Genomic DNA, 288,358 nt, shown 5'->3' on the forward strand with positions numbered 1-288,358 from the left:
AAAAAAGACACCAGCTGACCTCACGGCCAAGGCTTGAGAATTGCAATAAGTTTGAAATCTAATCTAGCTGAGCCACAGCAGAGCAAACCCAGCTAGATCATAACTGTTGTTAGGGCCATTAAAAAGACAGAACTTGCATTTCTATAGCACCTTTCACAACCTCAGGACGTCCCAAAGTGCTTTACAACCAATGAAGTACTTTTGAAATGTAGTCACTGTTGTAATGTAGGGAAACACGGCAGTCAATTTGCGCACAGCAAGCTCCCACAAAAATAATGTGATAAATGACCAGATCATCGGTTTTAGTGATGGTGGTTGAGGAATAAATATTGGCCCCAGGACACTGGGGAGAACTCCCCCCCCCCCACCCCTGCTCGTCTTCAATCTTTTTCGTCCACCTGAGAGGGCACAGTCTATCATAATGTAAACATCTCGCCTAAATCCCACCCGGGCATTACAGCGCTCGTATAAAAGGTACGGGAAGGTGTGAAGGCGGCAATTTCTGAGGGAATCCGGGGTAGTAACAATCCACAAACTCTAGTTATAGCACCGTGCCTGATACACAGTCTAACACAGGGCAGTGGCCATTCGAATTAGATGCAACACGTGTACAGTGCACTGAGAATGGAATTGCTTGAACCGTGCTTGTTCAATGATATGAGGCACTCTCAATAACACAGCAAAAAAAAAATTAACTTAACCCCCCTTTATTTTTTAATGCAAAAACCGTCGTAAACCACATGACCTCTATATCACCGACCAGAACAATTAAGGTTCATTTTGCCTGACAGATAAGTACTATCAGTCGCTGAAGGTAAGCATGCAGGTGCAGCAGGCGGTTAAGAAGGCAAATGGTATGTTGGCCTTCGTAGCGAGAGGATTCGAGTACAGGAACAAGGATGTCTTGCTGCAGTTGTACAGGGCCTTGGTGAGACCACACCTTGAGTATTGTGTGCAGTTTTGGTCGCCTTATCTGAGGAAGGATGTTCTTGCCATGGAGGGAGTTCAGCGAAGATTCACCAGGCTGATACCTGGGATGGCAGGAATGACGTATGAGGAGAGATTGGGTCGATTGGGCTTATATTCGCTAGAGTTTAGAAGAATGAGAGGGGATCTCATTGAAACTTATAAAATTCTAACAGGACTTGACAGACTAGATGCAGGAAGGATGTTCCCGATGGCCGGGGAGTCCAGAACCAGGGGTCACAGTCTATGAAGTACTTTTTGAAGTGGAGTCACTGTTGTAATGTAGGAAATGCAGCAGCCAATTTGCGTACAGCCAGCTCCCACAAACAGCAATGATATAACTGACTAGATAATCTGTTTTTTTTTAGTGATGTTGATTGAGGGATAAATATTGACCCCAGGACACCGGGGCGAACTCCCCTGCTCTTCTTCGAGATTTTGCCGTGGGATCTTTTACGTCTACCCGAGAGAGCAGACGGGGCCTCGGTTTAACGTCTCATCCGAAAGACGGCACCTCCGACAGTGCGGCACTCCCTCAGCACTGCACTGGGAGTGTCAGTCTGGATTATGTGCTCGAGTCTCTGGAGTGAGACTTGAACCCACAACCTTCTGACTCCGAGGCGAGAGAGCTACCCACTGAAAGAAAAAGAGCGAACTTGCATTTCCATAGCGCCTTTCACCACCTCAGGACGTCCCATAGTGCTTTACAGCCAATGCAGTGCACTTTTTAAGTGCAGTCACCGTTTTGTGATGTAGGAGTCATGGCTGAGCAGAGACTGACACACCTAGAGCTGGGAGCTAGCTGTAGGTTCCTTGCTTCTGTCTGAAGGAAATGTCTTTAGGGGGCAAGGCTAGGACTACATCTGTAGAGCAAGCAAGCGGACCCAATTGAAACATCTGGGACCGGCAGTGTTGGTGACGGGGGGGGGGGACTCTAGCAACTGCCTACAGCGGCATGTTAGAAACCAGGATCTCACCGTGTGGAGACACCAGAACCGAGAGGCTGTAACTATCAGGAGAGATTGAACATGCCGAGGGGGTCTTTTCTCTAGAAAAGAGAAGGCGGCGAGGAGACCAGATAGAGGTTTTTTAAATTATGAAAGGGTTTGATAGGGTAGACATAGAGAAGAATTTTCCACCTGTGGGGGAGACCATAAACATAAGATAGTCACCAATAAATCCAACCGGGAATTCAGGAGAAACTTCTTTACCCAGAGAGTGGTGAGATTGTGGACCTCGCTACCACAGGGAGTGGTTGAGGCGAATATTATAGAGGTATTTAAGGGGAAGCTAGATAAGCACTGAGAGGTTATACCTATCAGGGAAGACTGAACAGACTGGGGCTCTTTTCCAAGAAAAGAGAAGACTGATAGAGATCATTAAAATTATGATGGGTTTGCAAATGTTTCCACTTGTTGGGGGAGACCAAGACTAGAGGTCATAAATATAAGATAGTCACTAATAAATCCAATCGAGAATTCAGGAGAAACTTCTTTACCCAGAGTGTGGTGAGAATGTGGAACTCGCTACCACAGGGAGTGGTTGAGGTGAATAGTATAGATACATTTAAGGGGAAGCTGGATAAACACATGAGGGAGAAAGGAATAGAAGGATATGGTGATGGAGTGAGATGAAGAGGGGTGGGAGGAGGCTCGTGTGGAGCAGAAACACCGGCACGGACCAGTGAGGCCGAATGGCCTGTTTCTGTGCTGTACATTCTATGTCATTCTCTGTAAGAATCACAGGCACAGGCCCACGTCTCATCATTCTAGGATGCAGCATTCCTGAGAAAGACATTGGTTGGGGCAATGGCCGAGTGAATCATACTCTAGATTTGGACCATGGTTTCGAGGTTACTCTTCAGCCTGAGGTAATCTTAGCTGGAATAACAACAGAAAATGCTGGAAAAACTCAGCAGGCCAGGCAGCATCCGTGGAGAGAGAAATGGAGTCAACGTTTCAGGTCGAAACCCTTTGTCAAGACTGAAAAAGCACAGGAAATGAAATAGATTAAAAGGCCAGGCTGGGAGAGAACAAAAGAGAAGTGAAGAGACATTAAGAGGTATTCAAAACGAGACGAGATGGTGATAGGACTAGTGGAGACAAAAGACGGCTCTAGATTAGGTGTGAAATGCGCTGGCAGAATGGGAGACAGCTGCCATGTGGGAGAGAGAAAAAGGGGAGCGGGGGGGAAAGGGCCAAAACAAAGGTGTGGATAAAAAATAAGTAAAAATGTAATAGGGGCCGAGGTTATGATCTGAAATTGTTGAGCTCGATATTGAGTCCGGAAGGCTGCAAAGTGCCTAATCGGAAGATGAGGTGCTGTTCCTCGAGTTTACGTTGGGTTTCCGTGGATCAATGCAAGAGCCTGAGTACAGTGAGGTCCGAGTGGGAATGGGGCGGTGAATTAAAATGACAGGCGACCGGAAGCTCGGGGTCATCCTTACGGACTGAACGGAGGTGTTCCGCAAAACCGTCACCCAATCTGCGTTTGGTCTCCCCAATGTAGAGGAGACCACATCGTGAGCAGCGAATACATTATACTAGATTGCAAGAAGTACAAGTAAATCGCTGTTTCACCTGGAAGGGGTGTTTGGGGCCCTGGACAGTGGGAAGGGGGGGCGGTATAAGGGCAGGTGTTTCGGATTTCCAGCATCTGCAGTATTTTGCTAGCGTACTAATCTTAGCTGGAGTTGGGTCCCAGCTCGGCCATCATAATAATCCACTCCCCCAAGAGCTTGTTGCTCTCTGCTGATGTCACTGAACAATGGGACAATGTGAGTCACCCCTACCCTTACAAAAATATTGGTTGAAGGCAGTGATCCCACGGTGTGACAATCCCTGATCTGAATCTGGGGGCTGGGGTAGCAGGAAGTGTTAGATAGTTGCTCCCGTCCTAGCCATGTCACCTGCTGCTGAAACCCTCATTCACGATTTTGTTATCTCCGGACCCGACTATTCCAACGGTCTCCTGGCCAGCTTCTCATCTTCCACCCTCCATGAACTTGAGCTCCACCAAAACTCTGCTGTCCCCCTAAACTAACTCGCACCAAGTCCCGTTCACCCATTGCCCACTGTGCTCACTGACCTACTCTGGCACCTGGTCCATCATCAGCCTCAAATTTTAAAATTTTCATCGTGTTCATGGCACTCGCAAGCCCCCTCCCTCCCCACCCCCTCCCCCTCCCCCGCCGCAATCTCTGTCACCTCCTCCAGCCCCTACAACCCTCCCAGATCTCTGCGCTCCTCCAATTCTGGCCTCTTGCGCTTCTCCGATTTTAATCGCTCCACCATTGGCGGCCGTGCCTTCAGCTGCCAAGACCCTAAGCTCTGGAATTCCCTCCCCTAAACCTCTCTGCTCCTCCACTGCTCGCTCTCCTGCTTTAAGATGCTCCTTAAAAATCTACCTCTTTGGCCAAGCTTTTGGTCACCTGCCTTAATATCGCCCTATGTGGCTCAGCGCCAGTTTCAGCCTGTGAAGCGCCTTGGGACGTTTTGCCACGTTAAAGGTGCTATATAAATGCAAGTTGTTGTTATACAACTTCAAAATGGTTTCCATTCCAAATCCATAGAGGTAGGAACAAAATACGTGAAATATTAGGATACGAAAAACGGGGGGGAGCTGAGGAGTGTTTCTTGTCAAAGAACTGTTCTTGGAAGTCCAGTGTGAAAATGTTGCGATGTTATGGTATAATACACCCTTTTGAATAATATATTCTTTCTTAAAAAATAAACAAGCCCCTTTAAACACGTGAATTATTTTACAGCCTATCCTAAAACAAATTCGAAAGCATTCACAGCAGAAAGAGAGATGTTTTGATGAAGCGGTCACTTGTCCACGGTATCCAGACAGAAAAACTTCACGTCAAACATCTGTTTCAAGAGGCAACTCCGCCATTTCTCCATTCAGTTCCGTGTCCCCGGGACAGTTGTTAAGGTTTTTCGATGAATTCTCACCCGCAGCAAAGCAGAGGTAAGAGTTGGAGCCTCGATCACAACTCCCTCCATCCCTCCCTCCCCCCCACCCCAACCGTCCCTCCCCCCACCCCCCGCACTCCTCCTCCCTCGCCAGCTATTGAGGGAGGGGGAGTGAAGGTGGGACGCCCGAGCTTTTAATGATGTCACCTCCCGAAGAAAAAAAATGATCGCCTCTGCACGCCAAGGATGAGTCTCTTCCTCCTCCAAGCCGCGGCTCAGACGTTCCTGAATGGAGTAGGCCCGTTGCCCAGGAGATACGGGGACGAGAGTTGGGTTAGGATAAGTATTCCTCTTTGATAGTCAGTGGCATGGACTGGGAGACCAGGTTACTGCTGCTGCTGACCAGCCCTATGGCGGCGGCGGCACCGGGGATCGGCGGGGTGGGCGTGGTCGTGCTGGCTTGCTGCGACTGCTGTTGTATCTTTTTCTTGTTGATTTTTCTCTCTTTTGCCCGTCTGTTCTGGAACCAAATCTTCACCTAGAACAGAGCAAGAGAAAAGATGGTGCAACCATCATCCACAGGCTCTCCACCACTCCAAATTCAAATATACCGACAAGATTTCTTCCAACTTTTTAATTTTGTACTTAAGATGAATGATGCGAGTGCTTGGAGTAGAACGCCCTCCAATTTTTAGCTCCAAGCACAACCACAGCAGGGGTTAGATACAGAGTAAAGCTCCCTCTACACTGTCCCATCAAACACTCCCAGGGCAGGTACAGCACAGGTTAGATACAGAGTAAAGCTCCCTCTACACTGTCCCATCAAACACTCCCGGGGCAGGTACAGCACGGGTTAGATACAGAGTAAAGCTCCCTCTACACTGCCCCATCAAACACTCCCAGGGCAGGTACGGCACGGGATAGATACAGAGTAAAGCTCCCTCTACACTGTCCCATCAAACACTCCCAGGGCAGGTACAGCACGGGTTAGATACAGAGTAAAGCTCCCTCTGCACTGTCCCATCAAACACTCCCAGGGCAGGTACAGCACAGGTTAGATACAGAGTAAAGCTCCCTCTACACTGTCCCATCAAACACTCCCAGGGCAGGTACAGCACGGGTTAGATACAGAGTAAAGCTCCCTCTACACTGTCCCATCAAACACTCCCAGGGCAGGTACAGCACGGGTTAGATACAGAGTAAAGCTCCCTCTACACTGTCCCATCAAACACTCCCAGGGCAGGTACAGCACGGGTTAGATACAGAGTAAAGCTCCCTCTACACTGTCCCATCAAACACTCCCAGGGCAGGTACAGCATGGGTTAGATACAGAGTAAAGCTCCCTCTACACTGTCCCATCAAACACTCCCAGGGCAGGTACAGCACGGGTTAGATACAGAGTAAAGCTCCCTCTACACTGTCCCATCAAACACTCCCAGGGCAGGTACAGCACGGGTTAGATACAGAGTAAAGCTCCCTCTACACTGTCCCATCAAACAGTCAATGTCCACACACATAAACACACGTACACACATATGCGGACAACAACAACAACAACAACTTGTATTTATATAGCACCTTTAACGTAGTAAAACATCCCAAGGCACTGCACAGAAGTATTTTAAGACAACAAAATTGACACCGATCCGCATAAGGATAAATTAGGGCAGGTGACCAAAAGCTTGGTCAAAGAGGTAGCGAGGCAGAGAGGTTTAGGGAAGGAATTCCAGAGCTCAGGGCCCAGGCAACAGAAGGCACGGCCACCAAAGGCTGAGCGATTATAATCAAGGATGCTCAAGAGGGCAGAATTAGAGGAGTGCAGATATCTTGGGGGGTTGGGCTGAAGGAGATTACAGAGATAGGGAGGGGCAAGGCCATGAAGGGATTTGAAAACAAGGGTGAGAATTTTGAAATCGAGGCGCTGCTTAACCGGGAGCCAATGTAGGTCAGCGAGCACAGGGGGTGATGGGTGAACGGGACTGGGTGCGAGTTAGGACATGGGGCAGTGAGCACAGGGGGTGATGGGTGAACGGGACTGGGTGTGAGTTAGGACATGGGGCAGTGAGCACAGGGGGTGAAGGGTGAACGGGACTGGGTGCGAGTTAGGACACGGGGCAGTGAGCACAGGGGGTGATGGGTGAACGGGACTGGGTGCGAGTTAGGACACGGGGCAGTGAGCACAGGGGGTGATGGGTGAACGGGACTGGGTGCGAGTTAGGACACGGGGCAGTGAGCACAGGGGGTGATGGGTGAACGGGACTGGGTGTGAGTTAGGACACGGGGCAGCGAGCACAGGGGGTGATGGGTGAACGGGACTGGGTGCGAGTTAGGACACGGGGCAGTGAGCACAGGGGGTGATGGGTGAACGGAACTGGGTGCGAGTTAGGACACGGGGCAGCGAGCACAGGGGGTGATGGGTGAATGGGACTGGGTGTGAGTTAGGACACGGGGCAGCGAGCACAGGGGGTGATGGGTGAACGGGACTGGGTGCGAGTTAGGACACGGGGCAGCGAGCACAGGGGGTGATGGGTGAATGGGACTGGGTGTGAGTTAGGACACGGGGCAGTGAGCACAGGGGGTGATGGGTGAACGGGACTGGGTGCGAGTTAGGACACGGGGCAGTGAGCACAGGGGGTGATGGGTGAATGGGACTCGGTGCAAGTTAGGACACGGGGCAGTGAGCACAGGGGGTGATGGGTGAATGAGACTTGGTGTGAGTTAGGACACGGGGCAGCCAGGTTTTGAATGAGCTCAATTTACATGGGGTAGTATGTGGGAGGCGGCCAGGAGTGCGTTGGAATAGTCAAGTCTAGAGGTAACTATTACGTCCGTGTAATAATAAGAAAAGGACTGCAGAGAATGGTACAACAGGTGTTTACTCAACGTGGTTCAAACTGCAACTGAACTGTACAGATTACTACTCAATGTTATATACAGGTGTGGTCACTGCCGGTACTACAGTATACATGAGCTGTAGAAAGTAGTTCCCCCCTTAAAGGTACATACATTACAATTCCTACCCTTTTAGATTAACAGTACCATAACACTCATTTAACAATTAAATATCAAACTAATTACAATTAACACTTTTAACATGCAACATTAGCTGAAAATAGTCTATTTATAAATTCAGTCTTTAGGGAGGCTTCCTGATCCTTTCTGGATAGCGCCTTTCCCGAGTGTCTTGCTCTTGGTGCGGAGGCAATTCTGGCCCCCTGTCGTCAGTTGGTTCATCAGCTTCCGATGCTACTGTTTCTGGGGTAGATGCTACCTGTACGTCGGGTTCATCACCAGGTATGTATGGGCGAGGCATGGGGTTGACTTGTTCCTGTGACTCTAGGATCTGGTCACATGGCATCTCACGATGCTCTCCCCAACGTCCACTGTGTACATTAGTGGGCCCTGCCGTGTGCATATCGTTCCTGGCTGCCATTTTTCTGTTCGGTAGTCGCGGGCCAAGACTGGTTGCCCTACATTGAAGCTCCTTGTTGGCTTCTCATGGATGTGCTGGAATTGCTTACTCTCAACATCTCTTCGTACGTTTGGTCTGAGCAAATCCAGGCGAGATCTTAACCTTCGGTTAAAGAACATCATGGCTGGGGCCTGGTTGGTGACTGCATGTGTCGCATTCCGGTAGGTGAACAGGAAATTGTCCACCTTGTGCTGCAGCAGAATGTTGTCATTGTACATAGCCTTTATTGCCTTCTTAAAGGTTTGTACAAACCTCTCAGCCAATCCATTTGTGGCTGGATGATACGGGGCGGATGTGTAATGCCTTACCCCATTCTTTTTCAAGAACCTCCGGAACTCTTCGGACACAAACTGTGGTCCGTTGTCGGAGCAAATCTGTTCTGGCAAGCCATTCCTGGCAAAAATGGTCCGTAGGACTGCAATAGTTTTCTCCGTGGTGGTGGAGGACATTTTGATGACCTCAGGCCATTTCGAGTGTGCATCCACGGCTATTAAAAACATTGAGTCCATGAATGGACCAGCAAAATCAATATGCACCCATTGCCATGGAGATGAGGGCCACTCCCATGGGTGTAGCGGGGCCTGTGGTGGAGCGTTTTGGACTTTCTGGCATCCTGAGCAGCTGTTGGTCAGGTCCTCGATTTGTTTATCGATTCCCGGCCACCACACATAAGCCCTGGCTAGGCTTTTCATTTTTACCCCTCCCAGATGACCCTCATGAAGCTCATTGAGCACTCTCTCCGTTAACTTGGGTGGAATTACCACTCGGGATCCACACATCAAGGTGCCCCGGCACACTGACAGCTGTTCTCTCCTTGTCGAGAATGCTGGCAACAGTGAGTCGCCATATGCTGGCCATCCCTTCACCGTCAAATCATATACCCGAGACAGTGTCGGGTCATTTCGGGTTTCCTTTTCGATACAAGCGTTAGTTACCGGTCGGTATTCAACTATAGCCGAATGGAATATTTCGACAGGATCCACTGCTGGTGCTTCCTCCGCAGTAGGCAGTGGCAGGCGTGATAGCCCATCAGCGTTTCCATGCTGTTTCGTGCCCTTATATTCAATCTCATAGTGGTGCGCCCCTAGAGAAAGTGACCATCTTTGTAGTCGTTGCGCAGTCATCACCGGAACGCCCTTCTTCGGATTAAAAATGGAGACAAGAGGCTGGTGATCAGTCAGCAAGGTGAATTTCTGCCCGTGCAGATAGTGATTGAACTTTTTCACTCCCCACACTAGGCTGAGTGCCTCCCTGTCAATCTGGGCGTAGTTACGCTCGGCTGAGGTTAGTGATCGTGACGAAAAGGCTATTGGCCTCTCTGAGCCGTCCGAGAATTTGTGCGACAGCACCGCTCCAATGCCGTAGGGTGACGCATCACAAGCCAACCGAATTGGTAACGCTGGGTTGTAATGGGCCAATACCTCTTTCGATGTGATTAGTGTTTTGCTCTTCTGGAAAGCTCGCCTACATTCGTCATTCCACTTCCATGGCACCCCAGTTTGCAGTAGGGTGTTCAGTGGGTGTAGTATTGTAGACAAATTTGGCAAGAACTTATGGTAGTAGTTTACCAGCCCGAGGAACTACCTCAGTTGTGACACATTTTCCGGTGCTGGAGCCTTGACTACTGCCTCAATCTTCTCTGGGGACTTATGTAACCCCTCTTTATCGATAACGTGGCCACAATACGAGATCTGTTTTCTAAAAAACTCGCATTTGGGGCGGTTAGCTCGGAGCCCATATTCCTGCAATCTAGTGAGCACCTGCTCCAGGTTGGCAAGGTGATCACTGTCATTTTCGCCCGTGACCAGGATGTCGTCCAAATAACACTGGGTCCCTGGGATCCCTTGCAGGACTTGTTCCATTGCCCTCTGCCAAATAGCCGGAGCTGATGCTACCCCGAATACCAGCCGGTTGTATTGGTAGAGACCTTTATGGGTGTTGATTGTAAGGTATTTTTTTGATGCTTCTTCTACCTCCATTTGCAGATACGCCTGGGCCAGATCAATCTTAGTGAAACGTTTCCCTCCAGATAGCGAGGCGAAAATATCTTCAATCCGCAGAAGTGGATATTGTACGGTGTGAAGGACCGGGTTCACTGTTGCCTTAAAGCCCCCACAGATGCGAACCTTCCTTGGTTCCCCAGGCGTGCTGCTCAACGACTTTTTCATCACAGGGACGATGGGTGTAGCCCACTCGCTCCAGTCTACCTTGGACAGTACACCTGAACGTTCCAGACTCTCCAGCTCTGCTTCGACGGCTGGGCGGATCGCATAAGGTACCGGTCTGGCCTTAAAAAATTTTGGGCTTGCGTTTTCTTCAATTTTAATCGTCGCTGTCATGCCTTTTAGTGTTCCAAGTCCTTGCTGGAACACTTCTTTCACGTCAATTAGGATCTTTGACAGTCGCCCAGGTGTGACGTCGTCATCCTTTTTGTCAGCCACAGTCAGTGCCTGTATGGAATGCCAATCCAGTTGTATTTTCCGGATCCATTCACGTCCCAGTAATGGTGGTCCCCCATCTTGCAATACATACAGGTCTAGTTTTGGTGTTTCCTTACCGTTATATATAACGGTCACCCTTATTTTTCCTTTGGGGTAGACTTTTTGCCCCGTGTACGTCTTCAAAATAATTTTTGTGTCTCTCAAGGGTATGTGTGAGAATAGCCACTCATAGTCCTGTCGGTTTATGACTGTTAGAGCTGATCCTGTGTCCAATTCCATCTTTACCTGGACTCCTGCTATCTTGAGAGTGACCCAAATGGTTCGGTGATCCTCCGTTGTGATCACATTATGTAGTTTCAGACAACTCAGTTCCCTGCTTTCGGAGTCATTATCACTCTTTTGTTTGTCTGAACTATTCTCCGTTATCTTATGTACCTTCTTGTACTTCCCTTTGGTCGGTTTCTTATTGCTGGTTTTCTTTCCCGACCTGCAGACTCGTGCTAGGTGTCCTACTTTTCCACACTGTCTGCACACTTTGTCTTTGAACCAGCAATCATTCTGGTCGTGTGTTGTTCTGCCGCAGCGATAGCACTTCTCTGTTCCATATGACATTTCGTTTGTGCCATATTCTTGCGGTCTCTGTTGTATCTCTGCAGCGCCCCGTGCTGCTGCTTCATATGATACCGCAATGCTGAAAGTCTTTTTCAGCGTAAGGTCCTTTTCAGATAAAAGCCGTTTCTGGGTTCCTTCACTTTGAAGCCCACACACAAACTTGTCCCTTAAGGTATCTGCTAGTCCCATTCCAAACGGGCAGTGTTTCGATAGCTTGCACAGTTCCGTTAAATACTCAGCATTACTTTCATCTTTATGCTGGTTCCTTTTGTGAAACTTAAATCTTTCTGCTATCAGCTGCGGTGTGGGGTTTAAGTGGTCCTGTAGGATTGACACTATGTTTTCAAAATCCTTTTCTACTGGCTTCTCTGGGGTTACTAGGTTTCGTAGTAAGCCATATGTTTTTGCACCCATTGAATTCAACAATACCAGCACTTTGTCATTTGGCACTTCATTCGCCTTGCAGTATACTTCTATGCGTTCGACATATGTCGTCCAATCTTCGACTTCATTGCCGAACGCTGTGATACTGCCACTCTTCGGCATTTTTGGGTGTGGTTAGACTGGCTTAAAATGGCGTTTCCCGCGCTTTCCTTTCTTCCCCGCTGCGGCTTAAAATGGCGTCTCCCGCGCTGCTGCCAACGCCGCTCTCGGCGGTCCTCGTGGCAAATGGCGATGCCCTGTGAGTTTCGCGCGCTGCTCCTGCGCTGCTGCCAATGCCACTCTCTGCGGTCCTCGTGGCAATGACAGCGCCTCGCGTTTTCCTGTACGCCTCTCTCCCCCGTTGACGCTGCTCGGCCCTTGCACACCGGCTGCGCTCTGCTCTCTCTCGTCTCTCTCCCCCGTTGACGCCGCTCGGTCCTGAACACTGGCTGCGCCCGGTGCGCTCTGCCCTCTCTCTCTCCCCCGTCGACGCTGGTCGGCCTTTTTCTGTGCCGCTCGGTCGGGCTCTAGCCCGTCGCTGTCCGGGAAGGGTCTGCGCAGTACCTGTTGCCAGCCCGTTTCGCTGGACCACCGTGACTGGAAAGCCAAGCCTGGCTCTCGACAGCCTCCCCTGCGATGCTCAAATCTCTGCTGGATGACTGGGCGGTTGCCCGTGGTCGACGCCTGTGCTTCTGGACTCGACCTTCTTCCACTGTTCTCCAGGAGCGAATCCCTGGGAGGTGATGCAGAGTTGCAGGTAGGTTCGAACTTGCTCGTCGCCACTGTTACGTCCGTGTAATAATAAGAAAAGGACTGCAGAGAACGGTACAACAGGTGTTTACTCAACGTGGTTCAAACTGCAACTGAAACAACAGATTACTACTCAGCGTTATATACAGGTGTGGTCACTGCCGGTACTACAGCATACATGAGCTGTAGAAAGTAGTTCCCCCCTGAAAGGCACATACATTACAGTAACAAAGGGTTTCAGCAGCAGATGAGCTGAGGCAAGGGCGGAGACGGGCGATGTCACGGAGGTGGGACTAGGCGGCCTTAGTTATGCTGCGGATATGTGGTCGGAAGCTCATTTCAGGGTCAAATACGACAGCAAGGTTGTGAACAGTGTGGTTCAGCCTCAGACAGATGTTAGGGAGAGGGATGGAGTCAGTGGCTAGGGAACGGAGTCTGTGGCGGGGACCGAAAACAATGGCTTCGGTCTTTCCAATATTTAATTGGAGAACATTTTTGCTCATCCATAACTGTATGTCGGGCAAGCAGTCTGATAATTTAGAGACAGTGGAGGGGTCGAGAGAAGGGGTAGCGAGGTAGAGCACAAACACACGAGCTCGGATGGATAAATAGACACGCACGGACACACACACACACACACCCCAGGGACAGCGATAAGGAGCAGATCTCTTGGCTGATTTTTCCCCACGGGCCCTGTGCACCCGAGGCCATATCCTGCACTGGCTAAACAGAGACTGGGGTCCTACCTGGCCTCTATGTCTCAGCACATCACTAACCAGTGACCTGCTGGCAATAGGTTGCTTCAAGGCACAAGCCAGGAGTGTGACGAAATGCTCTCCACTTGCCTGGATGAGTGCAGCTCCAACAACACTCAAGAAGCTCGACACCATCCAAGACAAAGCAGCCTGCTTGATTGGCACCCCATCCACCACCTTAAACATTCACTCCCTCCACCACCGGCGCACCGTGGCTGCAGTGTGTACCATCTACAAGATGCACTGCAGCAACTCGCCAAGGCTTCTTTGGCAGCACCTCCCAAACCCGCGACCTCTACCACCTAGAAGGACAAGGGCAGCAGGCGCATGGGAACATCACCACCTCCAAGTTCCCCTCCAAGTCACACACCATCCTGACTTAGAAATATATCGGCCGTTCCTTCATCATCGCTGGGTCAAAATCCTGGAACTCTCTCCCTAACAGCACTGTGGGAGCACCTTCACCACACGGACTGCAGCGGTTCAAGAAGGCGGCTCACCACCACCTTCTCAAGGGCAACTAGGGATGGGCAATAAATGCTGGCATTGCCAGCGACACCCACATCCCAGGAACGGATTTAAAAAAAATCAAAGTCGGTCTACACGTACACATAAATGAGACACACTCACCTGCCGTTCAGACAATCCTAAAGAAATTGCCAGTTCCGATTTCCGGCGAATGGTGATGTACCTGCTGTAGTGGAATTCCTTCTCCAGCTCCAGCCTTTGGTGGTCGGTGTACACCACGCGATACTTGTCTTTCGTTCTGGTTTTGCCTGGAGATAGACAGCAAGGAAAAATTTGATTTATTAAACTAGGCAAGCATGGTCTTGAACACACTAGAGAATCTCTGCCTTACAACCAGTGGAACATGTCCAAGGTCAATGCTTTCCCATACATTAGCCACCAGCCACGTGATTAATTGGGAATCCAGATGTGGTCAGTGAATTCAGGATCATAAGAACAGGAGGCGGCCATTCGGTCACTTGAGCCTATTCCGCCATTCAGTGACACCATGGCTGATCTGTATCCTAATTCCATCCACCCACCTTGGTTCCGTAACCCTTAATACCCTCACACAACAAATTTCTGATTTGCAAATCAAAAATGAGTAATGGACTCCGTCGTTGGTCATGTGATCTCAATCATAGAATCATAGAATGGTTACAGCACAGAAGGAGGCCATTCGGCCAGTCGAGCCCGTGCCGGCTCTCTGCAAGAGCATTTCAGCTAGTCCCACTCCCCCGCCCTTTCCCCGTAGCCCTGCAAATTTTTTCCCTTCAGGTACTTTATCCAACTCCCTTTTGAAAGCCACGATTGAATCTGCCTCCACCACCCTTTCAGGCAGTGCATTCCAGATCCTAACCACTCGCTGCGTAAAAAAGTTTTACCTCATGTCGCCTTTGGTTCTTCTGCCAATCACCTGAAATCTGTGTCCTCTGGTTCTCGACCCTTCCGCCATTGGGAACAGTTTCTCTCTATCTACTCTGTCTAGATCCCCTCGTGATTTTGAACACCTCTATCAAATCTCCTCTTAACCTTCTCTGCTCCAAGGAGAACAACCCCAGCTTCTCCAGTCTATCCACGTAACTGAAGTCCCTCATCCCTGGAACCATTCTAGTAAATCTTTTCTGCACCCTCTCTAAGGCCTTCACATCCTTCCTAAAGTGCGGTGCCCAGAATTGGACACAATACTCCAGTTGAGGCCGAACCAGTGTTTTATAAAGGTTCATCATAACTTCCTTGCTTTTGTACTCTATGCCTCTATTTATGAAGCCCAGGATCCCGTAAGCTTTTTTAACCACTTTCTCAACCTGCCCTGCCACCTTCAACGATTTGTGTACATATACCCCCAGGTCTCTCTGTTCGTGCACCCCCTTTAGGATTGTACCCTTTAGTTTATATTCCCTCTCCTCGTTCTTCCTACCACAATGTATCACTTTGCACTTTTCTGCGTTAAATTTCATCTGCCACGTGTCCGCCCATTCCACCAGCCTGTCTGTGTCTTCTTGAAGTCTATCACTATCCTCCTCACTGTTCACTATACTTCCAAGTTTTGTGACATCTGCAAATTTTGAAATTATGCCCTGTACTCCCAAGTCATTAATATATATCAAGAAAAGCAGTGGTCCTAGAACCGACCCCTGGGGAACACCACTGTGTACCTTCCTCCAGTCCGATAAACAACCGTTCACCACTACTCTGTGTTTCCTGTCACTGCTCGGATTCACACGTGTTTGTACGTTGTTGGTAAAATGGTGAGATGGAAAGTGTGCGCAAGTTTTTTAATCGTGGCTCCCTCACTTTCCTGGTTACTGAATGGCGGTAGATGTTTAAGTAAATATACACATGACGTGAAGTGGATTTAAGCGCATTAGTGTGTGAGTGTGTGTGTGCGTGTGCGTGTGCGAGTGCGTGAGTGTGCGAGTGTATGAGTGTATGAGTGTGTGAGTGTGTGAGTGTGTGAGTGTGAGTGTGTGTGAGTGTGTGAGTGTGTGAGTGTGAGAGTGTGTGAGTGTGTGAGTGTGAGTGTGTGTGAGTGTGTGAGTGTGTGAGTGTGTGAGTGTGAGTGTGTGTGAGTGTGTGAGTGTGTGAGTGTGAGAGTGTGTGAGTGTGTGAATGTGTGGCTGTGTGTGAGTGTGTGAGTGTGAGTGTGTGAGTGTGTGTGAGTGTGTGAGTGTGTGAGTGTGTGTGAGTGTGTGTGAGTGTGTGTGAATGTGTGAGTGTGAGTGTGTGAGTGTGTGAGTAAGAGTGTGAGTGTGAGTGAGTGTGTGAGTGTGTGAGTGAGAGTGTGTGAGTATGTGTGAGTGTGAGTGTGAGTGTGAGTGTGAGTGTGTGAGTGTGTGTGTGTGAGGTGTTTTCTACTAAAATAACACATTGCTCTTCAGCAATTTCTGACACTGACCTAAAAACGAAAGACTTGCATTTCGATAGCGCCTTTCACGACCTCAGGACGTCCCAAAGCGCTTTACAGCCAATGAAGCACTTTTTGAAGTGCAATCGCTGTTGTAAAGTAGGAAACGCGGCATGTAATTTTCACACAGCAAGCTCCCACAAACAGCAATGTGATGATGACCAGATAAACTTGTTTTCGTGATGTTGGTTGAGGAATAAATACTGGCCCCAGGTCACCGGGGAGAACTCCCCCCTGCTCTTCTTCAAAATAGAGCCCGTGGGATCTTTTACACCCAGCTGAGAGGAGCAGACGGGGCCCTCATTTCATTTTTTTGAAATTATGCTGGGGATGTGGAGGGGTCGCTGGCACGGCCGGCATTTATTGCCCATCCCCAGTTGCCCTGAGAAGGTGGGGGTGGGCCGCCTTCTTGAACCGCTGGGAGCAGGTTTGATACAAACTGAGTGTCTCGCTCGGCCCCTTCAGAGGGCAGTTCAGAGTCACCCACGATGGTGTGGGACTGGAGTCACATATAGGCCCAGACCGGGTAAGGACGGCAGGTTTCCTTCCCTGAAGGGACATCAGTGAACCCGTTGGGTTTTTACACAATCCGACAGCCTTCAAAAGGGAATTGGATAAATACTTGGGGGAGAAAAATTTGCAGGGATATGGGGAAAGAGTGGGGGAGTGGGACTGACTGGATTGCTCTTCGAAAGAGCCGGCGCAGACTCGATGGGCCGAATGGCCTCCTTCTGTGCTGTACTATTCTATGATTCAATGATTCTATGAACAGCCAGCATGACTACATATGGGTATGATCTTGTGGCCATTACAGAAACATGGCTGCAGGGTGACAATGCCTGGGAATTAAACATACCAGGTTATTTAACAATCAGGAAGGACAGGCAGGAAGGAAGGGGAGGTGGGGTGGCTATGTTAATAAAGGAAGGAATCACTGTAATACAGAGAAATGATATTGGGTAAAAAGATCAGGATAATGAAACAGTTTGGGTGGAGGTAAGGAATAATAAGGGGAAAAAAACACTAGTGGGCGTAGTCTATAGGCCTCCGAACAGTGGCAACTCTGTTGGACAGAGTATCAATCAGGAAATAGTTGAGGCTTGTAATAAGGGAACATCTATAATTATGGGGGATTTTAACTATCATATTAATTGGACAAATCAAATTTGGCAGGGCTGCCTTGAGGATGAGTTCATTGAGTGTATTAGGGATGGGTTTCTTGAGCAGTATGTAACTGAACCGACCAGGGGGCAAGCAACCTTAGATCTGGTCCTGTGTAACGAGACAGGATTAATTAAAAATGTCCTAGTAAAGGATCCCCTTGGAATGAGTGACCATAACATGGTTGAATTCCATATTCAGTTAGAGGGTGAGAAGGTTGGATCTCAAACAAGCGTGCTAAGCTTGAATAAAGGAGACTATGAAGGTATGAGAGCAGAATTGAGTAGAGTGGATTGGGAAAATAGATTAAAAGGGTAAGACGATACATGATCAGTGGTGTACATTTAAGGAGTTATTTTACAACTTCTAAAAAATATATATTCCACTGAGAAGAAAAGGGTGTAAAAGAAAAGACAGCCATCCGTGGCTAAGTAAAGAAATTAAGGATAGTATTCGACTAAAAACAAGGGCATATAAGGTAGCCAAATCTAGTGGGAGGATAGAGGATTGGGAAAACTTTAAAAGACAGCAAAAAATAACAAAAAGATTGATTAAGAAAGGAAAGATAGATTATGAAAGTAAATTAGCAAAAAATATAAAAACAGATAGTAAGAGTTTTTATAGTTATATAAAAAGAAAAAGGGTGGCTAAAGTAAATGTTGGTTCCTTAGAGGATGAGACCGGGAAATTAATGGTGGGAAATATGGTGATGGCAAAAACACTGAATGAATATTTTACATCAGTCTTTACAGTAGAAGACACTAAGAATATCCCAACACTGGACAAACAGGGGGCTAAAGGGGGGGAGGAGCTAAACATGATCAAAATCACTAAGGAAGTGGTACTCGGTAAAATAATGGGATTCAAGGCGGATAAATCACCTGGACCTGATGGCTTACATCCTAGGGTCTTGAGGGAAGTGGCGGTAGGGATTGTGGATGCATTGGTAATAATTTTCCAAAACTCCCTGGACTCGGCAAAGGTCCCGGCAGACTGGAAAACTGCTAATGTAACACCCTTATTTAAAAAGGGCAGTAGACAGAAGGCTGGAAACTATAGACCGGTTAGCCTAACATCTGTGGTAGGTAAAATTTTGGAGTCCATTATTAAGGAGACAGTAACAGGACATTTGGATAATCATAATTTAATAGGACAAAGTCAGCATGGTTTTATGAAGGGGAAGTCATGTTTGACAAATTTGCTGGAGTTCTTTGAGGAAGTAACGTATAGGGTGGATAAAGGGGAACCAGTGGACGTAGTGTATTTAGACTTCCAAAAGGCATTTGACAAGGTGCCACACAAAAGATTATTGCTTAAGATAAAAAATCACGGGATTGGGGGTAATATTCTGGCATGGATAGAGGATTGGCTATCTAACAGAAGGCAGAGAGTTGGGATAAATGGTTCATTCTCAGACTGGCAATCAGTAACTAGTGGTGTTCCGTAGGGGTCAGTGCTGGGTCCCCAACTCTTTACAATCTATATTAACGATTTGGAGGAGGGGACCGAGTGTAACATATCAAAGTTTGCAGATGATACTAAGATGGGAGGGAAAGTAGTGAGTGAGGAGGACATAAAAAAACCTGCAAGGGGACATAGACAGGCTAAGTAAGTGGGCAGAGATTTGACAGATGGAATACAATACTGGAAAGTGTGAGGTTATGCACTTTGGCAGGAAAAATAGTAGAGCAAGTTCTTATCTTAATGGCAAGAAACTGGAAAGTACTGAAGTACAAAGGGATCTGGGGGTCCTGGTGCACGAAACTCAAAAGGTTAGTATGCAGGTGCAGCAAGTGATTAAGAAGGCCAATGGAATGTTGGCTTTCATTGCTAGGGGGATAGAATATAAAAATAGGGAGGTATTGCTTCAGTTGTACAAGGTATTGGTGAGACCGCACCTGGAATACTGCGTACAGTTTTGGTGTCTATACTTAAGAAAGGACATACTTGCTCTCGAGTCAGTACAAAGAAGGTTCACTCGGTTAATCCCGGGGATGAGGGGATGGACATATGAGGAGAGGTTGAGTAGATTGGGACTCTACTCATTGGAGTTCAGAAGAATGAGAGGCGATCTTATTGAAACATGTAAGATTGTGAAGGGGTTGTGTAGTGTCCGTGTGTAGATAAAGACACTGAAGACAGGAGTTGGTTCATAGGTATTTACTAAGCAAGTCTGGGGGGGGTTCTAAAGGATATACACAATACACAGGCTTATATAGCCCAAGTGGCAATTACCGGCATTACGCACACCTGGGGCTCTTAAAGGCACATACACCACAATTCCTCCCCTTCTAGCTAACTAGTACATCATATTTTAAGTAATTATTAATTACATGTTATATGCAAAATAACATACATTGCTGTATTAATTAATTATAAGTTAGTCTCTCAGGAGGCTTCCTGACTCGGTCCGGATAACGCCTCGGGGGTGTAGTAGTTTCTGGTGGTGTAGTAGGTTCTTCTGGCAAGGCTGATTCGGCTTGAAGGCCAGTGTCGGGTTCATCGGGCTCCAGTATCACCGGATCGGAGGTAGATATGGGTATCTCTACTTCATCGTTAGATGTATAGCGTGGTGGTGTAGGTTGTCCCTTTTCGGATGACTTGATGATTTGGTCAGCATGGCGCCTTATTATGCTTTCTCCGATGTCCACGGTATACATCAGTGGTCCTAGTCGTGTGCAGATAGTTCCAGGCTGCCATTTCTCGGTACGGTAGTCCCGGGCCAAAACCGGTTGGCCTATCTGGAAGGCCCTAGTTGGCCTTTCATTCATGCCCTGAAACTGCCGGTTCTCCACGTCCCTTCGGATGTTGGGCTTGACCAAATCCAGCCGGCATCTTAGGTTTCTATTGTAGAACATCATGGCGGGAGTTTGGTTTGTAACCATATGTGTTGCATTCCTATATGCAAATAAGAAGTTATCCACCTTGTGCTGAAGTTTTATGTCTTCATTACCCATGGCCTTTATGGCCTTCTTAAAGGTCTGGACAAACCTTTCAGCCAATCCATTGGTGGCGGGATGGTATGGGGCGGACGTGTAGTGCTTTACCCCATTGTTCTTTAACAACTTTCTGAATTCTTCGGACACAAATTGCGGTCCATTATCAGAACATATCTGTTCCGGCAGCCCATTCCTGGCAAATATGGTCCTTAATACTGTGATGGTTTTTTCCGTGGTGGCGGAGGACATCTTTATTACCTCCGGCCACTTGGAGTGTGCATCAACTGCGATTAAGAACATTGAGTCCATAAATGGACCAGCAAAGTCAATGTGCACCCTTTGCCAGGGAGATGAGGGCCACTCCCATGGATGTAGAGGGGCCTGTGGCGGAGCATTTTGGACCTTCTGGCATCCTAGGCAGCTCTTGGTCATGTCTTCGGTGTCTCCATCGATACCTGGCCAACATACAAACGCCCTAGCTAGGTTCTTCATTTTTACTCCACCCAGATGCCCCTCGTGAAGCTCCTTTAGCACTTTATCCTGGAGTTTGGGTGGAATCACCACTCTGGATCCACACATCAAGGTTCCTCGGCACACTGACAGCTGTTCTCTTCTTTGCGAGAATGCTGGCTACAGTGGTTCGCCATGTGCTGGCCATCCCTTCATTGTTAAATCGTAGACCCGTGAGAGAGTAGGGTCATTTCTGGTCTCCCTTTCAATGGCAGAATTTGTCACCGGTAGACATTCCACTATGGTAGAGTGGAATATCTCTACTGGGTCTACTGTAGGTGCCTCTTCTATTGTTGGCAACGGTAGGCGCGATAAACCGTCAGCATTCCCATGCTGTTTTGACCCTTTGTATTCAATGTTGTATTGGTGTGCCCCTAGAAAAAGGGACCACCTCTGTAGTCTTTGTGCCGTCATAATGGGGACACCTTTCTTAGGGTTGAATATGGAGATGAGGGGTTGATGGTCAGTCAGCAAGGTAAATTTTTGTCCGTGTAGGTAATGGTTGAATTTCTTCACTCCCCATACCAGGCTGAGTGCTTCCCTGTCTATCTGGGAATAGTTACGCTCAGCTGAGTTCAATGAGCGTGACGCAAAAGCTATCGGCCGTTCCGAGCCATCAGGGAATCTATGGGACAATACCGCTCCTATGCCGTAAGGGGATGCATCGCACGCCAGTCTGATTGGTAGTGATGGGTTGTAATGAGCCAAAACTTTCTCGGATGTGATTAAGTCTTTACATTTATGGAAGGCACGTTTACAGTCTTCGTTCCATTTCCAAATCACTCCTGTGTGTAGAAGATCATTAAGAGGGTGTAGAATAGTTGATAAGTTCGGTAAAAATTTATGACAGTAATTTATTAATCCCAGGAATGACCTCAATTGTGAAACATTTTCAGGTGCTGGGGCTTTTATAACTGCTTCAATTTTCTCAGGTGACTTATGCAACCCTTCCTTATTAATTATGTGGCCACAATATGATATCTGATTTTGGAAAAATTCGCACTTGGGGCGATTTGCTCATAGGCCCCATTCTTTCAGCCTAGTGAGCACCTGCTCCAAATTGGCAAGGTGCTCGTTGTCATTTCTCCTGTTATAAGGATGTCGTCTAGGTAACACTGAGTCCCCGGAATCCCTTGCAGGACTTGCTCCATAGCTCTTTGCCAGATAGCTGGAGCTGATGCTATTCCAAAAACCAGTCGATTGTACTGGTACAGGCCTTTGTGTGTGTTTATTGTGAGATACTTTTTAGAGGTCTCCTCAACCTCCATCTGTAGATATGCCTGTGCCAAGTCAATTTTTGTGAAACGTTTTCCTCCGGATAGTGAGGCGAAAATATCTTCTATCCTCGGAAGAGGACACTGTACCGTGTGAAGGACCGGGTTTACAGTCACCTTAAAGTCCCCACAGATGCGAATTTTTCTCTGTTCCTCAGAGTTATTTTTCAATGCTTTTTTCATGACTGGAACGATGGGTGTTGCCCATTCGCTCCAATCTATTTTGGATAATACGCCTGCCTTTTCCAAATTCTCCAGCTCTGCCTCGACTGCCGGACGTATGGCGTATGGCACCGGTCTTGCCTTAAAAAATGTTGGAATTGCTGCATCTTCCACTTTTATTGAGGTGGTGATGCCTTTCAAGGTTCCTAGTTTCTCTTGAAACACTTCTTTGGCGTTGGCCAAGATGTCTTTTAATCGTTCAGGTATGATGTCATCCTTGTTTTTTTCCTTACTGGTCACCGTCAGTGCCTGAATGGAGTGCCAGTCTAAACGTATCTTCCTTATCCATTCACGTCCCAACAACGGTGGACCACCATCTTGTTGAATGTATAAATACAACTTTTGTATTTCTTTGCCGTTGTATACCACAGGCACCTTTATTTTTCCTTTGGGGTATACTTTCTGCCCCGTATATGTTTTTAAGATAATGGATGTGTCTTTTAGAGGTATATGCGAAAATAGCCTCTCGTAATCTCGTCGATTTATTACGGTTAGAGCTGATCCTGTATCTAGCTCCATTTTAACTGGGGACCCTGCTATTATGAGGGTAACCCAAATGGTCTGGTAATCTTCATTGGCAATTACATTATGTAATTTGAGAGAGCTTAGTCTCTTGTTCCCGGAGTCGCTATCGCTCTTCTGGTCTTTGGAGCTACTGTCCGTCATCATTTGTACCTTTCTGTGCTTTTCCTTATTGATTCTTTTCCCGTTAGTGGATTTTTTATTTTCAGATCGGCATACACGTGGAATGTGTCCCATCTTTCCGCATCGCCTGCATGCTTTTTCTTTGAACCAGCAATCCCTCTGGTCATGGTTGGATCTGCCGCAGCGATAACATCTCTTGAAACCCCGTGTCATTTCATGGGTGCCGAAGTCCTGTGGCCTTTGCTGTATCTTTGCCGCTCCTATTGCACTGAAAGCCTTGTCCAGTGTTAAATCTTTTCCAGAAGATACCTTTTTTTGTGTTTCTACACTTAGGGGATCGCAGATGAATTTGTCTTGCAGAGAATCTACCAGTCCTGCCTCGAATTGGCAGTGTAGGGTATCAACAATCTCCTCAAAATTCTTGTCCATCGGTTCGGCTGGAGTGATTAAGTTGCGTAACAGCTTGTATGTTTCTGCGCCCATTAGATCCAGAAGCACTGAAGCTTTTTTTTCATCTTCTATTCCATTTGCGGTGCAAAACACCTCCACTCTTTCTACATATGTGGTCCAATTCTCTATCTTGTTATCAAAAACATCAATATTGCCAAAGTTAGGCTCTGTTTCGTTATCAAAAGCATCAATATTGCCAGACTTAGGCATTTCAAAAAAAAAATATGGCGCTTCCCGCGCTTTTTTTTCTCTCTCTGTAGCAACGATATGGCGCTTCCTGCGCTTTCCCGCTGCTGCTACCGATAACAACGCTGTTTTACTGTGGTTTCCGTTTATTCACTGTTGGAGACTCGTTCCCGACGGAGGTCTAAACGCTGACCTGCTTGCCGCGCCGGCCGTCTCCCGAGTGCACCCTCCCAGTCCGTTATTGCTTGCCTCTGATTTCGCTGCCTGTCTCAGCTGTAGAGCCCGACGCTGGAGCCCCAGCCTGACGCCCAGGAAGGATTAGCGCAGTACCTGCCACCAGCTTGGCCAGCTGGTGAAACCACAGTTTCTATAACTTCCTTGAGTCTTCTGGACGCTGGAGGAATCGATGTCCTTGAGGTGCTGCCGAATTGCAGGTAAGTCTGTTTCCACTTCGTCGCCACTGTAGTGTCCGTGTGTAGATAAAGACACTGAAGACAGGAGTTGGTTCATAGGTATTTACTAAGCAAGTCTGTGGGGGGTTCTAAAGGATATACACAATACACAGGCTTATATAGCCCAAGTGGCAATTACCGGCATTACGCACACCTGGGGCGCTTAAAGGCACATACACCACAATTGCTCTTAAAGGCACATACACCACAGGTTGGATCGGGTGGATGCGGGGAGGATGTTCCCGATGATGGGTGAAACTAGAACTAGGGGGCATAGTCTTAGAATAAGGGGCTGCTCTTTCAAAACTGAGATGAGGAGGAACTACTTCACTCAGAGGGTGGTAGGTCCATGGAATATGCTACCCCAAAAAGCTGTGGAAGCTACATCATTACATAAATTTAAAACAGAAGTAGACAGTTTCCTAGAAGTAAAGGGAATTAAGGGTTACGGGGAGCGGGCAGGAATTTGGACATGAGTCTAGGTTCGGATCGGTCATGGCCCTGTGGGTAGCGGAGCAGGCCCAGGGGCCGTGTAGCCTGATCCTGCTCCTATTTCGTGTGTCTAATTCTGTTAGATTCAGGAGATGGTTCTGTGATAGTGGATTGGCGGTTAGGATCAGATCAGCCATGATCTTATTGAATGGCGGAGCAGGCTCGAGGGGCCGATTGGCCTACTCCTGCTCCTATTTCTTATGTTCTTATGTTCTTATGACAGAGCATTCCCTCAGTACTGCACTGCAGTGTCAACCGAGATTATGGGTTGGATCTTGACTTTGTGCGATAGTGAGAAACGACTAATAGCGAATCTGTTTTTTTTACCCCTCCCGTTTTTTTAATGTTCCCTTTTTTCCTTCATCATTTGGACTTTCAGCAGGCTTTCGATAAGGTCCCGCATAAGAGATTAGCGTGTAAAGTTAAAGCACATGGGATTGGGGGTAAGGTACTGACTTGGATAGAGAACTGGTTGGCAGACAGGGAGCAAAGAGTTGGAATAAACGGGTCTTTTTCCCGAGTGGCAGACAGTGACTAGTGGGGTACCGCAGGGATCGGTCCTAGGACCCCAGCTATTCACAATATATATAAATGATCTAGACGAGGGAACTAGATGTAATATCTCCAAGTTTGCAGATGACACAAAGCTGTGTGGGCGTGTGTGCTGTGAGGAAGATGCCGAGAAACTCCAGTATGATTTGGACAGGTTGGGTGATTGGGCAGATGCATGGCAGATGCAGTATAATGTGGATAAATGCGAGGTTATCCACTTTGGTGGCAAAAACAGGAAGGCAGACTATTATCTGAATGGCAATAGATTGGGAGAAGGGGAAGTGCAACGAGACCTGGGTGTCCTTGTGCACCAGTCACTGAAGGTAAGCATGCAGGTGCAGCAGGCGGTTAAGAAGGCAAATGGTATGCTGGCCTTCGTAGCGAGAGGATTCGAGTACAGGAACAAGGATGTGTTACTGCAGTTGTACAGGGCCTTGGTGAGACCACACCTTGAGTATTCTGTGCAGTTTTGGTCGCCTTATCTGAGGAAGGATGTTCTTGCCATGGAGGGAGTGCAGCAAAGATTCACCAGGCTGATACCTGGGATGGCAGGAATGACGCATCAGGAGAGATTGGGTCGATTGGGCTTATACTCGCTGGAGTTTAGAAGAATGAGAGGGGATCTCATTGAAACTTATAAAATTCTAACAGGAATAGACAGACTAGATGCAGGAAGGATGTTCCTGATGGTCGGGGAGTCCAGAACCAGGGGTCACAGTCTAAGGATAAGGGGTAAGCCATTTAGGAGTGAGATGAGGAATTTCTTCACTCAGAGAGTGGTGAACCTGTGGAATTCTCTACCACAGAAGGCAGTTGAGGCCAATTCATTAAATATATTCAAGAAGGAGTTGGATATATTTCTTAAGGCTAAAGGGATCAAGGGATATGGGGAGAAGGCAGGGACCGGGTACTGAATTTGGATGATCAGCCATGATCGCATTGAATGGCGGAGCAGGCTCGAGGGGCCGAATGGCCTACTCCTGCTCCTATCTTCTATGTTTCTATGTTTCTATCCCCCTCAGGACGGGAATGACATGATATTTTCTGGGGTTTTTTGTTGTTGTAAGGCAAGTGGTGATGGGCAGAGGAGGCGAATAACATCAAAGCAGCTCAGCGGACCAGTGGAAAGGATGTCGGTTCAGTGAGAGCCAAGCCACAGGCAGCCAGCCTGAGCCACTGCTCGGTGAAGCCGAGCAGCGTCTAGAATAGAATGGAATCATAGAAATTTACAGCACACAAGGAGGCCATTCGGCCCATCTTTGACCAGGGTTAGCTCCGAAATAAGACAGCCCCCAGTATCGGATTGGGGCAAAGCGCTCGGTGCAACACCTAAAGCGACTCACCCGTTTGTTTTTATGTCTCTGTGCTTATCTGGGCACAGCGAGAAGGGGCAGGTTGCCATCCTACGGTGCAGAACGAGGCCATTCGGCCCATCGTGCCTGTGCCAGCTCTTTGAAAGAGCTCTCCAATTAGTCCCACTCCCCCCTGCTCTTTCCCCGCAGCCCTGTATTTTTTTCCTTTTCCAGTATTTATCCAATTTCCTTTTGAAAGGTACTATTGAATCTGCTTCCACCGCCACTTTCAGGCAGCGCGTTCCAGATCACAACAACTCGCTGCGTAAATAAGTTTTTCGCACCCTCAGCCTGGTGTTCCACTCACTCCCACCCCAGGGACCCTCAGCGAGGCGAATCCCCGACAGGCCTAAACCTGCCGCCAATGGCGAGCACTTCCCGCCTTAGAGAGGGAGCGCCGCACTGTCGGAAGTGCCGTCTTTCGGATGAGACGTTAAACCGAGGCCCCCGTCTGCTCTCTCAGGTGGACGTAAAAGATCCCACGGCCACTATTTCGAAGGAGTTAATCCTGGTGCGCGGGCCAATATTTATCACATTGCTGTTTGTGGGAGCTTGCTGTGCGCAAAATGACTGGCTGCGTTTCCCACATTACAACAGTGACTGCACTTCAAAAAAAGTACTTCACTGGCTGTGAAGCGCTTTGCGACGTCCGGTGGTTGTGAAAGGCGCTAGAGAAATGCAAGTTCTTTCTTTATGGGTCTTTTGGAGAATGTAGACTTTACTGCCTGTGACTCCACTCTGGAGTTTGTCCACATCACCACTCTTGATGTTTCTCACACTGGCCCTTTGCAAGCTGCCCATCCCTTTCTTCAGACTATAGAACACCCAACAGTTCATCAGCTACCAGTTAATTATTTGTAGCCAGGTCGCTGAGGCCAATTGAGTTGCCCCTTCCTGACTGCAATCAGCACAGCCAGAGATTGAACCTGGGCTTTTTCCCTGTCTGTCAGGCTCAGTGTCACAAGGGGGTAGTGAGTGACCTCACCACATCAGGAGAGCTCGAAACATTTGTACAATTAATCATTTGTAAACAGACCTGTAAAATTCTGACAGGACTGGACAGACTAGATGCAGGAAGGATGTTTCCGATGGCCGGGGAGTCCAGAGCTAGGGGTCACAGTCTAAGGATAAGGGGTAAGCCATTTAGGACAGAAATGAGGAGGAATTTCTTCACCCAGAGAGTGGTGAACCTGTGGAATTCTCTACCACAGAAGGCAGTAGAGGCCAATTCATTAAATATATTCAAGAAGGAGTTGGATATATTTCTTAAGGCTAAAGGGATCAAGGGATATGGGGAGAAAGCAGGGACAGGGTACTGAATTTGGATGATCAGCCATGATTGCATTGAATGGCGGAGCAGGCTCGAGGGACCGAATGGCCTACTCCTGCTCCTATCTTCTATGTTTCTATGTTTCTATGACCCGTAGAGGTTTACGGCACAGTTTGGGGTTGTGGCCCGTCGTGGCTGGGCCGGCTCGTTGCTGAAACGAATCCCACTGTCCCGTGCTCTCCCCACAGCCCTGCACCCTTCTCTGCTTTAAATTATAATTGGCTTCCTTTAAAAGCAGCAATGGTCTCTGCCTCAACTACTCCCTGTGGCAAAGCACTCCCAACAATCCTCCGTGTCACACTGTTTCTCCTAACCACTCTCCTCACGCTCTTTGTGACGGTCTCCAGAGAACAGAACTGCTCCACCAGCAAAGACATGCCGATCCAGCCGACTTGGCCAACCTACCACCAACCCCTCTCAAATCTAGAATTTGGTCCGTCGCCAAAGCCCTTCAGCGAACTCCCCTCAGCCTTGATGACCGACGGCGAAATGCTCGGAAGAACTGCGGCATACCAAATAGATTGCTTATAGAGGACCCTCACAGCACAACCTGCAGGATCAAACCTTCCTCGCAAACTGTGGACAATCATTGTAAGAGCCATAAAAGCTTAAGAAAATACTTTAAAATATTGGTTAAATAGCATAATACAGTTAATTTACCTGATTGACTTATTGTATTAAGAAACCCCCTATTTTCTTGCTCCAGTAGTATAGTCCGAGACACCCCCTTCATTCTTGCCACAATGGTACAGTCCCTAAGCCACACATGGTATGCAGCCATTTTACAGTTTAAACTCCACGTGGCTGAAGGAGGCAGAAGTTGTGAGGTTTGGAGTAATACAGTTTTTGACCGTGTTCGTTTATACATGTTTGCTTTGTAATTCTGTTCGTAAAGTGTTATAGTAAACAGTTTAAAAGACAAAGCTACGTTTGGGAACGTTTTATTTCGACATGCGTCTACTCGTTGTTAAAAGCCCCACAGCTCAGTGGCTGCCTGTTTGGAAACTAAGAAGCGCCACTACATTAGTCAAAAACTTGCTCCCTAAGAAGGAAAGGACGGAATCGTCGGCGAACGTATACATGAATGGTCACGGAGCCAGACGACAATATAAGAAAGCGAGGGTACAGTGACTGTTATTTAGCTTCTCAATAGAATGAACAAAGCAAGTAAGAGCTGCGTGTAAAATACCCGAGGCCTTACGGAGCCAGGAGCTTCCCCCAGCCAGAAGGATTGCTGGCCAAAAGAGGGAAATAAAGCTCCCCCCAAAGGCAATGGAAGAGAAGTTACATAGAAGCATAGGTGCAAGGAAGGCTAAATTAGCTCAGATAACTGGAAAAATGAAGATAATTGATCGTCTCATGGAAGATAATGCTAATATTAAGAAAGCTGAAGACATAATGGCCTAGAAATTCACTAGCCTTAGCGCCGCTTTTGAGGCGCTAGAGGGACTAGCGCCAGAGTTATGGCCAGTTGAAAAATTCCCTGGGGCCCTAAAGCGGCATTGCACCGGTAGCGCTGCGCCGGCACCGATGACGTCATCGGTGTGCGCAGCATCCCGGTTGCCATGCCGACGGGCCCCAGCGCCGAAATTCAGTTGCGGCCGCCTCGCCCGTGGCAGCCGCAACTAAGACTCTGGCAACAGAGTCCAACATGTGTTTGCGCCGGCGCATTAAAGGCCCCGCGGCGGCCGGCCGCTTTCCCGCCAGCCGCCTGCCCGCAGCTCCCTCCCCGGACTTCTCCACCCCCCCCCCCGGAACAGATGCAAGCCCGGCACTTGTCCGAGGTGCCGGGCTCATTTTTAAACAGATTTGCGCGGGCCGCGGCCGGGTGCAGGCAGCTCCTCCTTAACGGAAGGAGGAGGCCTGCACTTCCCCAGCCTGCCGCACCGCACCGGGTGCCGCAGCGCCAGAATTGCGGCGCTAAACGGCAGTTAGCGCCCTTTTCCAGGCGCTAAGACCCTTCAGTAGCGCCGGCAGCCGTTTGGGCGCGGCACTACTGAATTTTTGGCGCGCGCAGGGGGACTTAGCGCCAGCACTAACTTCCGGCGCTAAAGCCCTGGCTAAGCCAAAACCCAATTTCTAGGCCAATGTATTACGATTTCTCCAAGCTGCATGAAGAATTTCATGTACTCAATGAAGATGTATTAGCACTTCTGTCTGAAGAAGAGGGAAACGCTAATCAGCACAACTGGTTTGATCTTAAATCAACCAGCATTAAGGACTATATCAAGGCCACAGAACAGTGGATGTTAAAGATTCGTCAAGATGCTGATACAGCAGAGAAAGATAAAGTTGACGATGAAGTCGGACCAGATGATAGCATTTCAGAGACTTCCGCCAGACCGAGCAAAAATCGAAAAGAAGGTAGCTCTGTTTCTGGACGCAGGTCAGTCGCTTCTACCACAAGCTCGTCGCGATGCATGAGAGAGGATGTTGAACGGGCGGCGTTGATGGCGCGCGCAGCATCTTTAGCGGAGAAGCAAGCTCTTGAACGGGAAGAGGCCCAACTGCAGGCCCAACAGGCCCAACAGGCCCAACTGCAGGCCCAAGTGCAGGCCCAACAGGCCCAACTGCAGGCCCAACAGGCCCAGGTGCAGGCAAAGAAAGAACAGCTGGAGATAAAAACAGCTATCACGGTCTCAGACGCCAGGTTGAGTGCGTATGAAGATTATGAAGGCTCACGGGACGGCGGGAGCGAATACTGCCAGTCAATGTTGTCACATAGAGTTGGATCCAGGGCACCTTCAAGAGTTACAAGAGAGTCCGAAGGCAATCCCCTGGCATTACAGCGTGGAAGAGTGGCCTCTCCACTAACAGGAGCACGTGATGCTACCCCAGACGTCAGACGGTCTAGACTAGACCCTGCTGATGACCACCAGAGGCCTGAAGACACAGGGAGAAGCCTATACCGAGTGATGCAACGTCAGAACGAAATTACAGAGATGCTTGTAAAACAACAGAATCTGTTTCGACTCCCTCAAAGAGACATACCAGTGTTCCAAGGCGACCCACTCAAGTATAAGCCCTTCATCAGATCCTTTGAACAAGCCATTGACTCCAAAACAGAGAGCAGCAGTGATAAGTTGTACTACCTGGGACAGTACACCAGTGGTAAACCACAAGACCTGGTCAGAAGCTGTGAACACATGAGACCGGACCGGGGATACATAGAAGCCAGGAAGTTGCTGCAGGAGCACTATGGTAACGAGCTGAAGATAGCCACTGCATATATCGAAAAGGCTACCAAGTGGCCACAGATCAGATCGGAGGACGGAGAGGCATTGAACGCATATGTTCTTTTCCTCATAGGATGTCGCAACACCATGGAGGATGTTGAATTCATGGAAGAGATGGACAATCCTACGACTATGAGAATCATCATCTCTAAGCTTCCTTACAGGATGAGAGAACAATGGAGAAGAACAGCCTTTGAGATAATGGAGAGACGGAAAAGTAGAGCCAGGTTTGCAGACTTAGTGAATTTCATAGACAAACAGGCTAAAATTGCTAGGGACCCATTGTTTGGAAACATCCAGGACGCCAGCCCGACCACCGATGGAAGAGTGAAAGCCAAGCCCGTTGAATCAAAGACTCTCAGGAAAGGTGGTTCCAGGGGAAGCAGCTTTGCAACTATCGTCACTCAGGCCGAGGAAGAAAGGCCCCAGAACTCATCTCCCAAAAAGAGCAGCACAGTGACGCCTGCTAATGCCTTTCAGAAGCCATGTTTATTCTGCCAGAAGAATCATACATTGGATTTCTGCAGCGACATCAAAGCACAGCCACATAAGGACAGAATCGAATTCCTGAAGTACAACGGCCTGTGTTTTGGATGTCTCTCTCAGGGGCACCTGAGTAGAAACTGTAAGCAAAGAACAACATGCAGAGAGTGCACTCGGAAACATCCCAGTCTGCTGCATATCCATAAAGAAGAACAAGTCTCTAAGAAGAGTGAAGAAAACAATACCGACGAGAAGGTTGTTTCAAGTGCTCTGGTGTCGCTAGAACCAGAGACTTGTGGACTCACTGGGGCCGGTGACAGTGATTGTATTCTTGCCATCGTACCAGTAAAGATCAAGTCTAAGAGGAGCGAGAAGCTTGTGGAGACTTACGCCTTCATGGATCCAGGTAGTTCAGCACAGAATCACTCATGCGACAGCTGAACGTTAGCGGCAGAAGAACAGAAATCCTATTACGCACCATGGGTCATGAGAAGTCAATGCAAAGTTATATCCTGTCAGACTTAGAAGTGTGTGGACTTGAAGAGAAGGACTTCATAGACCTGCCTAATGTTTTCACACAGAGGGAGATTCCTGTTAGAATAGGGAACTTAGCCCTGCAGAAGGATGTGGATAGATGGCCTTACCTAGAAAAGGTGCGTCTCCCATACATTGAAGCAGAAATTGGCCTATTAATTGGAACCAATGCCTACAAAACTATGGAGCCATGGCAGGTGATAAACAGCAAGGATGACGGACCCTACGCCGTCAGGACAGCCCTTGGATGGGTAGTCAATGGACCGGTAAGGAGAGATGATGGCAACAAGTCGAACAAGGAGGAACGACAAAACGTCACAGTTAATCGCATCTCTATCGCAAGCATTGAAGAGCTGTTGATACAGCAGTTCAACGCAGACTTTTCAGAACGCAGCTGTGAGGAAAAGACAGAGATGTCACAAGAAGACCATCAGTTCATGGATTTGATGACAAGGTCTACACAGTTCATTGATGGCCACTATCACATTGGTTTGCCACTGAGAAGACAGACCGCGAAGATGCCGAACAATCGCTGCATAGCAGAGCAACGCGCCATCAGTCTAAAGAGAAAGCTGAACAAAAACCCCGACTTTCACGAAGACTACAAAGGCTTCATGGGAAACATCATAGCGAAAGGCTATGCTGTAAAAGTGCCCGAGGAACAGTTGAACAGAGACGATGGAAGGGTCTGGTACATTCCTCATCACGGTGTGTATCACCCAAAGAAGAAAAAGATCCGTGTAGTGTTTGACTGCGCCGCCTCATTCAGAGGAACTTCACTGAATGACCAGCTGCTTCAAGGTCCTGATCTTACTAATACCCTCATTGGCGTCTTGACTAGGTTTAGACAAGAGCTCGTTGCCATGATGGCAGACATAGAATCAATGTTCTACCAAGTCAGAATCCCTGATGAAGATGCTGATCTTCTGCGTTTCCTTTGGTGGCCAGGTGGCGACGTTAGTCAAGCGATGGTGGAATGTAGAATGGCCGTACACTTGTTCGGAGCCACATCATCTCCCAGCTGTGCAAGCTACGCTCTCAGAAAAACTGCAGAAGATGGCAAAGGCAAAGCCCCATCAGAGGCTGTGGACACAATCTTCAGAAACTTTTATGTCGATGACTGTCTGAAGTCCGTGTCAACAGAAGACGATGCCATCGCACTGTCAAGAGACCTTAGAACTCTGTGTTCGAATGGAGGATTCCATCTGACTAAGTGGATAAGCAACAGCAGAGCAGTTCTAGCTTCTATCCCAGAAAAGGAAAGAGCCACTGAAGTCAAAGATCTGGACCTGAGCCACGATGTCCTTCCTATCGAGAGAGCTCTTGGTGTACAATGGTGCATTGAGTCAGACACGTTCAACTTCAGGATAATGGTGAATGAAAGACCATCCACAAGACGAGGGATTCTCTCCATGGTCAGTTCCATCTACGACCCTCTTGGATTCCTGGCACCACTCATTCTGCCGGTGAAGCTGATGCTACGAGAGCTGTGTAGAGACAAGAGAGGATGGGATGAAGATATCCCAGAAGGTCAAGCTCAGAGATGGCACAGATGGTTGACAGATTTGCAACAACTTTCTAGCTTCAACGTCAGTAGATGCATCAAGCCCGTGAGTTTTGGAGTTACAAAGACGGCTCAACGGGCAGCACGGTGGCATAGTGGTTAGCACTGTTGCCTCACAGCGCCAGAGACCCGGGTTCGAATCCGGCCTCGGGTGACTGTCTGTGTGGAGTTTGCATATTCTCCCCGTGTTTGCGTGGGTTTCCTCCGGGTGCTCCGGTTTCCTCCCACAGTCCAAAGATGTGCAGGTTAGGTTGATTGGCTATGATAAATTGACCCTTAGTGTTAGGGGGATTAAATACGTGGGGTTACGGGGATAGGGTGGGATATGTGTTGGTGTAGGGGTTACGGGGATCGGGTGGGATATGTGTCGGTGCAGGCTCGATGGTCCGAAATGGCCTCTATCTTCACTGTGGGGTTTCTGTGATTCTGTGATTTCTGTGAACTACATCATTTCTCGGACGCCAGTGAGGACGGCTATGGCACGGCTACTTACCTCTTGCTGACAAATCAACAGGGCCAGAAACATTGTGCCTTCCTCATGGGGAAATCCAGGGTGGCTCCGCTGAAGCAGGTCACCATCCCGAGACTGGAGTTGACGGCAGCGGTTGTTGCAGTTAAAGTTGACCAGGCGATGCGGAAAGAGTTACAGCTCCCACTAGAAGAATCTGTCTTCTGGACGGATAGCACGACGGTGCTGAAGTATATAGAGAATGAGAAGATACGCTTCAAGACCTTCGTAGCAAACAGAATCTCATCCATTGGAGAAGCTACACAACCATCTCAATGGAGGTATGTAAACACCTCATTAAACCCAGCAGATCAAGCCTCACGGGGATTGAAGGCTGAAAACTTCATGAGGAGTGAAACTTGGATACAAGGCCCAAGTTATCTGCTGGAAACAGAGAGATCATGGCCAGAAAGACCAGATATGCCAAGTCAGATTGCTGAAGACGACGTCGAAGTCAAGAGATCAGTCACAGTAAATCTCATAACTACGAAAGAGAACTTTGACACAGTGAACAAGCTTGTTAACCATTTCTCAGGATGGCACCAGTTGAGGAAAGCAGTTGCATGGTTTCTAAGGTTGAAAGAGTTGCTGCTGCACCTGAGCGGTAAGAGAAAAGAGTACCGAGCCACTATCAGTCAGTCTGAAAGTAACCCTGATAAGCAGAGAATGCTTCTACAGCAGTATATGCATCAGCACAAGACCACATTGGGTAAGAATTCATTGACCGTGGAGGATTTGGCCAAGGCTGAGATGGAGATAGTTTGCTTCAGTCAAAGACAAAGATACCCAGAAGAAATCGAAGCTTTACAGCGAAATACTCCAATCAAGAAAGGTAGTCATATCTACAAGCTGGATCCTACACTGCAAGATGGAGTACTGAGGGTGGGAGGGAGGCTAAACAAATCTGCTATGCCAGAGGAGGTCAAGCGTCCTGCTATCCTTTCTAAGGACCTCCGGGTTGCTACTCTCATTCTTCAGCATATACACCAGAGTATTGGACACAGTGGGAGGAATCACGTGCTTGCGAAGCTAAGACAAAGATACTGGATTCCAGGAGCTAATTCTGTAATAAGAAAAATACTCTCTGAATGCATTGTTTGCAGACGGTTACACGCTAGAGCTGGGGAGCAGAAAATGGCAGACCTGCCTGAAGACCGTTTGTTACCAGACAAGCCCCCATTTGCAAACGTAGGGGTGGACTATTTCGGGCCTTTCGAGAGAAAGCGAGGACGGAGCCTTGTCAAGAGATATGGTGTGCTTTTCACTTGTTTGACCATCAGAGCAGTTCATATTGAGGTGGCACACACGCTTGACACTGATTCCTGTATTAACGCCTTGCGGCGCTTTGTCTGTAGAAGAGGTCAGGTGTCCATTATGCGTTCTGATAATGGCACTAATTTCGTCGGAGCGGAGAGAGAACTACGGGAAGCTATTGAAGGTTGGAATCGGCTTAAAATACAGGAAGCCATGATGCAAACAGGAATTAAGTGGATCTTCAATCCTCCGGCTGCATCCCACCATGGAGGTGTCTGGGAAAGACAGATACGCACCGTAAGAAAACTACTCAGTTCTGTACTGAAGCAGCAAGCGCTCGACGACGAGGGACTCCAAACCGTTCTGTGCGAGGTCGAAGCCATCATTAATGACCGACCGATAACTAAGACATCAGATGATCCCAATGACCTCGAAGCCCTGACTCCGAACCAGCTGTTGTTGTTGAAAACACAGCCAGCCATGCCCCCGGGAGTCTTCAAAAAGGAAGATCTGTATGCCCGTCGGAAGTGGAGGCAAGTTCAGTATATGTCAGACCTTTTCTGGACCAGATGGACAAGAGAATACTTACCTCTGCTACAGGAGCGTCAAAAATGGTCCAAAATAAAGAGGAACTTCATTGTCGGAGACATTGTCTTAATCGTGGATGATTCAGCCCCTAGAAATTCTTGGTTGATGGGAAAAATAATTAAGACCATGCCAGACTCCAGAGGCGTCGTTCGTCGCGTTTGTTTGCAAACCAAGACCAGTACCCTGGAAAGACCGATCACAAAGCTCTGCCTGCTACAAGAAGCAGCGTGAAAAGCTACTGAACGAAAAAAGTGGACACTTATATTGTAAATATGTTGAACTCATTAGTTTATGACTCTTAATGTTTGAGTAATTGATACGCTTCATGTGCCTAGTCAATTAGGGGCCGGAATGTAAGAGCCATAAAAGCTTAAGAAAATACTTTAAAATATTGGTTAAATAGCATAATACAGTTAATTTACCTGATTGACTTATTGTATTAAGAAACCCCCTATTTTCTTGCTCCAGTAGTATAGTCCGAGACACCCCCTTCATTCTTGCCACAATGGTACAGTCCCTAAGCCACACATGGTATGCAGCCATTTTACAGTTTAAACTCCACGTGGCTGAAGGAGGCAGAAGTTGTGAGGTTTGGAGCAATACAGTTTTTGACCGTATTCGTTTATACGTGTTTGCTTTGTAATTCTGTTCGTAAAGTGTTATAGTAAACAGTTTAAAAGACAAAGCTACGTTTGGGAACGTTTTATTTCGACACGCGTCTACTCGTTGTTAAAAGCCCCACAGCTCAGTGGCTGCCTGTTTGGAAACTAAGAAGCGCCACTACAATCATCATGGTAGATGCTGCCACCTTCTCCATCGATGGAAGATTAAAGCATCCCCATCATGCGACTGTGGAGCTCCTGATCAGACCCTGGAGTAAATCATTGAGCACTGCCCTCAGAGGAAACTCACAGGCAGCCTACAAGATATCCATGCTGTTACACCGGAAGATTCGGCCTGGATATCTAGAAATATAGAAACATAGAAGATAGGAGCAGGAGTAGGCCATTCGGCCCCTCGAGCCTGCTCCGCTATTCAATGCGACCATGGCTGATCATCCAAATTCAGTACCCTGCCCCTGCCTTCTCCCCATACCCCTTGATCCCTTTAGCCTTAAGAAATATATCCAACTCCTTCTTGAATATATTTAATGAATTGGCCTCTACTGCCTTCTGTGGTAGAGAATTCCACAGGTTCACCACTCTCTGGGTGAAGAAATTCCTCCTCATTTCTGTCCTAAATGGCTTACCCCTTATCCTTAGACTGTGACCCCTGGTTCGGTATTCCCCCGCCATCGGGAACATTCTTCCTGCATCTAGTCTGTCTAGTCCTGTCAGAATTTTAAGTTTCAATGAGATCCCCTCTCATTCTTCTAAACTCCAGCGAGTATAAGCCCAATCGACCCAATCTCTCCTCATACGTCATTCCTGCCATCCCAGGTATCAGCCTGGTGAATCTTCGCTGCACTCCCTCCATGGCAAGAACATCCTTCCTCAGATACGGTGACCAAAACTGCACACAATACTCAAGGTGTGGTCTCACCAAGGCCCTGTACAACTGCAGCAAGACATCCTTGTTCCTGTACTCAAACCCTCTCGCTACGAAGGCCAACATTCCATTTGCCTTCTTAACCGCCTGCTGCACCTGCATGCTTACCTTCAGCGACTGGTGCACAAGGACACCCAGGTCTCGTTGCACTTCCCCTTCTCCCAATCTATTGCTATTCAAATAATAATCTGCCTTCCTGTTTTTGACACCAAAGTGGATAACCTCACATTTATCCACATTATATTGCATCTGCCATGCATCTGCCCAATCACCCAACCTGTCCAAATCATACTGGAGTTTCTCTGCATCCTCCTCACAGCACACACGCCCACCCAGCTTTGTGACTTAGATATGGACATCTGATTTGTTTTTGCCACTACCAAAGGAAAGAAGAAGGAGAAGAAGAGAAGTCCCCAACCAGAGGAAATAATCTTTCCCTATCAAAACCCAGCAAGGTTTTAAAAACCTCTATTAAATCTCCAATTAACCTTCTCTGTGCAAATAGTCCCAATCTACCACACGGAGAACTCTGCACAGCTCTGGTCTACATATTACAGAAAGGATATAGAGGCACTGGAGAAACTGCAAAAAGGTGATACCAGAACTGAGAGGTTATCACTATCAGGAAAGATTGAACAGGCTGGGGCTCTTTTCTCCAGACAAGAGAAGGCGGAGGGGAGACCTGATAGAGGGGGTTAAACTAATGAAGGGGTTCAATAGGGTAGACGTAGAGAAGATGTTTCCACTTGTGGGGGAGACCAGAACTAGGGGTCATAAATATAAGATAGTCACCAATAAATCCAATAAGTCTCTCCTCAAAATTACAGTTTCCCATCCCTGGTATCATCCTGGTGAATCTACACTTTATGCTCTCTATGGCTTTCATGACCATTCTATAAAATGGCATCCAAAACAGTTCTATTACTGTGGCTGAACCAGGTACAAGTTTATCATTAATACAATAGCAAAATACTGCGGATGCTGGAAATCTGGAATAACAGAAAATGCTGGAAACACTCAGCGGATCAGGCAACATCTGTGGAGAGAGACAGAGTTAACGGTTCAGGTCTGTGACCCTTCGTCAGAACTGGAAAAAGGTAGAGATGTAATAGGCTTTAAGCAAGTGCAGACACAGGGAAAGGGGGAGGGGAAGAAAGAACAAAAGGAAGAGTCTGTGCTAGGGGTGGGGAGGCAGGAGAGATTACGAACATACATACAATCATGCGAATTAGGAGCAGGAGTCGGCCACTCGGCCCCTTGAGCCTGCTCCACCATTCAATAAGATCATGGCTGATCCAATTACTCCACATTCCCGCCTACCCCCAATAACTTTTCACCCCCTTGCTTACCAAGAATCTATCTACCTCTGCCTTAAAAATATTCAAAGACTCTGCTTCCACCTCTGAGGAAGAGAGTTCCAAAGGCTCACGACCCTCTGTGAAAAGAAATTTCTCCTCATCTCTGTCTAAAATGGGCGACCCCTTATTTTTAAACAGTGACCCCTAGTTCTAGATTCCCCCACAAGAGGAAACATCCTCTCCACATCCACCCTGTCCAGACCCCTCAGGATCTTATGTTTCAATCAAGTCACCTCTTACTCTTCTAAACTTCAGCGGATACAAGCCTAGCCTGTCCAACCTTTCCTCACAAGACAACCCGCCCATTCCAGCTATTAGTCTAGTAAACCTTCTCTGAACTGCTTCCAACGCATTTACATCCTTCCTTAAATAAGGAGACCAATACTGTACACAGTACTCCAGATGTGGTCTCACCAATGCCCTGTATAACTGAAGCATAACCTCCCTACTTTTGTATTCAATTCCCCTCGCAATAAACAATAACATTCTATTCGCTTATATTAGATTAAATGTTGCCTGAGTGTTTCCATCATTTTCTGTTATTACAAGTTTATCATTGCCTCTTTGTTCTGTGCACTATGCCCTATTTATAAATCCCAGGATGTTATTGTCTTTTCATGGATGTATTTGCCTGCAGTCTCACCTTCAAGGAATTATGTAATTGCAATCTTAAATCTGTCCATTTCTCTACAAACTTCCATATCTTTCCAATGAGTTTATCCTCCCAATCAACGCAATTCTTTACATTCTTCTGTATTAAATTGCATCTGCCACTTGTCTGCCCATTCTAAAACTCATTCTAATGGCCCAGAAATTCGGGTCTCCACTGGTGAGTACGCACGGGGTACTCACCCGTAAGCCCAATGGAAGTGCCGGTTTCCTGCATGCACTGCGCATGCGCGGGAAACCGGCACTTCCACTCCCCTGAAAGAAGGGGTTCAGAGTTCGAACGCATGCGCAGGAGAGGCAGCGCGTGTGCATCGAACTTACGTTTTTTTTGCAGGTTTTCCCGGGAGGGTAAGTCTCCAGAAGTTAGACATGTAAAAAGTAGGCGTAAGGCCTGTTTTTAACAAGGGAAGTGGTGAATTAATTAAAATTAAAACATTTTTTCCACAGGTTTATTATATTTAAATACTTTAAAGCAAGGTGAGTTTATTTTTTAGCCCCGTTAGAAATAAAATTATTTTTTTCAAAAATTTAAATTATTGTTTAAAATAGTTATTTCATGTAATTTATAGTTTATTTTAAAAATTTGACTTTTTAAAAAATGTATTTGAAGATTTAGTGATGTTTTGGGGCCCGTAGTATTTATAAGTTCCTGTCAAACTTATGAATGGGCATTCCCTGCTGCGATTGGCTCCCCATGGCCCACGTGATCCCAGGGGACGCATCGAACTAACTGCGCCCCTGGGATACGCAAGCACTGCACGCCGGCAGTTGGAGGAGGCCCAGCATCGGAATCCCACGCGGGCCCACAGCTAAACGGCCGGCGCGCTAGGTAAGTGCAGGTTGGGGGCTTACACCCGCGGGAAGCCCCCGACCCGAATTTCTGGGCCATTATGTTGCAAACTATTGGCAATTACATGCAATATGCGTCAGATTCATTTGTCCCTCTTTCAAAAAAAAAAATTCGGTTCATCAGGATGTTGGGATTTATATGCCAACCATTGAATCTCCTCCCACAGCCCATGTACACTCTCCCCTATCATGGGCTCTCCCCACCCATTTAATCTCCTCCCACAGCCCATGTACACTCTCCCCTATCATGGACTCTACCCACACATTTAATCTCCTCCCACAGCCCATGTACACTCTCCCCTATCATGGACTCTACCCACCCATTTAATCTCCTCCCACAGCCCATGTACACTCTCCCCTATCATGGACTCTCCCCACCCATTGAATCTCCTCCCACAGCCCATGTACACTCTCCCCTATCATGGAATCTACCCACCCATTTAATCTCCTCCCACAGCCAGATAATCTGTTTTTAGTGATGTTTGGTATTGGCCCAAGGAGAACTCCCCTGCTCTTCAAATAGTGGCCGTGGACTCTTTTACATCCACCTGAGAGAGCAGACGGGGCCTCGGTTTAACGTCTCATACGAACATTTGCCTACATTGAGCTCCATTTGCCACAGGTTTTGCCCATTCGCTTAATCTATTGACATCCCTTTGCAATTTTATGCTTCCACCTACACTGCTTGCAATGTCGCCTATTCGCAGGTTGTTGCTCTCAGCCGTGTCTCGGAGATGAATCTTTAATTCCGGGAGTCTCCAGGACAAGCCTGGAGGGTTGGCGACCCCAGTGTCGGAGGAAGTAACAGCGGATGAAGCCCAACTGAATACGCTGTGCGTTATGGATTTAATCCCATTACATAACTCGCAACTCAGCTGACAGTTCAGGGCCGTTCTGAGGGAGAGGCGGACTGTCGGAGGTGCCGTCTTACACTGAGGCTCTGTCTGCCCGTTCAGGAGAATGTGAAAGACCACATGATACTTTTTGAAGAACATAGGAATTCCTAGATGAACAAAGACCAGAGGTCCAGCTCGTTCGCCTTCTATCGTCCTGGCAGTCCCATGATACAACAATAATGGAGTTGTTGACCGATCACGGCGATCAGTCTCGATCAATGAGTCTACAGCAGACCCAGAAACGAGGCGAGGAAAACTCCCAGTGGTGGAGAACTTTAGGAACCAGAGGTCCTTAGAGTCAGCCAGTGGCTCAGTGGGCAGCACTCTCGCCTCTGAGCTCAGAAAGTTGTGGGTTCAGGCAGTTCTCCAGAGTCATGAGCACAGAAATCTAGGCTGACACTCCAGTGCAGTACTGAGGGAGTGCTGCACTGTTGGAGGGGCAGTACTGAGGGAGTGCTGCACTGTCGGAGGGGCAGTACTGAGGGAGCGCTGCACTGTCGGAGGGGCAGTGCTGAGGGAGCGCTGCACTGTTGGAGGGGCAGTACTGAGGGAGCGCTGCACTGTCGGAGGGGCAGTGCTGAGGGAGTGCTGCACCGTCGGAGGGTCAGTACTGAGGGAGCGCTGCACTGTTGGAGGGGCAGTACTGAGGGAGTGCTGCACTGTCGGAGGGGCAGTACTGAGGGAGCGCTGCACTGTCGGAGGGGCAGCACTGAGGGAGTGCTGCACTGTTGGAGGTGCCATCTTTCGGATGAGATGTTAAACCAAGGCCCCGTCTGCTCTCTCAGGTGGACATAAAAGATCCCATGGCACTATTTCGAAGAAGAGCAGGGGAGTTCTCCCTGGTGTCCTGGGGCCAATATTTATCCCTCAATCAACATCACTAAAACAGATTATTTGGTCATTATCACATTGCTGTTTGTGGGAGCTTGCTGTGCGCAAATTGGCTGCCGCGTCTCATACATTACAACAGTGACTACACCTCAAAAGTACTTCATTGGCTGTAAAGCACTTTGGGACAACCGGTGGTCGTGAAAGGCGCTATAGAAATGCAAGTCTTTCATTCAAAGTCACCGGTTCCCCCCGAGCACACTACACTCACCACATGTCATGTCTCAAATTAATCAATCCCAAAATATTATGTAACAGGAGGGACTACACTCGTCCCTCAACCCAAAAAAGAAATGATTAGCTGGTCAGCTGTCTGTTTGTGGGATCTTGCTGTGCGCATATTGGCTGCCGCTTTTGTCCTCACAGCAACAGGCCACAGCTAGAATGCTGCGTGCAGTTCTGGTCACCACATTACAGGAAGGATATGATTGCACTAGAGAGGGTGCGGAGGAGATTTATGAGGATGTTGTCTGGACTGGAGAATTTTAGCTATGAGGAAAGATTGGAGAGGCTGGGGTTGTTTTTTTTGGAGGAGGCTGAGGGGAGATTTAATTGAGGTGTATAAAATTATGAGGGGCCTCGATAGAGTGGATAGAAAGGACCTATTTCCCTTAGCAGAGAGGTCAGTAACCAGGGGGCACAGATTTAAAGTAATTGGTCGGAGGATTAGAGGGGAGTTGAGGAGAACTTTTTTCACCCAGAGGGTGGTGGGGGTCTGGAACTCACTGCCTGAAAGGGTGGGAGAGGCAGAAACCCTCACCACATTTAAAAAGTACTTGGATATGCACTTGAAGTGCCGTAACCTGCAGGGCTACGGACCGAGAGCTGGAAAGTGGGATTAGGCTGGAGAGCTCTTTGTCGGTCGGCCGGCACGGACACGATGGGCCGAATGGCCTCCTTCTGTGCTGTAAATTGCTATGATTCTATGGGGGAAAAAATTGGGTATCGCCCCTTTTGGGGCGCTAATATCGGCCGGGCGCAAAGTTTAACGCCCGGTGCTAATTATTGCCTCCGACTGCAAAATTCGCCTCTATCGCCCCCCTGGAAGTGATTTGAGTGCTAAATCAGGCGCTACACACCTCTCTTAATGCGCGAACGTCAGGGAGCGAGGCGCTACCTCAGAGCGCTACCGAAGCTCAGGCGATGCCAGTTACCATGGAAGCCAGACAGACTGGCGCCGTCCAGTTCTTAAAGGGGAGGGGCCATCTTGCTGGCCAGCCACTCCCTGCTCATTGCAGTCTTGAATCTCGGCCTGGAGAGACCTCGAAAGCAATTGTGTCGGAAGCACTGATGGATCGGCCCAGGGAAAGGGCTCAGCGCTTAGGAACCTCAAAAGTGGTGCTGAGGGCCAAAACTCCTTAGGACAGCGTTAAATCTCTCCAGACGTCTCTCTCCCTCTCAACCTGCGTGTACCAAAGATTTTGCCGACAAGAAAAGGCAGGAAGCGCCCGCCTTTAAATAGCGCTCCCCCCCCGCCCAGCCCCTTCCCGACTTTAAAACGTTCCCCTCTACTTGTCGTTCCTAGCGGCAGGCGCGACTAAATTTCCGGTCCGGGGCGCTACCGGGGCGTTGCACGCTCAACTGACGTAACAGTCTGCGGGTGCAGGAGATCGTGGTGGTAGTGTTTAGTGCCACCGCAAAACGACCGCTCATATGCGCGAGCGGCGCTAAAATCACCGCGCTCAGGAACTACGTTCCTAGCGCCCCATTTGCGCCCCCCCCAGAGGCGCTGACAGGAGGCGCTAACCAACCGAATTTTCCCTATGATTCTATGAACAGTCACTGCACTCATGAATTCATTGTGTGTGAAGCCCTTACTGAGCAATGTGGTAAGCTGCCATATAAGTCGGTCTCTTCCTTCCTAAGTTGCCGTATAATTTTTTTTGAGTGAGAGATGTGAGTTGATACCTGATAAATTAATGATTGCGTAGACAAGTCAATCAGAGCCCGGGAGTCAGTCTCACGATTTGAAATTGCCTTATTATCCCACTCTATCCTCGGCCTGTAGTTCAGGTTTGGACAGTGTGTTCCAATTGAACTTTATTACCCGGTCAATTCCAGTTGTACTCCAATTTATCCATCTTTACTGTCAACATAATTGAAGGCCAATTGCACAATGACCCCCACCGACAGAAAGTTTATGATGAAAAATTGCTGCCCCTGATAGCAATTCTTGAGAGCAACCCGACTTCAGTCCTTGATAAGGAGCTTATCTCGGTTAATGGGTAACGTGAGGTTTATGGCAAATCTCCTCAAGGAAATTCAACAACAAGTCCTTGGGTTTCCACAGTGCTGACAGCTCACCGCCAGTGAGTGACCCATCCACCTAGTAACCATCCAATCACAATGTTACAATGACCCGCCAACATTCACTGACACAATGTTTTAAAAGAAATTACTTGCATTTATGTCGCACCTTTCACCAGCTCAGGACACCCTAAAGTGCTTTACAGCCTAGAATTACAGAATTTACAGCACAGAAACAGGCCATTCGGCCCAACCAGTCCATGCCGGCATTTATGCTCCACTCGAGCCTCCTCCCGTCTTGCCTCATCTAAATCTATCAGCGTAACCCTCGATTCCCTTCTCCCTCATATGCTTGTCCAGCCTCCCCTTAAATGCATCTATACCATTCACCTCAACCACTCCCTGTGGGAGCGAGTTCCACACTCTCTCCAATCCCCAGGAAAAGTAGTTTCTTCGGAATTCCCTTTTAGATTTCTTGGTGACTATCTTATATTGATGGCCGCTAGTTTTGCTCTTCTTTAGAAGTATGGTCACTGTTGTAATGCAGAAAATGTGGCAGCCAATTTTCACACAGCAAGCTCCCACAAACAGCAACCTGATACTGGTCAGATAATTGGCCCAGAAATTCGGGTCCCCACGGGTGAGTACGCACAGGGTACTCACCCGTAAGCCCAATGGAAGTGCCGGTTTCCTGCATGCACTGCGCATGTGTGGGAAACCGGTACTTCCGTTCCCCTGAACGAAGGGATTCAGAGGTGGAACGCGTGCGCCGGAGAGGCAGCGCGTGTGCATCGAACTTACGTTTTTTTTGCAGGTTTTCCCGGGAGGGTAAGTCTCCAGAAGTTACACATATAAAAAGCAGTCACAGGGCCTGCTTTTAACAAGGTAAGTGGTGAAATAATTAAAATTAAAACATTTTTTCCACAGGTTTATTATTTTTACATACTTTAAAGAAAGGTAAGTTTATTTTTAGCCCCATTAGAAAATAAAATTATTTATTTCAAAAATTTAAATTATTGTTTACAATAGTTATTTCATGTAATTTATAGTTTATTTAAAAAATGTGATTTAAAAAAATTTTTATTTGAAGATTGTGATGTTTTGGGGCCCGTAGTATTTATAGGTTTGACAGCCCTTCCTGTCAAACTTATGAATGAAGCATTCCCTGCTCCCATTGGCTCTCCATGGCCCACGTGATCCCAGGGGACGCATCGAACTAACTGCGCCCCTGGGATACGCAAGCACTGCGCGCCGGCAGTTGGAGGAGGCCCAGGATCGGAATCCCACGCGGGCCCACAGCTCAACGGCCGGCGCGCTAGGTAAGTGCAGGTCGGGGGCTTGCACCAGCGGGAAGCCCCCGACCCGAATTTCTGGGCCAATATACATATTAAGTGCTGTTGATTGAGGGATAAATATTAGCCCAGAACACGGGAGTGAACTCCCCTGCTCTTCTTCGGAATAGGATCCATGGAACCTTTTATGTCCACCTGAGAGGGCAGACGGGGCCTCTGTTTAATCACTCATATGAAAGACCACACCACCGTCAGTACAGGGGAGTGTCAGCCTCGATTATCTGCTCAAGTCTCTGGAGTGGGATTTGAACCCATGACCTTCTGACTCAGAGGCGAGAGTGCTGCACACTGAATCCTGCCTGGTAACTGAGTCTTCTCTCATCTACAGCCTTCAACCTCTCTACGTCACAACTGTTAAGTCTGTGAGTTGTTCAAGTAATTAATACTCAGACTTAATCAGTAACAATAAAACAGGTCTTTACTGGTTGGAGGTAGGGACTATACTGAATACAAGATTACTGCACAGTGCTTATATACCGGTGTGTTCACCCCCGGTATTACGTCTACAGCAGCCTGAGAAAGTAGTACATCTCTTAAGGTGGAACAGGCTTAAGCTCTCTTAAGGTGGAACAGGTTACATACACAACACTCCTCCCTTCTTAGCTTTATAGTCATCCCCCCCATTTAACATAACGTAATAACATATATACATATATAACTTCATGTTTAACGTAACATATCACAGATTCAGTCTCTGCGGAAAACAGTTCACAGATTCAATCTCTGTGGTGTAGTCGGTTCACGTTACTCATTCAATACTCCTTTCATGGATTTAACAGCTTGAACTTCCGAACTGATTTGGCTCCGTTCGGAGGGATCACGTGTGTGATCTGGTAGGGGTGATAATGGTTCAGATGGTTATCATCTTCTGCTTCGTCTTTTCCTTTTCTGCTTCTTAGAGACTCTCTGGGCTCCCCTGTCAGCTGCCAGCTGTAGCGCCACCATCTCCCTATGTTCCTTAGACTTTAAGTGATTCATCCTGATTTCTGCACTTTGGGAGTTTTCATCACAAGCTGGGCAGACCAGGTCACTATAATATTCAGTGTCACTCAATAGGTCATGGTAATATTCGGTGTCATCCTGATCTAGGCCAGCGAGAGTGTCTTCTATTTCCTCCATACCCAGCTGGGCGTTAGCCAGCTTTTGTTCCAAGTCCAGACATCTTTCCTGAAGAGACTTCTTCATGCGTACCTCTTCATCCAGCTTTTTCTGGGCTTTCAGCAAGTCGTCTACTAATGACCTCATTTGAGATTTTACTACTTCAACTTCTTTTGGAGATTGATTGATCGGACTATTCAATCCCTCTACCGGAGCAGCTGTTTCAGCGGTCTGTTGTTCTACGTTGACGTGAGTCAGCGTACTTTTGGCATCCAAGGGCTACTCTGTTGCACTCATCTCAGTCTGTGTTGCCACCTCAGCTCTTCCAATAATCTTTGAGAGCTCCGAACCCCTTTCGTTTGAATATTGAAGTTCGTGTTCAAGTTTTTCCCATTTCAGAGTCCTGTCCTTCAGCATATGCAGGAGTTGGCTGACCGTTAATGTTGTGTATGTAACCTGTTCCACCTTAAGAGAGCTTAAGCCTGTTCCACCTTAAGAGATGTACTACTTTCTCAGGCTGCTGTAGACGTAATACCGGGGGTGAACACACCGGTATATAAGCACTGTGCAGTAATCTTGTATTCAGTATAGTCCCTACCTCCAACCAGTAAAGACCTGTTTTTATTGTTACTCATTAGTCTGTGTTTTAATTAACTAAATAATTCACAGACTTAACACTGGCGACGAGTCAGGTTCTTACCCTGCGGCAGTTATTCCACGGCGGTTGAAGAGAGGTTTCAAACCACACCACCCCACTGGAAGCGACAGGCATTAGGACCCTGAAGCCTCCATCAGCTTGTGAACCGGAGTAGAAGACAGGGCTGGGGAAGACAGAGGTACAGGGCGATAGCGATCGGCAGATAAGGGCCGGGCCGCTTTGAAGTGAGGGGCGCAGCCGGGCCATCGATCGCAACCACCGATAAGGGCCGCACTCGGGCTGAAAGGACAGCGGCTGCAGAAATTGAAGGCGCGAGAGCCGCGGTGCACAGCGCGGGCCATCGATCGCGATCGGGAGATAAGGGCTTTGGAGTGCGAGGCGCAGCCGGGCCATCGATCGCAAGCACTGATAAGGGCCGGGCCGCTTTCAAGTGCGAGGCGCAGCCGGGCCATCGATCACATCCACTGATAAGGGCCGCACTCGGGCGATCGCGGCGAAGATAAGGGCCGCACTCGGGGGCTGAAGGGAGACGGCGTCGGGGGACGGGTGAAGACGGCCAAGCGCGGGAAAACCGCCATTTTGTGGGCGGAGGACGACGGCAAGAGCGGGAAGCCGCCATCTTTGATAACAAGTAAAGAAAAGAAAATCTGAGAAATTGCAAATCTACAATGCCTAAACACGGGAATATTAGCACCTTTGATAGTGACCTCGAAGATTGGGCCATATATGTTGAAAGAGTAAAAAATTATTGTAAGGCCAATAAAATTCGTGACCAAGATAAAGCTCTAACATTATTAAATTTAATGGGTGCGAAGACATACGGGCAATTGAAACACCTGTTATCACCAGATGAACCGGCGGATAAGACGTTCGATGAGATTGTTACTGTCCTGAAAGATCATCTAAACCCCACGCCGCTGATGCTAGCGGAACGATTTAAATTTTACGACAGAAGGCAGCTACAGCATGAAAGCAATGCTGAATATTTGCTGGAATTGCGTAAATTAGCGAAATATTGCCAGTTTGGAACAGGCCTGACAGATGCACTACGAGACAAATTTGTGTGTGGTTTATTTAAACAGGATACACAAAAGCGACTGCTCGAGGAGAATGAGCTGACGCTTGAGAAGGCGGTCACTATGGCAGCAGCACACGAAGCCGCAGCGAGAGGCACGGCAGTAATGCAGCTACGGTCACCGGAGCTCAGTGCACACAAATTGGGTGTGAGTTCTGGCAAATGTTATCGTTGTGGAAAGACAACGCATGATCAGAACCAGTGTTGGTTTAAAAACCAAGAATGTAGAACTTGTGGTAGGCTTGGACACATAGCTAGAGTATGCAGGTCAGGGAAGAAGACCAGCAACAAGAAGTCACCGCAAGGAAAATACGCAAAAGTACACAAGGTAGCCGAACAGGAGTCCGATTCAGACGCTAGCAGTAATGAACTGGCTGGCTTAAGCAGTATTGAACTGGCTAGCTTAAGGGTACTCAACGTTGGTAAGGGTGCAGACCTCCAGACAATTTGGGTCACTCTTCAGATAGAAGGAGTCCAAGTAAAACTGGAATTGGACACTGGATCGGCATTGACGGTCATAAATAAGAAAGATTATGGAAGGTTATTCCAACATATTCCCCTACAGGATACGGAGCTCATATTGAAAACATACACGGGGCAAAGAGTGTACCCCATTGGGAAAATTGAGGTCACAGTGGTCCACAAGGGCGAAGAAAGTCAAATAATGGACTTATATGTGCTATCTGAAGGAGGTCCTCCACTACTAGGACGGGAGTGGATTAGGAAAATGAATATCGACTGGCATTTCCTACAAACAATAACGAGTGAGAACTCGGTGAACATAATCAACCCAGACTCTGGAACTGATGATGGTAAGACCAACCCATGTGCAAAAGACAAAGTTTCAGCGCAGAATTCCACTGAGCAACAACAACATAGTTTAACAGAGAATTCTGAGTCTGTCAAGTCTACTGATATGCACATTTTTGAGGGACACTGGGCTCGAACTCAACTCCATTTAAAACTACAACAGCAATTAGAACAAATGATTCGCCGTTTTGAGCAAGAGATGAATGAAATAAAAAAGTTCTTTGTTACAGAGTGGGAGAATCTGGAAAGTCAACAGAAGCAACTGATGGAGAAAATGGAGCAGGAGCACACCAACCATCTGCGCAAGGAGGCCGAACGAATCAAAGCTGATTCAGGTTCTGAAGGTGCGTGCCATAATCTGGTGTCAGAAGAGTTAACGGTCAGCCAACTCCTTCATATGCTGAGGGACAAGACTCTGAAATGGGAAAAACTTGAACACGAGCTGCGATCTTCAAAGGAAAAGGGTTCGGAGCTCTCAAAAGTCATTGAGATGGCTGATGTGACGACACAGACTGAAACGACTGCAACAGAGCAGCCATTGGATGCCAAAAGTACGCTGACTCACGTCAATGTAGAACAACAGACCGCTGAAACAGCTGCTCCGGTAGAGGGATTGCATAGTCCGATCAATCAATCTCCAAAGGAAGTTGAAGTATTAAAATCACAAATGAGGTCACTAGTAAACGACTTGCTGAAAGCCCAGAAAAAGCTGGATACAGAGGTACACATGAAGAAGTCTCTTCAGGAAAGATGTCTGGATTTGGAACAAGAGCTGGCTAACGTCCAGCTGGGTATGGAGGAAATAGACGACCCTCTCACTGGTCTAGCTCAGGACGACACCGAATATTACGATGTCCTGTCCTGCCCAGCTTGTAACTTCGACTCCCAAAGTGCAGAAATCATGGAGGAGCACCAAAAGTCTACGGAACATCGGGAGAAGCTGGCTCTACGACAGAAACAGGAGGAAGAGAAGGAGGAACTGCGCATGCAGCTGGCAGCTGTGGCAGCTGACAATGGAGCCCAGAGAGTCTCCAAGAAGCAGAAAAGGAAAAGTAAAAACAGAAGATGACCCATCTGAACCATTATCACCTCTACCAGATCACACACGTGGTCCCTCCGAACGGAGCCAAATCAGTTCGGAAGTTCAAGCTGTTAAATCCATGAAAGGACTATTGAATGAGTAACGTGAACCGACTACACCACAGAGATTGAATCTGTGAACTGTTTTCCGCAGAGACTGAATCTGTGATATGTTACGTTAAACATGAAGTTATATATGTATATATGTTATTACGTTATGTTAAATGGGGGGGATGACTATAAAGCTAAGAAGGGAGGAGTGTTGTGTATGTAACCTGTTCCACCTTAAGAGAGCTTAAGCCTGTTCCACCTTAAGAGATGTACTACTTTCTCAGGCTGCTGTAGACGTAATACCGGGGGTGAACACACCGGTATATAAGCACTGTGCAGTAATCTTGTATTCAGTATAGTCCCTACCTCCAACCAGTAAAGACCTGTTTTTATTGTTACTCATTAGTCTGTGTCTTAATTAACTAAATAATTCACAGACTTAACAGTTAACTCCTCTGACATCAGACGTTTTGTGTGCTCCTGCTCCATTTGCTCCAGCAGCTGCTTCTGTTGTCTTTCCAGATGTTCCCACTCTATATCAAAGAACTCTTTCGTCGCATTCATCTCTTGCTCAAAACGGCGAATCATTTGTTCTAATTGCTGTTGCAGTTTGAAATGGAGTTGAGTTCGAGCCCGGTGTCCCTCAGAAATGTGCATGTCAGTAGACTGGACAGACTCAGAATTCTCTATCTCAGTGGAATTCTGTGCTGAAACTTTGTCTTTTGCACACGGGTTGGTCTTACCATCATCAGTTCCAGAGTCTGGGTTGATTATGTTCACCGAGTTCTCACTCGTTATTGTTTGTAGGAAATGCCAGTCGATATTCATTTTCCTAATCCACTCCCGTCCTAGTAGTGGAGGACCTCCTTCAGAAAGCACATATAAGTCCATTATTTGACTTTCTTCGCCCTTGTGGACCACTGTGACCTCAATTTTCCCGATGGGGTACACTCTTTGCCCCGTGTATGTTTTCAATATGAGCTCCGTATCCTGTAGGGGAATATGTTGGAATAACCTTCCATAATCTTTCTTATTTATGACCGTCAATGCCGATCCAGTGTCCAATTCCAGTTTTACTTGGACTCCTTCTATCTGAAGAGTGACCCAAATTGTCTGGAGGTCTGCACCCTTACCAACGTTGAGTACCCTTAAGCTAGCCAGTTCAATACTGCTTAAGCCAGCCAGTTCATTACTGCTAGCGTCTGAATCGGACTCCTGTTCGGCCACCTTGTGTACTTTTGCGTATTTTCCTTGCGGTGACTTCTTGTTGCTGGTCTTCTTCCCTGACCTGCATACTCTAGCTATGTGTCCAAGCCTACCACAAGTTCTACATTCTTGGTTTTTAAACCAACACTGGTTCTGATCATGCGTTGTCTTTCCACAACGATAACATTTGCCAGAACTCACACCCAATTTGTGTGCACTGAGCTCCGGTGACCGTAGCTGCATTACTGCCGTGCCTCTCGCTGCGGCTTCGTGTGCTGCTGCCATAGTGACCGCCTTCTCAAGCGTCAGCTCATTCTCCTCGAGCAGTCGCTTTTGTGTATCCTGTTTAAATAAACCACACACAAATTTGTCTCGTAGTGCATCTGTCAGGCCTGTTCCAAACTGGCAATATTTCGCTAATTTACGCAATTCCAGCAAATATTCAGCATTGCTTTCATGCTGTAGCTGCCTTCTGTCGTAAAATTTAAATCGTTCCGCTAGCATCAGCGGCGTGGGGTTTAGATGATCTTTCAGGAGAGTAACAATCTCATCGAACGTCTTCTCCGCCGGTTCATCTGGTGATAACAGATGTTTCAATTGCCCGTATGTCTTCGCACCCATTAAATTTAATAATGTTAGAGCTTTATCTTGGTCACGAATTTTATTGGCCTTACAATAATTTTTTACTCTTTCAACATATATGGCCCAATCTTCGATGTCACTACCAAAGTTGCTAATATTCCCGTGTTTAGGCATTGTAGTACTTTATCAGATTTGCAATTTCTCAGATTTTTTTTTTTTACTGCTATCCAAGATGGCGGCTTCCCGCTCTTGCCGTCATCCTCCGCCCACAAAATGGCGGTTTTCCCGCGCTTGGCGGTCTTCACCCGTCCCCCGACGCCGTCTCCCTTCAGCCCCGAGTGCGGCCCTTATCTCCGCCGCGATCGATGGCCCGCGCTTTTCACCGCGGCTCTCGCGCCTTCAGTGTCTGCCGACGCTGCGCCTTTCAGCCCGAGTGCGGCCCTTATCAGGGATTGCGATCGATGGCCCTTATCTCCCGATCGCGATCGCCCTTGTTCCTCCGACTTCCCCAGCCCTGTCTTTGCAGCCGACGCTGCTCGGCTTACCCACCACCGAGGTTGAAAAAGAAGCTGCAGGATGTCTTCTGCACTCCAGTTTTCAGTCGCTGATGGAGGCTTCAGGGTCCTAATGCCTGTGGGGTGGTGAGGTTTGAAACCTCTCTTCAACGTCCTGTCTGTGGACGAAGCCGCCGTGGAATAACTGCCGCAGGGTAAGAATCTGACTCGTCGCCAGTGTTAAGTCTGTGAGTTGTTCAAGTAATTAATACTCAGACTTAATCAGTAACAATAAAACAGGTCTTTACTGGTTGGAGGTAGGGACTACACTGAATACAAGATTACTGCACAGTGCTTATATACCGGTGTGTTCACCCCCGGTATTACGTCTACAGCAGCCTGAGAAAGTAGTACATCTCTTAAGGTGGAACAGGCTTAAGCTCTCTTAAGGTGGAACAGGTTACATACACAACAACAACCTTTCCATCTCTCTCTATTTTATTGGTAATACTGTGGGCATTTCTCCTCTGAACTTTCCTCTCTTCTTCTCCCTATTCAACTTCAAATATCCCATCCAATATACTCTTGCTCCCTGCTTCCTCACTGTTGAAATTAAGACCCATCGTGCCGACCCCTACTCAAACACATTATTCACCGGACCTCAACACTTCAGAATTCCATAATTCACCCACTTTTTCCCGTCCCCTAAAGGATTTTAAAACCAAACTTGGTTCAACTAAGACATGTTGATTGGCCTCACCTTTGCTCCTATGATAATGGCCCATGGCCCTTCTAGGCACATGGGAACAGGAGGAGGCCATTCAGCCCCTCGCGCCTGTTCCGCCAGTCAGTTAGATCATGGCTGATCTGTACCTCAACTCCATCCACCCGCCTTGGTTCTGTAAGCCTTAATACTCTTGCCTGACAAAATCTATCAATTTTCAGTTCCACCCCCACTTCAACAGCTTTTAGGGGAGATTGTTCCAGATTCCCACCACCCTTTGTGTGAAGAAGCACTTCCTGACATCACCCCTGAACGGCCTGGCTCTAATTTTAAGGCTAGAGCTAGTTTCTCGCTAACTACCCTATCGATTATTTTAATCATCTTAAACACCTCAATTAAACCTTAATTTTCTATACTCGAGGGAATACAAGCCTAGTCTATGCAACGGTGGTTGGCAGTGTTTGGCTCGTGTCCAGGTAGGAACAAAGGAACAGGAAGAGGCCATTCGGCCCCTCGAGCCTGCTCCGCCATTCAATGCGATCATGGCTGATCATCCAAACTCAATACCCTGTCCCTGCCTTCTCCCCATATCCCTTGATCCCTTTAGCCTTAAGAAATATATCCAACTCCTTCTTGAATATATTTAATGAATTGACCTCTACTGCCTTCTGTGGTAGAGAATTCCACAGGTTCACCACTCTCTGGGTGAAGAAATTCCTCCTCATTTCTGTCCTAAATGGCTTACCCCTTATCCTTAGACTGTGACCCCTGGTTCTGGACTCCCCCGCCATCGGGAACATCCTTCCTGCATCTAGTCTGTCCAGTCCTGTTAGAATTTTATAAGTTTCAATGAGATCATAGATACATAGATACATAGAAGATAGGAGCAGGAGTAGGCCATTCGGCCCTTCGTGCCTGCTCCGCCATTTAATGAGATCATGGCTGATCCTTTAATTCAGTATCCCGTCCCCGCCTTCTCTCCGTAACCCTTAACCCCTTTTGCCCGTAGAAATATATCTAATTCCCTCTTAAATATATTTAATGAGTTGGCGTACACTGCCCTCTGTGGCAATGAGTTCCACAGGTTCACCACTCTCTGAGTGAAGAAATTCCCCCTCATCTCTGTCCTAAATGGTTTAGCCCTTATCCTTAAATTATGTCCTCTAGTTCTGTTCTCACCCGCCAAGGGAAACATTCCTTCTGCATCCAGTCTGTCTAGACCTGTCAGAATTTTATACACTTCTATGAGGTCCCCTCTCAATCTTCTAAACTCCAGTGTGTACATCCCTAAACTACATAGTCTCTCCTCATAGGTCATTCCCGCCATTCCTGGTATCAGCCTGGTGAATCGCCGCTGCACCCCCTCCATGGCAAGAACATCCTTCCTCAGATGAGGCGACCAAAACTGTACACAGTACTCGAGGTGTGGTCTCACCAGTGCCCTGTACAGCTGCAGCAAGGTATCCCTGTTCCTGTATTCTAACCCTTTTGCTATGAAGGCCAGCATACCGTTTGCCTTCTTGACCGCCTGTTGCACCTGCATGCTCGCCTTCAGTGACTGGTGTACAAGAACACCCAGGTCTCTCTGTACTTCCCCCTCTCCCAATCTATTGCCATTTAAATAATAATTTGCCCTCCCGTTCCTGCACCCAAGGTGGATAACTTCGCACTTGTCCACATTATAGTGCATCTGCCATTTATCCGCCCAATCGCCCAGTCTGTCCAAATCGCTCTGGAGCTTCCTGGTCTCTTCCTCTGAGCCCACCCCACCTCCTAGTTTAGTGTCGTCTGCAAATTTGGAAATGCTGCATCCGACTCCCTGATCCAGGTCATTAATGTAAATTGTGAACAGCTGGGGGCCCAGGACAGATCCCTGTGGTACCCCACTTGTTACTGCCTGCCATTCAGAAAATGAGCCGTTTATTCCAACTCTCTGTTTTCTATCTGACAGCCAGTTCCCTATCCACGCCAAAACTTTCCCCTTTATCCCATGAGCCTCAATTTTCCATGCTAATCTTTTATGTGGGACCTTATCGAAGGCCTTTTGGAAGTCCAGGTACACCACATCTACTGGCTCTCCCCCATCTATTCTACCAGTTACTCCCTCAAAAAATTCCAATAGATTAGTCAAGCACGATTTACCCTTTGTAAATCCATGTTGACTCTGTCCTATCCTGTCCCCATTTGCTAAGTGCTCCGCTATTTCATCCTTAATGATGGACTCCAGCATTTTGCCCACAACTGATGTAAGGCTTACAGGTCTGTAATTACCTGCTTTTTCCCTACCCCCCTTTTTGAATAGTGGGGTAACGTTAGCTACCCTCCAATCCATCGGCACTGTTCCCGAGTCTAATGAATTCTGAAAAATCATCCTTAGTGCATCCGCTATCTCTAGGGCCACCTCCTTCAGTACCCTAGGATGCATGTTATCAGGCCCTGGGGATTTGTCCACCTTCAATCCCTTTAGCTTCCTTAACACCATATCCTTAGAGATATTGATTTGCGTCAGTTCCTCCTTTGCCAATGTCCCTATTTTTCCCGATATCCCAGGGAGGTTTTTTGTGTCTTCCTTCGTAAAGACTGACCCAAAGTATGCATTTAGTTGATCTGCCATTTCCTTATTTCCCATTATATATTCCCCCGTATCTGACTGCAATGGACCAACTTTGGTTTTCACCAGTCTTTTCCTTTTGATATATTTATAAAAGCTTTTGGAGTTAGTTTTTATATTTTCCGCCAGCTTATTTTCGTAAGCTATTTTGCCCCTCTTGATCATGCCCTTTGCCCTCCTTTGCTCTATCTTAAACTGTTCCCAATCTTCCGCTCTGGCGCTTTTTTTGGCTATTTTATACGCCCTATCTTTGGATTTTATGCTGTCTCTAAGATCCCCTCTCATTCTTCTAAACTCCAGCGAGTATAAGCCCAATCGACCCAATCTCTCCTCATACGTATTGATCTCAGATTTAAAATGATTAATTGAGCCCCGGCATCTGCTGCTTATTGTGGGAGAGGGTTCCAAACTTCTACCACGCTTTGCGTGAAGAACGGTCAGTCTTAACTTCTTTCCTGAATGGCCTGGCTGTACGGGCGCATGGGTCACTTAGCAATTGCTCAGTGGGTCCTGCCTGCCCGTCCGGCCTGATTTCATACACGGTCGACCCTCGGGCTTCCCATTGTCCCAACACAGGTATCACTCACAAGTTTCCTCTGGTCGCGATAGAGGTGGTTACACCAGGTTCACCCAGAAGACAGTTGAGGCCAATTCATTAAATATATTCAAGACGGAGTTGGATATATTTCTTAAGGCTAAAGGGATCAAGGGATATGGGGAGAAGGCAGGGACAGGGTACTGAATTTGGATGATCAGCCATGATCGCATTGAATGGCGGAGCAGGCTCGAGGGGCCGAATGGCCTACTCCTGCTCCTATCTTCCATGTTTCTATGTATCTATGATCGAACCTAATGCCAGCCTTCAGCTCTGAACCCGCTAGAGTTTGTCTGTCTGTGTCTGTTGGAGACTCCAGTGCGCACCTACCCGTGACGGGGGAAGGGGCTGTCCAGGGTTCTCCTCGCTGACCTCAGCCATTGTCCTCTTGGTGAGGGGGGTTGGGGGGGCGAGCTAGGAAAATTATTTTTTAACTTCTTTGGGAGTTCAGGCCTGGACTTCAATGGTGGGGGCCCTCATTCGCCCTTGTGCACTCTCTTGTTATATCAGCAGCCATTACAGTACCAGGACCTGACCTAGCCTCAGGAGCAGGAACTTGTGGTATCGGGCATTCCTCAAAACCAACCTCTCGCACCAAGCATTCGGTCGCCCCTCCTAATATCTCTTTCTTTAGCTCAGTGTCAATTTTATGTCTGACTACCCTCCATGTGAAACATCTTGGGGCATTATAGGAACAAAGAAAGAACTTGCATTTCTGTAGCGCCTTTCACAACCTCAGGATGTCCCAAAGCGCTTTACAGCCAATGAAGTACTTTTAAATGTCGTCACTGTGTTAATGTAGGAAATATAGGATTAAGAGGAGGCCATTCAGCTCCTCGAGCCTGTTCCGCCCTTCAATGAGAGCGTTACTGATCTGTATCTTAACTCCATCTACCTGCCTTGGTTCTGTACCTCTTAATACCCTGGCCCAACAAAAATTTAGCAATCTCAAGTCTTGAAAGTTTCAATTGACTCCCAGCCTCAACAGCCATCCTTTTGGGGGAGGGAGTTCCAGATTCCCACTGCCCTTTATCTTACGTTAAAGGTGCTATTTCATTTTTGTTGTCCCCCGTCACCCACCCCTGCTCAGGTGATCGTTTACCTTGGAAGAGATGTATGGCAGTTCCTCCTCTTCTCAACCAGAGAAGTACCTGCGTTTCTTCGGCCGACCCAAGAGCCTTTTCACATCATCTGAAGAGGCAGACAGAAGTCTAGCTTAGTCTCTAATCTGACAGACGGCAGCTCCAACAGCGGACTTCCTGGAAGTCCTGGACTAGCGATTGAACCCAGAGTCTCTGAGGAACATAGGAACTAGGAGGAGGCCATCCAGCCCCTCGAGCCATTCAATTAGATCCTGGCTGATCTGCACCTCACCTCCATTTACCCGCCTTGGTTCCGTAACCCTTAATACCCCTGTCTAACAAAAATCTATCAATCTCAGTTTTGGACATTTTCAATTGACCGCCCCTCCCTCCTCCCCCAGCCTCAACAGCTTTTTGGGGAGAGTTCCAGATTTCCACTAGCCTTTGTGTGGAGAAGTGCTTCCTGACATCACCCCTGAACGGCCTGGTTCTAATTTTAAGGTTCTGCCCCCTTGTTCTGGACTCCCCCCACCCCCCCCCAGAGGAAATAGTTTCTCTCCATCTACCTTATCAACTCCTTTAATCATCTTAAACACCTCAATTCAATCACACCTTAATCTTTTATAGTCAAGGGAATACAAAGACCAACATTCCATTAGCCTTTTTGATAATTTTTTGTACCTGTCCACTGGCTTTTAGTGATTTCTGTACTTGGGCCCCGAACTCTCTCTGCTCCGCCACAGTTCTCAGCTTCTCACCGTTTAGAGAATTCTCTGATCTCCCTTTCTTGGGTCCAAAGTGGATGACCTCACACTTTCCCTCATTGAACTCCACCTGCCACAGTTTTGCCCACTCACTTAATCTATCAATGTCCCATTGCAGCTTTCTGCTCCCATCTACACTATTTACCACCACCTGACTTAATGTTGTCAGTAAACTTAAATGTACAGCTCTCTATTCCTTCAATTAAGTCATTTATAATTATAGTGAAAAGTTGAGGCCCCAGTACTGATCCCTGGGGGGACACCATGAGTCACATCCTGCCAATTGGAGTACATGTCCATTATCCCCACACTTGAGGGTCAGCCATGGCTCAGTGGGTAGCACTCTCACCTTCTGAGTCACGAAGGTTATGGGTTCAAGTCCTGCTCCGGAGACTCAAGCATGTAATTAATTAATGTTCTCAGAATAAAGGATCCTCTGGGGAAGAGTGATCATAACATGATAGAATTCCACATTCAGTTTGAGGGTGAGAAACTTGGGTCTGAAAATAGTGTCTTAAACTTAAATAAAGATAATTACAAGGGTATGAAGACAGGATTGGCTAAAGTGGACTGGGAAAATAGATTAAAAGGTAAGATGGTAGATAAGCAGAGGCAGACTTTTAAGGAGATATTTCATAACTCTCAATAAAGATATATTCCAGTGAGAAGGAAAGACTTTATGAGAAGGACGAACCATCCATGGCTAACTAAGGAAGTTAAGGAGGGTATTAAATTGAAAGAAAAGGCATACAATGTTGCGAAGATTAGTGGTAGGCCAGAAGATTGGGAACTTTTTAAAAACTTGCAAAAGATGACAAAAGAAATAATAGAGGGAGAAAATAGATTATGAGAGTAAACTAGCAAGAAATATAAAAACAATCAGTAAGAGCTTCTACAAGTATATAAAAAGGAAGAGAGTAGCTAAAGTAAATGTTGGTCGGTTAGAGGATGAGACTGCGAAATTAATAATGGGAAACAGGGAAATGGCAGGGACTTTGAACAAATATTTTGTATCTTTCTTCATGGTAGAAGACACTAAAAGCATCCCAATAATAGTGGAAATTGATGGGGAAAAAGGGAGGGAGAAACTTAAAACAATCACTATCACTAGAGAAAAAGTACTAGGCAAACTAATGGGACTAAAAGCTGACAAGTTCCCTGGACCTGATGGCCTGCATCCTAGGGTCGTAAAAGAAGTGGCTGCAGAGATAGTGAATGCATTGGTTGCAATCTTTCAAAATTCCCTGGACTCTGGAAAGGTCCCAGCGGATTGGACAACTGCAAATGTAATGCCCCTATTTAAGAAAGGAGGGAAACAGAAAGCAGGAAACTATCGGCCAGTTAGCCTAACATCTGTCGTTGGGAAAATGCTGGAATCCATTATTAAGGAAGTAGTAGCAGGACATTTAGAAAATCATAATACAATCAAGCAGAGTCAACATGTTTTTATGAAAGAGAAATTGTGTTTGACAAATTTACTGGAGTTCTTTGAGGATGTAATGAGCAAGGTGGATAAAGGGGAACCAGTAGATGTAATGTATGTGGATTTCCAGAAGGCATTCGATAAGGTGCCACATAAAAGGTTACTCCACGAGATAAGAGCTCACGGGGTTGGGGGTAATATATTAGACTGGATAGAGGATTGGCTAACTAACAGAAATCAGAGAGTCGGGATAAATGGGTCATTTTCAGGTTGGCAAACTGTAACTAGCAGGGTGCCACAGGGATCAGTGCTGGGGCCTCAACTATTTATAATCTATATTAATGACTTGGATGAAGGGACCGAGTACTGTAGCCAAATTTGCTGATGACACAAAGATAGGTGGGAAAGCAAGTTGTGAGGAGGACACAGAGTCTGCAAAGGGATATAGATAGGTTCAGTGAGTGGGCAAAAATTTGGCAGCTGGAGTATAATGTGGGAAAATGTGAGGTTATCCACTTTGGTAAGAAGAATAGAAAAGCAAAATATTATTTAAATGGAGAGAGATTATAGAACGCTGCGGTACAGAGGGATCTGGGAGTCCGCGTACATGAAACACAGAAAGTTAGCATGCAGGTACAGCAAGTAATTAGGAAGGCAAAGGGAATGTTGGCCTTTATTTCAAGGGGGATAGAGTATAAAAGTAGGGATGTCTTGCTACAACTGTACAGTGTATTGGTGAGACCACACCTGGAGCACTGCGTACAGTTTTTATTATGTCCGTGTATGATTGAGACACGGACAGCAGGAGTTGAACAAAACAAGTCTTTACTGAAAGGAGTCAATCGGGAAACTGAAACTACAGAGGCTTACTAGCGCCTTTTATACAGGGGTGGTCACTGCCGGTACTGCAGTCTGAGACCAGTTATTCTCTTAAAGGTACATACACAACAGTTTTGATTTCCTTATTTAAGGAGGGATATACTTGCATTGGAGGCAGTTCAGAGAAGGTTCACGAGGTTGATTCCGGAGATGAAAGGGTTGTCTTATGAAGAAAGGTTGAGCAGGTTGGGCCTATACTCATTGAAGTTTAGAAGAATGAGAGGGGATCTTATTGAAACATATAAGATTCTGAGGGGGATTGACAGGGTGGATGCTGAGAGGATGTTTCCCCTCGTGGGGGAATCTAGAACTAGGGGGCATAGTTTCAGAATAAGGGGTCGGCCATTTAAGACTGAGATGAGGAGGAATTTCTCTCTCAGAGGATCGTGAATCTTTGGAATTCTCTACCCCGGAGAGCTGTGGAGGCGGAGTCATTGAATATATTCAAGGCGGAGATAGACAGATTTTTGAACGATAAGGGAGTCGAGGGTTATGGGAAAGCAGGCAGAAAAGTGAAGTTGAGGCCAAGATCAGACCAGCCATGATCTCATTGAATGGCGGAGCAGGCTCGAGGGGCCGAATAGCCTACTTCTTATGCTTCTGTGTACACCCAGGCTGAGAGCTCCGTGCAGTGCTGAGAGAGTGCGGCACTGTAGGATGGTGCTGCCCTTTGCATGTGATGTTGAACCAAGGCCCTGTATGGCACTGAGGAATCGGCAGAATCGGCAGAGGCCCAGCACAATTTCAACGCTAACCGCTTGATTTGCACAGTGCAGGTGGGATGGTCCAACCTCTAATGGCATTCTGTCTCACTGTGCGACCAGCTGCAATGGGGAGGTGAATTCACTGCGACAGCGTTGATCCTCACTGATGTTGTTCAACGTGGGTTAGGAGCCAATTAGTACTAAGTTACCTTCGTCGATGCATCACTGCCTCTGTACTGCTTCATACATTAAATGAAGAATTGAATTAGCGCAGCGTAGACGATGGCCCTGAATTTGTGGTCGGAGGTTTCCCGCGGGGAAATGCCACCGATCCGCGAATAAAATCCACGCCTACCCGGTGGCCCGGGCTCCACGGAGACTCGCGTTCCTGGGCCTCTCCCATTACCCGTGGGAAGAGGCCCACGTATCCCAGGGAAGCGGGCGGTTCGCAAGCGGCCCTGGGATCACATGGGCCGGCCCAACAGATGACAGAAGGGAAACCCCATTCATACTTATGGAGGTTCCGTATGTACGGAATCCCCATAAACATGAATGGGAAAATCCCCATAAAATACACCGAGGCATCAAATAAATAAATAAATAAATAAAATCACATTTAAAATTAATTAAAATGGTGTTTAATTAAATATTTAAAACAAAAAATACATTTACATATTTTAAAGGGGCTAAAAATAAACTTGCCGGCCTAGAAATTGGGTTGGGGCGCCAAAGTGGCGCAAAAGTCGGCTGAGCGCAGGATTTAGCGCAGCGATCGGAGTGATACCGATCGCCAGAAATTCAGTTTCATTGCCCCTCGAGGGACACGGGGCGAGGCTCGAGGCGCTCCACGTCCCTCTTAGGGCGCTGAAACTGATTATCGCAGCGCAACGTGCCGCAGCGCCACATGCTGCGGCACGGCACGCTGCGGTACTGCAGGCCTTCCTCCCCCTGTTAAGGGGGAGGTGCCTGCAACAGCGCGATCCCCGCTCGCGAGTGCCGGCAAATGAGCCCGGCACCAAGGAGAAGTGCCGGGCTCTCGGGAATTCCCTGCCACAGAGGGCTGCGAAGGCTAATTCAATAAATATTTTCAAGAGAGAATTGGATATATTTCTGAAGGCTAAGGGGATTAAGGGTTACGGAGAAAAGGCGGGGACGGGGTACTGAACTGGTAAGATCAGCTATGATCTCAGACGAAGATCAGCCATGATCTCATTGAATGGCGGAGCAGGCTCGAAGGGCCGAATGGCCTACTCCTGTTCCTATCTCTATGTTTCTATGAAACAGCCGGCAATGCTGCGGGGGCGGGGGTTAGGAGGCCGGGGACGGAGGTGCTGGCAGGCGGCCGCCGAAAAAGCGGCCGCCCCGCACCTCCACTTTAACTTGCACCGCTGCCGGCACAGTAAGGCCCCGTGAACTGGGCGCGGGTAGCGAGCGGCGCAACTGCGGCGTTCGCTACCAAATATCGCGAACAGGGCACGAATGGGGCGCTGTGCACACCGATGACGTCATCGGTGGCGGCGCAGCGCAAATGCCTAACGCCACCATTAGCGCCCCTACTGAATATCGCCGGAGACGCAGCCAGTGGCGCTACAGCCACTGACTGCCTCTTTGGGCGCTAACAGGTGGCGCTACTCACCCAATTTCTCCCCCGCCTTATTTCACAGGTTTTTAAATGTATAAATTATTGATAAAATTTTATTTTTCTGTTTTTTAAAACTCTTGCGCTGGTAAAAGCAAGGCCTTACGCCTACTGTTACCAGGCGCAAGAATTTCATGGGCATTCGCTGGGCAGAACTCTCTGCCCACAGAGGCCCTTTTCCTGGGGAAGTGGAGGATCCATCAAGTAAATTTTTGACAGATCGTACATGCTTAAACCTGGAACTTGCGAGGCCCTTACAGGAGTGTCCGCACCTCGGAAGCACCCGTAGGGGTCGCAAATTATGGCCCATTGTTAATGTCTGGTATTTGTTTAGATGATTCTTCCTCAACATACTTAAAACAAAGGAAGGATATATCGGCCTAGAAATTGAGTGCCCTTAGCGCCGATTTTGCGGCGCTAGAGGGCCTAGCGCTGCATTTGGCGCCGGCGCCGAAATTGCCTGGGGCCCTTACGCCGCGGTAGACCGGTAGCGCTGCGCCGGCACCGATGACGTCATCGGTGTGCGCAGCGTCCCGGTTGCCATGCCGACGGGCCCCAGCGCCGAAATTCAGTTGCGGCCGCCTCGCCCGTGACAGCCGCAACTAAGACTCTGGCAACAGAGTCTTACGAGTCTTTGCGCCGGCGCATTAAAGGCCCCGCGGCGGCCGGCCGCTTTCCCGCCGGCCGCCTGGCCGCAGCTCCCTCCCCGGACTTCCCCCCGCCCCCCCCCCCCCGGAACAGAAGCAAGCCCGGCACTTGTCCGAGGTGCCGGGCTCATTTTTTAAAAGATTTTCGCGGGCCGCGATCGGGTGCAGGCAGCTCCTCCTTAAGGGAAGGAGGAGGCCTGCACTTCCCGAGCCTGCCGCACCGCATCGGGTGCCGCAGCGCCGGAATTGCGGCGCGAAACGGCAGTTAGCGCCGATGTACCGCCGCAAAGACCCTTCAGTAGCGCCGGCAGCCGTTTGGGCGCGGCACTGCTGAATTTTTGGCGCGCGCAGGGGGACTTAGCGCCGGCACTAACTTCCGGCGCTAAAGCCCTGGCTAAGCCAAAACTCAATTTCTAGGCCATCATCTTTCACCACCTCAGCGCATCCCAAAGTGCTTCACAGCCAATGAAGACTTTTATGATGCGTAGTCACTGTTGCAACTTGTGCACAGCAAGCTCCCACAAACAGCAATGTGACAATGACTAAATAATCTGTTTTTTTGTTATGTTGGTTGAGGGATAATTATTGGCGCTGGGACACCGTGGAGAACTCACCCTGTTCTTCTTCGAAATTGTGGCCGTGGGATCATTTGCGTCCACCTGAGAGGGCAGACGGCACCTCAGACAGGGCAGCACGCCCTCAGCACTGCACTGGGAGTGTCAGCCAGGATTATGTGCTCAAGTGTCTGGAGTGGGGCTTGAACCCACGAGCTTCTGGCTCAGAGGAGAAAACGTGCTGCCCATTGAGTCACAGCTCACAGTCTAAAATTTAAGAATCTGATTGCACTGGAGAGGGTGCAGAGGAGATTTACCAGGATGTTGCCAGGATTGGGGAATTTTAGCTGTGAGGAAAGATTGGAGAGGCTGGAGTTTTCTTTGGAACAGAGGAGGCTGAGGGGAGATTTAATTGAGGTGTATAAAATTATTGGGGGCCTGGATAGAGTGGATAGGAAGGACCTATTTCCCTTAGCAGAGAGGTCAATAACCAGGGGGCAGAGATTTAAAGTAATTGGTCGGAGATTTAGAGGGGATTTGAGGAGAACTTTCTTCACCCAGAGGGTGGTGGGGGTCTGGAACTCACTGCCTGAAAGGGTGGTAGAGGCAGAAACCCTCATCACATTTAAAGAGTACTTGGATATGCACTTGAAGTGTTGTAACCTACAGGGCTACGGACCAAGAGCTGGAAATTGGGAATTGGCCGGATAGTTCGTTTTTGGCCGGCACAGACACGATGGGCCGAATGGCCTCCTTCTGTGCTGTAAATTTCTATGATTCCATGCAACTAACAGGTCTACTGACTGAGGATGATTTGACCACTGTCACCGACACTGGACCAAGAATTGTACGCCGGGTCTGCTGTCTCCATGAGTTTTAATCTTCGCTGGCATCTATTCCACAAACTCCTTGCTGGCCTCCCACATTCTACCCTACGCAAACTTGAGGTGATCCAAAACTCGGCTGCCCGTGTCCTAACTCGCACCAAGTCCCGTTCACACGTCACCCCTGTGCTCGCTGACCTACATTGGCTCCCGGTTAAGCAGCGCCTCGATTTCAAAATTCTCATTCTTGTTTTCAAATCCCTCCATGGCCTCGCCCCTCCCTATCTCTGTAATCTGCTTCAGTCCCACAACTCCGAGATATCTGCGCTCCTCCAATTCTGCCCTATTGAGCATCCCTGATTATAATCGCTCAACCATTGGTGGTCGTGTCTTCTGTTGCCTGGCCAGAAGCTCTGGAATTCCCTGCCTAAACCTCTCCGCCTCGCTACCTCTCTTTCCTCCTTTAAGACATAAGAACATAAGAAATAGGAGCAGGAGTAGGCCAATCGGCCCCTCGAGCCTGCTCCGCCATTCAATAAGATCATGGCTAATCTGATCCTAACCGCCAATCCACTATCACAGAACCATCTCCTGAATCTAACAGAATTAGACACACGAAATAGGAGCAGGATCAGGCTACACGGCCCCTGGGCCCGCTCCGCTACCCACAGGGCCATGACCGATCCGAACCTAGACTCATCTCCAAATTCCTGCCCGCTCCCCGTAACCTTTAATTCCCTTTACTTCTAGGAAACTGTCTATTTCTGTTTTAAATTTATGTAATGATGTAGCTGCGACAGCTTTTTGGGGCAGCATATTCCATGGACCTACCACCCTCTGAGTGAAGTTGTTCCTCCTCATCTCAGTTTTGAAAGAGCAGCCCCTTATTCTAAGACTATGCCCCCTAGTTCTAGTTTCACCCATCATCGGGAACATCCTCCCCGTATCCACCCGATCCAACCCCTTCACAATCTTATATGTTTCAATAAGATCGCCTCTCATTCTTCTGAACTCCAATGAGTAGAGTCCCAATCTACTCAACCTCTCCTCATATGTCCATCCCCTCATCCCCGGGATTAACCGAGTGAACCTTCTTTGTACTGAAGACACTCCTTAAAACCTACCTCTTTGACCAAACATTTGGTCACCTGCCCTAATATCTCCTTATGTGGCTCGGTGTCAAATATTTTGTCTTACATCACTCCTGTGAAACACCCTGGGATCTTTTACTACATTAAAGGCACTATATAAATACTAGTTGTTGTTGTTGTTGTCTCCTGTGACCGATTTACAGAGATGACTCATGGTGAAGGTTTACAAGCTAATTGAACACGTTCGTTTTCTATTACTAATTGCACTGTGTCCAAGATAACCTGATCATCCAGTTATATACATCAATGCCCTGGCTGACACCCAGTTTTTCAAGGGGCCGCAATGCAGACAGACATTGTGGGGGTTAAATGGGGAAGTACTAATTCCTGTGGTAAAATCCCTCACATATCACCTGTCTCCGTATTGTCCTCCCGACAAACATCCCATGTGTAAACAGCATATTCAATGTATAAACATTCCATTCCATGTATAAACACACCATTACATTTATAGACATTCCATTTCATGTATAAACATTCCAATCCATGTATAAACAGACAACTGCATGAATTAACACATCATGCCATGTATAGACAGACCATTCCATGTATAAACAGACAATTCATGTATAAACAGACCATTCCATGTATAAAAAGACTGTTCCATGAATAAACAGACCATTCCATGTATAAGAATTCCATTCCATGCATAAACACCTCCATTCCATGTATAAAAAAACTATTCCATGTATAAACAGACCATTCCATGTATAAGAATTCCATGCCATGCATAAACAGACTATTCCATGAATAAACAGACCATTCCATGTATAAACAGACCATTCCATGAATGAATACATCATACCATGTATAGACAGTCCATTCCAAGTATAAGTATTCCACTCCATTCCAATCCTTGTATAAACAGACCATTCCATGTATAAGCATTCCATTCTATGTATAAACATTCCAATACATGTATAAACAGACTGTTCCATGAATTAACACATCATTCCATGTATAAACAGACCATTCCAAGTATAAATAGCCCATTCCATGAATAAGCATTCCAATCCATGTATAAACAGACCATTCCATGTATAAACTGACAATTCCATATATATATACAGACCACTCCATGTATAAGCTTTCTATTTCATGAATAGACACACCACTCCATGTATAAACATTCCATTCCATGTTTAAACATTCCAATACATGTATACACAGACTGTTCCATGAATTAACACATTATTCCATGTATAAACAGATCATTCCATGTATAAGCTTTCTATTCCATGAATAGACACACCATTGCATGTATAAACATGCCATTCCATGAATTAACACATAATTCCATGTATAGACAGACCATTCCATGTATAAGCATTCCATTCCATGTATAAACAGACCATTCCATGTATAAACAGGCTATTCCATGAATAAACAGACCATTCCATGTATAAACAGGCTATTCCATGTATAAACAGACCATTCCATGTATAAACAGACCATTCCATGTATAAACAGGCTATTCCATGAATAAACAGACCATTCCATGTATAAACAGGCTATTCCATGAATAAACAGACCATTCCATGTATAAACAGGCTATTCCATGAATAAACAGACCATTCCATGTATAAACAGGCTATTCCATGAATAAACAGACCATTCCATGTATAAACAGACCATTCCATGTATAAACAGACCATTCCATGAATAAACAGACCACTCCATGAATAAGCATTCCAATCCATGTATATGCAGACCAATCCATGTATAAACATTCCAATACATGTATACACAGACTGTTCCATGAATTAACATATCATTCCATGCATAAACAACCATTCCATGTATAAACAGACCATTCCATGAATAAGCATTCCATTCCATGTATAAACAGACCATTCAATGTATAAACAGACCATTCAATGTATAAACAGACCATTCAATGTATAAACAGACCACTCCATGTATAAACAGACCACTCCATGTATAAACAGACCACTCCATGTATAAACAGACCACTCCATGTATAAATGGGCCATTCTATGCATAAACGGGCCATTCCATGTATAAACAGAGCACTCCATGTATAAGCATTCCATCCCATGTATAAATATTCCAATCCATGTATAAACAGACTATTCCATGGGTTAACACATCATTCCATGTATAAACAGACCATTCTGTTTATAAGCATGCCATTCCATATATAAACATTCCAATCCATGTATAAACAGACCACTCCATGTATAAACATTCCATTCCACATATAAGCATTCCATTCCATGTATAAACATTCCATTCCATGTATAAACAGACCACTCCATGTATAGACATTCCATTCCACGTATAAACATTCCATTCCATGTACAAACAGACCACTCCATGTGAGACCGCACCTGGAATACTGCATACAGTTTTGGTGTCCATACTTAAGAAAAGACATACTTGCTCTCGCATCAGTACAAAGAAGGTTCACTCGGTTAATCCCGGGGATGAGGGGGTGGTCATATGAGGAGAGGTTGAGTAGATTGGGACTCTACTCATTGGAGTTCAGAAGAATGAGAGGCGATCTTATTGAAACATATAAGATTGTGAAGGGGCTTGATCGGGTGGATGCGGTGAGGATGTTCCCAATGATGGGTGAAACTAGAACTAGGGGGCATAATCTTAGAATAAGGGGCTGCTCTTTCAAAACTGAGATGAGGAGAAACTTCTTCACTCAGAGGGTGGTAGGTTTGTGGAATTTGCTGCCCCAAAAAGCTGTGGAAGCTACATCATTAAATAAATTTAAAACAGAAATAGATAGTTTCCTAGAAGTAAAGGGAATTAAGGGTTATGGGGAGTGGGCAGGAAATTGGACATGAGTCTAGGTTCGGAATGTTCATGGCCCTGTGGGTAGTGGAGTGGGCCCAGGGGCCATGTAGCCTGGTTCTGCTCCTACTGTGTTCTAATTCTGTGTTAGATTTCAGGAGATGGTTTTATTCCTGTTCCTGGCTGGGGTGGAGATCGCCTTTACAGAAGGTAAGTACTCTAGAAAATATAGGGACAGAGTGATCTCCTGGAAGAATTTCGATCGCCTAGATGGGTCGGAGAGGAATTTCCCAGATTTTTTTCTCCCAAATTAGCCATTGGGTCTTTTATCTGGTTTCTCGCCTCTCCCGGGAGATCACATGGGTTCGGGTGGATGGAGAGTAAAAGAAGATTTGAGGTTAGGATCAGATCAGCCATGATCTTATTGAATGGTGGAGCAGGCTCGAGGGGCCGATTGGCCTACTCCTGCTCCTATTTCTTATGTTCTTATGTTCTTATAAACATTCCATTCCATGTATAAACATTCCATTCCATGTATAAACAGACCATTCCTAGAGAGCAAATAATAAAAATGACAACAGAGAAGGTCATAGACTTAGGTAGCAGTGGGGAAATTAAAAACCAGAGCGTGTCAGGAAGGGGCAGAAGGTATGGAGTAAAAGGTAAAGTAATAAAAAGGGCAAAAGCAGGAACTAAGTGTCACAAAACATATTTGAAAGTTCTCTATCTGAATGCACGTAGCATTCGTCACAAAATAGACGAGTTAATGGCACAAATAACTACATATGGGTATGATCTTGTGGCCATTACAGAAACATGGCTGCAGGGTGACAATGCCTGGGAATTAAACATACCAGGTTATTTAACGATCAAGAAGGACAGGCAGGAAGGAAGGGGAGGTAGGGTGGTTATGTTAATAAAGGAAGGAATCACTATAATACAGAGAAATGATATTGGGTCAAAAGATCAGGATAATGAAACAGTTTGGGTGGAGGTAAGGAATAATAAGGGGAAAAAAACACTAGTGGGCGTAGTCTATAGGCCTCCGCACAGTTGCAACTCTGTTGGACGGAGTATCAATCAGGAAATAGTTGAGGCTTGTAATAAGGGAACATCTATAATTATGGGGGATTTTAACTATCATATTAATTGGACAAATCAAATTGGGCAGGGCTGCCTTGAGGATGAGTTCATTGAGTGTATTAGGGATGGGTTTCTTGAGCAGTATGTAACTGAACCGACCAGGGGGCAAGCAACCTTAGATCTGGTCCTGTGTAACGAGACAGGATTAATTAAAAATGTCCTAGTAAAGGATCCCCTTGGAATGAGTGACCATAACATGGTTGAATTCCATATTCAATTAGAGGGTGAGAAGGTTGGATCTCAAACAAGCGTGCTGAGCTTGAATAAAGGAGACTATGAAGGTATGAGAGCGGAATTGAGTAGAGTGGATTGGGAAAATAGATTAAAGGGTAAGACGACACATGATCAATGGTGTACATTTAAGGAGTTATTTTACAACTTCCGAAAAAAATATATTCCACTGAGAAGAAAAGGGTGTAAAAGAAAAGACAGCCATCCGTGGCTAAGTAGAAATTAAGGATAGTATTCGACTAAAAACAAGGGCATATAAGGTAGCCAAATCTAATGGGAGGATAGAGGATTGGGAAAACTTTAAAAGACAGCAAAAAATAACAAAAAGATTGATTAAGAAAGGGAAGATAGATTATGAAAGTAAATTAGCAAAAAATATAAAAACAGATACAAAGAGTTTTTATAGTTATATAAAAAGAAAAAGGGTGGCTAAAGTAAATGTTGGTCCCTTAGAGGATGAGTCCGGGAAATTAATGGTGGGAAATATGGAGATGGCAAAAACACTGAATGAATATTTTGTATCAGTCTTTACAGTAGAGGACACTAAGAATATCCCAACACTGGAAAAACAGGGGGCTATAGGGGGGGAGGAGCTAAGCACGATCAAAATCACTAAGGACGTGGTACTCGGTAAAATAATGGGACTCAAGGTGGATAAATCACCTGGACCTGATGGCTTACATCCTAGGGTCTTGAGGGAAGTGGCGGTAGGGATTGTGGATGCATTGGTAATAATTTTCCAAAACTCCCTGGACTCAGCAAAGGTCCCGGCAGACAGGAAAACTGCTAATGTAACACCCTTATTTAAAAAGGGCAGTAGACAGAAGGCTGGAAACTATAGACCGGTTAGCCTAACATCTGTGGTAGGTAAAATTTTGGAGTCCATTATTAAGGAGACAGTAACGGGACATTTGGATAATCATAATTTAATAGAACAAAGTCAGCATGGTTTTATGAAGGGGAAGTCATGTTTGACAAATTTGCTGGAGTTCTTTGAGGAAGTAACATATAGGGTGGATAAAGGGGAACCAGTGGACGTAGCGTATTTAGACTTCCAAAAGGCATTTGACAAGGTGCCACACAAAAGATTATTGCTTAAGATAAAAAAATCACGGGATTGGGGGTAATATTCTGGCATGGATAGAGGATTGGCTATCTAACAGAAGGCAGAGAGTTGGGATAAATGGTTCATTCTCAGACTGGCAATCAGTAACTAGTGGTGTTCCGCAGGGGTCAGTGCTGGGTCCCCAACTCTTTACAATCTATATTAACGATTTGGAGGAGGGGGCCGAGTGTAACATATCAAAGTTTGCAGATGATACTAAGATGGGAGGGAAAGTAGTGAGTGTGGAGGACATAAAAAACCTGCAAGGGGACATAGACAGGCTAAGTAAGTGGGCAGAGATTTGGCAGATGGAATACAATACTGGAAAGTGTGAGGTTATGCACTTTGGCAGGAAAAATCGTAGAGCAAGTTATTATCTTAATGGCAAGAAACTGGAAAGTACTGAAGTACAAAGGGATCTGGGGGTCCTGGTGCACGAAACTCAAAAGGTTAGTATGCAGGTGCAGCAAGTGATTAAGAAGGCCAATGGAATGTTGGCTTTCATTGCTAGGGGGATAGAATATAAAAATAGGGAGGTATTGCTTCAGTTGTACAAGGTATTGGTGAGACCGCACCTGGAATACTGCATACAGTTTTGGTGTTCATACTTAAGAAAGGACATACTTGCTCTCGAGTCAGTACAAAGAAGGTTCACTCGGTTAATCCCGGGGATGAGGGGATGGACATATGAGGAGAGGTTGAGTAGATTGGGACTCTACTCATTGGAGTTCAGAAGAATGAGAGGCGATCTTATTGAAACATAAGATTGTGAAGGGGCTTGATCGGGTGGATGCGGTGAGGATGTTCCCAATGATGGGTGAAACTAGAACTAGGGGGCATAGTCTTAGAATAAGGGGCTGCTCTTTCAAAACTGAGATGAGGAGGAACTACTTCACTCAGAGGGTGGTAGGTCCATGGAATATGCTGCCCCAAAAAGCTGTAGAAGCTACATCATTACATAAATTTAAAACAGAAATAGACAGTTTCCTAGAAGTAAAGGGAATTAAGGGTTACAGGGAGCGGGCAGGAATTTGGACATGAGTCTAGGTTCGGATCGGACATGGCCCTGTGGGTAGCAGAGCGGGCCCAGGGGCCGTGTAGCCTGATCCTGCTCCTATTTCGTGTGTCTAATTCTGTTAGATTCAGGAGATGGTTCTGTGATAGTAGATTGGCGGTTAGGATCAGATCAGCCATGATCTTATTGAATGGCGGAGCAGGCTCGAGGGGCCGATTGGCCTACTCCTGCTCCTATTTCTTATGTTCTTATGTTCTTATTCCATGTATAAACAGACCATTCCATGTATAAACAGACCATTCCATGTATAACCATTCCATTCCATGTATAAACAGACCATTCCATGTACAACCAGATAATTCCATGTATAAACATTCCATTCCATGCTTAAACAGACAATTCCATGTTTAAGCATTCCATTCCATGTATATACATTCTATTCCATGTATAAACAAACCATTCCATGAATAGACACACCATTCCATGTATAAGCATTCCATATATAAACAGACCATTCCATGTATAAACAGACAATTCCATGTATAAACAGACCTTTCCATGAATTAATGCGTCATACCATGTATAGACAGTCCATTCCATGTATAAGTATTCCACTCCATGTATTAACATTCCAATCCATGTATAAACAGACCATTCCGTGTATAAGCAATCAATTCCATGTATAAACATTCTAATCCATGAATAAACAGACCATTCCATGTATAAACATGCCAATCCATATATAAACAGACCATTCCATGAATTAACACATCATTCTATGTATAGCCAGACCATTCCATGTCTAAACAGACAATTCCATATATAAACAGACCATTCCATGTATATGCATTCCAATCCATTAATAGAAACATAGAAGATAGGAGCAGGAGTAGGCCATTCGGCCCCTCGAGCCTGCTCCGCCATTCAATGAGGTCATGGCTGATCATCCAAATTCAGTACCCTCTCCCTGCCTTCTCTCCATATCCCTTGATCCCTTTAGCCTTAAGAAATATATCCAACTCCTTCTTGAATATATTTAATGAATTGGCCACCATTCCATGTATAAACATTCAATTCCATGCATAAACAGACCATTCCAAGTAAAAGTATTCCATTCCAAGTATAACCTGGCCATTCCAAGTATACGCATTCCATGTATAAACATTCCACTCCATGTACAAACATTCCATTCCATTTATAAACAAACCATTCCATGTATAAATATTCTACTCAATGTATAAATATTCCATTCAATGTATAAACATTTCATTCCACGTATAAACATTCCACTCAATGCATAAACATTCCATTCCATGTATAACCAGCCAATTACATGTATAAATATTCCACTCGTGATATAAACATTCCATTCCAAGCATAAATATTCCACTCAATGTATAAATATTCCAATGTAAAAACTTTCCATTCCAAGCATAGACATTCCATTCCATGTATAAACATTCATTTCAATGTATAAACATTCCATTCCATGTTTGAATATTCCATTCAATGTATAATCATTCCATTCCATGTATGAACATTCATTTCAATGTATAAACATTCCATTCCATGTTTGAATATTCCATTCAATGTATAATCATTCCATTCCATGTATAAACATTCATTTCAATGTATAAACATTCCATTCCATGTTTGAATATTCCATTCAATGTATAATCATTCCATTCCATGTATGAACATTCCGTTTCATGTATAAACATGCTATTCAATGTTTAAACATTCCATTCCACGTATAAACAGCCCATTCCACGCATAAATATTGCAGTCAATGTATAAACATTCTATTACATGTATAAATATTCCATTCGATGTATAAACATTCCATTCAATGCATATACATTCCATTCCATGTATAATCAGACCATTACATGTAGAAATATTCCATTCATGGTATAAACATTCCATTCCAAGCATAATTATTCCATTCAATGTAAAAACATTCCAATCAATGTATAAACATTCTATTCCACATATAAATATTCCATTCAATGTAAAAACATTCCATTCCAAGTTGGAATATTCCATTCATTGTAGAATCATTCCACTCCAAGTACAAACATTCCATTCCATGTATAAACAGCCCATTCCATGTATAACTATTCTACTCAATGTATAAATATGCCATTCAATGTATAAAATTTCCATTCCACACATAAACGGGCCATTCCATCAATAAATATGCCATTCAATGTATAAATATACTTGTCAATGTATAAACATTACATTCAATATATAAACTTTCCATTCCACGTATAAACAGGACATTCCACGTATGAATATTCCAATCAATGTATAATCATTTTATTCCATGTAGAAACATTCCATGCATTGTATAAATATTCCATTCCAAGTATTAACATTCCATTCCATGTACAAATATTCCATTCATTGAATAAACATTTCATTCCACGTATGAATACTCCATTCATTGTAGATATATTCCATTCCATATTCCATTCCATGTATAAAGATTCCATTCCACGTATAAACATTCCATTCATTGTATAAACATTCCATTCCCTGTATAAACATTCCATTCCACGTTTAACATGCCATTCAATGTATAAATGTGTCTTAATGCGAGGAGCATTCGTAATAAGGTGGATGAATTAACTGCGCAAATGGAGGTAAATGAATATGATTTGATTGGGATTATGGAAACATGGCTCTAGGGTGGCCAAGGCTGGGAACTCAACATCCAGGGGTATACAATATTCAGGAAAGATAGGCAAAAGGGAAAAGGAGGTGGGGTATCATTGCTGGTTAAAGAGGGGATTAACACAATAGTAAGGAAGGATATTAGCTCTGATGATGTGGAATCTGTATGGGTAGAACTGAGAAATACCAAGGGGCAGAAAACGTTAGTGGGAGTGGTATATAGACCTCCAAACAGTAATGCGGAGGTTGGGGATGGCATTAAAAGGGAAATTAGAGAAGCGTGCCATAAGGGCACAGCAGTCATCATGGGTGACTTTAATCTACATATAGATTAAATATATTCAAGAAGGAGTTGGATATATTTCTTAAGGCTAAAGGGATCAAGGGATATGGGGAGAAGGCAGGGACAGGGTACTGAATTTGGATGAACAGCCATGATCTCATTGAATGGTGGAGCAGGCTTGAGGGGCCTAATGGCCTAAATATATTTAATAAGTTGACCTCAACTGCCTTCTGTGGTAGAGAATTCCACAGGTTCACCACTCTCTGGGTGAAGAAATTCCTCCTCATCTCAGTCATAAATGGCTTACCCCTTATCCTTAGACTGTGACCCCTGGTTCTGGACTCCCCAGCCATCGGGAACATCCTTCCTGCAGCTAGTCCTGTTAAAATTTTATAAGTTTCAATGAGATCCCCTCTCATTCTTCTAAACTCTAGCGAATACAAGCCCAATCGACCCAATCTCTCTTCATACGCCATTCCTACCATCCCAGGTATCAGTCTGGTGAATCTTCGCTGCACTCCCTCCATGGCAAGAACATCCTTCCTCAGATAAGGCGACCAAAACTGTACACAATTCTCAAGGTGTGGTCTCACCAAGGCCCTGTACAACTGCAGCAAGACATCCTTGCTCCTGTACTCGAATCCTCTCACTATGAAGGCCAACATACCATTAGCCTTCTTAACCGTCTGCTACACCTGTATACTTACCTTCAGCGACTGGTGCACAAGGACACCCAGGTCTCATTGCACTTCCCCTTCTCCCAATCTATTGCCATTCAGATAATAATCTGCCTTCCTGTTTTTGCCACCAAAGTGGATAACCTCACATTTATCCACATTATACTGCATCTACCATGCATCTGCCCAATCACCCAACCTGTCCAAATCATACTGAAGTTTCTCGGCATCCTCCTCACAGCACACACGCCCACCCAGCTTTGTGTCATCTGCAAACTTGGAGATATTACATCTAGTTCCCTCATCTTGATCATTAACATATTGTGAATAACTGGGGTCCTAGCACCGATCCCTGCGGTACCCCACTAGTCACTGTCTGCCACTCGGAAAAAGACCCGTTTATTCCAACCCTTTGCTTCCTGTCTGCCAACCAGTTCTCTATACAAGTCAGTACCTTGCCCCCAATCCCATGTGCTTTAACTTTGCACGCTAATCTCCTATGCGGGACCTTATCGAAAGCCTTCTGAAAGTCCAAATACACCACATCCACTGGTTCTCCCTTATCTATTCTACCAGTTACATCCTCAAAAAATTCCAGTAGATTAGTCAAGCACGATTTACCTTTTGTAAATCCAGGTTGACTTTGTCCGGTCCTGTCAGTTTTCCAATGCTCGGCTATTACATCTTTTATAATGGACTCTAGCATTTTCCCCACTACCGATGTCAGGTTTACCTGTCTATAATTCCCTGTTTTCTCTCTACCACCTTTTTTTAAATAGTGGGGTAACATTAGCTACCCTCCAATCCATGGGTACTGTTCCAGAGTCTATAGAATTTTGGAAGATGACCAGCAATGCATCTACTATTTCTATGGCCACTTCCTTAAGTACCCTAGGATGTAGATTATCAGGCCCTGGGGATTTATCAGCCTTCAATCCTGTCAATTTCCCTAACACCATTTCCCTACAAATACTGATTTCATTCAGTTCCTCCCTCTCATTAGACCCTATGTTCCCCGACATCTCTGGGAGGTTATTTGTGTCCTCCTTTGTGAAGACAGAACGAAAATATGTATTTAATTGGTCTGCCATTTCTTTGTTCCCCATTATAAATTCCCCTGATTCTGACTGCAAGGGACCTACGCTTGACTTCAATCTTTTTCTCTTCACATATCTATAGAAGCTTTTACAGTCAGTTTTTATTTTCCCTGAAAGCTTACTCTCATACTCTATTTTCCCCCTCTTAATGAATCCCTTTGTCCTCCTTTGCTGAATCCTAAACTGCTCCCAATCCTCAGGTTTGCTGCTTTTTCTGTCCAATTTATATGTCCTCTCCTTGGATCTTATGCTATCCCTAATTTCCCTTGTTAGCCACGGTTGAGTTACCTTTTTTGTTTTATTTTCATGCCAAACAGGGATGAACAAATTCTGTAGTTCATCCATGCGATATTTAAATGTTTGCCATTGCCTATCCACCGTCAACCCTTTAAGTAACGTTCCCCAATCCATTCTAGCCAACTCGCGCCTCATACCATTGTAGTTTCCTTTAATTAAATTCAGGACCCTAGTCTCTGAGTCAAATACTTCACTCTCCATCTTAATGAAGAATTCTATCATATTATGATCGCTCCACCCCAAGGGGCCTCGCACAACAAGATTGCTAATTAATCCTTTCTCATTACATAATACCCAGTCTAAGATGGCCTGATCTCTAGTTGGTTCCTCGACATATTGGTCCAGGAAACCATCCCGTATACACTCTAGGAATTCCTCCTTCACGGTATTGTTACTAATTTGGTTAGCCCAATCTATATGTAGATTAAAGTCACCCATGATAATTGCTGTGCCCTTATTGCACACATTCCGTTCCATGTATAAACATTCCATTCCATGTATAAAAAGACCATTCCATGTATAAACAGCCCATTCCATCTATAAATATTCCATGCAATGTATAAATATTCTTGTCAATGGATAAACATTACATTCAATGCATAAATATCCCATTCCACATATAAACATTCCATTCCACGTATAAACATTCCTTTCAATGTATAAACATCCCATTCCACGTATGTTTCTATAAATATTCCATTCAATGTATAAACATTCTTGTCAATGTATAAACATTACATTCAATTTATAAATATTCCATTCCACATATAAACAGGCCATGTATAAAATTTCCATTCAATGTATAAACATTACATTCCATGTATAAACATTCCATGGCGTCGTTCCTGTTTATTTTTATTCTTTACTGTTCTGTTGGGTCGATTCTTTTTTGCCTCAAATAAAATCCAGCAGCCGGGAACACTAAGGGTGTCCGACAAAGCATTAACCCAGATGCTTTTGTTCAAAATATGTCTGAGCTGCAGATTTGGTCTGATTTACGCTCCTGTGAAGTGCTGTATACGTTGAAGGTGTTGTATAAGTGGGAGTTGTTGGTGTTGTGTTGTCGTGTTGTACGGTTACATTGGCCAAAAGTCACTTTCTCTGGGTGCCGAAGTAGGGCCGAGACCGAGGGCACTGTCCAAGAGGGAGTTTCAGGAGGGTTTTAGGGGCGGAGGGGTGGAGCTCACCAGACCAAACGCACAAGAATTACAGAGGGCCGGTGGGTGGGGCGGGGGGGGGGGCGCGGTCGGAGGGGAAGAGGAGGAAGAGGGGGAGGAGTGGAAGGGGGTTTGATGGCACCAATCTCGTCCCTTGAGTGAAGGGAGGTGGAGGGAGTCTTTGTAGTTCAGTCAGTCGAGCAGCGAGTGCGAGCTGGAGGAGGTTGGGCGCGGTGGGGACGAGGCCATGGAGGGTTTTGAAAATAGGGATCTGAAACTCTAATGGCCGGGGAGGGGGGCTGCTGAAGGTCAGGAAGGAGGAGAGTGGTGGGGTGGTGAGAATTCGGACTGCATCAGATATAGACCACGGGGTTTTCTCTCTATTCCTTCCTCGAAGCTCCAAATACCTCGTCCTACACAATCTCTCTCGCTGTGTGGAAATTGAGAATCACCACGCACTCTCCTAGCCAAGCTCAGTCTAGCCCCAGAGCCCCAAAGCTGCACAACTCTTCACCTCCCTCAGTCTCCCCCTCTGTTTCCAACAATCGACAGGCACCTGAAGCTCAAATACGGTGTCACCTAATCAGCGACTGACCTCACCGTCTCTGCAGCTTTTTAGAATCTTTCACTGCGAACCCTCTCAAGAGAAAACAAAACATTAAAAATCCCCATCTGCAAACTTCTTAATCATACCCCCATTATTCAAGTCAAGATCGTTGATATATACCACAAAAAGCAAGGGACCGAGTACTGAGCCCTGCGGAACCCCCCAGTACTGAGCCCTGCGGAACCCCACTGGAAACAGCCTTCCAGTCACAAAAACACCCATCGACCATTACCCTCATACAATAGCAAAATACTGCGGATGCTGGAAATCTGAAATAACAACAGAAAACACTGGAAAAACTCAGCAGGCCAGGCAACATCCGTGGAGAGAGAAACAGGGTTAACGTTTCAGGTCGAAGACCCTTCGTCAGGATTGGAAAAAAGCAGGAAATGGAACAGATATTAAAGCAAGTTTAGGGGCTGGGAAAATGGGGGAGGGGGTGAAAGAACAAAAGGGAAGGTCTGTGATAGGATAGAAGGCAGGAGAGGTTCAGAGACATTGAGAGATATTCAAGGCGAGAGGAGATGGTAATGGGACAGGTTCAGAAACAAAGGATGGCTCGAGATGAAGTGTGAATTGTGCTGGCAGAGTGAAAGACAGCTGCCCTGTGGGAGAGAAGAAAAGAAGGCACAAACAGAAAGTGTGGATACAAAATATATATATAATAGGGGCCAAGGTTATGATCTGAAATTGTTGAACTCGATGTTGAGTCCAGAGGGCTGTAAAGTGCCTAATCGGAAGATGAGGTGCTGTTCCTCGAGCTTACGCTGAGCTTCAGTGGAACAGTGTAAGAGGCCGAGGACGGTGAGGTCTGAGTGGGAATGGAGCGGAGAATTAAAGTGACAGGCAACCGGAAGCTCGGGGTCACCCTTACGGACTGAACGGAGGTGTTCCGCAAAGCGGTCGCCCAATCTGCGTTTGGTCTCCCCAATGTAGAGGAGACCACATCGTGAGCAGCGAATACAGTATACTAGATTGCAAGAAGTACAAGTAAATCGCTGTTTCACCTGGAAGGGGTGTTTGGGGCCCTGGACAGTGGGAAGGTATAAGGGCAGGTGTTGCATCTCCTGCGCTTGCACGGGAAGGTGCCGGGCGAAGGGGAAGGGCTGTTGGGGGTGATAGAGGAGTGGACTAGGGTGTCTCGGAGGGAGCGGTCCCTACAGAATGCTGAAAGGGGAGGTGAGGGGAAGATGTGTTTGGTGGTGGGATCACGCTGGAGGTGGCGGAAATGGCGGAGGATGATCCGTTGAATGTGGAGGCTGGTGGGGTGAAAGGTGAGGACAAGGGGAACCCTATCGTTGTTCTGGGAGGGAGGGGCAGGGGTGAGGGCAGAAGTGCGGGAGATAGAACGGACACGGTCGAGGGCAGTGTCAACCACGGTAGAGGGGAATCCTCGGTTGATGAAAAAGGAAGACATGTCGGAAGCACTGGTGTGGAAGGTGGCATCGTCAGAGCAGATGTGGCAGAGATGGAGAAACTGGGAGAATGGAATAGAGTCCTTACAGGAAGCGGGGTGGGAGGAAGTGTAGTCCAGGTAGCTGTGGGAGTCAGTGGGCTTGTACTGAATGTTAGTCAATAACATATCCCCAGAGATGGAGACGGAGAAGTCGAGGAAGGGAAGGGAAGAGTCAGAGATGGATGATGTGAAGGTGAGGGAAGGGTGGAAATTGGAGGCAAAGTGAATGAAATTGTCTAGTTCAGGGCGAGAGCAGGAAACGGCACCGATACAGTCATCAATGTACCGGAAAAAGAGGTGAGGGAGGGGACCTGAGTAGGACTGGAACAAAGATTGTTCCACATATCCCACAAAAAGGCAGACATAGCTAGGACCCATGCGGATACCCATGGCAACACCTTTGATTTGGAGGAAATGAGTGGAGTTAAAGGAGAAGTTGTTCAATGTGAGAACAAGTTCAGCCAGGCGGAGGAGGGTAGTGGTGGATGGGGACTGGTCGGGCCTCTGTTCAAGGAAGAAGCAGAGCGCCCTCAGGCCATCCTGGTGGGGGATAGAGTTGTAGGGGGATTGTACGTCCATAGTGAAAAGGAGACGGTTGGGGCCAAGAAACTGGAAACTGTTAAAGTGGCGGAGGGCGTCAGAAGAGTCACGGATGTAAATGGGAAGAGACTGGACAAGGGGAGAAAAAATAGAGTCGCGATAGGAAGAGATAAGTTCCGTGGGGCAAGAACAGGCTGAAACGATGAGTCTACCAGGGCAGTCCTGTATGTAGACCTTGGGAAGGAGGTAGAAGCGAGCTGTGCGGGGTTGGGGAACTATGAGGTTGGTGGCCGTGGGGGGGGGGGAAGATCTCCAGAAGAAATGAGGTCAGTGACAGTCTTGGAAACGGTGGCTTGATGTTCGGTAGTGGGGTCATGGTCCAGGTGGTGGTAGGAGGTGGTGTCGGAGAGTTGGCGTTCAGCTTCCGCTAGGTAGAGGTTGGTTCGGCAAACAACAACAGCACCACCCTTGTCAGCGGGTTTAATGACAATGTCGGGGTTGGATCTAAGAGAATGGAGTGCTGCAAGTTCAGAGGGAGGTAGGTTGGAGTGAGTGAGGGGAGCAGAGAAATGGAGACGGCCAACGTCACGGCGGCAGTTAGCAATAAAAAGATCTAGAGAGGGTAAGAGGCCAGAGGGAGGGGTCCAGGTAGAACGGGAATTTAGAAAGCGGGAGAAAGGATCAGCCGTGCGGGGGGGAAGACTCCTGGCCAGAGAAGTGATCACGGAGACGAAGGCGGCGGAAAAAGAGCTCAGCATCGTGCCGAGCTCGAAATTCATTGAGGTGGGGGCATAAGGGGATGAAGCTCAGGCCTTTGCTGAGGACTGATCGTTCGGGGTCAGAGAGTGGAAGGTCAGAGGGGATAGTGAAAACACGGCAGGGGGTGAGATTGGGAGAAGGGGGGTCAGTGGAAAGTGAAGGGGAAGAAGGTTCCGGAGGGGCGTTGGTGTTCAAGAGTTGATGAAGCTTGCGATCCTTGATATCGGAAAGGAAGAAAAAACGTTTTTTGTTGAAGCGTCGGATGAGTCGAAGGATGAAATGGAACTGTGGACCCGGACAGCTTTGAGATAGAGTGCGTCGGTGTTGCTGAAGAGAGAAGTCGAGATTGTTCATGTGGCGCCGCATGGCGTTGAGCGTGGATCTCAAGATGCGGCGAGAGCAGTAGTTCGAGGAACGATGAATATTGAGGAGATATTTGTAATCCTGGGTGGATCAGAAACACGAAGGGTGGAAGTTTAGTTGGAATCCACGTGGAGTAAGTCGGAACCGGAGACAGTTGCTGAGGAAAGAGATGTGGCTGTGAAACCGAGTCTTGGCAGATACCTGATCAAACACGAGAAGGGAAACGGAAAGCAATGAAGATGAACAAGGTTGAAGAGACAAAGGGAAATCCCGTCGGAGAGAAGAGCAGAACTTCTTCAAGGTGGGCATTCCTAGAAGAGGTGGCAGTGAACCAAACCCTCATACAATAGCAAAATACTGCGGATGCTGGAAATCTGAAATAACAACAGAAAACGCTGGAAAAACTCAGCAGGCCAGGCAACATCCGTGGAGAGAGAAACAGAGTTAACGTTTCAGGTCGAAGACCTTTCGTCAGAACTGGAAAAAAGCAGGAAATGGAACAGATTTTTAAGCAAGTTTAGGGGCTGGGAAATGGGGGAGGGGATGAAAGAACAAAAGGGGAGGTCTGTGATAGGATAGAAGGCAGGAGAGGTTCAGAGACATTGAGAGATATTCAAGGTGAGAGGAGAAGGTAATGGGACAGGGTAAGAAACAAAGGATGGCTCGAGATGAGGTGTGAATTGCGCTGGCAGAATGGAAGACAGCTGCCATGTGAGGGAGAAGAAAAGACACAAACAAAAAGTGTGGATAAAAAAATATATATGATAGGGGCCGAGGTTATGATCTGAAATTGTTGAACTCTATGTTGAGTCCGGAGGGCTGTAAAGTGCCTAATTGAAAGATGAGGTGCTGTTCCTCGAGCTTACATCGTGAGCAGCGAATACAGTATACTAGATTGCAAGAAGTACAAGTAAATCGCTGTTTCACCATTACCATTACCCTCTGCTTCCTGTCTCCGAGCCAGTTTTGAATCCAACTATACATGGAATGGAATGTTTATACATGGAATGGCCTGTTTATACATGGAGTAGATATTTTTTACTATAAATTGAATGTTTATAGATTGAATGGAAAGTTTATATGTGGAATGGAAAATTTATAGATGGAATGATCTGTTTGGACATTGAATAGAATATTTATAGATGGAAAGGGCTGTTTATTCATGGAATGGAATGTTTACACATTGAATGGAATGTTTATATGTGGAATGGCCTGTTTATACGTGGAATCGAATATTTACACATGGAATGGCTTAATTATACATTGAATGGAATGTTTATACATTGAATGGAATGTTTATACATTGAATGGAATGTTTATACCTTGAATGGAATATTTACAGATGGATTGATCTGTTTATCCATTGAATGGCATATTTATACATTGAATAGAAGATTTATACATGGAATGGAATGTTTATACGTGGAATGGAGTGTTTATATTGGAATGGAATGTTTATACATTGAATGGAATGTTTATACATTGAGTTGAATGTTTATACGTGGAATGGAATGTTTATACATTGAGTTGAATGTTTATATGTGGAATGGAATGTTTATACATTGAATGGCTTGTTTAGACATGGAATGGAATGCTTATACGTGGAACGGATGTTTGTACATTGAATGTAATGTTTATAAGTGGAATGGCCTGTTTATACATTTGAATAGAATATTTATACATGGAATGGATTGTTTATACGTGGAATGGAATGTTTATACATTGAATGGAATGTTTATACGTGGAATGGAATGTTTATACATTGAATGGAATGTTTAGACATGGAATGGAATGCTTATACGTGGAACGGATGTTTGTACATTGAATGTAATGCTTATAAGTGGAATGGCCTGTTTATACATTTGAATAGAATATTTATACATGGAATGGATTGTTTATACATTGAATGGAAAGTTTATACATTGAATGGCCTGTTTATATGCAGAATTGAATGGTTATACATTGAAATTAATAGTTATACATGGGATGACCTGTTTATGCATGGAATTGAATGTTTTTACATTGAATTGAATGTTTATACATTGAATGGATTATTTATAGATGGATTGATCTGTTTATACATTGAATGGCATTTTTATACATAAAATAGAAGATTTATACATGGAATGGAATGTTTATACGTGCAATGGTCTGTTTATACATTGAGTGGAATGTTTATACATTGAATGGAATATTTACAGATGAATTGATCTGTTTATACATTGATGGCATATTTATACATTGAATAGAAGATTTATACATGGAATGGAATGTTTATACGTGGAATGGAATGTTTATACGTGGAATGGAATGTTTTTACATCAAATAGAATGTTGGTGTGAATCGGTGTGTGGAGGCGGGAGACATCAGTAGGGTTCTTAATGAATACTTTGCATCTGTTTTCACAAAGGAGAGGGGCGAAGCAGACATTGCTATCGGGGGGGGAGGAGTGTGAAATATTAGATGAAATAAACATAGTGAGAGAGGAAGTATTAAGGGGCTTAACAGCTTTCAAAGTGGATAAATGCTCAGGCCCGGATGAAATATATCCCAGGCTGTTAAGCGAAGCCAGAGAGGAAATAGCAGAGGCCCTGGCCATCATTTTTCAGTCCTCTCTGGCTTCAGGTGTGGTGCCGGAGGACTGGAGGACTGCTAATGTGGTACCCGTGTTTAAAAAGGGAGAAAAGGATTGACCGAGTAATTACAGGCCAGTCAGCCTAACCTCGGTGGTGGGGAAATTATTGCAAAGAATTCTGAGGGACAGGATAAACCTTCATTTAGAAAGACACGGATTAATCAAGGATAGTCAGCACGGATTTGTTAAGGGAAGGTCATGTCTGACAAACTTGATTGAATTTTTTGAGGAGGTAACAAGGAGGGTAGATGAGGGTAGTGCATTTGATGTAGTGTATATGGACTTTAGCAAGGCTTTTGATAAGGTTCCACATGGCAGACTGATCACGAAGTTAAAAGCCCATGGGATCCAGGGCAAAGTGTCAAGTTGGATTCAAAACTGGCTCGGAGACAGGAAGCAGAGGTTGATGGGTGTTTTTGTGACTGGAAGGCTGTTTCCAGTGGGGTTCCGCAGGGCTCAGTACTAGGTCCCTTGCTTTTTGTGGTTTATATCAACGATCTTGACTTGAATGTGGGAGGTATGATTAAGAAGTTTGCAGATGATATTAAAATCGGCTGTGTGGTTGATACTGAAGAAGGAAGCTGTAGACTGCAGGAAGATATCAATAAATTGGTCAGGTGGGCAGAACAGTGGTAAATGGAATTAAATCCGGAGAATTGTGAGGTAATGCATTTGGGGAGGGCTAACAAGGAAAGGGAATACACATTAAATGGTAGGACACTGAGTAGTGTAGAGGAACAAAGGGACCTTGGAGTGCATGTCCACAGATCCCTAAAGGTAGCAGGCCAGGTAGATAAGGTGGTTAAGAAGGCATACGGAATGCGTGCCTTTATTAGCCATGGCATAGAATACAAGAGCAGGGGGGGTTATGCTTCAACTGTATAAAACACTAGTTAGGCCTCAGCTAGAGTACTGCGTGCAGTTCTGGTCACCACATTACAGGAAAGATGTGATTGCACTAGAGAGGGTACAGAGGAGATTTACAAGGATGTTGCTGGGAGTAGAGAATCTTAGCTATGAGGGAAGACTGGATAGGCTGGGTCTGTTTTCCTTGGAACAGAGGAGGCTGAGGGGAGACCTTATTGAGGTGTATAAAATTATGGGGGGCATAGATAAAGTGGATAGAAAGGACCTATTTCCCTTAGCAGAGGGGTCAAAAACCAGGGGGCACAGATTTAAAGTAATTGGGGGAAGGTTTAGAGGGGATTTGAGGGGAAATGTCTTCACCCAGAGGGTGGTGGGGGTCTGGAACTCACTGCCTGAAAGGGTGGTAGAGGCAGGAACCCTAACCACATTTGAAAAGTACTCGGATGTGCACTTGGGATGCTGTAACCTGCAGGGCTACGGACCGAGAGCTGGGAAGTGGGATTAGGCTGGATAGCCCTTTGTTGGCCAGCGCGGACACGATGGGCCGAAATGGCCTCCTTTCGTGCTGTAACTTTCTATGATTCTATTCTATAAACACTCCATTCTGTGTATAAACAGGCCATTCCATGTATAAACATTCTATTCCATGTATAAACTTTCCATTTCAAGTAAAAACTATCCATTCCACGTATAAACATTCCATTCCACGTATGAACATTCGAATTAGGAGCAGGAGTCGGCCACTCAGCCCCTCGAGCCTGCTCCGCCATTCAATAAGACCATGACTGATCCGATTACTCCACATTCCCGCCTACCCCTGATAACCTTTCACCCCCTTGCTTACCAAGAATCTATCTACCTCTGCCTTAAAAATATTCAAAGACTCTGCTTCCACCGCCCTCTGAGGAAGAGAGTTCCAAAGACTCACGCCCCTCTGAGAAAAATTTCTCCTCATTCCGGTCTTAAATGGGCAACCCCTTATTTTTAAACAGTGACCCCCTAGTCCTAGATTCTCCCACAAGAGGAAACCTCCTCTCCACATCCACCCTGTCCAGACCCCTCAGGATCTTATATGTTTCAATCAAGTCACCTCTTACTCTTCTAAACTCCAGCGGATACAAGCCTAGCCTGTCCAACCTTTCCTCATAAGACAACCCGCCCATTCCAGGTATTAGTCCAGTAAACCTTCTCTGAACTGCTTCCAACACATTTACATCCTTCCTTAAATAAGGAGACCAATACTGTACACAGTACTCCAGATGTGGTCTCACCAATGCCCTGTACAACTGAAGCATGACCTCCCGACTTTTGTATTCAATTCCCCTCGCAATAAACGATAAAATTCTATTAGCTTTCCTAATTACTTGCTGTACCTGCACAGTAACCTTTTGCGATTCATGCACTAGGACACCCAGATCCCTCTGCATCTCCGAGTTCTGCAATCTCTCACCATTTAGATAATATGCTTTTTTATTCTTCCAGCCAAAATGGACAATTTCACATTTTCCCACATTATACTCCATTTGCCGGATCATTTCCCACTCATTAACCTATCTATATCCCTTTGTAGCCTCCTTATGTCCTAGGATAGACAGAAAGGAAAGGGAGGTGGGGTGGCTTTGTTGGTAAAGGATGGGATCAGTGCAGTGGTGAGAAGTGATATTGGCTCAGAAGATCAAGATGTAGAATCGGTTTGGATGGAGATAAAAAATAATAAGGAGAAAAAGTCTCTGGTGGGCCTAGTCTACAGGCTCCCGAACAGTAGCAATGCTGTTGGACAGAGTATAAATCAACAAAAAATGGAGGCCTGTAAAAAAGGTACGGTAATAACCATGGGTAATTTTAATCTTCATATTGATTGGACAAATCAAATTGGCCATGGTAGCCTTGAAGAGGAGTTCATAGAGTATATCCAGGATGGTTTCCTAGAGCTGTATGTAATGGAACCAACTAGGGAGCAGGCTACCTTGGATCTGATACTGTGTAATGAGACAGAATTAATAAATGATCTCACAGTAAAGGATCCTCTAGGAAAGAGTGATCATAACATAGTTGAATTTCAAATTCAGTTGGCGGGTGTGAAAGTTGTATCTCAAACCAGTGTCCTGATCTTAAACAAAGGCAATTACAATTTCATGACGGCAGAACTGGCTAAAGTGGACGGGTGAAAAAATTAAAAGGTAAGAGTTGAAATGCAGTGGCAGACATTTAAGAAGATATTTTATAACTCACAGCAAAAATATATTCCAGTGAGAAAGAAAGATTTTAAGAGAAGGGAGCACCATCCGTGGCTAACTAAGGAAGTAAAAGGATTGTATCAAATTGAAAACGAAGGCTTACAATGTTGCCAAGATTGGTGGGAGGCCAGAGGATTGGGAAATTTTTAAAAAACCAGCAAAGGATGACTAAAAAAATAATAAAGAGAGAAGATGAATTATAAGAGTAAACTGGCAAGAAATATTAAAAAAGAAAGTAAGAGCTTCTACAGGTATATAAAAAGGAAGAGAGTAGCTAAAGTAAATGTTGGTCCCTTAGAAGATGAGAATGGGGAATTAATAATGGGGAATGGGGAAATGGCAGAGACACTGAAGAAATATTTTGTATCTGTCTTCATGGTAGAAGACACTAACAACATCCCAATAATGAATAATCAAGGGGCCACAGGGAAGGGGGAACTAAAGACAATCACTATCACTAAGGAAATAGCACTTGGTAAAATAATGGGACTAAAAGGTGACAAGTCCCCTGGACCAGATGGCCTGCATCCTAGGGTCTTACAAGAAGTGACTGCAGAGATACTGGATGCATTGTTTGCAATATACCAAAATTCTCTGGACTCTGGAGATGTCCCAACGGATTGGAAAACTGCAAATGTAACACCCCCATTTAAGAAAGGAGGGAGATAGAATGCAGGAAACTATAGACCAGTTAGCCTAACATTTGTCGTTGGGAAAATGCTGGAGTCCTTCATTAAGGAAGCAGTAGCAGGACATTTGGAAAATCATAATGCAGTCAAACAGAGTCAGCATAGTTTTATGAAAGGGAAATCATGTTTAACAAATTTGCTGGAGTTCTTTGAGGATGTAACGAGCAGGGTGGACAAAGGTGAACCAGTGGATGTGGTGTATTTGGATTTCCAGAAGGCATTCGATAAGGTGCCACATAAAAGGTTACTGCATAAGATAAGAGCTCACGGAGTTGGGGGTAATATATTAGCATGGATAGAGAATTGGCTAATTAACAGAAAGCAGAGAGTCGGGATAAATGGGTCATTTTCCAGTTGGCAAACGGTAACTAGTGGGGTGCCACAGGGATCGGTGCTGGGGCCTCAACTATTTACAATCTATATTAATGACTTGGATGAAGGGACCGAGTGTAATGTAGCCAAGTTTGCAGATGATACAAAAATGGGTGGGAAAGCAAGTTGTGCAGGGGACTCAAAGGATTTGCAAAAGGATATAGACAGGCTAAGTGAGTGGGCAAACATTGGCAGATGGAGTATAATGTGGGAAAGTGCGAGGTTATCCACTTTTGCAGGAAAAATAAAAAAGCAAATTATTTTTTAAATGGAGAGCGATTACAAAATGCTACAGTTCAGAGGGACCTGGGGGTCCTTGTGCATGAAACACAAAAAGTTAGCATGCAGGTACAGCAAGTAATCAAAAAGGCAAATGGAATGTTGGCCTTTATTTCAAGGGGGTTGGAGTATAAAAGCAGGGAAGTCCTGCTACAACTGTACAGGGTATTGGTGAGACCACACCTGGAGTACTGCGTACAGTTTTGGTCTCCTTATTTAAGGAGGGATATACTTGCATTGGAGGCAGTTCAGAGACGATTCACTCGGTTAATTCCAGAGATGAGGGGGTTGACTTATGAGGAAAGGTTGAGCAGGCTGGGCCTATACTCATTGGAATTTAGAAGAATGAGAGGTGATCTTATTGAAACATATAAGATACTGAGGGGGCTCGACAGGGTCGATGCAGAGAGGATGTTTCCCCTCGTGGGGAAACCTAGAACTCGGGGGCACAGTCTCAGAATAAAGGGTCGCCCTTTTAGAACTGAGATGAGGAGGAATTTCTTCTCTCAGAGGGTCGTAAATCTGTGGAATTCTCTGCCCCAGAGAGCGGTGGAGGCTGGGTCATTAAATACATTTAAGGTGGAGATAGACAGATTTTTGCAAGATAAGGGTTATGGGGAGTGGGCGGGGAAGTGGCTTTGAGCCCAAGATCAGCCATGATCTTATTGAATGGCAGAGCAGGCTCGAGGGGCCAAGTGGTCTATTCCTGCTCCTATTACTTACGTCTTAACAATTTACTTTCCTACCTATCTTTGTATCATCAGCAAATTTAGCAACCATACCTTTGGTCCCTTCATCCAAGTCATTTATATAAATGGTAAAAAGTTGAGGCCCCAGCACTGATCCCTGTGGCACACCACTCGTTACATCTTACCAACCAAAAAATGACCCATTTATGCCTACTCCCTGTTTCCTGTTAGCTAGTCAATCTTCTATCCATGCCAATATGTTGCCCCCTACACCATGAGCTTTTATTTTCCGCAATAACCTTTGATGTGGCACCTTATCAAATGCCTTCTGGAAATCTAAGTACAGTACATCCACCAGCTCCCCTTTATCCACAACACATTACTTCCTCAAAGAACTTCAATAAATTGGTTAAACATGATTTCCCTTTCACAAAACAATGTTAACTTTGCCTGATTACCTTGAACTTTTCTAAGTGCCCTGCTATAACGTCTAATAATAGCTTCAAACATCTTCCCTACGACAGATGTTAAGCTAACTGGCCTGTAGTTTCCTGCTTTCTGTCTCCCTCCCTTTTTGAATAAAGGAGTTACATTTGCTATTTTCCAATCTAATGGAACCTTCCCCGAATCTAGGGAATTTTGGAAAATTAAAACCAATGCATCCACTATCTCACTAGCCAATTCTTTCAAGACCCTAGGATGAAGTCCATCAGGACCCGGGGACTTGTCAGCCCGCAGCTCCAACAATTTGCTCAGTACCACTTCCCTGGAGATTGTAATTTTCTTCAGTTCCTCCCTCCCTTCCATTTCCTGATTTACAGCTATTTCTGGTATGTTACTTGAATCCTCTATAGTGAAAACCGATGCAAAATACCTGTTCAATTCAACTGCCATCTCCATATTTTCCATTATTAATTCCCCAGACTCGCTTTCTATAGGACCAATGCTCACCATGTTAATTCTTTTATAAATATCTATAGAAACTCTTACTATCTGTTTTTATATTTCTAGCTAGCTTGCTCTCATACTCTAATTTTTCTCTCCTTATTAATCTTTTAGTCATTCTTTGCTGTTTTTTATATTCTGTCCCATCTTCTGACCTGCAACCCATCTTTGCGCAATTATATGCTTTTTCTTTAAGTTTGATACTATCTTTAACTTTTTTAGTTAACCACGGATGGTGGGTCCTCCCCTTGGAATTTCTCTCTTGTTGGAATGTATATATTCTGTGTGTTCTGAAATATCCCCCTAAATGTCTGCCACTGCAACTCTATTGACCTGTCCCTTAACCTAATTTACCAGTTCACTTTAGCTAGCTCTGCTTTAATGCCTTTGTAATTGCCCTTATTTAAGTTTAAAATACTAGTCTTGAACCCATTCTCTCCCTCAAACTGAAAGTAAAATTCAACCATATTATGATCGCTGCTACCTAGGGGCGCCTTAACTATGAGGTCATTAATTAATCTGATCTCGTTGCACAATACCAGGTCTAGTATAGCCTGCTCTCTGGTTGGCTCCAGAACGTGCTGTTCTAAGAAACTATCCCAAAACATTCTATTAACTCCTCATCTAGGCTACCTTTGCCCACCTGATTTTCCCAGTCTATATGTAGATTAAAATCCCCCAAGATTATTGCCGTACCTTTCTGACAAGCTCCCATTATTTCTTCCCTTTATACTCCATCCTACCATGTGGTTACTGTTAGGGGGCCTGTACATCACTCCCACAAGTGACTTCCTCCCTTTATCATTTCTCATCTCTACCCAAACCGCTTCGACATCCTGGTTTCCTGAACTTAGGTCATCCCTCTCTATTGTGCTAATACCATCATTAATTAACAGAGCCACCCTTCCACCTTTTCCTACCTTCCTGTCCTTCCTAAATGTCCTGTACCCTTCAATATTCAGGTCCCAATCTATGTCATCCTGCAGCCATGTTTCTGTAATGGCCATCAGATCGTACTTATTTATTCCTATTTGCGCTCTCAGTTCATCTGTTTTGTTTCGAATGCGACGTGCATTCAGATGCTGAGCCTTGAGTTTTGTCCTTTTATTATTTTTGTAACCACTAGCCTTATCTGTTGATTTACTCTTCGATCTGTACTCTCTATCCCTTCCTGTCACGGTCTGTTTATCATTTCCCATATTAATACCTTTCTCTATTGCCTTGTCTCTACTCTTTGATTTACCACATCTTCCCAAATTTGATCCCTTGCCCCCACTATTTAGTTTAAAGCCCTCTCTGCCGCCCTAGTTATACGACTCGCCAGAACACTGGTCCCAGCACGGTTCGGGTGAAGACCGTCCCAACGATACAGGTCCCACTTTCCCCAGTACTGGTGCCAGTGCCCCAGGAATCAAAACCCATTTCTCCCACACCAGTCTTTGAACCACGCATTCATCTCTCTAATTTGATTTACCCTATGCCAATTTGCTCGTAGCTCAGGTAATAATGCAGACATTATTACCCTTGAGGTTCTGCTTTTTAATTTAGCCCCTAGCTGCTCATACTCTCTCAGCAGAACCTCTTTCCTAGTTCTACCTATGTCGTTGGTACCTACGTGGACCATGACCACTGGCTCCTCCCCCTCCCACTGCAAGTTCCTCTCCAGCCCAGAGCAGATATCCCGAACCCTGGCGCCAGGCAGGCAACACAGCTGTCTGGATTCTCGCTCTTGGCTGCAGAGAACTGTATCTATCCCCCTGACTATGCTGTCACCAATTACCACTACATTCCTATTAACTCCCCCTGCTTGAATGGCTTCCTGTACCTCGGTGCCATGGTCAGTTTGCTCATCCACTCTACAGCCACCGCTTTCATCCATACAGACTGCAAGAACCTCAAACCTGCTGGACAATTGCAAAGTCTGAGGCTCCTCCACCTCCTGGGTCCCCATACCTGCCTCACTCGCAGTCACATCCTCCTGTCCCTGACCACTGACCAAATCAGAAGACCCGATCCTAAGGGGTGTGACTGCCTCCTGGAATAAAGTGTCCAGGTAACTTTCCCCCTCCCTGATGCATCGCAGAGTCCGCAGCTCGGCCTCCAGCTCATCAACTCTGAGCCGAAGCTCCTCGAGCCGCAGACACTTACCGCAGACGTGTCTGTCCTGGATCACACTGGAGTCCAGGAGCTCCCACATCCTGCAGTCACAACACATCACCTGCCCTGCCATCTTTATTGTGTCTTCATTTATAATAAACCCTACTACACCCAATAAGATTTATAACTGCTGGTAAACTTTACTAATACTAATGAAACATTACAATTACCAATAAATTTCCTGGGCTTTAAAAGATAAGAGAAGTGAGCAAAATACTCACCAACCAATCACTTACCCTTTTCCCTGTGTTGTCACCTTTTATTATTCTCTGAATGAGGTTGGGGAGTTTCACAGAGCTGAACTCTCACTTGTTCTCTGTCTCCTCTCATGCAGCTTTTTAACTCCTGCTCTCCTGGAGGCTGACAAAGATAGAAAAAGAAGAAAGGAGCACGTCCCTTGCTTCCTCACCGAACTCCCTTACTCACCAAACTCGAATGTTTACACTCTGTTCCAAGCTGCACTCCATGGCAAACTGCACCCTAGCCTCCCTTACTTATACTACTGAGATTTATATGAGCGAGCTCTCTAGCAGTTACAGAACCAGATTAGACCAGTTAATTAATTAACTAATCTCACCTACTCTCCGGTACAGAGCTTGCTTGGCCCTGCCCAAGCCTGGATGAAACTTAAAACTTAAAACAGTAAATTTAAGTTAAATGCTAATTGCAAGCAAACAAGACTAGATTTTATAAAAAAAAGATGTCGCAGTTTGTCAAAATTCCATTCAGAGTGTAAACTATCCATTCTATGTATAAACATGTCATTCCATGTATGAAAAGGCCAATCCATGAATAAACATACCATTCAATGTATAAACATTCCATTCCACATATAAACAGCCCATTCCATGTATAAACATTCCATTCAATGTATAAATATTCAATCCAATGTATAAACATTCCATTCCATGTATAAACAGCTCATGCCATGTATAAACATTCCATTCAATGTGTAAACTATCCATTCCATGTATAAACAGATATTCCATCTATACATATATCATTTAACATATAAACATTCCATTCCACATTCCATTCCATGCAAAAATATTCCATTCCACATATAAACAGGCCATTCCAGGTATAAACAGACGGTTCTTCGTATAAACATTCCATTTAATGTATAAATATTCTATTCAATCTATAAACATTCCATTGTACATTTAAACATTCCATTCGATGTATAAACAAACCATTCCATGCATAAGCTTTCCATTCAATGTATACACATTCCATTCCATGTGTAAACATTCCATTCATTGTATAAAAAGACGATTCCATGTATAAATATTCGATTCAATGTATAAACATTCCATTCCACGTATAAATATTCAATTCATTGTATAAAAAGCTGATTCCATGTATAAATCTTCCATTCAACGTATAAACATTCCATTCCACGTATGAGCATTCCATTCCATGCAAAGATATTCCATTCCGTGTATAAATATTCCATTCATTGTATAAACATTCCATTCCACGTATAAACATTCCATTCCATGTATGAATATTCCATTCATTGTATAAAAAGACGATTCCATGTATAAATATTCGATTCAACGTATAAACATTCCATTCCACGTATAAATATTCAATTCATTGTATAAAAAGCTGATTCCATGTATAAATCTTCCATTCAACGTATAAACATTCCATTCCACGTATGAGCATTCCATTCCATGCAAAGATATTCCATTCCGTGTATAAATATTCCATTCATTGTATAAACATTCCATTCCACGTATAAACATTCCATTCCACGTTTGAATATTCCATTCATTGTATAAAAAGCTGATTCCATGTATAAATATTCCATTCCAGGTATAAACATTCCATTCAATGTATAAACTGGCCATTCCACATAGAAAAAGGACATTCTATGTATAAACATCCCATTCCACATATAAACATTCCATTCAATATATAAACATTCCATTCCACGTATAAACAAGCCATTCCAAGCATAAACATTCCATTCAATATATAAACATTCCATTCAATATATAAACATTCCATTCCATGTATAAACATTTTATTCCACGTACAAACAGCCCATTCCATCTATAAACTTCTATAAACATTCAATTCCATGAATAAACATTCAAGTCAATGTATAAACATTCCATTCCACATATGTATGTTCCATTCAATGGATAAAAAGCCTATTCCATGTGTAAACATTCCATTCCACGTATCAACAGGCCATTCCGTGTATAAACGTTTCATTCCACGTATAAACAGCCCATTACATGTATAAACAGGCCATTCAATGTATAAACATTCCATTCCATGTATAAACAGGCCGTTCCATGTATAAACATTCCATTCGATATATAAACATTCCATTCCACATATAAACAGGACATTCCATCTATAAATAATCCATTCAATGAACGTTAGCCTAGTGGTAATGTCACTGGGCTAGTAATCCAGAGGCCTGGACTAATGACCCGGAGACGTGAGTTCAAATCCCACCACGGCAGCTGGGGAATTTAAATTCAGTTAATTAAATAAATCTGGAATAATTACTAGCATCAGTAATGGCAAACTTAAAGCGATCGGATTGTCGTTAAAAACCCATCTAGCTCACTAATGTCCTTTAGGAAAGGAAATCTGCTGCCCTTACCCGGTCTGGCTTATACGTGACTCCAAACCCACAGCAACGTGGTTGACTCTTAATTGCCCTCTGAAATGGCCGAGTAAGCCACTTAGTTGTAATAAACCGCGACAAAACAATAACAATGAAACCAGACGGACCCCTCGGCTACGGACACGGCAACAGCACACCCAGCCCAGTCAACCCTGCAAAGTCCTCCTCACCAACATCTGGGGACTTGTGCCAAAATTGGGAGAGCTGTCCCACAGACTAGTCTAGCAACAGCCTGACTCACAGAATCATGCCTTTCAGCCAATGTCCCGAACTCCTCCATCACCATCCCTGGGTATGTCCTGTCCCACCGGCAGGACAGACCCACCAGGGGTGGTGGCACAGTCGGGAAGGAGTGGCCCTGGGAGTCCTCAACATTGACTCCGGACCCCATGAAGCCTTATGGCTTCAGGTCAAACATGGGCAAGGAAACCTCCTGCTGATTACCGCCCTCCCTCAGCTGATGAATCAGCACTCCTCCATGTTGAACACCACTTGGAAGAAGCACTGAGAGTAGCCAGGGCACAGAATGTACTCTGGGTGGGGGACTTCAATGTCCATCACCAAGAGTAACTCAGTAACACCACTATTGGCCGAGTCCTGAACGACATAGCTGCCAGTCTGGGCCTGCGACAGGTGGTGAGAGAACCAACACAAGGGAAAACCCTACTTGACCTCATCCTCACCAATCTACCTGTCACAGATGCATCTGTCCATGACAGTATTGGTATATAAACAGGCCATTCCAAGTATGAACATTCCAATTAATGTATAAACATTCCATTCCATGTTCAAACAGGACATTCAATGTATGAACATTCCATTCCACATATAAACAGACTATTACATGTATAAAAAAGAAATTCCATTCCAGGTATAAACATTCCATTCCACGTATAAACAGACCATTCCACGTATAAACATTTCATTCCATTTATAAATATTCCATTCCACGTATGAACATTCCATTCAATGTATAAATATTCCATTCCACGTATAAACAGCCCATTCCACATATAAACATTCCATTCCACGTATAAATATTCCATTCCACGTATAAACAGACCATTCCACGTATAAACATTCCATCCCATTTATAAATATTCCATTCCATGTATAAACAGACCATTCCACGTATAAACATTCCATTCCATTTATAAATATTCCATTCCATGTATAAATATTCCATTCCACGTATAAATATTCCATACCATTTATAAATATTCCATTCCACGTATAAACATTCCATCCCATTTATAAATATTCCATTCCATGTATAAACATTCCATTCCACGTATAAACATTCCATTCCATTTATAAATATTCCATTCCATGTATAAACATTCCATTCCACGTATAAACAGACCATTCCACGTATAAACATTCCATTCCATTTATAAATATTCCATTCCATGTATAAATATTCCATTCCATGTATAAACATTCCATTCCATTTATAAATATTCCATTCCACGTATGAACATTCCATTCCACATATAAACAGACCATTCCAGGTATAAACATTCCATTCCATTTATAAATATTCCATTCCACGTATAAACATTCCATCCCATTTATAAATATTCCATTCCATGTATAAACATTCCATTCCACGTATAAACATTCCATTCCATTTATAAATATTCCATTCCATGTATAAACATTCCATTCCACGTATAAACAGACCATTCCACGTATAAACATTCCATTCCATTTATAAATATTCCATTCCATGTATAAATATTCCATTCCATGTATAAACATTCCATTCCATTTATAAATATTCCATTCCACGTATGAACATTCCATTCCACATATAAACAGACCATTCCAGGTATAAACATTCCATTCCATTTATAAATATTCCATTCCACGTATAAATATTCCATTCCAGGTATAAACATTCCATTCCATTTATAAATATTCCATTCCACGTATAAACATTTCATTCAATGTATAAACATTTCATTCAATGTATAAACATTCCATTCCAGGTATAAACATTCCATTCCATTTATAAATATTCCATTCCATATATAAACATTCCATTCCACGTATAAACAGACCATTCCACGTATAAACATTCCATTCCATTTATAAATATTCCATTCCATGTATAAATATTCCATTCCATGTATAAACATTCCATTCCATTTATAAATATTCCATTCCACGTATGAACATTCCATTCCACATATAAACAGACCATTCCAGGTATAAACATTCCATTCCATTTATAAATATTCCATTCCACGTATAAATATTCCATTCCAGGTATAAACATTCCATTCCATTTATAAATATTCCATTCCACGTATAAACATTTCATTCAATGTATAAACATTTCATTCAATGTATAAACATTCCATTCCAGGTATAAACATTCCATTCCATTTATAAATATTCCATTCCATGTATAAACAGCCCATTCCACGTATAAACATTTCATTCAATGTATAAACATTCCATTCCAGGTATAAACATTCCATTCCATTTATAATCATCCCATTCCATTTATAAATATTCCATTCCATGTATAAACAGCCCATTCCATGTATAAACAGCCCATTCCATGTATAAACATGCCATTCCAGCTATAAATACTCCATTCCATGTATAAACATGCCATTCCATGTGTAAACAGCCCTGCTCATCTATGATTTGATTTATGATTCATTTAATTGTAATATATATTGATGCGCAAGGAGCGCACGTCAACCCAAGCACCCCACCCACCCGCCCCTTCAACCACCGTCTGCCCCACCTGTGACAGAGACTGTAGGTCCCGCATTGGACTCATCAGTCACCTGAGAACTCATTTTTAATGTGGAAGCAAGTCATCCTCAGTTCCGAGAGACAGCCTAAGAAGGAGAAGATATATTGACGTGATTCAAGATTAATTTAAGTGTAGTATATTGTGATAGAATTTAGTAAAGGTACAAAGAAGTTTTGCCAGGATATTACCAGAGATGAGGGACTTCAGTTATGAGGAGAGGTTGGAATATTTAGGAACAGAGAAGGTTAAGAGTTGACCCAATAGAGGTTTTCAGGACGATGAGAGGTTTTGACAGAGCAGAGAGAGAAATAGTTCCTCTGGCGAGTGGGTCAATAACCAGAGGTCACAGGTTCAAAATCATTGGCAAAAGATCGAGAGGAGAAATGTTTTCGCTCCGAGAGTTGTGGGGATCAGGAACGCTCCACCTGGAAAGGTGGCGGGAGCTGATTCCATCAATAATTTTAAAAGGGAGTCGGACGGGTTCTGGAGGATGAGGAACTGACCGGGTTATGGACACAAAGTGGGGGGTGGGGGACTGAGCATGACTACAGCAACAACAACAACAAGTTGTATTTATATAGCGCCTTTAACGTAGTAAAACACCCCAAGGCGCTTCACAGTCGTATTACAAGACAAAAAATTCGACACCGAGCCACATAAGGAGAAATTAGGGCAGATGACCAAAAGCTTGGTCAAAGAGGCAGGTTTTAAGGAGCGTCTTAAAGGAGGAGAGGTTTAGGGAGGGAATTCCAGAGCTTCGGACCCAGGCAACAGTTTTAGCGATGTTGATCTGTAGTTGTTGTATTTTATTGTGATATGATTTGCGTTATTATTAGGGTGTAAACATTCAACGGACTTATTTCCTCATACATTGTACTGCACATTTATGTTTGAATGGATCGGGGGCAGGACCAGCGGGACCCTGACATCGTGACTCTGACACCATTACCCTGAAACCAGAGTTATACCTTCACCTGCGAAAAAAGAAAGACTTGCATTTCTACAGCGCCTTTCGCGACTACCGGACGTCCCAAAGCACTTTACAGCCAATGAAGTACTTTCTGAAGTGCAGTCACTGTTGTAATGTTGCGCACAGCAAGCTCCCACAAACAGCAATGTGATAATGACCAGATAATGGCCCAGAAATTCGGGTCGGAGGCTTCCCGCGGGTGCAAGCCCCTGACCTGCACTTACCTAGCGCACTGGCCGTTGAGCTGTGGACCCCCGTGGAATTCCGATCCTGGCCTGCTCCAGCTGCCGGCGCGCAGTGCTTGCGTATCCCAGGGGCGCAGTTAGTTCGATGTGCCCCCTGGGATCACGTGGTTCATGGGGAGCCAATCGGAGCAGGGAATGCTTCATTCATAAGTTTCACCTGTCAAACCTTATAAATACTACGGGCCCCAAAACATCACTAAATCATCAAATAATTTTTTTAAAAACATCGCATTTTTTAAATAAACTATAAATTACATGAAATAACTATTTTAAACAATAATTTAAATTTTTGAAAAAAATAATTTTATTTTCTAACGGGGCTAAAAATAAACTTACCTTGCTTTAAAGTATTTAAAAATAATAAACCTGTGGAAAAGATGTTTTAATTTTAATTAATTCACCACTTACCTTGTAAAAAGCAGGCCTTACGTCTGCTTTTTAAATGTGTAACTCCTGGAGACTTACCCTCCCGGGAAAACCTGCACAAAAAACGTAAGTTCGATGCGCACGCGCTGCCTCTCCTGTGCACGCGTTCGAACTCTGAACCCCTGCTTTCAGGGGAACGGAAGTGCCGGTTTCCCGCGCATGCGCAGTGCATGCAGGAAACCGGCACTTCCATTGGGCCTACGGGTGAGTACCCCGTGCGTACTTACCCGTGGAGACCCGAATTTCTGGGCCATTAATCTGTTTTAGTGATATTGATTGAGGGATAAATATTGGCCCCAAGACACCGGGGAGAACTCCCCCCCTGCTCTTCTTCAAAATAGTGGCCGTGGGATCTTTTACATCCACCTGAGAGGGCAGACGGGGCCTCGGTTTAACGTTTGGCCCAAAAGACGGCCCCTCCGACAGTGCAGCGCTCCCTCAGTACAGCCTAGATTTTTGTGCTCAAGTCTCTGGAGATGGACTTGAACCTGCAACATTCGAACTCAAAGGCAACGGTGCTATCAACTGAGCCACGACTGACGTTAGCAGGAACTGTGTTGCTGCTGTCTCATTTTACTGACCAGAGGGGAGGAAAGCATATCAAACGCATCCTAGCAGACACCAACCCTCACTTTTAGGAGCACTACCTCCTTGCTCCCCTCTCGTCTCTATTTAACTAGACAGATAAGGGCATCTCTCAAACAACAGATAACACACTAATATTGAGCAAATGCTAATTCCCCTTTGCTTTTTGTCTTTGTAGGTTACTGTACACAAAGACAATGAAACCTCTCTTATCTCCCAACAAGCTCCAAGAATTAGCTACTCTGTCATTGGTGTAATCCGCACCCTAGGGCCTCCTCTCACACTTCTGGTCCGCACTTGGACTTTCAGAAGGCTTTCGATAAGGTCCCGCATAAGAGATTAGCGTGTAAAGTTAAGGCACATGGGATTGGGGGCAAGGTATTGACTTGGATAGAGAACTGGTTGGCAGACAGAAAGCAAAGAGTTGGAATAAACGGGTCTTTTTCCGAGTGGCGGGCAGTGACTAGTGGGGTACCACAGGGATCGATCCTGGGACCCCAGCTATTCACAATATATATTAATGATCTAGACGAGGGAATTGGATGTAATATCTCCAAGTTTGCAGACGACACAAAGCTGGGTGGGCGTGTGTGCTGTAAGGAGGATGCCGAGAAACTCCAGTATGATTTGGACAGGTTGGGTGATTGGGCAGAAGCATGGCAGATGCAATATAATGTGGATAAATGTGAGGTTATCCACTTTGGTGTCAAAAACAGGAAGGCAGATTATTATCTGAATGGCAATAGATTGGGAGAAGGGGAAGTGCAACGAGACCTGGGTGTCCTTGTGCACCAGTCGCTGAAGGTAAGCATGCAGGTGCAGCAGGCGGTTAAGAAGGCAAATGGTATTTTGGCCTTCGTAGTGAGAGGGTTTGAGTACAGGAACAAGGATGTCTTGATGCAGTTGTACAGGGCCTTGGTGCAACCACACCTGGAGTATTGTGTGCAGTTTTGGTCGCCTTATCTGAGGAAGGATGTTCTTGCCATGGAGGAAGTTCAGTGAAGATTCACCAGGCTGATACCTGGGATGGCAGGAATGATGTATGAGGAGAGATTGGGTCGATTGGGCTTGTACTCGCTGGAGTTTAGAAGAATGAGAGGGGATCTCATTGAAACTTATAAAATACTAACAGGACTAGATAGACTGGGTGCAGAAAGGATGTTCCCGATGGCGGGGGAGTCCAGAACCAGGGGTCACAGTCTAAGGATAAGGGACTGAGATGAGGAGGAATTTCTTCACCCAGAGAGTGGTGAACCTGTGGAATTCTCTACCACAGAAGGCAGTAGAGGCCAATTCATTAAATATATTCAAGAACGAGTTGGATATATTTCTTAAGGCTAAAGGGATCAAGGGGTATGGGGAGAAGGCAGGGACAGGGTACTGAACTTGGATGATCAGCCATGCTCGCATTGAATGGGCCTACTCCTGCTCCTATCTTCTATGTTTCTATGTTTCTATGTTTCATTCCCCAGCCAAGGGCTCTTGTGATGTCATGGCAGGACTATTCATGAACCTTCTAGTGCCCAGCTCACCTGGATATTTGAGATTGTTACAAAATAATCCAATTTCAACTGGTCTGGTCACTTGAGGCCAGGCGTGAGGCTTGGGCTCATTGCCAGCAGTTCAGCCTCAGTGTCAGAAGGTGCAGGGTTAGAACCCCCACTCCAGACCGTCCCGGCGTGTGGGGTCTGGGTTGACATCCAGCGGTATTCTCGCGTCTGGTGGGTGTGGGTGACCCCCTCATCGTATAAGAACATAAGAACATAAGAAATAGGAGCAGGAATAGGCCACTTGGCCCCTCGAGCCTGCTCCACCATTCAATAAGATCATGGCTGATCTTGGGCTCAAAGCCACTTCCCAGCCCGCTCCCCATAATCCTTCATTCCCTTATCTTGCAAAAATGTGTCTATCTCCACCTTAAATGTATTTAATGACCCAGCCTCCACGCCTCTCTGGGGCAGAGAATTCCACAGATTTACGACCCTGAGAGAAGAAATTCCTCCTCATCTCAGCCCTAAAAGGGCGACCCTTTATTCTAAAACTGTGCCCCCGGGTTCTAGATTTCCCCACGAGGGGAAACATCCTCTCTGCATCTACCTTGTCGAGCCCCCTCAGTATCTTATATATTTCAATAAGTTCACCTCTCATTCTTCTAAATTCCAATGAGTAGAGGCCCAGCCTGCTCAACCTTTCTTCATAAGTCAACCCCCTCGTCTCTGGGATTAACCCAGTGAACCTTCTCTGAACTGCCTCCAATGCAAGTATATCCTTCCTTAAATAAGGAGACCAAAACTGTACGCAGTACTCCAGGTGTGGTCTCACCAACGCCCTGTACAGTTGTAGCAGTATGGGTATGGGTCGTTGGTCATAAACCCCGCCCTCCATTTAGGACTGACCGCTCCCCGCCCCCCGCCACCCCCCCCCCCCCGCAATCGGCTGGGAGCAAGATGGTCAAGGCATGGAAGGAGCGTTCACACCGCGGCCTGTCGACTTTTAATCAGCCCACGGACCCTTCCACTGCTTCACACTGTTCTGAAAGGGAAGCGAGTGTGAAGATACAACAACCTAGTTTAGCTTTTTATTGAGAACTAATAGTGTACCTTGTAAAAGAAAGAACGTGCATTTCTATAGCGCCCTTCACGACCTCAGGACGCCCCAAAGCGCTTTACAGCCAATGAAATACTTTTTGGAGTGTAGTCACTGTTGTTCTGTAGGAAATGCAGCGGCCAATTTGTGCACAGCAAGCTCCCACAAACAGCAATGTGATAATGACCAGATAATCTGTTTTTTTAGTGATGTTGGTTGAGGGATAAAGATTGGCCTCAGGACACCGGCGAGAACTCCCCCCTGCTCTTCTTCGAACTAGTGGCCGTGGGATCTTTTACACCCACCTGAGAGGGGGCAGACGGGGCCTCGGTTTAACGCCTCATCGGAAAGACGGCGCCTCCGACAGCGCGGCGGAGCTCAGTAACTGCACTGGGAGTGTTGGCCTGGATTTCTGTGCTCGGGCCTCTGGAGTGGGACTTGAACCCGCACTGTTTGAAATGGGTGCTGTAAACATTAAAAGGATACCAGCCAGCCCGTGATTTTCTGCACAGAGTTTAAGAATTATCTGAGGAAGGATGTTCTTGCCATGGAGGGAGTTCAGCGAAGATTCACCAGACTGATATCTGGGATGGCAGGAATGACGTATGAGGAGAGATTGGGTCGATTGGGCTTATATTCGCTGGAGTTTAGAAGAATGAGAGGGGATCTCATTGAAACTTATAAAATTCTGACAGGACTGGACAGACTAGATGCAGGAAGGATGTTCCCGATGGTTGGGGAGTCCAGAACCAGGGGTCACAGTCTAAGGATAAGGGGTAAGAAGTCACACAACACCAGGTTATAGTCCAACAGTTTTATTTGAAATCACAAGCTTTCGGAGCGCTGCTCCTTTGTCACCTGACGAAGGAGCAGCGCTCCGAAAGCTTGTGATTTCAAATAAAGCTGTTGGACTATAACCTGGTGTTGTGTGACTTCTTACATTTGTCCACCCCAGTCCAACTCCGGCATCTCCACACTAAGGATAAGGGGTAAGCCATTTAGGACAGAGATGAGGAGGAATTTCTTCACCCAGAGAGTGGTGAACCTGTGGAATTCTCTACCACAGAAGGCAGTTGAGGCCAATTCATTAAATATATTCAAGAAGGAGTTAGATATATTTCTTAAGGCTAAAGGGATCAAGGGATATGGGGAGAAGGCAGGGACAGGGTACTGAGTTTGGATGATCAGCCATGATCGCATTGAATGCGGAGCAGGCTCAAGGGGCCGAATGGCCTACTCCTGCTCCTATCTTCTATGTTTCTATGTTTCTATGTAATTAGCTGTCTCCTTGCTGTAAATCCACCAAGTGAAGGGTCAAAGGCCAGAGACATCGCCAAGTTTAGAAAGATTTGAAGAGAGGACATGATAAATTAAGTAGGAGTGGCTGGATAACACCGAACCTGGGTTCTAAAAGGCATTTTTTAGATTCATTCTTGGGTTGTGGGCTTCGCTGACAAGACCGGCATTTATTGCCCTTCCCTAGTTGCCCTGAGGTAGTGTTAGTGGGCCTTCTCTAAGCACTGGCAGCGGTTTGATGCAACTGAGTGACTCGCTAGGCCACTTCAGAACATTTAAAACAGTGCTGGGTAACTTTACAAAGTAATACCTGACGTAATAAAACTCACTACACACTTGGTTTGAGCATAGAGCAAGGCTTTAATCAACTTGTTTCAGAATATGGAGGTCTAGTTGTACTTCACTAGTTCCTGTCTTACAAAATGTCCCTGAGCAAGCTGGGCCCACGCCCGAGTATTTATACTCCTTGGACGGCACCACCAGCTGGCCGTCCAGTGTTATTTCATAGGTAGTTTCTCGATGATGAGATTTATGACAATACCGGTGGCCACAATGAAAAAAATTAAATGAGGCAGTTAAGAGTCAACCGTGTCGGTGTGGGACTGGAGTCACATGTAGGCCCAGACTGGGTGAGGACGGCAGGTTTCCTTCCCCAAAGGGACATTAGATGAGGTTTCAGGAGGGAATTCCAGCGCTTAGGGCCCAGGCGGCTGAAGGCATGGCCACCAATGGCGGAGCGATGAAAATGGGGGAGCGCAGAGATCTCGGAGGGTTGTGGGGCTGGAGGAGATTAGAGAGATAGGGAGGAGCGAGGCCATGGAGGGATTTGAAAACAAGAATGAGAATTTTGAAATCGAGACATTGCCGGACCGGGAGCCAATGTAGGTCAGCGAGCACAGGGGAGATGGGCGAAAGGGACTTGGTGCGAGTTAGGACACGGGGCAGCAGAGTTTTGGATGACCTCAAGTTATGTAGGGTAGAATGTGGGAGGCCGGCCAGGAGTGCATTGGAATAGTCAAGTCTAGAGGTAACAAAGGCATGGATGAGGGTTTCAGCAGCGGATGAGCTGAGGCAAGGGCGGAGACGGGTGATGTTACGGAGGTGGAAGTAGGTGGTCTTTGTTCTGGTGCGGTAATGTGGTCAGAAGCTCATTTCAGGGTCAAATACGACAGCAAGGTTGTGGACAGTGTGGTTCAGCCTCAGACAGATGCTAGGGAGAGTCTTGGTGATGGAGAAGCTATGTTGTCTGAAGCTCATCTCGGGACATAGCCACTACACAACCTTACCTGATGGGTGTAAATTGCAGGGGGACAAGACTGAGGGAGGGGAGACCCTGGAAAGGAGTGAGTTAGAGAAGGATACAGTCAAACAAATCTTGACCTAATCTCATTGAAACATATAAGATTCTGAGGGGGTTTGACAGGGTAGATGCAGGGAGGATGTTTCCCCTGGCTGGAGTCTAGAACTAGGGGTCACAGTCTCAGGGTAAGGGGCCGGCCATTCAGGACTGAGATGAAGAGAAAGAAAGAAAGAAAGACTTACATTTATATAGCACCTTTCACTGCCACCGGATGTCCCAAAGCGCTTTACAGCCAATGAAGTGCTTTTTGAAGTGTGGTCACTGTTGTAATGTAGGAATTTCTGTGAGGAGAAATTTCTTCACTCAGAGGGTGGTGATTCTTTAGAATCCTCTGCCCCAGAGGGCTGTGGAGGCTCAGTCGTTGAGTATATTCAAGGCTGAGATCGATAGATTTTTGGACTCCAGGGGAATCAAGGGATCTGGGGATTGGGTGGGAAAGTGGAGTTGAGGCCGATGATCAGCCATGATCTTATTTTTGTTTCGCCCCTTAATTAAGGGTTTTTTTTTTACGCCGCCCCATAGCTGGAGGGGACCATCACCACCCCATTACTGGGGTGTGATGGAGCAGGCTCGAGGGGCCGTGTGGCCTACTCCTGCTCTTATTTCTTATGTTCTTATGTTGACTGTGACACAGGATGCAGTGCAGAGGAAGGGTGTGTAGGACAGAGCACTTGCATCCTAAACAGGAGATGAAAGTTCAGAGGGGCAATGAATCAATAAAACAGAAGCAATAAAGTCTCTGCCAACTTCAATTAACATATAGATCCAATAAATTGAAACAATTGCATTGCATCCTGTTTCTGACTCAGAGCCCATAATGTGTACTTTAAGCTCCCACTTCACGTTGAACTGTCTCTGGACCGTGCGCCTTCAGGTCTATCGTGTTTTTGAGGAAGTCATCAGTGCATTTAACCATTTACAGCTCTTCAAATGAGAATATTTAGTGCAAGGATTAGTTGGTGTGTATTGGAATGGCTGCAGGATACGTGCACACTCACACTCACTCATACACACACACTTACACTCATATACACACACTCGCACTCACACTCACTCATACACATACTCTCATACACTCATATACACACACTCACACACACACACTCATACACTCACACTCACACACATTCACACTCATACACTCTCATACACATACACTCACCCACAGACATACACACACTCACACATATTCTCATACACACTCACTCACACACAGACACACTCTCATACACACACTCTCATATGCACACACTCACATACAGTCACACACACAAATGCTCTCATACTCTCACACACACACATACCGACAGACACACACAAAATCATACATTCACACATAGACACACACATAGAGACACACAAACATAAGAGAGACACACAGATATACACTCGCAGACACATGAACACACATACAAACACACATTCACGTGAGCATGCACATAGGGACCCACACTCACACTCACACTAACATAGCAGGCCTGACAAAACTGAGAAGACAAACTTTGACCTCTGACCTTCCATTGCCAAATAGACGACAATTCTAAGAACACAAGAACAGATGGCTGAGATTGTGCCTATCTTTTTCTAACCAGGAGACTTGTTTGATGTGAATTTGCAAGGAGGGGTTTGAAATTTAAAAAGAGTGTTTGACAAACACAGTGAGAAACAGAAAGCCAGGGAGTCAGGTCAAAGGGCAGCGACTGCGTGTATCGCAGCTCCATAGATACAGAACCCAGGCCAGGACAATGGTAGAGAGCAGCCCCTTCTGTTGCTCAGTGTCACCAGCCCTGTTTACATCTCCACCTCCATTCTTCAAGCATATTGACTGTGTTGCTGAAGGAGCTGCAATACAAGCCTCTCCAGAGGCCCACCCTCTCCCACATCAACATCGACATTAAGATCACGATACCACACTCTCTTTGCCTATTCGACTTTAAAATTCTCATCCGCTGTTTTCAAATCCCTCCACAGCCTCGCCCCCTCCAGCCCCACAACCGTTGAGATCTCTGCATTCCTCCGGATCTGGCCTCTTGCGCATCCCCGACTCCCCTCTGCCCCACCATTGGCGGCCGTGCCTTCAGCCACCTGGGCCCCGAGCTCTGGAATTCCCTCCCTAAACCTCTCCACCTCTCTCTCTTCCTCTAAGATGCTCCTTAAAACCTACCTCTTTGACCAAGCTTTTGGTCACCTGTCCTAATATCTCCTTATGGGGCTCGATGTCGAATGTAATCTGACTGCACCCCTGTGAAGCGCCTTGGGTTGATTTTGCTACAATAAAGGTGTTATATACAAGTTATCGTTGTTGCTACTTGAAGAACATAAACTGATAGGAACATTCAACTTTAAATCCACATAGAAACATAGAAACATAGAAGATAGGAGCAGGAGTAGGCCATTCGGCCCCTCGAGCCTGCTCCGCCATTCAATGCGATCATGGCTGATCATCCAAACTCAGTACCCTGTCCCTGCTTTCTCCCCATATCACAGAATCAGAATCACAGAATCTACAGTGCAGATAGAGGCCATTTTGGCCCATCGAGCCTGCACCGACACATATCCCACCCTATCCCTGTAACCCCATGTATTTAATCCCGTAACACTAAGGGTCAATTTATCATAGCCAAATCAACCTAACCTGCACATCTTTGGACTTGATCCCTTTAGCCTTAAGAAATATATCCAACTCCTTCTTGAATATATTTAATGAATTGGCCTCCACTGCCTTCTGTGGTAGAGAATTCCACAGGTTCACCACTCTCTGGGTGAAGAAATTCCTCCTCATCTCAGTCCTAAATGACTTACCCCTTATCCTTAGACTGTGACCCCTGGTTCTGGACTCTCCGACCATCGGGAACATCCTTCCTGCATCCAGTCTGTCCAGGCCTGTTAGAATTTTATAAGTTTCAATGAGATCCCCTCTCATTCTTCTAAACTCCAGCGAGTATAAGCCCAATCGACCCAATCTCTCCTCATACGTCATTCCTGCCATCCCAGGTATCAGCCTGGTGAATCTTCGCTGCACTCCCTCCATGGCAAGAACATCCTTCCTCAGATAAGGCGACCAAAACTGCACACAATACTCAAGGTGTGGTCTCACCAAGGCCCTGTACAACTGCAGCAAGACATCCCTGTTCTTGTACTCGAACCCTCTCGCTACGAAGGCCAACATACCATTTGCCTTCTTAACCGCCTGCTGCACCTGCATGCTTACCTTCAGCGACTGGTGCACAAGGACACCCAGGTCTCGTTGCACTTCCCCTTCTCCCAATCTATTGCCATTCAGATAATAATCTGCCTTCCTGTTTTTGCCACCAAAGTGGATAACCTCACATTTATTCACATTATACTGCATCTGCCATGCTTCTGCCCAATCACCCAACCTGTCCAAATCATACTGGAGTTTCTCGGCATCCTCCTCACAGCACACACACCCACCCAGCTTTGTGTCATCTGCAAATTTGGAGATATTACATCTAGTTCCCTTGTCTAGATCATTTATATATATTGTGAATAACTGGGGTCCTAGGGCCGATCCCTGCGGTGCCCCACTGGTCACTGACTGCCACTCGGAAAAAGAATGTGTAAAACTAGAGGCCACTTCTGTATCCAGGTACCATCTCCCATGACTAATGCAGTTTGCCATTTCGAGATGGTGAGCTTTCCCAGTGAATATTCTGCCTTTGCTCTCACTTTTGGCGCCTGAGTGAGCAGCTCGTTCTAACTGGTGCGCTCACAATATAGTTCCATTGGCCTCTCTCCCTCCCTGATCCAGCCCTTGTGTTGGGGTCTACAAATACAGTACTGAAGATTCGAATGCACTGCGTATACTTAGAATCATAGAATCATAGAATGGTTACAGCACAGAAGGAGGCCATTCGGCCCATCGAGCCCGTGCCGGCTCTCTGCAAGAGCACTTCAGCTAGTCCCACTCCCCCGCCCTTTCCCCGTAGCCCTGCACATGCTTTTCCGTCAGGTATTTATCCAACTCCTTTTTGAAAGCCGTGATTGAATCTGCCTCCACCACCCTTTCAGGCAGTGCATTCCAGATCATAACCGCGCGCTGCGTAAAAATGTTTTTTCTTACGTCGCCTTTGGTTCTTTTGCCAATCACCTTAAACCTGTGTCCTCTGGTTCTCGACCCTTCTGCCAATGGGAACAGTTTCTCTCTATCTACTCTGTCTAGACCCCTCATGATTTTGAACACCTCAATCAAACCTCCTCTCAATCTTCTCTGCACTGAGGAGAACAACCCCAGCTTCTCCAGTCTATCCACGTAACTGAAATCCCTCATTCCTGGAACCATTCTTGTAAATCATTTCTGCACCCTCTCTAAGGCCTTCACATCCTTCCTAAAGTGCGGTGCCCAGAATTGGACACAATACTCCAGTTGAGGCCAAACCAGTGTTTTATAAAGGTTCATCATAACTTCCTTGCTTTTGTACTCTATGGGCAGGATTTTCATTGGGTCGTGGAGGCGGGATTGGAGGCGTGTGGGGGGTTAAAATCTCGAAATCGGGGGGGCACAAACCCATCCCACCCCCAACCCGCCCCCATGCCAGTTTCAAAGGAGGCGGGTACCCGACCCGCACTGGGACCCGCCTCCCCGAGGCGGGAAGGGGATTAGTGCCAATTAACTGCCTGTTAACAGGTAGTGAACAGGCAGCTTTTAGCCTAATCCCTATTTTTATTCCTGAAGTGTGGGATTCCCGACGGCTCCAAACCACACCAAGTTAGCGAGGCGGGTCGTCGGGATGAAGGACTTGGAGGGGTCAAGATGTCCGGTGTTCAGGTGAGTGATGGGTGCATGAGTGCAGAGGTAAGTGTGTTTGGTGTGTGTAAAGTGTTTAAAGAAGTTTTACTTACCTTTACAGCCTTCTTTCCTTCAGGTCTCGGGAGTCCCTCATCTCACCGGCACAGAAAGCAGAATGGCCGCGATCTGTCAAAATCTGCAGCATTCAGCTTTCTGTTCTGGAGAGATCTCTAAATCAGCCTGAGAGGAAGGAATTAACTTAGTGTACAGATTGTCAGTGTTTGACAGCTTCAAACAGCTGTCAAACGCTGATATTTCGTCTGTCAAAAAGCTCTTGACAGATGAAATGTCAATCTGTGACGTCACCTGTTACCGGGTGGCCCTTAATTGGCCTGCTGAGTCCGCTGGGCGGGCTCAACAAGGTCAATCAAGTGAAAATCGCGTGGGTTGTCCACAACTCGATGGAGGCGGGACTACAACCCCAAAAGTTGTAGTCCCGCCCCCTACACGCCTCCAGAATCAAAATCCAGCCCTGTGACTCTATTTATGAAGCCCAGGATCCCGTATGCTTTTTTACCGTTTTCTCAACCTGCCCTGCCACCTTCAACGATTTAGAACCGGTCATGGTCGATGTTGCCACCTTCTCCATAGTTAGAAGATTAAAGCAGCCCCATCATGTGACTGTGGAGCTCCTGATCAGACCCTGGAGCACATCACTGAGCACTGCCCTCAGATGAAATTCGCAGGCAGCCTACAAGATATCCACGCCTTTACACCGGAAGCTTCGGCCTGGATACCTGACTTAGATATGGACATCTGATTTGCTTTGCTACTGCTATAGGAAAGAAGACGAAAAAGAATGACTGGTCTGTTACATAGAATTACATAGAATGTACAGCACAGAAACAGGCCATTCGGCCCAACTGCTCCGTGCCGGTGTTTCTGCTCCACACCAGCCTCCTCCCACCCCTCTTCATCTCACCCCATCACCATATCCTTCTATTCCTTTCTCCCTCATGTGTTTCTCGAGCTTCCCCTTAAATGCACCTATACTATTCGCCTCAACCACTCCCTGTGGTAGCGAGTTCCACATTCTCACCACTCTCTGGGTAAAGAAGCTTCTCCTGAATTCCCTATTGGATTTGTTAGTGGCTATTTGTTAGTGAACTTACTGATCATACCTCCTACATTGACATCTAATACCTCCTACATTAGATATAAATGTAGGAGGTATGTTCAGTAAGTTCGCAGATGACACGAAAATTGGTGGAGTGGTATATAGCGAGGAGGGAAGCCTCAGGCTACAGGATGATATAGATGGGTTGGTTAGATGGGCAGTGTAGTGTATGTACCTTTAAGAGAGAACTACTTTTACAGCTCCTGTATACTGTAGTACCGGCAGTGACCACACCTGTATATAAGCCTTGAGCATGCCTCTGTACCCCCAGTCTTGAGACTACCCTACTCCAGTAAACACCTGTTGATTGTTAAGTTACAGCCTCCGTGTAGTTATTGGAAAAACATCATACTCTAAGAATCACGGATCCAACAGTGGCGACGAGGTCGATTCGAATCTACCTGCAACTCTGCATTTCCCTTCAAGGATTCGCTCCGGGAGGACGGTGGAAGAAAGTCAAGGCCAGAAGCACGAGCGTCGACCACGAGCAACCGCCCAGTCGTCCGGCAGAGAGTGAACATCGCAGGGGAGGCTGTGGAGAGCCGGGCTTGGTTCCCCAGCCACGATGATCAGCAACAGACTGGCAACAGGTACAGCGCAGACCCTTCCCGGAGAGCGGCGGTTGGAGCCGACCGACGGCAGAGAAAAAGCCGAGCAGCGTCGACGGGGTAAGAGAGAGGGTGAAGCGCACAGGGCGCAGCCGGGGGTTGAAAACCGAGCGGCGTCGAGGAAAAACAAAACAGAGAGAGAGAGGGTAAAGCAGCAGCCGGGTTCGGGACCGAGCGGTGGAAACGGGAAAGGCGCACAGGAGAACGCGCAGAGCACAGCCGGGGCTCAAGGGCTGAACAGCGTCCGCGGGGAGAAGAAGGGAGAGCGCGGGAGACGCCATTGAGCCGCGGAGAAGAAGGGAGAGCGTGGGAGACGCCATTTTTAGAAGCCGCAACGGAGAAGAAGGGCGAGCACGGGAAGAAGGGAAAGCGCGGGAGACGCCATTTTGTGCCAGCGGAGAAGAAGGGAGAGCGCGGGAATATGGCACCAATGAAATGTCATATGGAGCAGGGAAGTGTTATCGCTGCGGCAGAACAACACACGACCAGAAGGATTGTTGGTTCAAGGACCAAGTGTGCAGACAGTGTGGAAAAGCAGGACACATAGCAAGAGTCTGCAGGTCAGGGAAGAAAACCAACAGCAAGAAATCTCCACAGGAGAAGTACAAAAAGGTACATAATGTGATGGACAGTAGTTCAGACGAACAGAAAAGTGATACAGACTCCGGAAGCAAGGAGCTGGGTTGTCTGAAACTACATAAGGTAACCAAAATGGAGGATCACCAGACTATCTGGGTCACGCTCAAGATAGACGGAGTCCAAGTGAAAATGGAATTGGACACAGGATCAGCCCTAACAGTCATAAACCAAAGGGACTACAAGCGGCTATTTTCACATATACCCTTGAAAGCTACAGAGATTGTCTTGAAGAAGTACACGGGGCAAAAAGTCTACCCCAAAGGAAAAATAAGGGTGAAAGTGATATACAAAGGCCAGGAAATACCTAAAATGGACCTATATGTATTGCCAAATGGAGGACCACCACTACTAGGATGTGAATGGATCCGGAAGATACAATTAGATTGGCATTCCATACTGGCACTGAAGGTTGAGGCCAAAAAGGATGACGACGTCACACCTGGACGACTGTCAAAAATGCTAACTGACGCAAAAGAAGTGTTCCAGGAGGGACTCGGAACACTAAAAGGCATAACAGCAACGATTAAAATAGAGGAAAATGCAAGCCCAAAGTTTCTTAAGGCCAGACCAGTGCCTTATGCGATCCGGCCAGCCGTCGAAGCAGAGCTGGAAGGGTTGGAACGTTCAGGAGTACTGTCCAAAGTAGACTGGAGTGAGTGGGCTACACCCATCGTTCCTGTAATGAAGAGGTCGTTGAGTAATACGCCTGGGGAACCAAAGAAGGTCCGCATCTGTGGGGATTTTAAGGTGACAGTGAACCCAGTCCTTCACACGGTACAATATCCGCTTCCACGGATTGAGGATATTTTCGCCTCGCTATCTGAAGGTAAACGCTTCACCAAAATTGATCTAGCCCAGGCATACTTGCAAATGGAGGTAGAAGAAGCCTCGATACAATACCTCACGATCAACACTCATAAAGGTCTCTACCAATACAACCGGCTGGTGTTCGGGGTAGCATCGGCTCCGGCTATTTGGCAAAGGGCGATGGATCAAGTCCTGCAAGGGATTCCAGGGACCCAGTGTTATTTGGACGACATCCTGGTCATGGGTGAAAATGACAGTGATCACCTCGCCAACCTGGAGAAGGTGCTCACTAGATTAAAGGAATATGGGCTACGAGCTAATCGCCACAAGTGCGAGTTTTTCCAGAAGCAGATCTCGTATTGTGGCCACGTTATTGATGAAGAGGGGTTACATAAGTCCCCTGAAAAGATTGAGGCAGTAGTCAAGGCTCCAGCACCAGAAAATGTGTCACAACTGAGGTCGTTCCTCGGGCTGGTGAACTACTACCATAAGTTCTTACCAAATTTGTCTACAGTATTACACCCACTGAACACCCTACTGCAAACGGGGGTACCATGGAAATGGAATGACGAATGTAAACGAGCTTTCCAGAAGTGCAAAGAATTGATCACATCAAAAGAGGTGTTGGCCCATTTCAACCCAGCACTACCAATTCGGTTGGCGTGTGATGCATCACCCTATGGTATTGGAGCGATGCTGTCGCACAAATTCCCAGACGGGTTGGAGAGGCCAGTAGCCTTTGCGTCTCGGGCACTAACCTCAGCCGAGCGCAACTACACCCAGATCGACAGGGAGGCCCTCAGCCTAGTATGGGGAGTAAAAAAATTCAACCACTATCTGCATGGGCAGAAGTTCACCTTGCTGACTGACCACCAACCACTTGTCTCCATCTTTAATCCAAAGAAGGGCGTTCCAGTGATGACTGCACAACGGTTACAAAGATGGTCCCTTTTTCTAGGGGCGAACCAATATGAAATAGAATATAGAGGCATGAAACAGCATGGAAACGCTGATGGCCTATCACGCCTGCCACTGCCTACTGTGGAGGAAGCACCAGCTGAGGACCCTATCGAGATATTTTATTCGTCAATAATTGAACGATTGCCAGTAACTAACGCGGATATAGAGAAGGAGACCCGCAATGATCCGACACTGTCTCGGGTATATGATTTGACGGTGAGGGGATGGCCAACGCGTGGCGACTCACTGTTGCCAGCATTCTCATCCAGAAGAGAACAGCTGTCAGTGTGCCAGGGGACAGTGATGTGTGGATCCCGAGTGGTAATTCCACCCAAGTTAAGGGAGAGAGTGCTAAATGAACTTCACGAAGGTCATCTGGGAGGGGTAAAAATGAAAAGCCTCGCTAGGGCTCATGTGTGGTGGCCGGGGATCGATCAACAAATCGAGGACCTAACCAAGAGCTGCTCAGGATGCCAGAAGTTCCAAAATGCACCACCACATGCCCCTCTACACCCATGGGAGTGGCCCTCCTCTCCATGGCAACGGGTGCATATTGATTTTGCTGGTCCATTCATGGACTCAATGTTCTTAATAACAGTGGATGCTCACTCGAAATGGCCTGAGGTGATAAAAATGTCCTCAACCACTACAGAGAAAACGATTGCAGTCCTACGGACCATATTTGCCAGGAACGGCTTGCCAGAGCAGATTTGCTCTGATAATGGACCACAGTTTGTGTCTGAAGAGTTTTGGAAATTTATGAGAAGGAATGCGGTAAGTCATTACACATCCACCCCGTATCATCCAGCCACAAATGGATTGGCTGAGAGGTTCGTACAAACCTTTAAAAAGGCGATAAAGGCCATGTGCGATGATGAAATTCCACTACAGCATAAGGTGGACAATTTCCTGTTAGCCTACAGAAATGCGACACATGCAGTTACCAACCAGACCCCAGCCATGATGTTCTTTAACCGAAGGTTGAGATCTCGTCTGGATTTGCTCAGACCAAATGTGCGAAGAAATGTTGAGGACAAACAATTCCAGCACATCAATGAGAAGCCGACAAGGAGCTTCAATGTAGGACAACCAGTCTTGGCCCATGACTACCGAACAGAGAAATGGCAACCCGGAACGATATGCACATGGCAGGGGCCATTAATGTACACAGTGGATGTCGGGGAGAACATTGTGAGACGCCACGTCGATCAGATCTTAGCGTCACAGGAACGAGTCAACCCCATGTCTCGTGTACCTGGGGATGAACCCGACATACCGGTAGCATCTACCTCAGAAAGAGTAGCAGTGGAAACTGATGAACTAACCGACGAAAGGGGGCCAGAATTGCCTCCGCACCAAGAACAAGAACCTCAGGAAAGGCGCTATCCAGAAAGGATCAGGAAGCCGCCCCAAAGACTGAATCTATAAATGGACTATTTCTGTTTAATGTGCATGTTAAAGTGTTAATTGTTATTTGAATATTATGGGTACTGCTAATCTAAAAGGGGAGGAATTGTAGTGTATGTACCTTTAAGAGAGAACTACTTTTACAGCTCCAGTATACTGTAGTACCGGCAGTGACCACACCTGTATATAAGCCTTGAGCATGCCTCTGTACTGCCAGTCTTGAGACTACCCTACTCCAGTAAACACCTGTTTATTGTTAAGTTACAGCCTCCGTGTAGTTATTGGAAAAACATCATACTCTAAGAATCACGGATCCAACAGGCAGAACAGTGGCAAATGGAATTTAACCCTGAAAAGTGTGAGGTGATGCATTTTGGGAGGACTAGCAAGGCAAGGGAATACACAATGAATGGTAGGACCTTAGGAAGGACAGAGGATCAGAGGGACCTTGGTGTGCATGTACATAGATCCCTGAAGGCAGCAAGACAGGTAGATAAGGTGGTTAAAAAGGCATATGGGATACTTGCCTTCATTAGCCGAGGCATAGAATATAAGAGCAGGGAGGTTATGATGGAGCTGTACAAAACGCTAGTTAGGCCACAGCTGGAATACTGTGTGCAGTTCTGGTCGCCACACTATAGGAGGGATGTGATTTCATTGGAGAGGGTGCAGAGGAGATTCACCAGGATGTTACCTGGGCTGGAGCGCTTCAGCTATGAAGAGAGACTGGACAGGATGGGTTTGTTTTCCTTGGAGCAGAGAAGGCTGAGGGGGGGCCTGATTGAGGTGTACAAAATTATGAGGGGCATAGATAGGGTAGATAGAAAGGAACTTTTCCCCTTAGTAGAGGGGTCAATAACCAGGGGACATAGTTTCAAGGTAAGGGGCAGGAGGTTTAGAGGGGATTTGAGGAAAAACTTTTTCACCCAGAGGGTGGTTGGAATCTGGAACTCACTGCCTGAAAGGGTGGTAGAGGCAGGAACCCTCAACATTCAAGATGCATTTAGATGAGCACTTGAAACGCCATAGCACACAAGGCTACGGACCAAGTGCTGGAAAATGGGATCAGAATAGACAGGGCTTGATGGCCGGCGCGGACATGATGGGTCGAAGGGCCTCTTTCTGTGCTGTATAACTCTATGACTCTATGACTATATTATATTTATGGCCCCTAGTTCTGGTCTCCACCCACAAGAGGCTGTGTTGCTGACCAAATTCAGCTCCAATTAAACGTTCACTGAGATCGGTTTCTATATACCTGAGCATTGAGTGGTACGGTATCGAGATTGTCCAGCCTGTGTTAGCTGTCACGTAGGGAAGGTAAAGTTCAGTAAGGTAAGGAGTTAGTGGCACCATCCACCCACCACCTTAAACAACCACTCCCTCCACCATCGACTCCCCGTGGCTGCACTGCAGCAACTCGCCAAGGCTTCTACAGCAGCACCCTCCAAACCCGCGACCTCCACCACCTAGAAGGACAAGTGCAGTAGGCATTTGGGAAAATCACCACCTCCCAAGTTCCCCTCCAAGTCACACACCATCCTGACTCGGAAATATATTGCCGTTCCTTCATCGTCGCTGGGTCAAAATCCTGGAACTCCCTCCCTAACAGCACTGTGGGAGCACCTTCACCACACGGACTGCAGCGGTTCAAGAAGGCGGCTCACCACCACCTTCTCAAGGGGCAACAGCGACAACAAATTGTATTTATATAGCGCCGTTAACGTAGTAAAACATCCCAAGGCTCTTCACAGGAGCGAATATAAAACAAAATTTGACACCGAGCCACATAAGGAGAAATTAGGTCAAATGATCAAAAGCTTGGTCAAAGAGGTAGGTTTTAAGAAGCATCTTAAAGGAGGAGAGAGGGGCGGAGAGGTTTAGGGAGGGAATTTCAGAGCTTAGGGCCTTGGCATCTGAAGGCACGGCCACCAATGTTTGAGCGATTAAAATCAGGGATGCTCAAGGGGCCAGAGTTAAAGGGGGGGGTCGTGGGGCTGGAGAAGATTAGAGATAGGGAGGGGCATGGGCATGGAGGAATTTGAAAACAAGGATGAGAATTTTGAAATCGAGGCGTTGCTCAACCGGGAGCCAGTGTAGGTCAGCGAGCACAGGGGGTGATGGGTGAACGGGACTTGGTGCGAGTTAGGACATGGGCAGCCGAGTTTTGGATGACCTCAAGTTTACGTCGGGTGGAATGTGGGAGGCCGGCCAGGAGTGTGTTGGAATAGTCGAGTCTAGAGATAACAAAGGCATGGATGAGGGTTTCAGCAGCGGATGAGCTGAGGCAAGGGCGGAGACGGGCGATGTTACGGAGGTGGAAATAGGCGGTCTTACGAGGGATGGGCAATTCATGGGAGGTGGGCGTTGCCAGGGACTCCCACCTCCCATGAATGAATAAATTAAACAAAAAGCACCAAGCTTGGGTTTTGGCAACCTGCAGATTGCAGGAGGAAGGGATGGTGAGTAACTGAGTCTCGATGTCCTGGGAACAATTGAGTTAGAGAGGGAGATGTTATGTATTGTGTGTTCTCCTCCCACCTGTGGTGGCACTGTCACAGGAGATAAATGGTTGGGTGTTCTCTGTTAAGTTTAGCTCTCTTTGTTCGGAACTTTCCTGAACTTCCTTTCCTTCCAATAAAGCACTTCATGTTTGAATCTCTGAGTTCTGAGTCCTAAATTGTGTCTAGGTAGAAAGGTACCGACACAACAGGAGAGAGTGCCATTAATCTTCTCCTTGTCCAATGGCAGTAATTAATACGTTGCCTGAGATTCCTGGCTCGCGCTTTAACAAGTGAGTGCTACAACTTTTAAAAATTAATGGGTTAACATTTAAGGCAATGAAAATTCAGACAAAACCATTTGTGTGTTGCTGATATCACACAGAGGGAACACATCTCTTTAAATTCAGCCACGGCAAATGGCAGGCAATGGATCTACAATCAACACATCTTACTTCACAAAGTCAGTTAATTCAATAACTTTTTTTCAGTATTAAGTTCCCGCTCGATTGTTTCATACAGATTATTGAACAATTCAAATTGTTTTAGTGCATTGAGATTTCAGGAACAGATTGCATCGCAGGAATAATGATTCTCCCGAATGTACTTTGTCGGTTAAAAAAGAAAATTAAATGACAATGTTTTCAGAGAGGGACTTGGTTCAACCTCACGCACTGTATTCGGTTTTGGTGTTTATCGTGTAGCCTCCACTCAAGAGTGCAAGGGACTGTATTCGCAGGCAAGCTCAAACAGATCTATTCAAATGCAACCAGATCGCAGGTTCTACATTTACAATTATCGCTGCAATATCTGTAGCACACCGTGAGAAAACTTAAACTACGACAGAACATCTGACAGATTCACACCAACTACTCCCCATCACTCCCCAATCTACCCACGAGATTCTTTGCATCCCTAACAGTTCCCTATCAACTCCGATGGACGGGTCACATCGTCCGCATGCCCGATACGAGACTCCCAAAACAAGCGCTCTACTCGGAGCTCCGGCACGGCAAGAGAGCCCCAGGTGGGCAGAGGAAACGCTTCAAGGACACTCTCAAAGCCTCCTTGAAAAAGTGTAACATCCCCACCGACACCTGGGAATCCCTGGCCCAAGACCGCACAAAGTGGAGGAGAAGCATCCGGGAAGGCGCCGAACACCTCGAGTCTCTTCGCCGGGAGCAAGCGGAAGCCAAGCGCAGGCAACGCAAGGAGCGCACATCAACCCAAGCACCCCACCCACCCGCCCCTTCAACCACCGTCTGCCCCACCTGTGACAGAGTCTGTAGGTCCCGCATTGGACTCATCAGTCACCTGAGAACTCATTTTTAATGTGGAAGCAAGTCATCCTCGGTTCCAAGGGACTGCCTAAGAAGAAGAACAGTTGTAAAGCCTCCAGACTCCACTAATCGAACACTCTTCTGGCCAGCCTCCCACCTTACACCCTCCATAAACTTGAGCTTAACCGAAACTCTGCTGCCCCGTGTCCTAACTTGCACCGAGTCCCATTCACCGATCACCCCTTGTGCTCATTGACCGACATTGGCTCTCAGTCCAGCAACGCCTCGATTTTATAATTCTCATCCTCGTGTTCATGGCCTCACCCCCGCCCTATCTCTGTAACATCCTCCAGCCCCACAACCCACAAATTAATAAGGAGAGGAAAATTAGAGTACGAGAGAAAGCTAGCTAGAAATATAAAAACAGATAGTAAGAGTTTCTATAGATATTTTAAAAAGAAAAGAGTTAACAAAGTGAGCGTTGATCCTATAAAAAGTGAGTCTGGGGAATTAATAATGGAAAATAAGGAGGTGGCAGTTGAATTGAACAGGTATTTTTCATCGGTCTTCACTATAGAGGATACAAGTAACATCCCAGAAATAGCTGTAAATCAAGAAATGGAAGGGAGGGAGGAACTCAAGAAAATTATAATCACCAGGGAAGTGGTGCTGAGCAAATTGTTGGAGCTGCGGGCTGACAAGTCCCCGGGTCCTGATGGACTTCATCCTAGGGTCTTAAAAGAAGTGGCTCGTGAGATAGTTGATGTGTTGGTTTTAATTTTCCAAAATTCCCTAGATTCGGGGAAGGTTCCATTAGATTGGAAAATAGCGAATGTAACTCCTTTATTCAAAAAGGGAGGGAGACAGAAAGCAGGAAACTACAGGCCAGTTAGCTTAACATCTGTCATAGGGAAGATGTTAGAAGCTATTATTAAAGATGTTATAGCAGGGCACTTAGAAAAGTTCAAAGTAATCAGGCAGAGTCAACATGGTTTTGTGAAAGGGAAATCATGTTCAACCAATTTATTGGAGTTCTTTGAGGAAGTAACATGTGCTGTGGATAAAGGGGAGCCGGTGGATGTACTGTACTTAGATTTCCAGAAGGTATTTGATAAGGTGCCACATAAGGTTATTGTGGAAAATAAAAGCTCATGGTGTAGGAGGTAACATATTGGCATGGATAGAAGATTGGCTAGCTAACACGAAACAGAGAGTAGGCATAAATGGGTCATTTTCTGATTGGCAAGATGTAACGAGTGGTGTGCCACAGGGATCAGTGCTGGGGCCTCAACTTTTTAAAATTTATATAAATGACTTGGATGAAGGGACCGAAGGTATAGTTGCCAAATTTGCTGAAGACACAAAAATAGGTCGGAGAAAATCGGAGAAGCTCAAGAGGCCAGAATTGGAGGAGTGCAGAGATCTCAGGGGGTTGTGGGGATAGAGATAGGGAGGGGCGAGGGCCACGGAGGGATTTGAAGACAAGGATGAGAATTTTAAAACCCATCAATAAGATCCACAATTTCTTCTTTGCTAAAATTTTTGATTCGATTTTTGATTTAAATTTTGCAACACGTCATTAAAATTGATTTCACAGGACATAGCAATGTACAGCACCGAGGGAGGCCATTCGGCCCATCAAGCCCGGGTTGGTGCTAGGTCTTCACATGAAGCTATCTGCTATAGTCCCAATTCCCTGCAGAATCACAGCCACAGGTTGAGCAATATGAGGACAATGGTACAAAAAGTCTCCTGTGGGGGAGACCAGAACTCGGGGCCATCAATATCAGACAGTCACTAATAAATCAAATAGGGAATTCAGGAGAAACTTCTTTACCCAGAGAGTGCTGAGAATGTGGAACTCGCTACCACAGGGAGTGGTTGAGTCGAATAGTGTAGATGCATTTAAGGGGAGGCTAGATAAACACATGAGGGAGAAAGGAATAGAAGGATATGCTGATGGGGTGAGATGAAGAGGGGTGGGAGGAGGCTGGTGTGGAGCATAAACACCGGCACGGACCTGTTGGGACCGAATGGCCTGTTTCTCTGCTGACCATTCTCTGTACTTCTTCCCCCAGTTACCAATCACACACTGGATTCCTGGTTGCAGTGCTGGTTCATTTAAAACAAATTGTAATACAGGAAACTTTGTGCTATCCGGAGGTGAGCTATCCGGCAATCTGGAGCCACCGGCAAAAATCAGCAGCCGTTTTTTATTCTTTTTGTTTGTTTTTTTTGCTTTGTTTGAACAGTCAAGCTGTGCAAGGTCTGTAGCTATAGCAACAGCTTCAGCTACAGAGCTTTAGGGCCACACCCGAGTGTTTAGAAGCTGTTGCTAAGCAACAGTGTTAGTTGTCAAATACGGAGATAAGAATCTCCGTATCTCTCAACATTAACTCTGGAGAGTACGGCAGTTTTGAGGCAACGGCAGCAGCTCCGTGGGTGCCGGATAGCACAAAGTTTCCTGTAAATTGATAAATCAGCGAGCCTGAATTTGCTCAGACTCTCCAGAACTTTCTCTTGTACTTTCCGGCCAAGTTAGAAGTCCGAGCAAATTCACAGTGGCCCAGAAATTCGGGTCCCCACGGGTGAGTACGCACAGGGTACTCACCCATAAGCCCAATGGAAGTGCCAGTTTCCTGCATGCACTGCGCATGCGCGGGAAACCGACACTTCCGTTCCCCTGAAAAAAGGGGTTCAGAGCTCGAACGCGTGCGCGGGAGAGGCTGCGCGTGCGCATCGAACTTCCGTTTTTTTTGCAGGTTTTCCCGGGAGGGTAAGTCTCCAGAAGTTACACTTTTAAAAAGCAGTCACAAGGCCTGCTTTTTACAAGGTAAGTGGTGAATTAATTAAAATTAAAACATTTTTTCCACAGGTCTATTATTTTTAAATATTTAAAGAAAGGTAAGTTTATTTTTAGCCCCGTTAGAAAATAAAATTATTTTTTTCAAAAATTTAAATTATTGTTTAAAATAGTTATTTCATGTAATTTATAGTTTATTTTAAAAATGTGATTTTTTAAAACTTATTTGAAGATTTAGTGATGTTTTGGGGCTTATAGTATTTATAGATTTGACAGCTCTTCCTGTCAATTTTATGAATGAAGCATTCCCTGCTCCGATTGGCTCTCCATGACCCACGTGATCCCAGGGGACGCTTTGAACTAACTGCGCCCCTGGGATACGCAAGCACTGCGCGCCGGCAGTTGGAGGAGGCCCTGGATCGGAATCCCACGCGGGCCCACAGCTCAACGGCCGGCGCGCTAGGTAAGTGCAGGTCGGGGGCTTGCACCTGCGGGAAGCCTCCGACCCGAATTTCTGGGCCAATGTTTTTTTTGTTTGATTCCTGTTCCGCCTGAAACTCACTGGGGGGGGGTGGGGGGTAGATATTGATTGTTTTTGCGACGCTGTAAGTTGGACGATAGCGAGTCGGCAGCTCCTTTCAGATCGCTCTCCATTTTTATTTCCGTTGAAGCCAAATGGGGAGGGACGTAGAGCGGGCTGCCGACTCATTATCGCCGACTCGCGCACCATCGCGGCAAGTCAAAATCTACCCCCACTGCCTCATTAACCCATCTTGTACCTTAAGGAACTTACACAAGGGCTAATAAAATATAATAAAAAAGAAAAGACTTGCATTTCTACAGCGCCTTTCACAATCACTGGACGTCTCAAAGCGCTTTACAGCCAATGAAGTACTTTTTGAAGTGTAGTCACTGTTGTAATGTAGGAAACACGGCAGACAATTTGTGCACAGCAAGCTCCCACAAACAGCAATGTTACCCTTCTTCGAAATAGTGCCGTGGGATCTTTCACATCCACCTGAGAGAGCAGACGAGGCCTCGGTTTAACGTCTCATCTGAAAGACGGATCTGTCCCTGTCTTGCGTTTAACTGTAATGAGAAGGCACGCTGCAGCTAATACCTGGACCGATCCGATTGCCTACGCGACAATTAAAACTGTAAAGAACTGTTTTATGGTTTTATTTCCTTTTGGGGATTTTTAATGTTTTTGTTCTGTCTTGAGAGGGTTCGCAGTGAAAGATTCTAAAAAAGCTGCAGAGACGGTGAGGTCAGTCGCTGATTAGGTGACACCATATTTGAGCTTCAGATGTCTGTCGATTGTTGGAAACAGAGGGGGAGACTGAGGGAGGTGAAGAGTTGTGCAGCTTTGGGGCTCTGGGGCTAGACTGAGCTTGGCTAGGAGAGTGCGTGGTGATTCTCGATTTCCACACAGCAAGAGAGATTGTGTAGGATGAGGTATTTGGAGCTTCGAGGAAGGAATAGAGAGAAAGCCTCGTGGTCTATATCTGATGCAGTCCGAATTCTCACCACCCCACTACCCTCCTCCTTCCCGACCTTCAGCAACCCCCCACCGCCACCCCCAGCCATTAGAGTTTCAGATCCCCATTTTCAAAACCTTCCATGGCCTCGTCCGCACCGCGCCCAACCTCCTCCAGCTCGCACTCGCTGCTCGCCCGACTGAACCAGAAAGACTCCCTCCACCTCCCTTCACTCAAGGGACGAGATTGGTGCCATCAAACCCCCTTCCACTCCTCCCCCTCTCCCCCCTCTTCCCCTCCTCCCCCTCTCCCCCCTCTTCCCCTCCTCCCCCCCGACCCCCCGACCCCTCTCCGCCCCCCCACCCACCGGCCCTCTGTAATTCTTGTGCGTTTGATCTGGTGAGCTCCAGCCCTCCGCCCCCACCTTCTAAAACCCTCCTGAAACTCCCTCTTGGACAGTGCCCTCGGTCTCGGCCCTACTTCGGCACCCAGAGAAGGTGACTTTTGGCCAATGTAACCGTACAACACGACAACACAACACCAACAACTCCCACTTATACAACACCTTCAACGTATACAGAACTTCACAGGAGCGTAAATCAGACCAAATCTGCAGCTCAGACATATTTCGCCATAAACATCTGGGTTAATGCTTTCTCGGACACCCTTAGCGTTCCCGGGTGCCGGATTTTACTTGAGGCAAAAAAGGATCGACACACAGAACAGTAAAGAATAAAACCAAACAGGAACGACTCCATTCCCGCTCCAGAATTCCCATCTTACCTTGAGGGTTCGGCTGAAGATTGCGTCTCATCCAGTCGTAGGGATTCCTCCTGGGGGAGCTCGGAGAGAGCTGAGGGACCATGCTGCTCATGGAAGGCAGTAGGCCCGCTCCCCCCTGGGGCTGCACGGGAGCAAAGTCGGAGGGGCCGAAGGCCAGCTGGCCCGGCGAGGAGGTGACGGCAGGCGCGCCGGTTCCGTAGCCGTGCCATTCCTCCCGAGACGGGGCGTAGGGAGAGCCCCAGGTGCCGGCGGGCTGGCCGTGGTGCGGGTCGGTGCTGATCCCGGGAACGTGGTGATGATAGCCGGCGAAGTCGGAATACTGAGGTGGAGGAGGAGGGGGAGCAAAATTCTGGGGGTTCAGGTTCAAGCCGGGATGCCGTACAGAATTGGGATACATGCTGCCTTCCTTATCCAAGAGATAGCTGACGTACATGTTGGCTAACTGCAGCCTGGAACATACCGACTCGACTCAACTCTCCGCTTGCCTGCAAAGGGCGGCTTGGGTTTTCGCACACAGTTCCTAGCACTCCTCCCTGATACACACACACACACAAACACGGTTTCTCATTAACCACCTCTTACTTAAAACACACCCTGACGTCACATCTCTCTCTCTCTCTCTTTAACAGCTTCTCAAATTTGCATTGAAAGAATTTTTTTTCGCTCCCAGAGATTACAGACTGAGAACTTCAAACAGAGCCACAAAGGTTAAGGAGGGGAGAAATTCTCTCTGTGTCCCCTTGCCTCTCAACACCAATGCCAGGTGAAGGGTTGAGACAAAAACTAACAAGCTCAGAGAGAGAGAGAAAGGTTCGGAAACAATTTGATGAGTTACCTGAGCCACTAACTCACTTCCCTCACAGTGTCCCGAGTGGTACAGACCCACCTTTCAACCCAGATCTTGTGTGTTGGCTTAGCTAATCTCAACCAAACCAACTTCTGGCTATGACAGCGTGCCTTTGTTACCTCCAGACTCGGCCATTCCAACGCTGTATGGCCAGCCTCACACCTTGCACCCTCCGTAAACTTCAGCTCATCCAAAACTCTGCTGCCCCGTGTCCTAACTCGCGCCGAGTCCCGTTCACCCATCACCCGCTGTGCTCACTGCCCCGTGTCCTAACTCGCACCCAGTCCCGTTCACCCATCACCCCCTGTGCTCGCTGCCCCGTGTCCTAACTCGCACCGAGTCCCATTCACCCATCACCCCCTGTGCTCACTGCCCCGTGTCCTAACTCGCACCCAGTCCCGTTCACCCATCACCCCCTGTGCTCGCTGCCCCGTGTCCTAACTCACACCCAGTCCCGTTCACCCATCACCCCCTGTGCTCACTGCCCCGTGTCCTAACTCACACCCAGTCCCGTTCACCCATCACCCCCTGTGCTCACTGCCCCGTGTCCTAACACGCACCAAGTCCCGTTCACCCATCACCCCCTGTGCTCACTGCCCCGTGTCCTAACTCACACCCAGTCCCGTTCACCCATCACCCCCTGTGCTCACTGCCCCGTGTCCTAACTCACACCCAGTCCCGTTCACCCATCACCCCCTGTGCTCACTGCCCCGTGTCCTAACACGCACCAAGTCCCATTCACCCATCACCCCCTGTGCTCACTGCCCCGTGTCCTAACTCACACCCAGTCCCGTTCACCCATCACCCCCTGTGCTCACTGCCCCGTGTCCTAACTCGCACCGAGTCCCGTTCACCCATCACCCCCTGTGCTCACTGCCCCGTGTCCTAACTCACACCCAGTCCCGTTCACCCATCACCCCCTGTGCTCACTGCCCCGTGTCCTAACTCACACCCAGTCCCATTCACCCATCACCCCCTGTGCTCACTGCCCCGTGTCCTAACTCACACCAAGTCCCATTCACCCATCACCCCCTGTGCTCACTGCCCCGTGTCCTAACTCACACCGAGCCCCGTTCACCCATCACCCCCTGTGCTCACTGCCCCGTGTCCTAACTCACACCCAGTCCCGTTCACCCATCACCCCCTGTGCTCACTGCCCCATGTCCTAACTCACACCCAGTCCCGTTCACCCATCACCCCCTGTGCTCACTGCCCCGTGTCCTAACTCGCACCCAGTCCCATTCACCCATCACCCCCTGTGCTCACTGCCCCGTGTCCTAACTCGCACCCAGTCCCGTTCACCCATCACCCCCTGTACTCACTGCCCCGTGTCCTAACTCGCACCAAGTCCCGTTCACCCATCACCCCGCTGTGCTCACTGACCTACATTGGCTCCCGGTCCGGCAACACCTCAATTTTAAAATTCTCATCCTCGTGTTCAATTCCCTACACAGTCCCACCCCTCCCTATCTCTGTGACCTCCCCCAGCCCTACAACCGCCCGAGATCTCTGCGCTCCTCCAATTCTGGCCCCTTGTGCTTCCCTGATTTCCATCGTTCCACCATTGGCGGCCATGCCTAGCTGCCTAGGCCTGAATCTCTGGACTTCCCTCCCTAAACCTCTCCACCACCTCTCTCTCTCTCTCACGCTCCTCCTTTAAGAACCTCCTTAAAACCTACCTCTTTGACCAAGCTTATGGTCACCTGCCCTAATATCCCCTTATGTGGCTCGGGGTTTTTATCTGATAATCGCTCCTGTGAATCACCTTGGGATGTTTTACTACGTTAAAGGTACTACATAAATGCAAGTTGTTGTTGATTGTTCCCTGGAGAGGGAAGGAGAAATATCATCCTGGGATCTTTCTCTTCATCGCTCTCTGAGAGGAGCGCACTCGTGCTTGAGAGCAGCCACGCTCCGACATGGTGGAATAGCCCACTGACGTCGACACTCACCGCGTGGCCCCACACCCGAAAAACGGCCCCTTGATGACATGGTGAGGGTGGTCCAATCTCGAACGACTATTCCACCGCATCAATCAGCAGCTTCAGGGGAGGAAGGAGCGAATTCTTCAACTTTATTTTGATGTTTTATTGGTGTGAGTCTGATTGGCAATTGTTAGCTATTGATGATTGATCTGATTGGCAATCCTGAAAATCACATATTAACTTTGGCCAGTTACCTGTGTAATGACTTAAGACCGGTCGATCTGTGACGTTAAACATGGGGGTCTTCAGGCCAAGTGGGAGTGTAGTGGGGGGGGAATATTTGGACCAAGGCGTTCACCCATAATTCAGTTCCCATTTTAAAGTCACCCATTCTGTTCTTATGTTTACAATTCCATCATCATTCACGAGATTAGTTGTTCATGAGATTGATTCCTGGGATGAGAGGGCTGTCCTATGAGGAGAGATTGTGTAGAATGGGCCAATACTCTCTGGAGTTTAGAAGAATGAGAGGTGACCTCATTGAAACATACAAGATTCTGAGGGGGATTGACAGGGTAGATGCTGAGAGGATGTTTCCCCCTGTCTGGAGAGTCTAGAACCGGGGGTCACAGTCTCAGGATAAGGGGTCGGCCATTTAGGACTGAGATGAGGAGAAATTTCTTCACTCAGAGGGTGGTGAATCTTTGGAATTCTCTACCCCAGAGGGCTGTGGAGGCTCAGTCGTTGAGTATATTCAAGGCTGAGATTGATAGAGGTCCCGTCTGCTCCTCTCGGGTGGACGTAAGAGATCTAACGGTCACTATTTGAAGAAGAGCAGGGCGGAGTTCTCCCCGGTGTCCTGGGCCAATATGTATCCCTCAATCAACATCACTAAAACAGATTATCTGATTATTTATCACATTGCTGTTTGTGGGATCTTGCTGCGTGCAGATTGGCTGTCGCGTTTCCCACATTACAACAGTGACTCCACTTCAAAAAGTACTTCATTGGCTGTAAAGCGCTTTGAGACATCCTGAGGTCATGAAAGGCGCTACAGAAATGCAAGTCTTTCTTTTGTTGGAGGTGCTATATTGCAGATAAGTCGTTAAACCAAAGCTTGCTTTGATCCCACGGTGCCATCCAAAGAGCAAGGCAATTCTCTGGGTATCCCGGACAACATTCATGCTCCAAGAAACACCAGCAAAACTGAGTATTATCTGGTCATTCATCGCGTTTACTGTTGCTGGGATCTTGCTGTGCGCATTTGCCTACAAAAACAGTGACTGCGCTTCAAAGCAAGTTCTTTCTTTCTAATAAAACTCTGAGAACAAACTGAAAGAGAAAATCTTTTTTTCACTGGACCCAATCAGGTAGTGACCGTTCGTGACCTCGGCCTAAGTCCAAAGGTCAGCCGTGAGCAAGTAAGGTGCCTGCTGGGACACAACCTCAAAATCACTTCCTGAGTTGGTTCACTTTGTTAATTCCACTCAAATAAAAGGCTCAATAGGAGGGGTATTTACGGCTCAAATGTAAGTTTAGCGTTAAAGTGGCAATAAATTAATAAATCACTCAGAACACTCTCGGCTCGCTTTATAATCGGTTACAAAGTTAAGGCAGATATGACAGAATGACCTTCGCACCAGTGACCTCTGACCCAAAGATCTGGGGTGAATGGAGCTAATTATGGGCCGGTCTTATTGGGCTTAAAGGAATTAGACGTTCCTCACACTGCTCCGACCCTTTCGGTTTCTAACAGTTGGACTCCCATCATTACAAAGTGAAATTATCCACTTTGGTCAGAAGAATGGAAAAGCAGAATATTTTTTTAAAAGATGCCTAATGTTGGTATTCAGGGAGATTTGTACACGAATCACAGAATGTTAACATGCAGGTACAGCAAGCGATTAGGAAGGCCAATGATATGTCAGTCGCTATTGCAAGGGGGGGTTGGAGTACAAGAATGAAGAAGTCTTGCTGCAATTGTACAGGGCTTTGGTGAGACCACACTTGGCGCAATGTTCCCGCTAATTTTTTTTGGCATCGCGCGGGCCATTCACGATACCGCGCATGCGCGGTTTTTGTATTGAAAAGCCGCTGCGCGGGATCCAGTCAGACTGGGAGACTTGCCTTCATTAGCCGAGGCATAGAATATAAGAGCAGGGAGGTTATGATGGAGCTGTACAAAACGCTGGTTAGGCCACAGCTGGAATACTGTGTGCAGTTCTGGTCGCCACAATATAGGAGGGATGTGATTGCATTGGAGAGGGTTCAGAGGAGATTCACCAGGATGTTACCTGGGCTGGAGCGCTTCAGCTATGAGGAGAGACTGGACAGGCTGGGGTTGTTTTCCTTAGAGCAGAGAAGGCTGAGGGGGGACCTGATTGAGGTGTACAAAATTATGAGGGGCATAGATAGGGTAGATAGAAAGGAACTTTTCCCCTTTAGTAGAGGGGTCAATAACCAGGGGGCATAGACTCAAGGTAAGGGGCAGGAGATTTAGAGGGGATTTGAGGAAAAACTTTTTCACCCAGAGGGTGGTTGGAATCTGGAACTCACTGCCTGAAAGGGTGGTAGAGGCAGGAACCCTCACAACATTCAAGAAGCATTTAGATGAGCACTTGAAACGCCATAGCATACAAGGCTACGGACCAAGTGCTGGAAAATGGGATTAGAATAGACAGGGTTTGATGGCCGGCGCGGACACGATGGGCCGAAGGGCCTCTCTCTGTGTTGTATAACTCTATGGGCTTGATTTTCATTGAGCCGTGGAGTCAGGCTTGGAGGTGTGCGGGGGGGTTAAAATCGCAAAAACTGGCGGGCGGGACTCCCCCTCGCCTGGTTCCCGACTCCGAGCAATTTTAACTCAAGCGTGTCTGATGGTCCCGACTCCGTCCCGCATCCAACAGGCGGGATTGGTTGTTAACGCCCTTAACAACCACTAAATGGCCTCTATAATGCTATTTTGAACAGCCCTTGCGAATTTAACCCTTTTCCCACATGAAACACGCCTGGTGGGAAACATGAAGGTGAAACCTGGTGGGAGCACGATTGGATTGCTGACTATCAACTGCAGGTCAACCATTAAAGAGGAGATTTGATCAGCCATGATCTGCAGGTGGCAGGACTTAGTGGTCTCAGGTCTGGGGCAACTTTTAGAAGGTTTAACCACACCTGTGGAAGGTTGGAGCCTCACACCCATCACCAGTGTGACCTCCTGGGAAACCCCTCTTGCCATCTTCACTCAGCGCTTCCTCAACGGAGGCATATACCAGAAGCATGGGAGCCATTTATTTCCTTCCCATCTGGGCATTAGAGGAGCTCGAGCACCAGCTGCAGCAACAGAACCAGGAACAACAGCAGCACCAGCAACAGGAGCATCAACAGGAGCAACAACAGGAGCAGCAAGCTGCTAGTCACCCACCTGAAGATGCACAGGCCAGAAGGCGCCAGCGCGCGACAACATTGCTGCCCGGGATGCAAGGGACGCACTCATCCTGGCCAGATTTGCTTAGCCTAGTCAAACAAACACTTTTGCCTCGCAGCTCCTTACCAGAGCATTGACAATGGCCAAGAACCAGAGGATTCCTAGCACTCTGACCACCATACTGACAGTTGCAAGTATGCCTAAGCCCTCAATGTGGAAGTCCCACTAGCGAAATGACAGTCGATACAACTGCAACATTTGCCATCAGAAATTTTACGTACATTACTGAAGTGATGGCATTTTTGCAGTAAACACAAAATTGCACCCAAGTGACTACCCTTGTGAATATTTGTGCAGAATTTTCCTCTTACGCATGCTCCTACGTGGTGCCTCCCTTGTGGCTTCAGCAGATGTGGAGGCCCCTTGCTCACTTTGCTGCTGCTCCTGTCTCGACACCTTTGGCGGACGTCCTCTGGGATGGCGAGCCTGTGATGGCTCGTCAACATTCTGCTGCTCCTGAGGCTGTGCAGGGGTTGAGACGCCGATGTCAGTTGGGTGAGGACTCCGGTGGGACTCTGACCGACGGCTCTGCAGTGGCATGGAGGTGTGAGCGCTTGGAGAGGAGCCCCCACTTCCTTGAGGTCTGCCACCAACCTCCCTCTCATGGGTCAGGTCCCCCTCAGCACCTGCAAGTGGCTTGAGAGCAGCTTGCTGCACATCAGGGGGGCCATGGGGAACCGTATCTGCAATGGCAGTCCAACTCAGAAGGACTTCCATGAAGGTCTGGTTTCTCTGTTCAGTAGATGCCCATCGCTCCTCAAGAGATGTCATTCTATTCTGAACAATGACCATGTTTTCCATACCCTGGCGACTAAGCTCCTCCATGGCCTGGCCCTCCTGTTCTCTACCGTAGCCATCCTCCCCTCTATGGTAGCCAGCCTTACCACGGAGGTAGCAATCGTTTCCACTGAAACATAGAAACATAGAAACATAGAAGATAGGAGCAGGAGTAGGCCATTCGGCCCCTCGAGCCTGCTCCGCCATTCAATGAGATCATGACTAGTCATCCAAACTCAGTACCCTGTTCCTGCCTTCTCCCCATATCCGTTGATCCCTTTAGCCTTAAGAAATATATCAAACTCCTTCTTGAATATATTTAATGAATTGGCCTCTGCTGCCTTCTTTGGCAGAGAATTCCGCAGGTTCACCACTCTCTGGGTGAAGAAATTCCTCCTCATCTCTGTCCTAAATGGCTTACCCCTTATCCTTAGACTGTGACCCCCTGGTTCTGGACTCCCCAACCATCGGGAACATCCTTCCTGCATCTAGTCTGTCTAGTCCTGTTAGAATTTTATAAGTTTCGATGAGATCCCCTCTCATTCTTCTAAACTCCAGTGAGTACAAGCCCAATCGACCCAATCTCTCCTCATATGTCATTCCTGCCATCCTAGGTATCAGCCTGGTGAATCTTCGCTGCACTCCTTCCATGGCAAGAACATCTTTTTTCAGATAAGGCGACCAAAACTGCACACAATACTCAAGATGTGGTCTCACCCAGGCCCTGTACAACTGCAGCAAGACATCCTTGTTCCTGTACTCAAACCCTCTCGCTACGAAGGCCAACATACCATTTGCCTTCTTAACTGCCTGCTGCACCTGCATGCTTACTTTCAGCGACTGGTGCACAAGGACACCCAGGTCTCGTTGCACTTCCCCTTCTCCCAATCTATTGCAATTCAGATAATAATCTGCCTTCCTGTTTTTGACACCAAAGTGGATAACCTCGCATTTATATTGCATCTACCATGCTTCAGCCCAATCACCCAACCTGTCCAAATCATACTGGAGTTTCTCGGCATCCGCCTCACAGCACACACGCCCACCCAGCTTTGTGTCATCTGCAAACTTGGAGATATTACATCTAGTTCCCTCGTCCTGATCATTAATATATATTGTGAATAGCTGGGGTCCAAGGACCAATCCCTGCGGTACCCCACTAGTCACTGCCTGCCACTCGGAAAAAGAGCCGTTTATTCCAACTCTTTGCTTTCTGTCTGCCAACCAGTTCTCTATCCAAGTCAATACCTTGCCCCCAATCACATGTGCCTTAATTTTACACGCTAATCTCTTATGCGGGACCTTATCGAAAGCCTTTTGAAAATCCAAATACACCAAATCCACTGGTTCTCCCTTATCTATTTTACCAGTTACGTCCTCAAAAAATTCCAGTAGATTAGTCAAGCACGATTTACCTTTTGTAAATCCATGTTGACTTTGTCCGATCCGGTCACTTTTTTCCAAGGCTCTGCTATTACATCTTTTATAATGGACTCTAGCATTTTCCCCACTACCGATGTCAGGCTTACCGGTCTGTAATTCCCCATTTTCTCTCTACCACCCTTTTTGAACAGTGGGGTAACATTAGCTGCCCGTCAATCCATGGGAACTGTTCCAGAGTCCATCGAATTTTGGATGATGACCAGCAATGCATCTGCTATTTCTAGGGCCACTTCCTTAAATACCCTAGGATGTAGATTATCAGGCCCTGGGGATTTATCGGCCCTCAATCCCATCAATTTCCCTAACACCATTTCCCTACAAATACTGATTTCTATCAGTTCCTCCTTGTCATTAGACCCTATGTTCCCTGATATCTTTGGGAGGTTATTTGTGTCCTCCTTTGTGAAGACAGAACCAAAGTATGTATTTAATTGGTCTGCCATTTCTTTGTTCCCCATTATAAATTCCCCTGATTCTGACTGCAAGGGACCTATGCTTGACTTCACCAATCTTTTTCTCTTCACATATCTAGAAAAGCTTTTACAGTCAGTTTTTATGTTCCCTGCAAGCTTACTCTCATATTCTATTTTCCCTTTCTTAATTAATCCCTTTGTCCTCCTTTGTTGAATCCTAAACTGCTCCCAATCCTCAGGTTTACTGCTTTTTCTGGCCAATTTATATGTCCCCTCCTTGGATCTTATGCTATCCCTAATTTCCCTTGTTAGCCATGGTTGAGTCACCTTTTTTGTTTTATTTTTATGCCAAACTGGGATGAACAAATTCTGTCGCTCATCCATTCGGTCTTTGAATGTTTGCCATTGCCCATCCACTGTCAACCCTTTGAGTGACATTCCCCAATCAATCCTACCCAACTCACACCTCATACCATCGTAGTCTCCTTTATTTAAATTCAGGACCCTAGTCTCTGAGTCAACTACTTCACTCTCCATCTTAATGAAGAATTCTATCATATTATGATCGCTCCAAACCAAGGGGCCTCGCACAACAAGATTGCTAATTAATCCTTTCTCATTACATAATACCCAGTCTAAGATGGCCTGATCTCTAGTTGGTTCCTCGACATATTGGTTCAGGAAACCATCCCATATACACTCCAGGAATTCCTCCTCCACAGTATTGTTACTAATTTGGTTAGCCCAATCTATATGTAGATTAAAGTCACCCATGATGACTGCTGTGCCCTTATTGCACGCTTCTCTAATTTCCCTTTTAATGCCATCCCCAACCTCCGCATTACTGTTTGGAGGTCTATATACCACTCCCACTAACGTTTTCTGCTCCTTGGTATTTCTCAGTTCTACCCATACAGATTCCACATCATCAGAGCTGATATCCTTCCTTTCAATTGTGTTAATCCCCTCTTTAACCAGCAATGCTACCCCACCTCCTTTTCCTTTCTGCCTATCTTTCCTGAATATTGAATACCCCTGGATGTTGAGTTCCCAGCCTTGGCCACCCTGGAGCCATGTTTCCGTAATCCCAATCATATCATATTCGTTTACCTCTATTTGCGCAGCTAATTCATCCACCTTATTACGAATGCTCCTCGCATTAAGACACAAAGGCCTAGAAATTCACTATAGCCCCTTTTGGGGTGCCAGCCTCGCCGGGGCGCCGGAGCAGTCGCGGCCGCCCGCCGGAAATTCAGTTATCGCGCCCCAGAGGGAAGCGCGGCGCTACTGGAGGTGCCCCGCATCCCTCTTGGGGCACTGCAGCTGAATATCGCTGCGCAACATGCCACAGCGCCACACGCTGCGGCACAGCGTGCTGCAGTACTGCAGGCCTTCCTCCCCTTCTTAAACGGGAGGGGCCTTGTGCAGCGCGATCGAGGATCACGAGTGCCGGCAAAAGAGCCCGGCACAGAGGAGAAGTGCCGGGCTCTTGGAACGCAGTCAGCACTCCGCGGGGTGGGGGGGCTCAGGAGGCCGGGGACAGCAGTGCGGAGAGGTGCTGGCAGGCGGCCAGCAAAAAAAATGGCCGCCACGCACCTCTCCTTTAATTAGCGCCTCTAGCACCACAGGTAGGCCCCCCTGAACCGGTCGCAAATAGTGCCCGGCGTTAAAGCAGGGGGCGCATCTAAATATCGCGATCGGGGCGTTAGCGGGGCACTGCGCACACCGATGACGTCATCGGTAGTGGCGCAGCGCTACCAGCTAGCGCCACCATTAGCGTCCCGCTGAATTTAGCGGGAGGCGTGGCCAGTGGCTTCCGACCCACTTAGCGCCCTCTTAAGGCGCTAACGGGTGGCGCAGCCCACTGAATTTCTAGGCCAAAGCCTTCAGGCTTGTTTTTTTAATGCTCTTAGATCTTTTAGAATTATTTACTGTGGCCATGTTTGATTTAAACCCTTGATTTCTCTGCCTGCCACTTTTGTTTTTCTCCTTCCTGTCTTTTGCTTTTATCCTTGTTTCCCTTTCCTCTGTCTCCCCGCTCAGGTTCCCAACCCCCTACCATTTTAGTTTAAACCCTCCCCCAGAGCATTAGCAAACACTCCCCCTAGGACATCGGTCCCGGTCCTGCCCAGGTGCAAACCGTCCAGTTTGTACTGGTCCCACATCCTCCAGAACCGGTTCCAATGTCCCAGGAATTTGAATCCCTCCCCCTGGCACCATTCCTCTAGCCACGTATTCATCTGAAATATCCTTCTATTTCTACTCTGACTAGCACGTGGCACTGGTAGCAATCCTGAGATTACTACCTTTGAGGTCCTATTTTTTTATTTACCTCCTAACTCCCTATATTCAGCTTTTAGGACCTCATCCCGGTTTTTACCAATATCGTTGGTGCCTATATGCACCACGACAACTGGCTGTTCACCCTCCCCTTCCAAAATGCCCTGCAGCCGCTCCGAGACATCCTTGACCCTTGCACTAGGGAGGCAACACACCACCCTGGAGTCTCGTTTGCGGCCGCAGAAACGCCTATCTATTCCCCTTACAATAGAATCCCCTATTACTATAGCTCTCCCCCTCTTTTTCCTCCCATCCTGTGCAGCAGAGCCATCCCTGGTGCCAGGAAGTTGGCTGCTGCTGCCTTCCCCTGATAAGCCATCCCCCCCCATCAGTATCCAAAGCGGTATATCTGTTTGAGAGGGGCCATCCTTTCCGTGATGATGCGTTCATGCACCAATGACTCCACAAAGGCTCTGGTTATGTTCGCTATGGACTCCTCCATTAGCTCCACACTCGCAGCGACCCGAGAGACAAAACCTGCCAGAGACTCCTGCATCTGTGCCTGGAGTTCCATCACCTCTGATCTTACGGATGGACCCAGAGGCAGAGGGTCGACATGCTGCTGAGCCGAGCTGGCAGAGTCCTGCGCCCTCCGACTAGGACTCTCCAGTGCTGTCCCTGTCTCCACAATCTGCTGATGTTCACTTGTGAGCTGTGATACACCAGGTGACAACACTACTCTATGTCCCGAAAGTCCCACCGAGGTGTGAGTGCCTGCGCTGGTGCTGGGTGCGCTGAATTGTGGTGACGCTGCGCCCTCAGAGGTTGCAGCTTCCTCTGAGGAGTCTGGCTCCTCAGCCTCTTCTTCCTGGCTAGGGGGGTCGGATGCTTGTGATGGTTCTGTGGGGGAGTAAAGGAAAGAGTCAGAGATGTGATGCAAAGGCTACATGCACATTGCATATTGCAGATGCTCATAAGTTCATCTGTTACAGCTTCACAATCATTATCAGCGACTCATGCAATGTCAAAGAGAGAGATGGGAAACTTTTCTGTCACCAGCTTGCTGCATTACACCCGTCTGTCCGTCCCCCACGCGCAAATCATCCTCAATGCCCATAATTTCCAGGACGGCCTCCTCCCAGGGGGTCAGGTGGGCTACTGAGGCTGTCCCTCCTCCTGTCCTGGCTCGCTCTCTTTTGTTGTGAGCTCTCTTTTCCTGCAATGAGGGAGACAAGTGGAGGTTGAGTGAGAATGAAGGAGTCAGTGTAGAGATTGCATAGCATAGATACTTAGAAGGAGACAAAGATGGAGTGAGGTGGCAAGACCAAGGGCTCTCCCTGTGTGTTGTCAGTTGTGTTCAAAGCATCAGAGTGATAGGGAGTGTGAGGGCTGCATGGTGGAATAGTTACGTGAATGTGAGCATAGAGAGAGAGGGAATGGGTAAGGGTGCATGGATGTCAGTGTCAAGTGGGAAGCGGAGGAAGAGATTGCTAAAGCTGAGTGCTGGTGAGGAAAGGCAATGGGGATCAGATTGGGGATGATGGAAATTCATACTCACTTTTCCAGTGCGCTGAAGGTCATGAAATCTTTTCCTGCACTGTATCCAGGTTCTGCGGGTGACTCCCAAGGAGTTGATCTCCTCAGCCACCTGCATCCACACTGCCTTGGTCTGAGTGAGAGGCCTCTTCCTCCCTGATGAAGGGAAGAGCACCTCCCTGTTGGCTGTAGCCCCATCCGCTGATGCCTGCAGTGCCACCTCGTCAAAGCGAGGAGCTGATCTGGCCCTCCCGCTTGTCATTTTTGCTGCAGCTCCCTCACACTGCACAGTCAAGAAGCTTGGCAGTCTGCAGCAGAAGCAAGGCTTGCTGTGGACCTTAAATACAGCAGCAATGATGACGTCATCGGAGGGGACTTTCAGTCATGAAAACTCCATTTGCAAAGGCTTCCCACACGCTGGAAATCAATTGGCCACTTAAGTTAAAATTGCATCAATCTCCCACATCCATTTAGATTTGTGTTGGAAACACAAAATTTGGATAACAGGAAACCATCCCGCACCTGAGTTAAAATCCCCCCCATGATAGGGGAGAGTGTACATGGGCTGTGGGAGGATATTAAATGGGTGGGGAGAGTCCATGATAGGGGAGAGTGTACATGGGCTGTGGGGGGAGATTAAATGGGTGGGGAGAATCCATGATAGGGGAGAGTGTACATGGGCTGTGGAAGGAGATTAAATGGGTGGGTAGAGTCCATGATAGGGAAGAGTGTACATGGGCTGTGGGAGGAGATTAAATGGCTGGGGAGAGTCCATGATAGGGGAGAGTGTACATGGGCTGTGGGAGGAGATTAAATGGGTGGGTAGAGTCCATGATAGGGGAGAGTGTACATGGGCTGTGGGAGGAGATTAAATGGGTGGGGAGAGTCCATGATAGGGGAGAGTGTACATGGGCTGTGGGAGGAGATTAAATGGGTGGGTAGAGTCCATGATAGGGGAGAGTGTACATGGGCTGTGGGAGGAGATTAAATGGGTGGGTAGAGTCCATGATAGGGGAGAGTGTACATGGGCTGTGGGGGGAGATTAAATGGGTGGGTAGAGTCCATGATAGGGGAGAGTGTACATGGGCTGTGGGAGGAGATTAAATGGGTGGGGAGAGTCCATGATAGGGGACAGTGTCCATGGGCTGTGGAAGGAGATTAAATGGGTGGGTAGAGTCCATGATAGGGGAGAGTGTACATAGGCTGTGGGAGGAGATTAAATGGGTGGGTAGAGTATGTGATAGGGGAGAGTGTACATGGGCTGTGGAAGGAGATTAAATGGGTGGGTAGAGTCCATGATAGGGGAGAGTGTACATAGCCTGTGGGAGGAGATTAAATGGGTGGGTAGAGTCCGTGATAGGGGAGAGTGTACATGGGCTGTGGGAGGAGATTAAATGGGTGGGTAGAGTCCGTGATAGGGGAGAGTGTACATGGGCTGTGGGAGGAGATTAAATGGCTGGGGAGAGTCCATGAAAGGGGAGAGTGTACATGGGCTGTGGGAGGAGATTAAATGGGTGGGGAGAGTCCATGATAGGGGAGAGTGTACATGGGCTGTGGGAGGAGATTAAATGGGTGGGTAGAGTCCATGATAGGGGAGAGTGTACATGGGCTGTGGGAGGAGATTAAATGGGTGGGTAGAGTCCATGATAGCGGAGAGTGTACATGGGCTGTGGGGGGAGATTAAATGGGTGGGTAGAGTCCATGATAGGGGAGAGTGTACATGGGCTGTGGGAGGAGATTAAATGGGTGGGGAGAGTCCATGATAGGGGACAGTGTCCATGGGCTGTGGAAGGAGATTAAATGGGTGGGTAGAGTCCATGATAGGGGAGAGTGTACATAGGCTGTGGGAGGAGATTAAATGGGTGGGTAGAGTATGTGATAGGGGAGAGTGTACATGGGCTGTGGAAGGAGATTAAATGGGTGGGTAGAGTCCATGATAGGGGAGAGTGTACATAGGCTGTGGGAGGAGATTAAATGGGTGGGTAGAATCCGTGATAGGGGAGAGTGTACATGGGCTGTGGGAGGAGATTAAATGGGTGGGTAGAGTCCGTGATAGGGGAGAGTGTACAAGGGCTGTGGGAGGAGATTAAATGGGTGGGTAGAGTTCAGGATAGGGGAGAGTGTACATGGGCTGTGGGAGGAGAATAAATGGGTGGGTAGAGTCCATGATAGGGGAGAGTGTACATGGGCTGTGGGAGGAGATTAAATGGGTGGGGAGAGTCCGTGATAGGGGAGAGTGTACATGGGCTGTGGGAGGAGATTAAATGGGTGGGTAGAGTTCAGGGTAGGGGAGAGTGTACATGGGCTGTCGGAGGAGATTAAATGGGTGGGTAGAGTCCGTGATAGGGGAGAGTGTACATGGGCTGTGGGAGGAGATTAAATGGGTGGGGAGAGTCCATGATAGGGGAGAGTGTACATGGGCTGTGGGAGGAGATGAAATGGGTGGGTAGAGTCCATGATAGGGGAGAGTGTACATGGGCTGTGGGAGGAGATTAAATGGGTGGGTAGAGTCCATGATAGGGGAGAGTGTACATGGGCTCTGGGAGGAGATTAAATGGGTGGGTACAGTCCATGATAGGGGAGAGTGCACATGGGCTGTGGAAGGAGATTAAATGGGTGGGGAGAGTCCAGGATAGGGGAGAGTGTACATGGGCTGTGGGAGGAGATTAAATGAGTGGGTAGAGTCCATGATAGGGGAGAGTGTACATCGGCTGTGGGAGGAGATTAAACGGGTGGGTAGAGTCCATGATAGGGGAGAGTGTACATGGGCTGTGAGAGGAGATTAAATGGGTGGGTAGAGTCCATGATAGGGGAGAGTGTACATGGGCTGTGGGAGGAGATTAAATGGGTGGGTAGAGTCCATGATAGGGCAGAGTGTACATGGGCTGTGGGAGGAGATTAAATGGGTGGGGAGAGTCCATGATAGGGGAGAGTGTACATGGGCTGTGGGACAAGATTAAATGGGTGCACTTCCTCACAGCCTGTGGAAAATATCAGGGCATCAGAGAGAATTTCTATCAAAAATTCTCACAAATATGCCCTGAATTCAGAAATCTGACTGACAACCAAAAACTCCCATTCCTAATGGGGGAGGAGAGAAGCTGTGTAACACTGGCGGCACACTATGTTACAGCTTGCCATGAACAGAGGGACAACCAGTAAACTAAGACAAGAGTATATATAAACAAGGCGAAAATATATTTATAAACTCAGGGATATACCTGTTTATACACTGTATGAATGGAACCGCGTTTATGTGTTCAACCATAAATGTATTTTGATGCTTTGGCAACATAAGATGTACCTTATCATGCCAATAAAGCGATTTGTATTGTATTGTATTGTATTGGGTGGGTAGAGTCCAGGATAGGGGAGAGTGTACATGGGCTGTGGGAGGAGATTAAATGGGTGGGGAGAGTCCATGATAAGGGAGAGTGTACATGGGCTGTGGGAGGGGATTAAATGGGTGGGTAGAGTCCATGATAGGGGAGAGTGCACATGGGTTGTGGGAGGAGATTAAATGGGAGGGTAGAGTCCATGATAGGGGAGAGTGTACATGGGCTGTGGGAGGAGATTAAATGGGTGGGGAGAGTCCATGATAGGGGAGAGTGTACATGGGCTGTGGGAGGAGATTAAATGGGTGGGTAGAGTCCATGATAGGGGAGAGTGTACATGGGCTGTGGGAGGAGATTAAATGGGTGGGTAGAGTCCATGATAGGGGAGAGTGTACATGGGCTGTGGGGGGAGATTAAATGGGTGGGTAGAGTCCATGATAGGGGAGAGTGGACATGGGCTGTGGGAGGAGATTAAATGGGTGGGGAGAGTCCATGATAGGGGAGAGTGTACATGGGCTGTGGAAGGAGATTAAATGGGTGGGTAGAGTCCATGATAGGGGACAGTGTACATCGGCTGTGGGAGGAGATTAAATGGGTGGGTAGAGTCCGTGATGGGGGAGAGTGTACATGGGCTGTGGGAGGAGATTAAATGGGTGGCTAGAGTGCAGGATAGGGGAGAGTGTACATGGGCTGTGGGAGGAGATTAAATGGGTGGGTAGAATCCATGATAGGGGAGAGTGTACATGGGCTGTGGGAGGAGATTAAATGGGTGGGGAGAGTCCGTGATAGGGGAGAGTGTACATGGGCTGTGGGAGGAGATTAAATGGGTGGGTAGAGTTCAGGGTAGGGGAGAGTGTACATGGGCTGTCGGAGGAGATTAAATGGGTGGGTAGAGTCCGTGATAGGGGAGAGTGTACATGGGCTGTGGGAGGAGATTAAATGGGTGGGTAGAGTCCATGATAGGGGAGAGTGTACATGGGCTGTGGGAGGAGATTAAATGGGTGGGTAGAGTCCATGATAGGGGAGAGTGTACATGGGCTGTGGGAGGAGATTAAATGGGTGGGTAGAGTCCATGATAGGGGAGAGTGTACATGGGCTCTGGGAGGAGATTAAATGGGTGGGTAGAGTCCATGATAGGGGAGAGTGTACATGGGCTGTGGAAGGAGATTAAATGGGTGGGGAGAGTCCCGGATAGGGGAGAGTGTACATGGGCTGTGGGAGGAGATTAAATGGGTGGGTAGAGTCCATGATAGGGGAGAGTGTACATGGGCTGTGGGAGGAGATTAAATGGGTGGGTAGAGTCCATGATAGGGGAGAGTGTACATGGGCTGTGGGAGGAGATTAAATGGGTGGGTAGAGTCCATGATAGGGCAGAGTGTACATGGGCTGTGGGGGGAGATTAAATGGGTGGGGAGAGTCCATGATAGGGGAGAGTGTACATGGGCTGTGGGACGAGATTAAATGGGTGGGTAGAGTCCATGATAGGGGGGAGTGTACATGGGCTGTGGGAGGAGATTAAATGGGTGGGTAGAGTCCATGATAGGGGAGAGTGTACATGGGCTGTGGGAGGAGATTAAATGGGTGGGCAGAGTCCATGATAGGGGAGAGTGTACATGGGCTGTGGGAGGAGATGAAATGGGTGGGTAGAGTCCATGATAGGGGAAAGTGTACATGGGCTGTGGGGGGAGATTAAAATGGGTGGGTAGAGTCCATGATAGGGGAGAGTGTACATGGGCTCTGGGAGGAGATTAAATGGGTGGGGAGAGTCCATGATAGGGGAGAGTGTCCATGGGCTGTGGAAGGAGATTAAATGGGTGGGTCGCGTCCATGATAGGGGAGAGTGTACATAGGCTGTGGGAGGAGATTAAATGGGTGGGTAGAGTCCATGATAGGGGAGAGTGTACATAGGCTGTGGGAGGAGATTAAATGGGTGGGTAGAGTCCGTGATAGGGGAGAGCGTACATGGGCTGTGGGAGGAGATTAAATGGGTGGGTAGAGTCCATGATAGGGGACAGTGTACATCGGCTGTGGGAGGAGATTAAATGGGTGGGTAGAGTCCGTGATGGGGGAGAGTGTACATGGGCTGTGGGAGGAGATTAAATGGGTGGCTGGAGTGCAGGATAGGGGAGAGTGTACATGGGCTGTGGGAGGAGATTAAATGGGTGGGTAGAATCCATGATAGGGGAGAGTGTACATGGGCTGTGGGAGGAGATTAAATGGGTGGGGAGAGTCCGTGATAGGGGAGAGTGTACATGGGCTGTGGGAGGAGATTAAATGGGTGGGTAGAGTTCAGGGTAGGGGAGAGTGTACATGGGCTGTCGGAGGAGATTAAATGGGTGGGTAGAGTCCGTGATAGGGGAGAGTGTACATGGGCTGTGGGAGGAGATTGAATGGGTGGGTAGAGTCCATGATAGGGGAGAGTGTACATGGGCTGTGGGAGGAGATTAAATGGGTGGGTAGAGTCCATGATAGGGGAGAGTGTACATGGGCTGTGGGAGGAGATTAAATGGCTGGGTAGAGTCCATGATAGGGGAGAGTGTACATGGGCTCTGGGAGGAGATTAAATGGGTGGGTAGAGTCCATGATAGGGGAGAGTGTACATGGGCTGTGGAAGGAGATTAAATGGGTGGGGAGAGTCCCGGATAGGGGAGAGTGTACATGGGCTGTGGGAGGAGATTAAATGGGTGGGTAGAGTCCATGATAGGGGAGAGTGTACATGGGCTGTGGGAGGAGATTAAATGGGTGGGTAGAGTCCATGATAGGGGAGAGTGTACATGGGCTGTGGGAGGAGATTAAATGGGTGGGTAGAGTCCATGATAGGGCAGAGTGTACATGGGCTGTGGGAGGAGATTAAATGGGTGGGGAGAGTCCATGATAGGGGAGAGTGTACATGGGCTGTGGGACGAGATTAAATGGGTGGGTAGAGTCCATGATAGGGGAGAGTGTACATGGGCTGTGGGAGGAGATTAAATGGGTGGGTAGAGTCCATGATAGGGGAGAGTGTACATGGGCTGTGGGAGGAGATTAAATGGGTGGGTAGAGTCCATGATAGGGAAGAGTGTACATGGGCTGTGGGGGGAGATTAAATGGGTGGGGAGAGTCCATGATAGGGGAGAGTGTACATGGGCTGTGGAAGGAGATTAAATGGGTGGGTAGAGTCCATGATAGGGGAGAGTGTACATGGGCTGTGGGAGGAGATTAAATGGGTGGGGAGAGTCCATGATAGGGGAGAGTGTACATGGGCTGTGGGAGGAGATTAAATGGGTGGGGAGAGTCCATGATAGGGGAGAGTGTACATGGGCTGTGGGAGGAGATTAAATGGGTGGGTAGAGTCCATGATAGGGGAGAGTGTACATGGGCTGTGGGAGGAGATTAAATGGGTGTGTAGAGTCCATGATAGGGGAAAGTGTACATGGGCTGTGGGGGGAGATTAAAATGGGTGGGTAGAGTCCAAGATAGGGGAGAGTGTACATGGGCTCTGGGAGGAGATTAAATGGGTGGGGAGAGTCCATGATAGGGGAGAGTGTCCATGGGCTGTGGAAGGAGATTAAATGGGTGGGTCGAGTCCATGATAGGGGAGAGTGTACATAGGCTGTGGGAGGAGATTAAACGGGTGGGTAGAGTCCGTGATAGGGGAGAGTGTACATGGGCTGTGGAAGGAGATTAAATGGGTGGGTAGAGTCCATGATAGGGGAGAGTGCACATAGGCTGTGGGAGGAGATTAAATGGGTGGGTAGAGTCCGTGATAGGGGAGAGTGTACATGGGCTGTGGGAAGAGATTAAATGGGTGGGTAGAGTCCGTGATAAGGGAGAGTGTACATGGGCTGTGGAAGGAGATTAAATGGGTGGGTAGAGTCCATGATAGGGGAGGGTGTGCATGGGCTGTGGGAGGAGATTAAATGGGTGGGGAGAGTCCATGATAGGGGAGAGTGTACATGGGCTGTGGGAGGAGATTAAATGGGTGGGGAGAGTCCATGATAGGGGAGAGTGTACATGGGCTCTGGGAGGAGATTAAATGGGTGGGTCGAGTCCATGATAGGGGAGAGTGTGCATGGGCTGTGGGAGGAGATTAAATGGGTGGGGAGAGTCCATGATAGGGGAGAGTGTACATGGGCTGTGGGAGGAGATTAAATGGGTGGGGAGAGTCCATGATAGGGGAGAGTGTACATGGGCTGTGGGAGGAGATTAAATGGGTGGGCAGAGTCCATGATAGGGGAGAGTGTACATGGGCTGTGGGAGGAGATTAAATGGGTGGGTAGAGTCCATGATAGGGGAAAGTGTACATGGGCTGTGGGGGGAGATTAAAATGGGTGGGTAGAGTCCATGATAGGGGAGAGTGTACATGGGCTCTGGGAGGAGATTAAATGGGTGGGGAGAGTCCATGATAGGGGAGAGTGTCCATGGGCTGTGGAAGGAGATTAAATGGGTGGGTCGAGTCCATGATAGGGGAGAGTGTATATAGGCTGTGGGAGGAGATTAAATGGGTGGGTAGAGTCCATGATAGGGGAGAGTGTACATAGGCTGTGGGAGGAGATTAAATGGGTGGGTAGAGTCCGTGATAGGGGAGAGCGTACATGGGCTGTGGGAGGAGATTAAATGGGTGGGTAGAGTCCGTGATAAGGGAGAGTGTACATGGGCTGTGGGAGGAGATTAAATGGGTGGGGAGAGTTCAGGATAGGGGAGAGTGTACATGGGCTGTGGGAGGAGATTAAATGGGTGGGTAGAGTCCATGATAGGGGAGAGTGTACATGGGCTGTGGGAGGAGATTAAATGCGTGGGGAGAGTCCGTGATAGGGGAGAGTGTACATGGGCTGTGGGAGGAGATTAAATGGGTGGGTAGAGTTCAGGAAAGGAGAGAGTGTACATGGGCTGTGGGAGGAGATTAAATGGGTGGGTAGAGTCCGTGATATGGGAGAGTGTACATGGGCTGTGGGAGGAGATTAAATGGGTGGGTAGAGTCCATGATAGGGGAGAGTGTACATGGGCTGTGGGAGGAGATTAAATGGGTGGGTAGAGTCCATGATAGGGGAGAGTGTACATGGGCTGTGGGAGGAGATTAAATGGGTGGGGAGAGTCCGTGATAGGGGAGAGTGTACATGGGCTGTGGGAGGAGATTAAATGGGTGGGTAGAGTCCATGATAGGGGAGAGTGTACATGGGCTGTGGGAGGAGATTAAATGGGTGGGTAGGGTCCATGATAGGGGAGAGTGTACATGGGCTGTGGGAGGAGATTAAATGGGTGGGTAGAATCCATGATAGGGGAGAGTGTACATGGGCTGTGGGAGGAGATTAAATGGGTTTGTAGAGTCCATGATAGGGGAGAGTGTACATGGGCTGTGGGAGGAGATTAAATGGGTGAGGAGAGTCCATGATAGGGGAGAGTGTACATGGGCTGTGGGACGAGATTAAATGGGTGGGTAGAGTCCATGATAGGGGAGGGTGTACATGGGCTGTGGGAGGAGATTAAATGGGTGGGTAGAGTCCATGATAGGGGAGAGTGTCCATGGGCTGTGGGAGAAGATTCAATGGGTGGGGTGAGTCCAGGATAGGGGAGAGTGTTCATGGGCTGTGGGAGGAGATTAAATGGGTGGGGAGAGCCCATGATAAGGGAGAGTGTACATGGGCTGTGGGAGGAGATTAAATGGGTGGGTCGAGCCCATGATAGGGGAGAGTGTCCAAGGGCTGTGGGAGGAGATTAAATGGGTGGGGAGAGCCCATGATAGGGGAGAGTGTACATCGGCTGTGGGAGGAGATTCAATGGGTGGGGAGAGTCAATGATAGGGGAGAGTGTACATGGGCTGTGGGAGGAGATTAAATGGGTGGGTGGAGTCCATGATAGGGGAGAGTGTAAATGGTCTGTGGGAGGAGATTAAATGGGTGGGGAGAGTCTGTGATAGGGTAGAGTGTACATGGGCTGTGGGAGGAGATTCAATGGGTGGGTAGAGTCCATGATAGGGGAGAGTGTACATGGGCTGTGGGAGGAGATTCAATGGGTGGGTAGAGTCCGTGATAGGGGAGAGTGTACATGCGCTGTGGGAGGAGATTCAATTGGTGGGGAGAGTCCCTGATAGGGGAGAGTGTACACGGGCTGTGGGAGGAGATTAAATGGGTGGGGAGAGTCCATGATAGGGGAGAGTGTACATGGGCTGTGGGAGGAGATTAAATGTGTGGGTAGAGTCCATGATAGGGGAGAGTGTACATGGGCTGTGGGAGGAGATTCAATGGGTGGGTAGAGTCCATGATAGGGGAGAGTGTACATGGGCTATGGGAAGAGATTCAATGGGTGGGTCGAGTCCATGATAGGGGAGAGTTTCCATGGGCTGTGTGAGGAGATTAAATGGGTGGGTAGAGTCCATGATAGGGGAGAGTGTCCAAGGGCTGTGGGAGGAGATTAAATGGGTGGGGAGAGCCCATGATAGGGGAGAGTGTACATGGGCTGTGGGAGGCGATTAAATGGGTGGGTAGAGTACATGATAGTGGACAGTGTCCATGGGCTGTGGGAGGAGATTAAATTGGTGGGTAGAGTCCGTGATAGTGGAGAGTGTACATGGGCTGTGGGAGGAGATTAAATGGGTGGGTAGATTCCATGATAGGGGAGAGTGTACATGGGCTGTGGGAGGAGATTAAATGGGTGGGTAGAGTCCATGATAGGGGCGAGTGTACATGGGCTGTGGGAGGAGATTAAATGGGTGGGGAGAGTCCACGATAGTGGAGAGTGTCCATGGGCTGTGGGAGGAGATTAAATTGGTGTGTAGAGTCCGTGATAGTGGAGAGTGTACATGGGCTGTGTGAGGAGATTAAATGGGTGGGTAGATTCCATGATAGGGGAGAGTGTACATGGGCTGTGGGAGGAGATTAAATGGGTGGGTAGAGTCCATGATAGGGGCGAGTGTACATGGGCTGTGGGAGGAGATTAAATGGGTGGGGAGAGTCCACGATAGGGGAGAGTGTACATGGACTGTGGGAGGAGATTAAATGGGTGGGTAGAGTCCATGATAGGGGAGAGTGTACATGGGCTGTGGGAGGAGTTTAAATGGGTGGGTAGAGTCCATGATAGGGGAGAGTGTACATGGGCTGTGGGAGGAGATTAAATGGGTGGGTAGAGTCTGTGATAGGGGGAGTGTACATGGGCTGTGGGAGGAGATTAAATGGGTGGGGAGAGTCCATGATTGGGGAGAGTGTACATGGGCTGTGGGAGGAGATTAAATGGGTGGGTAGAGTCCATGATAGGGGAGAGTGTACATGGGCTGTGGGAGATTAAATGGGTGGGTAGAGTCCATGATAGGGGAGGGTGTACATGGGCTGTGGGAGGAGATTAAATGGGTGGGTAGAGTCCATGATAGGGGAGAGTGTACATGGGCTGTGGGAGGAGATTAAATGGGTGGGGAGAGTCCACGATAGGGGAGAGTGTACATGGGTTGTGGGAGGAGATTAAATGGGTGGGGCGAGTCCACGATAGGGGAGAGTGTACATGGACTGTGGGAGGAGATTAAATGGGTGGGTAGAGTCCATGATAGGGGAGAGTGTACATGGGCTGTGGGAGGAGATTAAATGGGTGGGTAGAGTCCATGATAGGGGAGAGTGTACATGGGCTGTGGGAGGAGATTAAATGGGTGGGTAGAGTCCATGATAGGGGAGAGTGTACATGGACTGTGGGAGGAGATTAAATGGGTGGGTAGAGTCCATGATCGGGGAGAGTGTACATGGGCTGTGGGAGGAGATTAAATGGGTGGGTAGAGTCCATGATGGGGGAGAGTGTACATGGGCTGTGGGAGGAGATTAAATGGGTGGGTAGTGTAAAGTCTGTGGGTTGTGCAGTTAATAAATACACAGACTTCAGAAGTAACAAACAAACAGGTCTTTACTATTCGAAGGTCCGGGCGAATTTGCCCCAGCAATCCTGCCACAACACTTATATACTGGTGTGGTCACTATCGGTATTACAGCATACAGAAGACAAACAAATAGTGCCACACCTAAAGTAGTTCTCTTAAAGGTGAACGGTCACATTCAATAGTTCCCTTAAAGATAGACGGGTACATACACTGCAATCCTCCCTTTTTAGCTTATTACTTACAGAGTCTCCGTTAAACATACATATCTTCAACTTCCTATATACAAATTACAGATATAATCTCGGTGGAGTCAATGTCATATAAAACAATTTACAGATATAATCTCGGTGGGAACAGTTCACAGGTTCAGTCTCTGCGGAAACAGTTCATAGGTTCAGTCTCTGATCTTGACTCGTTCCGAACAACATTTCTTTGGTGTAGCCGGTTCACCTGGCTAGCGTGACTCCTCCATAGCCTTTTTCTTGACGTAACAGCTTGAACTTTCGTCCTGTTGAACCAGCAGTGCGGACTTTTACAACCAACTGGCTGTCTTGACATTTTCCAGTTTTTCAACTAATTTAGCTCCTTTCGTAGTGTTCCGCCTGAGATGGTAGAAGTGCTAATATTTCAGACAGTTATTATCTTCTGCTTCTTCTTTTTCTTTTCTGCCTTTTTGAAACTCTCGGAGCTCCTTTCTCGGCTGCCAGCTGTAGCGCCACCAACTCTCTATGTTCCTTAGACCTTAAGTGCTTCCTTCGGATTTCAGCACTTTGGGAGTTTTCATCACAAGCTGGGCAGACCACATCCTCGTAATATTCAGTGTCACTCAACAGGTCATGGTAATATTCGGGTTCGTCCTGAGTTAGGCCAGCGAGAGAGCCTTCTTCTTCCTCCTCACCCGTCTGGACGTTAGCTGACGGTGGTTCCTTCCCTAGACATCTTTCTTGAAAAGACTTCTTCATGCATTCATATTCATCCCGCTCTTCCTGGGTTGTCTGCCATTCCTTCACTACTGACCTCATTTGTGAGTTCAATACCTTCCCTTCCACCGGGGATTGCGGTATCAGGCTATTTAACCCTTCTACTGAAGTAGCTGTTTCAACATTCTTCTGTTCACATTGACGTGATTCAACGAACTCTTCATAGAGTAAACTGTAACACAAAATCTGTGTTGCCACCTCAGTTATTTCTGTAACTTTTGGGAGCTCCGAATTCCTTCCCTTTGCAGATTGAAGCTCGTGTTCCCATTGTGGAGTCTTGTCTCTCAGCATGTGAAGGAGTTGGCTGACCGTTGACTCTTCCGCGGGGACTCTGTGGATCAGAGTCTTCACCATTTCATCCACCTTTCCCTCCAATGCTTTCACCTTCCTTTCCTCTTGTACTTTGGTTTCAAGCGCTCGAAGAAGTTGCGCCTTGATGCTCCCAAGCTCATGTTCAGAGCCCATTCTTACAGTCTCTGTGTTTCTTACAGTTTCCTTCCCTTCCACTGAAAGGATTCCCAGTTGACTCTGCTCTTCAAGTCGTTGAACCTCGGTCATTGCCGCCTCATATTTGTCTTGGGTTTCCTCCAATATTTTTATGAGTTCTTGGACATCTTGTCTTTCATGTTCTGCCATGTCTTTCACCGCTAATTTCTCATCTATGGACGGAACTTCTACCGATGAGTCTGTCTTGGCCTTGAGCTCATCAAGAATTTCCTGCAGCCTTTAGACTTCTTGCTCATGTTCAACCTTTAGTTGTTCATATGCTTCTACTGAAACTAGCTTTTCGGAGGTTGCCGAATTAATCCCCTCCAGAATTGTAGCCTGGGCCTGTTCATACTGTTCTTTCCACTTCTCACACTCTGCTTGTAAGGAGTCGTAGAGAAGAACTGGAATAAAATCCCGGCTTCCTGAAGATTCCTCTTCATTTGCTTCTTTCGCAATTTCCTGTTGGAGTTCAGCCAAGGCTGCTATGCTATCTGCCTCTTGAAGTCTCACTGCCATCAAATCTTCTTTATTCTTGCAGTCTATCTCAGCCATTTTCCCTTTATTTTCATTTAACTGAGTGATAAGCTCCTCTTGCAACATGGCCACATTATTCGCATCAGGTAAAGAAGCGTTTCTCTTTTCCATGTCCAAGATTTTTTTCTGCATCTCTTTAAGTGCACACTGCGATTCAGCTTCTCTTAACCTTGCCTGCACTAGCTCCGTCTCCAATTGCAGAACAAAATCCTCAGTGTAGCGTGGTTTGCCTTTATGCTGTATCTCTAGATCATGCAAATATTCTAACTCCTGAACATCATAAGGGAGGTGTGATCGGTAATTGGTCACGATGGCTCTATGGTCGCTCTCTGCTTGAGCCAGCAGGTTCTGTTGTCTTTCCAGACTCTCCCATTCGGTGTCATAGAGCTTTTTCATTGTTTTCATCTCTTGTACGAGACGGTAACTTAATTGTTCGAATTGTTGTCGTACTTTGAAATAACGTTGAGTTCGAGCTCGGTGTTCCTCCGTAATGCATATGTCTGTGACTTGAACAGACTCAGAATTCTCTGTCTTTATGCACGCCATCGTTTTTCCAACCTTAGTCAGTGAGTTCATGTTAACCTTGTTTTTCATACGTGGGCTGGACTTATCGTCTTCCGGCTCAGAGTCTGAGCTGCTTGTCTGCACCGAGTCCTCACTCGTCATTGCTTGTAGGTAGTGCCATTCCATGTCTATTTTCTTGATCCACTCCCGTCCTAGAAGTGATGGTCCTCCCTCATGCAGTACATACAAGTTCATTCTTGGGTGTTCTTTACCCCTATCTCTCACCTTGACTCTTATTTTTCCCATGGGGTATACTTTATGCCCCGTGTATGTCTGCAATACGAACTTGGTATCTCTTAAGGGTATGTGTGAGAATAGCCGGTGGTAATCCCCTCGATTTATGACTGATACAGCTGATCCAGTGTCCAACTCCATTTTCACTTGGACTCCAGCTATTTTTAGCATGACCCAGATAGTTTGTAGGTCAGCTTCCTTACTCACATGGTGGATACTCAGACTACCCAGCTCCTGGCCGTTTGGATCTGAGTCTGGATTCTGTTCGTCTGAACTCTTCTCAGCCCCCTTGTATACCTTGTTGTACTTTTCTTGTGATGGCTTCCTTTGGTTGTTGGTCTTCTTCCCTGACCGGCATACCTTAGCGATGTGACCCAGTTTGCCACATTTCCTACATTCTTGGTTCTTAAACCAGCATTGATTCTGGTCATGTGTTGTCTTCCCACAACGATAGCATTTTGTTGTACTCGAGGTAATTTGGTCCACCCCGAGCGCCGCCGCCTTTAGTTGCATTTCCGCCGTTCCTTTCGCTGCGGCTTCGTGTGATGCGGCTATAAGGACAGCCCTGTCAAGTGTAAGGTCGTTCTCTTCTAGTAGGCGCTTTTGCGTCTCTTCCTTGGACAATCCGCCTACGAACTTGTCTCGCAGTGCCTCTGTCAGATTCCCTCCGAACTGGCAGTATTTCGCTAGCCTACGCAGTTCGACCAAGTATTCTGCGTTGTTTTTGTCTTTCCGTTGCGTTCTTGCATAGAATTTGAATCGTTCAGCCAACATCAACGGTGTGGGGTTCAAGTGGTCCTTCAGAACAACCACAATCTCTTCAAAAGACTGATCCGCCGGTTTAGCTGGTGCTAGTAAATCCTTCAAGAGCCCGTATGTCTTTGCGCCCATCGAGTTTAATAATGTTATCGCCTTGTCGTCTTCCTCTATTTTGTTGGCTTCACAATAGATCTTGATGCGTTCCACGTACGTGGCCCAGTCTTCTATCTCAGAATTAAAATCATTAATATTCCCTCGCTTAGGCATCTTTCTTCCCTTGGGAGCAGCACCAGTATTTCTTTAAGTATTCTTATTTATTTGTTTATTTCTAAGATGGCGGTTTTCCTGCGAATATGGCGGTTTCCCGCTCTTCCTTTCTCTCCCCGCCCACTTCAATGGCGGTATGTCAATCAAGATGGCGGTTTTCCCGCGAAAATGGCGGTTTCCCGCTCTTCCTTTCTCGCCCCGCCCACTTCAATGGCGGTTTCCCGCTTCTGGCGTCTTCTCCGCCTAATGGCGGCTTCCCGCGTTTCTTCCCGGTGGAAGGGGTACGCTTCCCCCCACAGCGGACAGGTTCAGCCGCTGGCTGGCTACCGCACAGCTCCCCTTACTCGGCTATGTCTTTTCCTCCCGCCCGCACGGTTCTACCGGCGCTGGGTACACCCCGTTAACGGAGGACAGTTCAGCCGCTGGACTGGCTCTCGCGCAGTCTCTCTCTCCGTACCCGGCTCTGTCGCTCTCTCGCCCGCACGTTCGGTGTTACCGGCCCTGGGTACCCCGTTGGTGGAGAACAGCTCAGCCGCTGGACTGGCTCTCGCGCAGTCTCTCACCCCGTTTTCGGCTGTGTCTCTCACCCACTCCCGCACGTTCGGTTTTGCCGGCTCTGAGTACCCCGTTGGTGGAGAACAGCTCAGCCGCTGGACTGGCTCCTCACAGTCTCTCTCTCCGCACCCGGCTCTCACCCGCACGGTTCCCGTTCGCCTCCCCAGCCCTCTCGCAGACCGGTGTTCCCCTCCCCGGCTGCGGCTGGGTTTCTCTTCCCGCGCCTACTCGCAGGCTCAGCGCTTCGTGGCTGCGGTCGCTGCCCGGATTTTTCCCGCCGATCGCGGTCCGGCTGTCACCCGACGCCGTTGGACCCGACTTTTGGTCGGCACAGCTCCCCCTCGACCGAGGTCGAGTGCTCTGCCCTTATCCTCCGGATACTTCTACACCTTCCCCTACTCACAGTCTCTTCGGACGCCTTGTTTCTTGCTGGTCGGCTCACTCCGCACCGTGGCAGAAGGGTAGTCAGTGCCTGTTGCTGATACAGCTTTTGTTGTTAGTCTTCCTGCTTTCTGTTGTTGCAGCCTCGTGTTTTCGTTTGGTAGCACGACGAGGGCGGTTGTCTCTCTTCGACGCTCTTCGTTGCTTTTGGTAATCTTGCCGCAGGGTACGATCGGACTCGTCGCCACTGTAAAGTCTGTGGGTTGTGCAGTTAATAAATACACAGACTTCAGAAGGAACAAACAAACAGGTCTTTACTATTCGAAGGTCCGGGCGAATCTGCCCCAGCAATCCTGCCACAACACTTATATACTGGTGTGGTCACTATCGGTATTACAGTATACAGAAGCCAAACAAATAGTGCCACACCTAAAGTAGTTCTCTTAAAGGTGAACGGTCACATTCAATAGTTCCCTTAAAGGTAGATGGGTACATACACTACAGGTAGAGTCTGTGATAGGGAAGAGTGTACATGGGCTGTGGGAGGAGATTAAATGGGTGGGGAGAGTCCATGATAGGGGAGAGTGTACATGGACTGTGGGAGGAGATTAAATGGGTGGGGAGAGTCCATGATAGGGGAGAGAGTACCTGGGCTGTGGGAGGAGATTAAATGGGTGGGGAGAGTCCCTGATAGGGGAGAGTGTACATGGGCTGTGGGAGGAGGTTAAATGGGTGGGTAGAGTCCATGATAGGGGAGAGTGTACCTGGGCTGTGGGAGGAGATTAAATGGGTGGGTAGAGTCCATGGTAGGGGAGAGTGTACATGGGCTGTGGGGGGAGATTGAATGGGTGGGTAGAGTCCATGATAGGGGAGAGTGTACCTGGGCTGTGGGAGGAGATTAAATGGGTGGGTAGAGTCCATGATAGGGGAGAGTGTACATGGGCTGTGGGGGGAGATTGAATGGGTGGGTAGAGTCCATGATAGGGGAGAGTGTACCTGGGCTGTGGGAGGAGATTAAATGGGTGGGTAGAGTCTGTGATAGGGGAGAGTGTACATGGGCTGTGGGAGGAGATTAAATGGGTGGGTAGAGTCTGTGATAGGGGAGAGTGCACATGGGCTGTGGGAGGAGATTAAATGGGTGGGGAGAGTCCATGATAGGGGAGAGTGTACCTGGGCTGTGGGAGGAGATTAAATGGGTGGGGAGAGTCTCTGATAGGGGAGAGTGTACATGGACTGTGGGAGGAGATTAAATGGGTGGGGAGAGTCCATGATAGGGGAGAGAGTACCTGGGCTGTGGGAGGAGATTAAATGGGTGGGGAGAGTCCCTGATAGGGGAGACTGTACATGGGCTGTGGGAGGAGGTTAAATGGGTGGGTAGAGTCCATGATAGGGGAGAGTGTACATGGGCTGTGGGGGGAGATTGAATGGGTGGGTAGAGTCCATGATAGGGGAGAGTGTACCTGGGCTGTGGGAGGAGATTAAATGGGTGGGTAGAGTCCATGATAGGGGAGAGTGTACATGGGCTGTGGGGGGAGATTGAATGGGTGGGTAGAGTCCATGATAGGGGAGAGTGTACCTGGGCTGTGGGAGGAGATTAAATGGGTGGGTAGAGTCTGTGATAGGGGAGAGTGTACATGGGCTGTGGGAGGAGATTAAATGGGTGAGTAGAGTCTGTGATAGGGGAGAGTGTACATGGGCTGTGGGAGGAGATTAAATGGGTGGGTAGAGTCCATGATAGGGGAGAGTGTACATGGGCTGTGGGGGGAGATTGAATGGGTGGGTAGAGTCCATGATAGGGGAGAGTGTACCTGGGCTGTGGGAGGAGATTAAATGGGAGGGTAGAGTCCATGATAGGGGAGAGTGTACCTGGGCTGTGGGAGGAGATTAAATGGGTGGGGAGAGTCCATGATAGGGGAGAGTGTACGTGGGCTGTGGGAGGAGATTAAATGGGTGAGTAGAGTCTGTGATAGGGGAGAGTGCACATGGGCTGTGGGAGGAGATTAAATGGGTGGGTAGAGTCTGTGATAGGGGAGAGTGTACATGGGCTGTGGGAGGAGATTAAATGGGTGGGTAGAGTCTGTGATAGGGGAGAGTGTACATGGGCTGTGGGAGGAGATTAAATGGGTGGGTAGAGTCCATGATAGGGGAGAGTGTACATGGGCTGTGGGAGGAGATTAAATGGGTGGGTAGAGTCTGTGACAGGGGAGAGTGTACACGGGCTGTGGGGGGTGATTAAATGTGTGGGGAGAGTCCATGATAGGGGAGAGTGTACATGGGCTGTGGGAGGAGATTAAATGGGTGGGGAGAGTCCATGATAGGGGAGAGTGTACATGGGCTGTGGGAGGAGATTAAATGGGTGGGTAGAGTCCGTGATAGGGGAGAGTGTACATGGGCTGTGGGAGGAGATTAAATGGGTGGGTAGAGTCCGTGATAGGGGAGAGTGTACATGGGCTGTGGGAGGAGAGTAAATGGGTGGGTAGAGTCCGTGATAGGGGAGAGTGTACATGGGCTGTGGGAGGAGATTAAATGGGTGGGTAGGGTCTGTGATAGGGTAGAGTGTACATGGGCTGTGGGAGGAGATTAAATGGGTGGGTAGAGTCCATGATAGGGGAGAGTGTACATGGGCTGTGGGAGGAGATTAAATGGGTGGGTAGAGTCCGTGATAGGGGAGAGTGTACATGGGCTGTGGGAGCAGATTAAATGGGTGGGTAGAGTCCATGGTAGGGGAGAGTGTACATGGGCTGTGGGAGGAGATTAAATGGGTGGGTAGAGTCCATGATAGGGAAGAGTGTACATGGGCTGTGGGAGGAGATTAAATGGGTGGGGAGAGTCCATGATAGGGGAGAGTGTACATGGACTGTGGGAGGAGATTAAATGGGTGGGTAGAGTCCATGATAGGGGAGAGTGTACATGGGCTGTGGGAGGAGATTAAATGGGTGGGCAGAGTCCATGATAGGGGAGAGTGTACATGGGCTGTGGGAGGAGATTAAATGGGTTGGTAGAGTCCATGATAGGGGAGAGTGTACATGGGCTGTGGGGGGAGATTAAATGGGTGGGTAGAGTCCATGATAGGGGAGAGTGTCCATGGGCTGTGGGAGGAGATTAAATGGGTGGGTAGAGTCCATGATAGGGGAGAGTGTACATGGGCTGTGGGAGGAGATTAAATGGGTGGGGAGAGTCCATGATAGGGGAGAGTGTACAGGGGCTGTGGGAGTAGATTAAATGGGTGGGTAGAGTCCATGATAGGGGAGAGTGTACATGGGCTGTGGGAGGAGATTAAATGGGTGGGTAGAGTCTGTGATAGGGGAGAGTGTACACGGGCTGTGGGGGGAGATTAAATGTGTGGGGAGAGTCCATGATAGGGGAGAGTGTACATGGGCTGTGGGAGGAGATTAAATGGGTGGGGAGAGTCCATGATAGGGGAGAGTGTACATGGGCTGTGGGAGGAGATTAAATGTGTGGGGAGAGTCCATGATAGGGGAGAGTGTACATGGGCTGTGGGAGGAGATTAAATGGGTGGGGAGAGTCCATGATAGGGGAGAGTGTACATGGGCTGTGGGAGGAGATTAAATGGGTGGGTAGAGTCCAAGATAGGGGAGAGTGTACATCGCTGTGGGAGGAGATTAAATGGGTGGGTAGAGTCCATGATAGGGGAGAGTGTACATGGGCTGTGGGAGGAGATTAAATGGGTGGGTAGAGTCCATGATAGGGCAGAGTGTACATGGGCTGTGGGATGAGATTAAATGGATGGGTAGAGTCTGTGATAGGGGAGAGTGTACATGGGCTGTGGGAGGAGATTAAATGGGTGGGTAGAGTCCATGGTAGGGGAGAGTGTACATGGGCTGTGGGAGGAGATTAAATGGGTGGGTAGAGTCCATGATAGGGGAGAGTGTACATGGGCTGTGGGAGGAGATTCAATGGGTGGGGAGAGTCCATGATAGGGGAGAGTGTACATGGGCTGTGGGAGGAGATTAAATGGGTGGGTAGAGTCCATGATAGGGGAGAGTGTACATGGGCTGTGGGAGGAGATTAAATGGGTGGGGAGAGTCCATGATAGGCGAGAGTGTACATGGGCTGTGGGAGGAGATTAAATGGGTGGGGAGTGTCCATGATAGGGGAGAGTGTACATGGGCTGTGGGAGGAGATTAAATGGGTGGGTAGAGTCCATGATAGGGGAGAGTGTACATGGGCTGTGGGAGGAGATTAAATGGGTGGGTAGAGTCCATGATAGGGGAGAGTGTACATGGGCTGTGGGAGGAGATTAAATGGGTGGGGAGAGTCGATGATAGGGGAGAGTGTACACGGGCTGTGGGAGGAGATTAAATGGGTGGGTAGAGTCCATGATCGGGGAGAGTGTACATGGGCTGTGGGAGGAGATTAAATGGGTGGGTAGAGTCCATGATAGGGGAGAGTGTCCATGGGCTGTGGGAGGAGATAAAATGGGTGGGTAGAGTCCGTGATAGGGGAGAGTGTACAGGGGCTGTGGGAGGAGATTAAATGGGTGGGTAGAGTCCATGATAGGGGAGAGTGTACAGGGGCTGTGGGAGGAGATTAAATGGGTGGGTAGAGTCCATGATAGGGGAGAGTGTACAGGGGCTGTGGGAGGAGATTAAATGGGTGGGTGGAGTCCATGATAGGGGAGAGTGTACATGGGCTGTGGGAGGAGATTAAATGGGTGGGTCGAGTCCATGATAGGGGAGAGTGTACTGGGGCTGTGGGAGGAGATTAAATGGGTGGGTAGAGTCCATGATAGGGGAGAGTGTACATGGGCTGTGGGAGGATATTAAATGAGTGGGTAGAGTCCGTGATAGGGGAGAGTGTACATGGGCTGTGGGAGGAGATTGAATGGGTAGGTGGAGTCCATGATTGGGGAGAGTGCACATGGGCTGTGGGAGGAGATTAAATGGGTGGGTAGAGTCCATGATAGGGGAGAGTGTACATGGGCTGTGGGAGGAGATTAAATGGGTGGGTAGAGTCTGTGATAGGGGAGAGTGTACATGGGCTGTGGGAGGAGATTAAATGGGTGGGTAGAGTCCATGATAGGGGAGAGTGTACATGGGCTGTGGGAGGAGATTAAATGAGTGGGTAGAGTCCATGATAGGGGAGAGTGTCCATGGGCTGTGGGAGGAGATTAAATGAGTGGGTAGAGTCTGTGATAGGGGAGAGTGTACATGGGCTGTGGGAGGAGATTAAATGGGTGGGTAGAGTCCATGATAGGGGAGAGTGTACATGGGCTGTGGGAGGAGATTAAATGGGTGGGTAGAGTCCGTGATAGGGGAGAGTGTACATGGGCTGTGGGAGGAGATTAAATGGGTGGGTAGGGCCTGTGATAGGGGAGAGTGTACATGGGCTGTGGGAGGGGATTAAATGGGTGGGTAGAGTCCATGATAGGGGAGAGTGTACATGGGCTGTGGGAGGAGATTAAATGGGTTGGTAGAGTCCGTGATAGGGGAGAGTGTACATGGGCTGTGGGAGGAGATTAAATGGGTGGGTAGAGTCCATGGTAGGGGAGAGTGTACATGGGCTGTGGGAGGAGATTAAATGGGTGGGTAGAGTCCATGATAGGGGAGAGTGTACATGGGCTGTGGGAGGAGATTAAATGGGTGGGGAGAGTCCATGATAGGGGAGAGTGTACATGGGCTGTGGGAGGAGATTAAATGGGTGGGTAGAGTCCATGATAGGGGAGAGTGTACATGGGCTGTGGGAGGAGATTAAATGGGTGGGGAGAGTCCATGATAGGGGCAAGTGTACATGGGCTGTGGGAGGAGATTAAATGGGTGGGGAGAGTCCATGATAGGGGAGAGTGTACATGGGCTGTGGGAGGAGATTAAATGGGTGGGTAGAGTCCATGATAGGGGAGAGTGTACATGGGCTGTGGGAGGAGATTAAATGGGTGGGTAGAGTCCATGATAGGGGAGAGTGTACATGGGCTGTGGGAGGAGATTAAATGGGTGGGTAGAGTCCGTGATAGGGGAGAGTGTACATGGGCTGTGGGAGGAGATTAAATGGGTGGGGAGAGTCGATGATAGGGGAGAGTGTACACGGGCTGTGGGAGGAGATTAAATGGGTGGGTAGAGTCCATGATAGGGGAGAGTGTACATGGGCTGTGGGAGGAGATTAAATGGGTGGGGAGAGTCCATGATAGGGGAGAGTGTACAGGGGCTGTGGGAGGAGATTAAATGGGTGGGTAGAGTCCATGATAGGGGAGAGTGTACAGGGGCTGTGGGAGGAGATTAAATGGGTGGGTAGAGTCCATGATAGGGGAGAGTGTACATGGGCTGTGGGAGGAGATTAAATGGGTGGATGGAGTCCATGATAGGGGAGAGTGTACAGGGGCTGTGGGAGGAGATTAAATGGGTGGGTAGAGTCCATGATAGGGGAGAGTGTACAGGGGCTGTGGGAGGAGATTAAATGGGTGGGTAGAGTCCATGATAGGGGAGAGTGTACATGGGCTGTGGGAGGAGATTAAATGGGTGTGTAGAGTCCATGATAGGGGAGAGTGTACATGGGCTGTGGGAGGAGATTAAATGGGTAGTTAGAGTCCATGATAGGGGAGAGTGTACAGGGGCTGTGGGAGGAGATTAAAGGGGTGGGTAGAGTCCATGAAAGGGGAGAGTGTACATGGGCTGTGGGAGAAGATTAAATGAATGGGTCGAGTCCGTGATAGGGGAGAGTGTACATGGGCTGTGGGAGGAGATTGAATGGGTGGGTGGAGTCCATGTAAGGGAGAGTGTACATGGGCTGTGGGAGGAGATTGGATGAGTAGGTAGGGTCCATGATAGGGGAGAGTGTACATTGGCTGTGGGAGGAGATTAAATGAGTGGGTAGAGTCCATGATAGGGGAGAGTGTACATGGGCTGTGGGAGGAGATTAAATGAGTGGGTAGAGTCTGTGATAGGGGAGAGTGTACATGGGCTGTGGGAGGAGATTAAATGAGTGGGTAGAGTCTGTGATAGGGGAGAGTGTACACGGGCTGTGGGAGGAGATTAAATGGGTGGGTAGAGTCCACGATAGGGGAGAGTGTACATGGGCTGTGGGAGGAGATTCAATGGGTGGGTAGAGTCCATGATGGGGGAGAGTGTACATGGGCTGTGGGAGGAGATTAAATGGGTGGGTCGAGTCCACGATAGGGGAGAGTGTACATGGGCTGTGGGAGGAGATTAAATGGGTGGGTAGAGTCCATGATAGGGGAGAGTGTACATGGGCTGTGGGAGGAGATTAATTGGGTGGGTAGAGTCCATGATAGGGGAGAGTGTACATGGGCTGTGGGAGGAGATTAAATGGGTGGGTAGACTCCATGATAGGGGAGAGTGTACATGGTCTGTGGGAGGAGATTAAATGGGTGGGGAGAGTCCATGATAGGGGAGAGTGTACATGGGCTGTGGGAGGAGATTAAATGGGTGGGTAGAGTCCATGATAGGGGAGAGTGTACATGGGCTGTGGGAGGAGATTAAATGGGTGGGTAGAGTCCATGATAGGGGAGAGTGTACATGGGCTGTGGGAGGAGATTAAATGGGTGGGGAGAGTCGATGATAGGGGAGAGTGTACACGGGCTGTGGGAGGAGATTAAATGGGTGGGTAGAGTCCATGATCGGGGAGAGTGTACATGGGCTGTGGGAGGAGATTAAATGGGTGGGTAGAGTCCATGATAGGGGAGAGTGTACATGGGCTGTGGGAGGAGATTAAATGGGTGGGTAGAGTCCATGATAGGGGAGAGTGTACAGGGGCTGTGGGAGGAGATTAAATGGGTGGGTAGAGTCCATGATAGGGGAGAGTGTACAGGGGCTGTGGGAGGAGATTAAATGGGTGGGTAGAGTCCATGATAGGGGAGAGTGTACAGGGGCTGTGGGAGGAGATTAAATGGGTGGGTGGAGTCCATGATAGGGGAGAGTGTACATGGGCTGTGGGAGGAGATTAAATGGGTGGGTCGAGTCCATGATAGGGGAGAGTGTACAGGGGCTGTGGGAGGAGATTAAATGGGTGGGTAGAGTCCATGATAGGGGAGAGTGTACATGGGCTGTGGGAGGATATTAAATGAGTGGGTAGAGTCCGTGATAGGGGAGAGTGTACATGGGCTGTGGGAGGAGATTGAATGGGTGGGGAGAGTCTCTGATAGGGGAGAGTGTACATGGACTGTGGGAGGAGATTAAATGGGTGGGAAGAGTCCATGATAGGGGAGAGAGTACCTGGGCTCTGGGAGGAGATTAAATGGGTGGGGAGAGTCCCTGATAGGGGAGACTGTACATGGGCTGTGGGAGGAGGTTAAATGGGTGGGTAGAGTCCATGATAGGGGAGAGTGTACCTGGGCTGTGGGAGGAGATTAAATGGGTGGGTAGAGTCCATGATAGGGGAGAGTGTACATGGGCTGTGGGGGGAGATTGAATGGGTGGGTAGAGTCCATGATAGGGGAGAGTGTACCTGGGCTGTGGGAGGAGATTAAATGGGTGGGTAGAGTCCATGATAGGGGAGAGTGTACATGGGCTGTGGGGGGAGATTGAATGGGTGGGTAGAGTCCATGATAGGGGAGAGTGTACCTGGGCTGTGGGAGGAGATTAAATGGGTGGGTAGAGTCTGTGATAGGGGAGAGTGTACATGGGCTGTGGGAGGAGATTAAATGGGTGGGTAGAGTCTGTGATAGGGGAGAGTGTACATGGGCTGTGGGAGGAGATTAAATGGGTGGGTAGAGTCCATGATAGGGGAGAGTGTACATGGGCTGTGGGGGGAGATTGAATGGGTGGGTAGAGTCCATGATAGGGGAGAGTGTACCTGGGCTGTGGGAGGAGATTAAATGGGAGGGTAGAGTCCATGATAGGGGAGAGTGTACCTGGGCTGTGGGAGGAGATTAAATGGGTGGGGAGAGTCCATGATAGGGGAGAGTGTACGTGGGCTGTGGGAGGAGATTAAATGGGTGAGTAGAGTCTGTGATAGGGGAGAGTGCACATGGGCTGTGGGAGGAGATTAAATGGGTGGGTAGAGTCTGTGATAGGGGAGAGTGTACATGGGCTGTGGGAGGAGATTAAATGGGTGGGTAGAGTCTGTGATAGGGGAGAGTGTACATGGGCTGTGGGAGGAGATTAAATGGGTGGGTCGAGTCCGTGACAGGGGAGAGTGTACATGGGCTGTGGGAGGAGATTAAATGGGTGGGTAGAGTCTGTGATAGGGGAGAGTGTACACGGGCTGTGGGGGGAGATTAAATGTGTGGGGAGAGTCCATGATAGGGGAGAGTGTACATGGGCTGTGGGAGGAGATTAAATGGGTGGGGAGAGTCCATGATAGGGGAGAGTGTACATGGGCTGTGGGAGGAGATTAAATGGGTGGGTAGAGTCCGTGATAGGGGAGAGTGTACATGGGCTGTGGGAGGAGATTAAATGGGTGGGTAGAGTCCGTGATAGGGGAGAGTGTACATGGGCTGTGGGAGGAGAGAAAATGGGTGGGTAGAGTCCGTGATAGGGGAGAGTGTACATGGGCTGTGGGAGGAGATTAAATGGGTGGGTAGAGTCTGTGATAGGGGAGAGTGTACACGGGCTGTGGGGGGAGATTAAATGTGTGGGGAGAGTCCATGATAGGGGAGAGTGTACATGGGCTGTGGGAGGAGATTAAATGGGTGGGGAGAGTCCATGATAGGGGAGAGTGTACATGGGCTGTGGGAGGAGATTAAATGGGTGGGTAGAGTCCGTGATAGGGGAGAGTGTACATGGGCTGTGGGAGAAGATTAAATGGGTGGGTAGAGTCCGTGATAGGGGAGAGTGTACATGGGCTGTGGGAGGAGAGAAAATGGGTGGGTAGAGTCCGTGATAGGGGAGAGTGTACATGGGCTGTGGGAGGAGAGAAAATGGGTGGGTAGAGTCCGTGATAGGGGAGAGTGTACATGGGCTGTGGGAGGAGATTAAATGGGTGGGTAGGGTCTGTGATAGGGTAGAGTGTACATGGGCTGTGGGAGGAGATTAAATGGGTGGGTAGAGTCCATGATAGGGGAGAGTGTACATGGGCTGTGGGAGGAGATTAAATGGGTGGGTAGAGTCCGTGATAGGGGAGAGTGTACATGGGCTGTGTGAGCAGATTAAATGGGCGGGTAGAGTCCATGGTAGGGGAGAGTGTACATGGGCTGTGGGAGGAGATTAAATGGGTGGGTAGAGTCCATGATAGGGAAGAGTGTACATGGGCTGTGGGAGGAGATTAAATGGGTGGGGAGAGTCCATGATAGGGGAGAGTGTACATGGGCTGTGGGAGGAGATTAAATGGGTGGGTAGAGTCCATGATAGGGGAGAGTGTACATGGGCTGTGGGAGGAGATTAAATGGGTGGGGAGAGTCCATGATATGGGAGAGTGTACATGGGCTGTGAGAGGAGATTAAATGGGTGGGGAGAGTCCATGATAGGGGAGAGTGTACATGGGCTGTGGGAGGAGATTAAATGGGTGGGCAGAGTCCATGATAGGGGAGAGTGTACATGGGCTGTGGGAGGAGATTAAATGGGTTGGTAGAGTCCATGATAGGGGAGAGTGTACATGGGCTGTGGGAGGAGATTAAATGGGTGGGTAGAGTCCATGATAGGGGAGAGTGTACATGGGCTGTGGGAGGAAAATAAATGGGTGGGTAGAGTCCATGATAGGGGAGAGTGTACATGGGCTGTGGGAGGAGATTAAATGGGTGGGTAGAGTCTGTGATAGGGGAGAGTTTACATCGGCTGTGGGAGGAGATTAAATGGGTGGGTAGAGTCCATGATAGGGGAGAGTGTACATTGGCTGTGGGAGGAGATTAAATGAGTGGGTAGAGTCCATGATAGGGGAGAGTGTACATGGGCTGTGGGAGGAGATTAAATGGGTGGGTAGAGTCTGTGATAGGGGAGAGTTTACATAGGCTGTGGGAGGAGATTAAATGGGTGTGTAGAGTCCATGATAGGGGAGAGTGTACATGGGCTGTGGGAGGAGATTAAATGGGTGGGGAGAGTCCATGATAGGGGAGAGTGTACAGGGGCTGTGGGAGGAGATTAAATGGGTGGGTAGAGTCCATGATAGGGGAGAGTGTACATGGGCTGTGGGAGGAGATTAAATGGGTGGGTGGAGTCCATGATAGGGGAGAGTGTACAGGGGCTGTGGGAGGAGATTAAATGGGTGGGTAGAGTCCATGATAGGGGAGAGTGTACAGGGGCTGTGGGAGGAGATTAAAGGGGTGGGTAGAGTCCATGATAGGGGAGAGTGTACATGGGCTGTGGGAGGAGATTAAATGAATGGGTCGAGTCCGTGATAGGGGAGAGTGTACATGGGCTGTGGGAGGAGATTGAATGGGTGGGTGGAGTCCATGATAGGGGAGAGTGTACATGGGCTGTGGGAGGAGATTGGATGAGTAGGTAGGGTCCATGATAGGGGAGAGTGTACATGGGCTGTGGGAGGAGATTAAATGGGTGGGTAGAATCCATGATAGGGGAGAGTGTACATGGGCTGTGGGAGGAAAATAAATGGGTGGGTAGAGTCCATGATAGGGGAGAGTGTACATGGGCTGTGGGAGGAGATTAAATGGGTGGGTAGAGTCTGTGATAGGGGAGAGTTTACATAGGCTGTGGGAGGAGATTAAATGGGTGGGTAGAGTCCATGATAGGGGAGAGTGTACATTGGCTGTGGGAGGAGATTAAATGAGTGGGTAGAGTCCATGATAGGGGAGAGTGTACATGGGCTGTGGGAGGAGATTAAATGAGTGGGTAGAGTCTGTGATAGGGGAGAGTGTACATGGGCTGTGGGAGGAGATTAAATGAGTGGTAAGAGTCTGTGATAGGGGAGAGTGTACACGGGCTGTGGGAGGAGATTAAATGGGTGGGTAGAGTCCACGATAGGGGAGAGTGTACATGGGCTGTGGGAGGAGATTCAATGGGTGGGTAGAGTCCATGATGGGGGAGAGTGTACATGGGCTGTGGGAGGAGATTAAATGGGTGGGTAGAGTCCACGATAGGGGAGAGTGTACATGGGCTGTGGGAGGAGATTAAATGGGTGGGTAGAGTCCATGATAGGGGAGAGTGTACATGGGCTGTGGGAGGAGATTAATTGGGTGGGTAGAGTCCATGATAGGGGAGAGTGTACATGGGCTGTGGGAGGAGATTAAATGGGTGGGTAGACTCCATGATAGGGGAGAGTGTACATGGGCTGGGGGAGGAGATTAAATGGGTGAGTAGAGTCCATGATAGGGGAGAGTGTACATGGGCTGGGGGAGGAGATTAAATGGGTGGGTAGAGTCCATGATAGGGGAGAGTGTACATGGGCTGGGGGAGGAGTGTGGTTATTGAGCTGTATGAACTTTTCTCCTGATTTTTAAAATCTCAATATTATCTGCTAAATTGTAAAATCTGCTCCTTGATCTCCCACTCCAGGAGCGAGGATTGAACCTGAAACCATTGACCGAAGAGTGAGAATGACCAGTACCTGAGACAATCTGACCCAGACTGCACCTTGAACAGTGCAACAATGCAGTGCTGGAGAGAGTACGGAAGTGTCGAGGGTCTGTTATTTAACTAGTAACCCAGAGGCCTGGACATAAAAGAATATGGGGGAAAAATTGGGTGAGTAGCGCCACCTCTTAGCGCCTAAAGAGGCAGTCACTGGCTGTAGTGCCACTGGCTGTGCCTCCCGCGATATTCAGCAGGGGCACTAATGGTGGCGTTAGCCATTTGTGCTGCGCCGCCACCGATGACGTCATCGGTGTACGCAGTGCCCCATTTGTGCCCCGTTCGCGATATTTGGTCGCGAACGGCGCAGTTGCGCCGTTTGCTACCCGCGCCCGGTTCACGGGGCCTTACTGTGCCGGCAGCGGTGCAAGTTAAGGTGGAGCTGCGGGGCGGCCGCCTTTTTCGGCGGCCGCCTGCCAGCACCTCCGTCCCCGGCCTCCTAACCCCTCCCCCCCGCCCCGCGGCATTGACGGCTGTTTCCCGAGAGCCCGGCACTGCTCCTTGGTGCTGGGCTCATTTGCCGGCACTCACGAGCAGGGATCGCACTGTTGCAGGCCCCTCCCCCTTAACAGTGGGAGAAAGGCCTGCAGTACCGCAGCATGCCGTGCCGCAGCGTGTGATGCTGCGGCACGTTGCGCTGCGATATTCAGTTTCAGCGCCCTAAGAGGGACGCGGAGCGCCTTGAGCCGCGCCCCGTCTCCCTCTAGGGGCACTTCAACTGAATTTGCGGCGATCGCTAATGAGGCGATCGCGGCGCAAATTCCAGCGCCCAGGCGAACTTTGCACCGCTTGGGCGCCTCAGGCCAATTTCTAGGCCTATAAGAAATAAGAGCAGGAGTAGGCCATACGGCCCCTCGGGCCTGCTCCGCCATTCAATAAGATCATGGCTGATCATCGACCTCAACTCCACTTTCCCGCCCGATCTCCATATCCCTTGATTCCCCGAGAGTCCAAAAATCTATCGATCTCAGCCTGGAATATATTCCAAGACTCAGCATCCACAGCCCTCTGGGGCAGAGAATTCCAAAGATTCACAACCCTCTGAGTGAAGAAATTCCTCCTCATCTCAGTCTTAAATGGCCAACCCCTTATCCTGAGACTGTGACCCCTAGTTCTAGACTCCCCAGCCAGGGGGAAACAACCTCTCAGCATCTACCCTGTCAATCCCCCTCAGAATCTTATGTTTCAGTGAGATCACCTCTCATTCTTCTAAACCCCAGAGAGTATCGGCCCATTCTACACAATCTCTCCTCATAGGACAGCCCTCTCACCCCAGGAATCAATCTAGTGAACCTTCGTTGCACCGCCTCCAAGGCAAGTATATCCCTCCTTAGATAAGGAGACCAAAACTGTGCACAGTACTCCAGGCGTGGTCTCACCAAGGCCCTGTACAATTGGAGCAAGACTTCCTCACTCTTATACTCCAACCCCCTTGCAATAAAGGCCAACATGCCATTTCCCTTCCTTATTGCTTGCTGTACCTGCATGCTAACTTTCTGTGTTTCTTGCACGAGGACACCTAAATCTCTCTGAACACCAATATTTGAAAGTTTCTCACCATTTAAAAAATATTTGGAAAGGGCTGCTTCCAACTGGGCTTACTTTAAGCTGGAGAATGAAATTTATTCTACTTGTTAATATTGAGGCACCTCCCACATCAAGCACAGACCATTGAATGGTAAGAGTTTCCAAAAGTCCAAATCTCACCACATCAGTTTGAGAATTTGAAGTCAGTTTTTAAAAATCTGGAAATAAAAAGCTGGTCTCAGTAAAAGTGACCATAAAGCTGTTGGATTGTCGAAAAAACCCAACTGGTTCACCAACGTTCCTGTAGGGAAGAAAACCTGCCAGCAATGCTGACATCCCAAGAGAGAATTAAAAACGATGCCATTATACATCTCATGGCATCGAGAGAGGGAATGAAGTGCTACACTCAGATCCCTGGAGACCTATTGCAAGAGTTACTGTCAAAAGTTTCAACATCAGGAAGAACAGGCTAACGGATCGCGACACCCAACAAAACGAGTGTTTGATTAACTGTCTCAGGAACATTTCCCACAGTTAGTTGAGGCCACTTGACGTTAGTTGTGACAAACTGCAGGCCCCACAGCTCCTTTTACCTCTGAGTCAGAAGGTCATGGGTTCGAGTTCCATCCCAGAGACATGAGAACAAAATCCAGGCCGACACTCCCAGTGCAGTACTGAGGGAGCGCTGCACTGTCGGAGGGGCTGTACTGAGGGAGCGCTGCACTGTAGGAGGGGCTGCACTGAGGGAGCGCTGCACTGTAGGAGGGGCTGTACTGAGGGAGCGCCGCACTGTCGGTGGGGCAGTACTGAGGGACTGCCGCACTGTCAGAGGGGCAGTACTGAGGGAGTGCCGCACTGTCGGAGGGTCAGTACTGAGGGAGCACCGCACTGTTGGAGGGGCAGTACTGAGGGAGCGCCGCACTCTCAGAGGGGCAGTACTGAGGGACTGCCGCACTGTCGGAGGGGCAGTACTGAGGGAGCGCCGCATTGTCGGTGGGGCAGTACTGAGGGAGTGCCGCACTGTCGGAGGGTCAGTACTGAGGGAGCGCCGCACTGCCGGAGGGGCAGTACTGAGGGAGTGCTGCACTGTCGGAGGGGCAGTACTGAGGGAGCACTGCACTGTCGGAGGGGCAGTATTGAGGGAGCTCCGCACAGTCGGAGGGTCAGTACTGAGGGAGTGCTGCACTGTCGGAGGGGCACTACTGAGGGAGCGCTGCACTGTCAGAGGGACAGTACTGAGGGAGCGCTGCACTGTCGGAGGGGCAGTACTGAGGGAGCGCTGCACTGTCGGAGCGGCAGTACTGAGGGAGCACTGCACTGTCGGAGGGGCAGTACTGAGGGAGCGCTACACTGTCGGAGGGGCAGTACTACGGGAGCGCTACACTGTCGGAGGGGCAGTACTGAGGGAGTGCTGCACTGTCGGTGGAGCAGTACTGAGGGAGTGCCGCACTGTCGGAGGGGCAGTACTGAGGGAGTGCCGCACTGTCGGATGGGCAGTACTGAGGGAGCGTTGCACTGTTGGAGGGTCAGTACTGAGGGAGCGTTGCACTGTCGGAGGGTCAGCACTGAGGAAGCGCTGCACTGTCAGGGGGCAGTACTGAGGGAGCGCTGCACTGTCCGAGGGGCAGTACTGAGGGAGCGCCACACTGTCAGAGGGGCAGTACTGAGAGAACGCTGCACTGTCGGAGGGTCAGTACTGAGAGAGCGCTGCACTGTCGGAGGGGCAGTACTGAGGGAGTGCTGCACTGTCGGAGGGGCAGTACTGAGGGAGCGCCGCACTGTCGGAGAGGCAGTACTGAGGGAGCGCTACACTGTTGGAGGGGCAATACTGAGGGAGCGCTGCACTGTTGGAGGGGCAGTCCTGAGGGAGCGCTACACTGTCGGAGGGGCAATACTGAGGGAACGCTGCACTGTCGGAGGGGCAGTACTGAGGGAGCGCCGCACTGTCGGAGGGGCAGTACTGAGGGAGCACTGCACATTCAGAGGGGCAGTACTGAGGGAGCGCTGCACTGTCGGAGGGGCAGTACTGAGGGAGCGCTGCACATTCGGAGGTGCCGTCTTTCAGATGAGACTTTAAACCGAGGCCCCATCTATCCTCTCAGGCGGACATAAAAATCCCATGAAAAACAGGCGAGTTCTCCCTGATGTCCTGGGCCAATATTTATCGCTCAACGATTATCACTAAAAACAGATTATCTGGTCAGAAAGAAAGAAAAACTTGAATTTCTATAGCGCCTTTCACGACCACTGGACGTCTCAAATCGCTTTACAGCTATTGAAGTACTTTTTGATTTGTAGTCACTGTTGTAATTATCACATTGCTGTTTGTGGGAGCTTGCTGTGCGCAAATTGGCTGCCGCGTTTCCAACATTACAACAGTGACGACACTTCAAAGGTACTTTGTGGCTGTTGAACACTTTGGGATGCCCTAGGGTTGTGAAAGGCACTGTAGAAATATAAGTCCTTTCTCCTTTTCTATGTGCGCTCCTGGCCGGCCTCGCACCTTCCACCCTCTGGAACCTTGAGCTCATCCAAAACTCTGCTGCCCCGTGTCCTAACTCACACCCAGTCCCGTTTACCCGTCACCCCCTGTGCTCACTGCCCCGTGTCCTAACTCACACCCAGTCCCGTTTACCCATCACCCCCTGTGCTCACTGCCCCGTGTCCTAAATCACACCCAGTCCCGTTCACCCATCACCCCCTGTGCTCACTGCCCCGTGTCCTAACTCACACCCAGTCCCGTTTACCCATCACCCCCTGTGCTCACTGCCCCGTGTCCTAACTCACACCCAGTCCCGTTCACCCATCACCCACTGTGCTCACTGCCCCGTGTCCTAACTCACACCCAGTCCCGTTCACCCATCACCCCCTGTGCTCACTGCCCCGTGTCCTAACTCACACCCAGTCCTGTTCACCCATCACCCACTGTGCTCACTACCCCGTGTCCTAACTCACACCCAGTCCCGTTCACCCATCACCCCCTGTGCTCACTGCCCCGTGTCCTAACTCACACCCAGTCCCGTTCACCCATCACCCTCTGTGCTCGCTGCCCCGTATCCTAACTCACACCCAGTCCCGTTCACCCATCACCCCCTGTGCTCACTGCCCCGTGTCCAAACTCAAACCCAGTCCCGTTCACCCATCACCCACTGTGCTCACTGCCCCGTGTCCTAACTCACACCCAGTCCCGTTCACCCATCACCCCTTGTGCCCACTGCCCCGTGTCCTAACTCACACCCAGTCCCGTTCACCCATTGCCCCCTGTGCTCACTGACCCGTGTCCTAACTCACACCCAGTCCCGTTCACCCATCACCCGCTGTGCTCACTGCCCCGTGTCCAACTCAAACCCAGTCGCGTTCACCCATCACCCCCTGTGCTCACTGCCCCGTGTCCTAACTCACACCCAGTCCCGTTCACCCATCACCCCCTGTGCTCACTGCCCCGTGTCCTAACTCACACCCAGTCCCGTTCACCCATCACCCCCTGTGCTCACTGCCCCGTGTCCTAACTCACACCCAGTCCCGTTCACCCATTACCCCCTGTGCTCACTGCCCCGTGTCCTAACTCACACCCAGTCCCGTTCACCCATCACCCCCTGTGCTCACTGCCCCGTGTCCTAACTCACACCCAGTCCCGTTCACCCATCACCCCCTGTGCTCACTGCCCCGTGTCCTAACTCGCACCAAGTCCCATTCACCCATCGCCCCCTGTGCTCACTGCCCCATGTCCTAACTCACACCCAGTCCCGTTCACCCATCACGCCCTGTGCTCACTGCCCCGTGTCCTAACTCACACCCAGTCCCGTTCACCCATCACCCACTGTGCTCACTGCCCCGTGTCCTAACTCACACCCAGTCCCGTTCACCCATCACCCCCTGTGCTCACTGCCCCGTGTCCTAACTCACACCCAGTCCCGTTCACCCATCACCCCCTGTGCTCACTGCCCCGTGTCCTAACTCACACCCAGTCCGTTCACCCATCGCCCCCTGTGCTCACTGCCCCGTGTCCTAACTCACACCCAGTCCCGTTCACCCATCGCCCCCTGTGCTCACTGCCCCGTGTCCTAACTCACACCCAGTCCCGTTCACTCATCACCCCCTGTGTTCACTGCCCCGTGTCCTAACTCACACCCAGTCCCGTTCACCCATCACCCCCTGTGCTCACTGCCCCGTGTCCTAACTCACACCCAGTCCCGTTCACCAATCACCCCTGTGCTCACTGCCCCGTGTCCTAACTCACACCCAGTCCCGTTCACCCATCACCCACTGTGCTCACTGCCCCGTGTCCTAACTCACACCCAGTCCCGTTCACTCATCACCCCCTGTGCTCACTGCCCCGTGTCCTAACTCGCACCCAGTCCCGTTCACCCATCACCTCCTGTGCTCACTGCCCCGTGTCCTAACTCACACCCAGTCCCGTTCACCCATCACCCCCTGTGCTCACTGCCCCGTGTCCTAACTCGCACCCAGTCCCGTTCACCCGTCACCCCCTGTGCTCACTGCCCCGTGTCCTAACTCACACCCAGTCCCGTTCACCCATCACCCCCTGTGCTCACTGCCCCGTGTCCTAACTCGCACCAAGTCCCGTTCACCCATCACCCCCTGTGCTCACTGCCCCGTGTCCTAACTCGCACCCAGTCCCGTTCACCCATCACCCCCTGTGCTCACTGCCCCGTGTCCTAACTCGCACCAAGTCCCGTTCACCCATCACCCACTGTGCTCACTGCCCCGTGTCCTAACTCGCACCCAGTCCCGTTCACCCATCACCCCCTGTGCTCACTGCCCCGTGTCCTAACTCGCACCCAGTCCCGTTCACCCATCACCCCCTGTGCTCACTGCCCCGTGTCCTAACTCGCACCCAACCCCGTTCACCCATCACCTCCTGTGCTCACTGCCCCGTGTCCTAACTCACACCCAGTCCCGTTCACCCATCACCCCCTGTGCTCACTGCCCCGTGTCCTAACTCACACCCAGTCCCGTTCACCCATCACCTCCTGTGCTCACTGCCCCGTGTCCTAACTCACACCCAGTCCCGTTCACCCATCACCTCCTGTGCTCACTGCCCCGTGTCCTAACACACACCCAGTCCCGTTCACCCATCACCTCCTGTGCTCACTGCCCCGTGTCCTAACTCACACCCAGTCCCGTTCACCCATCACCTCCTGTGCTCACTGCCCCGTGTCCTAACTCACACCCAGTCCCGTTCACCCATCACCCCCTGTGCTCACTGCCCCGTGTCCTAACTCACACCCAGTCCCGTTCACCCATCACCCCCTGTGCTCACTGCCCCGTGTCCTAACTCACACCCAGTCCCGTTCACCCATCACCCCCTGTGCTCACTGCCCCGTGTCCTAACTCACACCCAGTCCCGTTCACCCATCACCCCCTGTGCTCACTGCCCCGTGTCCTAACTCGCACCCAGTCCCGTTCACCCATCACCCCCTGTGCTCACTGCCCCGTGTCCTAACTCGCACCCAGTCCCGTTCACCCATCACCCCCTGTGCTCACTGCCCCGTGTCCTAACTCGCACCCAGTCCCGTTCACCCATCACCCCCTGTGCTCGATGACCTACACTGGCTCCCGGTCCGGCAATGCCTCCATTTAAAAATTCTCATCCTTGTTTTCAAATCCTTCCATGGCCTCGCACCCTCCGTATCTCTGTAACCTGCTCCAGCCCCACAACCCTCTCCGAGATATCTGCGCTCCTCCAACAATGGCCTCTTACGCATCCCCGATTTTCATCGCCCATAGAAACATAGAAGATAGTAGCAGGAGTGGGCCATTCGGCCCCTCGAGCCTGCTCTGCCATTCAATGAGATCATGGCTGATCATCCAAATTCAGTACCCGGTCCCTGCCTTCTCCCCATATCCCTTGATCCCTTTAGCCTTAAGAAATATATCTAACTCCTTCTTGAATATATGTAATGAATTGGCCTCAACTGCCTTTTGTGGTGGAGAATTCCACAGGTTCACAACTCTCTGGGTGAAGAAATTCCTCCTCATCTCAGTCCTAAATGGCTTACCCCTTTTCCTTAGACTGTGACCCCTGGTTCTGGACTCCCCGACCATCGGGAACATCCTTCCTGCATCTAGTCTGTCTAGTCCTGTTAGAATTTTATAAGTTTCAATGAGATCCCCTCTCATTCTTCTAAACTCCAGCGAGTATAAGCCCAATCGACCCAATCTCTCCTCATACGTCATTCCTGCCATCTGGTGAACCTTATGTGCCTCGGTGTCAATTTTTTGTTGTTGCCTTGAAACACTTCGTGAAGCGCCTTGGGACATTTTACTCTGTTAAAGGCATGATGTAAATACAAGTTGCTGTTGTTGCAATACATCTCACGGCATCGAGTGAGTGACTTTAGAGAAGCACTCAATTCCCTAGAGAACTATTGCAAGACCTCCACCTACTGTCAAAAGTTTCAACTTCAGGAAGAACAGGATGAGTGATCACAGTGTCCTGTAGGGTGACATGGCCCAGAACTTCGGGTCTCCACGGGTGAGTACGCACGGGGTACTCACCCGTCGGCCCAATGGAAGTGCCGGTTTCCTGCATGCACTGCGCATGCGCGGGAAACCGGCACTTCCGTTCCCCTGAACGAAGGGGTTCAGAGTTCGAACGCGTGCGCCGGAGAGGCAGCGCGTGCGCATCGAACTTACGTTTTTTTGCAGGATTCTCCGGGAGGGTAAGTCTCCAGCAGTTACACTTTTAAAAAGCAGTCGCAAGGCCTGCTTTTAACAAGGTAAGTGGTGAATTAATTAAAATTAAAACATTTTTTCCACAGGTTTATTATTTTTAAATACTTTAAAGAAAGGTAAGTTTATTTTTAGCCCCGTTAGAAAATGTAATTAATTTTTTCAAAAATTTAAATTATTGTTTAAAATAGTTATTTCATGTAATTTATAGTTTATTTTAAAAATGTGATTTAAAAAAAAAATTATTCGAAGATTTAGTGATGTTTTGGGGCTTATAGTATTTATAGGTTTGACAGCTCTTCCTGTCAAACTTATGAATGAAGCATTCCCTGCTACCATTGGCTCTCCATGGCCCACGTGATCCCAGGGGACGCTTCGAACTAACTGCGCCCCTGGGATACGCAAGCACTGCGCGCCGGCAGTTGGAGGAGGCCCAGGATCGGAATCCCACGGGAGCCCACAGCTCAACGGCCGGCGCGCTAGGTAAGTGCAGGTCGGGGGCTTGCACCCGCGGGAAGCCCCCGACCCGAATTTCTGGGCCATTAATATCTAAGACGTATAAGGGTTTGGTTAACTGTCTCGAGAACCTTTCCCTCAGTTAGGTGAAGCCAATTGACATTAGTTGTGACAAACATAAGAACATAAGATATAGGAGCAGGAGTCGGCCGCACGGCCTACTAGGTTCACTAGATTGATTCCTGGGATGAGAGGGCTGTCCTATGAGGAGAGATTGTGTAGAATGGGCCGATACTCTCTGGGGTTTAGAAGAATGAGAGGTGATCTCACTGAAACATAAGATTCTGAGGGGGATTGACAGGGTAGATGCTGAGAGGTTGTTTCCCCCTGGCTGGGGAGTCTAGAACTAGGGGTCACAGTCTCAGGGTAAGGGGTCGGCCATTTAGGACTGAGATGAGGAGGAATTTCTTCACTCGGAGGGTGGTGAATCTTTGGAATTCTCTGCCCCAGAGGGCTGTGGAGGCTCAATCATTGAGTATATTCAAGGCTGAGATCGATAGATTTTTGGACTCTCGGGGACTCGAGGGATATGGGGATCAGACGGGAAAGTGGAGTTGAGGTCGATGATCAGCCATGATCTTATTGAATGGCGGAGCAGGCTCGAGGGGCGAATGGCCGACTCCTGCTCTTAATACTTATGTTCCTTCGAGCCTGCTCTGCCATTCAATAAGATCATGGGTGATCTTCGACCTCAGCTCCATTTTCCTGCCCGATCCCCATATCCCTTGATTCCCCTAGAGTCCAAAAATCTATCGATCTCCGTTCACCACCACCTTCTCAAGGGCAACTAGGGGATGGGCGATAAATGCCGGCCTTGCCAGCGATGCCCACAGCCCCAGAATGAATTTTTTTTTAAATTGCCCTCAGGGGTGTGTAACTGCAAGGTCCGAACCCTGGGCTGTTTTCTTTGTTTGTGTTGCTTCGTGTTCTGCGAGGACCCATATGCCTGGTTATTTTGAGAATACAGCTGGTTACAAAGGAAATGATGTGGTTTGGTTGAAAGTTCCAAGTGAATTTTGTTGAGAAAAACAGTTTTCAGGGTTGGGCTCGGGGATGGGAAATTCAGCCAACTGTTCTCCCAGACTGACACACAAAGACAGCCGCGTGGAAGGTCACCGCACCATTCTCTACACACGCAATCTTCAACTAAGATCGCCGCAAATATTCAATTGCCTCAAGATCAATCTTTCCGCCCACATTGGATAAATCCCAGTGGATGAAGATGTGAAACATGGGGTCAGACCAGGGCAATGGGCAATGCACTGCCTCAAAGGGCAGTGGAAGCAACAACAACTTGCATTTATATAGCGCCTTTAACGTAGTAAAACGTCCCAAGGCGCTTCACAGGAGCAATTATCAAACAAGTTTTAACACCGAGCCACATAAGAAGATATTAAGGCAGGTGCGGTCAAAGAGGTAGCTTTTAACATAGAAACATAGAAACATAGAAGATAGGAGCAGGAGTAGGCCATTCGGCCCCTCGAGTCTGCTCTGCCATTCAATGCGATCATGGCTGATCATCCAAACTCAGTACCCTGTCCCTGCCTTCTCCCCATATCCCTTGATCCCTTTAGCCTTAAGAAATATATCCAACTCCTTCTTGAATATATTTAATGAATTGGCCTCTGCTGTCTTCTGTGGTAGAGAATTCCACAGGTTCACCACTCTCTGGGTGAAGAAATTCCTCCTCATCTCAGTCCTAAATGGCTTACCCTTTATCCTTAGACTGTGACCCCTGGTTCTGGACTCCCCCACCATCGGGAACATCCTTCCTGCATCTAGTCTGTCCAGTCCTGTTAGAATTTTATAAGTTTCAATGAGATCCCCTCTCATTCTTCTAAACTCCAGCAAGTATAAGCCCAATCGACCCAATCTCTCCTCTTACGGCACTCCTGCCATCCCAGGTATCAGCCTGGTGATTAAGGAGCGTCTTAAAGGAGGAGAGAGAGGCGGGGAGGTTTAGGGAGGGAATTCTAGAGCTTAGGGCCCCAGGCAGCTGAAGGCACGGCCAACAATGGCGGAGCGATTAAAATCAGGGATGCTCAAGAGGCCAGAATTGGAGGAGCGCAGAGATCTGGGAGGGTTGTGGGGCTGGAGGAGATTACAGAGATAGGGAGGGGCGAGGCCATAGAGGGATTTGAACACAAGGATGAGAATTTTAAAATCAATTCAATAATTACTTTCAAAAAGGAACTGGATAAATGCTTGAAGGGGAAAAAACGTGCAGGGCTACGGGAAAATGAGCGGGGCAGTGGGACTAATAGGAGAGCTCTCTCAAAGAGGCACGATGGGCCGAATGGCCTCCTTCTGTGCTGTATCATTCTATGACTACATGGGGGGAAACTTCAGTATCGCCCCGTTTGGGGTGCCATTATCGGCCGTGCGCAAAGTTTAACGCCTGGCGCTAATTATCGCCTCCGACGGCAAACTTGGCTTTTATCGCCCCTGGAGGTGATTGGAGCGCTAAATCAGGCGCTTCACACCTGTCTTAAGGCGCAAAGGCCGAGGAGCGAGGCGCTACCTCAGAGCGCTGGTGAAGCAAGGAAGGGCCAATCAAAATGAACCTGCAAAGTGCTGCTCAGTACTCAAAACTCCTTCACACAGCGTTGAATCTCTCCAGAAGTCTCTCTCTCTCTCTCTCAGAATGCGTGGTGCAACAATGTCACCGACAAAAAAAGGCAGGAAGCGGTCGCCTTTAAATAGCGCTCCCCCAGTCCCTTCCTGACTGCAAAACGCTCCCCTCAACCTGTCATTGCTAGCGGCAGGCGGTAAGGAGGCAAAAACAGGAAGGCAGATTATTATCTGAATGGCAATAGATTGGGAGAAGGGGAAGTGCAACGAGACCTGGGTGTCCTTGTGCACCAGTCGCTGAAGGTAAGCATGCAGGTGCAGCAGGCGGTTAAGAAGGCAAATGGTATGTTGGCCTTTGTAGCGAGAGGGTTTGAGTACAGGAACAAGGATGTCTTGCTGCAGTTGTACAGGGCCTTGGTCAGACCACACCTTGAGTATTGTGTGCAGTTTTGGTCGCCTTATCTGAGGAAGGATGTTCTTGCCATGGAGGGAGTTCAGCGAAGATTCACCAGGCTGATACCTGGGATAGCAGGAATGACGTATAAGGAGAGATTGGGTCGATTGGGTTTGTACTCGCTGGAGTTTAGAAGAATGAGAGGGGATCTCATTGAAACTTATAAAATTCTAACAGTACTAGACAGACTAGATGCAGGAAGGATGTTCCCGATGGCCGGGGAGTCCAGAACCAGGGGTCACAGTCTAAGGATAAGGGGTAAGCCATTTAGGACAGAAATGAGGAGGAATTTCTTCACCCAGAGAGTGGTGAACCTGTGGAATTCTCTACCACAGAAGGCAGTAGAGGCCAATTCATTAAATATATTCAAGAAGGAGTTGGATATATTTCTTAAGGCTAAGGGATCAAGGGATATGGGGAGAAGGCAGGGACAGGATACTGAATTTGGATGATCAGCCATGATCGCATTGAATGGTGGAGCAGACTCGAGGGGCCAAATGGCCAACTCCTGCTCCTATTTTCTATGTTTCTAAGGCAGGGGGCGCCACTCAATAGCCGGTCCGGGGCGCTACCGGGGCGTTGCGCACTCGACTGACGTCACAATCTCCCGGCGCAGGAGATCATGGCGGTAGTGTTTAGCGCCGCCGCAAAATGACTCGTTAATTTCGCGAGCGGCGCAAACATCACCGCGCCCAGGCGCTCGTTGCTTTGCGCCCCATTAGCGCCCTCTTAAGGCGCTAACGGGAGGCACAAACCAACTGAATTTTTCCCCCCATGATTTCAGAATTTGGATGATCAGCCATGATCTCATTGAATGGCGGAGCAGGCTCGAAGGGCCGAATGGCCTACTCCTGCTCCTATCTTCTATGTTTCTATGTTACCCAGCTCTTTGAAAGAGCTATTCAAATATTCTCACTCCCCTGCTCTTTCCCCATAGCCCTATAATTTTTTTTTCCTTTTCAAGTATTTATCCAATTCCCTTTTGAAAGTTACTATTGAATCTGCTTCCTCCGCCCTTTCAGGCAGCGCATTCCAGATCACAACAACTCGCTGTGTAAAAAAATGTTTCCTCATCCACCCTCTGGTTCTTTTCCCAATCTCCTTCAATCTGTGTCCTCTGGTCACCGACCTTCCTATCAGTGGAAACAGTTTCTCCTTATTTACTCTATCAAAACCCTTCATGATTTTCAACACCTCTATCAAATCTCCCCTTAACCTTCTCTGCTCTAAGGAGAACAACCCCAGCTTCCCCAGTCTCTCCACATCACTGTAGCCCCTCATCCCCTGGGACCATTCTGGTCAATCTCCTCCGCACCCTCTCCAAGGCCTTGACAGCCTTCCTAAAGTGCGGTGCCCAGAATTGGACGCTATACTCCAGCTCGGGGCTAACCAGTGTTTTATAAAGGTTTAGCAGAACGTCCTGGCTTTTGTACGCTGCCTCTATGAACAAAGCCCGGGATCCCGTGTGCTTTTTTGAAACAACATTCTCAAATTCTCCAACCACGTTCAAAGACTTGTGTACGTGAAGCCCCAGGGTCTCTCCGTTCCAGCGCTCCCTTCAAAACACACTCCCAGAGACCCCCACCCTGTAAATATTAACACACTCTCCCCCCACCCTGTAAATATTAACACACTCTCCCCCCACCCTGTAAATATTAACACGCTCCCTCCACCCTGTAAATATTAACACACTCCCCCCACCCTGAAAATATTAACACACCCCCCCACCCTGTAAATATTAACACACTCCCCCCACCCTGTAAATATTAACACACTCTCCTCCCACCCTGAAAATATTAACACACTCCCCCCACCCTGAAAATATTAACACACCCCCCCACCCTGTAAATATTAACACACTCTCCTCCCACCCTGAAAATATTAACACACTCCCCCCACCCTGAAAATATTAACACACCCCCCCACCCTGTAAATATTAACACACTCTCCTCCCACCCTGAAAATATTAACACACTCCCCCCACCCTGTAAATATTAACACACTCTCCTCCCACCCTGAAAATATTAACACGCTCCCCCCACCCTGTAAATATTAACACACTCCCCCCACCCTGTAAATATTAACACTCTCTCCCCCCACCCTGTAAATATTAACACGCTCCCCCCACCCTGTAAATATTAACACACTCCCCCCACCCTGTAAATATTAACACGCTCCCCCCACCCTGTAAATATTAACACACTCCCCCCACCCTGTAAATATTAACACACTCTCCCCCCACCCTGTAAATATTAACACACTCCCCCCACCCTGTAAATATTAACACACTCCCCCACCCTGTAAATATTAACACACTCACCCCCACCCTGTAAATATTAACACACTCCCCCCCACCCTGTAAATATTAACACACTCCCCCCCCTGTAAATATTAACACACTCCCCCCCCTGTAAATATTAACACACTCCCCCCCACCCTGTAAATATTAACACACACCCCCCACCCTGTAAATATTAACACACTCCCCCCACCCTGTAAATATTAACACACTCCCCCCACCCTGGAAATATTAACACACTCCCCCCACCCTGAAAATATTAACACACCCCCCCCACCGTGTAAATATTAACACACTCCCCCCACCCTGTAAATATTAACACACTCCCTCCACCCTGTAAATATTAACACACTCCCCCACCCTGTAAATATTAACACACTCCCCCCACCCTGTAAATATTAACACACTCCCCCCACCCTGTAAATATTAACACACTCCCCCCACCCTGTAAATATTAACACACTCCCCCCACCCTGAAAATATTAACACACCCCCCCCACTCTGTAAATATTAACACACTCCCCCCACCCTGTAAATATTAACACACTCCCTCCACCCTGTAAATATTAACACACTCCCCCACCCTGTAAATATTAACACACTCCCCCCACCCTGTAAATATTAACACACTCCCCCCACCCTGTAAATATTAACACACTCCCCCACCCTGTAAATATTAACACACTCCCCCCCACCCTGTAAATATTAACACACTCCCCCCCACCCTGTAAATATTAACACACTCCCCCCCCTGTAAATATTAACACACTCCCCCCACCCTGTAAATATTAACACACTCCCCCCACCCTGTAAATATTAACACACTCCCCCCCACCCTGTAAATATTAACACACTCCCCCCACCCTGTAAATATTAACACACTCCCCCCACCCTGTAAATATTAACACACTCCCCCCACCCTGTAAATATTAACACGCTCCCCCCACCCTGGAAATATTAACACGCTCCCCCCACCCTGTAAATATTAACACGCTCCCCCCCACCCTGTAAATATTAACACACCCCCCCACCCTGTAAATATTAACACACTCCCCCCCACCCTGTAAATATTAACACACTCCCCCCACCCTGTAAATATTAACACACCCCCCCACCCTGTAAATATTAACACACCCCCCACCCTGTAAATATTATCACACTCCCCCCCACCCTGTAAATATTAACACACTCCCCCACCCTGTAAATATTAACTCACTCCCCCCACCCTGTAAATATTAACACTCCCCCCACCCTGTAAATATTAACACCCCCCCCACCCTGTAAATATTAACACACTCCCCCCACCCTGTAAATATTAACACACTCCCCCCCACCCTGTAAATATTAACACACTCCCCCCCACCCTGTAAATATTAACACACTCCCCCCACCCTGTAAATATTAACACACTCCCCCCACCCTGTAAATATTAACACCCCCCCCACCCTGTAAATATTAACACACTCCCCCACCCTGTAAATATTAACACGCTCCCCCCACCCTGTAAATATTAACACACGCCCCCCACCCTGTAAATATTAACACACTCCCCCACCCTGTAAATATTAACACACTCCCCCCCACCCTGTAAATATTAACACACGCCCCCCACCCTGTAAATATTAACACACGCCCCCCACCCTGTAAATATTAACACGCTCCCCCCACCTGTAAATATTAACACACTCCCCCCACCCTGTAAATATTAACACACTCCCCCCACCCTGTAAATATTAACACACTCCCCCCCTGTAAATATTAACACACTCCCCCCCGTAAATATTAACACACGCCCCCCACCCTGTAAATATTAACACACTCCCCCCACCCTGTAAATATTAACACACTCCCCCCACCCTGTAAATATTAACAGACTCCCCCCCTGTAAATATTAACACACTCCCCCCCGTAAATATTAACACACGCCCCCCACCCTGTAAATAGTAACACGCTCCCCCCACCCTGTAAATATTAACACGCTCCCCCCACCCTGTAAATATTAACACACTCCCCCCACCCTGTAAATATTAACACGCTCCCCCACCCTGTAAATATTAACACACTCCCCCACCCTGTAAATATTAACACACTCCCCCCCACCCTGTAAATATTAACACACTCCCCCCCCGTAAATATTAGCACACTCCCCCCACCCTGTAAATATTAACACACTCCCCCCACCCTGTAAATATTAACACACTCCCCCCCACCCTGTAAATATTAACACACTCCCAGAGACCGCCCTCCTGTAAATATTAACACACTCCCCCCACCCTGTAAATATTAACACTCCCCCCACCCTGTAAATATTAACACGCTCCCCCCACCCTGTAAATATTAACACGCTCCCCCCACCCTGTAAATATTAACACGCTCCCCCCACCCTGTAAATATTAACACGCTCCCCCCACCCTGTAAATATTAACACACTCCCCCCACCCTGTAAATATTAACACGCTCCCCCCACCCTGTAAATATTAACACACTCCCCCCACCCTGTAAATATTAACACACTCCCAGGGACCGCCCTCCTGTAAATATTAACACACTCCCCCCACCCTGTAAATATTAACACACTCCCCCCACCCTGTAAATATTAACACACTCCCCCCCACCCTGTAAATATTAACACACTCCCCCCACCCTGTAAATATTAACACACCCCCCCACCCTGTAAATATTAACACACCCCCCCACCCTGTAAATATTAACACACCCCCCCACCCTGTAAATATTAACACACCCCCCCACCCTGTAAATATTAACACACTCCCCCCCACCCTGTAAATATTAACACACTCCCCCACCCTGTAAATATTAACTCACTCCCCCCACCCTGTAAATATTAACACACTCCCCCCACCCTGTAAATATTAACACACTCCCCCCACCCTGTAAATATTAACACGCTCCCCCCACCCTGTAAATATTAACACGCTCCCCCCACCCTGTAAATATTAACATGCTCCCCCCCACCCTGTAAATATTAACACACCCCCCCACCCTGTAAATATTAACACACTCCCCCCCACCCTGTAAATATTAACACACTCCCCCCACCCTGTAAATATTAACACACCCCCCCACCCTGTAAATATTAACACACCCCCCACCCTGTAAATATTATCACACTCCCCCCCACCCTGTAAATATTAACACACTCCCCCACCCTGTAAATATTAACTCACTCCCCCCACCCTGTAAATATTAACACTCCCCCCACCCTGTAAATATTAACACGCCCCCCACCCTGTAAATATTAACACACTCCCCCCCACCCTGTAAATATTAACACACGCCCCCCACCCTGTAAATATTAACACACGCCCCCCACCCTGTAAATATTAACACGCTCCCCCCACCTGTAAATATTAACACACTCCCCCCACCCTGTAAATATTAACACACTCCCCCCACCCTGTAAATATTAACACACTCCCCCCCTGTAAATATTAACACACTCCCCCCCGTAAATATTAACACACGCCCCCCACCCTGTAAATATTAACACACTCCCCCCACCCTGTAAATATTAACACACTCCCCCCACCCTGTAAATATTAACAGACTCCCCCCCTGTAAATATTAACACACTCCCCCCCGTAAATATTAACACACGCCCCCCACCCTGTAAATATTAACACACTCCCCCCACCCTGTAAATAGTAACACGCTCCCCCCACCCTGTAAATATTAACACGCTCCCCCCACCCTGTAAATATTAACACACTCCCCCCACCCTGTAAATATTAACACGCTCCCCCACCCTGTAAATATTAACACACTCCCCCACCCTGTAAATATTAACACACTCCCCCCCACCCTGTAAATATTAACACGCTCCCCCCACCCTGTAAATATTAACACACTCCCCCCCGTAAATATTAACACACTCCCCCCCCGTAAATATTAACACACGCCCCCCACCCTGTAAATATTAACACACTCCCCCCACCCTGTAAATATTAACACGCTCCCCCCACCCTGTAAATATTAACACACTCCCCCCACCCTGTAAATATTAACACACTCCCCCCACCCTGTAAATATTAACACACTCCCCCCACCCTGTAAATATTAACACACTCCCAGAGACCGCCCTCCTGTAAATATTAACACACTCCCCCCACCCTGTAAATATTAACACGCTCCCCCCACCCTGTAAATATTAACACCCCCCCACCCTGTAAATATTAACACACTCCCCCCACCCTGTAAATATTAACACACTCCCAGAGACCGCCCTCCTGTAAATATTAATGCTTGCAACAATCTTTGTATGAATGTTAGAGCAAGGCTGAAATCTAGGAGAGAACAAGGTTGGGATGGAGGGAGTGGGGTGGTGGATCGGGGTTACGAGGAGGGAGCGAGAATGGCCTCGGGGTTAAGGAAGAGGGAGCTCGCTCCCAGATGGCCTGTTGTTCAATTTAGAAATACAGGAACGAGGAATGGGACACCGTGGGAAAGAGAGGAGGGGGCCTCAGCAAACCAGTGCTGGGGCAGCCAAAAAATATATATAAATAGTTGTCAGAGCTGCAGAGTGATAGAGCCATGGGAACACTGGCTAGGCCCAGCCTGACCCTGAGCAGTGAATGTTGCAAGGAAGCGCTTCCAGTTCTAGTAAACACTCTGACATAAAATGACATAAAATATACGGCACAGAAACAGGCCATTCGGCCCAACCAGTCCAGGCCGGCGTTTATGCTCCACTCGAGCCTCCTCCCGTCTTTCCTCATCTAACTCGATCACCATAACCCTCTATTCCCTTCTCCCTCATATGCTTGTCCAGCCTCCCCTTAAATGCATCGATACTATTCGCTTCAACCACTCTGTTATGAATCTTGTGATCCGTGAAGAAAGACTCATGAAATAACACTGGACAGCCAGCTGGTGGCACCGTCCAATGTTATTTCATGAGTCTTTCTTCACGGATCACAAGCTTCATAACATCCTGGCGTTACCCGTACGCTGCACTTTGTTCGATCTAAAATCTCCCATTTTCTACGGAAGATGTGAAAAGAACATGCTCCACTTGTAGAATTTGTGCGGAATTAAAACCGCAATTCTTCCGTCCGTCGGATGGCTCGCTCATACACGCTATGCAACCTATGCAGCGACTCAGCATTGACTTTAAAGGGCCATTGCCTTCCTCAATGCGAAACACCTGCTTGCTTACTATGGTGGACGAATATTCACGCTTTCCTTTTGCTTTCCCCTGTCCCAATATGCTTACTTCCACAATGATCAAATGTCTCGATCAAGTCTTTTCCATTTGCGGTACGGTCAATTTCATCCACTCTGATCAGAGTCCCTCCTTCATGTCAAGCGAACTCAAAAGTTATCTTTCCCAATGGGGAATCGCCACAAGTAAAACGACACCATATCACCCTATTGGAAACGGACAGGTTGAGAGATACAATGCTATCATTTGGAACGCTGTTCATCGTGCGCTGAGGTCACACAACCTACCAGACCAGCAGTGGGAAACTGTGCTCCCTGACGTGTTGCATTCCATCAGGACTCTTCTTTCTACGTCTACCAACACCACGCCTCACGAGCGATTCTTCAGGTTCCAGCGTCGATCGACACATGGGATGTCCCTACCATCATGGTTGGCAGCTCCCGGCCCCGTGCTGCTCCGAAGATTCGTCCGATCTGCCAAAAATGATCCCCTCGTCGACGAGGTGGAGTTAATGGACGTTAATCCCACTTACGCGCGCGTGCGGTACCCTGATGGCCGGGAGTCCACCGTTTCGCTCAGAGATCTGGCTCCCTGTCCAACCGGTCCCACGGACCCAAATGATAGAGGAACCCATAGTAATGATGCCGACACTCTGCGCACCTTTGAAGATGACGCCCTACCTGGGACATCAAGAGATCTGCCGGCTGCTCCACCAGATCAACTCAGGGAGCCGAGCGCTCCCTATGGGATGGCCACCCGAAGCCAGGACGCCGGTCAATCCCCAGCTATCAAACAAAATGAAGCCAGCTCTGCGCCTGTGGGGACTCGCACCCGAAGTCACGATCTCCCCAGTCTCCCTCAGATCGATCAGGGCAACACGGGCCTTGTCGATCTACCAGTACGGATCAAGCGACCCAGGGACCCAGACACGGTCCGGGGAGACGTGCCTTCCAGCCACAAGCGAAGAGCTAAAAGATTGCGGCTATTCGTGGTCCGGCTAATCCGTTAAAAGGAAGTCATCGGACTTCCAAATCTTTAGGGAGGAAGAATGTTATGAATCTTATGATCCATGAAGAAAGACTCGTGAAATAACACTGGACGGCCAGCTGGTGGCACCATCCAAGGAGTATAAATACTCGAGCGTGGGCCCAGCTTGCCCAGGACATTGTGTAAACAGGAACTAGTGAAAGATAACTAGACCTCCATGTTTTGAAACAAGTTGATTAAAGCCTTGCTTTATACTCGAACCAAGTGCGTAGTGAGTTTTATGATGTCACACTCCCTGTGGTAGCGAGTTCCACATTCTCACCACTCTCTGGGTAAAGAAGTTTCTTCTGAATTCCCTATTGGATTTCTTGGTGACTATCTTATATTGATGGCCTCTAGTTATGCTCTTCCCCACAAGTGGAAACACTCTCTCTGTATCCACTCTAACAAAATGTTTCAACACTGACAGCACCTCGCACCTGATGATCAGGTTCTTGCCCACGATCGACAGGGAGCACTGCTCCCACATTCCCAGTTTCTGGCGTACCTTGGAGATACGCTCCTCCCAGGTTTTGGTGCACGCCCCGGCCACTCCGAACCATATTCCCAGCACCTTCAGGTAATCTGACCTGACGGTGAAGGGGACAAAGGATCGGTCGGCCCAGTTCCCAAAGAACATGGCCTCGCTTTTGCTGCGATTAACTTTTGCTCCCGAGGCCAGTTCAAACTGGTCGCAGATGCTCAGCAGTCTGCGGACCGACAGCGGGCCCGAGCAAAAGACGGCGACGTCGTTCATGTACAGGGAGGCCTTAACCTGAGTGCCTCCACTGCCTGGGATCATCACCCCTCTTATGCCCGAATTCCTCCTCGGCAAAAGGTTCGATACAACACATGAAAAAGACAGAGGAGAGAGGACAGCCCTGCCTGACTCCAGATTTGATCGGGAAGCTTTCTGATTCCCACCCATTGATTAGAACTGCGCGACTGATGTCTGTGTAGAGCAGTCGGATCTAATTGCGGATTCCCTCCCCAAACCCCATTTTGGAGAGCACGTCCATCATGTACGTGTGCGATATTCTGTCGAAAGCCTTCTCCTAGTCCAAGCTGATTAAGCAGGTGTCCACCCCCCTGTCCCGCACATAGGCGATCGTATCTCTGAGTAGCGCGAGGCTATCAGAGATCTTCCTGCCGGGTACGGCGCAGGTCTGATCCGGGTGGATCACCAGCTCCAGAGCAGACTTGACCCTGTTGCCGATGACCTTGGACAGAATCTTGTAGTCCACATTAAGCAGCGAAATGGGCCGCCAGTTTCTGATTTCTTCCCTCTCCCCCTTCTGCTTGTAGATAAGGGTGATGATGCCTTTCGTCATCGATTCTGACATGCTGCCGGCCAGAAGCATACCCCCGTACACTTCCAGCAGGTCTCGGCCCATCCAGTCCCACAGAGCCGAATACAACTCGACCGGTAAGCCGTCGCTTCCGGGAGTTTTACTCGTCTCGAAGGAACGGACGGGCTTTGTCAGCTCGTCCAGAGTTAGCGGGTGATCCAGACTCTCCCGCTTGCTGTTGTCTAGCAGCGCCGAGATAGACGACAGAAAAGACTGGGAGGCCGCGCTGTCTGTGGGCTTCGCGTCGTACAGCCCGGTGTGATGAAATATTCCATTCATCACTGCCTGTGACTGTGGTTGGTTTCAGTTTCATTTCCCTTACCTCTGTTCCGTTTCCTCACCATTGTATTGTACTATGTGTAGGGCTCCGCCCATACCTGGCCCATTGTATTGTACTATGTGTAGGGCTCCGCCCATACCTGGCCCCTATGTAAGCTGGCCCAGCCTGCAGCACATCCAGTACGGCAGAGCTCTGGATGGAAGATACCTCTCTCCTGTGTGTTACCTTCTAAGTCAATAAAAGCCTTGTTTTGTTTCGCTAACATCGAGTCTCGGATTTATTGAGGCACATCACCCGGCATAAAAGGATTTGCTGATCCTTCGCATGTCAGGCTGCGAGGACGTCACAGAGCCATCTTCCTCCCTCAGGCTGTGGATCACAGAGCTCCCTCTGTGTACCTTTCGGAAGAAGAAACGCGAGCACGTCTCGTCCTGCTCCACGGAGCGGACTCTAGAGCGGAAGATGATCTTGGAGGACTCTGAGGCATAGAGCAAGGCTTGCTGGCCCTTCACCTCTTGGAGTTCCTCCCCGACATCGACCCCCATCGACTGCAGCAGGAGCAGATTCTGCATACTTTTCTGCAGTCGGGACATTTCCCTCTGTCTCTCTCTCGCCTTCTGAACACCTTTGAGGATGAAGAACCTCTTGATGTTCGTCTTGATCATTTCAAGTGAAGGTGCTCCCACAGTGCTGTTCAGGAGGGAGTTCTAGGATTTTGACCCAGCGACGATGAAGGATCAGCCGATATATTTCCAAGTCAGGATGGTGTGTCACTTGGAGGGGAACTTGGAGGTGATGGTGTTCCCATGCGACTGCTGCCCTTGTCCTTCTAGGTGGAAGAGGTCGCGAGTTTGGGAGGTGCTGCCGAAGAAGCCTTGGCGAGTTGCTGCAGTGCATCTTGTAGATGTTACACACTGCAGCCACAGTGCGCCGGTGGTGGATGGAGTCAATGTTTAAGGTGGTGGCTGGGGTGCCAATCAAGTGGGCTGCTTTGTCTTGGATGGTGTCGAGCTTCTTGAGTGTTGTTGGAGCTGCACTCATCTGGACAAGTGGAGAGTATTCCATCACACTCCTGACTTGTGCCTTGTAGATGGTGGCAAGGCTTTGGGGAGTCAGGAGATGAGACACTCGCCGCAGAATGCCTAGCCTCTGACCTGCTCTTGTAGCCACAGTATTTATGTGGTTGGTCCAGTTAAGTTTCTGGTCAATGGTGACCCCCCAGGATGATGATGGTGGGGGATTCAGCGATGGCAATGCCGTTGAATGTCAAGTGGCGGTGGTTAGGCTCTCACTTGTTGGAGGTAGTCATTGCCTGGCAGTTGTGTAAACGCTGTGAATACTGACACATTCCCGGGGAACCCTGTAAATACTGACACACTCCCGGGGAACCCTGTAAATACTGACACACTCCCGGGGACCCCTGTAAATACTGACACACTCCCGGAGACCCCTGTAAATACTGACACACTCCCGGAGACCCCTGTAAATACTGACACACTCCCGGAGACCCCTGTAAATACTGACACATTCCCGGGGACCCCTGTAAACACTGACACATTCCCGGGGACCCCCTGTAAATACTGACACACTCCCGGAGACCCCTGTAAATACTGACACACTCCCGGGGAACACCTGTAAATACTGGCACACTCCCGGAGACCCCTGTAAATACTGACACACTCCCGGAGACCCCTGTAAATACTGACACACTCCCGGAGACCCCTGTAAATACTGACACATTCCCGGGGACCCCTGTAAACACTGACACATTCCCAGGGACCCCCTGTAAATACTGACACACTCCCGGAGACCCCTGTAAATACTGACACACTCCCGGGGAACCCCTGTAAATACTGGCACACTCCCGGAGACCCCTGTAAATACTGACACACTCCCGGAGACCCCTGTAAATACTGACACACTCCCGGAGACCCCTGTAAATACTGACACACTCCCGGGGAACCCCTGTAAACACTGACACACTCCCGGGGACCTCCTGTAAATACTGACACACACCCGGGGACCCCCTGTAAATACTGACACACTCCCGGAGACCCCCTGTAAGCACTGACACACTCCCGGAGACCCCCTGTAAATACTGACACACTCCCGGGGACCCCCTGTAAATACTGACACACACCCGGGGACCCCATGTAAATACTGACACACTCCCGGAGACCCCCTGTAAATACTGACACACACCCGGGGACCCCCTGTAAATACTGACACACTCCCGGAGACCCCCTGTAAACACTGACACACTCCCGGGGACCCCCTGTAAATACTGACACACTCCCGGAGACCCCCTGTAAACACTGACACACTCCCGGAGACCCCCTGTAAATACTGACACACTCCCGGGGACCCCCTGTAAATACTGACACACTCCCGGAGACCCCCTGTAAATACTGACACACACCCGGGGACCCCATGTAAATACTGACACACTCCCGGAGACCCCCTGTAAATACTGACACACTCCTGGGGACACCCTGTAAATACTGACACACTCCCGGGACCCACTGTAAATACTGACACACTCCCGGGGACCCCCTGTAAATACTGACACACTCCTGGGGACCCCCTGTAATTACTGACACACTCCCGGGGACCCCCTGTAAATACTGACACACTCCTGGGGACCCCCTGTAATTACTGACACACTCCCGGGGACCCCCTGTAAATACTGACACACTCCCGGAGACCCCCTGTAAATACTGACACACTCCCGGGGACCCCCTGTAAATACTGACACACTCCCGGGGACCCCCTGTAAATACTGACACACTCCCGGGGACTCCCTGTGAATACTGACACACTCCCGGGGACCCCCTGTAAATACTGACACACTCCCGGGGACTCCCTGTGAATACTGACACACTCCCGGGGACCCCCTGTAAATACTGACACACTCCCCGGGACCCCCTGTAAATACTGACACACTCCCGGGGACTCCCTGTAAATACTGACACACTCCCGGGGACCCCCTGTAAATACTGACACACTCCCGGGGACCCCCTGTAAACACTGACACACTCCCGGGGACCCCCTGTAAACACTGACACACTCCCGGGGACCTCCTGTCCTAACTTTTAAAAGACTGTGTCAGTTATCCACAAATAAGCTGTGATTTCATTGCAGGAAACAATTTTTATTAATATACGGCAACGAGAGTAACACTAGTGAGTAAATAAATGAATGATTGTGGATGCACTGCGGTGGAAATGACCTCACTCAGACAGAAACTTGATGCGCTCCTGATTCTGCCTGAGTTGCCCCCTGTGAACGTGTCCATAGTCAGGGTGCCCAGCTTGAAAATCTTCGCCTTAGCCTTTTTTTGAGGGGGTGAAACCTTCAGCTCGGAGCAGACTGTCAAGCATTTCCAGCATTCGCTGTTTCAAGTAGCGAGTTGGGAGTAAAAACAAAGCCAAGAGAAACTCCTTCAGCCAATGGGGACTTGATTTGAGGAGTGAGGTATACTGAAGGGAACAGAATCGCTCAGTCAAGGGACGGCTCGATGAGCCTCTGCAGAGAGAAAGGGTTGAGGGTCATGGTGAGACGGAGGGAGTGAGGGATAACACCAACAATTTGCATTTATATAGCGCCCATAATGTAGTAATATGTCCTAAGAACCTTCACAGGAGCGATTATCAAACAAACTTTGACACCAGAGGAGATATTAGGAGAGGTAGGTTTTAAGGAGCGTCTTAAAGGAGGAGAGAGAGGTAGAGAGACGGCGAGATTTAGGGAGGGAATTCCAGAGCTCAGGGCCCAGGCAGCTGAAATGGTTGAGGGGTTGAAAGTGGGAGATGTGCAAGAGGCCAGAATTGGAGGAGCTCAGAGATCTCGGAGGGTTGTGGGGCTGGAGGAGGTTACAAAGATAGGGAGGGGGCGCGAGGCCATGGAGAGATTTGAAAACAAGGATGAGAATTTTAAAATGAGGCGTTGCCGGACCGGGAGCCAATGGCTTCGGTCTTCCCAATATTTAGTTGGAGGAAATTTCTGCTCATCCAGTACAAGATGTCGGACAAGTAGTCTGACAATTTAGAGACAGTGGAGGGGTGGTGAGTGAGAGTTGGGTGTCATCAGCGTATATGTGGAACCTAATATATGTGGGGCAAGGACGGGACCCAGGGGCGAAGATGGGGCCCAGGGGCGAGGAATAGGCCCAGGAGCGAGGACGGGGCCCAGGAGCGAGGACGGGGCCCAGGAGCGAGGTCGGGGCCCAGGAGCGAGGACGAGGCCCAGGAGCGAGGACGGGACCCAGGAGCGAGGACGTGGCCCAGGAGCGAGGTCGGCGCCCAGGAGCGAGGACGAGGCCCAGGAGCGAGGTCGGGGCCCAGGAGCGAGGACCGGACCCAGGAGCGAGGACGAGGCCCAGGAGCGAGGATGGGGCCCAGGAGCGAGGACGAGGCCCAGGAGCGAGGACGAGGCCCAGGAGTGAGGTCGGGGCCCAGGAGCGAGGACCGGACCCAGGAGCGAGGACGAGGCCCAGGAGCGAGGACGAGGCCCAGGAGTGAGGTCGGGGCCCAGGAGTGAGGACGAGGCCCAGGAGCGAGGACGGGGCCCAGGAGCGAGGACGGGGCCCAGGAGCGAGGACGAGGCCCAGGAGCGAGGACGAGGCCCAGGAGTGAGGTCGGGGCCCAGGAGCGAGGACCGGACCCAGGAGCGAGGACGAGGCCCAGGAGCGAGGCCGAGGCCCAGGAGTGAGGTCGGGGCCCAGAAGCGATGACGAGGCCCAGGAGCGAGGACGGGGCCCAGGAGCGAGGACGGGGCCCAGGAGCGAGGACGAGGCCCAGGAGCGAGGTCGAGGCCCAGGAGCGAGGACGGGGCCCAGGAGCGAGGACGGGGCCCAGGAGCGAGGTCGAGGCCCAGGAGCGAGGACGGGGCCCAGGAGCGAGGACGAGGCCCAGGAGCGAGGTCGAGGCCCAGGAGCGAGGACGGGGCCCAGGAGCGAGGACGGGGCCCAGGAGCGAGGACGGGGCCCAGGAGTGAGGACGGGGCCCAGGAGCGAGGACGAGGCCCAGGAGCGAGGTCGGGACCCAGGAGCGAGGACGGAACCCAGGAGCGAGGACGGGGCCCAGGAGCGAGGACGAGGCCCAGGAGCGAGGACGGGGCCCAGGAGTGAGGACGAGGCCCAGGAGCGAGGACGGGGCCCAGGAGTGAGGACGAGGCCCAGGAGCGAGGACGGGGCCCAGGAGCGAGGACGAGGCCCAGGAGCGAGGACGGGGCCCAGGAGTGAGGACGAGGCCCAGGAGCGAGGACGAGGCCCAGGGGCGAGGACGGGGCCCAGGAGTGAGGACGAGGCCCAGGAGCGAGGACGAGGCCCAGGAGCGAGGACGGGGCCCGGGGGCGAGGACGGGGCCCAGGAGCGAGGACGGGGCCCAGGAGCGAGGACGGGGCCCGGGAGCGAGGACGGGGCCCGGGAGCGAGGACGGGGCCCAGGAGCGAGGACGGGGCCCAGGAGCGAGGACGGGGCCCAGGAGCGAGGACGGGGCCCAGGAGCGAGGACGGGGCCCAGGAGCGAGGACGGGGCCCAGGAGCGAGGACGGGGCCCAGGAGTGAGGACGGGGCCCAGGAGCGAGGACGAGGCCCAGGAGCGAGGTCGGGACCCAGGAGCGAGGACGGAACCCAGGAGCGAGGACGGGGCCCAGGAGCGAGGACGAGGCCCAGGAGCGAGGACGGGGCCCAGGAGTGAGGACGAGGCCCAGGAGCGAGGACGGGGCCCAGGAGTGAGGACGAGGCCCAGGAGCGAGGACGGGGCCCAGGAGCGAGGACGAGGCCCAGGAGCGAGGACGGGGCCCAGGAGTGAGGACGAGGCCCAGGAGCGAGGATGAGGCCCAGGGGCGAGGACGGGGCGCAGGAGTGAGGACGAGGCCCAGGAGCGAGGACAAGGCCCAGGAGCGAGGACGGGGCCCGGGAGCGAGGACGGGGCCCGGGAGCGAGGACGGGGCCCAGGAGCGAGGACGGGGCCCAGGAGCGAGGACGAGGCCCAGGAGCGAGGACGAGGCCCAGGAGCGAGGTCGGGGCCCAGGAGCGAGGTCGAGGCCCAGGAGCGAGGTCGAGGCCCAGGAGCGAGGTCGGGGCCCAGGAGCGAGGTCGAGGCCCAGGAGCGAGGTCGGGGCCCAGGAGCGAGGTCGAGGCCCAGGAGCGAGGACGGGGCCCAGGAGTGAGGACGGGGCCCAGGAGCGAGGACGAGGCCCAGGAGCGAGGACGGGGCCCAGGAGTGAGGACGGGGCCCAGGAGCGAGGACGAGGCCCAGGAGCGAGGACGGGGCCCAGGAGTGAGGACGGGGCCCAGGAGCGAGGATGAGGCCCAGGAGCGAGGTCGGGGCCCAGGAGCGAGGACGGGACCCAGGAGCGAGGACGAGGCCCAGCAGCGAGGACGGGGCCCAGGAGCGAGGATGAGGCCCAGGAGCGAGGACGAGGCCCAGGAGCGAGGACGGGGCCCAGGAGCGAGGATGAGGCCCAGGAGCGAGGTCAAGGCCCAGGAGTGGCACAGTGTGGACCAGCAGTGGGGTCGGGAGGACCACACTGCAGCCTATGAAACCCAGGCAGAGAGGACCTGCGGGAAGGAGGGAGGAGGACAGTAGGAGTATGTTTGTGTGTGTGTGTGCTAGACCGATGTAGCGGAGCCTGGTCTCCAATCGTCTTGGATCCCCTTGCCATTGGACCAAGACCTTGTTCTGTCAAGCCCGTGTGGTAGCTGGTGTGCACGTTAAAAGAATTCACGCACAGGCATCTTCCACCCTTTAAAATGAAGTTCGGGACCTGGAACGTCAGGACCCTCATGGACAACCCCGACAGCGACAGACCGGAACGCCATACTGCCTTTGTTGCCCGGGAGCTCAGACGCTTCGACATTGACATCGCCGCCCTAAATGAGACCCGGCGGGCAGGGGAAGGTCAGCTCAAGGAGCAAGGCGGTGGTTACACCTTCTTCTGGAAAGGCAAACCTGAAGAAGAACGTCGCCTCCATGGGGTCGGCTTCGCCATAAAAAATTAGCTAGTTGAACGTCTCAGAGACTCCCCTAGTGGAATAAACGAACACCTCATGACTCTGCGGCTCACCCTAGCCCGGAACCAGTGCGCTACGGTCATCAGTGCGTACGCCCCAACAGAACCCTCCTCCTGTCGAAATGCTTAGAACATGGCCTCGTCATAACCAACACCTTGTTCCGTCAGAGAGACAAGTACAAGGCTTCAGGGCAGCATCCTCGCTCCAAGCACTGGCATCTGCTGGACTACGTCATCGTCCGAGCGAAGGACCACAAGGACGTCCGCATCACCCGCGCCATGACAGGAGCTGACAACTGCTGGACCGACCACCGCCTAATCCGCTCTGTCATCTCCATCAATGTAGCGGCAGCAGAAGCAATGCCGCAGGAAAATCAACGCTGGAGCACTCAAAGACCCCGCTAAGAAAGCCCTATTCAACCTGCGCCTCACAACCAACCTGGCGACTCCCAGTGATTCAGAGACACAGAGGGCTGGATTTTACCAGCCCCGAGGAGGCGGGTATGGAGGCGGGGCTGCCGGGAAAGTGGCAGAATTTGGGGGCGGGTGGCAAACACTGGTTGCTTTCTGCCCCATTAGCGCCCTCTTAAGGCGCTAACGGGAGGCACAAACCAGCCAAATTTTTCCCCCACTGACCTTCTCTACGATGTAATCTCGGCTGCAGTCAGGAACCGCTCCAGCTTCCTCTCGAAGGGAGGGAGTCAGCACCCCCCACACTAACCGGAAACACGCTCCACAGGCTCACTACCCTCTCTGGGAAAAGAAGAACCGCCTCATGTCTATTGATTTTTAATTCCAATTGGTAATTATTTTGTCCATAATCAAAGTGTCATTGTGGGCCTGTTAATAAACAGGTGAACTACAGCACCTTGCTGCCACCTAGTGGACAGGTAGTGACATTCCATGCTGCATTGCTCACACCTGGTGAGCAGGGAGGGTTTTTTACGCAACTGTACAGTAAGGGTTAATTTTGCAGCGCGCCCGATTTTCAGCCTCCGCGATTCTTCGCCCGTTATGAGCTCCAGTTTCACGGGCTTCTGGGTCAAGAGCAAGGTGTTAGCCGTGGGGAGCACTCTGGCCTTGGGGTTCGAGCCCCCCACACCAGAGACTAAAGCACAAAATTTAGGCTGACACTCCCAGTACTGCACTCTCATAGAAACATAGAAGATAGGAGCAGGAGCAGGCCATTCGGCCCCTCGAGCCTGCTCTGCCATTCAATGAGATCATGGCTGATCATCCAAATTCAGTACCCTGTCCCTGCTTTCTCCCCATATCCCTTGATCCCTTTAGCCTTAAGAAATATATCCAACTCCTTCTTGAATATATTTAATGAATTGGCCTCAACTGCCTTCTGTGGTAGAGAATTCCACAGGTTCACCACTCTCTGGGTGAAGAAATTCCTCCTCATCTCTGTCCTAAATGGCTTACCCCTTATCCTTAGACTGTGACCCCTGGTTCTGGACTCCCCGACCATCGGGAACAGCCTTCCTGCATCTAGTCTGTCTAGTCCTGTTAGAATTTTATAAGTTTCAATGAGATCCCCTCTCATTCTTCTAAACTCCAGCGAGTATAAGCCCAATCGACCCAATCTCTCCTCATATGTCATTCCTGCCATCCCAGGTATCAGCCTGGTGAATCTTCGCTGCACTCCCTCCATGGCAAGAACATCCTTCCTCAGATAAGGCGACCAAAACTGCAAACAACACTCAAGGATTAGTCTCACCAAGGCCCTGTACAACTGCAGCAAGACATCCTTGTTCCTGTACTCGAACCCTCTCGCTATGGAGGCCAACATACCATTTGCCTTCTTAACTGCCTGCTGCACCTGCATGCTTACCTTCAGTGACTGGTGCACAAGGACACCCAGGTCTCGTTGCACTTCCCCTTCTCCCAATCTATTGCCGTTCAGATAATAATCTGCCTTCCTGTTTTTGCCACCAAAATGGATAACCTTGCATTCATCCACATTATACTGCATCTGCCATGCATCTGCCCAATCACCCAACCTGTCCAAATCATACTGGAGTTTCTCGGTATCCTCCTCACAGCACACACGCCCACCCAGCTTTGTGTCATCTGCAAACTTGGAGATATTACATCTAGTTCCCTCGTCTAGATCATTAATATATATTGTGCATAGCTGGGGTCCTAGGACCGATCCCTGCGGTACCCCACTAGTCACTGCCTGCCACTTGGAAAAAGACCCGTTTATTCCAACTCTTTGCTTCCTGTCTGCCAGCCAGTTCTCTACCCAGGTCAGTACCTTGCCCCCAATTGCATGTGTCTTAACTATACACGCTAATCTCTTATGTGGGACCTTATCGAAAGCCTTCTGAAAGTAGCACTCTGGCCTTGGGGTTCGAGCCCCCACTCCAGAGACTAAAGCACAAAATTCAGGCTGACACTCCCAGCACTGCACTGTCGGAGCTGCATCGTTTGGGTGAGACATCTGAACCAAGGTCTCGTCTACCCTCTCAGGTGAATGTAAACGATCCCATGGGGCAGTATTGAAAGAAGAGCAGGGGGGGGGAGTTCTCCCCGGTGTCCTGGGGCCAATATTTATCCCTCAACCAACATCACTAAAACATCTGGTCATTATCTCTTTGTGGGACCTTGCTGTGCGCAAATTGGTTGCCGTGTTTCCTACGACAGTGACTACACTTTAAAAAGTGCTTTATTGGCTGTAAAGCGCTTTGGGACATCCTGAGGTCATGAAAGGCGCTACAGAAATTCAATTTCTTTCTTTTTCTGATCACTGCCTGGTCACACCTGTCGACACCTGACACCAGCAAGCAGGTAGGAAGGCAAATGGTATGTTGGCCTTCATTGCAAGAGGATTTGAGTACAGGAGCAAGGATGTCTTACTACAGTTCTACAGGGCCTTGGTGAGACCACACCTGGAGTACTGGGTGCAGTTTTGGTCTCCTTACCATGAAAGGATATACTTGCCATAGAGGGAGTGCAGCGAAGGTTCACCAGACTGATTCCTGGGATGGCAGGACTGTTGTATGAGGAGAGATTGGGTCGACTAGGCCTGTATTCACTAGTGTTTAGAAGAATGAGAGGGGATCTCATTGAAACGTATAAAATTCTGACAGGGCTAGACAGACTGGATGCAGGGAGGATGTTTCCCCTGGCTGGGGGGCCTAGAACCAGGGGTCACAGTCTCAGGATACGGGGTAGGACATTTAGGACTGAGATGAGGAGAAATTTCTTCACTCAGAGGGTGGTGAACCTGTGGAATTCTCTCCTACAGAAGGCTGCGGAGGCCAAGTCGCTGAATATATTTAAGAAGGAGATAGATAGATTTCTAGACACAAAAGGCATCAAGGGGTATGGGGAGAGAGCGGGAATATGGTATTGAGATAGAGGATCAGCCATGATCATATTGAATGGCGGAGCAGGCTCGAAGGGCCGAATGGCCAACTCCTGCTCCTATTTTTCTATGTTTCTATGTTTCTATGTTTCTATGAAAGCATGTTCCTGCAACCGTCCACGCCCCATGATCTAGAATTCCCTCCCTCCTCTCTCTCCTTTCAGACGCTCCTTAAAGCCTACCTCTTTGACCAAGTTGTGTGGTGGCCATCTCCTAACATCTCCTCCACCGGCTCAGTGTCCACTCTCCTTTACACCGCCATGAAGCGCCTTGGGGATGCTTTTTCTACGTTACGTCGCAAGTTGTTGATGGTGATTTCTGTCTGAGTTGCATGTTGCATGCAAACCAGAATGCTTTAGGAGAATCCCCACACACACACACCTCATTTCTACTGAGTGTTGTTTTTCCAAAGGCTTGACCACATGTAACTGGGAGTATTAAATTGACAGGAAGTGAGTTGGCATAAAGGCGAAGCAGAGATCTGGGCTTCCACCCAGCGCCATCAGGCTGCACAATCTGCAGAAGGGAGAACAGTTTGTATCTTTAGTTTATTTCAGGAAAACATCAACGGAGGATGAAAAGTGTCAGAGAGTGGGTGAGATAAATCTAGGAACAGTGGTGGGAAGGTGTCAAGTTTTTGGGGGTTTTTAAAAGGCTCTAGGTTGTCGTAGGAAGGGAAGAGTTAGAGAGGTGGGGAGCCTCGTGCCTTGGAGGCCCCTGTACATCAGAGCAAGTCTGTGGCTGCTGTAATTACAGGGCACAACGTTTGGTTTTTCTCCACGCTGGCATTTTCTGACATGTTGTTTGGTAGTGTGGTTTGGATCACATGGGCCGTTTGCAAGCTAGGAGGGAAATCACGTGATCACGGCGCGATCAACACTGCAGCCAACTGGTGGAGATCCCACTGTCCAATCATCACCTTACGCAGCCAGCCTTGGCTCCACTGCCAGCACTCGCTCTCTCGCCTCTGGGTAAGAAGGTCGTGGGTTCAAAGCCCCACTCCAGGGCTTGAGCGCAGAATCTAGTACGGCACTGAGGGAGCGCCGCACTGTCGGAGGGGCAGTACTGAGGGAGCGCCGCACTGTCGGAGGGGCAGTACTGAGGGAGCGCCGCACTGTCGGAGGGGTAGTACTGAGGGAGCGCCGCACTGTCGGAGGGGTAGTACTGAGGGAGCGCCGCACTGTCGGAGGGGCAGTACTGAGGGAGCGCCGCACTGTCGGAGGGGCAGTACTGAGGGAGCGCCGCACTGTCGGAGGGGTAGTACTGAGGGAGCGCCGCACTGTCGGAGGGGTAGTACTGAGGGAGCGCCGCACTGTCGGAGGGGCAGTACTGAGGGAGCGCCGCACTGTCGGAGGGGCAGTACTGAGGGAGCGCCGCACTGTCGGAGGGGCAGTACTGAGGGAGCGCTGCACTGTCGGAGGGGCAGTACTGAGGGAGCGCCGCACTGTCGGAGGGGCAGTACTGAGGGAGCGCCGCACTGTCGGAGGGGCAGTACTGAGGGAGCGCCGCACTGTCGGAGGGGCAGTACTGAGGGAGCGCTGCACTGTCGGAGGGGCGGTACTGAGGGAGCGCCGCACTGTCGGAGGGACAGTACTGAGGGAGCGCCGCACTGTCGGAGGGACAGTACTGAGGGAGCGCCGCACTGTCGGAGGGGCGGTACTGAGGGAGCGCCGCACTGTCGGAGGGACAGTACTGAGGGAGCGCCGCACTGTCGGAGGGACAGTACTGAGGGAGCGCCGCACTGTCGGAGGGGCAGTACTGAGGGAGTGCCGCACTGTCGGAGGGGCAGTACTGAGGGAGTGCCGCACTGTCAGAGGGACGGTACTGAGGGAGCGCCGCACTGTCGGAGGGGCAGTACTGAGGGAGCGCTGCACTGTCAGAGGGGCAGTACTGAGGGAGCGCTGCACTGTCAGAGGGGCGGTACTGAGGGAGCGCTGCACTGTCGGAGGGGCAGTACTGAGGGAGCGCTGCACTGTCGGAGGGGCAGTACTGAGGGAGCGCCGCACTGTCGGAGGGTCAGTACTGAGGGAGCGCTGCACTATCGGAGGGGCAGTACTGAGGGAGAGCCGCACTGTCGGAGGGTCAGTACTGAGGGAGCGCTGCACTATCGGAGGGGCAGTACTGAGGGAGCGCCGCACTGTCGGAGGGGCAGTACTGAGGGAGCGCTGCACTGTCGGAGGGGCAGTACTGAGGGAGCGCCGCACTGTCGGAGGGGCAGTACTGAGGGAGCGCCGCACTGTCAGAGGGGCAGTACTGAGGGAGCACTGCACTGTCAGAGGGGTAGTACTGAGGGAGCACTGCACTGTCAGAGGGGTAGTACTGAGGGAGCACTGCACTGTCAGAGGGGTAGTACTGAGGGAGCACTGCACTGTCGGAGGGGTAGTACTGAGGGAGCGCTGCATTGTCGGAGGGGCAGTACTGAGGGAACGCCGCACTGTCAGAGGGGCAGTACTGAGGGAGCGCCGCACTGTCGGAGGGGCAGTACTGAGGGAGCGCTGCATTGTCGGAGGGGCAGTACTGAGGGAGCGCTGCACTGTCGGAGGGGCAGTACTGAGGGAGCGCTGCATTGTCGGAGGGGCAGTACTGAGGGAGCGCTGCACTGTCGGAGGGGCAGTACTGAGGGAGCGCTGCACTGTCGGAGGAGCAGTACTGAGGGAGCACTGCACTGTCGGAGGGGCAGTACTGAGGGAGTACTGCACTGTCGGAGGGGCAGTACTGAGGGAGCGCTGCACTGTCGGAGTGGCAGAACTGAGGGAACACTGCACCATCAGAGGGGCAGTACTGAGGGAGCACTGCACTGTCAGAGGGGCAGTACTGAGGGAGCGCTGCACTGTCGGAGTGGCAGTACTGAGGGAACACTGCACCATCAGAGGGGCAGTACTGAGGGAGCACTGCACTGTCGGAGGGGCAGTACTGAGGGAGTGCTGCACTGTCGGAGGGTCAGTACTGAGGGAGCGCCACACTGTCGGAGGGGCAGTACTCAGGAAGCGCCGCACTGTTGGAGGCGCCATCTTTCGGATGAGGCGTTAAACCGAGGCCCCGTCTGTTGGCCTCTTCAGGTGGACGTAAAAGATCCCACAGCCACTATTTCGAGGAAGAGCATGGGAATTCTCCCCGGTGTCCTGGCCAACATTTATCCTTCAACCAACAGCACCAAAAGCAGATCAATTCATCTCATTGCAGTTTGCGGGATCTTGCTGTGCATAAAAATGGCTGGTGCATTTGCCAACAGGCACTGCATTTCAAAGGGACCGTTGTATATGATGTTTCCAAGAGACACGGTAGAACATTTTATATAAAAGCCTTTCTTTTTCTGTAGAAACACAATGTACTCGAGTCAAACCCAATCTAACCCCCCTCCCCCACTCCCCCCAGCCACCCCCCCCCCACACTCCCAAAGACGAAGCTTTGCTCACACAACCACATTTGATTCATTCTACGCCAGCACACTCCCCTACCCCAGGGTCTTGAAGTGTTAAGCCTGTTGGTTTAATGCCCCCAGGGATTGCAAGGCCCAGAACCAAGTGTGCGGAAACCCAAATGTGACGGGAATAGTAGCGTAGTGGTAATGTCACTGTGCTCGTAATCCAGAGGCCTGGACTAATGATCTCAGAGACGTGAGTTCAAATCCCACCACAGCAGCTGGGGAATTTAAATTCAGTTAATTAAATAAATCTGGAATAATTACTAGTATCAGTAATGGTGACCATGAAACTACAGGATTGCTGTAAAAATGCATCTGGTTCACTCATGTCCTTTAGGGAAGGAAATCTGCTGTCCTTACCTGGTCTGGCCTATATATGACTCCAGACTCACAGCAATGTGGTTGACTCTGAAATGGCCTAGCAAGTCACTCAGTTGTAACAAACCGCTACGAAACAAAATAATAAGAATGAAACCGGATGGACCACCCAGCATCGACCTTGGTACTGGCTATGGCCATGGCAACGGCACACCCGGCCCAGTCAACCCTGCAAAGTCCTCCTCACCACCACCTGGGGACTTGTGCACCACACGGACTGCAGTGGTTCAAGAAGGCGGCTCACCACCACCTTCTCAAGGGCAACGAGGGATGGGCAATAAATGCTGGCCTTGCCAGTGATGCCCACATGATTAAAAAAAAAATTATAAATGCCAGTGGTTGTTGTACGAGGTGAGGACCAGAGTAGGGCTGAGACATTATCCCAGCGATGAAACTTGCTTGTCTCGATCAGTGCAGTACCCGAGCTGGCTGGGCTGCAGTTCCTGGACGCCAGGTGCTAATCCTGGTGCCCAAACGGTCATTCGACCATGGGCAGTGACGTAAGAAAACGACTAGGCACTTGGTCTAAGCTTTAATCAACTGTTTTACAACATGGAGGTCTAGTTGTGTACTTCACTAGTTCCTGTTAAGAATGTCCTGCGCAAGCTGGGCCCGTGCCCGAGTATTTATACTCTCCCTGGAAAGTGCCACCTGCAGGCCACTCAGCATCACTTCACAAGTCTTTCTTTCATGAATGACCGATTCATGTCAGGCAGCATCACAGCTGAACCAGATTATTGTTGTTTGAGGAGAACCGTGTTGCGGGAAACCAAGTTATGGGGCGGGGGGGGGGATTCGCCGTTGGGATCATTGGTTCCAGGGAATCACCACAAACCCCCGACCTCCCCACCCCAGGCCGGAGTTCGGGACTGTGCAACCCGTTCAGTTACACAGCAGGGGTAACCCATGCAGATCCAGCCCCCCAAACTGAACCCCTTTGCAGGGGGCTCACACGATGCAATCATTGCCCCTGGTTACCCCTAATGACAGGAGTCACTGAGGAAACGTTGAGGGATTGAGTAGACTAGGCCTGTAGTCTCTGGAGTTTAGAAGAATGAGAGGTGATCTCAACGAAACATATAAAATTCTTACAGGGCTTGACAGGGTACGTGCTGAGAGGCTGTTTCCCCCTGGCTGGAGAGTCTAGAACCAGGGGTCACAGTCTCAGGATAACGGGTCGGCCATCTAGGACTGAGATGAGGAGGAAATTCTTCACTCAGAGGGCGGTGAATCTTTGGAATTCTCTACCCCAGAGGGCTGTGGAGGCTCAGTCGTTGAGTATATTCAAGGCTGAGATCGATAGATATTCCGATATTAAGGGAATCGAGGGACATGGGCATAGTGCGGGAAAGTGGAGTTAAGGTAGATGATCAGCCATGATCTTATTGAATGGCGGAGCAGGCTCGAGGGGCCGAATGGCCGACTCCCGCTCCTAATTCTTATGTTCTTATATTAAAAGTAGCAACCTCAGGTGGAGACACTCCCACTGGGGTGGCCAAATCTTGGAATCACCTCTATAGGGCCTGTCACAAGAAAAACACACAGCCAGACACAACCGCAATTTATTGAACGGAATAATCCCCTTTAATTCTTTTTGTGACTGTCTTAAATTAGTGCCTCGCGTTACCGTCTCATGGGTCAGTGGGAACAAACTATTGTTATTTACCTGATCATAACTCCTTCATAGTCTTGAAGCCCGCTGTCAAGACAACTCTCAACCATCCCAGTGCAGGAGGAAGCAGCCTTCAGGAAAAATAGAAAGACTTGCATTTCTATGGCGCCTTTCACAACCTCAGGACATCCCAAAGCGCTTCACAGCCAATGACCTACTTCTGAAGTGCGGTCACTGTTGTAATGTAGGAAACGCAGCAGCCAATTTGCGCACAGCAAGGTCCCACAAACAGCAATGTGATAATGACCAGATCATCTGTTTTTAGTGATGTTGATTGAGGGATAAATATTGGCCCCAGGACACCGGGGAGAACTCCCCTGCTCTTCTTCAAAATAGTGCCATGGGGATCGTTTACATCCACCTGAGAGAGCAGACGGGGCATCAGTTTAATGTTTCATTGGAAAGACGGCATCTCCGACAGTGCGGCGCTCCCTCAGTACTGCCCCTCCGACAGTGCAGTTCTCCCTCAGTACTGCCCCTCCGACAGTGCGGCGCTCCCTCAGTACTGCCCCTCCGACAGTGCAGCGCTCCCTCAGTACTGTCCCTCCAACAGTGCAGCACTCCCTCAGTACTGCCCCTCTGAAAGTGCGGCGTGCCCACAGTACTGACCCTCTGACAGTGCGGTGCTCCCTCAGTACTGCCCCTCCGACAGTGCAGCGCTCCCTCAGTACTGTCCCTCCAACAGTGCGGCGTGCCCTCAGTACTGACCCTCTGACAGTGCGGTGCTCCCTCAGTACTGACCCTCCGACAGTGCAGCGCTCCCTCAGTACTGACCCTCCGACAGTGCGGCGCTCCCTCAGTACTAACCCTCTGACAGTGCGGTGCTCCCTCAGTACTGACCCTCCAACAGTGCAGCACTCCCTCAGTACTGCCCCTCCGACAGTACGGCGCGCCCTCAGTACTGCCCCTCCGACAGTGTGGCGCTCCCTCAGTACTGCCCCTCCGACAGTGCAGCGCTCCCTCAGTACTGTCCCTCCAACAGTGCAGCACTCCCTCAGTACTGCCCCTCCGACAGTGCGGCGTGCCCTCAGTACTGACCCTCTGACAGTGCGGTGCTCCCTCAGTACTGACCCTCCGACAGTGCGGCGCTCCCTCAGTACTGACCCTCCGACAGTGCAGCGCTCCCTCAGTACTGTCCCTCCAACAGTGCGGCGCTCCCTCAGCACTGACCCTCCGACAGTGCGCCGCTCCCTCAGCACTGCACTGGGTGTGTCAGCCTAGATTTTGTGCTCAAGTCTCTGGAGTGGGGACTTGAACCCACAACCTTCTGACTCAGAGGCGAGTGTGCTACCCACTGACAGTCACAGCTCGCGTCTTACGTTGATGAGTTCTTTGTATAGAGGCGGGAGTGGGCCAACTTCTGAAATATTTTACAATATTTCTAACCCTCCGACAGTAGTGAAATGTGTATTCTTACTGTTCAGCTCGTCATCAGAACAAAGGCAGATGATACAATCTCTTCTAAGAACAATATGTGCATCTGGTTCTAGCTTCTCCATTATTCTGATTTCCAGGAAACTCCCTGATACACATCCTTCTCATACCAAGAAGGTAAGTCCAGCTTTCCCCAGGGACACTATTCCGGCCACCCTCCACATCGCCCTGGATTGTTATTATTTTAATTAATTCTTGGGATTTGAGCGCAGATTCACCAGAACTATAACCGGGGCTAAAAGGGTTAAATTATGAGGACGAGCCTTCTATTTCATTGAGTATAGAAGATTAAGGGGTGTATAATTGAAGTGTTTAAGATGATTAAAGGATTTAATAGGGTAGATAGGGAGAAACTATTTCCTCTGGTGCGGGGGGGAATCCAGAACAAGAGTGTCATGAATCTTATCATGACTCATGAAGTAACACTGGGCGGCCAGCTGGTGGCGCTGTCCAAGGAGTATAAATACTCGGGCGTGGGCCCAGCTTGCTCAGGATGTTTCTGTAACCAGGAACTAGTGATGTAACTAGAAATCTCATGGTTTTGAAACAGTTGATTAAAGCCTTGTTTTATATTCAAACCAAGTGCTCAGTAGTGTATTTTTACATCAAAGGGGGCAGAACCTTAAAGTTAGAGCCAGGCCGTTCAGGGGTGATGTCAGGAAGCACTTCTTCACACAAAGGGTGGTGGAAATCTGGAACTTTCTCCCCCTGCAAAAAAGCTGATAAGACTGGGGGCTCAATCGAACATTTCAAAACTGAGATTGATAGATTTTTGTTGGGTACGGGTATTAAGGGTTACAGAACCAAGGCGGGCTGATGGAGTTGAAGTGGAGATCAGCCAGGATCTAATTAAATGGCAGAACAGCCTCGAGGGGCTGAATGGCCTCCTCCTAGTCCTATGATCTTATGATGTGGGCATCCCTGGCAAGGGCGGCATTTATTGCCCTGAGAAGGTGGTGGTGGGCCTTCCTCTGAACCGCTGGTAGTGGGTTTGATACAAACTGGGCCACTTCAGAGGGCAGTTAGGAGTCAACCACGATGGTGTGCGACTGGAGTCACCTATAGGCCCAGACCGGGTAAGGACGGCAGGTTTCCTTCACTAAAGGGACATCAGTGAACCAGTTGTTTTCTCATCCTTGTGTTCGAATCCCTCCATGGCCTCGCCCCTCCCTATCTCTGTAATCTCCTTCAGCCCCACAACACCCCGAGATATCTGCGCTCCTCTAATTCTGCCCTCTTGAGCCTCCCTGATTATAATCGCTCAAACATTGATGGCCGTGCCTTCTGTTGTCTGGGCCCTAAGCTCTGGAATTCCCTCCCTAAACCTCTCCGCCTCGCTACCTCTCTTTCCTCCTTTAAGACGCTCCTTAAAACCGACCTCTTTGACCAAGCTTTTGGTCACCTGCCCTAATTTCTCCTTATGTGGCTCGGTGTCAAATTTTTTTGTCTTAAAATACTCCTGTGAAGCACCTTGGGACGTTTTACTACGTTAAAGGCGCTATATAAATATACTAGCTGGGGGGAGCCCGGCTTTGCCAGGGCTGTTTTGGACCGGGCGGTTTAAATCGAGTGCCAGGCTTTGGGGCCCTGTCTGTGTCCCTTTGTGAATCTGGTGCCGGGCAACATTTTAAATCGAGTCCCAGGCTTTAGGGCCCTGTCTGTGTCCCTTTATGAATCTGCTGCCGGGCAACATTTCTACCTTTTAATACCTTGAAAGATGAAAGTGAAAGTACTTATAAAACGTTTTTGGTAAATCTTATGTTATTTTTAAAAGAGATACTAACTTTCAAAGTAGTTTGAGCTGGAAGCTGAAGTCATGGCAGTGAAACAATGGCTGCCAGATCCCCGAGATGAAAACGATTAGTCCCGCCCACACACACACACACCGATTGGCCAACCATCAGGGGACCGTACTGTAGGATTGGTCAATCATGACGGCACAGGATTGGTCGAACCTTGACGTCAGTCAATCAATGCTAGCAGATAATGAGTTTAATTTTGAAGGTTTTTTGCATAAGGCGCGAACAATTTTCGTCCGACCGAAAAGTAAATACGCTTACCAGCGTCCCGGAAGCGTAAGCTTTCTTCGGGGGTAACGCACGCGTATGTACGCGGTATAACTTTCGAGCGCATAGCCGGACAGACGCACACCCGATGACAGACAGAAGGACAGACAGAAGGACAGACAGAAGGACATACAGATCGACTCCTTTATATATATAGATAAGTTGTTGTTGTTGGGTTTTTACAACAATCCGACAGATTCACGGTCACTTTCACCGAGACCAGCTTTTTATTTCGAATTGATTTCAAATCCTCAAACTGCCCATGGCGCGATTTGGACTCAAGTTCTATGGATTACTGGCCCAGTAAAAAAAAAATGCTGGAAAAAAAAGCTGGTCTCGGTAAAAGTGACCGCGAGGCTGTCGGATTGTGTAAAAACCCAACGGGTTCACTGATGTCCCTTCAGGGAAGGAAACCTGCCATCCTTACCCGGTCTGGGCCTATAGGTGACTCCAGTCCCAGACCATCGTGGTTGACTCTTAACTGCCCTCTGAAGGGGCCGAGCGAGACACTCAGTTTGTATCAAACCCGCTCCCAGCAGTTCAAGAAGGCGGCCCACCCCCACCTTCTCAGGGCAACTCGGGATGGGCAATAAATGCCGGCCTTGCCAGCGATGTTCAAATCCCGAGAACGAATGTTTTAAAAAATGTGCTGAAGTCTCTGGAGTGGGGATCGAACTCACGACCTTCTGACTGGAAGGTCAGGGTGCGCGCGCTGAGCCAAGGGGTCACTGGATAGTAATGGGGCCCTGCGATGGGAAGATCTTTTAAAATGATGCTGACATGTGTTTCTTGTAAACGTGGGGGGTGGGGGCGGTGGGGGGAGGGAGGGAAGGATCTGGTTTTCATGGAAAGATTGGAGAGCTAAAAACAATCCCAAGTCAAATGGCTGGAAGCTGGCCAGGTCTCATTTAAAATACGATTTCCTTTTCTGCAACTGAAGCCTCGTGGCAGAGTGATCGCTCCCCAGGGTAGGAGAGCGGAGCCCCTGATCGCTCCCCCAGGTCCTGTTACATAGGAACAGGAGGAGGCCATTCAGCCCCTCGAGCCTGTTGCATTAGGAACAGGAGGAGGCCATTCAGCCCCTCGAGCCTGTTACACAGGAACAGGAGGAGGCCATTCAGCCCCTCGAGCCTGTTACACAGGAACAGGAGGAGGCCATTCAGCCCCTCGAGCCTGTTGCATTAGGAACAGGAGGAGGCCATTCAGCCCCTCAAGCCTGTTACACAGGAACAGGAGGAGGCCATTCAGCCCCTCGAGCCTGTTACAGGAACAGGAGGAGGTCATTCAGCCCCTCAAGCCTGTTACACAGGAACAGGAGGAGGCCATTCAGCCCCTCGAGCCTGTTACACAGGAACAGGAGGAGGCCATTCAGCCCCTCGAGCCTGTTACACAGGAACAGGAGGAGGCCATTCAGCCCCTCGAGCCTGTTACACAGGAACAGGAGGAGGTCATTCAGCCCCTCGAGCCAATTACATAAGAAGACGAGGAGGCTGTTCTGTCTCTCGAGTGTTACTAACGAACAGGAGGAGGCCATTCAGCCCCTCGAGCTTATTCCACCATTCTATTAGCTCTTGCCTGATCTGTATCTTAACTCAAACTACCCGCCTTGGTTCCGTCACCCTTAATAACCTTGCCCAACAAAAATCTATCAATCTCAGTTTTGAAATTTTCAATTGACCCCCAGCCTCAACAGCTTTTTGGGGGGGAGAGTTCCAGATTTCCACCACCCTTTGTGTGAAGAAGTGCTTCCTGACATCACCCCTGAACGGCCTGGCTCTAATTTTAAGGTTAACCCCCTTGTTCTGGACTCCCCCCACCAGAGGAAATAATTTCTCTCTCTCTACGCAATCAACTCCTTTAATCATCTTAAACGCCTCGATTCGTTCTCCCCCTTGATCTACTACATTCAAGGAATACAAGCCCAGTCTGTGCACCCTGTCCTCGTAATTTAACCCTTTTAGCCCCGGGATCATTCTGGTGAATCTGCGCTGCTCCCCCTCCGAGGCCGATATATCCTTCCCGAGGGGCGGGGCCCAGAATGAGGGCAGTTACTCTAAATAGGACAGCAAAATACTGCGGATGCTGGAAATCCGAAACAACAACAGAAAATGCTGGGAAAAACTCAGCAGGCCAGGACAGCATCCGTGGAGAGAGAAACAGAGTTAACGTTTCAGGTCGAAACCCTTCGTCAGAACTAGAAAAAAAGCAGGAAAGGGAATAGATTTTATCTCATTGAAATTTATAAAATTCTGACAGGACTGGACAGACTAGATGCAGGAAGGATGTTCCCGATGGCGGAGAGTCCAGAACCAGGGGTCACAGTCTAAGGATAAGGGGTAAGCCATTTAGGACTGAGATGAGGAGGAATTTCTTCACCCAGAGAGTGGTGAACCTGTGGAATTCTCTACCACAGAAGGCGGTTGAGGCCAATTCATTAAATATATTCAAGAAGAAGTTAGATATATTTCTAAAGGGATCAAGGGATATGGGGAGAAGGCAGGGACAGGGTACTGAATTTTGATGATCAGCCATGATCTCATTGAATGGCGGAGCAGGCTCGAGGGGCCGAATGGCCTACTCCTGCTCCTATCTTCTATGTTTCTATGTTAAAGCAAGTTGGGGGCTGGGAAAAGGGGGGAGGGGGTGAAAGAACAAAAGGGAAGGTCAGCGACTGGATAGAAAGCAGGAGAGATAAAGAGAGATTGAGAGATATTGAACGCCAGAGGAAGTGGTGATGGGACAGGTAAAGGAACAAAGGATGGCTCTAGATGAAGTGTGACTGGCGCTGGCAGAATGATGGACAGCTGCCATCACCATACTCTAAATAGGGTCGAACCAGAGCTTTATTAACCGGCAACCTAACTTCCAGCCGTTTGTATTCCAGCCCGTGACAGCGAAGCCCGACAAATGGTGTGGTCAGCAGAGGGCAGCCAGGCCCCCGAGCAATTCACAGCGGGGGAGGGGGCAGAAACTGAGGGGGCAAGATCTGCAGCCCCACAACCACCCCCCCCCCCCCACCCCCTCCGAGATCTTTGCGCTCCTCCAATTCGGGCCTCTTGCTCAATCCCCCAATTTCCTGGGATGGCAGGAATGACGTATGAGGAGAGATTGGGTCGATTGGGCTTGTACTCGCTGGAGTTTAGAAGAATGAGAGGGGATCTCATTGAAACTTATAAAATTCTAACAGTACTAGACAGACTAGATGCAGGAAGGATGTTCCCGGTGGTCGGGGAGTCCAGAACCAGGGGTCACAGTCTAAGGATAAGGGGTAAGCCATTTAGGACAGAGATGAGGAGGAATTTCTTCACCCAGAGAGTGGTGAACCTGTGGAATTCTCTACCACAGAAGGCAGTGGAGGCCAATTCATTAAATATATTCAAGAAGGAGTTAGATATATTTCTTAATGCTAAAGGGATCAAGGGATATGGAGAGAAAGCAGGGACAGGGTACTGAATTTGGATGATCAGCCATGATCTCATTGAATGGCGGAGCAGGCTCGAGGGGCCGAATGGCTTACTCCTGCTCCTATCTTCTATGTTTCTATGTTTCCATCACTCCACCATTGGCGGCCGTGCCTTCAGCTGCCAGGGTCCTAAGCTCTGGACTTCCCTCCCTAAACCTCTCCGCCTCTCTACCTCTCTCTCCTTTAAGACACTCCTTAAAACTGACCTCTTCGACCAAGCTTTTGGTCACCTGTCCTAACATCTCCTTCTGTGGCTCGGTGTCAAATTTTTGCTTGATAATCGCTCCTGTGAAGCGCTGTGGGACGTTTTACGACATTGAAGGCGCCGTATAAATGCACGAGTGTTGATGCATTGAAAGTGTAAGAAAGAAACCGTCAGGATTCGAAGGGTTAAAGCGTTGACCTCCCCGCCTGCCTGGACACACAGGGATTCTGGAGTTTGTCAGAATGCCAGACAGTGAGACAGAAAAGGGCAGATAACAGGGGCTCTGTGTTCCTTTGCGTCATTTTAGTTTGAAGGCTGTTCCAGACCAGGCTCTGCTTGAGTCTCTTGTTAATCAGCTGTGACTGGAAAGAGGTGTCCCAGGCTCAGGGGAGTGAGAGGAAGCCATGCCAGCGATCGATGAGATCATTCGGCTTTCAATCGACCAAAAAAATATATATGTATATATAAACAAACACTCCTTCTAGGAAAAAGAAGAGGTTAAAGACATTCTTAGAGAAACAAAGTTTGGAAAAATTGTTGGGTAAGACGGGAGGACCTTGTGCGGGACTATTGGTGTAGCTCTGTAACCATGGCGATAACCTCCCCCTCCCCCCGCTTCACATCTCCAACATGGGGACATAGGAGGGCACGGACTGGATAAGATCGTTGCGAGCCAGCCAAGCCTTGTCGAGTGTTGCCAACTCTGGTTGGATGAATTCCTGGAAGTTTCGTCACATGACCTCCTACCTCCAACCGCCCCACCCCCCCCCCACACGCTCTCCCGCCATTGGTCGCCCGACATGTCCATCGTCGCGGCACCCCCGCCTTCCCGCGGCCAATCGGAAATTGAAAAGACTCTTCGTTACCCGATTGGGTGATTCTTGACCATCAGTCAAGTTATCCTCTTCTCCCCATCTCCAATATTTTTATAATTAATAAGCAGAAGCGTTCAAAGAAAATGAAAAAAAAATCACACCCAATTTATGTTAACGTCCCTGGGCTTTTGCCCTGGAGATTAGTCTTCAAGCCCTGGCGACTCCAGGCCAATCCTGGAAACTTGGTAAACCCCCAGCCTCGACACCTCCAGACTTGGCTATTCCAATGCTCCCCAACCCTCCATTCTCATGTTCAAATCTCTCCGTGGTCTCGCCGCTCCCTCTCTCTGTAACCTCCCCCAAGCCCGAGAGCCTCCCCCGATTGCTCCATTACTCTGACTCTAGCCTCTTGTACAAACCCTTCACCCCACCATTGGCGGGCATGTCTTCTGTTGCCTGGGCCCCATGTTCTGGAATACCCTCTCCTAAGCCCCTCCACCCCGCTCACCTCCTTTATGACCCTCCTTAAAACTCAGCTCTTTGTTCAAGCCTTCGGTCCTAATATCTCCTTCTTTGGGTTGGCATCCATTTTCTGATTGTCCTTCGTGACTACCCCCTGGTTGGAGGGGGAGGGGTACAGATCAGGCACCACCCACATCTCACACACATCCTGCTCTTGACAGCTGTCCAGTGAGCCAGCAAAGAGAGAGAACTAATGTTAGCGGAAAGGTTGGCAACTAGATAAAGCTGCTTTGTAATTTCTGGAACCTGCTCACAGATCACTGATTTATTCAAGAATTCAGCTTCATGTATTTGCCAACTTTTTCACTAACATTAGTTCTCTCTCTTTGCCGGGTCACTGGACAGCTATCAAGAGCAGGTTGTGTGTGAGGTATGGGGAGCAGGAGATGTGGATAGAAACATAGAAGCATAGAAGATAGGAGCAGGAGTCGGCCATTCGGCCCCTCGAGCCTGTTCCACCATTTACTGAGATCATGGCTGATCATCCAAATTCAGTACCCTGTCCCTGCCTTCTCCCCATATATCTGGTATCTGATTTATACCCCTAACGCCCCCCCCCCATCTCCCCAACCAGGAGTCACTAAGGACAATTCCACCCCACCTCAGCCTCTGGGCGCTAAAGAAAGAATTTGCATTTTTATAGCACCTTTCACCACCTCAGGAGGCCCCAAAGCACTTTTTTTTAATTCATTGATGGGATGTGGGCGTCGCTGGCTAGGCCTGCATTTAGTGCCCATCCCTAATTGCCCTTGAGAAGATGGTGGTGAGCCGCCTTCTTGAACCGCTGCAGTCCATATGGTGTAGGTACACCCACAATGCTGTTAGGAAGGGAGTTCCAGGATTTTGGCCCAGCGACAGTGAAGGAACGGCGATACAGCCAATGAAGTACTTTTTGAAGTGTAGTCACTGTTGTAATGTGGGAAATGCATCAGCTAATTTTCACACAGCAAGATCCCACAAACAGCAATGAGATAAATGACCAGGTAATCCGTTTTAGCTGCTGGTTGAGGGATAGATATTAGCTAGAGCTCCGCTGCTCTTCTTCAAATAGTGTCATGGGATCTTTAACATCCACCTGACGGGTAAACGAGGCCTTGGTTTAATGTCTCATCTGAAAGACGGCACCTCCAACAGTGCAGCACTCCCTCAGCACTGCGCTGATAGTGTCAGTCTGGATTTTGTGCTCAAGTTTCGTGGAGTGGGACTTGAACCCACGACCTTCTGATTCAGAGCCGAGAGAGAGAGACTGCGACCCACTGAGGCACGGCTGACAACAGCTTAAAGATTATTTGGATATTATTTGTAATTGTACAGGCATCAGATCGTGGCTCAGTGGCAGCATTCTTGCATCTCAGCCACAAGGAGTCGAAGGAGAGCAGGGGAGTGCTCCCCAGTGTCCTGGGGCCAATATTAATCCCCCAACCAATGCCAAAAACAGATGATCCGGTCATTATCACATTGCTGTTTGTGGGAGCTTGCTGTGCGCAAATTGGCTGCCGCGTTTCCCACATTACAACAGTGACCACACTTCAAAAAGTACTTCATTAGCTGTAAAAAGTGCTTTGGGACGTCCTGAGGTGGTGAAAGGCGCTACAGAAATGAAAATTCTCTCTTTCTGAATCAAATTGCTCGACAAAGACTGACATGATTCAGTCATTCATGAAAGAAAGACTTATGAAATAATACTGAGTGGCCTACGGGTGGCGCTGTCCAGGGAGAGTATAAATACTCGGGCATGGGCCCAGCTTGCGCAGGACATTCTTAACAGGAACTAGTGAAGGACACAACTAGACCTCCATGTTGTAAAACAGTTGATTAAAGCTTTGTTTAACGCTTAGACCAAGTGCCTAGTAGTTTTCTTACGTCAGTGACCTTTGTCAAAACAGAGGGCAAAGTTCACGTGATGATCCCAGCAGCCCTTATGTCAAACCAGGGCACCAGCTCTCGTCGAGGGCAAGAAACTATCAGTTTGTGCGGACAAGCACTTGGAGATAGTCCGTTAACTGTTAAGGGAATATCTCTAAATGCCTGTCCACAAACTGATTTCAATGAAGTTAGATGCAGAAATAACAACAGGAAATGCTGGAAAAACTCAGCAGGCCAGGCAACATCCGTGGAGAGAGAAATAGAGTCAAAATTTCAGGTCGAAGACCTTTGTCAAGACTGAGTCTTAACAAAGGTCTTCGACCTGAAACGTTGACTCTATTTCTCTCTCCACGGATGTTGCCTGGCCTGCTGAGTTTTTCCAGCGTTTTCTGTTGTTATTTCGGATTTCCAGCATCCGCAGTATTTTGCTATTGATCAAGTTAGATGCAGAATTCATTCGGCAGACCGTGGTTTCTAAGCCCTCGCTGAAGCGGGGGGGGTTTGAACGGTGTTGTAACGAGCGAGTTTGTTTTCTATTATGAGTCAGCCAGCTTTCATGACCCACTTTAAGTAACGGCGCCTCCCCTGGCTCGCTGGAGGCAAATCCAACTCACGACACAGAGGGAAAGAGGTCGGATGACAGTATCAGGCACTGTCGCAGCTTGAAGCAGCAAACCTGGCAGCAAGCTCCTCAAACAATGGCTCTTTTGTTCCTTGGCATCGACTCGCTTGTTTTTTTTTGTACCTTCATCAACTTTCCCAGGATTGGAAGGGGCACTCCCCATTTCTGCAGTCGCTGAGCTGGCAGTAATCCCGCTGCGCTAACCCAAAAAGAAGACAGAACTTGCATTTCTATAGCGCCTTTCACGACCTCAGGACCTCCCTCAGTGCTTTGCATTGAATGAAGTGCAACGGAAGTGTAGTCACTGTTGTGCTTTAGCCACTGTATTTTCTCCAGAAAAGAGAAGAATGAGAGGGGATCTCATTGAAATGTATAAAATTCTGACAGTGCGAGACAGACTGGATGCAGGGAGGATGTTTCCCCTGGCTGGGGGGGGTCTAGAACGAGGGGTCACAGTCTCAGGCAGAAAGCAGGGACAGGGTACTGGATTTGGATGATCAGCCATGATCTCATTGAATGGCGGAGCAGGCTCGAGGGGCCGAATGGCCTACTCCTGCTCCTGTGTTTCTAGGATACCGGGTAGGACATTTAGGACTGAGATGAGGAGAAGGCTATACTTGCCATAGAGGGAGTGCAACGAAGGTTCACCAGACTGGTTCCTGGGATGGGGGGATTGTCCGATGAGGAGAGATTGAGTAGACTAGGCCTATATTCTCTAGAGTTTAGAAGAATGAGAGGTGATCTCATTGAAACATACAAAATTCTTACAGGGCTTGACAGGGTAGATGCAGGGAGGCTGTTTCTCCTGGCTGGGGAGTCTAGAACGAGGGGTCACAGTCTCAGGATATGGGGTAGGACAGTCAGGACTGAGATGAGGGGAAATTTCTTCACTCAGAGGGTGGTGAACCTGTGGAATTCTCTACCACAGAAGGCTGTGGAGGCCAAGTCACTGAATATATTTAAGGAGGAGATAGATAGATTTCTAGACACAAAGGGCATCAAGGGGTATGGGGAGAGAGCAGGAATATGGTATTGAGATAGAGGATCAGCCGTGATCATATTGAATGGCGGAGCAGGCTCGAAGGGCCGAATGGCCGACTCCTGCTCCTAATTTTCTATGTTTCTATGTTTCTATGAGAAGGCTGAGGGGGTGACCTGATAGAGATCTTGAAGATTATGAAGGGGTTCGATAGGGTAGACGTAGAGAAGCTGTTTCCACTTGTGGGCAAGACCAGAACTAGGGGCCATCAATATAAGACAGTCACCAATAAACCCATTCAGCCCCTCGAGCCTGTTCCACCATTTAATTAGATCCTGGCTGATCTGCACCTCAACTCCATCCACCAGCCTTTGCTCCGTATCCCTTGGTAACCATACCCAACAACAATCTACCTGTAATGTATGTACCTTTAAGGGGAAGAACTACTTTTTACAGCTCCTGTATCCTGTAGTACCGGCAGTGACCACACCTGTATATAAACCCTGAGTAGTGATCTGTACAGTCAGTTGCAGTTTAAACCCTCATTCAGTAAACACCTGTTGATCGTTCCCTGCAGTCTGTGGTCTGATTATTGAAGGACAACACATTAAGATACACGGATCTAACATTGGCGACGAGCAAATTCGAACCTACCTGCAACTCTGCATCACCTCCCAGGGATGCGCTCCTGGAGAACAGTGGAAGGAGGTCGAGTCCAGAAGCACGGGCGTCGACCACGGGCAACGGCCCAGTCAGCCAGCGGAGATCTGAGCATCGCAGGGGAGGCTGTCGAGAGCCAGGCTTGGCTTTCCAGTCACGGTGGTCCAGCGAGGCGGGTTGGCAACAGGTACTGCGCAGACCCTTCCCGGACAGCGGCAGCTAGAGCCGACCGAGCGGCACAGAAAAAGGCCGAGCAGCGTCGACGGGGGAGAGAGAGAGGGTAAAGCGCACAGGGCGCAGCCGGTGTTCAGGACCGAGCGGCGTCAACGGGGCAGAGAGACGAGAGAGAGCAGAGCGCAGCCGGTGTTCAAGGGTCGAGCAGCGTCAACGGGGGAGAGAGGCGCGCAGGAAAACGTGAGGCGCTGCCATTGCCACGAGGACCGCAGAGAGCGGCATTGGCAGCAGCGCAGGAGCAGCGCACGAAACCCACAGGGCGTCGCCATTTGCCACGAGGACCGCCGAGAGTGGCGTTGGCAGCAGCGCGGGAGACGCCATTTTAAGCCGCAGCGGGGAAGAAAGGAAAGCGCGGGAGACGCCATTTTAAGCCGCAGCGGGGAAGAAAGGAAAGCGCGGGAGACGCCATTTTAAGCCAGTCTAACCACACCCAAAAATGCCGAAGAGTGGCAGTATCACAGCGTTCGACAATGAAGTCGAAGATTGGACGACATATGTCGAACGCATAGAAGTATACTGCAAGGCGAATGAAGTGCCAGATGACAAGAAAGCGCTGGTATTGTTGAATTCAATAGGTGCAAAAACGTATGGCTTACTACGAAACCTAGTAACCCCAGAGAAGCCAGTAGAAAAGGATTTTGAAAACATAGTGTCAATCCTACAGGGCCACTTAAACCCCACACCGCTGCTGATAGCAGAAAGATTTAAGTTTCACAAAAGGAACCAGCATAAAAATGAAAGTAATGCTGAGTATTTAACGGAACTGCGCAAGCTTTTGAAACACTGCCAGTTTGGAACGGGACTAGCAGATACTTTAAGGGACAAGTTTGTGTGTGGGCATCAAAGTGAAGGAACCCAGAAACGGCTTCTATCAGAAAAGGATCTTACGCTGGACAAGGCTTTCAGCATGGCAGTATCACACGAAGCAGCAACACGGGGCGCTGCAGAGATACAATGGAGACCGCAAGAATATGGCACAAATGAAATGTCATACGGAACAGTGAAGTGCTATCGCTGCGGCAGAACAACACACGACCATAATGATTGCTGGTTCAAGGACAAAGTGTGCAGACAGTGTGGAAAAGTAGGACACATAGCAAGAGTCTGCAGATCGGGAAAGAAAACCAGCAGCAAGAAATCTCCACAGGAGAAGTACAAGAAGGTACATAAGGTGACGGAGAGTGATACAGACTCCGGAAGCAAGGAGCTGGGTTGTCTGAAACTACATAATGTGATCAAAACGGAGGATCACCAAACTATCTGGGTCACGCTCAAGATAGCAGGAGTCCAAGTGAAAATGGAATTGGACACAGGATCAGCCCTAACAGTCATAAACCGAAGGGACTACAAGCGGCTATTCTCACATATACCCTTGTGAGATACAAAGATTGTCTTGAAGACGTACACGGGGCAAAAAGTCTACCCCAAAGGAAAAATAAGGGTGAACGTTATATATAACGGCAAGGAAACACCAAAAATGGACCTATATGTATTGCCAGATGGAGGACCACCACTACTAGGACGTGAATGGATCTGGAAGATACAGCTAGATTGGCATTCCATACAAGCACTGACTGTAGATGCCAAAAAGGATGATGACGTCACACCTGGACGACTGTCAAAAATGCTAACTGACACACAAGAAGTGCTCCAGCAGGGACTCGGAACACTAAAAGGCATAACAGCGACGATCAAAATAGAGGAAAATGCAAGCCCAAAGTTTTTTAAGGCCAGACCGGTACCTTATGCAATCCGCCCAGCCGTCGAAGCAGAGCTGGAAGGTTTGGAACGTTCAGGAGTACTGTCCAAAGTGGACTGGAGCGAGTGGGCTACACCCATCATTCCTGTAATGAAGAGGTCGTTGAGTAATACGCCTGGGGAACCAAAGAAGGTTCGCATCTGTGGGGACTTTAAGGTGACAGTGAACCCAGTCCTTCACACTGTACAATATCCGCTTCCGCGGATTGAAGATATTTTTGCCTCGCTATCTGGAGGGAAACGCTTCACTAAGATTGATCTGGCCCAGGCGTACCTGCAAATGGAGGTAGAAGAAGCCTCAAAACAGTACCTCACGATCAACACTCATAAAGGTCTCTACCAATACAACCGGCTGGTGTTCAGGGTAGCATCAGCTCCGGCTATTTGGCAAAGGGCAATGGAACAAGTCCTGCAAGGGATTCCAGGGACCCAGTGTTATTTGGACGACATCCTGGTCACGGGCGAAAATGACAGTGATCACCTCGCCAACCTGGAGCAGGTGCTCACTAGATTGAAGGAATATGGGCTCCGAGCTAATCGCCACAAATGCGAGTTTTTCCAGAAGCAGATCTCGTATTGTGGTCACGTTATTGATAAAGAGGGGTTACATAAGTCCCCTGAAAAGATTGAGGCAGTAGTCAAGGCTCCAGCACTGGAAAATGTGTCACAACTGAGGTCGTTCCTCGGGCTGGTGAACTACTACCATAAGTTCTTGCCGAATTTGTCTACCAACCGAACTACACCCACTGAACACCCTACTGCAAACGGGGGTACCATGGAAGTGGAGTGACAAATGTAAACGAGCTTTCCAGAAGAGCAAAGCATTGATCACATCAAAAGAGGTGTTCGGTTGGCGTGTGATGCATCACCCTATGGCATTGGAGCGGTGCTGTCGCACAAATTCCCAGACGGCTCGGAGAGGCCAGTAGCCTTTGCGTCTCGGTCACTAACCTCAGCCGAGCGTAACTACGCCCAGATTGACAGCGAGGCCCTCAGCCTAGTGTGGGGAGTGAAAAAGTTCAATCACTATCTGCACGGGCAGAAGTTCACCTTGCTGACTGACCACCAACAACTTGTCTCCATCTTTAATCCAAAGAAGGGCGTTCCGGTGATGACTGCGCAACGGCTACAAAGATGGTCCCTTTGTCTAGGGGCGCACCAATATGAAATCGAGTATAAGGGCACGAAACAGCATGGAAACGCTGATGGGCTATCACGCCTGCCACTGCTTACTGCGGAGGAAGCACCAGCAGTGGATCCTGTCGAAATATTTCATTCGACTATAATTGAATGCTTGCCAGTAACTAACACTGGTATAGAGAAGGAGACCCGAAATGACCCGACACTGTCTCGGGTATATGATTTGACGGTGAAGGGATGGCCAGCACATGGCAACTCACTGTTGCCAGCATTCTCATCCAGAAGAGAACAGCTGTTAGTATGCCAGGGGACCTTGATGTGTGGATCCCGAGTGGTAATTCCACCCAAGTTAAGGGAGAGAGTGCTCAATGAGCTTCACGAAGGTCATCTGGGAGGGGTGAAAATGAAAAGCCTTGCTAGGGCTTATGTGTGGTGGCCGGGGATCGATCAGCAAATCGAGGACCTGACAAAGAGCTGCTCAGGATGCCAGAAGGTCCAAAATGCACCACCACATGCCCCTCTACACCCATGGGAGTGGCCCTCATCTCCATGGCAACGGGTGCATATTGATTTTGCTGGTCCATTCATGGACTCGATGTTTTTAATCGCCGTGGATGCGCACTCGATATGGCCTGAGGTGATCAAAATGTCCTCCACCACCACGGAGAAAACTATTGCAGTCCTACGGACCATTTTTGCCAGGAACAGCTTGCCAGAGCAGATTTGCTCTGATAACGGACCACAGTTTGTGCCCGAAGAGTTTCGAAGATTTATGAAAAGGAATGGGGTAAGTCATTACACATCCGCCCCGTATCATCCAGCCACAAATGGATTGGCTGAGAGGTTCGTACAAACCTTTAAAAAAGCAGTAACGGCCATGTGCGATGACGACATTCCACTGCAGCATAATCACACAGAATCACAGAAACCCCACAGTGCAGATAGAGGCCATTTCGGCCCATCGAGCCTGCACCGACACATATCCCACCCAATCCCTGTAACCCCTACACCAACACATATCCCACCCTATCCCTGTAACCCCACATATTTAATCCCCCTAACACTAAGGGTCAATATATCATAGCCAATCAACCTAACCCGCACATCTTTGGACTGTGGGAGGAAACCGGAGCACCCGGAGAAAACCCACGCAAACACGGGGAGAATGTGCAAACTCCACACAGACAGTCGCCCGAGGCCGGATTCGAACCAGGGTCTCTGGCGCTGTGAGGCAACAGTGCTAACCACTATGCCACCGTGCTGAGGTGGACAATTTCCTGTTAGCCTACAGAAATGCGACACATGCAGTCACCAACCAGGCCCCGGCCATGATGTTCTTTAACCGAAGGTTGAGACCTCGTCTGGATTTGCTCAGACCAAATGTACAAAGAGATGTTGAGAGTAAGCAATTCCAGCACATCAATGAGAAACTGACAAGGAGCTTCAATGTAGGGCAACCAGTCTTGGCCCGCGACTACCGAACAGAGAAATGGCAACCAGGAACGATATGCACACGGCAGGGGCCACTAATGTACACAGTGGATGTTGGGGAGAACATTGTGAGACGCCATGCTGACCAGATCCTAGAGTCACAGGAACGAGTCAACCCCATGTCTCAGCCATACGTACCTGGTGAGGAACCCGACGTACAGGTCGCATCTACCTCAGAAACAATAGCATTGGAAGCTGATGAATCAACTGACGACAGGGTGTTAGAATTGCCTCCGCACCAAGAGCGAGACACTCGGGAAAGGCGTTATCCAGAAAGAATCAGGAAGCCTCCCCAAAGACTGAATTTATAAATGGACTATTTTCAGTTAATGTTGCATATTAAAAGTGTTAATTGTAATTAGTTTGATATTTAATTGTTAAATGAGTGTTATGGTACTATTAATCTAAAAGGGGAGGAATTTAAGGGGGAGAACTACTTTTTACAGCTCCTGTATCCTGTAGTACCGGCAGTGACCACACCTGTATATAAACCCTGAGTACTGATCTGTACAGTCAGTTGCAGTTTCAACCCTCATTCAGTAAACACCTGTTGATCGTTCCCTGCAGTCTGTGGTCTGATTATTGAAGGACACCACATTAAGATACACGGATATAACATTATCCATCTGTCTTGAAAGCTCCAATCGTCCCCCAGTATCCAAACCCTTTTGCGGGGGAGAGTTCCAGATTTCCACCACGCTTTGTGTGAAGAAGTGCTTCCTGACATCACCCCTGAACGGCCTGGCTCTGATTTTAAGGTTCTGCCCCCTTGTTCTGGACTCCCCCCACCAGAGGAAACAGTTTCTCTCTCTATCCACCCGATCAACTCCTTTAATCATCTTAAACACCTCGATCTGATCACCCCCGTAATCTTCTATACACAAGAAAATACAAACCTGTCCTTATAATTCAACCCTTTAAGTCCCGGTATTATTCCGGGGTGTCCTGGCATATAACAGTGCCATCGACAAGTAACAGGTGAAATCTGCGGTAGGGGAGTTGCCAAGTTCTTAACATTCTGAAGGGAGCAGATAGACCAGAGATGGAAACAGGAAACAGAAGTGAAACGAAAATGATAAGTTAAGGAAACCCACAAACTAAATAAAGTGCAGGCAGCAAAGCGCTTGCAACTCTGTTTCTAATTTACAGAGCAGACTGCTCGTTAGTACTTGCTTATGAACTGATAAATCTTTAACATTTTCCAGTTCTGACGAAGGGTCGTCGACCTGAAACGTCGACTCTGTTTCTCTCTCCGCAGACGCTGCCTGATCCGCTGAGCGTTTCCAGCATTTTCTGTTTTTATTTCAGATTTCCAGCATCCGCAGTATTTTGATTTTGTTTTGGTAATCCAGAGACCCGGGGAACGTTAGTTCAAATCCCACCCGTGGGCAGTTTGAGAATTTGACTTAAGTTTAATATATAAATCTAGAAATAAAAAGCTGGTCTCGGTAATAGTGACCGCGAGGCTGTCGGATTGTCGGTAAAAACCCAACGGGTTCACCAATGTCCCTTCAGGGAAGGAAACCTGCCGTCTGACGTAATAAAACTCACTACGTACTTGGTTCAAGTATAAAGCAAGGCTTTAATCAATTTGTTTCAAAACATGGAGGTGTGGCAGAGCCACTGAGAGACTCTGAACAAGTGTACATAATTCCTTTTAACGATGTGTTAGCTACAGACTAAATCTGGACCATCATCAAAGACCCTACCCACCCCAGCCACAGTCTGTTCGCCCTCCTGCCATCTGGGAGACGCTACAGATGCATTCGCACCCGTACGACCAGATTTAGGAACAGCTTCTTTCCCAGGGCTGTCATCCTACTGAACTCCACAAATAAACTCTAAAGCCTGCACATCTGCCAATGCACTTTATTATGTTTATGTTTATGTTAATGTATTACAAGCCAAATGAATGTTGAATGTTTAAATGTCTTAATCTAAATGTACACTCTCGGGAGCCGCAAGCCTACATTTCGTTGTACTGCACTTGTGCACTAACAATGACAATAAAGTTGATTATTATTATTATTATACTGTTTGTATGTACAGGGCGCGGGCCCTTTAAGAGCACGGGCAAACGCGATGACGTCATGCCGCCAATCACGTGATCACCCTAAACGTGGGAAGAACGTGATGACGCCATCCACGGGACCGCCCAGGCAGTCCTTGTGGAGCCTCCAGCCAGTTAAGACCTGTATTCATAGTTCTCTTGCATCAATCTGTTTAAACTCATTAGTTTGACATTAAAAACCTTTTTGATTGATTGCCTGCGTCGAACTCAATCTCTGGATAGGAATTTGACCATTCCTACAGAGGTCTAGTTATCTTTCACTAGTTCCTGTTTACAAAATGTCCTGGGCAAGCTGGGCCCACGCCCGAGTATTTATACTCCTTGGACGGCGCCACCAGCTGGCCGTCCAGTGTTATTTCATGAGTCTTTCTTCATGGATCATAAGATTCATAACACCGTCCTTACCCGGTCTGGGCCTGTATGTGACTCCAGTCCCACACCATCGTGGGTGACTCTGAACTGCCCTCTGAAGTGGCCGAGCGAGACACTCAGTTTGTATCAAACCCGCTCCCAGCGGTTCAAGAAGGCGGCCCACCCCCACCTTCTCAGGGCAACTCGGGATGGGCAATAAATGCCGGCCTTGCCAGCGACGCCCACATCCTGAGAGTGAATAAATATTCAGGAAAAGGCAGCAGAGTACACGTCAACAGCCATAAAACAACTGGACACATTATTTGTCCCGCGGCAGTTGATGGGAGGCCATTAACTCTTCCTTTATTTACTGGCTCATTTCCTCCTGTTAGCTGGGGCAGCTGAAACTTTGATGGAACGAAAGGCTTGCCAACATCTCAAAAGGGGGAAGAGCCGCACACTGAATTTTGGATAGAATAAACACGAAGGCTTGTGTAGTTTGAATAGCAGCCAGAGGTAATCTCAACAAGGGCAGGCAGACAGACCCAGTACATTTTAACCTTTGATTTGAAATGTGTTCCCTCAGTGAAATTTGCACGAACGGAGATTTTCTCCGTGTGTTGAGGAGTTGCAGTGAGAGTGAGCGCAGACAGTGAAGGGAAAGTCTAATATTTATTGGTTGATAATTTTGATTGGCTGATGCCACCACCAATAAAACAGAAGCAGTGCCCCCCTTCTTAAAAGAGAACAACCAATATATTGTAAATTAAACTAAACGTAAATGAAACTTAATAAATCAGATTAAAATACGATTTCGGGTGGTGATGAAGCACCCCAAGTCTCTCAGGTGCACACCGGTCACGGAAGGTTTCAAGCGTGCCGGCGGACGCCGCGCGCTCTCTCCCCGGCAGACGCCGCGCGCTCCCTCTCCGGGGACTCTGCGCGCCCTCTCTCCGGGGACACCGCTCGCTCTCTTTCTGGGAACACTGCTCGCTCTCTCTCCGGGGACACCACGCGCTCTCTCTCCAGGGACTCTGCGCGCTCTCTCTCCAGGGACTCCGCTCGCTCTCTCTCCAGGGACTCTGCGCGCTCTCTCTCCAGGAACTCCGCGCGCTCTCTCTCCAGGGACGCCGCGCGCTCTCTCTCCGGGGACGCCGTGGGCTCCCTCCCCTGGGCGGGCTCAACAAGGTCAATCAAGTCAAAATCGCGTGGGTTGGCTAGAGCTCGATGGAGGCGGGACTACAACCCCGAAAGTTGTAGTCCCGCCTCCTACCCGACTCCTCAATGAAAATCCAGCCCATAGTGTCAGTGACTGTCGCTGGGGTACAGGTCTACAGCTATTGGCCCTCCACCCCTATTGCCTTGCCCAAGAGGGCAGCACGGTGGCATAGTGGTTAGCACTGTTGCCTCACAGCGCCAGGGACCCGGGTTCAAATCCAGCCTCGGGTGACTGTCTGTGTGGAGTTTGCACATTCTCCCCGTGTTTGCGTGGGTTTCCTCCGGGTGCTCTGGTTTCCTCCCACAGTCCAAAGATGTGCGGGTTAGGTTGATTGGCCATGATAAAAATTGGCCCTTAGTGTTAGGGGGGATTAAATACATGGGGTTACGGGGTTACGGGGATAGGGCTTGTGTGGGATGGCTGTCGGTGTAGGGACCGGGTGCTAGGGTTTGGATGATCAGCCATGATCTCGTTGAATGGCGGAGCAGGCTCGAAGGGCCGAATGGCCTACTCCTGCTCCTATCTTCTATGTTTCTATGTTTCTATGTCATTCTTTGTGAGGGGGCAGTGTATAGTCATTGGGGTATTGGACAAAGCATCACACCCTGTCATCAGAGGAAGGCCTGATGATTGCCTTCCCAGGCCCAGGGGCACTGCGGCTAATGGTATCACTCCTACCGCCATCCCAGCCTAGACTGGCTAACAGCATCAAACATGGGCCTACTTCTAACTCCGTAACATCGCCCGGCTCCACCCCTGCCTCAGCTCATCCGCTGCTGAAACCCTCATCCATGACTTTGTTACCTCCAGACTCGACTATTCCAACACACTCCTGGCTGGCCTCCCACATTCCACCCTCCCTAAACGTCAGCCCATCCAAAACCCTGCTGCCCGTGTCCTAACACGCACCAAGTCCCGTTCACCCATCACCCCCTGTGCTCACTGCCCCGTGTCCTAACTCACACCCAGTCCCGTTCACCCATCACCCCCTGTGCTCACTGCCCCGTGTCCTAACTCGCACCCAGTCCCGTTCACCCATCACCCCCTGTGCTCACTGCCCCGTGTCCTAACACGCACCAAGTCCCGTTCACCCATCACCCCCTGTGCTCACTGCCCCGTGTCCTAACTCACACCCAGTCCCGTTCACCCATCACCCCCTGTGCTCACTGCCCCATGTCCTAACTCACACCCAGTCCCGTTCACCCATCACCCCCTGTGCTCACTGCCCCGTGTCCTAACTCACACCCAGTCCTGTTCACCCATCACCCCCTGTGCTCACTGCCCCGTGTCCTAACACGCACCAAGTCCCGTTCACCCATCACCCCCTGTGCTCACTGCCCCGTGTCCTAACTCACACCCAGTCCCGTTCACCCATCACCCCCTGTGCTCACTGCCCCGTGTCCTAACTCGCACCCAGTCCCGTTCACCCATCACCCCCTGTGCTCACTGCCCCGTGTCCTAACACGCACCAAGTCCCGTTCACCCATCACCCCCTGTGCTCACTGCCCCGTGTCCTAACTCACACCCAGTCCCGTTCACCCATCACCCCCTGTGCTCGCTGCCCCGTGTCCTAACTCACACCCAGTCCCGTTCACCCATCACCCCCTGTGCTCACTGCCCCGTGTCCTAACTCACACCGAGTCCCGTTCACCCATCACCCCCTGTGCTCACTGCCCCGTGTCCTAACTCGCACCCAGTCCCGTTCACCCATCACCCCCTGTGCTCACTGCCCCGTGTCCTAACTCACACCCAGTCCCGTTCACCCATCACCCCCTGTGCTCACTGCCCCGTGTCCTAACTCACACCCAGTCCCGTTCACCCATCACCCCCTGTGCTCACTGCCCCGTGTCCTAACTCACACCCAGTCCCATTCACCCATCACCCCCTGTGCTCACTGCCCCGTGTCCTAACTCACACCCAGTCCCGTTCACCCATCACCCCCTGTGCTCACTGACCTACATTGGCTCCCGGTCCGGCAACACCTCAATTTTAAAATTCGCACCCACGTATTCAAATCCCTCCATGGCCTCGCCCACTCCCTATCTCTGTAACCTTCTCCAGCCCTACAACCCTCCGAGATCTCTGAACTCCTCCAATTCCGGCCTCTTGTGTACCCCTGATTTCCATCGCTCCACCATTGGCGGCCGTGCCTTCAGCTGCCTGGGCCCCAAGCTCTGGAATTCCCTCCCTAAACCTCTCCGCCTCTCTTTCCTCCTTTAAGACACTCCTTAAAATCTACCTCTTTTCTGCCCGAATATCTCCTTATGTGGCTCGGTGTCAAATTTTGTTTGATAATCGCTCCTGTGAAACGCCCTGGGACGTTTTACTACATTAAAGGTGCTATATAAATGCAAGTTGTTGTTAATAGCTATGACAAATGCTCCTTGAGTTATGAGGTTTATTTACGAGCACAGGTTGCATAAACTTGGTTTGTATCCCCTTGAGTTTCGGAGGTTGAGGGGTGAGCTGATTGAGGTGTTTAAAATAATAAAGGGATTCGAGAGAGTAGATACAGGAGCACGCGGTTGTTTGTAGGAGGGAAGCAGGTGAGATGATCTCCTTTCCCCTTTTTGGAACGCTGTGACAGGCTCCATGTCCAGAATACTAACTAGCAGTAATCGAAACAGAAGTTGAGTGGCCCCATCAGAGGGCAGCTAAGAGTCACCCACGATGGTGTGGGACTGGAGTCACCTATAGGCCCAGACCGGGTAAGGACGGAAGGTTTCCTTCCCTAAAGGGGCATCAGTGAACCCGTTGGGTTTTTATTGACAATCCGACAGTTTCATGGTCACTTTTACTGATAACCAGCTTTTTATTTCCAGATTTTATTTTTAAAGCTGTATTCAAATTCTCAAAGTGCCCACGGGTAGGATTTGAACGTGCGTTCTCTGGGTTACTAGCCCAGGCTCTCTGGATGACCAAAGCAAAATCAAAATACTGCAGATGCTGGAAATCTGAAATAAAAAGAGTTTCTTCACCCAGAGAGTGGTGAACCTGTGGAATTCTCTACCAAAGGCAGCAGAGGCCAATTCATTAAATATATTCAAGAAGGAGTTAGATATATTTCTTAAGGCTAAAGGGATCAAGGGATATGGGGAGAAGGCAGGGACAGGGTACTGAGTTTGGATGATCAGCCATGATCTCGTTGAATGGCGGAGCAGGATCGAGGGGCCGAATGGCCGACTCCTGCTCGTATCTTCTATGTTTCTATGTTTCTATAAAATTGCTGGAAATACTCAGCAGGCCAGGCAGCATCCGTGGAGAAACAGAGATAACGTTTCGGGTCGATGGCCCTTCGTCAGAACTGGTAGCCCTATGAGACAACGATAACGGAGTTGTTGACTGATCATGGCGATCAATCTCGATCAATGAGTCGACAACAGACCCAGACACGAGGTGAGGAAAACCCCCAGTGGTGGAGAGCTTTGAGAACCAGAGGTCCAAAGTTACCTGTTCCTCCCGAGCTCGCTGCACTCCCCACACGACACGTCTCAAATTACTCACGCACTCTATCCCAAAATATTATTTTATAATAACAACTACTTCTTTTTATACAGTACCTTTAATGTAGTAAAACATCACGAAGGGATTCACAGGGCCAATTATCAATTTGACACCGAACCACATCAGGAGATATTAGGACAGACGATCAAAAGCTTGGTCAAAGAGCGTCTTAAAGGAGAGAGGCGGAGAGATTTAGGGAGGGAACCTATCTAATTTGCACGTGAATGAACCAATACTATCTCGTTCCACCCTCTCCCGAGGGAGCCTGTTCCACAGATTGACCGCTCGCTCACTGAGATATTGTTTCCGCAGATGAGTTTGGAATTTACCCCCCTCTTCAAGCGCAGGGCGTGTCCTCTGGTTCTCCTGTTCTGGACAGGGTGAGACGGCTGGACATGCTAGTGCCTCCGGCTCCCCAGTGTAAACTCCCCAGATTCAGGAGCTTGGCTGGCGGTCTTAGTGAGTCCAACGAGTTTATACTGGGGGATGCCGTTCGGATTGCGAGAATCACAATGTGTCAGGACCGACAGCTTTACAGCTCACGGTAATACTGTCCAGCCTTCCCGTGAGACTGTGGAGCTAATGAAGAACAGTTCTCTCATTCTGACCTTCTGGCCCTGTTTCTTTCTTTTTATTTTTTTAAAAAGCAGCTGTTCTGAGAGCTGGAGAGGAGGAATCCGAGCAAAATAAACTGGTCAACTTTTGCCAAATCCAAAACTGGGCGTGGGAGGGGAGGGCAGGGGTGACTGAGGTTCCAGTTATGATATGTTGCTGCTGATGAAGGTGACTGGAAACTTTCCTAACTAATTCATGGTTCCGCCCCATGAGGCCAAGAGGTAAATGGGAAAAACAAACACACACAAACACTGTCAATGTCTAGTTTACATTTTAGAAATTGCCAGACAGCCCGTGTAGAGCTGGACAGTCTGCTCCAAAGGGTGTTAATCCAGCTGGCAAAGGAAACTCATTTGGACATTGAGCACTTCCTGTTACTGCTTTGCTTCCCTCAGTTAAAGTTCCCACTCTGTCATCAGAAACCTCCAACTCAGGTCTACGGAGCGTCCCTCGCTCACTCCATCATCAGTGACAGAGCCATCAGTCACCGAACCCCTAGGAGGAAAAATTCAGTATCGCCCCATTTGTGGCGCCATTATCGGCCGTGCGCAAAGTTTAGCACCTGGCGCTAATTATCGTCTCCGACAGCAAACTTGGCTTTTATCGCCCCTGGAGGTGATTGGCGCGCTAAATCAGGCGCTTCACACCTGTCTTAAGGCGCAAAGGCCGAGGAGCGAGGCGCTACCTCAGAGCGCTGGTGAAGCAAGGGAGGGCAAATCAAAATGAACCTGCAAAGTGCTGCTCAGTACTCAAAACTCCTTCACACAGCGTTGAATCTCTCCAGAAGTCTCTCTCTCTCTCTCAAAATGCGTGGTGCAAAAATGGCACCGACAAAAAAAGGCAGGAAGCGGTCGCCTTTAAATAGCGCTCCCCCAGTCCCTTCCTGACTGCAAAACGCTCCCCTCAACCTGTCATTGCTAGCGGCAGGCGGTAAGGCAGGGGGCGCCGCTCAATATCCGGTCCGGGGCGCTAACGGAGCGTTGCGCACTCGACTGACGTCACAATCTCCCGGCGCAAGCGATCGTGGTGGTAGTGTTTAGTGCCGCCGCAAAATGTCTAGTTAATTTCGCAAGCGGCGCAAACATCACCGCGCCCGGGCGCTAGTTGCTTTGCGCCCCATTAGCGCCCTCTTAAGGCGCTAATGGGAGGCGCAAACAACTGAATTTTTCCCCCCTACACTCTGCAATTCTCTCCCCCAACCCTACTCCCTCGCTCCCTGACTCCTCACCTTCAAAATCCTCCTCAAACCCTACCTCTGTGACCATGCCTCCAGCCACCCACTCTCTCCTATTTACATTCAGTGGAAGCTGCTTCCCCTTATGAAATGCCTGGGGCTGTTTCGTTACGCCACAGGCTCTGTAAGATGTGGGTCTTTGGGTTTTCTCTCTTCAATGGGTCGTCATCATTGAGACTCAGTGTGTTTAGCACTCTCCCTCGACTAAAAGTCGATAAATCCCAAAGACCGGATGGCCTACATCCTAGGGTTTTGAAAGAGGTGGCCATTGGGATAGTGGACGCATTGGTTGTCATCTTCCAAAATTCTATAGATTCTGAAACGGTTCCTGCAGATTGGAGGATAGCAAATGTAACCCCGCTATTTAAGAAAGGAGGGAGAGAGAAAGCGGGGAACTACAGACCTGTTAGCCTCACATCAGTAGTTGGGAAAATGCTGGAATCTATTATAAAGGATGCAATAACTGGGCACTTAGAAACTAGTAGTAAGATTGGGCAGTCAACATGGATTTATGAAAGGGAAATCCTGTTTGACAAACCTATTGGAGTTCTTTGAGGATGTAACTAGTGGAGTAGACAAAGGGAAACCAGTAGATGTGGTGTATCTGGATTTTCAGAAGGCCTTTGATAAGGTCCCACACAAGAGGTTGGTGATCAAAATTAGGGCACATGGAATTGGGGGTAATATACTAGCATGGATTGAGAATTGGTTAACAGACAGAAAACAAAGGGTAGGGATAAACGGGTCTTTTTCAGGATGGCAGGCTGTGACTAGTGGGGTACTGCAAGGATCGGTGCTTGGGCCCCAGCGATTCACAATCTATATCAATGATTTGGATGAGGGGACTAAATGTAACATTTCCAAATTTGCTGATGATACAAAGCTAGGTGACAGTGTCAGTTGCGAAGAGGATGTGAAGAGGCTTCAAGGGGATCTCGACAGGCTCAGTGAGTGGACGAGAACATGGCAGATGGAATATAATGTGGATAAATGTGAAGTTATCCACTTTAGTAGAAAAAACAGAAAGGCAGAGTATTTCCTAAATGGTGAAAGATTGGGGAATGCAGATGCTCAAAGGGACCTGGGTGTCCTTGTACATGAGTCACTGAAAGTGAATGTGCAGGTGCAGCAAGCCATTAGGAAGGCAAATGGTATGCTGGCCTTCATTACAAGACGATTTGAGTACAGGAGTAAAGAGGTCTTACTCCAATTATATAGGGCCTTGGTGAGACCACACCTGGAGTACTGTGTACAATTTTGGTCTCCTTACCTAAGGAAGGATATACTTGCCATAGAGGGAGTGCAACGAAGGTTCACGAGATTGATTCCTGGGATGGCAGGACTGTCGTATGAGAAGAAATTGAGTAAACTAGGCCTGTATTCTCTTGAATTCAGAAGAATGAGAGGGGATCTCATTGAAGCATACAAAATTATTACAGGGCTTGATAGGGTGGATGCTGGAAGAATGTTTCCCTTGGCTGGGGAGTCTAGAACCAGGGGCCACAGCCTCAAGATAAAGGGTAGGCCATGCAGGACTGAGATGAGAAGAAATTTCTTCACACAGAGGGTGGTGAATCTTTGAGCGCTGCACTGTCGGAGGGGCAGTACTAAGGGAGCGCTGCACTATCGGAGGGGCAGTACTGAGGGAGTGCAGCACTGAGGGAGTGCAGCACTGTCGGAGGGGCAGTACTGATGGAGTGCTGCACTGTCGGAGGGGCAGTACTGAGGGAGTGCTGCACTGTCAGAGGGGCAGTACTGAGGGAGCACTGCACTGTCGGAGGGGCAGTACTGAGGAGCGCTGCACTGTCGGAGGGGCAGTACTGAGGGAGCGCTGCACGGTCGGAGGGGCAATACTGAGGGAGCGCCGCACTGTCGGAGGGGCAGTACTGAGGAAGCGCTGCACTGTCGGAGGGGCAATACTGAGGGAGGGCCGCACTGTTGAAGGGTCAGTACTGAGGGAGCGCTGCACTGTCGGGGGATCAGTACTGAGGGTGCACCGCACTGTCAGAGGGGCAGTACTGAGGGAATGCTGCACTGTCGGAGGGGCAGTACTGAGGGAGCGCCGCACTGTCAGAGGGGCAGTACTGAGGGAGTGCTGCACTGTCGGAGGGGCAGTGCTGAGGGAGCACCGCACTGTCGGAGGGGCAGTACTGAGGGAGTGCTACACTGTCGGAGGGGCAGTACTGAGGGAGCGCTGCACTGGCGGAGGGGCAGTACTGAGGGAGCGCCGCACTGTCGGAGGGGCAGTACTGAGGGAGTGCTACACTGTCGGAGTGGCAGTACTGAAGGATTGCTGCACTGTCGGAGGGGCAGTACTGAGGGAGCACCGCACTGTCGGAGGGGCAGTACTGAGGGAGTGCTACACTGTCGGAGGGGCAGTACTGAGGGAGCGCTACACTGTCGGAGGGGCAGTACTGAGGGAGCGCCGCACTGTCAGAGGGGCAGTACTGAGGGAGTGCTACACTGTCGGAGGGGCAGTACTGAGGGAGCGCCACACTGTCGGAGGGGCAGTACTGAGGGAGCGCCGCACTGTTGGAGGGGCAGTACTGAGGGAGCGCCGCACTGTCGGAGGGGCAGTACTGAGGGAGCGCCGCACTGTCGGAGGGGCAGTACTGAGGGAGCGCCGCACTGTCGGAGGGGCAGTACTGAGGGAGGGCTACACTGTCGGAGGGGCAGTACTGAAGGATTGCTGCACTGTTGGAGGGGCAGTACTGAGGGAGCGCTGCACTGTCGGAGGGGCAGTACTGAGGGAGGGCTACACTGTCGGAGGGGCAGTACTGAAGGATTGCTGCACTGTTGGAGGGGCAGTACTGAGGGAGCGCTGCACTGTCGGAGGGGCAGTACTGAAGGATTGCTGCACTGTCGGAGGTGCCGTCTTTTGGATGAGACATTAAACCGAGATCTGCCCTCTCAGGTAAAATATCCCATGGTGCTATTTGTACTTTTTGGTGTCCTGGGCCAATATTTATCCTTCAACCAACATCACGAGAAACAGATTACCTGGTCATTTATCACATTGCTCTTTGCGGGACCTTGCTGTGCGCAGATTGGTCAAAGAGGTCGGTTTTAAGGAACATCTTAAAGGAGGAGAGAGAGGTGGAGAGGTTTAGGGAGGGAATTCCAGAACTTAGGGCCCCGGCAGCTGAAGGCACGGCCACCAATGGTGGGGCGATGAAAATCGGTGGATGTGCAAGAGGCCAGAATTGGAGGAGCGCAGAGATCTCTGAGGGTTGTGGGGCTGGAGGAGGTTACAGAGACAGGGAGGGGGGCGAGGCCGTGGAGGAGATTTGAGCACGAGAGTGAAGAATTTTAAAATCGAGGAGTTGATGGGACGGATGCCAATGTAGGTCAGCGATTGCGGCCGGGAATTTAAAAGATAAGTTAGTAAATTAGTTGCGGTTGGTTTTGGCCGAGTCTTGAGGTACAAAAATTGGGCGGCCTCAAAGTGATTGGTGGGGAGAGGGGGTCATGACCCTTCCTGAACCCCCTGCCCTCCCACTGGCTCTGCCTCTGCCCACGTGCATGGTGCCTGTCAAGTCTGTGTGTTCCAGTTATATTTAAGGTCAATTACTGACACAGACTACAAGAATAACTTTTCAATAGGTCTTTACTATTCGGAGGTTAGGGCTGTACTACCCAGCAAATTACTACACAGCACTTATATACCGGTGTGGTCACCACCGGTATTACTGTATACAGCAGCCAGAGAAAGTAGTACATCTCTTAAGGTGGAACAGGTTTAAGTTCTCTTAAGGTGGAACAAGTTACATACACCACAATCCTCCCTTTTTAGCTTAACAGTTATATCCCCATTAAACATAACATAATAACATATATACATATACAATTTCATGTAGAAACAGTTCAAAGGTTCAGTCTCTCAGGAGGCCTCCTGATTCGAGTTGGATAACGCCTTTCAGGGGTCTCTGATTCTTGTTGCTGAGGTGACTCCTCTAGTTGGTCTCTTATGTCTTGGACATCATCATCAGGTACATTCACTGCCGAGGTAGATGCTTCAGGTTCACTAACTTCTTCCACGGTTGTCTCTGTCGTAACCATGGGTTCGACCCTTGTTCTCAATTCTAGCAGTTGGTCAGCATGACGCCGTATTACATTTTTACCAACATCTACCGTGTACATCAGGGGTCCTTGTCTGGCCCGAATTGTTCCGGATTGCCATTTCTCGTTTCCATAGTCCCTGGCCAACACTGGTTGTCCTACCTCGAAACTCCGAGTGGTCTTGTTATTTATATGCTGGAACTGTTTGTTTTCAACTTCCCTCCGCACATTTGGTTTTAACAAGTCCAACCTGGACCGCAACCTCCTGTTATAAAACATCATGGCAGGACTTTGGTTTGTCACTGCATGAGCGGCGTTTCGATATGCCAGTAGAAACTTGTCTACCTTATGTTGTAGTGGAATCTGATCTTCGCTCATGGCCTTTATTGCCTTTTTGAATGTTTGTACAAATCTCTCGGCCAACCCATTTGTAGCCGGATGATATGGGGCAGAGGTATAATGTTTCACCCCATTCTTCTTTAAGAATTTTTGGAATTCTTCTGACACGAACTGTGGTCCGTTGTCGGAACATATTTGTTCTGGCAATCCGTTCCTTGCGAATATCGTTCTTAACACCGCAATTGTCTTTTCTGAAGTAGTGGTAGTCATCTTGATCACTTCTGGCCATTTAGAATGTGCGTCCACCGCAATTAGAAACATGGAGTCCATGAATGGACCAGCAAAGTCAATATGTACGCGTTGCCATGGGGCTGAAGGCCATTCCCATGGATGCAGCGGTGCAATCGGAGGTGCATTTTGCACTTTTTGGCACCCTGAGCAGCTTTTCGTCAGCTCCTCTATCTGTTGGTCGATACCCGGCCACCACACATAAGCCCTAGCAAGGCTTTTCATTTTGACTCCCCCCAGATGACCTTCATGCAGTTCCTTTAGAACTCTTTCCCTTAACTTAGGAGGAATAATCACTCTCGTTCCATACATCAATGTTCGTTGACAGACGGACGGCTGGTCTCGTCTTGCCGAGAATGCCGGTAACAGCGAATCACCATGTGCTGGCCATCCCTTCACTGTCACCTCGTAGACTCGGGACAGTGTCGGGTCGTTCCTGGTTTCTCTTTCAATACTTGCATTGGTGACCGGTAAACACTCGATGATGGTCGAGTGAAATAACTCAACAGGGTCAACCTTCGTTGTCTCCTCTTCTTCAGGTAGTGGCAGGCGCGACAGCCCATCAGCATTACCATGCTGCTTTGTACCTTTGAATTCTATCTGATATTGATGTGCCCCTAGGAAAAGGGACCATCTCTGGAGTCTCTGTGCTGTCATCACCGACACACCCTTCTTAGGGTTAAAAAAGGATACCAACGGCTGATGGTCTGTCAGAAGCGTAAACTTTTGGCCCTGCAGGTAATGATTAAACTTCTTTACTCCCCACACAAGGCTGAGAGCCTCCCTATCTATCTGAGCATAGTTGCGCTCAGCGGAGGTCAATGATCTGGATGCGAACGCGACTGGCCTCTCCATGCCATTTGGCAACTTGTGTGAGAGTACTGCCCCAATACCATATGGAGAAGCATCACAAGCCAAACGAATAGGCAGTGTTGGGTTGAAGTGAGCCAACACTTCCTCTGAGGTTATCAATTCCTTGCTTTTGCGAAAGGCCTTCTTACAGTCCTCACTCCACTCCCATGGTACTCCCTTCTGCAAAAGAGCGTTCAGCGGGTGCAGTACCGTGGATAAATTTGGCAGAAACTTATGGTAATAGTTAATCAATCCTAGGAACGACCTCAACTGAGATACATTAACCGGAGCGGGAGCCTTCACAACCGCTTCGATCTTGTCAGGAGACTTATGAAGTCCCTCCTGGTCAATGACATGGCCACAGTATGAGATCCGCTTCTGAAAGAACTCACATTTCTGCCGATTAACTTGAAGTCCATATTCTTTCAATCTGATGAGCACCAGTTCCAAATTTGCGAGGTGTTCCTCGTCATCATCTCCTGTAATCAGAATATCGTCCAGGTAACATTGTGTGCCTGGAATTCCCTGTAATACCTGCTCCATGGCCCTCTGCCAAATTGCTGGAGCCGATGCCACTCCAAAAACCAGTCTATTATACCGGTACAAGCCTCTGCGTGTTGATCGTGAGGTACTGGCGTGACTTTTCCTCAACTTCCATCTGTAAGTACGCCTGCGCCAGGTCTATCTTGGTGAAGTGTTTCCCGCCCGACAATGAAACAAAGATATCCTCAATCCGCGGAAGCGGATACTGCACCGTGTGAAACACCGGATTAACAGTGATCTTGAAATCTCCACAGATGCGAACCTTCCCTGGTTCTCCCGGCTTGTTGCTCGAAGGACGTTTCATCACGGGGACAATGGGCGTAGCCCACTCACTCCAGTCTACCTTAGACAGTACTCCTGAACGTTCTAGCGCTTCCAGCTCCGCTTCCACAGCAGGTCGTATCGCATAGGGTACCGGTCTGGCTTTGAAAAATTTTGGTTGTGCATGTTCTTCAATCTTGATGTTTGCCGTAATTCCTCTCAGTGTTCCCAGTCCCTGCTGGAACACCTCTTTAGCATCGTCCAATATTCTGGACAATCGTTTAGGTTTGACATCTGTTTCCCTGGCATCTACCGTTAGTGCTTTCAAGGAATGCCAGTCCATATTCATTTTTCTAATCCACTCCCGTCCCAGTAGTGGTGGACCTCCTTCAGGTAACACATATAAGTCCATTCCTCGGCTTTCTTTGCCCTTGTGGACCACCTTTACCTCTATCTTTCCGATGGGGTATACTCTTTGCCCCGTGTATGTTTTCAATACAATCTCCGTATCCCGTAGGGGAATATGTTGGAATAACCTTTTGTAATCTTTCTTATTCATGACCGTCAATGCCAATCCAGTGTCCAATTCCATCTTCACTTGGACTCCTGCTATCTGAAGTGTGACCCAAATTGTCTGGAGGTCTGCTTCCTTACCAACGTTGTGTACTCTTAAGCTACCCAGTTCATTACTGCTGGCGTCTGAATCTGACCTCTGTTCGTTCGAACTGTTCTCTGTCACCTTGTGTACCTTTCTGTACTTTCCCTGCGGTGACTTTTTGTTGCTGGTCTTCTCTCCTGACCAGCATACTTTAGCTATGTGACCAAGCCTGCCACATTTTCTGCATTCCTTATTTTTGAACCAGCACTGGTTCTGATCGTGCGTTGTCTTTCCACAACGATAACATTTTACTGTACCCAAGACCATTTGATTTGTGCTGAGTTCCGGTGACCGTAGCTGCATTACCGCCGTGCCTCTCGCTGCGGCTTCGTGCGATGCTGCCATAGCGACAGCTTTATCAAGCGTCAGCTCATTCTCCTCAAGCAGTCGCTTTTGTGTCTCTTCTTTTAACAATCCACACACAAATTTATCTCTTAGCGCATCTGTTAGTCCTGTTCCAAACTGACAGTACTTTGCTAGCTTACGCAATTCAATCAAAAATTCAGCATTGCTTTCATCTTTCAGCTGCTTTCTGCTGTAAAATTTAAATCGTTCCGCTAGCATCAGCGGCGTGGGGCTTAAATGATTTTTCAGGACGGTAACAATATCCGCGAAAGTCTTATCCGCCGGTTTCTCTGGTGATAGAAGGTGTTTCAATTGCCCGTATGTCTTCGCACCCATTAAGTTTAATAAGGTTAGTGCTTTCTCCCCATCTGGTATCTTATTTGCTCTACAATAAACTTCTATGCGTTCTACATACGTGGTCCAATCTTCGATGTCGCTATCAAAAGTATTAATGTTCCCATGTTTAGGCACCTTTGCAATTTTTTTTTTTTCCAAAATGGCGGCTTCCCGCGCTTGGCGGTCTTTCCCGCGCTCGTCTTCTTCACCCGCTGGCTGCAATGGCGATTGCTGTGCTGCTGCCGGTCTCGCCTCCCCAGTGGTTAACAACTCCCCCGACGCTGCTTCTACTCCACCGCGGTTCCCGTGGGCATTCGCGCTTCCCTGCCGTCGCGCCTCGCAGCCCTTCTTGCAGCCCGGTTATGTGCACCCGCTGCGTTCGAATTCACCGTGGCTCTCGCGCCTTCAGCTGCCCCAGTCGCTGCGCCTTTCGGCCCGAATGCAGCCCGGCCCTTTTCACCGGCCGCGGTCGATTTCACCGCCCTCTTTCCTCCGTCTTCCCTCCCCTTCACTACAGCCAACGCGGCCGACTTTCACTGATTGGCTTACCCACCACCGTGGTAGAAGGAAGATAGCTGTCTGCCGCTGATGGGGGCTTCGAGTTCTGAATTTCTCTTCTTCACTCCGGGTCCTCGATGCCTCCCGCGCGACGTGCTGTTCAGCAGGATGATGAGGGTGGATGCCTCTTCTCGACGCCCGTTCTGAGGACGAAGCTGCCGTGGATGTAAACTGCCGCAGGGTAAGATCGGACTCGTCGCCACTGTTAAGTCTGTGTGTTCCAGTTATATTTAAGGTCAATTACTGACACAGACTACAAGAATAACTTTTCAATAGGTCTTTACTATTCGGAGGTTAGGGCTGTACTACCCAGCAAGTTACTACACAGCACTTATATACCGGTGTGGTCACCACCGGTATTACCGTATACAGCAGCCAGAGAAAGTAGTACATCTCTTAAGGTGGAACAAGTTACATACACCACAGTGCCCATGTCGGGACTTCTTGCAGGAGGCAGCCACGAAAGGCAAGGGTTTAGGTGATAAACTTGTGGGAGGAAACCTGTTAATTCGGCCTCGCCCATTTCAGAAGCCTTTCTTTTCTCATCCTTGGTGTCTGCAGCTACATTTATTCTTCAAAGGTTTGCTGTGAGATGAGGCCTATACTAATTCAGCAAATTGAAGGAAACCAAAAAAAACCTGCTGATTCAGTGCAAAGTTTAATTTGGCAAAGTTTGCAAACCCGCCACTCCCTCCAACCCGCCACCCATTCCCCTCATCCTCCTCCTCCTCCTCCCCCCACTCCGCCGAGACGCCCGGGCCCACTGTGGGAGTCTGGAGCCAGCTATTACTTGTTGGGACGGCTTCTATTCCCGCATCCCACAGGCCACAGCTCAGCAAAGAACCAGGAACACACTGGGACACGGTAAACAACAAATTCAAGCATCCAGCCGCAAAAGCCAGAGACGGAGGAATTCGGAAAGATAAATCTCGCAGTCGGGAAATGTGTATAACTGCACTGTTTAATGGGGTGTCCGAGGTGGAAAGTGAAAGACCTCAGTGTGGGAGACCAGCAGTGAGCGGACAGACATAGCAGTTAATTCAGCAGGTCAACACTAGGGTTTCTCTGCACATGAACCACCCAGTCTAATCCCACACTCCTGCTCACTCCCCGTACACTTTAATATCTCACCCAGTCTAATCCCACTCTCCCCTCACTCTCCTCACCCTTTAATATCCCACCCAGTCTAATCCCACTCTCCCCCTCACGCCCCGCACCCTTTAATATCCCACCAGTATAATCCCACTGTCCCCTCACTCCCCGCATCCTTTAATATCACACCCAGTCTAATCCCACTCTCCCCCTCACTCCCCGCACCCTTTAATATCCCACCCAGTCTAACCCCACGCTCCCCTCACTCCCCGCACCCTTTAATATCCCACCCAGTCTAATCCCACTCTCCCCTCACTCCCCGCACCCTTTAATATCCCACCCAGTCTAATCCCACTCTCCCCTCACTCCCCTCACCCTCTAATATCCCACCCAGTCTAATCCCACTCTCCCCCTCACTCCCCACACCCTTTAATATCCCACCCAGTCTAATCCCACTCTCCCCTCACTCCCCACACACTTTAATATCTCATCCAGTCAAATCCCACTCTCCTGCTCACTCCCCACACCCTTTAATATCCCACCCAGTCTAATCCCACTCTCCCCCTCACTCCCCGCACCCTTTAATATCCCAAACAGTCTAATCCCACTCTCCCGCTCACACCCCGTACCCTTTAATATCCCACCCAGTCTAATCCCACACTCCCCTCACTCCCCACACCCTTTAATATCTCATCCAGTCTAATCCCACTCTCCTGCTCACTCCCCACACCCTTTAATAACTCACCCAGTCTAATCCCACTCTCCTGCTCACTCCCCGCATCCTTTAATATCTCATCCAGTCTAATCCCACTCTCCTGCTCACTCCCCACACCCTTTAATATCCCACCCAGTCTAATCCCACTCTCCTGCTCACTCCCCACACCCTTTAATATCCCACCCAGTCTAATCCCACTCTCCCCCTCACTCCCCACACCCTTTAATATCCCCCAGTCTAATCACACTCTCCCCCTCACTCCCCGCACCCTTTAATAACTCACCCAGTCTAATCCCAGTCTCCCCCTCACTCCCCGTACGCTTCAATGTCTCACCCAGTCTAAATAACGCTCTCCCCTCACTCCCCGCACCCTTCAATATCTCACCCAGTCTAATCCCACTCTCCCCCTCACTCCCTGCATCCTTTAATATCCCACCCAGTCTAATCTCACTCTCTCCCTCACTCCGTATACCCTTTAATCTCACCCAGTCTAATCCCACTCTCCCCCTCACTCCCTATACCCTTTATTATCCCATCCAGTCTAATTCCACTCTCCTGCTGACTCTCCGCACCCTTTAATATCGCACCCAGTCTAATCCCACTCTCCTGCTCACTCCCCACACCCTTTAATATTCCACCCAGTCTAATCCCACTCTCCTGCTCACTCCCCACACCCTTTAATATCCCACCCAGTCTAATACCACTTTCCCCTCATTCCCCGCACCCTTTAATATCCCACCCAGTCTAACCCCACTCTCCCCTCACTCCCCGCACCCTTTAATATCGCACCCAGTCTAATCCCACTCTCCCCCTCACTCCCCGCACCCTTTACTATCGCACCCAGTCTAATCCCACTCTCCCCCTCACTTCCCGCACCCTTTAATATCGCACAGAGTCTAATCCCACTTTCCCCTCATTCCCCGCACCCTTTAATATCCCACCCAGTCTAATCCCACTCTCCCCTCACTCCCCGCACCCTTTAATATCCCACCCAGTCTAATCCCACTCTCCCCTCACTCCCCGCACCCTTTAATATCCCACCCAGTCTAATCCCACTCTCCCCTCACTTCCTGCACCCTTTAATATCCCACCCAGTCTAATCCCACTCTCCCCCTCACTCCCCGCACCCTTTAATATCCAACCCAGTCTAATCCCACTCTCCCCTCACTCCCCACACTATTTAATATCCCACCCAGTCTAATCCCACTCTCCCCCTCACTCCCCGCACCCTTTAATATCCAACCCAGTCTAATCCCACTCTCCCCTCACTCCCCACACTATTAAATATCTCATCCAGTATAATCTCACTCTCCCCCTCACTCCCTGTACCCTTCAATATCCCACCCAGTCTAATCCCACTCTCCAGCTCACTCCCCACACTATTTAATATCCCACCCAGTCTAATCCCACTCTCCCCCCCACTCCCCGTACCCTTTAATATCCCACCCAGTCTAATCCCACTCTCCCCTCACTCCCCACTTCCTTTAATATCCCACCCAGTCTAATCCTACTATCCCCCTCACTCCCCGCACCCTTTAATATCCCACCCAGTCTAATCCCACTCTCCACCTCACGCCCCGCACCCTTTTATAACCCACCCAGTCTAATCCCACTATCCTGCTCAACTCCATACACTTTAACATACACCCCATCTAATCCCACTCTCCCGCTCACTCCCCGGGCCCTTTAATATCCCACCCAGTCTAATCCCACTCTCCCCCTCACTCCCCGTACCCTTTAAAATCTCACCCAGTCTAATCCCACTCTCCCCGCATCCTTTAACATCCCACCCAGTCTAATCTCACTCTCCCCCTCACTCCCCAGACCTTTTAATATCCCACCCAGTCTAATCTCACTCTCCCCCTCACTCCCCAGACCTTTTAATATCCCATCCAGTCTAATCTCACTCTCCTGCTCACTCCCCGTACCCTTTAATATCTCACCCAGTCTAATCCCACTCTCCCCTCACTCCTCGCACCCTTTAATATCCCACCCAGTCTAATCCCACTCTCCTGCTCACTCTCCACACCCTTTAATATCCCACCCAGTCTAATCCCACTCTCCCCCTCACTTCCCGCACCCTTTAATATCCCACCCAGTCTAATCCCACTTTCCCCTCATTCCCCGCACCCTTTAATATCCCACCCAGTCTAATCCCACTCTCCCCTCACTCCCCGCACCCTTTAATATCTCACCCAGTCTAATCCCACTCGCCCCTCACTTCCCGCACCCTTTAATATCCCACCCAGTCTAATCCCACTCTCCCCTCGCTCCCTGCACCCTTTAATATCCCAAACAGTCTAATCCCACTCTCCCCTCACTCCCCGCACCCTTTAATATCCCACCCAGTCTAATCCCACTCTCCCCCTCACTCCCCGCACCCTTTAATATCCCACCCAGTCTAATCCCACTCTCCCCTCACTCCCCGCACCCTTTAATATCTCACCCAGTCTAATCCCACTCTCCCCTCACTCCCCGCACCATTTAATATCCCACCCAGTCTAATCCCACTCTCCCCCTCACTCCCCGCACCCTTTAATATCCCACCCAGTCTAATCCCACTCTCCCCCTCACTCCCCGCACCCTTTAATATCCCACCCAGTCTAATCCCACTCTCCCCCTCACTTCCCGCACCCTTTAATATCCCACCCAGTCTAATCCCACTCTCCCCTCACTCCCTGCACCCTTTAATATCCCACCCAGTCGAATCCCACTCTCCCCCTCACTCCCTGCACCCTTTAATATCCCACCCAGTCTAATCCCACTCTCCCCTCACTCCCCGCACCCTTTAATATCCCAAACAGTCTCACCCCACTCTGCCCCTCACTCCCTGCACCCTTTAATATCCCACCCAGTCTAATCCCACTCTCCCCCTCACTCCCTGCACCCTTTAATATCCCAAACAGTCTAACCCCACTCTCCCCCTCACTCCCCGCACCCTGTAATATCCCACCCAGTCTAATCCCACTCTCCCCTCACTCCCCGCACCCTTTAATATCCCACCCAGTCTAATCCCACTCTCCCCTCACTCCCCGCACCCTTTAATATCCCACCCAGTCTAATCCCACTCTCCCCTCATTCCCCGCACCCTTTAATATCCCAAACAGTCTAATCCCACTCTCCACTCACTCCCCGCACCCTTTAATATCCCACCCAGTCTAATCCCACTCTCCCCTCACTCCCCGCACCCTTTAATATCCCAAACAGTCTAATCCCACTCTCCCCTCACTCCCCGCACCCTTTAATATCCCACCCAGTCTAATCCCACTCTCCCCTCACTCCCCGCACCCTTTAATATCCCACCCAGTCTAATCCCACTCTCCCCTCACTCCCCGCACCCTTTAATATCCCACCCAGTCTAATCCCACTCTCCCCCTCACTCCCCGCACCCTTTAATATCCCACCCAGTCTAATCCCACTCTCCCCCTCACTCCCCGCACCCTTTAATATCCCACCCAGTCTAATCCCACTCTCCCCCTCACTCCCCGCACCCTTTAATATCCCACCCAGTCTAATCCCACTCTCCCCCGCACTTCCCGCACCCTTTAATATCCCAAACAGTCTAATCCCACTCTCCCCCTCACTCCCCGCACCCTTTAATATCCCAAACAGTCTAATCCCACTCTCCCCCTCACTCCCCGGACCCTTTAATATCCCAAACACTCTAATCCCACTCTCCCCTCACTCCCCGCACCCTTTAATATCCCACCCAGTCTAATCCCACTCTCCCCTCACTCCCCGCACCCTTTAATATCTCACCCAGACTAATCCCACTCTCCCCTCACTCCCCGCACCCTTTAATATCCCACCCAGTCTAATCCCACTCTCCCCCTCACTCCCCGCATCCTTTAATATCCCACCCAGTCTAATCCCACTCTCACCTCACTCCCCTCACCCTTTAATATCCCACCCAGCCTAATCCCACTCTCCCCTCACTCCCCTCACCCTCTAATATCCCACCCAGTCTAATCCCACTCTCCTGCTCACTCCCCACACCCTTTAATATCTCATCCAGTCTAATCCCACTCTCCTGCTCACTCCCCACACCCTTTAATATCCCACCCAGTCTAATCCCACTCTCCTGCTCACTCCCCACACCCTTTAATATCTCACCCAGTCTAGTCCCACTCTCTCCCTCACTCCCCACACCCTTTAATATCGCACTCAGTCTAATCCCACTCTCCCCTCACTCCCCACACCCTTTAATATCCCACCCAGTCTAATCCCACTCTCCCCCTCACTCCCCACACCCTTTAATATCCCACTCAGTCTAATCCCACTCTCCCCTCACTCCCCACACCCTTTAATATCTCATCCAGTCTAATCCCACTCTACCCTCACTCCCCACACCCTTTAATATCCCACCCAGTCTAATCCCACTCTCCCCCTCACTCCCCACACCCTTTAATATCCCACTCAGTCTAATCCCACTCTCCCCTCACTCCCCACACCCTTTAATATCCCACCCAGTCTAATCCCACTCTCCCCCTCACTCCCCGCACCCTTTAATATCCCAAACAGTCTAATCCCACTCTCCCGCTCACACCCCGTACCCTTTAATATCCCACCCAGTCTAATCCCACTCTCCCCTCACTCCCCACACCCTTTAATATCTCATCCAGTCTAATCCCACTCTCCTGCTCACTCCCCACACCCTTTAATATCTCACCCAGTCTAATCCCACTCTCCTGCTCACTCCCCGCATCCTTTAATATCTCATCCAGTCTAATCCCACTCTCCTGCTCACTCCCCACACCCTTTAATATCCCACCCAGTCTAATCCCACTCTCCTGCTCACTCCCCACACCCTTTAATATCCCACCCAGTCTAATCCCACTCTCCCCCTCACTCCCCACACCCTTTAATATCCCCCAGTCTAATCACACTCTCCCCCTCACTCCCCGCACCCTTTAATAACTCACCCAGTCTAATCCCAGTCTCCCCCTCACACCCCGTACGCTTCAATGTCTCACCCAGTCTAAATCACGCTCTCCCCTCACTCCCCGCACCCTTCAATATCTCACCCAGTCTAATCCCACTCTCCCCCTCACTCCCTGCATCCTATAATATCCCACCCAGTCTAATCTCACTCTCTCCCTCACTCCGTATACCCTTTAATCTCACCCAGTCTAATCCCACTCTCCCCCTCACTCCCTATACCCTTTATTATCCCACCCAGTCTAATCCCACTCTCCTGCTGACTCTCCGCACCCTTTAATATCGCACCCAGTCTAATCCCACTCTCCTGCTCACTCCCCACACCCTTTAATATTCCACCCAGTCTAATCTCACTCTCCTGCTCACTCCCCACACCCTTTAATATCCCACCCAGTCTAATACCACTTTCCCCTCATTCCCCGCACCCTTTAATATCCCACCCAGTCTAACCCCACTCTCCCCTCACTCCCCGCACCCTTTAATATCGCACCCAGTCTAATCCCACTCTCCCCCTCACTCCCCGCACCCTTTACTATCGCACCCAGTCTAATCCCACTCTCCCCCTCACTTCCCGCACCCTTTAATATCGCACAGAGTCTAATCCCACTTTCCCCTCATTCCCCGCACCCTTTAATATCCCACCCAGTCTAATCCCACTCTCCCCTCACTCCCCGCACCCTTTAATATCCCACCCAGTCTAATCCCACTCTCCCCTCACTCCCCGCACCTTTTAATATCCCACCCAGTCTAATCCCACTCTCCCCTCACTTCCTGCACCCTTTAATATCCCACCCAGTCTAATCCCACTCTCCCCCTCACTCCCCGCACCCTTTAATATCCAACCCAGTCTAATCCCACTCTCCCCTCACTCCCCACACTATTTAATATCCCACCCAGTCTAATCCCACTCTCCCCCTCACTCCCCGCACCCTTTAATATCCAACCCAGTCTAATCCCACTCTCCCCTCACTCCCCACACTATTTAATATCTCATCCAGTATAATCCCACTCTCCCCCTCACTCCCTGTACCCTTCAATATCCCACCCAGTCTAATCCCACTCTCCTGCTCACTCCCCACACTATTTAATATCCCACCCAGTCTAATCCCACTCTCCCCCCCACTCCCCGTACCCTTTAATATCCCACCCAGTCTAATCCCACTCTCCCCTCACTCCCCGCTTCCTTTAATATCCCACCCAGTCTAATCCTACTATCCCCCTCACTCCCCGCACCCTTTAATATCCCACCCAGTCTAATCCCACTCTCCACCTCACGCCCCGCACCCTTTTATAACCCACCCAGTCTAATCCCACTATCCTGCTCAACTCCATACACTTTAACATACACCCCATCTAATCCCACTCTCCCGCTCACTCCCCGGGCCTTTAATATCCCACCCAGTCTAATCCCACTCTCCCCCTCACTCCCCGGGCCCTTTAATATCCCACCCAGTCTAATCCCACTCTCCCCCTCACTCCCCGTACCCTTTAAAATCTCACCCAGTCTAATCCCACTCTCCCCGCATCCTTTAACATCCCACCCAGTCTAATCTCACTCTCCCCCTCACTCCCCAGACCTTTTAATATCCCACCCAGTCTAATCTCACTCTCCTGCTCACTCCCCATACCCTTTAATCTCCCACCCAGTCTAATCCCACTCTCCCCCTCACTCCCCAGACCTTTTAATATCCCATCCAGTCTAATCTCACTCTCCTGCTCACTCCCCGTACCCTTTAATATCTCACCCAGTCTAATCCCACTCTACCCTCACTCCTCGCACCCTTTAATATCCCACGCAGTCTAATCCCACTCTCCTGCTCACTCTCCACACCCTTTAATATCCCACCCAGTCTAATCCCACTCTCCCCCTCACTTCCCGCACCCTTTAATATCCCACCCAGTCTAATCCCACTTTCCCCTCATTCCCCGCACCCTTTAATATCCCACCCAGTCTAATCCCACTCTCCCCTCACTCCCCGCACCCTTTAATATCTCACCCAGTCTAATCCCACTCTCCCCTCACTTCCCGCACCCTTTAATATCCCACCCAGTCTAATCCCACTCTCCCCTCGCTCCCTGCACCCTTTAATATCCCAAACAGTCTAATCCCACTCTCCCCTCACTCCCCGCACCCTTTAATATCCCACCCAGTCTAATCCCACTCTCCCCCTCACTCCCCGCACCCTTTAATATCCCACCCAGTCTAATCCCACTCTCCCCTCACTCCCCGCACCCTTTAATATCCCACCCAGTCTAATCCCACTCTCCCCTCACTCCCCGCACCCTTTAATATCCCACCCAGTCTAATCCCACTCTCCCCTCACTCCCCGCACCCTTTAATATCCCACCCAGTCTAATCCCACTCTCCCCCTCACTCCCCGCACCCTTTAATATCCCACCCAGTCTAATCCCACTCTCCCCTCGCTCCCTGCACCCTTTAATATCCCAAACAGTCTAATCCCACTCTCCCCTCACTCCCCGCACCCTTTAATATCCCACCCAGTCTAATCCCACTCTCCCCCTCACTCCCCGCACCCTTTAATATCCCACCCAGTCTAATCCCACTCTCCCCTCACTCCCCGCACCCTTTAATATCTCACCCAGTCTAATCCCACTCTCCCCTCACTCCCCGCACCATTTAATATCCCACCCAGTCTAATCCCACTCTCCCCCTCACTCCCCGCACCCTTTAATATCCCACCCAGTCTAATCCCACTCTCCCCCTCACTCCCCGCACCCTTTAATATCCCACCCAGTCTAATCCCACTCTCCCCCTCACTTCCCGCACCCTTTAATATCCCACCCAGTCTAATCCCACTCTCCCCTCACTCCCCGCACCCTTTAATATCCCAAACAGTCTAACCCCACTCTGCCCCTCACTCCCTGCACCCTTTAATATCCCACCCAGTCTAATCCCACTCTCCCCCTCACTCCCTGCACCCTTTAATATCCCAAACAATCTAACCCCACTCTCCCCCTCACTCCCCGCACCCTGTAATATCCCACCCAGTCTAATCCCACACTCCCCTCACTCCCCGCACCCTTTAATATCCCACCCAGTCTAATCCCACTCTCCCCTCACTCCCCGCACCCTTTAATATCCCACCCAGTCTAATCCCACTCTCCCCTCATTCCCCGCACCCTTTAATATCCCAAACAGTCTAATCCCACTCTCCCCTCACTCCCCGCACCCTTTAATATCCCAAACAGTCTAATCCCACTCTCCCCTCACTCCCCGCACCCTTTAATATCCCACCCAGTCTAATCCCACTCTCCCCCTCACTCCCCGCACCCTTTAATATCCCACCCAGTCGAATCCCACTCTCCCCCTCACTCCCCGCACCCTTTAATATCCCACCCAGTCTAATCCCACTCTCCCCCGCACTTCCCGCACCCTTTAATATCCCACCCAGTCTAATCCCACTCTCCCCTCACTCCCCGCACCCTTTAATATCCCAAAAAGTCTCATCCCGCTCTCCCCTCACTCCCCGCACCCTTTAATATCCCAAACAGTCTAATCCCACTCTCCCCTCACTCCCCGCACCCTTTAATATCCCACCCAGTCTAATTCCACTCTCCCCTCACTCCCCGCACCCTTTAATATCTCACCCAGACTAATCCCACTCTCCCTCACTCCCCGCACCCTTTAATATCCCACCCAGTCTAATCCCACTCTCCCCCTCACTCCCCGCACCCTTTAATATCCCACCCAGTCTAATCCTACTATCCCGCTCACTCCCCGGGCCCTTTAATATCCCACCCAGTCTAATCCCACTCTCCCCCTCACTCCCCGTACCCTTTAAAATCTCACCCAGTCTAATCCCACTCTCCCCGCATCCTTTAACATCCCACCCAGTCTAATCTCACTCTCCCCCTCACTCCCCAGACCTTTTAATATCCCACCCAGTCTAATCTCACTCTCCTGCTCACTCCCCATACCCTTTAATCTCCCACCCAGTCTAATCCCACTCTCCCCCTCACTCCCCAGACCTTTTAATATCCCATCCAGTCTAATCTCACTCTCATGCTCACTCCCCGTACCCTTTAATATCTCACCCAGTCTAATCCCACTCTCCCCTCACTCCTCGCACCCTTTAATATCCCACCCAGTCTAATCCCACTCTCCCCTCACTCCCCATAGCCTTTAATATCCCACCCAGTCTAATCCCACTCTCCCCCTCACTTCCCGCACCCTTTAATATCCCACCCAGTCTAATCCCACTTTCCCCTCATTCCCCGCACCCTTTAATATCCCACCCAGTCTAATCCCACTCTCCCCTAACTCCCCGCACCCTTTAATATCCCACCCAGTCTAATCCCACTCTCCCCTAACTCCCCGCACCCTTTAATATCTCACCCAGTCTAATCCCACTCTCCCCTCACTTCCCGCACCCTTTAATATCCCACCCAGTCGAATCCCACTCTCCCCTCACTCCCTGCACCCTTTAATATCCCAAACAGTCTAATCCCACTCTCCCCTCACTCCCCGCACCCTTTAATATCCCACCCAGTCTAATCCCACTCTCCCCTCACTCCCCGCACCCTTTAATATCCCACCCAGTCTAATCCCACTCTCCCCTCACTCCCCGCACCCTTTAATATCTCACCCAGTCTAATCCCACTCTCCCCTCACTCCCCGCACCATTTAATATCTCACCCAGTCTAATCCCACTCTCCCCTCACTCCCCGCACCCTTTAATATCTCACCCAGTCTAATCCCACTCTCCCCTCACTCCCCGCACCATTTAATATCCCACCCAGTCTAATCCCACTCTCCCCCTCACTCCCCGCACCCTTTAATATCCCACCCAGTCTAATCCCACTCTCCCCTCACTCCCCGCACCCTTTAATATCCCACCCAGTCTAATCCCACTCTCCCCTCACTCCCCGCACCCTTTAATATCCCACCCAGTCTAATCCCACTCTCCCCTCACTCCCCGTACCCTTTAATATCCCAAACAGTCTAATCCCACTCTCCCCCTCACTCCCCGCACCCTTTAATATCCCACCCAGTCTAATCCCACTCTCCCCCTCACTCCCCGCACCCTTTAATATCTCATCCAGTCTAATCCCACTCTCCCCTCACTCCCCGCACCCTTTAATATCCCACCCAGTCTACTCCCACTCTCCCCCTCACTCCCCGCACCCTTTAATATCCCACCCAGTCTAATCCCACTCTCCTGCTCACTCTCCACACCCTTTAATATCCCACCCAGTCTAATCCCACTCTCCCCTCACTCCCCGCACCCTTTAATATCACACCCAGTCTAATCCCACTCTCCCCTCACTCCCCGTACCCTTTAATATCCCAAACAGTCTAATCCCACTCTCCTGCTCACTCCCCGCACCCTTTAATATCCCTCCCAGTCTAATCCCACTCTCCCCTCACTCCCTGCACCCTTTAATATCCCACCCAGTCTAATCCCACTCTCCCCTCACTCCCCGCACCCTTTAATATCCCACCCAGTCTAATCCCACTCTCCCCTCACTCCCTGCACCCTTTAATATCACACCCAGTCTAATCCCACTCTCCCCTCACGTCCCGCAGCCTTTAATATCCCACCCAATCTAATCCCACTCTCCCCCTCACTCCCCGCACCCTTTAATATCCCACCCAGTCTTATCCCACTCTCCCCCTCACTTCCCGCACCCTTTAACATCCCACCCAGTCTAATCCCACTCTCCCCTCACTCTCCGCACCCTTTAATAACCCACCCAGTCTAATCCCACTCTCCCCTCACTCCCCGCACCCTTTAATATCCCACCCAGTCTAATCCCACTCTCCCCTCACTCCCCGCACCCTTTAATATCCCACCCAGTCTAATCCCACTCTCCCCTCACTCCCCGCACCCTTTAATATCCCACCCAGTCTAATCCCACTCTCCCCTCACTCCCCGCACCCTTTAATATCCCACCCAGTCTAATCCCACTCTCCCCCTCACTCCCCGCACCCTTTAATATCCCACCCAGTCTAATCCCAATCTCCCCTCACTCCCCGCACCCTTTAATATCTCCCCCAATCTAATCCCACTCTCCCCTCACTCCCCAGACCCTTTAATATCCCACACAGTCTAATCCCACTCTCCCCCTCACTCCCCAGACCCTTTAATATCCCACCCAGTCTAATCCCACTCTCCCCCTCACTCCCCGCACCCTTTAATATCCCACCCAATCTAATCCCACTCTCCCCCTCACTCCCCGCACCCTTTAATATCTCACCCAGTCTAATCCCACTCTCCCCTCACTCCCCGCACCCTTTAATATCCCACCCAGTCTAATCCCACTCTCCCCCTCACTCCCCGCACCCTTTAATATCCCACCCAGTCTAATCCCACTCTCCCCTCACTCCCCGCACCCTTTAATATCCCACCCAGTCTAATCCCACTCTCCCCTCACTCCCCGCACCCTTTAATATCCCACCCAGTCTAATCCCACTCTCCCCCTCACTCCCCGCACCCTTTAATATGCCACCCAGTCTAATCCCACTCTCCCCCTCACTCCCCGCACCCTTTAATATCCCACCCAGTCTAATCCCACTCTCCCCTTACTCCCCGTACCCTTTAATATCCCACCCAGTCTAATCCCACTCTCCCCCTCACTCCCCGCACCCTTTAATATCCCACCCAGTCTAATCCCACTCTTCCCCTCACTCCCCGCACCCTTTAATATCCCACCCAGTCTAATCCCACTCTCCCCCTCACTCCCCGCACCCTGTAATATCCCACCCAGTCTAATCCCACTCTCCCCTCACTCCCCGCACCCTTTAATATCCCACCCAGTCTAATCCCACTCTCCCCTCACTCCCCGCACCTTTAATATCCCACCCAGTCTAATCCCACTCTCCCCCTCACTCCCCGCACCCTTTAATATGCCACCCAGTCTAATCCCACTCTCCCCCTCACTCCCCGCACCCTTTAATATCCCACCCAGTCTAATCCCACTCTCCCCTTACTCCCCGTACCCTTTAATATCCCACCCAGTCTAATCCCACTCTCCCCCTCACTCCCCGCACCCTTTAATATCCCACCCAGTCTAATCCCACTCTCCCCCTCACTCCCCGCACCCTTTAATATCCCACCCAGTCTAATCCCACTCTCCCCTCACTCCCCGCACCATTTTATATCCCACCCAGTCTAATCCCACTCTCCCCTCACTCCCCGCACCCTTTAATATCCCACCCAGTCTAATCCCACTCTCCCCCTCACTCCCCGCACCCTTTAATATCCCACCCAGTCTTATCCCACTCTCCCCCTCACTCCCCGCACCCTTTAATATCCCGCCCAGTCTAATCCCACTCTCCTACTTGTGAAAGAATAGCCATGATTCAAAGAACTACACGATACTATGAACAGAATTCTGATATTATTAATACAGAATATACTGGGTTTAAAAATCTAAAGCCTCGGAGACACAGGCTGTAAGCAAAATACAGGCTTCTGAGATAAAGATCAGTTGATAACAAAGTTGTAAACAAGCTTTGAAATGGGAATTAGTTAAATATACTAAAACAAGGAAAGATTGAAGCAAACCATTGGTGCTTCCGAAAGGTCTAGAATTTGGAGGGAACACAACGAGAAGACCCAGTTTAAGGTGTTATAAGTTAACACGTAAAACAGAAACACAAACATTAAAAGAACCATGTGCCTTTGAAAACATGACATCAAGTAAAAGAAACACCTGCTGGTCAAATAGTTTTTATGTTAAACTTGGATGACAGGAAACAAGATTAAATATGCAAATATCCAATTGAGATAGCTAGAAATGCATGAAACATTCAGTTAAAGTGGTTTTGATTTATATATAGTAAAAACCATACCAACAAAAAGACTTTGAAGATATGACTTCAATATATACACCAAGCAATTACATTGTGTTTGTATTGAACTTGGAGCTGTAAGGAGAGTCACAATGTCTGCTAAAAACCAGTAAAGCCAAGATTAAGAATTGAATGAAAGCATTTTGTAGGAATGACATCAAACAGAAACCATAGCTGTCATTGTTTTTATGATGGTTTTTGGAACACCTAAAGGTAGAGAAATAATTATGCAAGCAATAGTTGAATTGACAGTAAGAATAGAAAGCATTCGAAAGAGGTATCAATAAAGTCAATTAGCTGACATCAGCAGAAAACATCAAAGAAGAAACCACTGCCAAAAGGGTATAAAAATAAGACCTTTTCAACAGAAAGGCAGAACTCGCTGAATGGGCAAAACGTTTCTCACCTCTTCAGAGGCATCTCTGTAAGTCTTTAACTATGAGTCTCGGGAAGTCAAAATTATTTGATTTTGGTGGATGTTCTCGATTTAGAAATAAGTAAGAAATAAGAAATGTAATGAAGTAAAGATTTGAAAATAAGGATCTCTGAGAAATAAGAAATGTAAGCTAATTGTATTTTGAATTATTAATGTTGCGACTGATTCAACAGATGTTAACTGAATGTCGGCTCTTGAATAAAACTATATATTTTTAGAATTGTCTCAAAGAGTAATTCTGTATAGACTCGCGAACCCACAAATTCTGTACACTCTGTTGTAAGGAGTTTTCAGAATTCTGGGGGGTATTTCGGACCCTCATAATATCCGGAAGGTTACAGTCTAGTTCAACTTATTAAAAGTGCTATCTGGAGGACGGTAACATCTTCAGTCGTTCCTTTCCTTTAGGGAGAGATAGCCTGGACCTTTAGACCCATTTAAGCTTCTTATGGAATTCGGCTATCTCTAACTTAAGTTGAAGGTGAACGTCTGGGGAATACGCCTGATCTGGGATAGCCCGAAAGGGCTAGGACTAGTAATTATCCCTTCATGCTCACTCCCTTTAATATTCCTCTTTTACACATAACTATCTAATTCTCTTTTATATGAATACATGAATTGTGCTAGAGAATTCCACACTCGGTCTATCCTCTGGATGAATAATGTTTCCTAGGAGAGAAGGGCAGATGTATTAAGAAGCAGTGACAGGATGACACCAAGCTTGGAATATAGGAGGAAGGAACCATCCTTGGCCCCCTCCTATTTCTATCTACATGCTGCCATCGGCGACATCATCCAAAAACCCAGCGTCAGTTTCCACGTGTACGCTGACGACACCCAGCTCTACCTCACCACCACATCCCTCCACGGTCTCTAAGTTGTCACACTACTTGCCCGATCCAGAACTGGATGAGCAGAAATTTCCTCACACTAAATATTGGGAGGACCGAAGCCATTGTCTTCAGTCCCCGCCACAAACTCTATTCTCCAGCCGCTGACTCCATCCCTCTCCCTGGCAACTGTCTGAAGACAACTAGGCTGCTCGCACCCTATTTGACCCTGAGATGAGCTCTCGACCACGTATTTATTTCCACCTCCGTAACATCGCCCGTCTCCGCCCTTGTCTCAGCTTATCCGCCTGAAACCCTCATCCATGCCTTTGTTACCTCCAGACTCGACTATTCCAACACACTCCTGGCCGGCCTCCCACATTCCACCCTACGTAAACTTGAGGTCATCCAAAACTCGGCTGCCCCGTGTCCTAACTCGCACCCAGTCCCGTTCACCCATCACCCCCTGTGCTCACTGCCCCGTGTCCTAACTCGCACCAAGTCCCGTTCACCCATCACCCCCTGTGCTCACTGCCCCGTGTCCTAACTCACATCCAGTCCCGTTCACCCATCACCCCCTGTGCTCACTGCCCCGTGTCCTAACTCACACCCAGTCCCGTTCACCCATCACCCCCTGTGCTCACTGCCCCGTGTCCTAACTCACACCAAGTCCCGTTCACCCATCACCCTCTGTGCTCGCTGACCTACATTGGCTCCCAGTCCGGCAACGCCTCGATTTTAAAATTCTCATCCTTGTTTTCAAATCCCTCTGTGGCCTCGCCCCTCCCTACCGCTGTAACCTCCTCGAGCCTCAGAACCCTCCGAGATCTCTGCGCTCCTCTAATTCTGGCCTCCTGAGCATCCCCGATTTCCATCGCTCCACCATTGGTGGCCGTGCCTTCAGCTGCCGGGGCCCCAAGCTTTGGAATTCCCTCCCTAAACCTCTCCGCCTCTCTCTCCCCCTTTAAGACACTCCTTAAAACCTACCTCTTGTCCTAATATCTCCTTATGTGGCTCGGTGTCAAATGTTGTTTCATTACGCTCCTGTGAAGCACCTTGGGACATTTTACTATGTTAAAGGCGTACTATAAATTAAAGTTGTTGATGTTGTTGTTGTTGAGGCGGAGGTAAGGAATTCCCCAGCCCTGGGTTCCTGGGACAGCAAGCCTGAAGGCCAGATTCTACGCCCACCTTAAATTAGTTGGAAGAGTTTACAAGCATTTGATTGGCCGGACCATGAAACCTATCTCAGCAAAATCCAATCAACTCCATCCAAAAGGGCTGCTGTGTCAGTATCTGGTCGGGATGGCGATTGGGGGGGTTATCGGGGTCGGTACGGACTGTGCTGGCCGGACATTCCGTGGGAACCGATCGAGTGGAGAAGGGGTGGGGTGTTATCTACAGAGGCTTGGTGTGTGGCCAGCAAGCTCTGGGTGAATAGCAGGGGTGTGTTCAGTTCTGGGCACCACACCTTAGGAAGGATATATTGGCCTTGGAGGGAGTGCAGCGAAGGTTTACCAGAATGATACCCGGACTCCAAGGGTTAAGTTACGAGGGGAGATTACACAAACTAGGGTTGTATTGCCTGGAATTTAGATGGTTAAGGGGTAATTTGATCAAAGTTTTCAAGATATTAAGGGGAACAGATAGGGTGGATAGAGAGAAACTATTTCCGCTGGTTGGGGATTCTAGGGCTAGGAGGCAGAATCTAAAAATTAGAGCCAGACCTTTCAGGAGTGAAATTAGGAAACACTTCAACACACAAAGGGTGGTAGAAGTCTGGAACTCTCTTCCGCAAACGGCAATTGATGCTGGGTCAATTGTTAATGTTAAATGTGAGATTAATAGCTTTTTGTTAACCAAAGGTATTAAGGGATATGGGCCAAAGGCGGGTGTATGGAGTTAGGTCGCAGATCAGCCATGATCTCATTGAATGGTGGAACAGGCTCAAGGGGCTGAATGGCCTCCTCCTGTTCCGGTGTTCCTATAGGAGGATGGATGAATATTCTGGAGGCTTGATTGGTCAACAAAGGGTCAGCAGGACGTTCAACCCCAGGGGACAAGCTGACCGCTGACCGGGATTCTGTCCTCACCCGATATTCAATTTAGAACCTAAGGTCGATTGAAGAGGAAAATCCAGCTCGATTTTCACGCTCTCCCTCGACCCAACTGAAAGAAATTGCCTTCATCCAGCACCTTTGAAGGAGAGTCACTGCTGTAATGTAGGAAACGCGGCAGCCAATTTGTGCACAGCAAGCTCCCACAAACAGCAATGTGATAATGACCAGAAAATCTGTTTTTTTTTAGTGATGTTGATTGAGGGATGAATATTGGCCAGGGCACCGGGGAGAACTCCCCTGCTCTTCTTCGAAATAAAGGCCGTGGGATCTTTTACAGCCATCTGAAAGAGCAGACGGGGCCTCGGTTTAATGCCCCATCCGAAAGACGGCACCTCCAACAGTGCAGCTATCCCTCAGTACTGCCCCTCTGACAGTGCAGCACTCCCTCAGTACTGCCTCTCCGACAGTGCAGCGCTCCCTCAGTACTGCCCCTCCGACAGTGCGGCACTCCCTCAGTACTGCCCCTCCGACAGTGCAGCGCTCCCTCAGTACTGCCCCTCCGACAGTGCAGCGCTCCCCCAGTACTGCCTCTCCGGCAGTGCAGCGCTCCCTCAGTACTGACCCTCTGACAGTGCAGCACTCCCTCAGTACTGCCTCTCTGACAGTGCAGCGCTCCCTCAATACTGACCCTCCGACACTGCGGCACTCCCTCAGTACTGCCCCTCTGACAGTGCAGCACTCCCTCAGTACTGCCCCTCCGACAGTGCGGCACTCCCACAGAACTGCCCCTCCGACAGTGCAGCACTCCCTCAGTACTGCCCCCTTTGACAGTGCGGCATTCCCTCAGTACTGCCTCTCCGACAGTGCAGCACTCCCTCAGTACTGTCCCTCCGACAGTGCAGCTCTCCCTCAGTACTGCCCCTCCGACAGTGCGGCGCTCCCTCAGTACTGCCCCTCTGACAGTGCGGCGCTCCCTCAGTACTGCCACTCCGACAGTGCGGCGCTCCCTCAGTACTGCCCCTCCGACAGTGCCGCGCTCCCCCAGTACTGCCCCTCCAACAGAGCAGCACTCCCTCAGTACTGTCCCTCCGACAGTGCAGCGTTCCCTCAGTACTGCCCCTCCGACAGTGCAGCACTCCCTCAGTACTGCCTCTCCGACAGTGCAGCGCTCCATCAATACTGACCCGCCGACAGTGCGGCACTCCCTCAGTACTGCCCCTCTGATAGTGCAGCACTCCCTCAGTACTGCCCCTCCGACGGTGCGGCGCTCCCACAGTACTGCCCCTCCGACAGTGCAGCACTCCCTCAGTACTGCCCCTCCAACAGTGTGGCACGCCCTCAGTACTGCCCCTCCGACAGTTCGGCGCTCCCTCAGTACTGCCCCTCCGACAGTGCGGCGCTCCCTCAGTACTGCCCCTCCGACAGTGCAGTGCTCCCTCAGTACTGCCCCTCCGACAGTGCAGCACTCCCTCAGTACTGCCCCTCCGACAGTGCGGCACTCCCTCAGTACTGCCCCTCCGACAGTGCGGCGCTCCTTCAGTACTGCCCCTCCGACAGTGCAGCACTCCCTCAGTACTGCCCCTCCGACAGTGCAGCACTCCCTCAGTACTGCCCCTCCGACAGTGCGGCGCTCCTGCAATACTGAAGTGTCCGCCTGGATTATGGGGCTCAACTCTCTGGAGTGGGGCTCGAACCCACGACCTTCTGACTCCAGGGCGAGAGAGAGTGCTGCCCATGGCTAACACCAACTGCTCCTCTTGCTGGGGTTAGCTATCTCGGCAGAGACCAGCGATCGAGTCTGGGAGCCCACGCAGTCTGCTTGGCTCAGCTCCTGACTGGGTCGGTTTATCGTCTATGAGTGCCTACAGTTACAGTACAGTACGATGCCTGTCAGACTTTGCTGGTGCTTGACAGAAAGTGCCTTGTCCAGCAGTTAGACAGTGGTTTCCAATCCCAGCCCAACACCTACAAACAGGTTAGCTGGCCTGAAGTATTCACCCCTCCTTTCCTCAAAGTTTACACTTCTGTGAACGGATGAAGGACGTTTAATGAATAAAGCGGAATAAACTGAAGATTTTCTCACTCAAAAAATTCATCTAAGTTCAAGCGGGCGAGACTACAACTCGGGGCCATCAATATCAGATAGTCACTAATAAATACAATCGGGAATTCAGGATACCCAGAGAGTGGTGAGAATGTGGAACTCGCTGCCACAGGGAGTGGTTGAGGCGAGTAGCAGAGATGCATTTAAGGGGAAGCTAGATTATTGGTCATTATCTGGTTACCTGGATAATGTAAATACCATAACAACAACAACCTGCATTTATATAGCGCATTTAACGTAGTAAAACGTCCCAAGGCGCTTCACAGGAGCGATTATCAAACAAAATATGACACCGAGCCACATAAGGAGATATTTGGACTGGTGACCAAAAGCTGGGTCAAGAGTTTTAAGGAGCGTCTTGAAGGAGGAGAGAGAGGCGGAGAGGTTTAGGGAGGGAATTCCAGAGCTTAGGGTCCAGGCAGCTGAAGGCACGGCCACCAATGGTGGAGCGATTAAAACGCCAGAATTGGAGGAGCGCAGAGATCTCGGAGGGTTGTAGGAGGCTCCAGAGATAGGGAGAGACAGAGAACAGTTGGTGTCCTTGGGGGAACCTCGTCACTACTTCTGGACAGTAGACAGGAAGAAGTTTCTCATCTGATAGCCGGACCCTCTCTGAGATCAGTAGATTTTTGGTGGGTAAGGGTTTCAAGGGATATGGAACATAGGCAGGTCAATGGAGTTGGGATACAGATCAGCCCTGATCTCATTGAATAATGGAGCAGGCTCGAGGGGTTGGATGGCCTTCTCCTGTTCTTATGTTTCTACTCTAGCCTCCAATCGCTCTCTCTTCCTCCCTCCCTCCCTGTCTGTCTGTCTGCCTTTGTCTCTCTCTAGCTGTCTTTCTTCCCCCTCTCGCTCTCTGTCTCCCTCCCTCTCTATCTCTCTCTCGCTCGCTGTCTCTCTGTCTCTCGCTCTCTGTCTCTCTCTCTCATCTCTCTGTTCCTCTCTCTTCCTCTCTCTCTCCCTCTCTCTGTCTCTCTCTCGCTCGCTGTCTCTCTCTCCCTCTCTCTTGTCGCTGTCTCTCTCTGTCTTTCTCTCCCTCTCTACTTCTCTCGCTCTCGCTCTCTGTCTCTCTGTCTCTGTCTCTCCCTCTCTCACTCTCTTTGTCCATCTCGCTCCCTCTCTTGCTCTCTCTCCCTCTCTTGCTCTCTCTGTCTCTCTCTCTCCCTCTCTCGCTCTCTCTGTCTCTCTCTCTCCCTCTCTCACTCGCTCTGTCTCTCTCCCTCTCTTGCTGTCTTTTTTTAAATAGTTTGTTCCTGGGATGTGGGCGTCGCTGGTAAGGCCGGCATTTATTGCCCATCCCTAATTGCCCTTGAGAAGGTGGTGGTGAGCCGCCTTCTTGAACCGCTGCAGTCCGTGTGGTGAAGGTGCTCCCACAGAGCTGTTAGGGAGGGAGTTCCAGGATTTTGACCCAGCGACGATGAAGGATCGGCGATATATTTCCAAGTCAGGATGATGTGTGACTTGGAGGGGAACTTGGAGGTGGTGGTGTTCCCATGCGCCTGTTGCCCTTGTCCTTCTAGGTGGTAGAGGTCGCGGGTTTGGGAGGTGCTGTCGAAGAAGCCTTGGCGAGTTGCTGCGGTGCATCTTGTAGATGGTACACACTGCAGCCACGGTGCGCTGGTGGTGGAGGGAGTGAATGTTTAAGGTGGTGGATGGGGTGCCAATCAAGCGGGCTGCTTTGTCCTGGATGGTATCGAGCTTCTTGAGTGTTGTTGGAGCTGCACTCATCCAGGCAAGTGGAGAGTATTCCATCACACTCCTGACTTGTGCCTTGTAGATGGTGGAAAGGCTTTGGGGAGTCAGGTGGTGAGACACTCGCTGCAGAATACCCAGCCTCAGACCTGCTCTTGTAGCCACAATATTTATGTGACTGGTCCAGTTAAGTTTCTGGTCAATGGTGACCCCCAGGATGTTGATAGTGGGGGATTCGGCGATGGTAATGCCGTTGAATGTCAAGGGGAGGTGGTTAGACTCTCGCTTGTTGGAGTTAGTCATTGCCTGGCACTTCTGTGGCGCAAATGTTACCTGCCACTTATCAGCCCAAGTCTAAACGTGGTCCAGGTCTTGCTGCATGCGGGCGGGGTCTGCTTCATTATCTGAGGAGTTGCGAATGGCGCTGAACACTGTGCAGTCATCAGCGAACATCCCCATTTCTGACCTTATGTTGGAGGAAGGTCATTGATGAAGCAGCTGAAGATGGTTGGGCCTTGGACACTGCCCTGAGGAACTCCTGCAGCGATGTCCTAGGGCTGAAATTATTGACCTCCAACAACTACAACCATCTTGCTTTGTGTTAGGTATGACTCCAGCCAGTGGAGAATTTTCCCCCTGATTCCCATTGAATTCATTTTTACTAGGGTCCTTGATGCCACACTTGGTCAAATGCTGCCTTGATGTCAAGGGCAGTCACTCTCACCTCATCTCTGGAATTCAGCTCTTCTATCCATGTTTGGACCAAGGCTGTGATGAGGTCAGGAGCCGAGTGGTCCTGGCGGAACCCAAACTGGGCATCAGTGATCAGGTTATTGGTGAGTAAGTGCCGCTTGATAGCACTGTCAACGACACCTTCCATCACTTTGCTGATGATTGAGTGTAGACTGATGGGGCGGTAATTGGTGCTAATCTCTCTGTCCCTCTCTCTCTCCCACTCTCTCTCTCTCTGTCCCTCTCTCTCTCCCGCTCTCTCTCTCTCTCTCTGTCCCTCTCTCTCCCTCTCTCTCTCTCTTGTTCTCTCACTCTCTCTCTATCTCTTGCTCTTTCTGTATCACTCTCTCCCTCTCTCTGTCTCTCTCTCCAGCTCTCTGTCTCTCGCTCTCGCTGTCCCTTTCTCTCCCCTCTCTCTCTCCCTCTCTCTTGCTCTCTCTGGCTCTCTCTTGCCCTCTCTCTCATCTCTCTCTCTCTTCCTCTCTCTCTCTCCCTCTCTCTCTCTCCCTCTCTCTCTCTTGCTCTTTCGCTCTCTCTTGCTCTCTCTCTCTGTCCCTCTCTGCCTCTCTCTCTGTCTCTCTCTCCCTCGCTGTCTGTCTCTCTCTCTCCCTCGCTCTCATATCTCTCTCTCTCTTTCTCGCTCTCTGCCTCTTGCTCTCTCTGTCCCTCTCTCTCTCTCTTGCTGTCTCTCTCTCTCCCTCTCTCTCATCTCTCTCTCTCGCGCTCTCTCGCTCTCTCTCTCGCTCTCTCCCTCTCGCCCTCTCACTCTGTTCCTCTCTCGCTCTCTCTGTCCCTTTCTCTCTCCCTCTCTCTCTCTCTCTCTCTGTCTCTCTCTCTGTCTCTCTCTCTGTCCCTCTGTCTTATCACTCTCTCTCTCTCTGTCTCACTCTCTTTCTCGCTCTCTCTCTCTCTCTGTCTCGCTCTCTTTCTCTCTCTCTCTCTCTCTGTCTATCTCTTGCTCTCTCTCTCTCCTTCTCTCTTGCTCTCTCTCTCTCTCTCCCTCTGTCTCATCACTCTCTCTCTCTGTCTCTCTCTTGCTCTCTCTCTCTCTCTCTGTCTCTCTCTGTCTCATCACTCTCTCTCTCTCTGTCTCGCTCTCTTTCTCTCTCTCTCTCTCTCTGTCTCGCTCTCTTTCTCTCTCTCTCTCTCTCTCTCTCTCTGTCTCGCTCTCTTTCTCACTCTCTCTCTCTCTGTCTCGCTCTCTGTCTCTCTCTTGCTCTCTCTCTCTCTCTCCTCATTGCTTCTCTGAATGTTGCTCTTTTATTAGTCCCAAGCTCCAGTCCCCGTCCTCACCACTCTCCCTCCGCTCTGCGTCACTCAACCTTTCCCAGGACCTGTAAACTGTGGGACTCCTCTTGTTGCTCCTAAAATCTACAAGCTCTTAAAACGTAAGCTTGATGTTAATGAACCGCACGACGTCAAGAACTACATTGACCTTCGCTGCTGCAGCCTCTAACCTCGGTGATGTCCTGTGCACTCTGCTCTTTGGCCCTTTCTCTTAGGTCTCTCAGGTTTAAAAAAGAAGACGTATTACGATGCCACTTTGTCTTCCTCTCCTCGGCCCAAAACCTGTCCTCTCCCAGCCCTCCGAATCCTGAATTCTGTAATCCCGCCCCGTTAGCCAGCTGGCAGTGGGCATCCCACCGGTTTGTGGGAGGGAAGCAGGTGAGACGACCTCTCCTATTCCCTTTTGGAACGCTGGGACTGGCTCTGTGTCCAACATACTGTACTAACCAGCAGTCTGCTCTGTAAATTAGAAACAGAATTGCAAGCGCTTTGCTGCCTGCACTTTATTTAGTTTGTGGGTTTCCTTGAATAATAATTTTCGTTTCACTTCTGTTTCCTGTTTCCATCTCTGGTCTATCTGCTCCCTTTAGAATTTTAACAACTTGGCAACTCCCCTACCGCAGATTTCACCTCTTACTTGTCGATGGCCCTGTTACATGCCAGGATGCCCCGGAATTATACCGGGACTTAAAGGGTTAAAATATGAGGCCAGGTTGCATAAACTAGGCTCGTATTCCCTTGAGGTTAGAAGGTTGGGGGGGGTAATATAATTGAGGTGCTTAAAATGTTAAAAGGATTCGATAGGGGAGATAGAGAGAAACTATTTCCTCTGGTGGGGGGAGTCCACAACAAGGGGGCAGAAGCTTAAAATTAGAGCCAGGCCGTTCAGGGGTGATGTCAGGAGGCACTTCTTCACACAAAGGGTGGTGGAAATTGTGATGAAATATGTCATTCATCAGACTCTGTATTTACACATATTGTATTGCCTGCTCCGGTGTTTCACCTTGTATTGTATATAGTGCACCGCCCCCTTTCTCCCCATTGGGTGTGTCGGCTCCGCCCATACCTGGCCCTACTTAAGACAAGCCCAGGCTTGTCTTGCAGCAGAACGCTAGGTGAAGATACAGGCATCTTTCTTTGCGAATAAAAGCCTTGTTTTATTCAGTTAACTTTGAGTCTTGAAGTTATTGAGGCGCATCAATTTTATTAGCAAACTTTTAACGATGGATCAACTTTTGAAACCGGAACGCTTGGATTTGGCATCAGAAATCTGGAACTCTCCCCCCCAAAAGGTTGTGGATGCTGGAGGTCGATTGAAAAATTTCAAGACTGAGATCAATAGATTTTGTTGGGTTGGGGAAATTTCCTCCAAATAAATATTGGGAAGACCGAAGCCATTGTTTTCGGTCCCCACCACAAACTCCGTTCCCTAGCCACCGACTCCATCTCTCTCCCTAACCTCTGTCTGAGGCTGAACCACACTGTTCACAACCTTGGTGTCGTATTTGGCCCCGAGATGAGCTTCCGACCACATATCCGCAGCATAACTGAGACTGCCTATTTCCACCTCCGTAACATCGCCCGTTTCCGTCCCGCCTCAGCTCATCCTCTGCTGAAACCCTCATCCATGCCTTTGTTACCTCTAGACTTGACTATTTCAACACACTCCTGGCTGGCCTCCCACATTCCACCCTATGTAAACATGAGGTCCTCCAAAACTCGGCTGCCCATGTCCTAACTCGCACCAAGTCCCGTTCACCCATCACCCCCTGTGCTCACTGCCCCGTGTCCTAACTCGCACCCAGTCCCGTTCACCCATCACCCCCTGTGCTCACTGCCCCGTGTCCTAACTCGCACCCAGTCCCGTTCACCCATCACCCCCTGTGCTCACTGCCCCGTGTCCTAACTCGCACCCAGTCCCGTTCACCCATCACCCCCTGTGCTCACTGCCCCGTGTCCTAACTCACACCCAGTCCCGTTCGCCCATCACCCCCTGTGCTCACTGCCCCATGTCCTAACTCGCACCCAGTCCCGTTCACCCATCACCCCCTGTGCTCACTGCCCCGTGTCCTAACTCGCACCCAGTCCCGTTCACCCATCACCCCCTGTGCTCACTGCCCCGTGTCCTAACTCGCACCAAGTCCCGTTCACCCATCACCCCCTGTGCTCACTGCCCCGTGTCCTAACTCTCACCCAGTCCCGTTCACCCATCGCCCCCCTGTGCTCGCTGACCTACATTGGCTCCCGGTTAAGCAATGCCTTGATTTCAAAATTCTCATCCCCGTTTTCAAATCCCTCCATGGCCTCACCCCTCCCTATCGCTGTAATCTCCTCAAGTCCCATAACCCTCTGAGATCTCTGCGCTCCTCCAATTCTGGCCTTTTGAGCTTCCCTCATTATAATCGCTCCACCATTGGCAGCCGTGCCTTCAGCTGCCTGGGCCCCGAGCTCTGGAATTCCCTCCCTAAACCTCTCCGCCTCTCTCTCCTCCTTTAAGACGCTCCTTAAAACCTACCTCTTTGACCAAGCTTTTGGTCATCGGCCCTAATATCTCCTTATGTGGCTCGGTGTCAAATTTTGTTTTATAATCGCTCCTGTGAAGCGCCTTGGGATGCTTTACTACTTTAAAGGTGCTATATAAATGCAACTTGTTGTTGTTGAGGGATATGGAGCAAAGGTGGGTCAATGGATTTGAGGTACGGCTCAGCCGTGATCAGATTGAATTGCAGAACAGGTTCGAGGGGCTGAATGGCCTCCTCCTGTTCCTAATGTTACTATGACCTGGTGTGGGACATTGAAAGCCAACACTCACCTGACTTGAGTGCCAGTTCCCCAATAACATCAACTAACATTTCGAACCTAACTAACCTCCCCCCCCCACCCCCCACAGCGACACACGGTGAAAATAAAAGGATGAATGCAGAACAGGAAGAAAGGAAAAAGAAAAGAAAGACTTTTTTTTCGTTCATGGGATGTGGGCGTCGCTGGCAAGGTCGGCATTTATTGCCCATCCCTAGTTGCCCTTGAGAAGGTGGTGGTGAGCCACCTTCTTGAACCGCTGCAGTCCGTGTGGTGAAGGTGCTCCCACAGTGCTGTTAGGGAGGGAGTTCCAGGATTTTGACCCAGCGACGATGAAGGAACGGACGATATTCTTCTAAGTCAGGATGGTGTGTGACTTGGAGGGGAACTTGGAGGTGGTGGTGTTGCCATGTGCCTGCTGCCCTTGTCCTTCTAGGTGGAAGAGGTCGCAGGTTCAAATCTCATCCATGGCAACTGTTTAAACTCAGTTAATTAAATAAATCTGGAATGAAAAGCTAGTATCAGTAATGGTGACCATGAATACTACCGGATTGCCATAAAAACACATCTGGTTCACTCATGTCCCTTTAAGGAAGGAAATCTGCCGTCCTTACCCAGTCTGGCCGATATGTGACTCCAGACCCACAGCAATGGGGTTGACTCTTAACTGCCCTCTGAAATGGCCCAGCGAGACACTCAGTTGTATCAAACCATTACGAAGAAGACGGACTGCAGCGGCTCAGCACCACCTTCTCAAGGGCAATTAGGGATGGGCAATAAATGCTGGCCTTGTTAGCGACGCTCACATCCAAATATTTAAAAAAACACAGACCTTCCCTTTTTTTTCCCTCCCCCCACTCCCCCCCTTCCCTTCCGCTGTGCTTGCTTAACTCTGTTGTATCTCTAACTTTTTCCAGCTCTGATGACAGGCCCTCGACCTGAAACGCTAACTTTGTTTTTCTCTCTACACGGATGCTGCCTGACCTGCTGAGTGTTTCCAGCATTTTCTGTTTTTAATTTCAGATTTCCAGCACCCGCAGCATTTTGCTTTTGTAATCGTTCTGGAGTCGTCGACGGTGAGTGACTCTGGCTTTAGTGAGTGGTCCGTCACCCCATCGACAAGTAGTTGTAGACTCATTGGTAGAGATTGATTGCTATGATTAGTTAACAGCTCCATTATCGTTGGATCAACTACTTGTATTTATATAGCGCCTTTAACATAGTAAAACATCCCAAGGCGCTTCACAGGAGCGATTATCAGACAAAATTTGACACCGAGCCACAGAAGATCGAGGAAGCTTGGTCAAAGAGGCAGGTTTTAAGGAGCCTCTTAAAGGTGGAGAGGTTTAGGGAGGGAATTCCAGAGCTCGGGGCCCAGGCAGCTGAAGGCACGGCCACCAATGGTGGAGCGATTAAAATCGGGGGATGCTCAAGAGGCCAGAATTGGAGGAGCGCAGAGATCTCGGGGGGTTGTGGGGCTGGAGGAGATTACAGAGATAGGGAGGGGTGAGGCCATGGAGGGATTTGAAAGCAAGGATGAGAATGTTAAATTTGAGGCATTGCTTTGATGTGTTTAGCAGGATGGTAGAAGGTGAACTACACTCGAAACTCTCTCCCCAAACCCCTCCACCTCTTTACTTCCCTCCCCACTTTTAAAATTCTTCTCAAAACCTGTTTCTTCAACCGAGGTTCTGGTCACCTCTCATGACACTCCTGCTGAAGATTGCCACCACACACACCTTCCTGCCTCTATAAAGTGCATCAGGAAGTTTTTTCTACAGTGCAGGAGATATATAAATGCAATTTGTTGTTGGGAGAGATTGACGTTGAATAAAGCACACAGGGAGAAAAGCCAAGGGACTTGGGCTGCGGACAATAGGGAATGGCATCGTCACAAAACTGACTGTATAACTGCAGTCCTGGGAACTGTGGAGGTCCAAAGAGATTTAGGGGTCCACGTACACAGACCACTAAAATGTAGTAGTCCGGTACAAATAATAATCAAAAGAGCTCATGAAATGTTAGCCTTTATAACTAGAGGGCTAAAATATAAAAGTGAGGAAGTTTTGCTATAACTATACAAAGCCCTGGTTAGACCACATCTGGAGCACTGTGTGCAGTTCTGGGCACCGCCCTTAGAAAGGATCTATCGGCCTTGGAAGGAGCGCAGCACAGATTCACCAGAATGTTACCAGGGCTCCAAGGGGTAGATTATGAGGAGAGTTTACACAAATTAGGCTTGTATTCCCTGGAATATAGGAGGTTAAGGGGTGATTTGATTGAGGTTTTTAGGATTTTGAAAGGAATTGATGGAGAGATACTTTTTCCGCTGGTGGGGGGGGGGGGGTGGTGGAGTCTAGAACAATGGGACATCATCTTAACATCAGAGGAAGGCCATTCAGGAGAGGTGTTAGGAAACAGTTCTTCACCCAAAGAGGGGTAAAAGTGTGGAACCCTCTCCCCCACACAAAAGCAGTAGATATAATAATAATAATAATAATAATCAACTTTATTGTCATTGTTAGTGCACAAGTGCAGAACAACGAAATGTAGGCTTGCGGCTCCCGAGAGTGTACATTTAGATTAAGACATTTAAACATTCAACATACATTTGGCTTGTAATACATTAACATAAACATAACCATAATAAAGTGCATTGGCAGATGTGCAGGCTTTAGAGTTTATTTGTGGAGTTCAGTAGGATGACAGCCCTGGGAAAGAAGCTGTTCCTAAATCTGGTCGTACGGGTGCGAATGCATCTGTAGCGTCTCCCAGATGGCAGGAGGGCGAACAGACTGTGGCTGGGGTGGGTAGGGTCTTTGATGATGGTCCGTGACCTCCGTAAACAGCGTTTCTGGTATATGTGCTCTATGGTCGGTAGCCGGGTGCCGGTAATGCGTTGGGCAGTTTTGACTACTCGCTGCAGGGCTTTCCGGTCATAGTAGCTACAGCTGCCATACCATACTGTGATACAGTTCGTCAGGATGCTCTCTATTGTGCAGCGGTAAAAGTTAGAGAGGATCAGGGGTGACAGGTTACATCCCTTCAGCCTCCTTAGGAAATATAGGCGCTGCTGGGCCTTCTTCACCAAAGAGGAGGTATTGAGGGACCAGGAGAGGTCTTCCATGATGTAGATTTTTGCTAGACAAGGTTATTAAGGGATATGGAGCCAAGGCAGGTGGATGAAGTTGAGGTACAGATCCACCATGATCTCATTGAATGGCGGAACAGGCTTGAGGGGCTGAATGGCCTCCTCCTGGTCCTATGTCCTAAGAGTCAAGGTCCAATCTGACTCCAGTGTGTTGTGAGGATCTCTGTGGGAAGCATTCTCACACAACTACACCGTGGTGTTCAGCCTGGTCCAAGAAGTGCTGAGGAGGCCCCTTGAACCTTCTGGGGACCTTCTGTAATGTTTTGAGAGTCTTTCCCCAGATCCCTGCAATTTTATCTCCTTCAGGTATTTATCCAATTCCCTTTTGAAGGCTACTATTGAATCTGTATCCACCGCCCTATCAGGCAGCACATTCCAAATTCTAACCACTGGTTGCGTAAAAAGGTTTTTCCTCCTGTCGCCTCTGGTTCTTTTGCCAATCACCTTAAATCTGTGTCCCTCTGGTTACTGACCCTCCAACCACCAGAATCAGTTTCTCCTTATTTACTCAGTCTAAACCCTTCATGATTTTAAACGCCTCTATTAAATCTCCTCTTAGCCTTCTCTGCTCCGAGGAGAACAATTAGTCCTGACTCCCCGTGTACGTCAGAGCGACAAGTGCTTTCGTGCAAGGAGTGAGTTAGATGCTGGCAGTTAGGAACAGATGGAAATCCCAGCCATTGAAGAAAAGTGAGTGTCTCCGGCAAAAAAACATTTCAAATAATTAGAATTAAAGTCAAATTAGGCTTTGACTTCCTGAATAGTTAACAGGGAATTAGACTTGGGAGGACATTCCTTAGTGATGGAGTTAAAATCAGGATGGACTCGGAATTTACAACCTAACCACAGTCCTTAATGTTTTCCATATGTAACCCTGTATGTGTCAGTCTCTCTAATCAGGGGCCGTCTGTTTCAATCTGTGATTTCAGTCTCTTGTCTTTTGTTAACAACATGCCTCATCTCGACATCTTGTGTTAAAAAAAAACAACTGCACTTTTTACATTTGAAGGTTGGGGGAGCGGCAGCGATGGTTTCTGTAATAAGACGAATGCAACACTAGGACCAGACCGAGAAGGTTTGATGTCGATTCATTGCTGGTGAGTCAGCTCTTGGCTTGGATTGGCTGTATTCTCAACATCCTTTTTAAACCTCCCTCCCCACCACAAACACACACACACACATACAAAAAAAAAGTTAGGAGAGGAAAAAAAAGTTGGGCAAGTTGCCAGACTGGAAAGGGAATTGTCTCAGAACAGGAGAGCTGAGATCAGGAGGGGAGGAAACTAGTTCCAGTCACAATCCTCCTCCAATATTCAGGAGTTAGGCTTTCCTGTTCAGCTTCCAGGACTTTCTCCTCTCTCTCTCTGATTTTTACACACAAGGGGCTCTCCTCTACTGAGCGGTAGAGAGCTGTTGTTCTGAGTTGCCGCTTCCCCCGCAGAGTTTGCACGGAGTTTTGGAAAAACTTTTGAGAAACTATTTTCTCTCTCTCTCTCTCTCCCCTCCCTCCTCCCTGTCTCAACCAAACATGCAGCGGATTCTGCAGTGAGCCCGTGAGCTGAATAATCCGCAGCCGTGGGATCCACCATCTCACTCATGTAAGAACATCTCCCCACGAGAGGACAATCTCCAGCGTTGGGTTTCCAGGTGAGATTGAATCTGAAGCACCGATTTCCAGAGTCATCTGCTGACTTGTTCCAGAAAGTTTGTCAGGGGATGGAAAACAGCGAAGTATCAGCTCAGCCTCTGCTGATTTCCTAGTAATTCTTAACCCCTTCGGGTCTGGCGGTCTCCTCCACTAATGGGTGTGACAGCCTTTCCATTGATTTTCTCAACAGTTATCTGAATGTTTAATATAATTGGCAAAAGAAGCGGGGAGAGGGGGAGCTTTTTATTTTTTGTTTACGCAGCGAGTTGTTGTGATCTGGAACGCGCTGCCTGAAAGGGCGGTGGAAGCAGATTCAATAGTAACTTTCAAAAGGGAATTGAATAAATACTTGAAAAGGAAAAAATTGCAGGGCTCTGGGGAAAGAGCAGGGGGGAGTGGGACTAATTGGAGAGCTCTTTCAAAGAGCCGGCACAGGCACGATGGGCTGAATGGCCTCCTCCTGCGCTCTGTCATTCCATGATTGCGATGAGCCGAAAGAGCACAGGAGACCATTCAGCCCATCGCAATAATAGAATGATTGGTCTCCTCCTGTGCTCTATCATTCTATTATTGCGATGGGCCGAATGGCCTCCTCCTGTGCTGTATCATTCTAGGATTGCGATGGGCCGAATGGCCTCCTCCTGCGCTGTATCATTCTAGGATTGCGATGGGCCGAATGGCCTCCTCCTGTGCTGATCATTCTAGGATTGCGATGGGCCGAATGGTCTCCTCCTGTGCTCTTTCGGCCCATTGCAATCCTAGAATGATACAGCACAGGATAGCACAGGAGGAGACCAATCATTCTAGGATTGCGATGGGCCGAAAGAACACAGGAGGAGACCAATCATTCTAGGATTGCTTTGTTAATTTTAGACGGCAGTTGTGAATTAGTGGAATGTGTCCAAAGGGATGGATTTCCTTGTGTGTGTTGTGGTTTTTTTAAATAGTGTTTTTTAGAACTGATTTGAATGATGGCTTTAATCAGATACATTCTTCTGCGAATTGTCATCTTCACCGTCAGTTTGCTGGTTTCTTTTTTGTCTGCTTTTGAAACAGGGAAACCGGGAAAAAGGGAGTTTTTAAGAGTCTGGTGCTGTGTGAGTAAAGAACTTGTCATGGGATTGGCTTGTGTTAGTTGGGACCTAAATGTCTGGCTGGAGATTACTCCTGGAGTTTGGCGGGTGCGCACACTGGACCAGTTCCAGAGAGATGAGTTCCAAATGGTCAGTCGGAAATGAAGGGCTGCGGCAGAGTGAAGTGGGGTTTTTCTTCCCATCTATTCCCGGGTATCTAACTGGACAACCTCATTTCCCTGCCCAGCTACTGGCCTGTGGATGGGGGGATGAAAGTGTTGAATCTCCGCGATCGCTGAGAAGTACCGAGCTGAATTTTGCCGAAATCCCTAGTGTTGAGTGGAGTAAACTCTACCGTGGGGCATCCGTGTAAAGATGAGCGCCAACGGGTCAAGAATTTAGGAGGAATTATGTTACACCGACTCTCCTTAAACCCCACGTCACCTGCCCCAATATCTCCTCATGTGGCTCGGTGTCAAAGTTTGTTAGATAATCGCCCCCCAGTGAAGCAAGTTGGGTGGTTTTACCACGTTAAAGGCACTGTATAAATGTAAGTTGCTGTTGTTGTGAGAATGTGAAACCCTCTGCCAGATGGACTGGTTGAAGCAGAAAGCATTGACACGTCTAAGGGAGGCTTAGAATTACATCGAGTCTACAGCACAGAAACAGGCCATTCGGCCCAACTGGTCCGTGCCGGTGTTTCTGCTCCACTCGAGCCTCCTCCCACCCCTCTTCATCTCACCCCATCAGCATATCCTTCTATTCCTTTCTCCCTCATGTGTTTATCCAGCTTCCCCTGGAATCCATCTGTGCTATTCGCCCAAAGCCTTTCCACCATCTACAAGGCACAAGTCAGGAGTGTGATGGAATAGTCTCCACTTGCCTGGATGAGTGCAGCTCCAACAACACTCAAGAAGCTTGACACCATTCAGGATAAAGCAGCCCGCTTGATTGGCACTCCATCCACCACCTTCAACATTCACTCCCTCCACCACCGGCGCACCATGGCTGCAGTGTGTACCATCTACAAGATGCACTGCAGCAACTCGCCAAGGCTTCTTCGGCAGCACCTCCCAAACCCGCGACCTCTTCCACTTAGAAGGACAAGGGTAGCAGACGCATGGGAACATCACCACCTACAAGTTCCCCTCCAAGCCACACACCATCCTGACTTGGACCTGTATCGCCGATCCTTCACTGTCGCTGGGCCAAAATCCTGGAACTCCCTTCCTAACAGCATTGTGGGTGTACCTACACCGTATGGACTGCAGCGGTTCAAGAAGGTGGCTCACCACCATCTTCTCAAGGGCAATTAGGGATGGGCACTAAATGTAGGCCTAGCCAGCGACGCCCACATCCCATCAATGAATTTTTAAAAAACCACTCCCTGCGGTAGTGAGTTCCACATTCTCCCCACTCTCTGGGTCAAGAGGTTTCTCCTGTATTCCTCATTGGATTTGTTCGTGGCCATCTTATATTGATGGCTTGATGCGCACTTGAGGGAACAGGGACTAGCGGGATTGGGGGGGGGAGCGAGGGCCGGGTGGGAAGAGGCAATTAGCGTGAGAGGGGGCTCGTGTGGAGTGTAAACACTGGCAAGAGACCAGTTGGGCCGAATGGCCTGTTTCTGTTCCGTAGATTTTATGTAAAAACTGAGATCAATTTTCCAGGGAGCGTGAGCACAGCGTTTGCACAATGAAAATCGGATAAGCTTCGGACTTCTTGCTCATAAGTTGGTTGTCGGTCTACTGGCAGTGAACATTGTCTAAGCCTCGAACTTATCGGCAAAAAGAATTTGCCCTTTTATTTGGTACGGGCTGGTCTCGTCATACGAATAAGTTAACAACAACTTGTATTTATATTAGCGCTGTTAATTTAGTAAAATGCCGCAGGACGCTTCACGGGAGCGTTTATAAAACAACATTTGACACCGAGCCACATGAGGGACAGGTGACCAAAAGCTTGGTCAAAGAGGTAGGTCTCAAGGAGAGACTTAAAGGAGGAGAGAGAAAGGCGGAGAAGTTCAGGGAGGGAATTCCGGAGCTTAGGGCCTCGGCAGCACGGCCGGCAATGGTTGAGCGATGGAAGAAGGGGATGGACAAGAGGTACAGGATTGGCGGCGATGCCCCTCGTTGTCAAATTGCCGGACAACGCTGTCCAGTCGCACACCAGCACCGGGTATCGGTGAGCACCCAGCGGCTGTGATACTACAGAGTGAACCGTCACTGGAAAGAGAGGAAGGGAGTAGGGCAGAGCAGCACTGCTACATCAGAGTGAATTCCGGGAAGGGATGAAAGATCGACAGAATGGGATCTCTGTTTAAACTGTGTCTTGAATGGTAAAGAAATGTAAAGATATGTGTGTACAGACATGAAGCAACATAGTAACCGTGATTTTTTTTAATGTATTCATTCTCGGGATGTGGGCTTCGCTGGCAAAGCCGGCATTTATTGCCCATCCCTAATTGTCCCTCGAGAAGGTGATGGTTGGCCACCTTCTTGAACCGCTGCAGTCCGTGTGGTATTCGTTGTGGCGGTTTGATACAACTGAGTGTCTTGTTAGGCCACTTCTGAGGACAGTTAAGAGTCAACCACATCAGTTATAGAGTCATAGAGTTTTACAGCACAGAAAGAGGCCCTTCGGCCCATCGTGTCTGCGCCGCCCATCCATCCCTGTCCAGTCTAATCCCATTTTCCAGCATTTGGTCCATAGCCTTGTATGCAATGGCATTTCAAGTGCTCATCCAAATGCTTCTTGAATGTTGTGAGGGTTCCTGCCTCCACCACCCTTTCAGGCATTGAGTTCCACATTCCAACCACGCTCTGGGTGAAAAAGTTCCTCCTCAAATCCCCTCTAAATCTCCTGCCCCTTACCCTGAATCTATGCCCCCTTGTTATTGACCCCCCTACTAAGGGGAAAAGTTCCTCTTTGTCTACCCTATCTATGCCCCTCATCATTTTGTACACCTCAATCAGGTCCCCCCTCAGCCTTCTTTGCTCCAAGGAAAACAACCCCAGCCTGTTTAGTCTTTCTTCATAGCTGAGGCGCTCCATCCCAGGTAACATCCTGGTGAATCTTCTCTGCACCCTCTCCAAAGCAATCACATCCTTCCTATAGTGAGGCGACCAGAACTGCACACAGTACTCCAGCTGTGGCCTCACCAGCGTTTTGTACAGCTCCATCATAACCTCCCTGCTCTTGCCTTCATTAGCCGAGGCATAGAATATAAGTATCCCATATGCCTTTTCAACCACCTTATCTACCTGTTTACCTGTTCCGCTGCCTTCAGGGATCTATGTACATGTACACCAAGGTCCCTCTGACCCTCTGTACTTCCTAGGGTCCTACCACTCATTGTGTATTCCCTTGCCTTATTTGTCTGTCCAAAATGCATCACCTCGCACTTTTCAGGGTTAAATTCCATTTGCCACTTTTCCGCCCATCTGACCAACCCGTTTATATCGTCCTGTAGCCTGAGGCTTTCCTCCTCGCAATTTACCACCCCACCAATTTTCGTGTCATCTGCGAACTTACTGATCATACCTTTTACATTCTCATCCAAATCATTTATGTAGATCACAAACAACAAGGGACCCAGCACCGATCCCTGAGGTACCCCACTGGACACAGGCTTCCAGTCACAAAAGCAACCTTCGACCATCACCCTCTGCCGCCTGCCACTCAGCCAGTTTAGGATCCAATGCGCCAAGGCACCCTGGATCCCATGGGCTCTTACCTTCTTGACCAGTCTCCTATGCGGGACTTTGTCAAAAGCTTTACTGAAGTCCATGTAAACCACATCCATAGCATTTCCCTCATCCACCCCCCTAGTCACCCCCTCGAAAAATTCAATCAGATTTGTCAGACATGATTTACCCTTGACAAAGCCATGCTAACTATCCCCGATTAATCCTTGCCTCTCCAAGTGGAGACTAATTTTGTCCCTCAGAATTTTTTCCAATAATTTCCCTACCACAGATGTTAGGCTCACTGGCCTGTAATTCCCTGGTTTATCCCTGCTACCCTTCTTGTATAATGGTACTACATTAGCTGTTCTCCAGTCCTCTGGTACATCCCCTGTGGCCAGAGAGGTTCTGAAAATTTGTGTCAGAGCCCCTGCAATCTCCTCCTTTGCCTCCCACAGCAGCCTGGGATACATCTCGTCCGGGCCTGGGGATTTATCCACTTTTTGGCCTGCTAAAACCGCTAGCACCTCCTCCCTCTTGATGCTAATATGTTCAAGTATGTCACAGTCCCCTTGCCCGATTTCTATGTCCGCATCGCCTTTCTCCATAGTGAACACAGATGCAAAAAATTCATTTAAAACCCCGCCTACATCATCTGGCTCTACACACAGATTGCCACTTTGGTCCCTAATGGGCCCTACCCTTTCCCTGGTTATCCTCTTGCCCTTAATATACTTATAAAACATCTTAGGATTTTCCTTTATTTTGCTCGCCAGTGTTATTTCATGGCCCCTCCTCGCCCTCCTAATTTCTTTTTTAAGTATGCCCCTGCACTTTTTATACTCCTCTAGGGCTTCTTCCGTCTTTAGTCTTTTGTAATTGCCAAAAGCCCCCCTTTTATTTCTAATGCATTTTTGTATATCCCTTGTCATCCAAGGTTCCCTTTGCTTGTTGGTCCCACCCTTGACCTTTACACAGTTGTCACATATAGGACCAGACCGGGTAAGGACGGCAGGTTTCCTTCCTAAAAGGGACATCAGTGAACCCGTTGGTTTTTTTTTAACGACAATCCAACAGCCTCACGGTCACTTTTACTGAGACCAGCTTCTGATGCCATGAGTTAAATGAATCGCTCCTCAATTTAGATCATGTTGCGCTAGATTGGCAGTTTGTTTCCATTCAAATCTCCCTTAGTCCCTATATGTAGGGTGCGTCTCAAAATGATCATCCTTTAGTCTGAGACTGAATACTTGAGGTGTTTGTGACGGGGACCGAAACAGTTGATTTTGGTCTTCCAGATGTTTGTTTAGCTGAGTGAGATTGTGGATCTTCCCAGACTGGATGTTGGACAAGCAGTGGGACAACACCGAGGTGGGGGAGGGGTGGGGAGAGGTGGTGGACGGGTAGAGCTGGCTGTCATTGGGGTACATGTGGAACCAGGCTACCATAGAAACATAGAAGATAGGAGCAGGAGTAGGCCATTCGGCCCCTCGAGCCTGCTCCGCCATTCAATGAGATCATGGCTGATCACCCAAACTCAGTACCCTGTCCCTGCCTTCTCTCCATATCCCTTGATCCCTTTAGCCTTAAGAAATATATCTAACTCCTTCTTGAATATATTTAATGAATTGGCCTCAACTGCCTTCTGTGGTAGAGAATTCCACAGGTTCACCACTCTCTGGGTGAAGAAATTCCTCATCTCAATCCTAAATGGCTTACCCCTTATCCTTAGACTGTGATCTCTGGTTCTGGACTCCCCGCCATCGGGAACATCCTTCCTGCATCTAGTCTGTCTAGTCCTGTTAGAATTTTATAAGTTTCAATGAGATCCCCTCTCATTCTTCTAAACTCTAGTGAGTATAAGCCTAATTGACCCATGTGGATGATGTTGCCGGGCGGCAGTGTGTAGTTGAAGAAGAGGAGGGGGACAAGGGTAGATCCTTGGGCGACTCCCAAGGTGACTGAGCGGCAGGTAAGCAGAGAAAACATTGGTAGCGATGCTCGAGCTCGGATTGGATGGTTAAGAGTGACATCAAGTGAGGGCAGTGCCACTGAGCTGAATGATGGCCGAGAGGCATTGGAGGAGGATGGTGTTGTCCACCATGTCAAAGGCTGCAGAGAGGTTGAGGAGAGATAGAATACCATGATAACAGTCATTGGGACTTTGGTTGGAGATGTTTCACACTGTGAATTAGTGCAATTAATTAGTAAAGGACCAAAGAACCAAGAGGGAGTGTGTGTTAAATGGGACAGGGTGTGATCGGGAGGGAGAGCAAGGGGACACAGTGTGTGTTAAATGGGACAGGGTGTGATCGGGGAGAGAGCGAGGGGTTAGAGCGTGTGTTAAATGGGACAGGGTGTGATCGGGGAGAGCGAGGGGATACAGTGTGTGTTAAATGGGACGGTGTGATCGGGAGGGAGAGCGAGGGGATAGAGTGTGTGTTAAATGGGACAGGGTGTGATCGGGAGGGAGAGCAAGGGGACACAGTGTGTGTTAAATGGGACAGGGTGTGGTCGGGGAGAGAGCGAGGGGTTAGAGCGTGTGTTAAATGGGACGGTGTGATCGGGAGGGAGAGCGAGGGGATACGGTGTGTGTTAAATGGGACAGGGTGTGATCGGGAGGGAGAGCGAGGGGATACGGTGTGTGTTAAATGGGACGGTGTGATCGGGAGGGAGAGCGAGGGGACACGGTGTGTGTTAAATGGGACAGGGTGTGATCGGGAGGGAGAGCGAGGGGATAGAGTGTGTTAAATGGGACAGGGTGTGATCGGGAGGGAGAGCGAGGGGATAGTGTGTGTTAAATGGGACAGGGTGTGATCGGGAGGGAGAGCGAGGGGTTAGAGTGTGTGGGTCGATGAGGGTAGTACATTTGATGTAGTCTATATGGATTTTAAGCAAGGCTTTTGATAAGGTTCCACATGGCAGACTGGTCACAAAAGTAAAAGCCTATGGGATACAGGGCAAAGTGGCAAGTTGGATCCAAAATTGGCTCCGAGGCAGGAAGCAAAGGGTTATGGTCGAAGGGTGTTTGTGACTGGAAGGCTGTTTCCAGTGGGGTTCCGCAGGGCTCAGTCCTGGGTCCCTTGTTTTTTGTGGTATATATCAATGATTTAGACTTGAATGCAGGGGGTATGATTAAGAAGTTTGCAGGTGATATTAAATCGGCTGCGTGGTTGATAATGAAGAAGAAAGCTGTAGACTGCAGGAAGATATCAATGGACTGGTCAGGTGGGCAGAACAGTGGCAAATGGAATTCAATCCGTAGAAGTGTGAGGTAATGCATTTGGGGAGGGCGAACAAGGCAAGGAATACACATTAAATGGTCGGACACTGAGAAGTGAAGAGGAACAAAGGGACCTTGGAGTGCATGTCCACAGGTCCCTGAAGGTAGCAGGCCAGGTAGATAAGGTGGTTCAGAAGGCGTACGGAATGCTTGCCTTTATTAGCTGAGGCATAGAATATAAGAGCAGGGAGGTTATGCTTCAACTGTATAAAACACTAGTTAGGCCTCAGCTAGAGTACTGCGTGCAGTTCTGGTCACCACATTACAGGAAAGATGTGATCGCACTAGAGAGGGTACAGAGGAGATTTACGAGGATGTTGCCAGGACTGGGGAATTTTAGATATGAGGAAAGATTGGAGAGGCTGGGGTTGTTGTCTTTGGAACAGAGGAAGCTGAGGGGAGATTTAATTGAGGTGTCTAAAATTATGAGGGGCCTAGATAGAGTGGATAGGAAGGACCTATTTCCCTTAGCAGAGAGGTCAATAACCAGGGCACAGATTTAAAGTAATTGGTATGAGGTTTAGAGGAGAAATGTCTTCACCCAGAGGGTGGTGGGGGTCTGGAACTCTGTGCCTGAAAGGGTGGTAGAGGCAGAAACCCTCACCACATTTAAACAGTGCTTGGATATGCACTTGAAGTGCCATAACCGACAGGGCTGGAAAGTGGGATTAGGGTGGAGAGCTCTTTGTCGGCCGGCACAGACATGATGGGCCGAATGGCCTCCTTCAGTGCTGTGTCATTCTCTGATTCCATGGCCTGTTGGACCAATGATTAATGGATACTTCTATTACTAACCGACAGAAGCATTTGTGGTCCCAGTAGATAGCTCCAGTCTGCGATGAGTTAGCTGATCTGAGTGATAGCACATTGCGTCTGAGTCAGAACTTGTGGGTTCAAGTCCCACTCCAGAGACTTGAGCGCCGCACTGTCGGCGGGGCAGTGCTGAGGGAGTGTGGCACTGTCGGAGGGGCAGTACTGAGGGAGCGCCGCACTGTCGGAGGGGCAGTACTGAGGGAGCGCTGCAATGCCGGAGGGGCAGTACTGAGGGAGCGCCGCACTGTCGGAGGGACAGTACTGAGGGAGCGCTGCACTGTCGGAGGGGCAGTACTGAGGGAGTGCGGCACTGTCGGAGGGGCAGTGCTGAGGGAGCGCCGCACTGTCGGAGGGGCAGTGCTGAGGGAGCGCCGCACTGTCGGAGGGGCAGTACTGAGGGAGTGCTGCACTGTCGGAGGGGCAGTACTGAGGGAGTGCTGCACTGTCGGAGGGGCAGTACTGAGGGGGTGGCGCACTGTCGGAGGGGCAGTACTGAGGGAGCACCGCACTGTCGGAGGGGCAGTACTGAGGGAGCGCTGCGCTGTCGGAGGGGCAGTACTGAGTGAGCGCCGCACTGTCGGCGGGGCAGTACTGAGGGAGCGCTGTGCTGTCGGAGGGACCGTACTGAGGGTGCGCTGCACTGTCGAGGTGTCAGTACTGAGGGAGGCTGCACTGTCGGAGGGACAGTACTGAGGGAGCGCCGCACTGTCGGAGGGGCAGTACTGAGGGAGTGCCACACTGTCGGAGGGGCAGTACTGAGGGAGTGCCGCACTGTCGGAGGTGCCGTTTTTCAGATGGGTTGTGGAGGTGGGGGGGCGGGGGAGTCAGTTCTCCGCTGGGAACACATAGAAACAGTTCCCTGGTGAGGTAAGTAAGGGGAACATGCACGAACCCCACTCCCTAACCCCACCCCGGCAGCACAACTTACGCAGGGCGAGTTGGGGGTGGTTAAATGCGGCCCTCTGGAGAGGGACTTGAACCCACGACCTTCTGACTCCGAGGCGAGCGTGCTAGCCACTGAGCCACGGCTGATGGGCTGTTCCGTTCCCTGCAAATTCGCACATTAAGAAAAGCGGCGCGGTGGAACATGCCTTGGGGAGTGTTCACTTTTCTTCCCGTGCCCATCAGCTACTGATCTATGTAAGGTGCTTGGTAAAGCGAATCCCTTCACACACTAACATCAGCCAAGCACGGCACTCTTCGATATCGAATCGCGCTGACTGCAGTCGCTTCTGTCCAATCGCACACTTACATTTTTTTTCTCGGTGTTCTTGGTTTTGTTCCTACGAGTTGTCGCTTTTTTTGGCCGTGTTATTTCTTTTCCAATCTGTTTCTGATCACCGACAACAACATCACAAAAAACACCCCACAGGCTGCACAGACTCAACTAGGTCGTGACAAAGAAGCACGTAGGAGCAGCGAGAGAGAGAAAGAAAGATTTCTCCAGCGCCTTTCACCACCTCAGGACGTCCCAAAGCGCTTTACAGCCAATGAGGTACTTTTGAAGTGCAGTCACTGTTGTAATATAGAAACATAGAAGATAGGAGCAGGAGTAGGCCATTCGGCCCTGCTCCGCCATTCAACGAGATCATGGCTGATCATCCAAACCCTAGCACGCGGTCCCTACACCGACAGCCATCCCACCCAAGCCCTATCCCCGTAACCCCACGTATTTAATCCCCCCTAACACTAAGGGTCAATTTTTATCATGGCCAATCAACCTAACCCGCACATCTTTGGACTGTGGGAGAAAACCGGAGCACCCGAAGGAAACCCACGCAAACACGGGTAGAATGTGCAAACTCCACACAGACAGTCACCCGAGGCCGGATTTGAACCCGGGTCCCTGGCGCTGTGAGGCAACAGTGCTAACCACTATGCCACCGTGCTGCCGGCAATTTGCGCACAGCAAGCTCCCACAAACAGCAATGTGATAATGACCAGATCATCTGTTTTTGTTGACTGAAGGATAAAAATTGGCCAGGACACCGGTGATAACTCCCCTGCTCTTCTATGAAATAGTGGCCGTGCTATCTTTTACTTCCACCTGTGAGAGCAGACGGAGCCTTGGTTTAATGTCTCATCCGAAAGACGGCACCACCAACAGTGTAGCACTCCCTCGGTACTGCCCCTCTGACAGTGCAGCGCTCCCTCAGTACCGCCCCTCCGACAGTGCAGCGCTCCCTCAGTACTGCCCCTCCGACAGTGCGGCGCTCCCTCAGTACCGCCCCTCCGACAGTGCAGCGCTCCCTCAGTACCGCCCCTCCGACAGTGTGGCGCTCCCTCAGTACTGCCCCTCCGACAGTGCGGCGCTCCCTCAGTACTGCCCCTCCGACAGTGCGGCGCTCCCTCAGTACCGCCCCTCCGACAGTGCAGCGCTCCCTCAGTACCGCCCCTCCGACAGTGCGGCGCTCCCTCAGTACTGACCCTCCGACAGTGCGGCGCTCCCTCAGTACTGCCCCTCCGACAGTGCGGCGCTCCCACAGTACTGCCCTTCCGACAGTGCGGCACTCCCTCAGTACTGCCCCTCCGACAGTGCGGCGCTCCCTCAGTACCGCCCCTCCGACAGTGCGGCGCTCCCTCAGTACTGCCCCTCCGACAGTGCGGCGCTCCCTCAGTACTGCCCCTCCGACAGTGCGGCGTTCCCTCAGTACTGCACTGGGAGTGTCAGCCTGGATCTTGTGCTCGAGTCTCTGGAGTGGGACTTGAACCCAGAACCTGCTGACTCAGAGGGGAGGGTGCGGCCCACTGAGAAAACGATGTTTTCAAATCCCTCCATGGCCTCGCCCCTCCCTATCTCTCTAACCTCCTCCAGCCCTACAACCCCCCGAGATCTCTGCGCTCCTCCAACAATGGCCTCTTGCACATCCCCGATTTTAGCTGCTCCACCATTGGCGGCTGTGCCTTCAGCTGCTGAGGCCCTAAGCTCCCTCGCTAAACCGCCCCGCCTCTCTCTCCTCCTTTTAAGATGTTCCTTAAAACCTCCCTCTTTGACCAAACTTTTTGTCACCTGCCCTATTTTTGTGGCTCGGTGTCAAATATTATCCAATTACGTTCCTGTGAAGCGCCTTGGGATATTTTACTGCATTAAAGGCGCTATATAAATGCAAGTTGTTGTTGAGTGACAGCGTACGAGGTAACGGTATCGCTGGAGAGTAACTAAGAGTACTGTGTAGAGAGGCAGAAACAAAGGAGAGTGAGAAAGTGAGATGGATGTACAGACAGAAGCTGAGACAGATGCAGATATGCACACTCACACACAGGCAGAGAGAGACAGACACACACACAGGCAGAGAGAGACAGACACACACACAGGCAGAGAGAGACAGACACACACACAGGCAGAGACAGACAGACACACACACAGGCAGAGGGAGACAGACACACACACAGGCAGAGACAGACAGACACACACACAGGCAGAGAGAGACAGACACACACACAGGCAGAGAGAGACAGACACACACACAGGCAGAGAGAGACAGACACACACACAGGCAGAGAGAGACAGACACACACACAGGCAGAGAGAGACAGACACACACACAGGCAGAGAGAGACAGACACACACACAGGCAGAGAGAGACAGACACACACACAGGCAGAGAGAGACAGACACACACACAGGCAGAGAGAGACAGACACACACACAGGCAGAGAGAGACAGACACACACACAGGCAGAGAGAGACAGACACACACACAGGCAGAGAGAGACAGACACACACACAGGCAGAGAGAGACAGACACACACACAGGCAGAGACAGACACACACACAGGCAGAGACAGACACACACACAGGCAGAGACAGACACACACACAGGCAGAGACAGACACACACACACACAGGCAGAGAGAGACAGACACACACACAGGCAGAGACAGACACACACACAGGCAGAGACAGACACACACACAGGCAGAGAGAGACAGACACACACACAGGCAGAGACAGACAGACACACACACAGGCAGAGACAGACAGACACACACACAGGCAGAGACAGACAGACACACACACAGGCAGAGACAGACAGATACACACACAGGCAGAGAGAGACAGACACACACACAGGCAGAGGGAGAGAGAGACAGACACACACACAGGCAGAGAGAGACAGACACACACACAGGCAGAGAGAGACAGACACACACACAGGCAGAGAGAGACAGACACACACACAGGCAGAGAGAGACAGACACACACACAGGCAGAGACAGACAGACACACACACAGGCAGAGAGAGACACACACACACACAGGCAGAGAGACATGTGCACACGCTCGCTCACACACACACGCTCGCTCACTCACTCACACACGCTCACACTCACTCACACACAGGAAGTTGACTAGACTAGCTTGCTTGCTTTGTTTATATATACAATGATTATACCAGTGGAATCTGACATGGATATATCAGAGCGAGAGAGCGAGAGAGCTGGAGCTGGAGTTGAAGCGAGCTTCCTCTCTGGGGACCATTGGTATTTCTACATTCTCTGAAGCTGATTATAAAATCCGTAACTGACCTGTGGGCTCTGCCAGACCCACAGCGCCCCTCCTGAGTGCCCATTACATCGAGAGGACAGCACCGAAACAGGCCATTCGGCCCAACTGGTCTGTGCCGGTGTTTATGCTCCACCCTTCGGATCTATTCAAAAATATGAGGGGCTTTGATAGTTATAAAATATGATAGTTTCCCCTGGCAAGTGGGTCAGTAACCAGAGGACACAGATTTAAAATAATTGGCAAAAGCACCAGCGGGGAGGTGAGGAGAAATTTCTTCACACTGAGGGTGGTTGTGATTTGGAACGCGCTGCCTGAAAGGGCGGTGGAATCAGATTCCACAGGAACCTTCAACAGGCAATTGGACATGTGCTTGAAGAGGACTCATTTACAGGGCTATGGCGAAAAGGAGACTAACGGAAGAGCTCTTTCAAAGAGCCGGCACAGGCACGATGGGCCAAACGGCCTCCTGTGCTGTGTCGCTCTATGATTCTACCTCATCTAACCCTATCAGAAAGGAAGGAAGAAAGACTTGCATTTACATAGCGCCTTTCACGACCACCGGACAACTCAAAGCGCTTTACAGCCAATGGAATACTTTTTGAAGTGTGGTCACTGTTGTAATGTGGGAAACGCGGCAGCCAATTGGCGCACAGCAAGCTCCCACAAACACCAATGTGATAATGACCAGGTAAACTGTTTTTGTTATGTTAGTTGGGTGATAAATATTGGCCCCAGGACACCAGGGAGCACTCCCCCCTGCTCTTCTTCAAAATAGTGGCTGCGGGATCTTTTAGGTCCTCATGAGAGGGCAGACGGGGCCTCGGTTTAACGTCTCATCCGAAAGACGGCACCTCTGACAGTGCGGCACTCCCTCAGTACTGCCCCTCCGACAGTGCAGCGCTCCATCGGTACTGTCCCTCCGACAGTGCAGCACTCCCTCAGTACTGCTCCTCCGACAGTGCAGCGCTCCCTCAGTACTGCCCCTCCGACAGTGCGGCGCTCCCTCAGTACTGCCCCTCCGACAGTGCGGCGCTCCCTCAGTACTGCCCCTCCGACAGTGCGGCGCTCCCTCAGTACTGCCCCTCCGACAGTGCGGCGCTCCCTCAGTACTGCCCCTCCGACAGTGCGGCGCTCCCTCAGTACTGCCCCTCCGACAGTGCGGCGCTCCCTCAGTACTGCCCCTCCGACAGTGCGGCGCTCCCTCAGTACTGCCCCTCCGACAGTGCGGCGCTCCCTCAGTACTGCCCCTCCGACAGTGCGGCGCCCCCTCAGTACTGCCCCTCCGACAGTGCGGCGCTCCCTCAGTACTGCCCCTCCGACAGTGCGGCGCTCCCTCAGTACTGCCCCTCCGACAGTGCGGCGCTCCCTCAGTACTGCCCCTCCGACAGTGCGGCGCTCCCTCAGTACTGCCCCTCCGATAGTGCGACGCTCCCTCAGTACTAGGGGCATAAGATAGTCACTAGTTGATGGTACAAGGACTAGGGGGACACAGATTAAGGTTTTGGGCAAGAGATACAGGGGGGACGTGAGGAAACCTTTTTACACTGCGAGTGGTGAGGACCTGGAACTCGCTGCCGACGGAATTGATGGAAGCGGAGACACTCAATGTTTTCAAGGGGAGACTGGATAGGCACTGGAGGGAAATAAACTTGCAGGGCTACGGGGATAGAGCAGGGGAATGGGACTGACTGGATTGGCTCTACAGAGAGCCGGCATAGACTCGATGGGCCGAATGGCCTCCTTCTGTGCCTCTATGACTCTAGGACTAATAAATCTAGTAGGGAATGCAGGAGAAACTTCATTACGCAGCGAGTGGTGAGAATGTGGAACTCACTACCACAGGGAGTGGTTGAGGCGAATAGCAGAGATGCATATCAGGGGATGCGAGATAAGCACACGAGAGAGAAAGGAATGGAAGGATATGTTGATAGGGTTTAGATGAAGTAGGGTGGGAGGAGGCTCGTGTGGAGCATGAACTCCCTCATAGACCAGTTGGGCCGAGTGGCTTGTTCCCGTGCCGTACGGTCTATATATTTCTCCTGTCCTTGTATATTTTTTTGTTTTGTCTCTGTGTAATTTTTCTGTTCTGTGTCGAGGACAAAATGAGAGAGATTTCAGACACGTTGCACTATCGTGGAATCAACCGTTCGATGCTCCTCTCCAGCACAAGGTCGCGATCTGGCTCTCCAATTATCAGCTGGGATCAAATCTGAGAGAGGGATTGTTTACTGTTTTCTCTTTCTCCTCTCTTACCGTCTCCATTCTGTGATTGGCATCTTTCCCTCTGTGTGTTTAAAAAAAAATCTTATCTCCCCCACTTCTCCTGTCTCCAGTCACCAGGTCCTACTGCCCACATGCTGAGAGATCGGGAGGGTTCCTCTTCTTCATGTACTTCTGGATGGTGATGGTCGGTCTCCCTGGCAACCGGCTGCACCATGGGCCTCGCTGTTTGGTACATGCGGAGACTGAGCCCTGACTAGGATTCCCAACCCCCCCCCCCCCCCGGGAGCGTCCTGGAATTCAAGATTAATCTTCGGGACACCATGATTCTCCACCCCGCAACACGGCGATGGGACAGGGGTCTGTGTCTCTGATTCCCCCCCACACACAGTGACGGGATGGGGGTCTGTGTCTGTGATTCCCCTACACAGTGATGGGACAGGGGTCTGTGTCTGTGATTCCCCTACACGGTGATGGGACGGGGGTCTGGGTCTGCGATTCGGGGGTCTGTGTCTGCGATTCCCACAACACAGTGATGGGACGGGGGTCTGTGTCTGTGATTTCCGCCACACGGTGACGGGACAGGGTCTGTCTCTGTGATTACCCCACACGGTGATGAGACGCGGGTCTGGCTGTGATTCCCCTACACGGTGATGGGACGGGGGTCTGTGTCTGTGATTCCCCCACACGGTGATGGGATGGGGGTCTGTGTCTATGATTCACCCCCACACGGTGATGGGATGGGGGTCTGTGTCTGTGATTCCCCCCCACACGGTGATGGGACGGGGGTCTGTGTCTGTGATTCCCCCACACGGTGATGGGACGGGGGTCTGTGTCTGTGATTCCCCCACACGGTGATGGGACGGGGGTCTGTGTCTGTGATTCCCCCCCACACGGTGATGGGACGGGGGTCTGTGTCAGTGATTCCCAACCCACACGGTGATGGGACGGGGGTCTGTGTCAGTGATTCCCAACCCACACGGTGATGGGACGGGGGTCTGTGTCTCTGATTCCCCCACACGGTGATGGGACAGGGGTCTGTTTCTGCTATTCCCCCGCACGGTGATGGGACGGGGGTCTGTGTCTGCGATTCCCCCGCACGGTGATGGGACAGGGGTCTGTGTCTGCAATTCCCCCGCACGGTGATGGGACAGGGGTCTGCGTCTACGATTCCCCCCTACACAGTGATGGGACGGGAGTCTGTGTCTGTGATTCCCCCACACGGTGATGGGACGGGGGTCTGTGTCTGTGGTTTCCCCACACGGTGATTGGACGGGTGTCTGTGTCTGCAATTCCCCCACACAGTGATGGGACGGGGGTCTGTGTCTATGATTCCCCCCCCCCCACACGGTGATGGGACGGGGGTCTGTGTCTGTGATTCCCCCCCACAGTGATGGGACGGGGGTCTGTGTCTGTGATTCCCCCACACGGTGATGGGACGGGGGTCTGTGTCTGTGATTCCCCCCTTCACGGTGATGGGACGAGGGTCTGTGTCTGCGATTCCCCACCACACGGTGATGGGACGGGGGTCTGTGTCTCTGATTCCCCCACACGGTGATGGGACGGGGGTCTGTGTCTCTGATTCCCCCACACGGTGATGGGACGGGGGTCTGTGTCTGCGATTCCCCCACACGGTGATGGGACGGGGATCTGTGTCTGTGATTCCCCCACACGGTGATGGGACGGGGCTCTGTGTCTGTGATTCCCCCACACGGTGATGGGTCTGGGGTCTGTGTCTGTGATTCCCCCACACGGTGATGGGACGGGGGTATGCGTCTATGATTCCCCCACATGGTGATGGGACGGGGGTCTGTGCCTATGATTCCCCCCCACACGGTGATGGGACAGGGGTCTGTGTCTGCGATTCCCCCACACGGTGATGCGACGGGGGTCTGTGTCTGCGATTCCCCACCACACGGTGATGGGACGGGGGTCTGTGTCTGTGATTCCCCCACACGGTAATGGGACGGGGGTCTGTGTCTGCGATTCCCCACCACACGGTGATGGGACGGGGGTCTGTGTCTGTGATTCCCCCACACGGTGATGGGACGGGGGTCTGTGTCTGCAATTCCCCCACACAGTGATGGGACGGGGGTCTGTGTCTATGATTCCCCCCCACACGGTGATGGGACAGGGGTCTGTGTCTATGATTCTCCCCCACACGGTGATGGGACGGGGGTCTGTGTCTGTGATTCCCCCCCACAGTGATGGGACAGGGGTCTGTGTCTGTGATTCCCCCACACGGTGATGGGACGGGGGTCTGTGTCTGTTATTCCCCCACACAGTGATGGGACAGGGGTCTGTGTCTGTGATTCCCCCACACGGTGATGGGACGGGGGTCTGTGTCTGTGATTCCCCCACACGGTGATGGGACGGGGTTCTGTGTCTGCAATTCCCCCACACGGTGATGGGACGGGGGTCTGTGTCTGTGATTCCCCCCTACACGGTGATGGGACGGGGTTCTGTGTCTGCGATTCCCCCACACGGTGATGGGACGGGGGTCTGTGTCTGCGATTCCCCCACACGGTGATGGGACGGGGGTCTGTGTCTGTGATTCCCCCCCACACGGTGATGGG

The 288,358-nt window shown here is 49.3% G+C and overlaps 2 protein-coding genes across 3 annotated transcripts in view; one reads left to right on the plus strand and one right to left on the minus strand.

Annotated features, from left to right (window-relative positions):
* Positions 1–5,025: 5,025 nt before the first annotated feature.
* Positions 5,026–126,097, minus strand: cdx1b (caudal type homeobox 1 b). Its single transcript, XM_085996029.1, has 3 exons — positions 125,570–126,097; positions 13,967–14,112; positions 5,026–5,421 (listed from the first exon to the last, which is right to left on the minus strand). The coding sequence occupies exons 1-3, from the start codon at positions 126,000–126,002 to the stop codon at positions 5,218–5,220; spliced, it is 783 nt and encodes a 260-aa protein (XP_085852155.1). The 5' UTR covers positions 126,003–126,097; the 3' UTR covers positions 5,026–5,217.
* A 143,701-nt stretch (positions 126,098–269,798) lies between these two features.
* Positions 269,799–288,358, plus strand: part of pdgfrb (platelet-derived growth factor receptor, beta polypeptide) — a 189,735-nt gene continuing 171,175 nt past the window's right edge. For both annotated transcript variants that reach the window (XM_085996031.1, XM_085996030.1), the window contains exon 1: positions 269,799–270,196. The gene's annotated coding sequence lies outside the window, so the exon portion shown is untranslated. The remainder of the gene's footprint in view (positions 270,197–288,358) is intronic.

The sequence above is a fragment of the Somniosus microcephalus genome, chromosome 8, assembly GCF_052327205.1.
Source record: "Somniosus microcephalus isolate GS21.2 chromosome 8, FLI_Smic_1.0, whole genome shotgun sequence".
In the NCBI taxonomy this organism is placed as follows: domain Eukaryota; kingdom Metazoa; phylum Chordata; class Chondrichthyes; order Squaliformes; family Somniosidae; genus Somniosus; species Somniosus microcephalus.

Coding starts and splice junctions, on each gene's coding strand:
- cdx1b (XM_085996029.1), bottom strand. CDS start 126,002: ATGTACGTCAGCTATCTCTTGGATAAGGAAGGCAGCATGTATCCCAAT. Junction 14,113..125,569: donor TCTTCAGCCGAACCCTCAAG/GTAAGATGGGAA, acceptor GTCTATCTCCAG/GCAAAACCAGAACGAAAGAC. Junction 5,422..13,966: donor TAGGATTGTCTGAACGGCAG/GTGAGTGTGTCT, acceptor GCTCTGTTCTAG/GTGAAGATTTGGTTCCAGAA.